The sequence below is a fragment of the Ptychodera flava genome, chromosome 1, assembly GCF_041260155.1.
Source record: "Ptychodera flava strain L36383 chromosome 1, AS_Pfla_20210202, whole genome shotgun sequence".
Taxonomy (NCBI): Eukaryota; Metazoa; Hemichordata; class Enteropneusta; family Ptychoderidae; genus Ptychodera; species Ptychodera flava.
This window is the reverse complement of record NC_091928.1, coordinates 20064277-20352634: the sequence shown is the minus strand read 5'-3', so window position 1 is coordinate 20352634 and position 288358 is coordinate 20064277. Positions and strand designations below refer to the sequence as shown.

Here is a 288358-nt window from a genome sequence, read left to right as displayed (position 1 = left end):
TTTGTGCAAAGACAGAATGTCAATGCATTGATGTTCAGTTCTCAGTAGACGCGCGACGCCCTAGTTTTCAGTACGACAGTATGTGTCCGTTGAATGGCTGCTTTCGCTTTGTCTCCCACTATGCATGCACACTTTACATTTCGGACAAACGTGTTCGACGTTGCGTTGTGTTTACGTACTATGCCCATGTTAATCATCAGCATATTTAGCATTGTTCAAAATTTGAGATTACTATACGATCGACATCATAATCATGTAGGTAAGCGTCTTGCACAGCCTTCGAAGCAATTCTTTGAATTACATGTAATTAGCCGTACATATGTATGACTCGGATTCGGGAATTTCCGTTTGTCACTCAGTAGACGTATTGAGTGACCTGAAGATGAACTTTCGATCTCTGTCTGCCAGACATGGTATATCACGTGTGTGGGGCAAGTGTCACTATGATGTTTTGAGTGAAACCGTAGCCAGAGAGGGTCAATATGAATATCCCGTGGGGGTACTCCCATAGAAAGGTGAACGGGTATGCCGCCCAAATGGGTCACTTTTCACGAAAAAATACCTAAACATAGGTCGATTTTGCATTCGAAAATCTCTATTATGGGTTGATAACAAAGCAAATGCCCAATGCTTTAGGAAAACCTTCACATGCAACAGAATAAAAGTAAAAACTCATCAAGTTTGTCAAGCAAACCCCTAAAAAATGGGTCATATTTTGGAATATAAATATGGGTAGATGTTTTCGGCAGCACACCCCCGTATGAATTATCAGAAGTAGGCCCACTCCTCCCGGAAAACCATATGCAGGGGTTGTGGGGGGGTTGTGAGTCAGAAAAACCGTGGTATGCCTTAAGACGTGCAAAGACGTGCCGTCAACCTTGTTTCCCTTAGTCACAGGGTGCAACCACAAATCATATATTCTGCCTGTAACCACATCAACAAACGAGACCAGTTTTAATGAAATATGTCCTAGTTTTGTACACTCACTTTCTGGTCGATAACACATTTGCCTCCTTATTTTCATGAAATTTTACCTTCCTGTGAAAATTATCGAAAATGTGTCTTCCAATAAAAAAACTTAAACTTTATTATGAAAACGGTATAATACTAGTCTAGCTATGTGTGCAATTTGTAACAAAGATGTAGCCATGCCAACAATTAGGTCATTTTAACGATGGGAAAGTAACAAGCTGAACCGAGCAACAAGTCCAACCTTGTTGCTTTCTCACCGTGTGTGATTGTTTGATAATAATTTTCCTCAAGAGTCACGTGTTTCTGGCTCTGAACCAGCGTTGAACTTTCCCGTGCATCGTTATTTCCTGCCGTGTCAGTTTTCTCAAATCTCTCTTTTCTGAAATCTCCAAAATTGTTTTGGCTGTATTTAGAGATCTCGGGATCCGGCAGCAACAAATTTGATGACGCTGTCAGGGCCCTGTTTTTGTTTGGCCATCGCTTGGAAACCAGTTACGTTTATTGTGTTCAATATCACTCAGAATTAGTCATACCAATTTATCATTGTCATAACGTGTTTTTATCCTGTTAAAACCAATTATGACATGTTGACCGGTTTAAGGTAGCATGCGCCTCGGGGACAGACCTTCGGGTTCTCAAACTTGTACTATACTGTTTTGGTGTTTCACTTAATTGCGGCTTATTTTGACGCTCCAGAAGTAAGTAAAGTTTTCATGGCCCCATTTATGTGAAATTCGAAAATTTCATATTTCCCATGGAGTTTACGCAGGAATGGTGGCCATTTTGAACTTCGAGTATTTTTTCTATAATGCAAATTTTGCGAGGTTAATTTTTATTCTTAATTTCGAAAAGGGACGGTTAAAATTCCCTTACTGAAGTTTGAGAAGAAAATTTGTCCTGTAATTTTGAGGCGCGCTCTACCTTAAAAGTAGTGGTACACTAAAGGATCGAATACTCTGAAAATTATCGAGAACAATCATATGAAATAGCATCTATAATATTTGTTAACGTACATTTTGTTGGTAATGACCATAACGTTGACATAGTTATTCTTCTCCATCAGCAATGGCCTGCTTTCTGTGTGAGTGCTGTTCTGGGTCACGTGCTCCGATCGTACGGCTACCAAAACCAGCCGAGGAAGATTACAGTTTCAGCTCCATCTACTATGGTGTGCGATGTCTCGCCGCTATGGATGCCATTCTGATGTTCACATTCTTCGTCGCATTCTCCTTCCAACAAGCCAACGGTTACCTGACTCCCGAGTTCAAGAGAGTGTTCTACATGGATCCCATGCTACCCATCGTCTTTGACGGCTTGTGCTGCTTCGTTTTCGGATTCGTGCTCTACGCATTCCTGTCGACGGTCATCCTGAAGGCAAGGAACAAACAGCCGGGTTGCCGCGCTAGCTTCTTCTGCGACTTCGGTAGACTGATGCGCAAATCTCCCGCCTATTTGATCGTTTTTACTATATCCGTGGTGTACTTTCTAGCCACAACGGTAGTAGCCGCCGTCCAGTTGTTCACTGTACCACCAGCGCCAGTATTGTGGACAAATATATTTGTGTCGAGCAACAACCTTTCGGCTAATATAAACGCAAGCACAGCCATGGAAAATCTGGTGAAACCAACGACCGGTCCAGTGCATTCGTTGACTGCAGTGCATGCGTTCTGCGTTTTCATATCGCTGACATGTGTGATGTATTACTTTGCGGAGAGTTACTGCGTTCTGTCGATAGAAGAGAGCGTTGCCGATAGGAAAACGCGCGAATGTCAGAAAGATGCCATCAGAGCAGCCACGGGCAATGCGACAGACGGAACTCGATCGGCGGAAAGAGGTAAACTTCAATACGGTACGTTTCAAGACGGAGACAAAACGAATGGGGTAGGCGACGACAAGAATGATGGCGCCACAGGTGGGCCGGTAACAGTTGCCGAAAAGGATGAGACGGACGCCCGAGAAAATTCTGAGAGTACAGGCGCCCTTGATGTTCTCCCGCTCGAACCAATCATAGCCTGCCTTCCATACTGTCTGCTGATCTTCCTGGATTTCTGTTGTCTGGCAAATTGCGTAGGCGGGATTCTAAACTTCGCTCTGACGAGTCCCTTTAATCTCTGCAGCTCAGACAAGTTTGTTCTTTCTCTGGCGTTAATTCCACTCGTTGCAGTCGGCAAACTCAAGTGTAGAAACATCTCCGTGTTTTACAGCTGCAGGTCGGTGAGGTGGAGAGAAGTTGACTATATTGAAGTCTGAATCCAAAGGTGGCATTTCATGAACTTTCACGAACAATGACCATCAGCAGATCAGTTCTAAAACAGTTAGGCATTCTCGCAAGCTAGAGCTTTACCTTCGCTACCCGAATAGATAGCAACGGAACGGTCTAGCTAATCGACGCCGAGAAGAGGCAGGGGATGACATGATTACGTTTTGGGCCAGCATGCAATAGCAACAATACAAATTATTTACATCGTAGTATTTAGTATATCGCCGTATGTCTTTCCGTTTATTTGTTTGTTGGATAATATGTACGTACATAGTGCAAGAATACCGATGACTTTCCAGAGATGGCTCGTCTCATCATTCTTTATAGCAAACCAAATTCTCTTCAGATACATGAGACTGTCATTCACATTTAGCCATGTCAATTACATAAATATGAGTTTAATTATTTTCAATATTATTGTGAACTATAAAACAAGATATAACCTTTATGTTGTAAATAATATTCACGATATAGCCGAACATTTTACCAGTAAAGAGAAACATTGTTAAAAAAAGACAGCTGATTGTTTATTGATTGCAATTTCTATACAGCTTACAGCGTTTTCTCCCTCCCATTCCTTTCCTCCTCCTACTATATCCCACATTTCCCCCTCCCAACGGACACTCATGACTCAATTGCAACGCACTGTAGGAGCAGGGGGAGAAGAGGTACCCGATAAATGCACAGAAATACCTCATCCAAGGACGTTCCTGAATTGGTGTTGACGTCGAGTTACAAGAAACCCATGCAAAACGCTTCCCTTTGGGTAGAATGCGCCTTACGGACAAATATTCACACTCAAAATTTGACGATACCGTTTTGATCTACCACTTATGGGGGCTCATTTTGAAGGTCAAGAAGTAAATATACTTTTCACTTGCTTACTTTCATGAAAATCGAAAATTTAATCATTCATTATGGAGTAAACATAGGATTTTTGAATGTCAGATTGTCAGTAAATATTTACGATAATCTGTTTCAATGTCTGGAGCCAAATTTTGCTCAACCCCTGATTTTCATTCTTGATTTCAAGATGGAATGGTTGAAAGTTTCCTTGAGGAACTTTTGCGTAAAATTTTAAGTCTTTCAATTTCGAGGTGCATTCTACCTTAATTGACTCCGGCCATGTAAGCTACAGTTTTATAACTTAACTTCCATTAGCATGTCATATTTACCGATGATAAGCAGAACAACAAAACAATGAAAGACGACACCAAAACCAGAAACACTTCACACATAACATCAAACTTTGAAAAATACGTAATTTCCCATTCCAAAGAGCTGAATATCAGATACTGTTTGACAGTTGTGTCCGAATATAAAGTATGGTGAGTGACATTCTTTGTGTGGATGATTCATAAAACACCACAAGGCAATTCGTTCAGATTCGGATAATATGACGGTGATTACAACTGTGTTTTGTTGACTGTGTTCATGAAAGTCAGTTCAATCTGGTTGCCGTAATTTTCTAGACTCAGTTGTGATTATGGGGCAGGGAACTTTAAGGACCGGCGTCGATTCAGATTACTCAACGATATACCACACGGGTCGAGATTTCACGAGATCTTGAGCCGTCTCGTCGATTGGGTATCTGTTGGGCATTTCTTCACGATGCAGGACAAACTATTATATGGTATACCGCACAAAAATCACTTATTTAGATTAATGTACGAATACTGTACTGTTTCACGAACCTGACTGGTTTTGTAACTACGGTTGGGACACTGAATACTGAAATCTAGTCGAAATGTAAGCCCGTAATCATGATTGTACTTGAATGAATCGTCTTACACCTAACACACTGTAAGTCGGGTTGAACGAAGACATGACCAGTGACGTATCTGAGTACGTTGATATCTTGTCTAGGATCTCAGGTGAGATCCTAGACTAGGTCACATTATAATGTAATACCTTTCTTGTTTTCAGGCAACGAAGCTTGCAAGATGGCAGCATTTAGTTTCAAAATGACAACATTTAAAATACGGTATCGTATTATGTGACCGGTTGCTCAACGACGATCATCGTTGGAAACCACTTCCCATCATCTAATTGCTTGTCAGTCTACTTTTGCTCATGTTACACAATGGTATGAATTATGTCAATAGGCGTGTCCCGTGTTTGAAGTAAAAAACATAATCTCTGAAGTGACCGACCATACATGATGTTTAAGAAGGCATATTTCAAGACCAAAAGCATTTGCATTTTTTCTCAAATTGGAAACAAAACAGCGTCATTCCCTTTTAAGTCAGTCACCAACGCAGTCTAAATTCTTCAAATATCTGCGTTTTTTCTGTTCATAAAGGTCATTGTTCTAGAATTATCCTGTTCAAATCACCAGCATTCAATTATTGAACATGTCTGTTTCCGCTGTTATTGTCACTTCAGGGGTAGTCGGTGACAGACATGGTGATACCAAACTGTGCAATGAAATATGTAAGCACTGCATAGAATTGTCGGTCGGGGATATGGAATCGAAATTTGTCAATTCCTATGATGAAATCAGAAATGACAAAAAATATGGCTCCTATCGCACACGACAGCTGGCCAAGTGTCCACTTTCCATCGGCAATCTGGCACCTGGCCACTGCCCGCCAAACCATGAATTTGATCAGTACGACGTAGAGGGCGATGGTGGGTACGAGATGACCCTGGATTCCGGGATACAGATAGTAGAACATGGCAGAGCCGCTGAGTATACAAATACGAAGCACGTCGAATCTCCACGGTTTCAGGCCGAACGTGATGGCATAGATCAGCTGCGCCACGGCGAAGGACGCCACCGCGTCGACGAAGCGAGTCTCTCGGTATATAAGGTAGTAGTCACCGACACATGAGAAGAACAGGCCAACCAGAAGGCCGACCGCGAACCGAGTCACCTTTCCCTTCCCCAGAGAATGGAAGAGGACGAATCCCATCAGGGACACGATTGGTAAAAGTTTGACGATGATGGCCTCAAGCGATGGCTCTGTGTGGAATTTGATGAAATAGAGACTGGCAGAGAAAAAGAACATGTACAAGGCGACGGCTGCAGCCAACATCTGTAAGAAAAACAGCGAGAATTATTATACAGGTTTAAGGATCACGCTGAGAACTTGAACATTTGTAATATTTATAGTATAAAAAAAACTTCATTATCTTGTTCTTCTTCCTCAAAGGCAGGTAGTCTGCTCATAGGTTGCTAGGGACCCCTGCAACTAATGTAAACACTGTATCTAGGGTACGTTGGCGATTGATGGAAGTTAAAATACGTTTGTTAACAGTGAAGATCGTAAACTTTAAATATTGCAGCTATGTTGACTCGAAGCATCTGGATATCATGCATGAAATACATTGTTTGTAAACAAGAAAGTCGCACACGCGCAGTTCCGACGACTGCCTCCCTTTAAGTGCGTTTTAGGTTTTCAAAACATGCATCGTGTACAGCATGCATTTGTAGACAAGTAAATTCTACTCCGGATTACAATTCAGTTGACACCAACCATATGTTATTACCTTTCAGTCAGGAAACGATAATCGCATCACTGACTGGGGCTACAGAGAACGACTCTGAAGAATCCACGAGAGTTGCTTTGTTGCACGTCAAGTTCAAGTTGTATTCAGAAAACCGAGCAGTGAACCAAAGAAAGAACATCAAGAACATCGGTTGGAAAAGTTTCTTCCAGCCGTTGCTTTACAACCAGCGGAAAGTTATGAGATTAAATAAATACGTACATATAACCATCGTGCACGTTTCTTTAAATATCTGTATGGTCACAGTTACGTGACAGGTCGACCAACGTCCGGGGGAGATGATCACATCACAAACGAATACAGACCTTTTTTATTCTGTATTTTATCATTTTGATACTGCCAGAGTGATATCATTCTAAACATTATCTGTATTTGAGGTATTTCCATAAGTAATGTAGACCTAAAGTGATGAATAAATAATACACAGATCAAATTTTGGATTTTTAGAGTTGTAGTCCCTCTATTGTGACTTTATTAATAGCAAGAGGCTTTTTCGGGGGAAAAAGCAACGTATCAAAGTTGATAACACCATTGGTTTTTATAAATCATATAAGCGAACTCTTCAATATCCGGAATCATTACGACCCTGTACGGTTTTATCCCCAGCGCAGATGACAGGAGCACGGCTTATCGTTTGTTGAACACATGTGCCGTTGAGGGCGTACATTGTTTGTGTCAAGCTGCGATGCAGTGGCGATGGAACCTATCCTCGTGGCACAATCTAGACCTTTCTGCCACTGTCGCTTACGAACAACCCAAAAATGTAGTGCATGGTGATCCAATGTCACACTGCCTATGTACCAGGGTTAATACCGATATCGAGCCAGTATTCCATGTTGCTTCATGTACGCTGGAAGCTCTACCAAAGTTTACACAGTGGCTCCGTTCCACAGGCGCTCCTGAGCTGGGTAGTCTGCTAAGTAGATCGATTTTCGAATCGATCTATTGATCCCGTAGTCGATATGCCCGCCACTGCAACCTAAATACTTAGGTTTGCAGTGGCGGGCATATCGACTACGGGATCAATAGATCGATTCGAAAATCGATCTACTTAGCAGACTACCCAGCTCAGGAGCGCCTGTGCTCCGTTCCCATAAAGACCAGACACCTACCATACGCGTAGACCCACAGTTACGAGTGGAGTGATACGTACCGGCCGCTGCGTACTATACATATTATTACTATACATATACTGTATTATGTATATATATATACATATATATGTATAGTACGCAGCGGCCGGTACGTATCACTCCACTCGTAACTGTGCGTAGACCCAATACACGTAAAGTTTTATATCTGAAAAGCATACCGTCTCTGGCCAATTTGAGTCCTGGAGTTGTAGACCAATTCAATAAACATCAGAAATGTCTCACCTTTCTCCAAGTGTCTTTTCAAAACACCACTATGGAATGGAACGGCTATACTCATCGGTTGCTGATCTCTGTGGACTTGTCCCTGCCAAGCAAAGGTCACTTCGGTTTGCTCACAGTGTGAATCAATTGACCCCCTGTGTCAACACAATCGGGTCAATCTGGGGTCATTTGTAAGGGAGCCGTCATTATTTACGGCCTGGGGATCGGAGGAATTGCTTCAGAAACTCCAAAATTTCGAGTAACCCCCCCCTGCCAACCATGACGTGTTTGAGTACCCCTCCTGTCTGCTACAGAAATTTTGAGTTATTTCCCCCCCCCCCAAAAAATGGGAAAGTTTTAAATATCTATACAGTAAAATGGATTGCTGCTGCGACAGGCCCTGTACAGACCCTGATTAAACCCTGTGGTACAGGTCTGTGTCGGAAAGAGGTTCCATTGCTGTGACAGGGGCTGATGTACAGGTCTGTATCCAGTCCTCTGATGACATGGCTGTATACAGTGCTGTGGACAAAGTGATGTGACAGGGCCTGAAATTTCTGCCTGTCCCAGCACTGTATGTACAGGACTGTGCACTGTGATGTGAATACAAACCTGTATCAGGGTCAAAATTATTTAATGAGCACACAATGCCTGTATTCCTTTTTTTTACCAAACTGGTTCATTTTTTTCCTGAAAATATATACCCCTGAAATCTTACAAATTTTCAGCCCCTGTATCAGGCCCTGTATTAAAATTCAACACAGACACACCACTGTTCATACACCAGTATTTCAGTTATGTTGTCACAGCACTGGATACTTGATTGCTTGCACTATTTGTATCTGCTGAGGGCAGTATTAACAGTATTAACCTTGGTTTTAATGTTTAAAAATGCTTTTTCACATTTAAAGTATATCAACAGCAAAAATCAAGATAATGGAATTTACAAACTGTAGTTTTGTTTGCCTTGTTTCATGTAAACGAACATTTAGTTTCCTTTAAAGGTTTTATGTGTTTTCCATTGAACGTTCACAAGAGTGAGATACATTTTATATCATAAATCATTTATCTATAGAATGCATTTTATGCATTTTATTAATTTATTGCATCAAAACGTTGTTTCTACTATACTATGTTTATAAAGAGATCGCCAGTGTCAAAGAAGTACAGAGTAAAAGCTATACAAAGAAAAAAATGATTGAGATATTATTAAACTTTACATTTTTGTTCAAAGATACAAGAATCTGTATCACTAAGGTATTTGAGGGGTTTATTTTCCTGCTATAAAAGATGGGTTTGTTGTCAAGGCATTCCACTGGTTTTAAACTTTATAGAATCAGAATTAGCTTGCTTTACACATTTTCCCCTATCAGTAATATATACAATGTAGAATATAGAAAGCAGACGTTTCTCATGAATGATCAGGCAAGTATATCAATCTTTAATCAGGAAATACTGAAAAATGTACTCAGTACTAACCTCTAACATAAGGCTTGCCACGTCGAATAGTTGATCATTATTCTCGTCTGAAGATCACAATAACGTGAAACACATAGTGTAATGAGATTTTAGTTTCTACTTGAAACCACCTGTATTATGATATATATATATATATATATATATATATATATATATATATATATATATATATATGTGTGTGTGTGTGTGTGTGTGTGTGTGTAGGTGTGTGTGTGCGTGTGTGTGTGTGTGTGTGTGTGTAGGTGTGTGTATGTGTACATATACTGGGTATGAACATACATATCTCAAGCATACATATTGCTGTTCTTTACTATTATTGTTGTATTAATTCATAACTTCACTAAATGCTTCAGTACATATCAACAAAATTGAGTAGCCCCCCTTCTTGTTCTCCACTTTTAAGCAACCCCTCCTTGTAGCTTTCGATTTTTTGAGTGACCCCCCCTCAGATTCCTCCGACCCCCACGCCATATATAATGACGGCTCCCTAAGAGTCTTTTATATCGGATCCTCAAACTCCATGGCCGTGCAAAATTTCAGGGTAGCGATTGACTGCATATATATTGAACTTGTCTTTTGTGATTGGTAGTGAGAGGCGACAGCAAGAGAATACCGCGTAAGTACTTTACATGTGATTTTAATCAGATCGTATTTTATACCGTTGTTTCAGCGTGTTTCAATCATACAGCTGGGCCACAGTATCGACTTTGATTCCTTAGTACAACGTTAACGCGGCAAACTTTGCACATTTTTTGTACAAATTAAGAGTAGGATATATTCGGTCTCTTTGAAGTAACATGTCCGCGTGTTTCTAGATCTGTATTTAGAGGAGCGACCCTCAATATGCATCGTGGATTCAACGGTTTGGAAGACGCTAACTCAGTGCATGCCGAGCACTTCACAGTCGTGTATTAATGATAGTAGGCTTGCTCTAATCACGGTTACTCTTGAGTCGGGGTAGAGTAACCGCGCTATTGTTATTCTTCATGTCCTCTGTGCTTGAACAATAACAAAGTCTTCTCGTTTTAATTAGCTCATAGACCCTCGAGGGCCCTACTGGTAAGTTAAACACCGAAGCTTTTGCAATTGGTATTTTGATTATCGCTCTGCAGCCATATTGTCATAAAAATGTCAATATTTCAATCACCTTGTCGATTGACTCGGTCAGTTATTCAAAGTTTTTTGTGACGGCCATATTTGAGTTGAAAGTCGAAATTTAGTAAAAAGTTGTATCTAAGTTGTATGTTCATCGCCAATGATTGAAAAATGTACCGTGGTCACACTTCGATGATAAGTTTGTTTTGATCTCACCCCATCTTATTAAAGATGCAAACAGATACAGGTAATTGGGCTTTACAAGTACAGGTACTGCTATTGTCCTAACATAGTGAAACCCATACTTGAATTTCTGACGCACAGGAATTTATGTTGACAATTTATAACTGACAGGTTTTCTTTCAAAGTTATCTCTGCCTTTTCCTGCTCGCCTTAAGCACAGGAATGGTAAAAGGGACAAAAGTGGAAATTTATAAAATTGTGTTTATTCATAGAAAATAAGCATATTTTCTGATAGAACTTGACTTTACACACGTGCAGTTTGTGCTGAACACTGGGGGCGTTTGCGTATAGGATTTCCATTCGGAAGTAGCACAAGGAAGTGTATTCAACAAACAAAACTACAACAATCATTGACAGTATATCAGACGTTACAGCCAATGGAGCTTTACTTTCACAAGTTGAATTATACGCTCAGTGTCTCACTTTGTACCGGTGAAGTAAAAATTAAAAACTTTGTTTGCTGACATGAAAATTGTTCAAAAGTGTTCTGCGTCCCTTGAAGTAAGCTATTCTCGACCGACTGCAGCTCAACAAAAACGTACAGGAATGAATATCGTAATTTATTGATGTACTGAATTCAAGCAAACTTGCTGACTTAGGCCAAATAGAAAACGTGTGTGATTTCAGTAACCCGACCTACCCTATTTAAAACCCTCAGACCCTGAACATTTTTTCTCATTTTCAAAATTAATGCGATACTTTACTGAACGTTGCTATTTTTGAAGGGTCTCACAAAACTAAAAAAATAAATGAAAAGTTTCCGACTTGCCACCCCTATTTCTCGAAGGCTTGATAACGGAAGCACACAATTTTTTTTCTAATAATAATAATAATAAAGTACATTTGTAGTGCGCCTAATCTCTGAACAGAGCTCTAGGCGCAATAGTGACAATACAACATAATAGAGGAAATGTTGAACCACCGGGACTGGAGACTACATACGCCTTAGCTTTGTTGTCGTCGTAAGCAATATTAAAAGTTTGCAATTTCAGCCAGCTGTGTGCTAAAACAAACACCATTGGGGTTAGCGAAACAATTTTAACGTCCAAAAGATGGACTGTATTAATTTTTCTTAATCATACCAAAACTGTGTATGAACGGGCAAAACACAATCGCACCGCTTATAACTTAAGACGTTGTTAGAGATTTAACACTTCCCCATGGCAAACCAGCAACTATGGTCATTCGCTTTAACATTTTGGATTATTCTGCGGTTTTGACGTTAGGCGAATGCTCATATTTTCTTTCTTCTGGATCACTGAAATGGCAAACTCTGCATTTTTCAAACTGCCTTTTTCATACATGAGTATTTCCTGTCAACTCTATTGCAGGAACTGCAAGGTTTACTATGGAACAAGCATCAAGAAGACAGTAGAGAAAATGGAAATTTGATAGTGATAATTAAATTCAGAGATTTAGCTGAAACTTATGTTGTACAGAGTTGTTGTGTAAGCGTTTCAGTTTGAGGAAATGGGTCTCGTTCAGTATATTCAAAAACCCTTTCGCTTTACAGAACACAAATTATACTTTTTGTTAAACAAAATGTACAAAGTGAAATTGACTTAATTTTTCTTTTTGCTAGTGTCCCTTGTCTTGCGTCTTTTCTTTTTCTCTTTCTTGTGACCACTGCTTCCATCTTCTATGACATCATCACTTTCTGGGTAGTCCGTCACTGACATTGTTATCCCATATTGTGCTGCGTAATAAGTTGCCATGACGATCATACCTTTGTTGGGGATGTCAATGTCACCAGCGCCTAGAAGGAAATCTGAGATTATAAATAGTATCGAACCAAATGCGCAAAATAGCTGACCGACTGTCCATTTTCCTTCGAAGAGTCGAACTCTGGCTATGGCTCTCCACGCCATGTAGTGAATGAGGACGACATACACCCCGATTAGGTATTTGAGGGCGCCCTCCAAGCCTGGAAACAGGTAGCTGTACATAACTGAACCGCTCACAAGGCATACAAGGAAAATCAGCAGCCTTAATGGCTTGAAACCGAAAGTAATCGCGTAGATTAACTGCGCAATCGCAAAAGCTATGACTCCTTTCATAAAACGACTTTCTGACGAAGACATCTCTATCAGGTAATAATCTCCTATCGCCGAGAAACACAGTCCCAGTAAAATTCCAAAGGGGTAGCGGGAAAATTTCCCCTTCATGTTAAAATGGAAGAAAATGAAAGCCATCAAGGACACTATGGGCAGCAACTTTATGAGTATCTCGATCTCTTCGGTCGGAGTGTACGTGCTTGACGTTTTCAATCGGAAGTACAGTGACACCGAAAAGAAGAACAGGGCAGACTTCAGAATCTGTTCCACGAGCATCTGGAGAGAGAGAGAGAGAGAGAGAGAGAGAGAGAGAGAGAGAGAGAGAGAGAGAGAGAGAGAGAGAGAGAGAGAGAGAGAGAGAGAGAGAGAGAGAGAGAGAGAGAGTGTGTGTGTGTGTGTGTGTGTGTGAGAGAGAGAGTGTGTGTGTGTGTGTGTGTGAGAGAGAGAGAGAGAGAGAGAGAGAGAGAGAGAGAGAGAGAGAGAGAGAGAGAGAGAGAGAGAGAGAGAGTTTATCTTCAAGTTGTTGATTATTGGCATAGACTTCGTGAATAAATCAAAACTTTTCTATCAAAGAGAACGTGAAACCCAACTATTCACTTCTTGCCGAGAGATTTGAATGAGAGGAACCACTGATAGACAATGAGTCGGTTATACCAATGACATCCGTTCCCCGTAGAGTTACTCCCTATGTTCTTTCATGTGACCAATTTCCATTACTTAAAACGAATGTTTGACGCTCATTGCGCAGACTGAGCACGAGTTAGCGAAACCGCAGTCACGATATACCGGTTAAGTTCGGCCGTAATATTGCATCTAACAACTGTTTACGGTAAATCATCGTATCCGCGTGTGCTAGCTTTCCAGAAAACCGAAACATTCCGAGAATCGTCCGGTGGATTTTCGTTTATAAAGATTGTGCGTAAAATATTTTGAAGAGGAAAAGAAATTTAATACTTCAAGCGCCCTCATCGACTCATCATTATGGCACATTCGTCCCTGCCTGCCCAATAGACACGTGATCAAGGTGTATATATGACAAAACGCTGGATTCGAACAATGGCAAGCCGTTCAGGGAGGCCACTTTGTCGATTCAGCTTTCCCAAAGTCTAAGTTTTTGAACAAAGCATGAGCGAAGGTTTACACATATTGAAGGCCTATCACTTACTTGAATTTAGTTATGTATCGCCATCAAAGATTAATTACATGTAAAAGATCACACGGGAGGCTCAACAATATTTTCTCGAAGTTGGTTATCAGCCAAGTTCCGCATTTGATAAATTGTTAACTAGAGAGGGACCACGCAGGGGTCAACTGAGGACATTAAGTGAGCCGTCATTACTTACGACATGGGATGGATAGAAGATTTCTTCCCAAAGTTCAGATAAGTTCAGTCCACCCAAGTCTTGCAAGAATTCGATTGAACCCAGCTGCAAATAATATCGCCCCCCCCCCTAGGCTCGTAAAGCATGCAACACATATGGCGAGGGATTGCTGCGAAAACATGCGTAAGGACTAGAACGCAGAATATTTGTTCAAACCTCATTGGGTGAATCTTTTCAGACTGTATGCGTGATACTTCATCGTTAAACTAAAGTTATGGCGTACTATTGTATTTACTTAGGGTTGGTGTGACTGTTTGCTATCACTGTGACACCTGTACAAGAAATAATGTATTGGGTTGCATCCCAAATCATGCCGCGTAGTTTTTTTGGAAATATCCTCCAGCAAGCAAAAATAATACAAAATCAATGTGATGAACTGACCTTTGGTGGTCATTCACCAATATAGCAGTAACGCTGATAAATTATTCTTGGGTGTTCATTTTTCATTGCAGGTTAAGTTCTGGCTTGCAGTGATGGGGGCGCTGTTCAAGACACTTTTACGATTTGAATTTAATCATAGACAGTAAAGGGGGAAATTTACTAATATTTCTCACATGTGGATCCTATGGAAGCTGTGTCATTACAAAAATAGCTTATAGTGGTAAAAGAAGTGTTATTTAGAAGACAGTGAGAGAAAAATTGAATGATACAAACGGCGTCACCTGGGCTTTGATAAAATATCATACCGTGATGTCACTGCTCACAGCTTAGGGAACCACCGTTGAGTAAGATTGATCACACAGCAAAGGATAATATATGCAGAGTAAATATTTAAAAAAAAATCGTAAGCTTAGCCTTCGCGACTTTGTAAAATATATTTACTTTCGTAAGCCGACCAAAAAGTAAAATTATGGTAAAAACTCAGCCTTTTCTGCAAAGTCTGGGAAGAATGAACATATTGGAAAACGAAACAATGGATTTCTTTATTCTAACTTCAGTAACTGTTCCCCTTTACAGACGTAATGGTCCATCCCTTAAAGTGAATTTCCACTTTTGGATTTTTCTGAGTGAACTATAAATGCTTGACATTATGGTATCACCGCAAAACAACAACAACAACAACAACAACAACAACAACAACAACAACAACAACAACAAAGTAACAAAGAGTCATAACGGAACAATGCGCAATGTTGGTTGGTTTAGAATTGTTGACGTCATGAGCTTTTTACATGTATCATATGTAGGCCTAGCTCTTCGTGGCAGGGCTATGTCACGGTGTTACCTGCTATAGGTGGGAGGCCTCACAGCTCTACAGCCCTGCCATGCAGAGCTAATGTAGACCCTAAATTTTCGTACCAATCAAACAATTTGATACAAGAGCCCTTCGAATTCCGCTCTTCGATCAGGACAAACCTTGTAGGCCTAATGAAATGCAAATTGCTCGCTGCCCTTTCGTCTGTGGAATTTGGACTTTGAGGCCACTTCGAGAACACTGTTCTCGTTTAACAAAAACCCTGCATAACCCTGGCAAACCAACCATTTACGGCGGTACTGAGTACTATGCGCGTATTCAGTGATCATTGACGTCCCTGGTTGCTGCAATATAGTGCCAGCGCTTACCTTTGCTTTAGGTCTGTGTTCAGTAGTTCGTCGACAGTTCCTCACTTAAGGGTGAAATAACAATAACGTTTTGTATGCTGATTATATGAGCGTAGACGTGATGAACACTGAATGTATAGATGTCCGACAAGTAATATGGACCTTTGGTTTGAAGATCATCCCAAGGGAACTCAGCACAACCTTTGACCATTGAATATATACCTGCGATATATATCTCAGCGAGGATGGTTAATATTTAAAGTGTACACGGCAGTGGAAACGTGCTGTGTTGCCTTGGGCAAGCCAACTAATAATGGTATGTACGAATCAATTATGTCACCATGCAGAAGTTTAGAAGGCCGTTTATCCCTGGCTACCCCGTCTTTTTTGTACATAGTCTCCATTCCTCGACAGGCAATCTCTCTAGATTTCGTTTGTTCACTGTCCCTCCACAAGGAAGGACCGTAATTTGTTGAAGTATTCAAGCAATGGGAAAAGTTGAGTCACCAACACTTGAAAATGATTCAGGCACGGTGATAGAGGGACCGTGATTTAGCATACTGTCATAGGATTGTATTTGCTTTGTGTGGTTAATATTTCTAAAGTTGGAGTCGACTCGGACAGGTGGTTGGCATAAATATTTCTCAGGCTGACATGAATCGCTGCTTAAAAATGACATGTTTCTTCTTGACGTGGCACACAAATTGTTCTGTGAGTTGTAGACATTTCTAATTCACATTTTGCAAACCGTCGTTTTACGTTGAAATTTCAACCGGTTGAGACAAGCACAGACTTTTCTCCTTAATCTCACCAGACCCGTGCACATATCCACATGTAGCGCCCCCAACGCCTGACTCAGAGGGCTCTGCTCTGCAGAAACGTTCGGAAAATCGTAGCTTTGCAAGAATGTTTTCAGTTATAATTCTTACAAAACCACGGTTTTAGTACCCAGTTTCCGGCAAAGTAGAGGCTAAAAGTCTAACCTTTACTCTTTTCATATGTCCAATCCACGCGACCGAGTCTGTCATTCCGGTGGTGACACTCTCAGAGAGCATGGGCATCCATGCTCGTTCCACAAAATTTCAAGATACCCCTAATCTGGGATATTTTAACAACAAAAGACAAAAAAGATGCCTTATTTTGAGAAATATGGGAGAAAATACGACAAAAAAAACCCCCCTTACTTACAAAATCCAGGAGATCGAAACGTAATATTAGAGTCAGGTCAATGCTGAATTATGATATTGTTTTCACATATATTAACACATCAAAGTCTGAAAGAAACTTACCTTTAAAATAGGAGTGTCAAACTCATAAAATTCACTAGATTCGAATCGCCAGATCAAAGCATAGGAAACGCAAAATGAAACTTTTGGTGATGTTTGAGTGTCTGATACGTATTTCCTGGGATATTTCATGGGCCAGGTTTTAGGAAACCCCCTTTCTCGATTTCACGGACCGTGATATGAAATAAAAAACACTCCCTTCCCTATGATTTTAGGAACACGCATGGATACCCATTTCCCCGACAGTGACACAACCGGGTCTGTCATTCGTCAGATCAGAAACTCGCTAAATTTCGCAGAGGACGTCCTAGATATATATATATATATATATATATATATATATATATATATATATATTATATATATATATATATATATATATATATATATATATATAATGGTATGTCTATTCATACCAGTCCCTGCATGCAGATATGGTGTGTCGCCACCTACAGCTCACTTGGCTTTCTGATAGAACTACATTTCAGCTACTATTCCTATTGCTGGCGTAAGCCTTTCCCAAATATTTTGACGTTATAGACGTAAAAAATGTCAAAAACTAGAAATCTAATGGTTGAAAGATCATAAAAAATATTTAAACATTATCATCATTGACCAATAAAATTTACTGTACATTGATCGTTCAGGAACTAGAGGCCAAAGGTCATAATAAAAACTCTTTCCACAGTGTATGGCATGCTTATATTTTTATTGATCTTAATAGAGTTATTACATAATCTATCACAGAATGTCCCTGTGAATACGTATACAATACCTTGAATTAATCCATCCCGAAGTTCATTCACAAAATCAATACACTATTCAGGTAATATCACCAGAAACACTATTCAAAATCATTTGAAAATTATTTCGACTTCAAAAGTTGAAAACCATGATTTAATAATTCTATAATAACATACATGTACTTTGTAAATCTTGGCCGGCAAGGTTGAACTACATAAAGCTTACATACAGCACAATAATATTATCTCTCAACACTCTTGTTGATTTTTTTACTCTAATTATGGTAAAGTCAAAGTTTGTTTTTGTTTTCCTTACCATGGTAAAAAGGGCAAGTTTACAAAACAAGAGTACTCTTGGGGTTTAAACAGTCCTTCAGGATTTACAATATAAATTTGTGAGTAATGATTCGGCAATTTTCTGCTTCTTGTACAGATGTGAAAAAATTCACACAAACAAACCAAAAACAATACATTCAGAACTGTTTGCTGAGAGACTTTGAACTTGTAGAGAATTGACTCAAATGTCATTTGCTTTTCCTCACCACTCGCCTGAAAAACCCCTTGTGTTTTAGTACTGGTATGGGTATCATACTAACGCCAACGCAAAACAAACAGAAACACTCTGGTAGCAAAACATTGAATCAATACTTTCATCACAATTTGAACAAATCTGATTGAGGTTTTCCTGACCAACTGGAAAACCAAACTTCACAGCAATTAAATAAGTCGATTATAAGATCTGTTGACAATAAAATGACAAAGGTCAAGCACCAAAATGGAAAGAATTAAATGAATGAAAAGTCATCATTTGAGAGTAAATTACTGTAATTCACAATGTCTTTACTCTGTTCCCTAGCTAATTGTACACATGTAATTCTTACATAATATTACTTTAAAGAAAAACTTAATGTTGCAAAAAAATCAGAAAGTACAGCACACTTTATATCATTTTGATGAATAAAGCCTCTCCAAATTACAATTTTTCTTTCAAAAGCGCAATTATGAAGTAATATGACTACATATTAAAACATATATAGGCCGCTACACACAGAGCCTTTCACACACATTTCCCTGTGTACTGGTCGCACACATTTCCCTGTGTTGGACTACCAACACTATTGACAAGCCATTGTACCAAAGTCTGATGCTGAAAAGGTAATTGACTTAACCTGTTCACCCCTATACCGTGTAAGCAGGTCCACACTCACCATTGATAGCAATGGGTGTAGGGTCAAGACCATGGTGGTGAAAGGGTTACAAAAAGTATGGACTCTGAATTTTTTCATTTTGAAGGTGTAAACATGTTTACTCTACCCCCACATGGAGTAACTATGGTGTAAATAACTTCATATGTGCAGCAGTATGAGCTAAACTTACTCAAATATACAGTGACTTTTTAAAAGTATGTTTGTAAGAACTGAAAAAGAATCTGATTCCAATGCTGATATTCTATCCCTGTTGTCATTCTTGTTAACTTTCAATTGCTTACTTTGATTGGAAATTGTACAGCTTATTATTCTCAGTGTCAAAGAAAATTGAAGTTAGATTTCACAGTAAAATGCAGCATTTATTTGCATAAGAAAGATACTGAGATACACTAAGATTAGTATTCATAGAATAAATGTATTAAAATATACAATATTTGGAAAGTATGAATCCCATTCAACAATTTAAGCCAGATGAAAGGAATAAACATTCACAGGAAGCAGAATGGTGCTTTAGCCAACAAAGCATGATGGGTAAAAACTGCATCACGAAAAGTTCAAAGGTCATGTCTCTTTTTTCACGCATGAAATGTTTTTCTAGTGTACAATTTGATGAACAATTCACACTCAAATACAAATTGTAAATTTTGCTTGTCTGTAATGTCTGTTTGTAAAGATGTGCTAGAGTATGTTTACTTGTATTTCGTTTTTCACATCTTTGCTGTAATGAAAATGTCAAGTTCAGCAGTATGTATCTTTACAATACAGTGATAGCCGTGCTATTTCTGATATTTAAAGCTAAATCTTCCATTTATAATCTGGTTTCCTGATTCAGTTTGACTCAAGTGTGTAAAAAAGTCTGAGCTTGACTTAGGAAAAGGGCATTTATTTCCCTGGTGAAAATACACAGCTCAGTATCAAGTGCTCGAAACCATCCAAAGTGTCAGACACCTAAAACATGAATGCATGCGGTTTCCGTTTCCTTAGTACAGAAATTCTCATGAGAAATACACCAGGTCAAAAATTTTTGAAAAGATTCAGCTACTCAAACTCACTAGTTTTTATTTACAATCACCTTTGCATCTTTCCTTTGTATTATTCTCATCTATCTGAATACAACTGTGTCCTTCACATGTAAACTCTCGTTAATTTCAATGCCGACGTAGCTGGCAGTTTATTGTGTCGCTCTACAAAAGGCTGGTGTGGTTAGATCAAACTTAAGAGGCAATTAAGTGAAGTTTTCTGGCATTCTACAACCGTGAAAAGTCATGCACACACATGATTTTATTGGTCACACTTTGGACAATTAACACTTGAACTTTTCAACCAGTCATACTTTACAAGCTTTGTTTATGGTGAATACAATGCAGTCTGGGTGTCGCTCTCCCTAATGTTGTCAATAATATTAAGATTTTATGGTCATGAAATTACGTCAGCTCCTATGGCATACCTAGCCGTTAATCAATATTTTTATCACAATCTATACATATTTTTCTTCACTCATATGACCTTAATATCCTTGAAACAGTATGTGTTAGATATTCTCATCAATTTTTTCCTTTCATAGTCATAGTCAAGTTTAACTGTGTATGAGTTCTGAAAGCCTAAAGTTTCACAGGAGAAAATATGGTTTACAGAAAGCCAACAAAATTTTTTCAAAACACAACTGACACCTTTACTTGGCAATGTAGACATGTTAATACTCTGTAAATTCTACTAATTTGATTTGATAAAATTACATCATGTCTGGCAACAGCAAATATGGTAGGACAAATTTGTCTGCATGTCAGCCATGGGTCATGGTTCATTCCGAGACATAATATGTTTTAATGGTCTCTTCAAATTCTTCTACATAACTTGCCAAGCAGTGAGCCCGGAAAGCAATGACTATACAAAGAGAAATTTCCATAGAATCACACTTTTCAATGATTTTTTTCTCATAAGTTCACTCCTTCATAAAATGGTAGAGTCTGACCATAAATGGTACAGTCTGACCATAAATGGTAGAGTCTGACCATAAATGGTACAGTCTGACCATAAATGGTAAGTCTGACCATAAATGGGACTATGGTATAGTCTGATCATAAATGGCACTTCTGACCATAAATGGTAGAGTCTCACCATAAATGGTACACAGTCTCACCATATGCGATGGCGACTGTTAGGAAACGTACATAACTGCATTGTAGGTGCATCACACATCACAACTGCTGAATGTCCTGTTAGGGCAAGTCTTGGCCAGGGAACGCAACACAACTTTTGAATAGAAGCAATTCTGATTTGCATAATAAGGTGTCAGCAAATTGCCACAGGTTTGGCAAAATGTCCATCAGTCACATTTCAGACAAATGCCTGACAAAAATGATCCCATGATGTTCAATCATAATTATCACCTTTATTTTGAGTTGGGGGGAAATCTAATTTGCCTGAATCACGAAAAGACCTATCACTTTCTGCTTTTAGGACACATGTCTTTGTGAGTAAACATATGTATATCTATTGTTTTATTTCTGATAATTAAATACCATTAAATGCTGGTGAAGTTTATCTGGCTGAAAACATTAACAGCTTTCAGTGGTTCTCAAAACAGTCTCATCGTTTTGTCCTTTGACAGATGGTGAAGATTTTGGGGGTGTCAAATACATTCAGTGCTACCTATGGTGTAAGCGCATTCAATGCAGGAGTATACACATACCCAGTTGAACATATACCAGACATTGCAGTTGTCTACTTTGAGATTCAAATTTTATCTTTTTTCCTTAAATCTCCCAAATTTTATACAATTATCACATTATCAAGGCCATATGATCTAATTTGAAGGGCATTGCACTGGGTGACACCTTAGCTGGGCACCCCAGTTGGCCCATGACGAGCTGTAATTCAAGGCAAACATTACACGTAATATAATCATAACAGGACATTCAACAGCCATAATGAGCATAAAATTACCATATATAATTGCTATTTAAATTCTTTTTTGTAAATTCTGATGTCTAAGAGAATATTAAATTGTACATTCCCTAAGATAGCGAAAACATTTCAAGGAAAAAAGCTGAAAAGCCATAGTGAATTTTTTAAAACGGAAAACACAGACTTCCTGAGTTAATCTTGTGACCAAGATTACTCTTGGAAAAATTTGAACTTCTTTATTTTCAAGAAAACGTGAACACTATTAAAGGTAGTGCCAACACACACACACACTGCAGCTGCACATGGAAACAGCCTTTTGTTGAGATTCATGGTGCTGAGGAATTATACCATACTTGTGATTCCTACAGGAATGAGAATTTTGACTTTGTTTGGTTTGCTTCAATAGACTCAATGGGTAGCTGTAGTCACACTCCAAGCTATTCTTATGTAAGAGTGTGAATACTTCAAATATTTTGTAGCTCAAAAATTCATTATTGTTTTACAAAATAGTATTTGCGCTTTTCATAGGCGGCAACTGGAACTTTAGACTAGTCTCTCACAGCCCCTCATCAGCTTTGAAGGGCCTATTCTCTGCAGTACTTGAATGTATCCCACTCAGCATAAGCTGTACAAATTTACAAATCAACATATTTCCAGGGGTCCTATTTTGGAGGCCCACCTAAGATACCAGATTGTTTTCACTAAGAAGGTTGGTCTGGTACCTTTCAGGCATGCCTCCATATTATGGTCTGGTCTGGCAAGGCTCACAAAGCTAGCCAGCCACTGTGTAGCAAGACTTAGCGGTTCACTGAGCTGTGCACTTTTTAACAAAAATTTGAAGCACTTTATGATGTGTGGACAGAAGTATAAGTTGACGCTGAGTACAATCATGGGGATGCGAGTTTTTTCCAGATATTATTAGGAACTTTACAGAAAACTTATCATGGTTCCACAAAAATGGCAATGAACTTTTTTCCAACTACAGCAATCCTTTTTTAAAAACAGACAAGACTGATTGACATGGCCTATCACATGCAAATTGCGTGTTGTTGATTATTCCATTCCACAGGGCATGGAAGACCTAGCTCCTAAAAGCAATCAGATAATTTTCCTTAGCCTCGTATTGTACAATTTCTAAAAAGAACACTCCTACAGCAGTAAACTTGGACTTGCAGAAATGGCTGTCTGAGTATAACTTAGCAATTAAACATCTATGAACAGATAATCTGACGAATAATTACACATTAAACTTACAATGTGATAAAAACATTTGGTATTTAAATAATGCATAAAAACATTCACTTTAAATAACTTCCTGGCTTTAAAATCACATAAAGAATGTAAACACAGTACAACCGGTAGTATTTTATACCATAATCTATCCAGGTCATAGTTCATATAAGGTCATAGTTCATATAGTAAAATATAGAACTCTCAATGTATGAAACTAATGAGATCATCGGCAAGACTCATTCATCGCTATTCAGGTATGCATAACCTTTGACCTAAAGTGGTATTTATGTAAATGAGATCTCCGTCGTAGCAACAACACATTTAGATATGTGTATATACCTATATATGGCTGAAAGAGCAGCGTTGTAATCTTGTACATCTCAGGGTTTGAAGATTCACATCAAATAACACAGTGTTCTGCCAATAGCATTGCCAAATTGTCCAACTGCATCAAATAACAAAATATTGAGATGTGTTGCATGCAGTTTATCACAATTACTGATAGCCCAATATTTCTTTATATGCTAAATATATCATAGATTATACTTCCCGCTGAGTGAAATGTACACACAACAAATATGTCATGTTAGATCATGACTGTTGTCAATAAAGTTATATGTAAATAATCTAAGATGTAACATCGTAAGTCAGAAACCTCAGTCAATTCAATACTCATTACAAAAGCTTAAGGTTCTATAACTTTGATGTCATGCATTGTGGAGAAACAAAATGGCAATAAATTAGTCTGAGTTTTTCTTGCATTGATGCTTTACTCAACTTTAATGTGTTCTTTTCTGAAGCCATTCGTTTTGGCAATGACAGTCTCATTTGTGTTGACATCAACACATTTTCTGTTGTCATCACCACTGTCTTTGGTGACATCATCAATTCTGTGGTAGTCCACCACCGACAGTACTATGCCCAGCTGGGCTGCGTAGTAGGTGAACATGACGATGGCTCTGACATAGGGAACCGGGAACACGAATTTGTTTATTCCGAGGGTGAGGTCGGAAATGGCGAAACACACTGCGCCGAGGGATCCTGCCAGCTTGCTCCAGGTCCAGCGTTTTTCGAAGAACTGCAGACGCGCGACGGCTCTCCAGATCATGTACAGAATCAATGCGATGTACACACCAGCGAGGTAAATCATCGGACCAAACAGTCCAGGGTACATCAAAATGTAGCTAGACATACCAACAGCCGTGCACACCAGCAGCACTGACCACTTGAATGGCTTAAAGCCGAAATTGATGGCGTAGATCAGCTGCGCGATGGCAAACGCCAGCAAGCCGTGAATGAAGTAAGCTTCATTGAAGACCAGGAAGATATCACCAATGCACGAGAAGACCAACCCGGCAAGGATTCCGTAGCAGAAGCGGTGCATCGTGAGATTCCTGGGAAGTTTGACTCCGTGCATGATGACGAATGCTGCTAGGGAGATGATTGGAAGAATTTTCACCAACGCTGCAATGGCTGATGGCTCTGGCAACCACAGAACAAAATACACCAACACTGACTTCATGAATGGTACCAACTTTGGACCAAGGCATCTTATCTGTTAAATGATGGGGGGAAAAAGAGAAAATTTATAATTTAAACTCTGAACATTTTCCAATAATCTCTGCATTACAAGGGAGTCTCAAAAATTGCTCCTAGTATAATCCAATTTGAAATCGTTCTCATTTATTAAGGTAAGCTAATTTTCTTTCAGGCTCATTTGATGTTTAGCCTAGCCGTATGAGAATTTTGGTACAGCCAAATGGGCAATAATTTGAACCATTCTGACATACACAAAATTTGTGAACGAAAGTGCAATATACTGAAAAGAAATGTTGGAACATTAGATCCAGATAATTCACACTAATCCGAAATGTATCAGGATGAAATTTTCTTTTCCAATTTAAACTTCGAATACCAGTACAACTTTATATTTGTTGTCTACTGGTCATTTTTTTTAACTACTGTGAAATATATACTGCTAGTATTTGCAAATTCATTAGTGATCGTGTTGTGTGGTGTACGTGTATACGGAAGAAAATTTACTTGATTTATGGCCACAGGATCATTGTTAGTGTTTTTTTTTTCGACCGGAATGCAGCATTGTTCATCACAAAAGAATTTTAATTTGTGATGTTTGCACACACAGCCCACTTAATATCATAAATCTCTAGTTGCAAATTAAACTTCTTCTCTAAACAGTCTGACTTCGTACCACTGGAATAAACATGATAACGAGTGCGACATTATGGAGCTTACTGCAATGACAATAAGTTCAATCATACACTTACAAAAACACATGTCTGTCTGAAAGTTTAGATGAAGCTTTCGGTTAATACATGTATGAGAATGACAAAATTGTACCTTGTTAATATCAAATGTAAAGATAATGCCAACAAATTGAACTGCAGAAATTTAACAGACCAGTTTGTCTGGGTATTTCTGGTGGCAAACAGCCAATATGCTATGGTAATTCTAGGGGGATTTTAGTCTAGCCTACCCATTGGTTGTTATAGTTCTGTAGTTGTGAGTTCAAAATGAGAGCTGCTGGTACATCCAATTATCAGTAAAAACCTGTAAATGTGATGTGCCCATCAACACTTTTTATCCTATCCAGTATGAATTATTCATCAAATTTCTGGATGGTTGTTGTGCACCAGTCTTGTTATGTTTTATAAGTTCAAGACCTTCCAATGAGCTGCTACGTGATTTAGTTGATAGCTTTGCCAATGGTATCTGGAAAATGCTCTACTTTGACTGAAGTACCTGTATCTGTTTTGTGATCATTAAGACTAAAGAACAAAAAATATTGATAGTGGAAGCAGCAGATGGATTTTACTTTGATGAAAAGTTCTTAACATGTTCATATGAGTGTTCTCTAAACAATGAAACACGTACTGTTATTATTTTATGACCATCAAGCTTTGCGATGTGTGATTTTACCACACTCACTATTCGTCATACAAACTAAATAGAGCTGCAGTATATACACATGTGTCTGTAAAAAAAAGGCATTTTGAATTTATGAGGAACAAACACAGTGACGATATGGAAACTGAAATATTTAGGACCATTGTATATCTGTCTGGTACCTCTATAAAGCAAGTACAATGGATATTGTTCATAAATTTGTATAATATAAGCTGGGTGTACCATGGTCAGTGGTCACACCGCCTACGCGTATCTACTCAACCCCAGCGAGACACAAATTTGCAAGACTGAAGTGAGAGAAAAAGGCATGAAACCACATCTGGCCAGGGAATTCTTTTTGTGCATAAAATTATCATGTTACCTTTGTATGCAAATTTGGTTTTCGTCGAGAGCGACATATGGAATCCTATTCTACGTACGGAGTATGCAATAAACCGCAGGGATTACATTTTGAACTTCTTACGTACATAATTCCCCGTGACTACATGGCATACAAGTGGACAATTACAATTTTTTCTCAGAGAGGATTTCCAGATTATGTTTAGTGGTGAAAGAATGTTGAATTTTCAGTGAATTTCAAAATCAAACCAAGTACCTACAAAATGTTAATTTTATTGTATAAGTAATCTGTTATTTGCCCATTAAATCTTATGGATATCTCTTCTACATATATCAAAATTACACTTATGTATTGCTGGCCAAATCATAATCTGTACAATTTATCTGTGCCCCTGGTAGATAAGTTGCAGTATGGGTATGTGTTATGGTAGATTTACAAAATTGTAAATTTTAAAATATCATTTAAATGTTAGTCGAGGTGAAGGGTATTTTTAAGCTGAATAGAATTCAGAATGAAAAGATGTCTGCCTTCTGCCGAAAAGAGAACACAGCATACACTGAGGATACCTTTTTTCCTGGATTTCTACACTTTTAATATCTCTTTTGTTGCAGAAGCAGTGAAGGCTAAAAAATTTTTCTGATAATTTTTGGGCCACAAATTTTCCCTAACGTTGTTCAGTCCCCCTGGCAGTCTAATGGTACATCCCTGCCCTCAAGGTGATGGTACAATTAGCTGAAATCAATCAATAGTCATCTGATTGTCATGTGACGGGCACATGACACAGGTTAAATCCTACCATGCACCTGATCAAATTCACGGCCGACATGCATACTTGCTACATATACAAAAACGTGACTGCCATCATGAAAACCAGACAAAAAGAACACACTTCAAATAAAAGTCATGTTCATTTTCCCATGGACGCTATCAGTAATTTTGATGATTTATTGTGATTCAAAGATTGAAATGATTTGTCGTCACAGTTTACAGGATCATGGCCCTGTCAGAAGAATGTACAGAGCATATTGAGGACATTTCTTTGTAACCTACATGTGACACGGTTTTGATGACTTAAAATTTTGAAAATTTGCCAGCTCAGCAAAACCAAACTGCGTAGTAGCGGATATGGCAATATGCCAGTCTCATCACCTCAATACTGGTAAATCCTCTGTAATGAGATGGAGGAAATTCCCAGCTAAACAAAACCTCTGATTGGCAGAAACTGTCCCCATGTCCCTGTATATAGTCTCCATTATTTCTTGCTAATGTTTGTAAAGTACAGTTTCTTGTTTATATATTTACAAAATCACATTGCTATGCCTGGTACTAAACAGGGATGTCAACACAGCGGTGGTATGTGCCTGATTGTTCTTACTGAGAATTAAATTCCAGGCTACACTGCAATTCATTTGTCAACAAAAAATGGCTACCCAATGTTTTGTGTTGGCAGGGCCAATGGTTTGTATTTCTAATTCAGTGCAACCAAAAAACTTATTTAGTTGAAAAAAAAAACTGGTAAAAATACTATTACCGTAAAAGTATAAGCTACTATCCCTTTTAAAGTTTGTCATACAGCACGTACTATGGCAGTGAGTTTGAAATGTGTTAAATAGATACAACATCTGTCGGGTATTTGTAATATGTAACCCATTGTTTTGGATGTATGTGGCCTACAACATACTTTAAATTTTAATAGTCAACCTACTTTCAAGAAAGTTCACACAACAGTTTCGTAAACAGAATTGCGAAGGTCGCCGAGTGTTAAAACGCCGCTAATTTATAGGCCGGCTGTTTCAAAGTAATGGAGGGGGAACATCAACAGTGTAATGTTTTTGAAGTAATGCCAGGATGAGTTCGTTTTAATTTATATCAGGTTATCTTATTGATTTCCCATTGCATTTCCTGACATTTGCTGGCTATTAACTCATGGCTTGCGAATATCTTGTTGACTTCAGAGATCAGGGATGATATCAACTCTCAGGGAAAGACTTGGAGATTTTGCTGATTACTTCGCAACTAATTTGAAAGCACCGTCATAATTTGCTTCTATTACTGGCATTTCTTTGATGCTACAATGTGATGCTTAAGATTTCAGACATAAAGGTTATGACTTTGTTACTTTGCTACATCAATGGTGGAATTGCTATACACTAATGACATTGCTACATTTTCACTGTTACAGTGGAATTGCTACACTTAAGTGACTTTGCTACATATGGTGGAATTGCTAAGCCAATGACACCTCTACACTTCAGTAGAATTGCTACACCAATGACACTGTTAAGTACATTTATGGTGGAATTGCTACACTAATGACATTGCTACATTTTTTCTACATTCATGACATTGCTACATTTACAATTAATACATGCAATGGTATTGCTACATTTACCATGGAATTGCTACACCAATTATGTTGCTACATTTATAGTAGAATTGCAACATTTACTGTGGAATTTTGCTGAATTTTTACTTTGCTGGAATTTTTACTCAAGAATACAGTTAAAAATCATATAGGTTGTGGGTTAAAAAAAACTACGGTATGTAATTCTATGAAAAATTATGAGTAAGAAAATAACAGCGAAAAATTTATTGTGCCATTTTTTAAAATTTGCCAGACCATAATTTCCTACTGATAAAACCTCTTACTAGACTAGTCTTAGAACAAAGAAGTACCACTTTATTACACAAACTCTATTGATTTGAAGTAATCAAATTAGAGTTGTACACTAAAAGGGTATTTCTTACACACTCTAGATTTTAAGTTTCACTATACACGAGATACATTTGCACAGGGAAATTAGGTCATTTGTTTAAAAAAATGGAGGAAGTTGATTTTTTATCCTTAATTGAACTTTTGACCTGTCCCTTGTGTTGTCTGTTTTTCACTGGAAACCTTTTTATATCGGTTTGAAATTGAAACCATGATCTGACTTCTATGTTTCACATGATCTTTTACGTTAATTTAATACTGTTTAATCAATGCCAGGGTAGGTCTTTGTATCCGAATTTTGTGGAATTTTGTTGACTTCACAAAGTATGACAAGTGTTCACAGTGTTTTGTCTTTTTATTTCTCAAGGCAATCTAATTATTAAGCTAGGCTTTCGTCCCCGAGGCACCATAATATCGGTCTGCTCTGCAAACAATCAGATCAACTTATACACAATATTATAAATTTTGCTGATTTAAGTAAACTATTGTTATTCTCATGATGTAATTGTACAGCACCTTTTTTGTAGGTACTTCTTCTTAGAAAGCCAGCTCCATTATAAATCACCTACTGGAACAATAGACTAACTCAGAAGCGACTATCAAATTCTGACTAAAACCAGAAGTTTATAGTTCCTTTTTCCCCCCTAATTCTTCTTCTCCTTTTTAAAATTATATATATTTGGCTATTTCCTTAATTCTGTTGCGAGGGAAACTGAAGACAGAGCTATTTCTACTACTAATTTCAGTCAGATTTGTTCATCCTCCCGACATTTTTGCATAAAATTATGAGATTGCACTTGTGTTTCCTTAACTTAAAATACCGTTTCACTTGAATCAGTAACAGATTTTGTGATCACCATACACCCTTCAAACTTTTTTTTTGTTTGTAAATATGTTTCATATCAGTTTGTGATTGTTACATGTCCGTGAAATAATAGGGTACACTGCAGAGTTTTGAGTGTTCTGTAGAAAGTATTCAAGGCACATTGGCAGTACTGTGAATTGCATTAACATGAAGTTTTTGGTAATAGTAATGCACATACAGGAAGCGCTAGACATCCTGATTTCATTCACATCACAAATTAAACGATGACTAATTAGAACTACCTTTTAATCAATACATCACCCTGATCATCGGCCATTGTTTACATTTCCACCACCATCTGTCCTTGAATGGCTAGAGGGCTTCTTCAGCAAATTTGCATACATAAATACTAACGCAGATACAGTTATTTGACAATGCTACTTTGAGATGATAATACTGATATATGGGAGGCCATTTTTGTCATTTAGCCTTGAACTAGATTGGTAACACACTATGGATGCTAATGTATGAATTAAAATCGCGTGTAAACACCAACCAGCGATCTTAGCGATGAGCTATTTTTAATTTTTAATATTTTGTACCTGTAGGGCAAAATTTATATGATGAGTCAGGTTAACTGAACGTAAATTGGGTTATTTTTCTATGGTTTTATGTTAACTTTAACGCAAACAGGTACACACGGCAACTCAAAATTCCAATGATTGGTATCCTAAATGGTACGTTGACCCTGATGTCCTTAAAAATAAAACACATGTGATCTCTCAAGTAATATATCCACACCTGTTTTGCAAGTCACAGGAAAATAACAAACATATTGCTTAATTCACAACTAAAACAGACGTTAACATCGCATGACTGGTGTACATACACGGAAAAAAAATAATGTATTCATTGTTCATATCATTATTGACATTTCAAATAAAGGTACTGAAACAATTAAAATATTACATGTCAAATATTTTTTTCTCTTTGTAGGAGAAGCAGCAACAATCTTCAATGAGGTCATGGTCATGGTGGCAAGCCGCTGAAGCATTCTCTGAACTTTTAATAATATAATGTAAATATTGATTTCTGTACAGTAAAGGTGAAAAATTGGAAAGATTTACAATTTTTTATTTTCAAAGAAAAACAAAATATCCGGTTTTTTTTAATTATTTTAAGTTTTTTAAAAGGGAACAAAACCATATCTACTGGCTTATCATATCAAAGCCTGTTGCAGCTTATCATAAAACTGTCTTACAAGTTTTGATTTATTATTTTGCCTGTTTTATTGAATAAACATACCAAAATAGTCGCCTCTACACTATTGTATTTTCGCAAACAATACCAGCAATAATTCACATCCCTGAAGTATAACTACGAAAGATATTTCAAGCACTTGAACTATAACGGACAAATGTTTAAATGACTTCAGCAGAAATATTCAAAATTGGCCAAAAAATACTATTTGAAGAATATTATCTGAAAAAGTAGAATGCTTATAAAGCACAGGCTTGAAAATTGTCAGCTGTGAGATCTACAGTTTTCCAAATATGTATGTCAGATAGCTTTTGACCACTACATTGTACCATGGGGTTGTCTTGCTCAGATCTATTTGGTGTTGAAAAACAAGCAGCCAACGCAAGATACTGTCTGCCAATTTTACACACCATCGACAGAAGGCCTACTTGTTCTCACACACATACAGAAATCTCGATTTCGAGTATACCTATAAAACGTCATAACAACGTCGTGTTGGTGAGATGTCCCTCTTTTAATTAGGGTAATTCTCCCACCACGGAGTCGTCCCTCCCCCTAATGTACATGGACTAGCCCCAGCTGGGGGATGTAAACATTGTCATGTGACTGCTATATGCCATGGAAAAGCTTTCACCGTACTGCGTCACATCGCAGCAAATGGAATTTTCAGAGCATAAATTCATCTAAATTTTCGCTAAGGTTTTGAATATCGAGAAACGGGAGAGGGATACTTCGAAATTCAAAAATGGACTAAATCGTCGTCTCGAAATTGGTGAGTCAGACTCACATGGCTGTCTTTTTATCTCCTTTATCCGGACCCGACGGAAATGCGTGGGATGGGGAGTTCAATAAGCAAAACCACTCCAATACTGGCCCGGGGAATACAGGAGCCCTTTCACAGGCGCAAATTCGTCAATTTACAAAAAAGATCCTTTACTTCAACATTTGAGGAAAATGGTAAAGGAACTGTGACATGAGCGATTCATGATTTTGTTACCCAACCTTGACCGGTTTGAACTGACCGGTGCTTGCGACTTTTCAAATAGAGTCCCCTGAAATCGATCTTGGTTGACCCAAGCTTCCGAACTCAGCCTAAGAAGCAACGCTGGGTCCCTTTTTACGGAAAGAGGGCACAAATTAGAAGGAAAATACTTACAACTGTGATGGGATTCGTCATGATCTTGACGTAGACGGAAGATCTCTTCACACTGATGGCGTTACGAACTCTAACTTTTCACTGCACTGCGCTGCTCTATTTCAACGGGTTCAACAATAGAAAGTGCGTTGACGATACTGAGTGCGCGCAAATGGTTTTGTTTTGATCGGCGCCGACCTTTCACATGTTCAGGATGCCGGTGTCACATGACACGATGACGTCCGTAAATGACGTTCGCTGTATGTCTATTTTTGGCAGGCACTGCCCGGTTCTATTGGCTTGGAAAAGACGCTTTCTTCCCAAGGCGGGAATTCGAATCTCACGACGTGGGCGTTGCCACCAATACACTCATGATCATTGTCCATGACTGTACTCGTGGTGTCATGTAGAAAATATTCGCCACGTACAGTTTGTTAACGTGTTTGATGTACATCATTCCTGTATATCCGGGTGTATATCTAATCTGCGTATTTGGAGGACGAGTGACGTATGATTATTATGTAATATGCAAGTACATATACTTGTCACAATTTGTACTGAGGTGGTGGATATTTTTTGTTCCGTAATGTAAAAGGAATATCACGAAAACAGCGGCGTTCACTTATCCCCCTATTGTTAAAGGCCAGCTAGTGTCGGGCGTTAGATTTGTCTTGCCAGGAAATTTACTAAACTGGATTACAATTTCAATGGAAAACAAAAGGTTATGACATATCCATTATCCTCTTTAACAACGGACTAGAACAAACTTGATGCATGGGATCGAGTCCCCTAGCCTAAGCCCGTCGCTTTCGAAGGCCGAAAGCGACGAATAGGGTCTCGGCTATACGAATAAACCCCTGGCCTTGAGATGAATGTTGGATCGTTGCATAATCTCTTTTAAAAGACAACACACCTGACTATATATATAATACGACCCAGTTTATCACCGTTGCGAAACTGTTCCATGTTAATTAATGACCACATTCTGGTGAGCCATGGCCCAAGACTTTTTCCCCCGCACCATTAATAAGCTACTCCGCAAGGGATCAACAAGTAAAGAACGCGTTACGCTCCAATGTTACGCCGTTGCCGTAAATGGCCGTAAAAGTTGACAAGGAGGAACCATGCCATGGTGTAGTCAATTGGCCGACCAGCCCAGGGGAGCACTGGCTGCCCAATGTGACATGCGCACAAGGTTAGGTGTGACATGCGCGTAAACATTGGACCAGCCAATGTAGCCAAAAGTAGATCAAACAGAAAAATTCTCCCGAAAGAAGCAAAATAACAGAATAAACGAAGAAACGCAATAAAAATTAACGTCAACTTACAACTTTGAAACCCCCGATATGCATACGCAATCATCATTTTACAATTCCTTTTCACTGCAATGCTCGTAAGACATGAGTACGTGGGTGTCGTTTCTCCACCATCCTATTTCACGATGATCGGGCATCTTGGCTATTGCCCTGTGTGATTCTCTGTTTAATTTTGTTTTGTTTTGTATAATACCCCGAGTTTTTCCATTTTTCTGTTCTTCTATATGGTTGTGTTTGTTAGTATTTTTGCTTTTGTTTGATTGTGTACGATTTTGGCCATATTTAAACTTAATATGCTGAGCCAAGTAAAATATTGACAGGCTATTTATTTGGCAAGCCGTTATTAATTTTCATTTTGAAACCACGTACGAACCCCCAAATCCCCTACGTCTAAATCTTGCATATTTCTGAACTCTGAGGCAACTCAAGGACAAGAACTGATGTGTTGGGACATGCTGAAGTATGTACAAAATCTCTCAATCGATTCATGGGGTGAAAAGAGATCGATTGAAGACAGTAAACCTTGGTGCAGATTGGAAAGGCACGACATATCGACAATTCGTTCACTAAATTGTCGCAATCCACGTACGTCTGCGTCTGTGCCGCAAGGCCAAATATTTTTCTTTTCAGAAAGAAGTATTTTACGATATCGCCAATTTCCACAACATAAGTCAGTCTCTGGGGCTCTCTGCAGAGGCTGGCTCACAATTCCCATAAATAGTCCATCTTTAACACATACTTGATAGAGGGCGCAGTTCAAATGCATCTCATATGTTTGCCGACGTACGTCAACAGCACTCATCTTCCTATTATCTATGTAGTGTTGAAACTCAATAGAAAGTAACGTGAAGGTCACGGAATTTTGAAGGTTGACAGTACCGTAAACGACTCACACAGCACCTGGAAATAAAATATGGAAACATCCGAAACTGCTTTTACTGTCGTGATGATCATGATTTTTGAATGCGTTTTGTTCGTGTCTCAAATGTTCAAGTTGTGAACATGTCATTATGTAAAGGGATACAGTCGTTGGAACTACGCTCAAAGGTTGTATGGGACCCATACGACCAATGTCAATACTAAATCTATAAGGTATTTGATGATTGATGAAAGTTAAAACTTGTCTGTCATAATCTACATCGTATAATTTAAATGTTGCAGCTACGATGATGAGGTGCATCTAGATATCGTGCACGGAATACATTGTTTGTAAACAAGAAACTCGCACAGGCACAGTTCCAGCGACCGTTTCCGTGTAAGTTGTCAACAAATACAGCCCAATATATGCTTGCCCATACAGTGTAAGTAAAATTGATTGGGCGTTTCTACTTCAGTGTGGAGAAGCTAGCTGAGGACTAGAGGAAAATATGGTAAAAGTTGTAACTAAATTCATTGTTTCACAATTAGTATGATGTGTACATGTGAAATAAGAAACACGGCACTCATAATATTGCTCATTGCTCCGAAAAATTGCTCCCGAAAGTTGTTCTGAAAATGATGAAAAACTTAATGGACGAAGGCAATTCTTTCTTTGTTGCTATTCTGGCTGAGTTTTGTTGTGGGATGGACGCACCTCAAACCACTTCTGCCCCTTTTATAAAAGGTAAGTGTTTATGGAATGGGCCCCCTGCAAGGAATTGGCGTAGAGGCGCTCACAATTTAATTACGCCTATCCCTTCCTTTGCTTATAATCATATTTGACATGTTCGTGCTCACAAACGTATTTGGTGTTTGATGGTTAACATTTTTATGAAAAAATCCCCGTCTATGATCTCAGTTTTAAATTTTATTTAAGAAGAGCATTTTTTTCTTCACTGACTCGGATTCTTTGAGTAATTAATACCGATACACTGACAACACTGCTTGAGTCATTGTGGGAAAATAATATGATGAAGGACAAGGAGAAAAAACAAACAAACAAAGCTGGCTAACACTATAATACATCTTTCTCGATACATTCCGATTTTAAAAGGAACATTGCGTTTTTAAACGTGATCATTGCACCTTATTTGACATTAGGAACTCCATCAAGTCCGTCACCGGTACATGTTTTATACTTGCGGCCAAACACTTGCTATATAAAGTGGTGATACAATGACAGCAGTCAAAGAAATTTAATATTTTTACTTTAGCTAATTACATATTTGTTAACTTCATGGCCTTTTAGAATTAATGTGGTGAATATTGTTCATTATGTTGATCATAAAGTAATTAAAGTTTTTGTTTGGGTCCACTCAAAATGGGAAAAGGTACGCGTAAGCGGCTGAAAAACACACACAAGAAAATTAACACAATGTAATTTGATTGCAGCAAATAAAAAATTGTAACAAAATTTTAGTTCAGAAAAGCTAAGCGGTCATGTCCTAAAATTTCCTATTTAAATACATTGTGTGTGTTTTTCATGTAACCTTAAAAACCTACGCGGGTGGGGACGCAAAACAAAGAATTTAATTACTTTGGCCTGATCATAAAACTTTCAATGAAGTTGCAAACATGTGGCAAAAAAGGTTCAAATTCACACATAACTGCAATATATAATGAAACACGTGAGCATTTTCAGTTCATATCTGGTTACAAAAAGGTGACCCGATAAATCCAGACATAGAAACATAGAAGTCATGTCCAACGAAATTTCGAGTCGCAAAAAAGCTTTAGCTATTCCCAAGAATCGAATGAGGATACCGTCGATCGTTTTAATGGCTCAGTAACGTCACGGCTCCAGTCGTAGTAAGGTTCAATGTGGACGTCGTCGTACCTGGCGATCGCCAAGCGTTGTCGTACCCGGCGATCCCGGTTGGCGATAAACCCGAAAGATACCCCTCAACGTAAGTTCAACTTAAACCAGATATGAACTGAAAATGCCCACGTGTTTTCATATACATTGCAGTTGTGTTAATTTAAACTTTTGCCAATTGTTTGTTAAGCTTTTGAAGCTGTAAGAATCTACATCATGGACATATTCATTACAGACGAATTAGAAAGGTCTTTTTATATAAATATAACGTAGGTGGGAACATTTTTTAAATTTCTTTGACTGCTGTAATTGTGTCAGCATTCACATAGCAAGTGGAATCGATTGTTACAGGAGTTCACTTTACAGGCAAAATACAGGAACCAAAAAGTCATATTCATAGATGAAATCTCCATGGTTGGTAATGGTATGTTAAATTTCATTAATCTCAGACCACAACAGATAATGACCAACAATAAAACTTTTGGTGGTGTCAGCGTCGTTGGATTTGGCGACTTGTACCAATTAAAACCTGTCTTTGATGGGTGGATATTTAATGACCTTCAACATGATTATGGTCCATTGGCTGTCAACATCTGGAAAGACATATTCCAAATGTTTGAATTAACAGATATTATGAGGCAAAATGATGACCAGAATTTTGCTAGATTACTCAACCGTATACGTGAAGGAAAACACACATCTCATGACATACAAGTTCTGCAAACTCGAATGGTCAGTGTTGATAATGAAACATCATCTATTGACGAGTCTACAGTACATCTTTAAATTTGCGAGAACAGACTTGTTGATAACCACAATGCAATAGCATATGACAGACTTACAATAAAAACATGTATACCAGCTACCGATACTGTCATTGGCGATGTCTCTGAAATCATAAAACACAAAACATTAGGTATTGTTTCCATGCTTTCTGCTCACAAATCTATTGGGTTAGTTTCTAAATTATCAATTGGAACGAATCAGCTTATTGAACTTTGCATTAATCTCTCTGTAAATGATTGATTGATAAATGGTACTCCAGGAGTAATCAAATATACCTATGGACCAGATTCTGATCATGTTACTATTCTATGGATATTATATGATGATGGTGGTGGTGTTGGCAAAAATCTACGGCGAGAGAAACGACATTTAATACCACATTTAATCTCACAGATGGACGCCAGTTTTACAGATATCACGGCAATTTAGAGTGGAAAGACACAAAAATGTAGAAGTTAAGAGAAAACAATTTCCTCTCAGACCAGCTAGTGCCAAAATAATACATCGTTGTCAAGGCGACACACTTAGCAATGTAGTTGTGGACTTCAGTACATCAAGCAAGAGAAATCAGTGTCATGTACACTATGTTGCTCTAAGCAGAGTGACTAATTTTAGTGGTCTCAACATAACCTCATTACAAGAAAATCAAATATCAGTTAGCACTGATGTTACACAAGAGATGCAACGCATGAGAACCAATTCCATGAGTGGGGTGCGGGATTGCTGGATAGCTGAATAGCCCCCTAAATAGCTAGGTAGCTAATAGCTACGTTAGCCATAAGAATAGCTTATAGTTAGCTGTTTGTGGCTATTTAAGCTATTATTAATTTCCACAGGACACTTTTAGCTGCTAATAAACGTAGTAGGTAGCTATTCAGCTAAAAACAAATGATTATTGTAGGGCTGGTTATAGAGCTATTCAAGCTATTAGCCGTTTTTAGCCGCTAATAGCCACTCTTAGCTTACTATTAGCTGGCTACCAGCTACAAACTCCTGATGCCGAAATGGGCTGGCTATTGAGCTATTCAAGCTATTAGCCGTTTTTAGCCGCTAATAGCCACTCTTAGCTAGCTATTAGCTGGCTACCAGCTAACAACTCCCGAGGTCGGAATGGGCTGGCTATTGAGCTATTCAAGCTATTAGCCGTTTTTAGCCGCTAATAGCCACTCTTAGCTAGCTATTAGCTGGCTACCAGCTAACAACTCCCGAGGTCGGAATGGGCTGGCTCCTGAGGTCGGAATGGGCTGGCTATTGAGCTATTCAAGCTATTAGCCGTTTTTAGCCGCTAATAGCCACTCTTAGCTAGCTATTAGCTGGCTACCAGCTAAAAACTCCCGCAGTGGGAATGGGCTGGCTATTGAGCTATTCAAGCTATTAGCTGTTTTTAGCCGCTAATAGCCACTCTTAGCTAGCTATTAGCTGGCTACCAGCTAACAACTCCCGAGGTCGGAATGGGCTGGCTATTGAGCTATTCAAGCTATTAGCCGTTTTTAGCCGCTAATAGCCACTCTTAGCTAGCTATTAGCTGGCTACCAGCTAACAACTCCCGAGGTCGGAATGGGCTGGCTCCTGAGGTCGGAATGGGCTGGTTATTGAGCTATTCAAGCTATTAGCCGTTTTTAGCCGCTAATAGCCACTCTTAGCTAGCTATTAGCTGGCTACCAGCTAACAACTCCAGCGGCCTAAATGGGCTGGCTATTGAGCTATTCAAGCTATTAGCCGTTTTTAGCCGCTATTAGCTGTTATTAGCCAGCTATTAGCTGGCTACCAGCTAAGCAGTGGACACGTCTGAAAAAGCCTGACAACTACTTATTACCAAGGAAGTCACGAGCGTGACTTTCACTTAGGTGTACAAAGAATTAGACATCTCATAAATATACTGAATAAATATTGTAGAACCAAGAAAGTAGTATTGAGTTCTTTATGGAAGATATTTTCTTTCATGCAAGTGTAAGTTTCTACTAACCACGGCACACGGCATTTTTTCTGAATTGAGAGCTAAGAGATCACAAATTGCACGTATTGAGGATTTCATTCACTGGCATGAAAAATTCTGTTGTAAACCGAAATGATCGGGGAATCTTGCGATTTGTAGAACCAAGAATAGTTATGGTCAGTTCTACAAATCGCAAGATCTGTCAATGTTTTTCTATATAATATATATATATATATATATTATATATATATATATATAATATATATATATATATATATATATATATATATATATATATAAAATCAATATCAAAGCTGATGTACACGTTTTTCTAGGTCACATGAATTTGTCAGAAATTGGCCTATCTGAAAAATAAAAATTATATCCCTTACCTTTGCCTGCTCATAGAGGCAGATTGAGTTGTTATTGTTCATAGTGAATTTTCTTATTTCGACAAATGCCTCTTCTTTGAATTGATCAAACCATTTACTCTTTGTTGCTATCAACTTGACATCATATATGTTTCCTTTTTGGTCCATACATGGGACATTGTGTATGTCTCCATTGGAAGGTTTCCTTTTTTCTGGATCTTCCATAACCCTTAATTTAAGTTTAATCCACTGGATGCCATGATGCACGCAACTGAAAATGTAAGAAATTGTTCAATACAATTGTTATTAGGCAAGTTTTGGAGAAATTGTTGCTTTAATGATTTGTACTGAAGTGTGTAGGAAAAGAAATTTTTCAAGTGGAAATGTCACATTAGTATATGCATTAATGCAGTGACTTGTTCAATTTGTGTGTGTATGTGGTCAACTTGTTTGGTCTGTAGTCAGTTGGCTTTCTGATTACATGAAAGAGATAAACTGCCACCCTTTTTTGTTACAGCAACTACTGATCCGTTTCTACCAAGACCATAATCCTTGGTATGTTTTGATTGTACATTGGAGATACGCCTTTCCTAAGGTCGGAAAGACTTTCATGTTTTTCTAACCAGTCATTAAAGGCATTCGTTGGCACCAGATTGTCTCATAAGAAATTTACCCACCAGATTACAATTTTAAACAAAAGGCTATCACACCTCCGAAATCCTCTTACAGACTAGAGCAAAGGTGATCCCTGGGATCGCGAGCAATGGCTTTAAATAAGTCGGCAACTCACCTCTGCCTTATCAAGACACTTGAGTGTACTTCAGAAGAAAAATGTGTTTAGTATGTTTGGCAAATGCGATCACGGCAGGGAAAGATCGTTGTTGTCTGTTGTAAATGTGAAACTGATTTTCAAACAAATTCCTTCGGAATGCTAACGAAGTTTTGTAATGTAAAAGTGCTACGACCATCAACGACTAAAGGAAATGTCATCAATTCTGTTTCTGTAAGTTTTTTGTTTCAGACACTCGCTCACTATCTTCAGTGACTGCTTTGTAGTTTTAGAGTTTTACCTTTAGTTTGTGATATTTGTAACTTTGAACTTATAGTCAGTTGTGGTTTTATTATGACATTCGCTATGAACAGTCGTTAGATTGTAACTTACAGATATTTTTTTGAATCAGAGATTAACGTTTACGCAAAGGATTTCCGCCATCTTATTTTATAGATTTTGCTATGTTTACAGCTTATAACAAACCTGTACTGTAATAAGGATTTATACGAAGATTTGAAATAGAGTTTTCTGTGAAGTTTGTATCACGCTTAAGACGCGTCACAAACAAAAGATATTATAAGAAGATTATGATTTAATCCGTACCAGGCGTATTGCCTTATCAAGCATGATTAGACACCAGGCCGCCATTGATCTTTCAGATTATTCTTTCCGGAGTCTTACGCTTATCATTGACACTTTACTCTTGAGATTGATTTCGTGTTATTTTTGCATTTGTGAATTCAATTGTGTAAGATTTCGAAACACTCTATCTTGCCGGCGGGAGGATGTTGGGAATCACGTGTGTGGTGTAGATCCGCCCACCAACTCCTTTACTAATTAAGCAAATTATATATTGGGCGTGTCATTAGTTAGGCGTGTCTTTCATCAATCCTAATGATTATTCATACTACAATGTATATATGGACCTGTGATAGTAATAAAGGTCAAGACTTGAGCTTGGTCATACTAAGACACAATACAAAGCTTTCTCCGGCCATTCTGTCTCTCTCTCTATAACCTGAACCTATCCCCAAGTGTGTACCCACATAAATGTGAAGCCGCGTGAAGCTCTTGTCTCATTTGCATAACAAGGTAAACAGCCTCTTGAGCACTAACTTCGACATGATTAAGGAATTTGTTTCCTATATGCCTAACACTTTCTCTGACATCGTGACACCCTTCCCTTGCTTCTTCCACAGCTCTACTGAGCAAATTACTCATTCCACGCTGAGCTTTGCTAATGTAAGATGCGATGTACATGGCATGTGCGTATGGATCTTGTATGAATTTCTCCACGTCAACGGCCTATGTTAAGGAAAGAAAAAATCAAAGTAAGACATCCATTGCATCCTGTTAAACATTTGTACAAGTTAGAAAACACCTAAAACAACCAATTTGAGGTCTTACAACATTCCATAATCTTTTACACAAATGGCATCACAGCACTACAGAGAGAACAAGAACAGGAATGTAAACTATTCCTTAGAAAAGCTTTGACTTGTTTTCTTATGTCTATCAGAGCTGAGATCAACAATGTATTTTGGTACTGAACGAAATATAAATGCATAAAACCTGCTAGATATACTGGGATAATTGGAAAGCGGAAACAAAATGGCCCTCAACAGCAGTTGCAGTAATGACATTTTTTACTGACACAAAAGCCCACATCAATTTCAATTATTCCAATTAAGCTAATTATGTATCCATTGCGTACACTGATTGAACAGTTATTGTCAGTGTACTGTTGGAACAGTCTAAGAAATTTCACTTCACTCAGATAACTGATTTTGAAGTTACTGCAAGTTTTAATAAATTATTAATTATGCAAATGACACTTAATTATGCACGCCACACCCGCCATGTACGGCTCGAAGTTGCACGGCTCCGCGAAAAACACTCGTATACGATGACGCCAAATAGAGAAAAATACCATTGGATTATATATAAATATACACACAAATCATGAAAAACACCATTATTCAATAATTATTTTATATCAAATTGCGTAATTAAAGGCTTAAATAGGTGTAAAGGTGTAGAACATGTATCGAGTTATTGTAAGAGTCATCACGTATATATGCTGCTCTTCAGTTACAGTGGGTAGATTAGGTGCATATGTGATGAAAATTTACAAGTTCATCTTTTATCAGACACCAGTGTATCATGCATTTAATGGCGTCGCTGTGCTCTCTATTTTGTAACTTTTATCGCAAAAATTCTAGTAAAGCTTTCACTTCTTGGCCTTTTGACCAGAGGTCCATATATCTTTCTTCATGAATTTCATGAATTTGACTTTGTTGTGTGTACCGGTGTTTTACTATCTGTCCTGTGCTGTTTTTGTGTTTATAGAAGTTTATAACTAGTGTATTACGAATTGTTCATTGTTGTTGCAAGTATAGTTTTTGAGGAACATTACAGGGGATGATAGGAAAGCGACATTATATTTTCACACATTCCATCATTACACGTCCACTGAGATTTATAAATGCAAGCATTTCCTATGTCAGTCCCGGACCCGTTGCAGTAGAACGAACTGAGTGGGCGCTCTACAGCAAAGGGCGCAACGGACTGCACTATACTGATCAGGTACGCTTACTCTGCGATCGTTGTGTGGGTTAATAAGCCGCACGATGCTTGTGAAACCAAACGACGAATCATAATTCATCGCTTGATTGTAACGACATTATTGAAATCAATAAAAACTTGCAAGAATCTATCAATTCAATGCTTTATGAATCCTTTATGATGAGATGTTTTTTCTGAGAGAGAGCGACAACTGTATATTACCCCAAGCTTAGGGACTGGTCATTTTTTTCGTCGGGGGTGCATTATTTTTTGCCTACGTCAAAAATTGTCTGACCCCCTATTCCAACTTTCGAAACAGGGTGACAACCCCCACCCCCTGCGCGCCGACAAAATAAAACAAAAGATGGAAAGATGCTTGTGAAACCAAACGACGAATCATAATTCATCGCTTGATTGTAACGACATTATTTGAAATCAATAAAAACTTGCAAGAATCTATCAATTCAATGCTTTATGAATCCTTTATGATGAGATGTTTTTTCTGAGAGAGAGCGACAACTGTATATTACCCCAAGCTTAGGGACTGGTCATTTTTTTCGTCGGGGTGCATTATTTTTTGCCGACGTCAAAAATTGTCTGACCCCCTATTCCAACTTTCGAAAACAGGGTGACAACCCCCACCCCCTGCGTGCGACAAAAGTAAAACAAAAGATGGAAAGATGGAATATAAATTCAATAACTCATATATATATATATATATATATATATATATATATATATATATATATATATATATATATATATATATATATATATATATATATATATATATATTTTTGGGTATATTTTAAACATTCTGTCTTTGTGTGTTTTAATGAAATTGTTTTCATGTCAGTTGCAAGCTGGGAACTTAAAAGTGTCAATTCTAAAGTGTGAATACAGTATTTTGAATGAGCTGTGAGTGTAGTAATTCAACACTTTTTATGCATAACCAGATGTCCAGAACTCATACAGATATTTCTGATATAGATATGTCTGACATATTAAAGTTTCGCGCTTGAAAGGGGGCTCTGAAAAACCGTGGCATTTTTAGGCCAACCATATTTCGATGTGGAAATCACAGAAAGACATGATAAATTATGTCTAAATTGCAGTTTGTTGTGGATTTCAGACCTACGGATATGACGTTTTCAAGTAATTTTTATATAAATAGCTGCGAATTTGTGAACGAATTCGAAATTTAAATTGCGGCCAGGCATTTTCCAGTTTGGAAAGGGAAAAACATTTGTGTGTTGTCGGCTTTAAGTTGATGTTTACGATTGTTGAATAGGTAAGCTTATATTGCGCATAGTGTGCGACCTGTTCTGTCTTCGGCGCTCGATCGCCTTCGTTGGATTGCTACCGCACTTTAATAAAATGAATCCGGTCAAAGAAGGCACGAGGGACTGTCGACAGTCTACCCCCTATTGGGCATTTCAAAAACATGGCGACCCCCATCACCAAAGTCAAAACCAGGGTAAGCCCCCCCCCCCCATGAATCCACCGCCACCCCCCCAGCCCGAAGAAACTGACCAGTCCCTTATTTGCTGGCATATCGCATAGCGCCGCTTATGGTCATGTTCATGCCTGGAATTCAGAAAAGACATCAATCATTGCTTTCATGTGAAAAATATGCATTCAATAGTAAATTTAATTACATCATATGACAAATGATTTCGTACCCTTGGTACAGATACAGGATCCTGACACATAACTTATCAATTACCATGGAGACAGAAAAGAACTACGAAACATAGATTTCGAAAGTCATTTGAAAAAGAGGCATTCACACGCTCAATAATTAGCTTACCTGTTGATCGTACACAATTAATATCATTGACGAAAGCATATATTTTACCATCACCAAGCATGGGGCTTTAATTGTAAGCATACGTGACATTCATATTCTCGTTTCCATGGCAACCTTTCTGTAGTGAACAAACCAGCGTAACTGTCATTGATATTTAAATTAGCGATGGTGTGTCTGACAAATTCGATAGTGTGCCCGCTTCGATGAAAATTGTCATTAATCAAACCTCTCCGGTTTCATTCAATTTACGCATGTCATTCTAGTGTCAGATAAATTGTAAAAAATATATACATTAAACGTGATTTGTTTGTTTCTTTTGAACGAAATACCCGTGGGGCAAGGCGTCATTTAATTCAAATATTGCATTACAACCGAGCACTAACATCTAATTGGCAACGCGATCGTCATAATGGCCACACAAATATTGAAATTAATTTTACACGTCTTTAAAAAGTACTTGTAACCACAGCTTTTTTGAACTCGGCGTACATATTATCCGGACAAGTGCATGTGCATGCTGGCCCGCTCATTATTTACGTTGCAAAAAAAAAAATTGTCGAAACGTTTACATGACAAACAAGAGATATAGGTTATCAGCGACCACTCGAACATGCTGATAGGGCCGCAACTTGACGGCTGTTCAGTCATGTGATGTGTGGTTTGCATATCGTCCCACTTCATTCATAAAAATATTGCTGGTTGGTTTTCTCCAAGGGATTTTCTGGACGAGAATGGAATATCGACATGGCAAACGCTTGGCGGCTTGTGATGTACCATTATGTATGTTTGAAAAGAATCAGTACTTTATTTCACCGCTTGTCAATGAATAAAAAAAAAATTCAATATCATCGATTGAAGCGTATTTGTAAATAATAGCTGACGTCATCACATCCGGAACAGCCGCACAGGGAAAATCGATATTGTTATCCCTCCGCGACCAGAAGAGCAAGAAGTTAGCTCTTCTTCTGACCTCATCCATACCCTGTTGCTTTTATTTTTTAATTAAGATGTTAAGAAATATATACCTGCGTGTATATATGTACGAAATGTGCACAAAAATGTGGATTTAGTAAAGTTCTACGATTTGAATTAGAACTATATTTTTGACTGCTTAAGGATAACTGTTCAATGTACGTCAAGAGACGCACTCTCCTAGCGCATGCGTATTACGCTGATTGCCAACTGTATCGGCACAGATATATTTCGAGTAACGATGGGCCGATATGGCCTGTCAAGGAGCCTTGTATTGGTCCTCAATATCGGTTGGTTTTGCGCAATATTGATATACAAATCAGGTAGGTTTACTTAGGAATATTTTACCCTCCCATCTGAATATTTTCATATTTTTCAGCGTGCTGCGTGTAAAATAATAGCACATATTTTACAGTGGTAGATTCGTTGCGACTATGAAATTATTATATTTTTGCATGCAGATTGTGCACCCGTCTCGTTGGCCGGCAAACAGTATCGCAACCAGAACGTGCTTGAGGTTGAGTCAGGTCGTGTACAGGAGCTCCTAGGCGATTACAAGGAAAGTAATTCCAGAAATGACAGGTCGCGATATGACATCCTGAAACGATCCCCGCAAGCCGTGCAGCGGAAGGACGATGCGGGCGACGACGATACGGCAAGTGCTTTCGCAGACCCGCCACTTACGACACCCGCAAGAGATGACATCAACTGGAAATATACTCTCGTTGTGGTAAGCTTATAAAAGTGTCTTGACAGATTCTTGCAGATGTGCGGTGACTGTTTTTAATGTATATTGTCCGGGGTCCAGGGTTATGTGTCATACGAGAGCTCCGAGACCCTGGTTAATGTGCGTGGTCGGTGGTGAGAGTGGTCGTGCAAGCACTGTAGTGTTGACATTCAGAACACGTCGCATAAGTCATGTCGGTAGAGATGGCAACAAATGTCTAAAGTACAGTGATACTGTCTTCTTGCAATGTGCAGTGCCTAGTTTTGCCTACCCTTTGCCTTAATTCCCCATTAGACAATGTTCCCCGCACTGAGTCTGCCCCAGCGACGAATAGTTGCTGTCACTGTTGTATGTATTATACTTCATCATGTGGCGCATCAGTGTATTGAAAACAGGTCACCGACGTCGACTGTAGGCGGAAATAATGTACCGTCCTCGCCTCCTGACAAAATTCATCATAATTGGGTCACCTTAGAAGCGAATACCAACTTTCAGTGCAGTTTTGCCGATTCCGACATTTTATTAGTAAGGACAAGTGTTCTCTGATGGTGTCAACTGTTGAGAATTCACAATTTCCATTTCTATAAATACGGTAATACTAACTTATAATGATGACAATGGCGATTACACTGCTTAATAATAGATTTTTTGTTAAAAAACCTTCATGACTAGACTTCATGATAAGACATGTATCTGTTCAATTGTAATTGTCCTAAAAGAAATATATATATTATGTTATATATATATATATATATATATATATATATATATATATATATATATATATATATATATATATATATATATATATAACACGAAACAACAGCTATTACTTTGTACTTGAAGTACTTTGTCATCACACATACACACACACACACACATATATATATATTAAGTTATATATATCGTTAAGACATGCACCCAGTGGCTTGAATGTTGCCACACACACACACACACACGCACGCAAAATATTAATGAATATATATGTATATATATATATATTAATTTACATATATCGTTAAGACATGCGCCCAGTGGCTTGAATGTTGCCAAGTAGCAGAAATTATGTTTTGAATGGTTGAATATTATTCACTGTCTCTTGTTTCGGTCGCAGGCAATGCTGCCATCTTGATGTGCACATGTGACCTTGTAGGTTTTTACTCAGTTGGTCAGCAGTTCCAAAACTCGCAGCAGGGAAAGTGAACAACTGTAAATTGATGAAACTACAGAAATTAAGTGATGGTGAGGATGTGTTTAACCCTTTTACCACCATGGTTTGGCCCAAACCCATGTTATCAATAATGAGTTTGGACCTGTTCACAGGGAATTGGGGGTGCACAGGTTAAGAAATGCAGCTTTCTCAACCTGGTCACCAGTACCCAGCAAACATGGTTTTGTCCAAATCACAAACAAAGGTAGTGTAAAGGTTAAGGTATTATGTGCCTTGGAAATGAAAGACTTAAACTTTTGATCAAAAATTCCAAACATAACTTTTAAAGCATTCTCTTTCGGAATCAATACAAATCTGGGGTCATCATGAAAAAGTTGGTACTAGTGAAACAAATTACCCAATATTTCTTGACACTTGAAAAAAATCAAAATAAATTTTGGAAAAATTTAAATTTTTGATTTTTCACAAAAATAAAACCGTAGAAACTATTTACTCCATAAGCTTCAAAATGAGCCCCCATAAGTGGTGCATTACTGTAAAAGTTTGTGAAGTTAAATATCTGTCCAGTGTCCTGAGGCACCTTTTCCCTTAAAACAGACAAAAATTCCCAGAATTCCTTTTACAAGAAGTCAATATTCTGCATGTTAGGCACTGTATAGTAACTGTCACTGCACATATCTGTACCCATAGTTATTTGTCTTTCTCAAATTTGTAGTTAGTCATTACAATCAATGAAAGGACTTATCCCCACAATTTCTAGTACCACTGTCATATTTTTGCCCCATTTCATGACAGGTACACTGCATTCATACAAAGCTTCCGTTCGCATCAAACAAACCTGTAATTTATTTTAGCTATCACAACATGCCACTCTTTGTAATCAATATCTCTCTAAATCAAGAAGTTACAGACGCACTGAACTTGATCAGTTGCTGTGGTGAAATGATTTTATGACTTGTTGCCACGGTTTATGTCTATGTTGCCAACCATAGTTCACTCACAGTTACTCTAGACTAACCGTGGTTCACTTGTACATACTTAGTCTTCTATGATTTCCTCAAAGCGATGTGCCCTCTGACGAATATGATATCTCGCTGCAATTCAGAAATGTCTTGAAATGTCCTTGAATCAGCCTACCTGGTGTTGGTAAAATGTGATATATGTAACATTTTGCCACGTATATGCCACAGTTTTTGCATGTGGGTAAGTTGTTTGTTTAGACAAGGATTTGCATAAGAATCATATCAGTAGAAAATTATTCTGAAATGTTATAAATATACATGTTGATTATGTACTTCCTGTTTTTATCAAAATGGGCTTTAACTGCAAGACAAAGAAAATGTCCTTCCTTGTAGCTATATAATGATAATTTTAAACGTGATGAAAAAACTTACCCAATAAGACAAAAGAATTTAATTTTTTTGTGACTGTGCATTATTTCAAAACCTGCATGTCATGTTTGTTCCTTCTTTTAATGTTTTCAAAAATCCTCATTATTTTCATAAATAAATGGACACACATCAGCTAATTGATTTAAAATGTCATGTCAATAAAAACAGACTCATGTAGACTTTATTTGTGAAGTAACCTTGTTAATGTTATACCTATAAAATGCTAAAAATAAGCAAAAAGTATTACTGTCCATATAAAACAATTGTTGTGGCAATCTCGTACCAAGGTGGGGGGGGGGGGGCAAAAAAACAGGAAAAAAACTCAAAAAATAAGAAAATAAAATCACTACAGTAATATACAGCATTTTACTAAATGCCAGAGACCGAAAACAAATAATTACTTTTGCCTTGGCCTAATTCCAAGTGTCCTGAAAATTGGTCGGTGTGGTACCTCATTGGGCTGTTGTCAAACACAGTTGCCATGGCATACTGATAGGATAAAAGTGGAAAACAATTGTGTCACCATGGCAGCAAGATCATCAGGAAAATTGAGATATTTCCCAGGGCATAAGTAGGGCACACTGACGCTTGATTTTAAACTTGTATGTTTCCATGGAGACCACTTGAACCGAAGAAAACTACTGAAGGGCAATTAATCTGTAGAGTTAGAAAAAGGACATGTTACCGTGACTACAGAGACACTTTAAGTCAAATCCAGTGCCTATCTGATACATACTCCGCGTCTTCTCTTCATTTCACTGCCGCCCCTTTGGATTCTATCATCACGTCTTTAATTCATATGTGCCATCATTCGTTTGTTTTTTGATTATTTGGAATCGAACATCGACATAGACATAGCCAGTGACTTCATCGGTGGCCAGCATAAAAAATAATTGTGATGGCCTACTTTTCTTTGAAAAATGTAATTGGCAGGAAAATTGCTAATCGTAATTTAATTATATCCAGGGTTTTTACCTCACTTTTAACTTTGAGAGTCCCTGGGACTCCTGGTGTTAGAAAATGGGAGTCCTACATCAAAATATGGGGGTCCCAATTTATTTCACAAAAATGTTTTATAGTTTATCAATGCCATGGTCTTCACTGTGTTCAATTAGTATTAAAACACACAGCAAATAGTTGCATATTTCTTAAAATAATTCCTACATGAAAATTCTAGTTCATACTGAGGGCCCTCATTGATCAATTCAAAGAACATTATTCATGATATTATCTCATAACTTTAATGACAAGTTCACAACGTGAAATTTGAACAAATATTCAAATTTGTCAAATTGACAAGAAGGTAAGTAATTTCATACTCTGAAATGGCATACACCTAGCAAGTCCAGTAGGTTTGAGTTCACACTCTGCCAGCAGCTCCTTCGGCAAATAACCTAGTGTGTCATGAAGTCAAAATCATCTATGATGGGGCCAACCAGTTTGATGAACATTAGTCTATTAAGCCTTTGAGGATTGAGTCTATTTCGTGCCCTCTGTTTGATGGCATTTTGTACTGAAAAGCCCCTTTCACATGGGGCAGAGGACACTGGTATGACAAGAGCAATTTTAGTAAGAATGGCAAAATCAGGATACTCCTCTGTAAAATCAGTTAGCAACAGCTTGATATACATATCAAAATTCAGTGCCTCCCTATGAGATCTTGTGAAGTGTTTGTAAACAAGAAAGTGTGCCCTAGCTCTATCAGCATCAATACCTGGTGTATTGTTATAATGAATCAACAGTTGATCAAGCTGGTTGACCCCATAGTCAGGTAGGTTGGCCACATTTTCAGGATATCTGTGTGGGTTGAGAATCACATCAAAAACTCCAGAATATTCATCTCATCATCTGGAAATCTGCTATCTAAATTCTGCAGCAGTTTGTTGATATAATTTTCTCTTGCATCACAGAACCTCTGTCTGAGTGGCTGATTGTCAGTATTTTGAATGTTTTTGTATGTGTTTTTCTGACCATTGCCAGGAACATCACCCAAATCATTAAAGACGTCTCTGACAGTGTGTGAATCATTAGTCATTCTATTCAATGTGTCCCTAGTAGACTGAACACTTTTTTTGATATAAGAGGTGACAGAATCTTTCTGAAATGTAAGGCTCAAAATTCCAATGACAGTAAGAACATCAATCAATAAGGCAGTGAATAGCAGACACAATGAATTAGAGATAAATTTCAACAGCTCATCAGCCTTTCCCCCTTTTTTGTCACTTGCAAGTGCCAAGGCAATTGGCTCAAAACTGATGAAAACCATCTTGACAGCTGATTCGACCGACAGCCAGCGAACAGATGTAGCCTCAGTAATTTGTTTTGTTTTCCCATTCAACAGAGTTTGAATTTCCCTAAGTTTGTCATATCTCACACTAGAGTCAATGAAGTATTTATACAATGAATGGATTATATTATGATATTCTTTGCAATATTCAATATCTCTGCCTGCTTGGGCAGCAGCAAGATTCAATCAATGTGCAACACAATGCACTTGAACAAGGTTGGGATTTCTGGCTTTTAATTTTGCACCCAACCCGTTCAAACGGCCGGTCATTACGGCCGCCCCGTCTGTTCCTAGTCCATATATTTTGTCCACGGCTGCGTCACAGATTTCTTTCCTAGTCAAAAATTCAATCAAGGCGTTTTCAATCTCTGCAGCAGTGGCATCTGTAATTTGCTGGTTACAGAGGAAAGAAAAATTCGCCTCGCCATTCTGAATATATCGAACATATATTGCAAGTTTCTTATGAATGAATGTCACAACACAAGTCTCATCCAACATTATACCGATGACGTCACTTGCATGTATGCTATCAATCAGGGACTTCTCGATCGCACGTTGATACACTCTTCAAACTCCATAACTATCTGAGGACGTTTGTAATATTCAATGTCTAAGCCGTTCAGATTCTGCAGATGAATGATGTCAGTGAATACATCGCATGGAAGGTCACGTTTAGCGATCAGGTAAACAGTACGTAATTGTGCAGCGTACGCCTCGAGTTCGTTACTCTTACCGCTACGTATCACTCCACTCGTAACTGTGCTCTTACCCTGCAACTGCCGGTCCTCATGCTTAGGATTTTAATGCTTGTGAGATGACTTTTCGAGTCCTGATGACGAGTGAGAGTTGAATGTTGAAAATTACAAAAACCTTCCATGAACGGGCATGTAACATTCGCTTTCAAACATACACCGCATTCCATGACGTTTCGCTCTTCAGAATATCGAAGCCATTTATAGTAAATCTATTGAGTCAACTTCTGTTGAATGTTCGTAATTTTGCTGACTTGGTCGGGGGACCTGATGTATCAGTATCGCATGGCGTAGCTGCCGTTTCGGCCTCGACCAAACCTGCATGGTGCTGGTTGCTGCGGCCGCCGAAAAACCTTCGCAGATCGGCCTGTTTGACACGACCCGCCATGATGCATAAAAATGTGTTAATCAACACAAACAAGAAATCGACCAATTAAGAATCAGTTTACATTTTGAAAGTAACTTTTTACAGCAATAGAATTTGTTTCCGCGGTTACCATTGGTTATGAAACAGTGGAGGCCAATGCACTATGGAGCATTCCATTAAAGTACGGGGTCGGTAAGGTTACTGGATGTGTTTTACGTGTTCAGCAGCTTCGCAAGGTGTACACCAGCAACAGATATTGCTGCGTCCCAAGGGACGCGTGGTTTAGTTTTTGAGGGGTCCTGCGTCCGGTTTTATGCGTAAAGGACGCAGAATGCGCGTCATGTAAAACCCTGTATATGTGTATTGTGACCACAACGCGATATGCCGTCAAAAGTAGATACCGGTATGTTCTTATCTCCTTGATAATCTCCATGGATAAGCTACATCATGTATGTGTATGCTGCACCTACATGTCTTGTGTAGTCAAGATTTCTTCTTCCTTGAACCACAGTTACATTTTTCAACTTGTGTGTTGAGATTTTCAATTTCAAGGAGGTAATACCCGGCTGTAAGTCACATGCTAGTACTTTCCACCCATCCATCATGAATTAATTCACCTGTCATCAACAGACCTCTGTGTCGGCACGTGAAAAAAAGAGCACCATACGTCCATAATCTCTGCCATAATGTTGCCCCTTTGTGCAGACAAATTGTGAAAAAATAAGTTTTTTTCCTGCCATTTTAGTTTGTATATAGTTTGACCTTCAGGGGACCTTGACCTAGATTAATCTAGTCATCAAAATGTGGAAAATTTATGTCTGTTTTGTCAAATAAATATTATGTACACTAAATAGTAAAGTGAAAATTGAGTTGTTATATCGAATTATGGCGAAGGTTTAGATTAAAAAACATCATCTGCCCGTTATTCATTTTTGACTTGTGCATAAATTAGTGAATTTGAAAAACAGGCATAGAAGAACTTTGAGTCGCAAACGCGCATCTGGTATTTATCATGTTTTTGGCAAAAGTTTTGATGGCAAAACAAAATCATTCTGCAAATGCGAGTGGACGATAAATGAAAAAGCTTAACCCTTTGAGTGCTGTAATTTTTCCCACCAAAATTTTGGTGCAACATTTTACCAATTTTAATGACTTTTCTGGTTTTGTTTTGATAATTTGGAGCTAAAGGACATCACATTTCATTGGCTACGTTTTTTTTATCAAATTTTGGCAAAAATCTGAGAAAACGACTGGGCTATGTTTTATGAGGGCAACAAAAAATTGACTTTGGTGCTCAAAGGGTTAAAAAGGAGGTTGAAGTGGAGTTGTGGCCGTGTGCAGCAAGTGTAAATATACAAGCGGTACTTTGAAAGGAGGTTGATACTCCATTAGATCAGATTATGCAGCAGAAGGCCGACCTAAATGCAGTAAAATGTAAGATCAAAAGGCGGCTTGTTGCGAAAATTGATATCGTTAATGTTGTTTAGTTTTGACATGTGATGTTTTGAAAAGGTAGTGCTGCGTATCGTACGTGGGATTAACCATATTGCTGTCGTTTATGGCTTTTTTACCGTCAATTTTATTTGACCAGAAGGGAAATTTTCGTAAACAAAAAGAAAGACCAAATGTAAAATGGAATGATGATGAAAAATGGTTGAAAAGTGTTGAATACAGAAAATATGCAAAAAAATCCATTACCGTGTTATCATGAATAACAATTATTTAAAAGCTTTATCAAGGAAGCAATACTGGCATTGGTTTTGCCCTAACTTTGTTTTTGTCACCGCAGACTTTATTTAATTCCATATTTTTGCTACAGTGTTAAAATAAGCATGTTATTCAGAAAGACACTGCTAGCTGACCAAATTTAACACATGTGCAAGTGATCTGGGAAATACCGTAAGACAATTACAAAATAAATTGAAGTATATCACAAAAAAATTGAAATTTTGTAGATTTACATATATGACAGAGCACGATTAGCATGTGTTTTTGTAATGGTAAACTTGGATGAATAATTGACAAAAATGTCTGATCGGCACTTTTGAAAAAGAATCGTAGATCGTGAAAAAGTCATCACCATTGCAACATTTTTGTAATTTTTGTAATGGATGTAAGCACTCAGTCATTGTTTGTTTGTTTGTGTATACTTGGTCTCTTTCCTCTTTACCGATTATGAGTGCCTTCGTAACAGTCTGTCCCTTGGAATACATGTGGTAACAAGAGAATATGGTCTATTATATGAAAGAACAATGCTAAAAAAATAGATCTAAAAATGAAAAGCAAATTATTTGTCTCATTCCTGTTGACTGTATCAATATTGTCTTTTCTGTCGCTGTCATACCACTGCGTACATCTGCACTCACCTATGGGGCAAGCTGTGTTGACTTTTTCATTTACAAAGTAGGATTATAAAAAAATTGAATTGTTGTTGAAAAGAAATGCTGGGATATCTCTTACTTTTATGTAATTTGATGAAAACCACAGTTGCTCTTTATGTATTGGAAATTTTTCATGTGAAAGTGCATTGTGCAATGTTTATTATAGTTTTGAATTAGGTTTTCTGTCACAGCATTACATCGTAAAGAAGATCAAAGTTTATAACAGTGAGACTGAGTGAGTGAGTTTTGCCACCACCATGTGCTCATTGCTAGTGTCATCTTCACGACAAATGACAGATGAAAAATTGTTTTGCAATTCATTTGACTGTTTGGTGTCTTTGGAAAGCTCATGAGTTTACCATGTTCTTGTGGTTCAAGAACTTGGAACCTTAATGCAACAGAACGTCTCATTTGAATCAGATACACCCTCCATGACCTGTGTGTACCGGTATTTTGATTGGTACTCTGAAATGAATATGCACACCATGTAAAATTTACAGATTTTCTGCAAAATATTAAAATCCCCTCAAGTAATGTTAAAATATCCTCATTTATGTTCTTTTTAAGGTAGTATGCTCCGCAAAAGTACACCTCAAACTTTAGTAAGTGGATCTTAAACCATTCTCTTATCAAATCAAGATTAAAAATCAGGGGCCACTCTGCAAGGTTTGATACTTGAGATAAATTACCTAACATTTACCTATATTTTTTAAATTCAAAATGGCTACCATCAATGTGTTTACTCTATGGACAAAAATTTTTAATTTTTGATAAACTATTAAAGACCGTGACAATTTTTCTTACTCAAAAGCTTTAAAATGAGCACCCATTAGTGGTAGATTAAAAAAAAATTGTGAAAATTTTAGAGTCAGAATATCTGACCAGAGGTGCAGTCTACCTTAAGATAATTCCTGAAATTCTACCCTTGACCTGCAGAAATCAAATTTAATAGTATGTACAGTTTAGAAGTATGTGAATACACTCGTTTCCAGATAAGAAAGCAAGCTTAGTAAACAATTCAAAATTTTGCATGAGAGAGAGCAGGTTTCAAGTTTTGCCCTTGAATGTGTGAAACATTGTAATATAGCCTCACTTCACAAGGCATCCAAAGTCACCGGCCAGAAAAGTACGGCCTCAGCGCATGTATACCATCACTGCACCATAGTGAATACAATTTGGCAGTTTGTGATGCAGTCTGCTACAGGTGGTGTTCATATGTGACCCTTTTCAAGTGCATTTCTGCAATGCCATCACAATGTCCGCTGTGTTAATGTGTTGAACAGTACCTCCCATGAGACTCATTAACATTCAGCTGACAATACGTAAATACTCTATGCCAGCAGCTAGTGGAGTTTTCACATCATTGTACTATTAGGGCAACCATTCTGTAACTACTTTGATTCCAATAAAGAAACTGAATTGATAACAGATGTACCGGTAAGTGGTTATCCCTTTAATAATTGTCCCCACCCAGCTATTTCTGTCCTATTATCAAAAATGCTTATTTTCAAAAGTTGACAAATTCACCAGACAAGATGTGTGCCTCCGTAATTTATCATTTCTGCTTGGAAAAAAAAGCGGTAGAATTCTGTTGCATTTGGAATGATAAGGGATGTAACAGTTGATCGTTAGAGGGGACGGTAGAATCTCTTGTGATAAAGGGATGCACTATGATCTTTGGAGGGGATGTTGAATCCCCTATATGATGAGGGATGGATGCACCATTGGTTCTTCAGAGGGGATGCCAAACCCGAATCGTGTGATAAGGGACGCATCATTACATCTTTGAATGGATAGTTATATCCCTTATTTTCAAGTTCTGCACCATAAGTTGTTATTATAGGGGATGTTGAATCCCTTGTAGGATAAAGGGACGCACCAATAGATCTTTGGAGGGGATGGTGAATACCTTGTTTGATAAGGGATGCACCATTGAATACTTTGAGGGAATGGTAGGTCTTTACGTAATGAGGGATATACCATTAGATCGTTTTAGAGAATGTTGAACGCCTTGTGTGACAGAGGATGCAGTATGAAATCTTTGACCAGGATGGTGAGAATAAGCGAATTTTCTTAAGCACATAAGTGGACTTGTAAAACATTTTTTCTTCATAAACAATGCCAGCCTGCTCTTTTCATTCCAATTTTAACTTTAAAAAGTGACAGCATGGTAAATTCCGAACTATAGTACCGGTACATGATCTTGTTCTTTTTGATCCTTACAAAAATGACCGTTCATTGTATGTTTACTTATGGGAAAAACATTGAAAATTCGATATTCACAAAACAGAACAATGAATTGTTGCACTATTCAGGGCTACAAGCCTCATATAAGCAAAGTATTGTTAAGTGTTGCAAAATGATGAGTGAGAATATCCATTCCCAAGGCACAGACTTGCCTCGTCTGATAAAAATATTTGAAACACCGTAAAAAGTCAACTAATTCAATATATATGCCTTACAAGTGCTGCAATTCAGATTGACAGAAGTCAGTGCAAACTTTAATTGGCCAACAAGCTATTATCACTACCTGTACATGGAACGGCTCTGTTGTCAAAATAATTTTTCTCTCTATATTTTGCATGTAAAAAGTACAGTGCTCGTAATAGAGTACTGCCATGCTTATATAAACTTTAACACAGATTCAGAAAAAAATCAAAACATAACCATTGTGTGTCACTATTAATTTGTATGAATACAGATGAATTTTAGCATTGGGACGTTACGTAAATTTATGTGGAAATCACAATACCAGATTAATAATACTCCAGGGCATTTGGTTTTACTGAGTTGACCTTCATATATGAAAATGGCTTTAACTTGATTCTTGTCCCAGATAGTGCTTTAATTAGGTGAGCTCTTTATGAAGAGTGAAGTTATCCATGGCAGATGCCTGTCCACAATTCAATGGTAGTCAGATGTATTCATCAGAATGTGTATTGGAGCTCTCATTTACATGTATTCTGTATTCTGTATGCAAATAGGAGCTTATCAGATAATGAGTCTGTGAGATTGTCTGTCTGTGTGTATGTGAGTTAGAATGTCTCATTGTCTGGTCTGTCCAGTGCAAAAAACACACAGAAAGTAGAATGATTGCTTACTTTTGTCTCTGGTGTGGGCCCAGATATACACAATGGGTTTGAGAACTCCTTTGTACAAATGAGCATGTTGATGTCACAAATTATGCAAATTAACTAAAAATTATTGAAACAGCAGGAAACAGAATGTTGAAACTGCCTGTATGAATATTTTGATTTAATGTCAAAGTTGTAAGTCAGTTCTGTGGACAGGAGAGCTTGAATGATGTTGTGTGGTTTAACTTGTGACATGGCTTGCATTTATTAAAGCTCCATTAAGCTGTATCTTTTGGCTATTTTTTAAGAACTTTTGTTTTGTGGTTTTCTTACACTTTCTTCATTGAATCCCTAAATTGTAATTTAATGCCAAGTATTTAGCATATCAACACAACCTACATGAGAATAATCTACATTGTTATTGTTGAAAATTGTATTAAAGTCCGGACTAGATTCATTTGTAAACAATAAACAACGATCACTACACACATACAAGCTGTGTTGACAAAATGAATACTCAAAATTTCAGCATGACAAACGGATTAGGGTGAGACACGGTAGTTGATATACAGAAGCAGAATACTGAAAAACTTGCCACAAGTTACAGCATCATGTCCCTTTAAAATTAGTTCAGTTGCTTTCACAAGACATGCTAGGGTTCTGCGTCAAGTATTTCAGTCAAAACTTTTTATATTCACCTCTTGAGAGAAAAGTGATTAAGTCAGAAAGATAATATCAAAAGTTTTATAAGAATTTGAAGTCACATTTAATCTTGCATTTTAATAATAATCTCTTTCACAAATAATCATTTCACATCCTTGGTTATGTAATACCAAGAATTCATAATTATACATTTCATATGTTGGTTTTATTGCTAGGTAATTGCTTTGCTATTCTCATTGAAGCTTACTTGATCAGAACCATGGTATTAAATACTATCACGTGTCACATTAAATTTTGTTAACTGCGGGATGAAGATATTTTGCTGTTAAATTTGTTAACCACACAGTGAGAATGTTCTGTACACATAAAGTACATGTAGAAATAAAGGATAATACTCATTGTTTGAACAATAGAACAATAAAAAACCCTGATGTTTGCTGCCATACTAGTTTCATGCGGTCTACAGCACCGGTTGCTCTGCTTTGCCACAGTAGTTTTTACTTTGCAAAGTTTTGGATCTTACAATACCAGTATGTTAAATTTGTAGTATGTATATTATGCAAATGAACAGCTTGACTTACCCACTGATTGGCACATGGCTGTTAGGTGCCTTTGAGATCATGTACAGAATTTCTTTGTCTATGGGTTGTCTGGTTTAGCAATTACTCAGCCACTACATGTTCTCTCTACCAATATAAGTCGTAATTTAAACAAAACGGATTTTTGCTGAAATTTCTTCCATGCAAATTATAAAGACATTTGTAAGCCCAAAGACTTGAATTAAAGGCTAATGAAAAAGTTATCATCGCATAATGAGGGTTTTTTTAAGGTCCAAGTTTTTGTTTATGTTCTGTTTTGCCACACAAGTTTACTGAGAGTAGGAAGCAGTACCAGTAGTAATTTGAACATCTTATAAAACACAGAGTATTACTACAAGTCAAAAGAAATTAACCTGTCTCTGTGGCAAAATGCTTTATACTTATAGTATTTGTAAGTGTGTATTTTAATGATGAAGTGTCTAATACAATGCTGTTAGGTACTGTGTAGAATGTTAATTGACATTACGCTAGCGGTCTAGTTGGTGGCACTTTCTGCCTATACGCTTTCGTCCACTTTTTGCAACCTTCCACAGTAAAACATGCCTTTTTAGCTTGCACACTTTTTTTGGCGAATTTAGCTAACTCTGTCAACTTGCTAATGTAAGATGCAGCTAATTTAAACTTTTTTCTATATTGACTGTTGTTATTATGTTTCTTTTAGCTAAATTTGAAAACCTGCTGAATGCGGTGGAAATCTGAAAATGTGAAAAACGCTTGCAGCATATTCAAAGTGTTTTACAGTATTCTGTTCTTACGTCAACCGTCCTTGGCTCCCTTTTGAACAAAAGTTCAGAAAAAAATAATCATGATAAAAATTTGCATGTGTTTCCTGTCACAGAAATCCTTACATACATGTAACAAACATGAACCCTGTATTTTTGATGATCTGTGCATTTAACGTGTTAAGAGCTGAAGGAAGTGAGTATCACGTGATCTGAGGTCAAAGGTTAGGCATTCTTTCTGTAAATAGTTACTGTCATCATTAGCAGTCTAAAAGTGACGGCTTGTTTCCATTTTGCTGATGATTGGGAACCAAAAACAATAGCTTTTTAATGATCAGTTATACCAATAGAAACTTAGTCAGGTATTGTTTGGAATCGATACAGATACTTACCGTAGTACCGTTGTCTCTGAAAATCATTTTATTTCATCGCTTATAGCATTTCGATCAGATTACATTTTTCATATGTAATCGTACCGGTATATTGTAGAATTTGAAGAGTGAAAAATTATGCAAAAAGGCTTTCATCCAAGCTGAATCCACATGAACGGAAGAAAGTCACAAAAATTTAATAACTTTCTTCATCAGGTTTTAAAACCTGCAAAAATTGAGGCAAGAGGGTTGTACATGTACCGGTACATCTGCATCTGTGATCAAGTTCATAATGTCTGTGAAATTTTCGATGACATGTCATGGTATGTACATGGCATACTCAGTGAAGTCCTAGACCTGTTGAATATGCTAACAAGCATGTATGGAAGCGCTCACTGAGGATAGCATTAAATCAGACTTTAATTTGAATGGTTTTGTGTCTTTAATTGCATTTTTCTCTCATTTGTCAAGATGCAAAATTTGGTGTCTAATTGACTTTTTACGTAATCATCTTAGGCATGTGTACTTCGCTGAGTTTCCTGATTTCTTTTCATGCAGTGGACATGAGAATAGAGTTTGTGATTTAGGTATGTACGGTATATTGACCATACAAAAATAACAAAGTTCTCCAGTAATTGGAAAAAGTATAGTCTGAGTTGAAAATAAATATTTGTCACTGTTGCATTGATAATTTTGACTGATAGTGATACTATCCAAATGTCAACAATAATACTATATTAAGCTGATTTCTTACTGTCCTACAATTATACATTTCTCGGAAATCATTGAAAAATGTACATGAATGTACATGAATCTCATTGTCAAGCTGATACCCAGTATTAGAGAACAATCTGCCTCAGCGTGACTCTGTGGTTGTCTGATTTATTGGGCGTTTTGAAAATCATGTCATGTCAGGTTATTTTTAAAAGGTGGATGTGTCACTCTTTTTCTTTCCTCTTCTGTTGATCAGTCTGAGAGCTATTTGTACTTTTTGACAAACTGATGAGAAAATTTTGGTGTTGTGTTCCCGCTGTTAATCTGGTAAGCACCATATCCACTTTGCTTGTCATTTGTAACAAAACTGACCCATCTTACTATGGATCTCAGTGATACTGCGACCAAGTCTTTCTGAATTCAGTCTCTTTGGGCTAAAAACTCCAGTGAATCATAAATATACATGTCATCACTCATTTGGAAACTGAGAGGCAAATAGGTCATACACCTTTACTAGAGTTCATCCCAGGTGTACATGTACCTGTAACAGAGAAGTCCTAACCTGAAATTCCTGTAACAAACACATCGTAAATTTAGCTTTCCCAGATCGTGTACGAAATCGTCAATAACCTTGTGACAAATTATCAAAATATAATACAGTAGTAGTCTGGGGACTATACACATTCTCTCTTTTGAGTCAAACTAAATTTTAGTTCATTTTCCAAGTTACATCATTACCAACTTGATACAGTGTTTCTAACCTAAAACATGTATGCATACACATAATGGTACATTGACTAGCCTTTCATTTCAACAAATACACCTGACAGCTATGCCTGTCTTTTATCCCATTCAACAAAATAGACTTTGTAACAAAAAGGTCGCCATCGATCAATAACATTCTCTCATGAAAAATTCATCATGTGAGAGTTAATATAGAGAGAGTAACTAAAATTAAGCGGCATCTTAGGAAAAGGTTTGTCAAAGGCCGTGACAGAAATCAATAACACTGATTAGGGGTGGCTTGACTGAAAAGAATATGTAGTTTGGGAGGAAGAGTTCCATAAGTTGACCCAAGCAATGGGCAAAGGCAATTTAAATGATTGATCGTGTATTGTGACCTCCTTGGCTCCACTGTTAGTGATTTGGTTTGTATCACATGGGTGTTGTATTTTGGCATCCGTTTCAAACTTCTGCTCATGCCAACACCTGTCTAACGGCTTTGATATTTTGTTCATATGTATTCCTTAATTAAGGGATGCCTTTATTAAAGTTTGTTTAAATTAGCATGAATCGATAAATTTTGGCGCCAATATGCGCAGTGCAGGCCAAAACGTCTCTGCTGGTCTGACACCTTTCAAACTTGGGTTGTAGACTCCTACAAATGACCTTATTCAGATTTCTGCAAATTGTGATGAAATTCGCACACGTGTACCGGTATAGTTAGTCAAAACAGTCATTCATGTTTGTACAGCATTATATTTTTAAATTCTTTTGGGTTAAAAATTTACCAGAGCAGCCGTATCAGTTTTGTTCATAGTTGCTTTGGCACTTTTTGATTCTTTTTAAATTTTTTTAAGTACCATAGAGATACATGTAGCTGTAAAATTACCTGTGACACTTTGAGCGAATTTTGAGTATGTCCTCAGTATATGCTTGAAGTATCCTCCAGCATTACCAGGTACTATGGCAAACAATACACTTAAAATTTTGCCCTGTTACTTATTCATATATGATTCTTGCGGAGCATGGCTTCAGCACTGCAGGAACATTGCTTGCGAAGGGGGGATTGCTCTTGTTTTGAAATTTTTAAGAAAAAGACTTGACAGCTGATTTCAAACAATGAACGCATCGTCAGGTGCTGAACGACTGACCATGCCAACAGGAGTTTGAAAACAGCCAATGGAAAATAGGTAAATTATTGAAAAATGACCAGAGAATTGACAGAATTTCAAAATCGGCCAATAAATAAGAATTGTAGCATGAGAGATCGACATATGATGTTCACCTACACACACACACACACACACAGACACCCACACACAAAACGTGTCCATTTAAAGGGGCAGTAATACGAAATTTTGATAATTTTTTCACTACCATATGTCTGTTTCTAATGTTAACCATAATTCCTTGTCCAACTCCCCAAAGGATGTCGAGATGCACAGAATTCAGCTTGTCAACTCAGCCTGTGCATGTGTAAACTGTGTTGTTATTGATGGCAAGCGGACTAGAATTGAAATGTAAACAATGACGGTGCATTACATGCTATGATGACAAGCTAGGTAGTGGGTGTTTCAACATTCTTTTGGGTGCAGAATAAGAACTTGGAATTGGCATACAAAATAAAAAAAAATGAAAAAAATCATCAAGGTTAGCATTGCTGGCCCTTTAAGTTTGCAAAACTGAATGAGACGATGTTCAACAGAACTTTTAAATGAGTAATTAAGTGAGCCGCCGTGTATCATAATTTCTGTTTTCATGAAGGTTGAATTTACAGCAGCAGTCGTACAGGTCCTATAGAGGTCTGTCTGTGAAAGGTCATATCATCAAAGCACATGACTGCTAATTTCCGCACAATCATCTAACCATTTACCAATGTTTTCCTCCATCTTTACTGGTAGAGGGGTATTTTTAGTGAGGAAACAAGTCCCGTGACTGGGCATGACAAAATCCCTGGTATCCTGTTAATAGTGTGTTCCGCCTACATACATACAGGTATTTCAGGAATGTCTGCATGCAGACCCTGTGTATGTGCTGACTTAGCACATTTCCATAGAACATCAACGTACAAAATAGGATTTTGGCATTTTGTAGATGAGATGTACACAACAATAATCACCACGGAGGAAGAACAACACCCTTATATCCTATTATGATTTGTTCGTTATGAAAAAATGGGTTATATAATTAATCAGACGTGCTCAGTAACAAGAAGGGGTAAATCATACAAATGAGCTAAATTGAATTGCATTTGGCATTGCAGTCATTTTAAATGCATTAAATTTTCACGCTTGCTGATTGGCTAGTGAGGACACACCCATAAAATTCATGAATATTCACATAACTCGTGTCCGGAAGTTTAATAGAACTATTATAATTCTCACATCGATGCGTGTCATCTGGAATGGTTATATTTGATCCAAATATGCAAAGTATGGCCTATTGTACATTTTAATACTGATATAATTTGCTCCTATAGGTGTCAAACTTTACAAGGTCTATTAAAAGGCAGTGTAACAGATTGAATTGGATAATATTACTCTAGGATAGTGTCTGTATGCCACAGAATAATGCTGTTTTTCATTATCAGTACATTGTGAATAGATAGCATATAACTCTATAAAGTATATGATGTTACCCAAAGTAGATGTTACTCCAAGTGTTAATGATCTGGTTTACTTGCAAAAACATAGCCTTACCATAAGGATTCTAGCATATATGAAACATGTCTTTGAGCTGGAGATGATAATGATATGTCAAAATATTTGACATTTACATGTACCTACCGGTAGGCATGTTGGATATTTGTTTTGTACAAATGATGATGAAATTTGAACAGTACTTTCTAGTTTTGACATTTCATTTGAGTGAAAATGGTAGTAATTGAAAGTACTGACACTGACAGTAGTTTGCTATGAAAATGTATAGAAAACTGGTTGATCAGTCTTGGAAGTTCAGGATTAATGAAATGTGAAGTGATTGGTTTTACGTATACTGGAACTATAGACATCAGAAAGCTGGTGTTTGTTGTTAAAGAACTCACATCAAAGAGATTAATGTGTTCATGTTATTTCAGTTTCACCATTCATCTTCAAGCATCTTGGAGAAATTTACATCTAGCTGATATTAATGATCAAATCAGACCCTTTTCTAATTTTATGTACTGGTCATATCCCAGTCACATGTTAAAAAAAAGTACTGCTCATGCCATGTAGCAACTGATGTTCTGGTATGATAGCTTGATAAATCAACAAATATTCAAGCTATTTATAAATTTTTCTTCTTCCTTATCAAGGCCTGTATGTTAATATAATGATCTGATAGAGATCTCATTTCAGGTTGTAGTAATATCTACCGAATATACAGACACATTAATGGATTTTTTTTTTAACTTTTGACTGTGATGTCTTCACTGGGTGACTGGATGCTGTATGTAAGTTCGATTCCCGCTGAGAATTACTGAATTTCAGTGCCACAGAGCAAGTTTGTAACATAAAAGATTCGGAATCTCAGAAACACATGTTGTGCGAGCAGATATTTTATTTCATTTACTTCTTTATTTATTCATGTGTGCTTTTATTATTTTTATAACCTGCAGAGGGTATTCCATTACATAAGTAAATATTTATCAAAATAAGTTGTCCAATTGAAAGAAAACATGTTGACACGCTAGTTTACAAGAAAGCAAACGACAAATGCTTGGCTCTGTACTCGATGTTGACATATCTTATTCATTTGTGTTTTGATAATTATGTATAATTGTCATTATGTAACATGTACTTATGCTGTGTGTAGATGGTATCAACATTTGTTGGTATGTACCACACGCCCAGATAAGATTTTAAAGTTTTGTTCTTGGTTGGGGATACTTGCAAAAATCGTGTATTGTACTTATATAGATGACTTCACATGCTCACCACAAGCTTGAAAAATATTCTAATAGAAAATTTGTTGGACCGGTGAAAGGTGAGCTCTTAGCGTTTCTTTTTTTGAGTTTTTCAGAGGGTAATCGACAATGATACAATGTTTACATGAAGCTTGAGCAGACTCAAAGAATAGTGCAGATGTGTGAGATATACTTTAACCTTTCGAGTGCCAAAGTCGATTTTTGCCGCCTTTCATAAAATATAACGCAGACAATTTTTTCAAAATGTTCCAAAAATTTTGATCAAAACCTGTAGCCAATAAAAAGTTATGCCCATTTGGTCCAAAATTAGTAAAAAAATTAAAGGAAAATTTGTAAAAATTGGTAAAATGTTGCACTAAATTTTGATGGGAAAAATTACAGCACTCAAAGGGTTAACCTGTTCATGCCCAATGCCCTATAAACAAGGTGAAGTTTGCAGTCACAATTGATCACAAAAGTTTTGAGCCTTAGTGGTGAAAGATTGAAAAGGATTGTAGGAATTGTTTCTTCCTTTGCTTTGTTAAGATATATCTATATAGCCATGTGATGTTTTTACTGACTTAGTTTAAGTGCTATCCTTGTATGTATGCATGTTAGCAGTATTGATGTTCACATTTTGTTAAGCTGTATTATTTGCCAAAAGCTGCAACTGAATGTAACAAATGTCAGTTTCACATTTTAGCTGTTAATCTGGTTAATTAGGTACAAAAGTCATCAATCCATTAACAAGTTATGAAATATGCTAAACAATGAGATTGGAATTCAATTCATAAAATTTTAGCGTGTGCAAACAGGTGTCAAGAGATCGTTACCATGTGAGTATTTGGAGATTGACAGTCCACACGCCTAACTCAGTCACATATCCACACCATGCACATTATGTATGACAGTACCTGTATGGATACAAGTACTGGTATGTACTGTATATAGGGTATATGTGCATATGTAAATATATGTACAGTTCGGTATACTTAGGTATATCATTATATGCATGTGAATCTTCTGGTTTTGATCAGTGTAAGTGTTGTTAGTCTCCTGAGATGTATGGTACATACCTTTATTGTTCCAGTATTCTCTGCTATTTAATATTTCCATTGCGACTGTTTTCACAGTTTAAATTTTGTGAAGATCAAAAATTTAATTTCCTCCTTGAGTTAAGACAGGGATGGTGAACATTTTGAATTTCAAATATTTTGAATTTCAAATATCCAGTACTTAGCAAAATTTGCTCGTTGACCCGTGATTTGTCTTCATGCTTTGTTAAGGGGATTGGTTGAAGATTTTGAGGAAAGTTTGAACAAAAGTTAAGTCTTTCAATCTTTACATGTAAACTGCCGTAAGCAAGAATTCTGATATTTAAGATGATGAAAAGGCAGTAATTTTTCAATCACTACTATGTGATTTATCTTGAAATTTTATAATTTTCCACTTTGTGTACTTTCTTAATAAAACGTTAATCAGATGTAGGAAGCTCGTTCTCAAAAGACTGTTTTATAAATACTTGATAGAGACTGAATCACATCTGGATTGACTATAGAACACTGGCTTAATTATCATGTTAAACAAGAAATACACCTTAGTACGGTCGTTCAACTGAGGTATCAGTTTCCTGTATATCATCATCACAGCTGACAGAATCATTGTACCTGGTATGTTAGAATAGATAGGTTTAATGCGTGATAAGATCGCAGCATTTCTAAGTGAGTAATTTGCAAATGCGTACACCTTTTGTAGTTTAAGTAATACAATTACAACTTGTACATGTCTGCGTCAAGAATTCTACGACACTTGGGGCAAATATTGCTGGACCGTATTTTACAAAAAAATTCTGTTAGTTACGATCAGAATCAGCATGGAGTGATTGTGTTGCCGAGTATACCCTTGCAAAAGTTCAAAACAGATGTTTTTGTAGCTGAGATATGCGTGGGAGGCTGAAGTTCGCCCACACACGCTGTAGTACTTCAAGGGTGTTTAGATCTACAGTACATTCCCATACCGCACGAGTTGAGAATTTCAATCAAATTTTGTCAAACACAAAATATAATTTTGGGAAAAGAAAGATGAAATCGTGAAAGTAATGAGTTTTTGCAACTGCTGCACCCCACATATCATATGATGTGGTCAAGGTACGGAAATGAAAAATTTGATTTATATGTTTGCTTCAGTATTTTTCTTTACACATAAAATATATTTTTTACCGTAATGAAGATTTACTATTGAGTACGCTTGTATAATATTACATATGTCCCTGCTTACCGTCCGATTAAAGTTTTTGATAGTATTGATGGATGATGAATTGCAAATGCATTTAGGGTGTTATCACTAATATCAGACATTTCTGTATCAGGTGTTGTCAGACATTTCTGTATCAGGTGTTGTCAGACATTTCTGTATCAGGTGTTGTCAGACATTTCTGTATCAGGTGGACTTGTTTAAAGCAGAATGCGTCTCGGGGACAGATATTCAGACTCTCAAACTTATACAATTCTTTTCTGATCTACCACTTATGGGGGTTCATTTTAGTGTGCTTGGTATAAGAAAACTTTTCACCAGCTTAGTTTTTCGAAATTTGAAAATTTTATTTTTCTCCATAGAGTTAACACAGGGATGGCAGCCATTTTGAATTTTAAATATCAGTAAATCTTTAGTTATTTGTTTCCCCTAGAACAAAAATTTGCACGGTGACCCCCGATTTGTAATCTTGATTTTGAAGATTCCTTACGGAGAGTTGGAGGGAAAGTTTAAGTTTTCACTTTCGAGGGACATACGGTACTACCCTAAGTTGTTCTCAGTGTGGGTGTACATGTGTAGTGTGTGTGTGTTTTGCATCAGCGCTTAGGAAAGTATGTCAAAACTCTGCCATTACAAGATTGGACACTGATTGTAGAATAAACATGCTATTTGTTTGACACTCTTCTTGATACATGGAATTAATTTAAACAATGATTTACACTGTAGATGTAGCATAACAGTACTCAGAACAGTTTATATGCAGAATTAAGAACCATTCACATCTGATTCTAAAAAACCTTTGATTTTGTTCTGTCATGCTCAAATGCCCTTTTTTATCGTTGTGAAATTTAAGTGCAACTGGTATCTAGGTTGGGGTTAATATATGCCAATGACGCGATTCTAAGGACATGTCACCATGGCAACAACAAAAGATTATTAAATTACGCAGAGCTGGTCCCGTGATCTGCCATCCCCACTTCCTGTTTTATTGTGCAAGTTTTTCAGATGGTACAGATCCGCATTCATTCAGGTACGGGGGCTGAAAATGAAATTTATTGTCTGTCGGCATTAAAACTCGACCGTCCGTATTGATGACAGAAACACCAGCTGCAATCCAGTCGGTGAAATCCCCCACAACAGTGATACTGATCATTCATTAGACACAACTACCGATTTTCATTCACATTTTTACTAGCTAGAACCCATAGTCCATTTATTATCCGTCATACGGTAGGTAGCTAAATGGCAAAACCTACAGTATGTTTGTACCGGTGTACCAGCTGTTAGCATGGCAGTATTGTTGATCGGTTAATTTTTGAATGCGAAAAAAAAAAATAGGATGTTTTTGACATTTTCATGAGGATTTTTTCGTGGATGTATGTATAGTTTCGAGAGAAATAAATTTTGTGTTTTGCAGCTAAACAGTAAGCAATTTATAGATAGCGTAGGTTTATTGTATGTGTAGATTCTAACTTGTTATTTTTGATATGATTTTCCATGCATTATTTGGTAACGGAGCTTTTGTAGTATGTAAATAGGGATAAACAAGGCTTTAGTGTATGCTATTACAACTAGCTTTAACTATTTTGTGTTTACGCTGACAGTATAACCTGCAGAATCACATAAGATACATTATGGATCAATGAACATATGTTCTGCCTAGTTACTCACAAATTCTCTCAATATTGCCCCAGTTTACCTGTGCACTCATTTACATATCATTATTCACTATTTTGTACCATGGTAAAATTACAGGTGGATCAGTGTGTTGAATATAGGTCGGTTAATGGGTTGTTTTTGATTGGTTGTATAGCCACTGCTGTCACGGTTGTTCATTAAAGGGGAAGTTCACCAAGGCATATTTTTACATACCATGTGCTAGCTTTAGGGTCTGACACTTATTCCAGAAAAACTGTTTTCGCCATTTATAACGCGTGATTTCTTACAAAAAGGGATAAAAATAGTGGCCTAAGTTGCATTTTAGGGCTTCATCAACTCAATGTATTTGGAATCATGGGAAAAGAGCACCGGGCTTGGCGCTTTCATCATGTGATGTGGCAGGGACCATCTTTCGATGAGGCATTGTCCACTTACTCATGTTCATGCCAGGCTAACATAAACAATAGTTATACAAATACACACAGACTGGCATGAATTTAAATGACAATGCCATATCCAATTTTTGGGCAATTTTTGCAGATGTTGGTCAAAAAATTTTTTTTCCAAAAAGTACTTGTCCGATAGCTTTGAGATTGTGTATACAGGTTCCTACAGATGAACTACCAGTAGATGTAATATATTGAAATTATGATGAAATTTTGTATTTTGGGGGCAATTTTTGTCAGTTTTGGTCAAAGAATTTGTTTACCAAAAACTGCTTGTCTGATAGTTAACGATATTTTGAAATCTGCAGTTTTGTATTTTTGGTGCAATTTTTGCCATTTTTAGTCAAAAAAGTTGTTTCTCAAAAACTGCTCATATGATAGCTTTGATATTTGGTATACAGATTCCTAGGGGTTATCTTATTTATGATGTATGCAAATAATGATGAAATCTGTAATTTGGTATTTTGGGCAATTTTTGATGTGTTATGTCAGGCCATACTGAAATAAGCTATCAAAGATTTCCATCTTCTTCATCAGCACGTCACAAATAGTCATGCTCTACATAACAAAGTGGAGCTGTATTGGCTGTTAGGTCGCTCGTACTTTCTGAAACCAAAAACACGCACGTGACCCTGTTTAAACATTTTAACATTCACAATGTGAACACAAGTCCAACAGATGTATCCTCAGTGGTGAAATAAACCAGAGATGAATTGTATTTTCAATATTTTGCAATATTTACACAGTTATCCCTTCGCTATCCCTAGGACATTTTCAGATGGGGTCTTTTGTGGTGTTTTCTGATTTTTTGTGCTGGAATTGTTTATTTTTCCATTCCTCTTTGAAAAATACTTGTACCGGTAGCTTAGCATTTTCTGTAGAGGGAGTTCAAACACCTCTAGAGGGCGCCATGCCCCTGTTACCAATTATTATAAAGGAAGTATTCTTGTTTCTACACCTCATAGTCATATTCAATGTGTAAAGACTTGCTAGCATTTCAGTATACTTTTGTTTGAATAATGTCAGTCCATGCTGCCTTATTTGGTAATGCTCACGAATATTAATTTTTCTCATCGTTGAACGATCACAGTATTAAAGGAAATAGCATACATGCACATACCGGATGATTACAAGTATCTTTTCTTATACCTGTAAATGGATACATGAGTATGTCTACCGGCACACCATGCAAAAGTTCATGACTTTTACATGTTTTGGTAGCGTGATCCTGCGGTTTACCCTTACTACTATGGTATACCATTTTTGTAGGCGCCATCAAGTGGTGATTCAAATACAAACATTAATTTTCTGATCAGAAATTTGCCTTTTGCACCGGCGGAAGCCACCAACCTTGCAGTGTGTATGTAAACGTAGAGGAGCATTGGACTGGAAAATTACTTTTCTATACGCATGTCATATTTTTCAAGAGTTGTATGGTTGGTTGGTTTGATCTGATCTTTTGATGTGAAGGACTTTTTCAGGGCAAAACTGTGATGGCGAAAGTTGTGACTCTTTGTGTGCTCATGAAACAAAAAAAATAGAAGTAAATTTTCTGATCTTTCTCTTCCTAGATCCAATATTTCTACAAATAATACTTGAAACCCCCTCCCTCCTTCCTTGAAACCGCGATAACTCAATGTAACTGTATGGTAGGCAGACATCAGTCCATATTTGACTTTTTAACGGGTGGGAAAAGGGAAGGTGTGGTATAAATAGTTTGCTAAAACTGAATAAATCACACATGAATGATTTCAAGAAGTCTTCTTTTTCTGGAAATCTGAGATTTTCCAGACATCTTGTTTTTTTTGTGATATCTGAAAATTTAATATCTCTGCATAATGTGCTAGTACTGACTTTTGTTGGGGGCCATTTTGAATTTCAAATATTTGTAAATGTTAGGTAATTTTCTCCAATCTCAACATTTTGCACAGAAATTCTGATGTGTATTCTTGAAAATGGAAGAGAATGTTTTATACTTTCCATGGAAAAGTTTGAGCTAAAGTTCAAAACACATCTGTCCATAGTAAAATTGATGACCTTTATATTCTCCTTAAAATTCTTTAAGGTAGAATGCGCTTCGGGGACAGATATTCGGACTCTCAAACTTTTTCAGTTCTTTTCTGATCTACCACTTGTTAGGGTTCATTTTAAAGCTCTTGGTGTAAGAAAACTTTGACCGTGTTAGTTTTTAGAAAATCGAAAATTTTATCTTTTCTCCATTGAGTTAACACAGGGATGGCGGCCATTTTGAAGTTCAAAATATTGGCAAATCTGGGGTATTTCCTTTCTCTAGTACCAAAATTTGCATGGTAACCCCTGATTTTTATTATCACAACTGGAAGTTGTGATATAGAGGTGGTTTCAACCGGTGTTTGATGTCGTCCATTTCCGTAAACGACAAAAAGTCAAAAACTGCTAAACAGACTGCGTTGATATTTGATACCGATACATAGACTGGTTCCAAGGTTCCAATTCCGAAAAATGGAGCCAAACGGAGCGGCGGTTAGATAGTTTTGGGAAATTTCTAACCCCCCTTTTTAACTAATTGATTTTAGGGGTCTTTCATATATGTAGTTTTGGAATGTACACCAATCCTGCATTGTGGACTGTTTTATGAGTTGTGGAACAGAAATGAGGTTTTGATGAATGTTAGAAATATGCAGGATGACTGATTCGAAGTATAAGAGATTTCTATGCTCTTTTGGGCATCAAAAGCATTAAAAAAACCATATTTCATAGTTTAGATTCTCACTTTTGAGATGACCCTAGGCATTTGTTAAGTAAACATCCTTGAGTCAATATACAGACTTTGACATTCCAGAGATTAAGTATCCACAACTCACATGTTACAGTCTTTCACTACAATGGTATGGCCCAAACCCATTGTTATCAATGGAGAGTGTGGACCTGTCTACAGGAAATTGGGGTGAACAGGTTAGACAATGCCGTTACAAGTTGTAGGTTAGTTATCAAGGTAGCACCAGCATAGAGTCCTGAGCATCTGTCCATGTGTTCTCACAGCAAATTACAGGGAAAAAAATTATTTGAGAAGTTTCTCTCCTTTAAATAGAAGTATATTACAATTTAAACTGTCATGGATGGATTGCTCTCAAATGATCTGAAACACAGTTATTGCCCATTAGCAACAAATCTAAGCAAGATTTATGTAAAGTTCATGAACTTACACAAGTATTAGACAAAAGATGACCATGACTTTGCTACTTTTCAACATTTATTTCAATCAGATTTCCCCAGCTTAGTGTATAATTTTGTAATCTTAATTACTGTCAACTTACCGTAAAAACCCGATCAATTCGACCCCCCTATTAATTCGACCACCCTATTTTTTTCAACCAAACATAATTTTATTTGGGCCTTTCAAATCGACCACCGACTAAAATTGGACTTTCTCGATCTCTATTATTCGACCGAATTACATACCCTTCAAAAACTTCCTTCAGTTGGTGAATGAACGATATTTCAAGACATCGAAAACCACCGTTACGAATACGATGAACCACGGGTCAGACCAAAAGGCAGAAATGAGAACAACAAGGGCTTTGTAAACGGCTTTCAGATTGGTTTTCATTGGGTCACATGATTATTTTCGCTGAGTATGAAACCTCAGTGATTTATAGTGAGCTGGATCTCAGTCGCCCTCTTTCGAAATCTGCGTGAAGTTTCAGCGTGTGTGAAGTACCAACCCTCTAGTCTCTGGTTTTGTAACTATTTTCTCACCTTAATATCGAAGAAAGTAAGAATAAATTACCTACTTTCTCCTTTCTTATTGTCTTTTCCGAATTCTTACCATCCCGTGTCGATTGAAATTTACAGACTCTTTCTGTGTGTGAATCAATATCCCTTCCTAATTGGACAGATATTATGTTCTAAACAACAATGTTGCTTGTTCCTAAAACACATAGACAGATGTGCCCCGTGCACTAAAAGGACGAGTTTGCGAAATCTTTTGCGAACGCTGAAAAAATTGCTGAGGAAAAATCGATGTTACATGTCAGTAAGTACGGCCGCCGCCGCCGCGCCGTGCGTTCTTACCGACTGGGAACAGAGCCCGGGGAACAGAGTAATATTTTCAAACGCAAATGGGGACAGTGTCAAGGAAAGAGGAAGACGACGACTTATTTTTTCAAGCTGAAGAAATTGCTCTTTCTGGCTGTTTTAATGACTCAATCGAATATTTTTGTACCCAATTAATAAATCATAGACAATCTCAATTCTCGGTTTTTGGCAATTTTGTCGACCGATAAGTCTTTTCATCTTCAATATTCCATTCTAATTTCACCTATATAATATCCTAACCTCCTGTGACTTTCCTTCTAAACGTTGATTTGCCTTGTGCACAAAAGAGATGCTGTATTTTATGCCAAACGATGAAAAGATCCCTGAAGAAATAACCATGTATCAGTCAGTACGCCGACGGCAGGCGAAACCCGGACGGCCATGCCGATTGGGGACAGAGCAGAGTAGATCGAAACGCAAACGGGGTATTATTATAGGAAAGGCGGTGACTTATTTTAAAGCTGAATAAAGTGCTGTCTCTGGTTGTGTAAGTCTGTCGATCGAAATATATACATTTTGTTCCCAGTTGATTAATCATGGGGGATGGCAGTCTCGATCTCCCCTTTATGGTTCGATATTTACTGACTCGTTCCTTCTCATTTTTGTCAATCGATGAAAGCATTTTCGTCTTCCTTATTCAATCTTACTTTGACCGATGTGATATCCTGACCTACAGTGTCATTAGTTTACAAAGACGTTGCCCATGCGCCCGGTTGACGAGATATTTTGCAAAACGGTGAAGAAATATTATTATTTTATTAGCCGTGTTCACAATAATGACACTGGCTCAGAAAGAAAGAGAAGGACAAGAAAATGTATAACACTGAAATATTTGGACACGTACGGCCATACTGCATGGGGGCCCGGAGACATCGATGTCAGTCTTTCCGGACTGTTTACATGTAGCTTAGGGGATATCAAAGGAGATGAATCAGTTGGTTGAATAAAACAAAAGTTTTCAGACATATTTTATGTCAATGTTGTAAATGTTGGACTTTTGATTCGATTGAGAAACCAGAATCACCTACGAGAGATGTCTGTATTAAACACGGACGCACAATTCGGAATAGTTTGTTGTGCTACTGCCGATCTCAGTCGTGGTGTCTCTCTCCCATAAAATTTCAAAGCTATAGGCCTACACTTGTCGTTTCGATTCACAGGTAGCAGTACACCGATGACCAGATATTAAAACAAGTCTAAGCAATTTTACGCCGTGAACGTCCTTGAACCTATGGACGTGCCCATTGTTTTACTGCGCCCATTAGCGTGTAAACCCCTGCTCGTTCCCAGCAGAGTACTTTTTTAAAGTTCTGTACATCAGTGTACACTTTGTGTATAAGCCCTAAACCTAGTTTAATTCAATTATGGAAAGGTATTAGTAAAGAATAAAGGGTCGTTACAGTTGCTAAAATTGCGAGAAAAATGGCACGTTTTTCCAGTACTTTTACAGTTCTGTGCTTTCCATCCCCGTTACTCAAATAGAATAGTCCTATTCACAAGCGCTATTGTTTTAAATCACGTCCAGGATGTGCTGTTGATTTTCATTCTTTCGTGCAATTTCATTTGTTTGAAGCAATTATCCTTTCATTTGACTGCTCTGTGGGACTCTTCTGGATATGTGTTTTGGATAAAAAGAACTCTACAGTGAAAGACATAAACTTCGACGGTGATAGGTATACAATATCGGTTCGATGTGCGAAGATATACAGATTACAAGTTATTTTAGAAGTTCTCAAAACCATTAAAAATATTTCTGCGCGCCACTTATTGATCGTGTCTTCATGAGAACGTCCTTGAATCCGTGACCACGACCATTGTTTTTGAAGTGTTCGACGGTCGATGATCGGTAGATTATAATGAAGACACATGTTACTGAACTATCGTGTGTTTGTTAGCATGGTTAGGTAATAGACGGTGTAGTCTGTAGAGGCGATACGGCGAAATTCCAAGGCCCAAGAGAGCATGTGACGTACATCGCATGCTTTCTTACAACGAACGAGCCGTCGGTTTCCATAGCTACGTGAAATCCGGCCTCACCGATGTCCCTGTCCTGATTCGGAGAACAACTTTCAAGCTGCGAGTTGAGGTTCAGATGTCTTTTTTTCATATTCAAAAGGCTTATTGATTCACAGCGAACGCCCGTCTTGTTTTAGCACATGAGGGCAATTGAAAATTCAAAGCCAAATAGCCAGTGGGAAAAAATTACACCGGACGACTCGCTCTCACCAGCGGTCGCAATGAAAAAAAAATCGAAGTCTCTGAAGTCGGTATCATTGCTCCGCCATGTTTACTGTTAGTTGTACGGCCAGTTTAAAGTCACAGATTTTTCTTCACGGCAAAATTCATATAATTGCCATACCGCAAAGTTCCCTGTGCAATATGTCTTATGTCAATTTGGCAGCAACAGCGTCACGGACATTCGATCGATGGTGATACACTTTCTCCAGGCCGTGACATGTCACCAGTTACGAACTTTACCGGTTTTCGATACGAAATATGCAATATATTATCAGCGTTGTTCACGTTGTGTTTGAGTCTGATATCGAATATAACAGGAAAAAACTAACGATTTGAGAGACGATAGAGACCATGCCCGATACGGAAAAATTGACATCAACTACTTGCATTGAGCAGTGACCTGAAACTTCAGACTGATATATAAATGTCGACAATATAAAATATCGAAATACCGGAGAGGGAGAGAGAGAGGTTTACGCTGTCGCGATTGATTATACTGTTTCGGATATGACTTCGGTATAGACGATACACAGACATCGAAAATGTACACCTACTTTCCAGAAATTCGACTAATCTTATAATAAGAGTAGAATAAATATAAAAGTGTTGGTTGAAGTAAATCTACAGATGTTGGTTTTCCAAAGTTAGACAATACTTACAGAAATATGGTCATCATAGTCTTCTCTTAAAAACTATTATCTTCAACACCACGTTTCTTATGATCGGTGATGTCATTTTTATTATTTTTACAAACTTTCAATGCATCAAACGCCATTAGACTATCTCATCTGCCTGTCAGGGAGTTACTATATATTTCCAAGGGCTGGCACACGATGTCAACTTACGCGTCGTCCGTCGAGCGGCCGGTGGCAGTGTCACAGATCGCTCCATCTGTAATCGCGGCCACTTTGATTTTGATGTGACACCCAGGTGCGTTTGAGGTTTTTTGTTACCTAATTTGTCGACCTCAAAAAATTCACAGTCCATGCTTGAAGCAGTCTCAACATGGCAAACATGTCTCGCGTAAATTCCATCCTCGTCGTTCCAATTAATTCGACCACTAAATTATTTCGGCAGTTTTAATTTCCTAATAAATCGACGATTTTGAAATCGTAATTATTTTTTTCTGGTCGAATTGATCGGGTTTTTACGGTAGCTTTACTAACTTATTCTAACCTCATTATTCTTACACTAGTGTTATACCTTATAACCACAAAATTTCAAGAGATGCATATATGATTGTCACTTAACAAACAATTTACAAATACGTCTTCTGCTATTTCTCCATATACATATACATGTCTCTTTTCTCATAAAAATGAGCTTAAAATCGCAATGTGAAAAATAGTCTTTCAGCTATATGTTGCTCATTGACTTGTGGTCTGTCTAATTCACAGTGAGTGTGGTTGTTGATAAATGCCGATAATACTAGGCGGTCATTATGTCCAAGCGCCATTGGCGGTATTTTTTAACATAATGACCATAGGTCATTATCACATCTGGAAGTTATGATATAGGGTTAGCTTCAACCGGTGTCAGACAGACTCAGTGTCCATTTTCCGTAAACGACAAAAAGTCAAAAACCGCTGACAGACTGCATTGATATTTGGTACAGATATTCAGACTGGTTCCAAGGTTCCAATTCCGAAAAATGGAGCCAAACGGAGCAGGGGTTAGATAGTTTGGGGAAATTTCTAACCCCCCTTTAACAAATTGATTTTAGGGGTCTTTCATATGTGTAGTTTGGAATGTACACCAATCTGCATTATGGACTATTTAATGAGTTGTGGAACAGAAATGAGGTTTTGATGAATGTTAGAAATATGCAGGATGGCTGATTCAAAGTATCAGAGATTTCATGCACTTTTGGTAATTAAATTGATAAAAAACAACATATTTAATGTTTTAGATTTCTCACATTTGTTATGACCCTTAACATTACAGACTTGATGACATAACTAGCTGCTGGACCTGTTTACTGGCGCATTGATTTAAGACAAAGATCGTTTTATTTTGTGATTAGGACGTGTGATTTCGTAAACATAGTCTATTAGCCTGGAAATGTGATTTTTGCGAATATTGCTTACCCCACTGACAAACAGTGTGGTTTGAAAATGGCTGGAATTCGCTACTTCGGGACTTGTTTTGTGTGTGCATTTACTGACAAACTCCAAACCCGCAGCACCTACCCATTCAGTATTTCATGTACAGGTGTACCCAGAGATAGAGTAGTTTCACAATGTGCCAGTTGTGATCAAGTGCCATTGGCGCTATTTTTCTTGATTTTGAAAGAGAATGGTTGAAATATTCCCTAGGGAAAGTTTGAGCAAGTTTAAGTCTTACACTTTCAAGGTGCATACTACCTTAAAGTCTTAACCCTTTTCCTACCAAAGTCATATTTCACCATCAGGTCAAGTTCGTTAAAACTAGTGAAGCACAATACGTCCCATTTGGTGTATTTTAACAAAATATTTAACAGTCATGGCATTGTGAATGTCTGTTGAAAAATTTGAACCTTCATTATGTCAGAATTGGCCGCTGGTTGTGATTTACAAAATGTAAATTGTACCCTGTATGACTAAATACCACCGAAGCTGAAAATGTATTTGATTTATGCTGTGTTTAGATCATTGCTAAGTCTTACAATTACTATGCAAACCTGTGCAAATAACTAGGCTGACCGTACCAGGAACATACGGCAGACAGACCTTGTGCCTACATTTTCATGGCAATGATTGACATGGAAAAGTATGAATTACCAGTTATGTAAGATATTACACTAACTTCCTTTTCATAACAAAAACCCTTAATTGCTCTTTCAGCAAAGTCTAATAGATTGTGTCCTGTCTCACTTCCCGTGTCCATTGTACTGCCGTGGAAGCCAACGAACAACAAATGATTTATAAGTGCAACAGGAGAATTCATTCACCAATCTGACATCATTATTGAATAAAAAAGTTCAAATTTCTGATTAAAATATGATGATGCATTTGCAATATAAATATTGTAACAGATAAATTTATACATTCATAAGAAAGAGAGATTTGTCAATAAAATAGACAAATATTATAATAAATAAATAATATAATACGTAAACAATTTGTTTATGATGTAGCTACTCTTGAGTAGGTTGGAATATAGTTCTTTGTTCAGTGTCTTTTCCCTGGCGCTTGTAGCTGCAAGCAAGCTTTTCTTTTCAATGTTCATTGTATGTGATGTATAATCTTCATTTCCAATGTCAGTGGGGATTATTTTAATTCTGAGGAAGTTTATTAGTGTTCAATAAAGTGTAATATCTAAGAGATGGGGAAATACGGAGAGGCCGGGAGGGTGATGTGTGTTCTAAAGCAGGGATGTTATCTCACAGTTGCAGCACCTGAGGCATTGAGGTTATTGAACCCTTGAGTGTGGACACAACCTGTAGGAATGTCAGCTTGAAAGAGTTGAAAAAAGCTGTTACAGAGTAAACATAGTGGTTTTTGTTGCTGATTCATTGGTGTCGCACACAGTGCTGGTTCTGAAAACTTTTGATAGATTTTTTTCACTATCAAGGATATTACATATTTAAAACATCAGTAAGTCTGGGGGTCTAGGGTCTGGACCATCACTGTGGCGCTTATAGGTATTACACATTAGTGGAGTGTAGCATAGCATGTGCCACATTATTTCTGCGGACAGAAATTCTGACAAATTTTATGGTAGTCAACCCAGTGTTTATTGCTGTTGCTTGTACCGGTAGTCTGCTACCTCAACATGTGATTTATAATATAGTCTCAATCATGGCATTGGCAAATACAAAGAAGCCATTCTGTCGTTCATCATGTTGGGGTTATTTCTGACAGCCCGATGTCAAAAATTTTAGTCGAGTAAAAATTTTTGCATTTTGATGATGGAAATGAGATATCCTTTGGAAGAGATTCGAAATTTCTTCCAAAAACCTCTCACCGTTGTCATTTTCCTGTACATACATGGATGAGTGTGGTAAACTATCCACTGAGAATCACAGCCATTAATTTATAGAAGCCATACAGTCATCTAGAAGCTACTATTGTCCCGGGATCAATATTTATCAGTAAATTTTTCTCATTCCTGTATTACATAATAATTGTTATTTTTTCTTCGTTTTACATAAACTTAAAAGCAAAACCGTATGTCCACCTTTCATTATCATTATCATCATTAATATTATAATTATAATGATTATTATAATAATACGATTACTGTTGAGCGTATTTGCTCTAAGGATCACAGTCTCCAAAAGGTCATTATTCTAATCAGCATTCACATTTACAGTTCATCTTTATTTTTGTAGTGAATTTTTTCCTCTTTGTTCTGATTGCCCCAACAGGAAGTGAGCGGTAACCAAGTGTTGAACAGCAGTCAGGTACAGGTACTTCAGTCTGCCCTAGCTGCCACGTTATCGGTTCCAGAGGAGAGTGTCGTTTTACAAAATAGCCATGTGAGTAACTGTATTGCCATAGTATGCCAATGTGTATGGCGCTGTGGTGTAGGTGATGCGTGCCGTTGATGTATTCTACTTTGGGGTAAAATGCATGTTGTGGAAAGATTATTTGAGTTTTTAAACAGTAACTGGTGACAGAGAAATGTTTCCAAGTGACACCCAATCATTATTGTAATAGTTTTGAAAAATGGTCAACTAAAAACGGATTATATGTATAGATTCTATCGGCTTTTATTTCCATGCAGTCATTCTGAGTAGCATTGTTCCTTGTTTATCTCTCATGAAAGTATTTTTAAAGAACTTTGCTTTCTCAAGTTTGACTTCAACCAGAGCTGTTACATTTTTTGACATCCAATTATTTGTGTCACTTCATCATTCATGTACCGGTACTCTACCAACTCATGAATAATAGTTTGTAACTTTTGATAACTTTTTTATTTTCGATGTTCTAGAAAACATGCATATTTTCATGTTTTTTCCCGAGGGATGTTCAAAATCAGTGAATTAGCCTGGCCAACGCATTATGCATCGTTTTACACTGTGCAATGTTACAATTGGCAAATGAGTTCTAGTTGGGACTGAATATCAATCATCACTCAGTACCCCGGACATTACAGACATACAGACTTATATTGACAAATTGGATGCTAGGCATATTTGCATGATTTTGGGAGAAGAACGACAAACATGTTTGAGCTTTCATTAATCACCAACGTACTTTTGAAACACTGTCGACATTTGTGGTATGGGTTCCACAGGACCTTTGCTTGCATTTCTGACAATCTCCTTCCCTCTAACTCTATTGGCCAAAAAAAATTAAATTTACAGAAAGGTTATGAGAAGGTATCATTAACCCTATAAGCGCCAAAGTCAATTTTTGTCACCTTCATAAAATTTATGCCAATCATGTTTTTCTAATTTTTTGCAAAAAATTTTGATGAAAAATTGTAGCAAATGAAACGTGATATCTGTTTGGTCCAAAATTATCAAAAAAATATAGAAAAATTCATGAAAATTGGTAAAATGTTGTACCAAACTTTTGGTGGGAAAAATTACAGCAGTCAAAGGATTTTAACTCTGCAGACTTCCAAATGAGTCCAAATGTACCAACAGCACACAAGAAATCAATTATTATACTGGATTGTCAAAATTGTTGTGTTCACAAAACATGTTCCTACCAGGAGTTTATGAAATTATTTTTCCTCGGCGCCCTAACCCTTTCAGCACCATGGTTTGGTCCAAACCCATTGTGATCAATGATGACTTTTGACCTGATATAACAAGGAAGTAGGGGTGAACAAGTTAAATAGTCATCTGTGTGTCATCCTTTCCACAGGGCAATGTTTTCAACATGTATGTAATTAGTGAAGCTCAAGGCGGCGTTGTCGATGGGAATCTTGTGCCAGCAGCTGATGTCGAAAGTCAATTAAATGTAGAAAAAGTGAATAGGCAACTTCCGGGATTTTCTGTTCTGAATGTCTTACCTCAGGTAAGTTCCAGAGCTCATGGCAACACCTCATGTAGTGTACCGGTACACAGCAACCAGTAGATGTCCCTTCTGGTGTACAAAGTCAAAGTGTGTCCCGCAAATGTTTTCCAGAAAGATTGTTAATGCTGATGCATTTTTACACTCAATTGCTACCCCTTACCATACTTTCTTGTCAAACTATCAAACTATAGCTGCAGGTAGCTTCCTGATGCCAAACTTTCCAAGTGAAAACGTGATTTGACAGAGTCAGATCATCAATCAATCAATCAATCAATCAAAAGCATTTATGTAGCGCCAAAATCCATTACGAGGTAATGTTCTAAGGCGCTGATGGTTTCATCACTGACAGTAAAAAAAGTGAAAGATTATCTGTCATTGTGAAAGTGCAAAACTTTATAAACTGTTAACCTTCGTTTACATTGCTGGCTTTATTGTCCGATAGATTCTGTGGAAAACATAGGTTCATACTTACGATACCATGTGCCCGTCTTACATAGAAATTTTCTAGCTTTTTGAGTAAAACTTATAATCCAGGAAGCTATTTTGAGTCATCCTTGTATGAAATGCAATATGAAATATGAAAAAAAAGTTTTGTGTGTGAAAGATATACCTGCAGTCATTGGGAGATCATTTGTACAGTAACAGTACACCATATAACTGGCGTAATTGCTTCAAATTTTCAGCTTTGATCAATAGTGAAAGGGCCAGCAGCCGTAACCACTTTGTTATTACAATTATATTAGAACATGCTTAAGGAAGTAGAACAAGAAACTGTTGGTGTTATTAACAACATAAAAAGTGAGGAGATTATTAAAAGTTACAGCCACTGCCCTTGGAGTTGATTTTCAAATTTTCTTTAAAAACAATGATATGTTTGAATTACTTCAAAGCATGGAACATGTTTACATGGAACATGTTATAGCATACATTTTTGTACCCCAACAAACATCAAAGAGCCTCTTGAAACTGAAGAAAATTTCACAGAGCATCATTCTTGTATTCTTGTCTCGTTCAATACTTGATACACTCACAGAGAAAATGAATGGAAGAAATCGGAATTCTGTTGAGGCAGTACGCACCTTGAAACTGAAGGACGTAAACTTTTGCTCAAACTTTCCTCAATGAAATTTTCAACCATTCTCTTACCATATCAAGAATAACTAATCAGGGTGTGAACGTGCACATTTTGGTTCAAGAGAAACAAATACCTGACATTACCGAGTTTGAAAGTCAAAATGGCCGCCATCCCTGTGTTAACTCTGTGGGGAAAAATTAAATTTTCGATTTTCAATAAATGTATGTTCCTTACTCCGAGAGCTTTGAAGTGAGCCCTCACAAGTGGTGTATTATAAAACAATTGCAAAACTTTTAAAGTCTGAATATCTGTGCCCAGTCTACCTATAACATTGTCATCATACTGTTACAGGAACGACATACCATCAAATATGATGATGTACCTTTCTGGGAAGCTAGTTACTTTCCTTATGTTATAGGAGCACTTGCCGCTTTGCTTGTCTTACTACTAGCCTTGGTAAGTGTTTTCTGTACTCAGAGTCGCCAACATCCCTGTTTCTTTTCCTTTGTGTGTCTTTCTGTTTCTATTTACTCCAGGGAGTTTTCAGTCTCTTTTATTCTCATTTTAAATACCCTTTTCACATTTGAGTAATTTTTACCAGCTCTGCCTTAGATTAAAATATTGGTTTGGTTCACTGTTTAGCATGACAGGCAGTCGTAAGCTGGGTGAGAGAGAAGTGTAGATTTATGCAAATTTATGCAAATCACCTAATTTCCTTGCAGCTTTTTTCTCCCCGTTTCAGTATTTCAAAAAAATTCAGTTCTGGCCATGACGAATTTCGTGAAATTTTCACATTATGCTGTTTGAATACTATGTAAAGAAAATAATTTTGTTTGGCAATAATGCTGATACGTAAAATTGCTTTGAAAAATGATGTATTGGTTGAGTGTAAAGCCACCTTAAATCTGTAAGAAGCCTGACACAATTTGTATTCTCACATAGCATTCTGACAGAAGCCTGAGAAAGTTGCATAGCTGCTAGCTTTTTTGTCCAGTAGAACTCTTGGCATTGTGTATCACCTCCAGTGTGAGATTTGGAAGTTTCCACTCGATCCATGGGAGTGGTAGCTGTATCTTAAAAACTAACATGATATTATTAAACATTATGATTTCTCTGTCCTGTAGCACTGATAATAAAGTGAACTTTCCTTCTGTTTTCTGGCTGACTCATACAACAACTGTAGTGTCTATGTTTTATTGAAATTTATTGAAGTTCCATAGGTTAGTAGCCCTGCAGTCTCAGCAATCCCTGATAGAACATGTGTACTAGATATTTGTAGAATGACCCTCTTATCTTCCATACGGAGCTGAAAGGGTTTCCGGAGTTAGTGTCAGAAAAATGTGTTTTCCATTGTGATATTCTACTGAAAACATCTGTGTGCATTTGTTTGTATCATTTCAAAGTGGATGCTCACAAAAAAACGAGCCTAGCATTTCATTCGACATGAAAATGCAAATCACACACTCTGAAATATCATGCAATTCCCTTTCATCTCTGGAATTTTTGTCAATCTCTTCCCATTGTTTTCAATGGGAAGGAAGACCCTTTTTTTACGGAAATCAGTGTGGTAACAATAAGGCAAATGTTTTTATTTTCATTCAACATGAAAATGCAAAGGTTCTCGCATACGCTTGCAGACATATTGCGTTCAGTGAGTGTGCCAGATTTTGGTGCTTTGGATGTGCCTGGAAATTGAAAGATTTAAACTTTTTGCGAGGAAACTTCAAACCATTCCAAAATGGAAATCAAGAATAAAAATCACAGGTTACCATTTAAGATTTGGTACAAGAGAAACAAATTGCCCACTATTTACTGATGTTTTAAATTCAAAATGGCTGCCGCACATCCCTGTGTTAACTGTATTTTGAATATTAAATTTTCATTATTAGCAAAACTTAGCCCATGAAAGCTTTCTCACTCCATGAGCTTCAAAATGAACCCCCACAAGTTGTAGGTTAAAAAAATCAGTGTAAATATATGTCTCTGAGACACGTATTCTACCATAAACCATTGTTCCAAAGTATTGTCTTTGTATGATAAATCTTCTCTGGTCTCTCTAGATTTGTTATTGTTGTATTAAAAGAAGAAAACAGAAGAAAGAAGAGAGAGAAGCCACACATGTCTTGTACCCACCAATCAAACCGGAGTTCAAGTCAGGGCGCATGATTCAACCTGAATCGGGCCAGATGTACGCCCCTGTAGCTCGCAGTCAACCAATTAAAATCATCAAAGGGTTACAAGAAAGGTAGGCGCACCGGAAGATTACTGGGTCCAATCGTCATTATGAAATTAATGGAGTTTTCTTAGGGGGCCCTGTTATGGCATTTCGAATAACTGGACCCCCTAGGTATGTCTTGATTTGTAAAAAAGTTTCGCTGAAAGCAGAAAGGTAAAGACCACACACATACATGGGTCAGTCTGTAGGAAGTGTCATTAAATTTAAACTCGTCGATATTGTTTCATCAGCTCCTGCTTGCTATACCAGTATGTGTGCACAGCTTAGGGAGTGAATGGGGATCAGTTTGTGTCTGTCTGTATGTACGTATATCTATCCTTCTGTACTTCTGCTCCGTCTTGAAATTTGTTGATATCTTTGATGATGATGTTGTTTTATAGGCGAAGTTCCACCGCCTCGCTGACGATTGACTTGAATGGCAAAGGAGGGGCACATGGAACTCATTATGGTTCACCACCCAAAGAAAGGTAAGTCAATATGTCATGTGAAGGTAGCAGGAAGCAGTTGTATGTATTGAGGGTAATATTGATGTTCAATACAATATACTACCCTTTTCAGAATTAGAGCGCGAAGCCACTGCAGTGAACTGCAATAAAACTGCTCACACTAATTAGTTTCAGCTGTGACCAGCTGGCAAAGTCGACAACATTGTATGTCCCATGCAGACAGTTTGTCTGGGGAAGTTGAAATAAAAAAGATTTTTACATGGACCAGTGCATGGTAATGTTACATTGTATCTTAATCTTGAACACAGGGTGCCAATCGTAAACTCTCATTTACAACTCGAGCCTCAGACAGAGCTAGTTTTGCCTTTGTACAAGCAGACTTTTTGGTCTTTACCAAGTAGCCTTGTTCAACACCAAAGTGGCCACGGCTACAGCTGAAACTAATTAGTGTAAGCATTTTATTGCAGTTCACTGCAGTGGCTTCGCGCTCTAATTCTGAAAAGGGTTGTAGTTGAAGGCAATGGTAATTTCCTTAAGGCAATATCTGACCTGAGTATAAAAGAGCAATAAATGATTCAATTTTGGGCAATAACTTGTCTGAGTGAGGGCAATAACTTGTCTGAGTGAGGGCAATAACTTGTCTGAGTGAGGGCAATAACTTGTCTGAGTGAGGGCAATAACTTGTCTGAGTGAGGGCAATAACTTGTCTGAGTGAGGGCAATAACTGTTTCAGTTTAGTGTAAGCACTTGTATTGCACTTCCCTTCAGTACGAGATTTGATTTTGGATATCACAGTTGATTGAAGTGACTCGGGTATATCTGACATAAATTCAGGGCAGTAGTTGATTCGTATTGCGTTCTGTGCAGCAACATGCTCCAATACTACCCAGGTATAGTGATTTCTTACAAACTTGGAGGGAAAAATCCAGCTTCTCTGCAAATTAACTCTTGAGTTGACTGTCAACCTGTTTGGTCTTAGCTTTAACAGCTGCAATTGTTTAGTTGAAGGCCTGAAGACTAAGGCAACTGACGTGGATCCATTAATCTGATCCGAATGGAGATATTAATAACCAAACTGCCTTGCTAACAGCTATGATATGTGTATCATGTTATTCACACAGTTCAAGTGAAGAATATTTATCCTCTGCTGGTAACAGAATGACAAGAAAACAATTACGCAATTCTTTAAAAAATGTTCGAGCTCTCCATGAAGAGTTCTGGGTAAGTATCCGTATCTACAAAATCACACCTCTGGACATTGAGAGGAAAATCACAGAGATGTGAATAATCGATACCTATCTTGTAATTAGTTTTGCTGATACTTATCTTTTTTTACAGCTCCATAAATAATGACAATGAATAATTCCTTATCATTTGCCTTGAGAAAATCAGCCCACGGGTACATTCACAATTCAGCTCTTTTGATGATTGGCTAGTTTGTGAAAACAGGGACAGTCTGAATCCGAGCGCCAGTTGCTTTAACCTATAATGAATTAATATTGCTCTGTTTTTGTTTTTAACGTCAACTACAGTTTCTTGTTCTACTTCCCAAAGCATGTTGAGATACACAGTATTCAGCTTGTCAACTCAGCCTGTACGTTGTTATTGTTGACAAGTGAATTATGGTCCGCACTAGAACTCAAACGTAAACAATAACAGTGCATTTTACACGCATAGATGCTGTATTGACAAGCTGAATAGTTGGTGTTTCAATATACTTTGGGAAGTTGAAGAAATCATCAAAAAGTTATAGCTACCAGCCCTTTTAGTTTGTTCGGTTGTTATCTATTTGATCTGTTCCCATTGCTGTATGTGTATTTTGTTTGTACGTTGAGGCACACATGTTGCTCTCATCATGAAATGCTCCTTCAATTTGCCTTACACATTATTGTGACAATTACGGAGTTTAGAGAAACCAATTTCCTCAGGGAGAGGGAAAGTGTTACTTTAAAGGTTAAAGAAAAGAAAAATTAACATAAAATTAAATATAGATAAAGAATAGCTGGAGAACATGTATGGAGTTTAGAGTTTGATTGCTTTAGAAAATGTAAATTTCCACGGTAATATTCCACTTTGCATCTTTCGGCAAGATGAGCTTGATTTATTGCCTTGTGATGTAGTCGATGCATGAACCGGAAATAGTGTTACTATTAATAATATTTTTACAATTTTCTTACCAACAAATTGGACCTTTTTAACTACAACTAAAATAACATTCAGTAATGGGCCCAATTTTCCATCGCTCACTGAATTGAAAATGAGTAATAATCAAGTTTATGTATAAATTTTAGAAGGTGCTGGTTGATGGGAATCGCAGAGACCGTCGCATTAAAATAATTCATACATTATTAAAGCTTGGTTGATGATTTGCTCAGAAACTGCAGGTCACAGGAAAGGTGTAGAAGTTGAACGACCGTCAAAAGTGTTTTAAAGGTCTCAAACTTTGACTGATGTTTGTAGAAGTTAAGTCACAGATGTATTCACTAATGCAAAACTGGGACAGAGTGTTTTCTGCACAGACTTTAAATGTAAAGCCAGTAGGATTGTTTGTTTTATTCCGATAATATGATTTGCAGCCAACTAGTCAAGTGTTGTGGGGGGGGGAGAGAGAGAGAGAATGGGGGGCAGGCAGGTAGGTAGGTTGCTTGCTGTCTTTCTGACCCCTGATTAAAACTGGCAATTACGATTTTTGTCAGGAGCATTGATGTGTAGGGCTTCCTAACAATGAATAGTACTGTCATATACAGAATTCACATTGATAACAATGTTCATATTGTCACGGTATGTATGTTTTAATAAGTGTTGTGTGCATTTGTGTTGTTTTAATTGCTGCTTAAAACAATGAAACTTACAGTGGGTAGCTGTAACCATTGACAGTTGAGTGAAACACTGTCCTTGCTGTTACCTTGTACTTCCTAATTGCTCTATTGTCAGCACTGGAAGTTTTTGATTTTGTATGGAGCATGTCCTTTCCGTTACAACGTAAATAGAACAATAGAAGTAAAAACTGAAGTCAAACAATAGGAAACATGAATATCAAGCTAAATGAAGAAGATTTTTCTTAATTTGTCGCTGAAGAAAGCAAAGTCAAAATTTGTGGGGATATCACTGCTGTGTAGTGATAAAGGCTTGCAATTTCTGGCTATACATCATTGCATGCAGACGTATGGTCTTTCAACATTTGAACATCCATCATAGATTTCTACTCCATCAATTATTACATTTGTATTCTATAAAGCCATTCATCCCTATTATCTGTGGTACATAGCCATTGCTTCAGCATTGTTTGTGATACTATGTGGTTGAAAGTGGGGGAATGAAAGGGGTCATTTCTTTCACCACAATGGTTTGGCCCAACCCTATTGTTTTCTATAGCAAAGTTGGACCTCTGTACTGGGAAGTGAGGATGACAAGAGTTAATGTAACCTTTACCCAAACAAGAACTTAATTTGTTCGTAATTTACTCATGATAATGGAAAAATCCACATCCATCGTCTGCATGAAGGTATCAAGATTAAAAATGAAAATGTAAAAATGTTTCAAATTAGTCAGTGGATAGATTCCGATGGAAAAGCCCAGCTGTTTGACCCAGATAACTCTCATTACAATATAACCTATGCCAAACGCTGCATATAAACCAAACTAGTTCATTTTAAACTGTTGTCTCAATCTCATGTTCATAGACAATGTGTTCTGAGACCTTTCCTACCCAGGCGCCTGCTGGATATCAGATATACATATTTGACATTTGCTTTTCCCAAGGTTTGTACGCTACACCTCCACTCTCAACTCTTTCTTCTCTGTACACAGGACATCCCCATGAATCATCCGGAGAGTATAGACGTTCCGGGATCCGGAACCAAAAACCGATACCGCACCATCCTACCCAACCCCAACTCCAGAGTCCTGCTACCAGAGGTGAATGATGACCCCTTGTCAACGTACATCAATGCAAACTATGTCAGGGTAAGTTGAAAACTCAGGTACTTGTGAGGTCCAATATGAATATCAGAACTCTGTTACATGTTCATGTCATAATATTTCTGTGTTTCTGAGCCTTGATGGACTGGTACAAATACAATATATAATCACATATACTCGGTAGTATATTTGTTGCAATACAAATTACTTCAAGCACAGGGTAATAATATCTGTTACTTCAGTTTCATGCATCTAGCAAATATTTTATATTTTATTTAAAACGCTCTGCTTTTAGCATCTAGCACTGTGATTTTCCACAGGGACATCTGTATACTTGAATATCACTTTTCATTGGGAATAGTTTTGATAAAAAGTTTCAAAAACATCTGAAAAAAATAATGCATGGATCTGAAAAAAATTTGTCCAGGGTTGTATTTATGAAGGCAACAAAAATGGCACTTAAAGGGTTAAAGGGACAAAGTCTGCCATTTTTCATGAATTTTTGTTTGATATGAGATACTACCGGTACTTATATTGTTTGATATGACCATGCATATATTTGACCCGGTTTTAGACACGATACATGAAACCATCGCGAAAAAGAATTAATGGTCATGTTTATTAATTCTTTTTTGCGATGGTTTCATTAATTTGTCTGAAACTGGGGTCGAATATATTCTTGGTCACCCATTCATTTAGTATCTTTCAACATGTCAAACAATATAAGTAGTATCTCGTATCAAAAAATTTAGGAAAAATGGCCGACTTTGTCCCTTTAATGCAGCATGCTTGTTAACTGTCAAAATGCCTGAACTGTTGGAATCATGTAGGATATTCTAGACGTTTCCTTCAGTTAGCTCCATACCAGTATAACAAGATATAAATTTAAGAGAACTTCCGCTTGTGAGCCCTCTTCAATTTGACTCTAGAGGGCGCACTACAATGATGTTTGCATGCTGACAAGGCAGTACATTGCTATATTACAGGGCTATGATCACGAGGAGAAGGCATTCATAGCTACGCAGGGAGCAATGCCACACACTATCAGTGATTTCTGGAGGATGATCTGGTTCACAGATACTCCCATTATCGTCATGATACAAAGATTAAAGAGAGAAATAAGGTAAGAACAAGACTTGTGTTTCGTAAATTTTATAATTTTCAGTGTGTGGTTGAAGAATAGTAGACACAAGTCTTTTTGATGCAAACTAAGGTGCCCTTCAATTAAATTCTTTGTTTGCCATCAAATCTTTGTTCCTAAAACCTACCCTGCCAGGTGAAAAACCACAAAGAAACACACACTGTGTAAATACATACACTAATTTTCCTTTTCCTATGTACTTCTTAGACGAGGTAAAGAAAATTGCTACATTTTAAATATCTTGACACTGTGTTCATTTTTCATTTTTTTTATGTGAAAAACCTACCTGTCATGGACAGCAAACAAAATTTTTTGTGAATGTAAAAAGGTTTTCCTAGGCTTGGCTGGGCTGTTTGTGGCTGTGTAAACTCTCCCTAGTGTGTGACCATAACAACTCCCTAGTTTACTGGTGATTAATACGAAATGTCGTTGGTATCCGCTAACATTGCCCAGTGTTTATGCTGGTGTCGTCTATATGCTGACCCCTTTGTTCCTTCAACAGATCAAACTGTTTTGTGAAACTTGTCCACCAAAAAACGTTTCAAATCTGCACATCTTCACTTGGATGTCAGTAATCAACTTTTTTTCTAGTGTATATCTTGTGTATTGAGTTATCCAAGTTAGGTCAATCTCATATTTGTTTGCCAACAGGTGAAGTGTGAACACTACTGGCCTCACCATAAGCAAGATGTTTACGGTGAAATTGAAGTCTGCGTGGACAGCACAATAAAAAAAGACGGCTATATACTTAGAAATATGACTCTCAAGGTAAGAATGGTGTGAAAAACCACTTACGTATATCACTTTTAATTATTATTACTTGTTTGTGGAAGAGTGTATCCAATTGATGTGTTCAATATTGTAATTCCTGAAACCTATGGTAAAACAAAAGTATTACTATTGTAGTCGTTGGGGGCGCTCTCAGTGAAATTTTACATTTAGCTTTGTAGGGCATAAGTAGGATCAAAAACCAGCTACTGTTTGTTACAGTTTGTAAAAAGCAAGCTAATTTATTTAACTTTGTTGTTGTTGTTGTTGTTGATGACATGCAGTACTTAGAAGATACCAAGCAAGTGAAGCACTTCTGGTACACTGCCTGGCCCGACCACAAAACACCAGACACAGCGAAACAGTTACTAGAGCTGGTTGAGGAAGTGGAGCGTTGTCGTCTTGATGAGAATGAAGAGCCAATCGGACCAGTTACCGTACACTGCAGGTAATGTTGAGACACATTGTCCTGTCAGTACTTTTGGTGATTTTCAGCTGAGCAGAATAGAACAATGAAAAGATGAATAAAATAATCAAATGAGGAAACACATTAACCCTTTGAGTGCTGAAATTTTCCAGCCAAAATTTTGTGCAAAATTTTACCAATTTTGTAAAAAACTTTTTGTAATTATTTTTGGCAATTTTGGACCAAATGGACACTACATTTAATTGGCTACAATTTTTGGGAAAAATCTGAAAAAAATTGTCTGGGTTACATTTTATAAAGGCGGCAAAAATTGACTGAGGCGCTGAAAGGGTTAACAGTTGCGAATGGACAGAAAGTGAAAGTTTATAAGCTTTAGTCAACCAGTGTGTGTATTACAAATTGATTTGTGTAATAACATTTCAATTATTTGGCTTGTGTCACTACTACTTTTTGAAATAGAAATATAGAAATACTCATTCTCATGTGTAGAAAGCATTAGAATTGAAAAGACTTGATTTTTGTTGACCAGTTTCTGTTATGAAGAGATATGTACAGCTATTTACAAAAGGAGAGACTGGGATATTTGAACATTTTCCATTATTGAAACACAACCTGTCTCATGCCTGAAAATAATAATGTTAATCAAGTCACTCCCATGACAGTAATGGAGGTGCTTAATCAGATTTACCCAGCCAGGTGAGGTCAAATCTGAAGTTTTGTTCCATGCGATGGTCATTACTTTAGCTCTTTACTGTATATTTTGCATCATCAGTGCCGGTCTGGGTCGTACTGGATGTTTCATCGCCATCAGCATTGGAGTCAGGCAGCTCCAGGAAGAAAGTATGGTCGACATCCTGGGTATAGTCTGTCAAATGAGACTGGATAGGTAAGAAAGAGTAAAGATTTTGGGGGGGGATGGAGGGAGGGGCGGAGGGAGGGATGGAGGGAGGAGGAGGGAGAGAGAGAGAGAGAGAGAGAGAGAGAGAGAGAGAGAGGAGAGAGAGAGAGAGAGAGAGAGAGAGAGAGAGAGAGAAGATTGGAGAGTCTGTGAGAGAGTGTGTTCATATATATTATAGATAAAATAACAGAGTGAAGAAAGAGAAGGTGACAGGTTTGACTGGCAGACACAATTAAACAAAGGAAATAGTTGGGAACATCTTTGCTTCTATAAATAGGCCAAAATACTTCCACTCCATATGATATTTGGTGTTTACCTCTGCACTCAGTAAAGCTTAATGTTTTCACCCGTTTTGTTGCAGGGGAGGAATGATCCAAACAAACGAACAGTATGAATTCATTCACCAGGCGCTGTGTCTGTATGAAAAGTATCTGCCGGACCCCGTCATAGATTGATGATGGAGAGAGGGACACTGCTGTGCCCAAAACTATCAGAGGAGAAATTCTCATTTAGTCTTTGCAGTCAGGTTTCCACTGCCATTGAAGTCTCACCGTGGACTTAGCTTCAGCACAGAAGGAGATTTTACCCATTCACCACCGAACTGTTGTACCTACCCATGGTTTTCAGTAGGATAGGTGGATCAATACACTCGAAAATAGGGATGGATGGGTTAAAAGAACGCAAGGTCACTGCCAACAACGTAGTACTGATGAAGATAAGTCTTCTAGATTAGAGTACAGTGTCTTTTGTCAGGGATTGTTGTAAGTTTTCTATTTTAATCCTGCCACCCCCACTTGGTTGCAGTATGGAATGACCGTACTGTAACCTGTCAGTGTGTTAGCGTACAGTGTTATAAATAGGGGTGGTCAGTCTAGTGCAATGTATCAAATACTCTCCCTGAGACGAAGTAAAATACAAACTATCAACGCATACAGGTAGTTCATTATGAAAGCCATTTTTTAACCTTCAATATTCACTAAAGTAACTGATTTAAAATCAGTGAATGATTGTCTTCTAACACATCATGGGACCAAAATAGATTCAACAGTAGCAGTTTTAATGCTGATGTCTTGTCAGGGTATGAATTCCTTTAGGACCAAATAATATTCATACACACATACATAATATATATGCATCGTCAATGTTATATGACAGGGTAGATATTGTACTTTCCTGTCTTTGTAGCTTGTAGGAGTATGAGTTATAATTATGTCAGCTAACCATATTTTCTGCAGAGACTAATATTATCAAGTCTAGTCAGAGGTACACATGCTCACATTTGGAGAGTGTATCAATGTGTAGTTATACCACTGTAATATACAGTGCATTGATACTTGAAGCAGGCTATTTTATTTGTGCCTAAGGAGCTCTTATAAGTATACCACTGCTTCTTGTGCTAGGTAGTTTGCAATATGGGCAGTGTGCCAAGATAACTATTTCTAGTTTGCCTAGGGAGCTTTTTATGCAAATCATTTTATTTCTACCAATGTACGGGTACTTGTCAGGATGATGTATAGCATAATATAATGCCTCTTGAGCTGCAAGTGTTTCAATGTTTTGCTCATGAAGTGCATGTGTGAAACCCATTTTGTCTCTTAGAATCGTCCAATAGTGAAACCAGCATCTGGCAAATTTGTAAGTAGCTAGACATACAATATATTAATCATATCTAAAAGGGCTGCAATTGCCAGCATAAGCTGTGAGCCACTCACAGAGAGGGCCCCCCAGGATATTTGTAATTAGCAATGTCAATCACTGAAATTTTGCCATGTGTTTTACAATGAATATGGATTGAATGAAGACTTAGGGGGTTGCACTTTAGAAACATTGTATACACATTGTATCAATTTGCAATCTCCATTGAGACAAGTGTCTTTCAGTTTTGTAACAATGTTGCAAAGTTGTCATTCTTGTGTGTCACAGTAGCCATGACTGAGGAGTGATTTCTTGTTACTCCTGTAAAGCTACACATCATGCACACATACATATATATATTAACCGGGAAATTTCCAGCTCATATTAGCCAAGGTTTTCCATCAGTTTATTTAATCACAGCCTTCAGTTTTCCAATTACAACATAACAGCCATCCTTAAATGGGTCTATTTCAGATCTCATCTGTGAGAGATGAAAATTCCATAAAGGTTAATGCTATCAAGTGCAAAAACATGTAATGAACTATTTCACCCCTTCAATTAGGTAGTGCAACTTGAATAGTGTGGTGAGATACCGAGACTCCCTATAATAACACTTACATTATGATAAACTTCAGTTTTTAAGACTAGCTTATGCAATTTCACAATATACATATTGAGTAAAGACTGACGGTTTTTAAGGGGTTCGTCTGTATTCAAAGTTATTAGCCGCAGATTAAAGTGAGGAAAATTTTGAAAGTTGTCAGCTTATGTAATCTTAAAAGAAGTCATTCGTGTATTTGTTTGAGAATTCTACAAGTGCAAAATGTTTCAAATTCTCTTTTAATCATTTTACTGTGCATGGCAAATTGAAAGTACTTGTCTCTACGCATTTGAAATAAGCGAGATGCAATATGTTTAACATTGTCATCAGTCTTAAACTTAATCAGTCCCTATATCTTTGCACACATCCCTTATTTTTGAAAAGGCATATCAGTCATGCATGCATATTGAACATCCCTAGCACTGTACAGTTCTGACGGTCACTTTTTCATGTGGCTGTCAAGTGAAATATCGGTGATTGACTGCTATATAGTAGAGGTGACTTGATTCCTTACAGGTTTAAATTGTTCAAATTAGGTCCACACCTAAAATGTTCTGTGTAGTCTGGACGGACCAGTCTACAGGAAATACTTGGGTATCAAAGCATTACAGTAAGAAAGTAGGCAGCAACCCAGCTGCACAGTCATGTTACCCATGAGTGTAACCACGGTCCCTCTATCATAGAGGGACCGGGCAGGGTATATTCGTTACACCACAGTCCCTCTATCATAGAGGGACCGTGGTGTAACCCATATACCCTGCCATAGTTTGGTCCAATCCCATTATTGTCAATTGTTAGTTTAGATCTGTGTACAGGTGAAGGGGGAGTAAAGGGTTACTGTCCCTGCAATCTTAATTTTGGGTTCCACCCATTTCCTATGTATGGCATGGTTTGGTTTGACCTGTGTAGAGGCGGCATTGAGGTGGGCAGGCTAAGCCAGGAAGGGTTTCCATGTCATATCCCCATCATGGGAATGCAAACTTGGCAGACTTGCTGCCTTGCTACAGAATGCTATTGTAGAGCAAGTGACACACACACACACACACAAACACACAGACACACACGCAAAGTTTTCTGCGGTCACCAGTACACTGTGAAAGACTAATCTGATATACATCAGAGTTTAAGAGTAGCATGAAACAACATTTAACTGCCTCTTTTATTTCTACTTGTTGCTCAAAAAAAGGACAGGAAATTAGACTGGAGTATATTTATTTAATTTTTCCAGTGACCTCTCTGTGGTAGAATTGTCGCACAGAACCATGAGCAATACCCATTTACCATATTCCACTTCAGGCGTTACGACACAAGATTTTACGAAAATGATAGGGTAAGATAAACGCAAAAAAAAAATAATCAAATAAGAAGTTTTGTGGACTGTGTGTGTTTTCAGTCTGTGGAAAGTGTCTTTCTGTATATTGCAGAGTTCTAATATTTACAGTGTTCAGACAATCCCAACATCCGTAGGGTAGATGAAGAAATTTCTACGCACATTTCTCAAGTACATTTAGTGTAAGAGATTTTTATTTGGTGTCTGTTCGTCTGCTGCATGTTCTGATATGATTGGCCGCGGAAACAATGACAAAAGTGACTAGCATTTGTAATGATGTTCTCTGCAATGATTTCAAAACTTGCTGTGGCCTATCAGTAGAATACTGTTTGGCCCTCTTCTGCTTCTGTCAGTTTCCATAGTAACAAATGAGATCCTCTTCTTCCGTGACATAAATTTTGTGAACAGTGTCACTGCTAAAAACGCGTCCTATGCATATCAGAGAACCTAGTTTACAAGGACAGTGTACAGCTGCATGTAGCTGTTTTGTTTCACTGTCATTTAAGGTAGCATGCACCTCGAAAGTTAACGATTTAAACTTATGCTCAAAATTTCTCAATGAACTTTCAACCATTCTCTCATCAAATCAAGAATAAAAATCTGGGGTCATTGTGCAAAGTTTGGTACTATAGAAACAAATTACCTGACATTTACCAGAATTCGAAAATCAAAATGGCCGCCATCCCAGTGTTAACTCAATGGAAAAAAATATAATTTTTGATTTTCAAAAAAGTGAGACTGGAAATTATTCTTGCTCCAAGAACTTTAAAATGTGCCCCCACAAATGGTAGATCAGAAAACCATTGTAAAAATTTGAGAGTCCGAACATCTGTCCCCGAGGTGCGTTCTACCTTAAATGTGGCAGAAAAGTTTGTTTGATTCCTTTTTTGTTAAACGAAATCTATGCCAGTGATTCTTTTAGTCATACATTAGACCTTATGCAAATTGTATTATTGGGTAAAAATGAAAGATTTTGGATAAAGAGTGTTTGGGGGCGCTGTTTATCTCGTATTGTATGTTATAATGACCATACCTGTCATCATGTATTTACAGTACTATTATGTATAATTTTGGTTCAAAGATCTGGTTCTGTTTTGAAGCTTTTTTTTGAAAAAACTATTTTGAGTCTTATAGAATTCTGAGATTTCAGATGTTCCAATCCCACAATGCAATAGTCCAACATTCTTAAGGTGTTCCTCAGTGCTTTCTGATGGAGGTCAATGCGTTCATTTCACACAGCTGACAGTTGTGCGTCTCTGGTGTAGAGCAGTCATCATGAAATTTGAAAAGATTGATAAACCAGTCGCCCATTTCTAAAGTAAACTCAAACTTTTGATCTATCGTAGTGTGAGTTTCGAGATAATTATGTACTAAATATTTTTGTGAAAAAAGACTCGTTTGAGGAATACTCAATTCAGATTCTATACTAAGTTTTATCAGTGTATTGAAATAATTTAAGTTTTTTCCAGTGGTATTTTAGATTGTGTTCAAGCTTTTTTAGGCCACGTGCATGTAACTGAATATGTTACGTCGTTTGTCCTTGGTATGTAGTAAAGGAAAAATCCAGAAACCAGGACAAATCCGGCATGGGATACTTGGAATACATTTTCCTCATATTCGGGGCGGAATGGCGTTGTCAGTCACATCAGGAGACATGACGGAGTCTTTGGAATGTGGACTGTTGCATGGAGGGAGGGAAAGTTCTGTTTTCATCTCAGAAATTTCAAAGTTCAGTTCAAATTTTTTCATGATTTACAAGGAAACTAGCAAACCTGTCGAGCATGTAAAATATTTTTTACGGCTGGACTGAGTAACATGTCTTTTAATTGGTCCAGAGGTATGCGTTTAACAGGTGTGTGTTTATTTATATTCAAAATGCAATGAAAGTTTCTTTACCAGTACTTAATAATCATAATCTGAAATGATAAAAGTAGTTCATTTAGTGTGATGATTTCCTTCAACACATTTGGGAGTACAACATCAGCCAATCAGGAATGAGCTACCTACAAAAGCTTGATTGTTATTGGTTGGAATATAAAAGCTCATTCAAAGAAACATTTTTTGGTCTATTTGTGGCAGTGACCTGAAATGAATATTTTTAAATTTCTTTCAGAATCATTACAAATTTATTTGAAACAAGAAAAAAATGAAATATTTATGGTGAAAGTTTATGTGTAAAAAATAGCACCTACAGTTGTATTATTTTTCTTCTGGCTAGAGTTTACCTCGATAGCTGTGTGATCTGAAATGTTATTTATAATTAATTATGCACTGTGTATAACTGTATAAAGAAATTTTCCATCATGATTTAATTGATGAAGTTAGAACAGGGAGTGACCTTTGACTTGACTTCCCAGCATGCACCAAAGCAACCTGCTTTCTTGACAAATTACAGATAATCAGAAGCTCAAACAAAAATCTATGCAGGTGACCTGCAGTACTTATGAATGTTATGATTGGCCGTTGGTGACCTAATGGATTTGAACTAGCGAATCAGAGGGCTCCTTAGTGTTGAATTGCTGCTTTGCTTCGCAAGCTGAGGAGCTTTTCTAAAGAGGAGACAGCAGAAATAACTTTATTTTCCTTTCAACAATGTTGAATTTACCACATATCGCTGCCGGTTGACTTTGAACTGCCATAATTTTCAGCCAGTTCATTTGAGAAACATTTCTGTATTTCACTGAACAGTCTGACCTCGTCATTCCAGTCACTGTCCAGAAACCCTTCAGTACATGTTCTGTAAACAGCCCTTTATGTCTGCTGATGTGCAGCGTGCTCGGAAGGTTTTATCTGATTAGTTGATTGTCACCATTCACAGCAACTTAGGGAGTATATGTGTATTATTTAATTATCATGGTACGATTCAGCCACCCAATTGGATAACAGCTTCCGAGACGCTGCACATCAGCCCCGTTATGTCTCAGCAATTGGCCAGTGCATGGCATCTTCATTGACAATATTTACCTAGGGGGAGCATGTGGTTCAAGTCAAAGGTATAATCCTCCGTAGTAAAAATATAGAATTTTGTACATCGCTGTGAGTTCAACAGATGTACGTCTTTAATATATATGAAGTATACGCCCCTGAAACGTTTATTCTGTTTTATGCCGTTTAGTTGTACAAAGGTCAAACGGCAGAGTTTGAAACAAATGGGGCTAAGTAAATGCGAAAATTGAAGATTTAAAATTTCATTGTTTAGTTTAAAGTATGGCATTGTAGAATACACACAAGCTAAGAGCAGACATTCTTCATGAGAGACTCACAGTTACAGCCCTTGCAGAAGGAATTGTGCTCTGCAGCTGGAGGGGTTGTAATTTACATAACAATAGACAATTTGCATATTCTTTTATATAGTTGTTAACATATGGATAGATTGCTTGGAAAAAAAGGGAAGGGGGGGCTAGCTTACTCTCTGAAATCCTATTATGAAATACTCTGTCAAGGTTGTAAAACCCATTGGGGAAATTGTCTGTAAAATTTTTTTCTCACGTCTCACCATTATTGTCGTATGACATTGTTCAAGCACTCATTTTGAAGTAATTTATGAAAATTACTAATTTTCAAACAAGTAGATTTAAAAGTCGGGTGTTGGTAAAAATAATGCTGTTTTTGGCCAAAGGCAAGACATTTACCTAATTATTGAATGATTTTTTTTTATTAGGGCAATTGTATATAAGGGTTTAAGCTTTCTATATATGCAAGAGGTGCCCTGTATTGCTAGAATGGGGAAAGATAAATGATATTTGGTAGTATGAATCTCAAAAGCGAAAAACTAAAATTTTGCTCAAATCTTTTAAGATGATACCCAAACACAGCCTTTCATGAAAAATGTCTGCCAAAAGTTTTACATGCTCATCCCGAGCAACGAAATCATATTTAGCAATTTGCTTCAACCCCCCAATTTTTCTGTGTTCTAAATGCAGAATAGGACGATATCATTTTGAAGGGGTGTACCATTACCCCAAGAATGCTCTAGTTTCAGGTTTTAGCTTTACTGTTTATGAGAGAGGAATGTGCAATTCATTTGTAGTCACATAATAATCGGCAGTTTCTCAAAATGTAGAGGGAGAGTCGGAGACTGTCAAAGGTTCAAAACATGAAAATATGTAAAATTGAAAAAAAAAAAAAAAATAAAATTGTAAATTGTGTGATATTTTTGTAGATTTACAAAAGATAAATATATATATTCTTGTCAATTCTATTCAGATTTAATTTCTCTATCAAGTAAAATTTGGCTGCACCGTTAAGAGTGTGCGGTCAAGTGTCACGACCTCTGATGCGATGCAGCTAAAATTTACTTATGTTGCGTGTACAGTATTCATGTTAATTTTATGTTCAAAGTTTTTGAATTCATCAGAAACGTGGAATGGTGATGACTTGGAGGAGAAAAGTTCTAATTTTCTCAAAAGACAAAAGAGTAACTATTTCATTAGGTGATGTATTAAGTTGCATATTTTTCAGTTATTCTCAAATAGTTTGTGCTCGGATGAGATGCGTGTTCAATGAAAGATATTGAGCAGTTGATGTCTGTGTTGTGGTCCAAAAACAACTTGTACCATCGCAGAAATATTATAATCAGTATAATAATTTCAGTTCAATATTTTGATCTGACACTGCATGCACAGCATAGAGCACCTCCGTGACTGTTTTTCTTCACAAAAATTATTTGTCCTTCTGCAGCTGAGCCGAATCTGCTTGATGTCGTTGGGCTGCTTTCTGAAATATTTATAGTATCAGTGCTGGAAGTGTAGAAATAAAAAAACAAACTAGCTTGCTTTTACAAGACACTGTTCTTTGCATATGAAGTCAGGGACAAATGAACAAACGAGTCTTGTGTTCAAGTGTTGAAGTAAATTAGATAAGTAATTGAACCATATTTGTTCTTGAATATATGTACATTAGTGGACTATCATGTTTGTCTATATTTACAATCAAAATTTGAATAAATAGTTCCATGTAAAAAACACGGGAATCAATTTTTTTTCATCAAGAATAGAGTGAGATTTCTTTTCTTTTCGTGTTTGCAAATATTATTATCCCTCTCAAACCTGCTTCCTTGAGATTTGGTCCAGCCCAATTGTTTTTGGTATAAGGGTTGAACCATTTCTCACTGTGTGGTAGGGGAGGCAGGGAGACATGATACTGTGAGCAGATATGGGACCAAATAACTACAATGCAAATTTTGTTTCTCTGACATGGTAGTGCATTCATATTTATTCAAAATTTAAAACTTTGTCCTAGGCAATGTCATCACCATTCACACATGGGGGTGGGGGGAGTAGGGGACAACAGGAAGGGGGCAGGGTGGATAGTTTTTAGTCCAACCCTGTTGGTTATCGTGCAGACTTTAACAGACAGTGCAGTTGTCATCAAGGGATGTGGATGGTTTTACAAAAGTTAGAGCTGTTGAAAGCTCTTAACACTGTTGTTGTACATTGGAGACCCAATGTTCATGAATCATGATTCAAACTTGCCATAGGATAGGTCAGCACAAGAAGTCAGATTGGACACAGTGAATTTAAATTTAAAGCCTTAAAATTTTCACCAAAACCTATCGTGTGTGGGACAAATTGCATGGTGTCAAACATTTGAGAAATTTTTGTTGCCTCCTTCCAGCCTGGGACCTGTTGATTTATCAACAGTTATGAGTTAGTGCGCCCTCTATCAGCATGCCAGTTGCCATAGTTACAACCAAGTGAATGTGTGAGCTGCATTCATGTCATGTATCCTAGTTTATGTTGTCTTGGCTGTGACAGAGTTGAGACAGGTTGCTCATAGAGGGCGGCCTACTGACAGTTTAACACTGTTCAAAAGACAGAATATTTCAAATGAAGCTATTGTAGATGTAAGTAGTGTCAAAAATAAGCTGAAATTTTGTCTGATTTTTCACTGGCCATCATGTGCATTCCATGAGTTTGTTCGTCAGTGTGCATTATGAGAGTAATGCAGTGAGTGCTGGCCAGCTTACACTAGGCTGTGTCCAAAGTAGAAAGGGTATAATCTGGTTTGTGTCTGTGGTCCGAAACTGAAATCTGTACCCCGTTGGTGTGACATTTGGCCGTTGCAGGCCAGTGCAATGCAGTGGTGAGATGCTATGGACATCTTCAGCCCCAAAAGACGGGCCTTCAATTTTTTTTTCTCTCAAATTGCCACTTGAATCAGTACAAACATTCCATAACTTCTCAGCAGCACAACCCTACGCTGTCTCCCCACTCCCCCTCATGTGTTCCTTTAATATGAATGGAACGATCCATTGTCACCAAGGAGAACTGGAATGTTCCATGATTCAGGGAGAATCAAGAGGTGAAATCAGCACCAAGGAGGGTCATGGCCATGTCTTTTAGATGGCCAATGATTCTCCACATAAGCACTGCATCACTTCACTACATTGCATTGTCGTATCAGCGGAATATGTTCAACTGTCTGTAGCATAGCCTGTAATAAACAGCTGTTCACTGTTATATGCTGAACGAGATGTTGTTTTCTTTCCCTCTGTATCAAATTATCAGATGTATATATAAGTATATATATATATATATATGGAAGAAGACAGATTAAAAGTATGTAAAGTTTGTCTTCACTGTAAACATTACTGGTGAGTTGAGTAAATAAAAGTAATGTGAATATTACATTGATGTGTGCTGTCTTATGAATCTGTCAGACTTTTGTCTGATGCTCTGGGAGGTTGCAATTGTGAGTCTTAAAGGGATATAGTCGTCGGAACTGCGCTCAAAGGTCGTATGGGACCCATACGACCCATGGCAACAATGTATCTAAGGCACAATGGTGATTGATGACAGTTAAAACATGTCTGTCATAATCTATCATCGTATAATTTAAATGTTGCAGCTATGATGATGAGGTGCATCTTGATATCATGCACGAAATACATTGTTTGTAAACAAGAAACTCGCACAGGCGCAGTTCCGACGACTATATCCCTTTAATTCATTCCGTGGTGTAATCTGTAAGTTTATTTCTGAATGTCTGTTAGTGTTCATGTTGTAACCCAGTTGTACACTCATGAAAGAATCATGACATCTATCACATAGAGTCACTGGCGCACCATCCCCTTGACAACTTGCCAAGAGGCTGAGAGACCGTCTCAGATTGTAACATGGGTTTTAAACTGTGAAAATTTTTTCATGTAGGAGAAATTTGACCCAAGTTCAATATTGCACTTATTTCGGCGGCTGCATTTTTTCCACTTTCAATAGTGTTTTTGTGTTTATCAATTACGCCATGGAGCTAAAAAACAAAGCTCATTGGTTACGATTATAAAGCTTGAAAGAGTCAAATTGCCTGGTGCACATTATTGAATGCCATAGCAGAATACCTGCTGATGTGCAGCTTGAACATTAGCCCCAAACTGTAACTTTTTACACTGCGGGCAACAAAAACATTTTGCACTTTTTGAAGTTTTGTCTGGAGGACCGAGGGGTGAGGTGGCTTTAATCTGGACAAAACAAAATTTAGTTTGTTGAACTTGTATGACATTGTGCAACGCGACCCCAAGTGCCATGGTTTTGTTGGTTCTCATCTTATGTACGGCAATTGTATCACATATTTATAGCATTCAGTCCCTGCATGACATATAAAGACCATGATGGACCTTTCATTTGCCGAAATGACATCATACATAACAGATGTAAAGGCTGTGTATGAAAAGTTAAACAGAGAAGCCATGTCAGTGAGATTGAGAGAAGAACAAAAATCAAGATTTTGCTAACAAAATAACAAAAACATACATAAAGGTACAACTGTTGTCATCCCATTTCATGTAAGTTCTGGTTTTGAAACATTATCCTATCTCAAATCTGCAGTACTGTATGTTTTGACGATAGGTACAGGTAGGTTTATACTTTTATTAAACCTTTGAGCGCCGTAATGTTTTCCCACCTAAATTTCAGTACATTTTACCAGTTTTTGCAGATTTGTCATTAAATTTTTGGATAATTTGGATCAAATAGACATATTTTACTTGCTACGGCTTTTTATCAAAATTTTGGCAAAAATCTGAAAAAAATTTGCCAGAATATATTTTATACAGGTGACAAAAATACTTTGGCACTCAAAGATAAAAGTTAATAGAGCACCTGCCAGATAGTAATCATTTTCTCATCGGTAAAGTTAGGAAAAGATGATATTCAGCCAAAACCACACATATTTTCACCATCTGGACTTTGTATGGTATGTTGTAACTGTCAAAATCACAGAGGTTTTGTAGTTCAATGGCCCACTGAATATCCAAACATGTGTAAATGTCCTCACACTCATTTTGACTATAGAGGGCGCTACATAGGGAAAAATGCAGTGTTACATGTTCCTCAGACAAAAAAATATATAGGTCTGGAATATTAAAATGCAGTTTGTCTGAGAAAAGTTCAGGAAGTGTTGTTACGGGAGACTTTTTCTTACATATGAGGGACAAATATCTACAATTACGGTGGTGCTACAGTTATATTGCCTGTCATCTTTCATAAATAGGCAACATAACGGTAGCACTACTGTAAAATTGTGGATAATAATGGAAGATGATAAGCTTATATTTGAAATACCATACTATTTTCCACACTAAAGAATGTTCTTTTGCTGTGAATTTTTATAACTGTTATTAGTTACTGTACATGATTATTACACCTTGCTATACAATAAAATGTCCTATCACTCCACTTATTTTCTCCAAGAGTACAAAAACTGTATCATTTGATCAGCGATACACTTGTGAATATTTCACAGAATATAGACACTCACTACTATGTAGCATTGTTTTTTTAATTTTGAAATTCTTGTTGGGATCTCAAAGTCGAAACACTGAAATGATGCCCTTGGGAGACCAAATCATAAATCAGAGAATGTAATTACAGACACACAGGGTCATTAGAAATTTGACAGGTAAAATTTATTTCTCCTGTTGGCATTTGTTGATTAATTCAGAACTTAATTAATCAGACGGCCAGTGAGAGACAAAATTTCACTGTCACACCCACACATTTAAAATTTTACTGTTAGGCCAAGAAAAATAAAAAGTTTGTTTCTCATCCTAGACATATTGCCAAAATGATGCAGATTTTTTCCTTCTCAATTTCTTTTTACGAAGAACGTGCAAAAAAATAAAGAAAACAACATACGAATGCACGCAGAGATAAATGCACCACAGAAGTGCTGCTTCAGTATTTTTGTATACACTATAGCAACTTTGAATTTTAATGCAGCAATGCACAGTTTTGACAGCTTAATATAACAGTGACATATGTGTGCAGTTCTGAATGGAATGTTAGTGTCAGTTATTTTGTTCACAGTTCTGTTTTATACAGCACTGTGTTATGCACTATCGTCGCGCATTTTTGCGGGTATTTTTCATTATTTTTATTTCCTCATGAGTAGAAACAAAAGGTTGACGCACTAGATCTGAGTTTACGTGCGTGAGGATGAAAAACAAACTTTTTATTTTTCTGGGCCTTACACAGTTTCTCTTGACACCCACTGCATTGCGGTTGTTTGTAAGAACTGGAGGGCCTTTCTATCGCCCACTTACATTGTGTTATCACAGTGTTGCCAGTGTTGTTATATCACCCTGGACAGCAGGATGTAACACAGGATGTTGGGGCGAGGAGTGAAACTCTGGTACCAGTTCATTCTCATGGGCACAAGTGGTCATTTTCATTACATCGCATTACTCCCAGCTTGCAAGTTCATCTCAAACTCTCATAACAGCTGTGTTTCCGAATTTCCTCTGTATCTCGTGATTTACACGCAGAAAATAAATGAAAAGTTTGCTCAGCATTTCCTAGTACCAATCATGTCCCCATTGTGTACATTCATGACAGCATCGTTCTTTCTAACACCGACATGTTCACTTTCAAAACAGCTGTGAATAGTTCAGACAAAAAGCAGTTTCAATGTCATGTTCTAGCACTACGGGCAGTGACAGTACCTTTTATAAAATGGTGTAACCCTTCCATCACACAAACCAATTACTCCACTCTGCAAATTTGGAACTCTACAAGTTCACATTCGGGTGGGGGGAGGGAGTTGCAAGTGCAAATGATCAGTGTACTTTCCAACTAACAACGTTTCTGAATGCCTTGATTACAGCTAAAATCCCTTTTGTATATAAAAACCATCAACCAATGGGATGAGCTACCGATACCGCACTACCCAATGAAGCAGTGAGAAGTAAAGTGTCTTGCCCAATGGCACAACGCTAGCCTGGAGTGTCAAGCTCACCATCCCCCGATAGTGAGTCTGTAACTTTAGACTCACCACAAACTCATCAATCTTCATTAGTAGATCCGGTGCCCTCAACTACCCCTAAAACAATGCCTCTTTTTAAGGTAGTATGTGCCTCAATGAAAGACTTAAACTTTTGCTTGAACTTTCATCAAGCAAACTTTCAACCATCCTCTTTCAGAACCAAGATTTAAAATCAAGGGTCACAATTCAAATTTTGGTACCAGAGAAACAGATTACTGAATATTTATCAATATTTTAAATTCCAAATGCTCCCATCCCTGTGTTAACTCTATGGCGAAAAATAAAATTCCCAATTTCACAAACTAAGCCGGTCAAAACTTTTAATCCATAAGCTTCAAAATGAGCCCTCACGAGTACTAGGTCAAAAGAATATTGTAAAAGTTTGAGCGTCCTACTATCTGTCACTGAGGACTCTTAACCCCTTAACTGCCAATGTTATCCAATATCATGTTGTGATAATGTATGGGATATCATACGAATTAACCAGTGCTCAATATGTAGCATCAAGGTGGTAGTCAAGGGGTTAAAATTTCTTTCAACGGCCTTCTCCTAGCACGATATGTACTTGGTACAATTTTCTCTTGTCAGAGAGAGTACTCCCATGAGTTGAATGCACTTTGATGACGCACAGTACCGGTTACATTTGCCTCCATCAACCAGTTCTGATCAGCATGTCCGACTCCATCATGGCGCATATCACAGCAACAGCCCTGACAAAAACTCGCTGGAGAGACATGACAACTGCCAAGGCATCGGAAACAACGCACAATGAAGACGCAAGGTACACGGAGCACAATGTGCTACCTGAAGAAACTCTTCTTGTACTTTGTGTTGGGAACTTTGTTTTTGTTCTTCAGTCTTCGGACTGCCTCTCTGATGTGTTTTGGTTGCAGGGGCCCGCTCTCCTCCCAGCACTCCTTCACATCCAGCGCTATGGAAACAGGAAGATGAGGAAAAATGAAGCCGACCATTATGAATGCAAAAGATGCATCTTGATCACATGAATTCAAAACACTCATGTACTAATTTGTTCACCTTTTGCTGACAATTGCAAAGGAAGGTCAAGTTTCAGGGTCCATACACTTAAAGATATTCAAAATTCAAGGACTTTTCCACAATTCTCAAGGACTTTTGAGGTACCAAATACCATTTTCCAGATATCATTTTTATGTGATATCAGTTTTAGATATCATTTGCAAATCACTGTAATATCACGACTGATCATCTCGTCATTCTCGAAAGCTGTCAGTAGATAATATCAATTTTCCAGGACTTTCCAGGACTCAATTTCATTTTCAAGGACTTTTAACCCTTCACCACCATGGTTTGTCCCAAATCCATTGTTTTCTATGGTAAAGTTGGACCTGTATACAGGGAACTGGGGGTGAAAGTGTTTAAAGGACTTTTAAAGGACTTTTAAAGGATTTTAAGAAGAGTATGGACCCGGAGTCAACTTTGATTTTGATTTCTTTCATGCAGCTGAACATTGAATGACAATAATTTGAAATTCACTGTAAAGGGCATCACACACTTGAATAAGAATATTCAGACAAAATAAAATCATGGCATTTTCACTTTTTTCCAAGATCAAAACTTGGAAGTGTTTTTTTCAAATGTTCAGGCTAACACATGGCAAACAGTGACAATATAATTTCTAGACAAGTACAGGAAACTGTGGTAGATGTTTCCAGACGACTGACCCATAAGTTAATGGATCTGGAAATGATATGCTCACTGCTGACAGATATTTCCTCTGTCCTCTCATTGTGTTTAGTTCAGACCAAACAAAACATGAAGACTCACCTTCTTCAACTATCTCCCCAACATACACTTTGGCGATTCCCGCCATTGCTATGACGACATTGTGTGACACCGACGAGGAGCCAATCAGAGACTGCATAAGCTGAAACCAAACAAAGTAAAATGTGGGACAATGTTAATATAAATATAAGGTGTATAGACTGTTTAATGTGATGCATTACAGACAGCAGTGACATACACGTTGGTCTTTGACAACTTGCCTTTGATGTTTAGACCATCACGTGAGAGGAAATGAGTTTTTTTTTCTAATTAACTTTGAAGAAGAAAAGTTTTTCACTCACTCGTTTTATAGCTGCCTTTGGAAAGGATGCCCTTCTATACATCTCATATCTGTTCAGCTGTTCCTCAGAAAACGCAGACACAAGAATTCTGTGGACGGAAGAAAAAGATAGTTTGAAGAGTCAATACAGTGCACTTAAATATTGTTGCTTGATTACATATCCTATCACAGTCAAAGTCATGGTCAAAGATGTCCTTCTACTTTATGATGCTATCATCAAGTCTTTATTTGAATGTTTGTAATAAAAAATAAGACTACTAAAAGAATTTGTAATACTTTGTAAAGTACAGAAATATGTTATATACATTTTAATATATATCTCACATATTTTTGTATTTGTCATTATAATATATGTGTGGTGTATATATATATATATATATATATATATATATATATATATATATATATATATATATATATATATATATATATATATATATATATATATACATGTGTGTTTGGTATATATTCCTGTCTTTTCTCTCTTTAACATGGTTGGGATGTACTATTTTGCAATCTTAGGTGGTGTTGCTATTCAATAAATGACATTGTTTTTAAAAAAGAGAAAGTAACATCTTTAGCAGTAGCCTAACTTATCACGGCAAGGCAGGCAAGGTAAAAATACTATTTTTATTAAATTGATACTGTTTGTGGGTCACATATTCACTCTTGCTCTGGAATATAATACTGGTATTTGTGATCAAATTCTGCTTGACGCTGATGTGATGATGTTCGACCTGTCATACAAACAGCTGTTTTTATAATTGCTCTTTCATCAACAGTTGAAAGACATTAGTCAAAACTTATGAAGTATAGAATCATTAAATTAAGATACATGATATACATGTACACATTACAATTCCTGTATTTCAATATGTCTGTGAAGGCAAATTCATCATCAACATTATTATTAACTCACAGAAAAACCTTTACTGTGATGAAAAGTTTTAACCCATTTCCTGCAAGAGCTAGACAGTATCACTTTCTGATCTGCAAAGTCAGTAAACATCTGTATTGAGCTGAAACCATACATATATTTCAACCCACTTGGCTTAGTGTGTTATACCAGCTTAAAAGTCTGTAAAAATCATGTTTTACAGCATTTATGTTTTACTGGGCCTTAGAATGTTAAAATGAAACATTTGCACATCCCGTGCTTGGCCAGATTTAATCAACTTTAACTGATGGTGACATTATGAACTTGGCAGAATAAGAGGTAAAACGATAAATGCATGAGATTAAAATGTGCTTGGATGAAGAGCTTTTGGATTTTGGGATGAGGTCACAGGTGGCAAGGAAAGAAATGATATAATGTGGTTTCGGATGACATGGCAGTGATCATTTGATAACATGCTGTCAAACAGCTGTTAAATGTAGTAAGAGCTACAACGGACATACACAATAACATGTACGGGTAGATGAATGTAAAAGACCCCAACGCATAGTGAAACTGCATGCGTAAAAATTAGAAGTGACTTGTTTAGCAGAACATCCTCCTTTCACTTGTCACATGTAATTCCTCCAAACTACCGGTACATTGTGGGGGTTTTTCAATCACCCGTTTTTGGACAACATCATTTTCTAAAACAGCATGCCACTTATGCACAAGAGTGATGATATCTTTATGTAGGAAACCTGTGTTTCCTTACTTAGCATTATTTTCACACCTCAGACCTGAAGCAATCATTTTAACCTCTCCAGTTTACAAAACGAATCTACAATCCAGCCTATGTGGGTCAGTCTTCTTCTGAGGAAGTGAAAAAAATAGGTGGTGGGGGAGTACTCATGGGGCTGAAATAGTGAAAATGTGGGTGTCATTTTGGTAGAGACAAGAGTCAATCCAAAGTAAGCCAACCAGAAGAAAAAATGTATAACACAGACAGCAAAAATTAAAGAAACTATTAAGTTCTCTTTTGTTAACAAATTAGATCAAAAGTTGTTTTATTTTGAATGTTTTTATTATCAAACAAGAGAAAAAGGTAAAGAGAGACAACGAAAACAAAACACTAACAAAAGACAGTTGTACTATTTTTCTAGAACGTTTCCCTCAATTTTGTGTTTTTGTTTGACCATCGTTATAAAGAAATAGAACAGAAGAATTCGCTTATTTATTTTTGAAATGTTAATCTGATCGGAAATACTTGTCAAGTTCTCAAATACAAATCTTGAGTGAGTTCTTGAGAGCCTCTGTTTTTTTTTGCATGATCTTGGCTCAACAAACCTTCCACATCCAGTGTAACACAGATGTTTCCGGTAGCATCCAATGATTGGACTATCACTGACGTAAACTGTGAAAGTGGGGTTAGAAACCAAAATTTAATACATCATTATGTTGGAACAGCAATAAGTTATATATATATATATATATATATATATATATATATATATATATATATATATATATATATATATATATATATATATATATATATATATATATATATATATATATATATAATAGTACTTTGATGGACAGCGTTCCTCACAAGAATATAGAATTGACATCCTGTACATGCCATTACTGGACACTAATTTTAATTTCGACTCGCGAACTTCCTGGAAACGATGTGTTAATCTAGCCTGACACGCAAAATGGATTAAACAATGACAGAATATGGTCAAAACCGATGATAAAGGTTTACGGTACCATTACAACATCTTTCAAAATAAAGATTGTAGGTCTTGGAGAGGGATTGTGTGCATATATGGTGATTTCATAAAAACCACATTACCAAATTCAAATCAAGGAGAAATGGTGGGATTATCGATATTCACTTGAATCAACATTTTTCCTATCAGTAATAGTTGGGTTAAATTCGACTGACTATGGTTCCTTTACGTCAAATAGATCATCTAAGATGACATACAAATAGATTAAAAAAATTCATGTGAATTTTTTTTTTGATCCAACCCCTGGTTCTCAGGGTTCTACGATAATCTGTTGTGCATCGAGTGTCCAAATGTGAATGCAGAGCAAGTTACAACGGATCCAGTCCAGCACGTCAACATATGGACTTCAATAGAATAAACCGAACAAGTTTGTAAATAAAAACAGTGTTATCAAGGTCTATGATAGGTTGCACCATAGACAGTCTCTTTCTACTGTTTGTGGTTACATCAAGTCCATAGTTCCGTGGATGAAACGGTCGACTTGAATATACTGTATCTAACTTACTGCATTTTCTGTCGTTCTTCCGCCGCCATTTGCTGTTTATGTCTCCATTCTCGTTCTTTCTCTTCCATAGCACTGTCACGTCTTTCAGCCCCTTCTCTCCTTTTCTTTGTCGGACTTTCTCCTCCCTTACCCTGCGTCGCGACATCCTTTCCCTCGGACTGATCAGCTTCGGACTCCCGCTTGCGCTTTTTCGTATTATCGTCACCCGTGTCGATGCGCTCGTCGGCTTCCGACTGTTTTCCAACAACATGTTCCTTTGCGCTGTCAGCAACGGGGTCAGTGTTATTTGACTCTGGGGGTTTCTCTGGGGCGACCGGCTTTGACACTTCTTCTAATGCTACTGTTGATGATTCCTTGTCGATTATCGGCTCACTCGATGTGCTAGGACTTATGCCTTTCGCGAGGTCCATCTTCGCCTGACTGTGCTGTGTAATTTTGGGTGTCGGCTACATGGACGATCTGCCCAATTTTGTACTGCGAAAAGCAGAAGAAAACAAAGTCGATACGACACACAGACACAGACTAGCTGTTCGTTTGCTCCTACCTTATTACCTCCACAGTAAGCACAGATACTCGTACGTAGTGCTAGTAGTATGCTACTGTACTGTTGTTGTTGTATGTTGTTTCAATCACTTTGATATCGTTTAAAATGCTTGCAAATGGGCACCATAATAATTGGGCTTCAACGGCTGTATTACCTGGTAGATATTGTCCAAAACATAATACTACTTCCTAAGTTTACATCTGCATGTAAGTAAAAATGAACCGTAGTAGATTCCCGGGGCATAGGCTAGACTCTGACGGTATCATTTTGTGGAGGGACCGTGATGTTTTCTAACAATTATTATGAACGTGAAGAAATAATATCGCAGATAATGTGATGCAGTTTAAAATCTCCTCTCCTGCCCCATTTTGTTCCTCCCCAGACACTATATCACATTATCACTTTAAATATTTCGCAAACTCAAACAGTGTACCTGTGACAAACCAATCCCCATACTGCAGCGTTGCTACGATATCCCATTCTTTTAAATGACTACCTAGGTTTTAAAATAGGCTTTCGGCCTTCGATCGACTCTGAAACGGTAGTAGCGCGCCGCGAGCACCTGTGTGACACCACGGTCGCGGTCCCTCCACAACATACAATGCGTTTGACTTGAAATTGCACGCAATACTTTTGACACACAATACGTGTGACTTGAAATTGCAAATGTGGTCTACGCATCTTTTTTATACGTTACTCTACATTAGACAATCAGTGTGGTTCATCCTGGTTGAGGTCTCAGCCTGGTTCGAGCGTACACGTAGGCGGTGTCTACAGGCCGGTTCCAGTTCAGTCCATTCACTGTTTCTACATAGATTGCAACGTACCATGGCATGGTTGGATGATACGCCGCCATACATAGGAACAACCATTTTACCCGTAGGGGTGGAAATCATTACTTCCATCAGGTGCAGCAACGTCATAAGCTTACATGTGTACGTGTATACTTGGTATCACGGGAAACTTAAATTTTGTATGAAATAAATTTTATGTTTCACTCACAGCTTGCCAGAAATCATCATGGAGCTTATCGGAGTCGGTTTGACTTGCAAAGGGCGTGTGATCCTGTTGAGACATGTCCCAGGAACTGTAACATGGGATATCCACATCACGGGGGCGTACCCATATATACTATTTTTAGAAAGTGACCGTATAAAGCCACAGACGATACAGCCAGGTATATAAATAGCGTTGTGTGGTTGTGCAACACGTCATTTTGACAGACTGCAGAAGTACGCAATGTCTCACAAACGACTCGCCAAACAATTTCATCGCTTGCTGAAAAACATCGTCAGTTTCAGCGACGGGCAAGCAGAAGTAATAGATTTTTCGGACTCGCTGGAAGATTTTACTGTTCGGATATGTCCAAGCGGTGGCCTATACAAGAATGCTGAATTCATATTTAAGGTACGTATTGACTTGCAAGCAATATTCATACTTTAATTTCATATCGTCTTTGTGTCAAACTCTCTGGCTAGGGACTAAGTTAATATTAATCTTGAACTTCATCGTACACTCTTGAAGTTAAAAGACGGAGAATTTACAACGTGGATTTCATATAGCCGCCCTTTTTTGTCTCTTCAATTTGCCCAGTATACTTTTGGTTTTTTATAGCACATTGGGCTTTTAAATAAGCCTGGTTTAGCTCTTCTAGAAGAAAGGCTTATATATAGTAGAGAGGCAGCTTATATACCAAATGTATTTGACATGTACGCTTTGCTTCATTTTTGTTATGATGTACATGCGTAAAACAAGTTTGAGAAGTTCACGTGACAAAACGCCCTGATCAAAGTTGAAATTCCATGTAATACCGCGTCGAAAATATCTGAAGACCTCTTTTCAAGTTACATACGGTTTCAAGAAAATTATCGGTTCTGTTTAGCTTTAATATATTTTCCTTTCTTTATAGGTCGAACTTGATGAGAGATATCCAACACTTGCACCCACGGTGTCCTGCGAGACACCTATATACCACCCTAACATTGATGCGTACGAAGGAAATCTGTACGACAACGTCTGCGTCAATATCCTAACAGACTGGTCCCCAGATGTGGACTTGGAGGGCGTCGTCCAAGCGTTGCTGTTCCTTTTCTACCAGCCGAACTTGGATGATCCACTGTCCGAGATGTTCACGGCCACCAGGACGGTGAAAGAATACGAGGACAACGTAAAGAGGTCGCTAGAGGGCGGTATAGTCGACGGGTTTCTGTTCGAGAGGAATGTCCATGACGAGAAGCGGTGCTGGAAAACAGTGTGCGGGGACAAGTCCACAAGAGATCGCAAAGGATGCGCAGTGACAGTGAATTGTTGTCGTGGTGATGACCAGACCAAACGCGCCGGAGCATCAGACTGTCGGGGACTTGTAGCTGCAGAGGAAAGCGCCTGCGAGCAAAGTAGCACACAGGCTCAATCAGTTGAGTCACGCCAAAATGGTGAAAGCTCAGTCACCAGGTTGAATAAAGAGAATCGTTGCCGTGGGCGAACGAGACGACGAGATCCAGTGAAAAGATTCGTCAGTCGCGTACTCAACTTTACAAAGGCCAGTATCTGAACCGGCCCTCTCAGCGGGATTTAGCACTACAGTATAGCGGAGTTATGGTTCACAGAAAAGTGTAACGAAATTTGCTTGCATTTACAACACAATGTCACGTGTAAATTTTATGTCATCGGAAGTATTCTATTATTTCTGTGCAAGCTTACCTGTTGCATGTAATGTCGTCACAATCCTGAAGACGACATCAGCTACTGTATGGTCCTGTAGGGTACCTATCGGAGAATTGCTTATCAAGATAGCTCCTAGGAGGATAGTATTGAGCTTCAACACGGAGTGTAAAGTAATTTGGCAAATGATTTCAAACGAGTACTCTCCGAGTCGAGAGAATAGCGAATTCGCCTTAGCTGGTGGCGTGATAAGGCCAGGCGATACTTTGATATTCGCGAAACTGAGTTGAAAAAATTCAAAATCAGTTAAGTCATGGTCACGATCACAATTATCCTCAGACCAGAATTCGAACAAAGAGCATTGGATTAATTTTCAGAGAGAAAAACGTTAATACGGTTTTAAGCCGTAAAGGGGCACATGAGCGATATGAGTTAATTCCACAAAGATTGTCATGTGTTTTATATTATTTACAGTAAGCATTACAGGGAACACAAAACAAATCTTCAGTAGAATGAGGAAATGTTGTTGCGTCTACCGCAGTCTTTACTTAATAAGTAAAGATGATATCTCGTTTTTAGATGCTGATATCCTCTTGTTTCTTTTGAAGTGTCATGTAATTGTTACTGTCATTGTAATTTTAGGCTACTACGAAACTGTAATAAATTAATCTTGAAATTGCAAAACTATTGTCTTTATATCAATGTTGTTCACAATGCGATTGAATGGAATGAAGTTGTTGTAGTTATGGTTTAAGGCTATGCGACTGATTTCCTAGTCTACTTCTCTAGGCTTGATACGAACTGCATGCGGTAGTTTGCACATAAAGCATTTGCTTTATTGCTTGAAAAATAAATCTCTTGGATTAGGGCAAGCAACGCGCATGGCGCGAACGTAGCCCATAGCCACAATACTACACACACAGCGTCTAGAAATGCCCTCTTAGCCTCTTGAAGTAGTCATATATCGAATGTACGTAGCGCCTAATACAAGCAATCACCTTTTGAGAGACTCATGAATACAGTTTAGCACAAAGCTAGTGAGCCGCTTTGCCCGATCACAGACAGTAGAGAAACCATGGCCTAATATAGATTGTTTGTTACACGTTTTATTGATAGGGTGAATGACTGACTGAGTGTGGACAGAATATCAAATTTTTAGAAATATGCTTCCATTTTCCCGAAGTTGGTAACTGCCAGTTTTGTATTTGTACAACAGATTTGCCCTAAAATGGTCTGTGACCTTATACCAAGTTTTACATGTACCATTAAGACTATTAGGTCAAACCCATTGTTACTTTAACTTTTTTAGACAGAAACATGTCGTGTCAGTGACGAAGGGCCACGAACCCGGAAGCCGCGGGCGCCACGCAAGTCATATGATATTGAATGTACTTTGCGCCTAATATAATTGTTTACCTACTCGGTCAATAATGTCAGCTATATCTAGAATTCTGATGATATATCCGCCTTTTTTTTTAGTAATCTCTTCAAGTTTTTAATCAAAAAAGGCAAATTAAGCACATGTGCATGATGACTGAACAGCACAATCCGCAGTGCGTTTTAGTATCTGCCAGGCGAGGCGACGTGCGCTTTGGGGGTATTTTTTGTAACGCTTTGAGATGGAACTGACGCGCTTCGGGGCCCGGGGACAGACTGAGATATTCGGACTCTCAAATTTTCACAACTCCTTTCTGATCTTACACTTCTGTTGTCGGGTTCAATTTAAAGCTCTTTGATTAAAAAACATTTTCGTCATTGAAAAGTATATTTTCCCCCATTGAGTTAACACGGGAATAGCAGCCATTTTGAATTCAAATATCGGTAGGAAAGGGTTACCTTTTTGTCTATTACCAAAATTTACACAGTGACCCCTGATTTTTACTTGGTAAGATAATGGTAAAAAGTTTCATTGAGGAAAGTTTGAGCAAAAGTTTAAGTCTTTTGACTTTCAGGCACGTCTACCTTAATGGTCGACAAAGGAAAATAAAAGTGCATCGACCGCCGTCGCTTAGCTCTAGTTCATATAAAATTGGGTTACGCAATTATCGCTTTGTCTACTCTTAATTCCTAGAAACCGGAAGATAAGTTCATTGGCAGGGCTGGGAGTCCCAGTAACACGGTAGCGAAATGTTTTCAATTTTTTTACTATAAAAGAACTTCAAGCTGACAGTTCAGATTACGTCACCTCAATTTTCAACAGAGGGAGAGCCGAACCTTCTCATCATTAAACTTTTAAATTCGTCATTATTGAGATTTTTTCTTCCGCAGACGACGCTCTCATTTCATTACGTCACAAAATTTTGCCACCACGCACAAAATTCATTCTCCCATGCGTAAATGTGTTATTTTATACTTTATTTACTCTTTTTATTGAGCGGCCAAATTACTAAAAAAAGCAATTTTTATCGCCTTCCTGAATTCATGGCTAATTTGCGGTACCAGGTTCACGTACGTAGCATCGAATAGCTACGCCTCTTCACATTCACAAGTTATAAGTCCAGGCTACTTTTTAATTTTAGCTTTCAGTTCAACATTCCTTGCTAGTAATACGTGTACAATAATTGTTAATAGTGATGACGCTATTATATCGTCAGATATGAATCAGAGATATAGCGTAAAGCCCCCCCCCCCATTTTTCTAGTGCGCATGCGCTATGAATTTATTATTGTTTCGGGCATGTGGGCATTCTTGGAATAGATATGTGCTGAAGACAACGGTGGGAGTGCTAATTTTAGGGAATTATAATCTCTCACATGACCCACAAGCAGTAAACGGGAAGTAAAGAAACCTAAAATAATGATCGTCACACCGCAAATTAGTTGTAGAGGTCATACAACGTACTTAATAACCATTTATCGCTCCAACCACCGACCATAATGCGTCACACTATTCGGCGTTCGTGTTTTGTCAAAGACACTCAACATCATGTGAACTGAAGAACGTCAAGGCGCGAGAATGCGTCAAGGCAGAACATTTCAATACCAATATTTTACAAACCGGTTCACGATAAACCTGAAAAAGGGGAAGCGGCTTGATATGCACATTGCCGAGCGCAAAGTGTATGTAGCTGATTCATCCATAGCAGCGTTATCTCAGTCATTACATATGGGACCTAGAAACAGACTGATCATGAGCTTGTGAGATAAACAGGTTGAACCACAATCGCTATCTAGTGAACCGGAGTGTTCACAAGCGACTGTGGGTTGAACGCTGTGTTACGACCAGGAACTACTTCAAGCAATACAGAAATTTTGCCAGTGGAATAAGCCTATCTTCTGTCTGTCTTTCTTTCTGTCTGTCTGTCTGTCTGTCTGTCTGTCTGCTTCTCTCTGCACCTTCCGACGAAAAGTTAACATGGTGCCACGGCGACCGAAACGACAGCATTGAAATAAAGATTGTGTCAGATATAATTTGTAACTGTATGAGCCTTAACAGATTACTCGGACGATAGTATCAACTTGCCACTACTAACTTGGTTCTTGATATTTCTGAGTCCTTCCTGAAAAAAGAAAGGTTTTTCATTTGTGATCTTTTTTCGGGGTTATCCAGGAGCTATATATTTTGCATTTTATCAGGACAATAGCCCTATTTGAGAAACTGTTTCCGGAAGTATCGTTTCAACATTTGCCATGTCAGCGTATTTCATTTTTGAAGGGAAAGTGAGAAAGCTGTGAGCAAATGCCACCATGCATGATGACCCTACAATTAAAAAAAAAAATCCCCCGCCCTCGTATTTTCGCCTCTCCCCACTCCCCGCCTGGAAACTCCCCAGTTTCCTCTTTCCAAATTTACAACCCCATCCGGCTACAAAGCCCCAAACTGCCCTCCAATATTTTTGCGCCTCCCGTAACGTTGGTAAATCCAAAAATAATCATTACCTTTTCGCGTCACTGAAGTTCCCCCACCATTGTCCGCCAGCTCGGCAAGAAGTCGTCTACGAACACGCCTTTACTCACGAAGGATTATTGACTACTTCTGTTCCCAACAATATGTTAATGATATACACACTCTTTTGTAGCGTATATACAGTAGTATTCAAGTATTGGAGAAATGAAATGTATGACGTCACAGAATATCAACGATCCTTCATACGATGCTCGCCATGATGCAGAGCGTAATTGGCAAAGCACTCGTCAAATAAATGCCATACAGACCCCTTCTTTGGGACGGCTGACTACTGGGTCAATTTTGAGAAACGTAATAAGACTGAGGCGCTTTTGACATATAACCTGAGAAATTTGAAGAGAATTAAAAAGTTTCGTCGACGGTAACATCCCCTCGCAACTATCCCTCCGTTACGATTTCAATAAATTGTCCATCCGGTCCGCTTGTCCCTCTTTTTTTTCACGAGGAAAACCCCCGTCTGCGATTCTTGATAAAATTCCCCGACTGGTAATGACGATGAAATATGCTACAGCTAACCCTCGCCCCTTTCCTGTGTACCTCATTAATAAAAATTAAAGAAAGAAATTGCTCACCTGCCCTGTTTACAAACATCTGAACTTCTGTTCTCAACCTCACGTTGCCATGACATCGTGCAAAAGTTATTCTACCGACATTCTTCATGTTCTTCGGTACCATAGTTAATCAATAAATTACTCTTTGGTAAGATTGCGCCAAAAGTAACGCTTAACCGTTGTTAGGTAAAACATACGTATGGGTCAACAGTAGCAACAGGGGAACGACGTAGTTTGGTGATATCCATCAACCCATCCAAAGAACTTGAAGATTCATTCATCTATGTACTGTCGGTGATCATAAGGGCCGAACCATTTCATTTTGCGTCGGGGCTGAAGAGAGTTTGTGTTACGTGGTATCGTTATTTACAGCGGCAATTTTGTGACTAATCAAAGTTTATTACGGTTTGATAGTAGGTATTATTTTCCGTAGTAGGCTTTGTTATACGATCATCAATTCTTATGGCACCGTTGTGTGGCAACAATATCAAAACACAAAACGCGCGCTAATAAACAATCACATACCTAAATACGTATGTTCGTGCATGCATACATGTGTACATATATACATACCTACATACATACCTACATACCTACCTACCTACCTACCTACCTACCTACCTACCTACCTACCTACCTACCTGCCTGCCTGCCTGCCTGCCTGCATGCATGCATGCATGCATGCATACATACATACATACATACATACATACATACATACATACATACATACATACATACATACATACATACATACATACATACATACATACATACATACATACAGTACATACATACCGTGTACGTCATACATCATGTTTCAACGATATCCTTTGGATTTCAGTCGTTTGATCACAGAGCAACACATTCTCTCTCTCTCTCTCTCTCTCTCTCTCTCTCTCTCTCTCTCTCTCTCTCTCTCTCTCTCTCTCTCTCTCTCTCTCTCTCTCTCTCTCTCTCTCTCTCTCTCTCTCTCTCTCTCTCTCTCTCTCTCTCTCTCTCTGGTTTGAACAAACCGCCAATATTGTCATAAGAATGCCATTTCCTTTTCCTAACTTCAAAACCATTTCAGATAAAATGTATATACATTTATTTTTACTTGGCTTTTCCTGAAGTCGGTACAATGGTATGATTAGATTAGAAAACCACACTAAAGGTTCGTCTCCTTTGTTCTGTCATTTTGGCATTCACTGTGTTCAATTTTGACCAATCGTTTGGTAGAAAATATGTAGATTTTTTAAAATCAGTATTTGGCCAAAACCGCCAATTGATGCACCGCCTGTACTTTGTAGTTGGAACTGTTCAGGTACGACCGTACCGAATTATAGACCGACGACCCCCCCCCCCCCATGTCCTAAATGAAGTCTCCCTTGACGGAGTCCGAAGGTCCCTTACAAACTATTGCATCACGCAAAAATTCAAAACGAGGAAGCCACATTCATGCATGTTTTGGGGTTTTTTATCTGCGTTGCAGACGATTTCACCATCCAAGTGTAGTGCTTCAGCATTTTCAATATCGTTTCGACACTGATTTCACAACATTTCACCAGCTATATCAATCCCAGCCTCGGTACTATAAATGGGCTGACGCGAGAATGTTTCAATGAGTCATTTGGAAAGCCAGCTGAGACGACAGAATGTGAGATTATTTATACTATAGACCCGTCGTGTGAATGTGATGACAGCCACTGTACACGCCATGTAGGTGATTCAGATGTTAGTCCTGGGTCACCGTGGCCGGAGATTCCAGCCAAATGGACATTCGAAGGAACAATACAGGCACGTGAACAGCGTGTACCATAAGCGCTTTTGACGAACTGGGGTATTTGAAGACATCACGTTTCAGTATGTGAGAATCAGGCCATTGGAATGTGCCCTACAAAAACTGAGTGAGTGCGTCAGAGAAGGTTCATATTTCGCCCTGCTGTCTTTATACGGGTACAAAGGACATAGTGACATTGTGACGTAAAAAGCTCTATAGCAACAGGTGTTGCTGTGACGTCACAACGAGAGTGCAACTGGTTGTTGTAGCGCGCCCTCTAACAACAAGGTGGCTCGTTGACGCAGCATCATAACGAGGGACCGTGGACTGTATTGAAGGGGAAAAACGGTTTATGATATAAAACGGGATCACGGGATTTACTTCATTCCAGATTCTAAATTAGATTCCTTTCTTTGACGAAAGAAATATTAAAAACGCTCAAAATGCTCAGAAGTGTCACTAAGGAGATATACTATCTCATGCAGACGATTGGTGACCTATCTGTCGGTCAAGCCAAGGTACTTGATTTTGGCGAAGACAGCACCATTCTTGTTGCCATAGCTCCCGACGATGGGTTATACAAAGGTGGCCAGTTCATTTTTCGGGTAAGTTTAGCAGGAGCTCAATCGTAATTAAAAGCCAATCATTACTTATCTATTTCCTTTCTTTCCAGAAATAACAATGGTTTGGAGATTCGTTCGTTCAGTCTTCATCAAAACAAACGGGTTTTTTCTTTAACGTCTTCTTTGTGGTAAAATAGCAGTAACATTAATTTGGTTGTATTTATCAAAATATTCTTCAGCAAAACAAATGTATGTATTTCTTCCCCCGATGCATTTTAAATACGATGTTCTATATTACCTTGGCTAAAATTCAATCGTGAGCAACTCTTTGTGCAAGATACGAGATTGATTAGTATGCATTTACGTAAACTATATTTACGAGCATCGTTTCAGCATTAAGGTAGTTCGCGCCTCGAAAATGAAAGACTTAAACTGTTGCCCAAACTTTCCTCAAGGAATCTTTCAACAGTTCTCTTTCAAAATCACGAATAAAAATCGGGGGTCACCGTGCAAATTTTGGTACTAGGAAAACAAATAACTCAAGATTTACCGATATTTAAAATTCAAAATGACCGCCATCCCCGTGTTAACTCTATGGAGAAAAATTGAAATTTCGATTTTCGAAAAACTAAGCCGGTGAAAAGTTTTCGTACACCAAGAGCTTTAAAATGAACCCCAACAAGTGGTATTTAAGAAAAGAATTGTAAAAGTCTGAGAGTCAAAATTTGTGTCCCTGAGGCGCGTTCTACCTTAAAATGTTATGCAAATGATCCCTTCTAAATGTGGAGTACTCATGTACCTAGCTCGCATCTTCCTTGTGTGAGAGCAAGAACATTGCAGATTACATATACAAAAGCTGTATACTGTGGACTATTTTATTCTCACTAGAATTCATTCTAGCTGAAAACAGATTTTCAATGTTTCACTGTGATTTTATTTTCACTTCGTCTAGTCTGACTAACATGCAAAGTAAAAAAGAAAATTAAAATTTTCACTCGGAATTTATGTAAGAGGAGAAAGGGCTATCGAAAATGGCGAAAATAAATTCCAAGTGAAAATAAAGCATTCCACAGTACAGTAGAGCGTCAAATTCCGTTTTTAATGCAAATTGACATTAGAACATCGAATTAACTGACAGCAGCGGTGCTTTGTTATCTAGCGAACTAACCCCTGATCTTTTCGCCCACAGATACGAATTTCAAAGAGTTATCCATTGTATGCCCCGGATGTTGCTTGCTTGACACCCATCTACCATCCAAACATAGAGAACGTGTTAGCGTTTGGAGAGAGGGAGGCCGATGTATGCATAGATCTGCTTGATGACTGGGAGAGCACGTACAATCTGGAGCACGTCGTACAAGCCATTCTCTTCCTGTTCTTTCAACCCAACTTGGAAGACCCTTTGAGTCCGATGTTCGAACCCAGGATGGATGAGATAGCATTCGCTGAAAACGTCCGGAAGTCATTAGAGGGAGGCTCCGTGGAAGGGATTAAGTTTCCCAGAAATCTGCTGGGCGAAGGTTGCGCAGATGACGTCACACGCCCTCTCCAGGAAACCAAATCAGTTGCAGTTCTCGCAAATGGCAAGGTAGCTGGCGACATTCCCCAATCAGAGGGTGTTTACAGCAGGAAAACGTGTTCGTCACGTGAAAGACACAAAGGTTGAGTAAGATTGAGATCGAAATCTGCAGTGCAATGTCCTCTTTCCTTTTTTGTCGGGTGCCACAGTTCCTGGCAATATTTATTTTGGAACACATATAGTGCCCGAACTGTTTTAACTTGATTCCCACAAGTATGGTACCAATGATCAAAAAAATGTTGTTTCTATCTGTTCAGTGGAGGAAAATTCTACGTTGATGTTATGACAATGATTTCAGCACAGTACAACCAGAAAAACAACAAGAAATATTAAAAACAGATGACACATAACCTATGAATATCGTATCTGTAAAATTAATAGATGCAATGTGTGAAACTGATATCACTTCATTATTATGAAGATGGTCAAGAAGAAAGAAAAATGATTTTTTCATTCAGTGGAAAAAACTTTTCTGTGGTAATCTCATACTGAAGTACTTATAATAAATGAAAGAAAATCGCATCACTTTTATTGGATGAGGAGCAAAATCAAATGTCGTGTTTTCTACGGTTTGATCCACTATTATGCGTTATAGTTCGGTGATCTCATCTCGACACCATTTGTCAATTTAATATCAAACTATTGGCAGCCGAATATTGGGTCCAAGTTAAACTTTCAACAATATGTAACCTGCCATCGTTTGTTGAGAGCGCATTTTAGTCCTCAATATTTTGTGTACTACATGTTATTTATTGATACGGAATTGATTATTAAAATAATCCATGGAATGAATGGACGTTTTATTGTGATAAGAGTTCCGTCCTTGTCATCTTCAATGGCATTGTGCATGGCGAAACTGTGATATGAGAGAGAGAGAGAGAGAGAGAGAGAGAGAGAGAGAGAGAGAGAGAGAGAGAGAGAGAGAGAGAGAGAGAGAGAGAGAGAGAGAGAGAGAGAAGAGAGAGAGAGAGAGAGAGAGAACACTATTCGTTTTCGAGTGAAAGTGTGGTTCTCTTTAAGGAAATTTATATGAAGGTCGAACTTCGTCGCACACACTGAAATACACCAACTTTTAAATGGGGAATTAACACGTCAAAGTAAAGAACTAATTGATTGTGATCATATTTTATTAAGTGAGGAAAAAGTTAAAATGATAACAAAAACAATTCTTACATTAAAATTCAATGTTAAAACTCAGATTTATTCTTACGAAAACTGAACAAAAAAGCGATCCGCCCTCACCAAACGTTTATGACAGACTGAAGCTAAAATCACCGATGAGGGCGCAAGTCATTTTGCTGCTGCTTACCCTACCAAAATGATTGTATGCTGTTAGTTCGAAGGCAAATTAAGTACTTGTGAGGGAATGTCACGCTTTTTATATATGTAAATGTAATTCAAACACTTCAATGAAAACTATACTTCGAAATCTTACATGAAACCTGTATAATAAATAAACAGTTATAACATTTTCAAGAGAGATAATTCGATATGAAAATGTATGATAATCTCTGTTCTCTACCGGCATGATCGTTTATTTTAATATAAAAATGTAAAAACATAGTCTATGGCTATCACGAATAGTATATGTCATTTTTTAAACCTTTAATTGAATACTAAAATTAATAAACGTTATTAATCGTGCTCAATTAACTGCTACACATATGGACACAGTAATCTAGCTATTGCAACTTAAGTTTGCGGTCAACGACAGAGGTATGGCACCTCAGCCGGGTAAAATATGTATTTCTAAATTTCCCTACATGCAGCCTAACCAGTCGGTGGATTTCGACTTGGGATAGCCGGGTGCCACTTTCATTTTCATGTCGTCGTACTGATAGTATTTATCGCCTTTAAAGAAGTACGTTTTGCCGTCCATCCACGTGAACGCCGCGTCGACTTTGGCGGTACTCCCCTCCAGTGTCGGCGGATATCCCTGACTCCTCCCGGTATGACTGCCTCGGTGTAGTCACTCCATATGTAGTACCTCGAACCTTTAAAGAAGTATATTTTCCCATCGCCGCTCCAGACGAACGCCGCATCCGGGTTGCGCGGCACACCAGTGCCTCTGAGACTCCTGGGATACCCTGGCTCCAAGTGGTGTCCATAGAAACGCCAATATCGAGTCCCTGAAGACATACAATAGGTTAGATATTTTTCAACTCTTGTTCTTTTCTGACAAAAACTTGTGCTTATGCTCTCTTCAAGTTTAAAACCAATGATAACTTTTAAAGCTCCATAAGCTGTATCTTTTTAGCTATTTTTTCATAACTTTTGTTTTGTGGTTTCCCTACACTTTCTGCATTGAATCCCTACACTGTAATTTAATGCCAAGTATTTAGCATATCAACACAACCTATATGAGTATAATCTCCATTGTTATTGTTGAAAATTATATTCAAGTCCGGACTAAAATTCATTTGTAAACAATAAAAAATGATCACTACACACATACAAGCTGTGTTGAAAAAAAGAATATTCGAAATTTCGGCATGACAAATGGATTAGGGTCAGACACGTTAATCTGCAGAAGCAGAATACGGAAAAACTTGCCACAAGTTACAGCTTATGTCCTTTATGGCTATTTTTTCTCTTCTTTACTCTCTAAAATCAGAATATTGCAAATATATATATATATATATATATATATATATATATATATATATATATATATATATATATATATATATATCGAAGTATACAGATATCCTCGTGGAAAATAAAAGTGCTCGATGCTAAGCAGACTGTTATAAATAATAACAAAAATTACATCGAGTACAAAGTAATGAAATCTGTTACATGAAACTTAAGTAACAGATTTCATTACTTTGTACTTGAAGTCATTTGTGTTATTATGTATATGTGTGTGTGTGTGTGTGTGTCTGTGTATGTGTGTATCTATGTATGTATCTATGTTTTCTCTGTCAATGAGATTTAGATAATGAAACATATGAGTGTCTGCCTCGCAATAATTTTACAAAGACTAGTTCATTTAGATTACCTTTAAAGAAATACGTTCTGCCATTGGGAGCAGTAAAACCAGTGTTTATGTTGCCAGGGAGACCACTAAATTCTTTATTCAGCTTGACGGGATATCCGTCGGCGATGCCGTCATCAGTTAGTTTCCAAATATGTTTCCCTTTCACCGCAAACGTTTCGTCACTGGAATCTGAAATAAGTCATAATCGACCAAAATATTACTATATTGTATGGTTTTAATTTTCTGGTATTTTTGAAGTGTGCCTTGCCGATCTTTGGTTTTAATATCCGGGGTGGCCATGGGTACAATATTGGAGAATGTGTTATTTTGAAAGATCCAACGGTCTGCAGGTAGACTTAGTTCTATCTCAGACCCATACGTGCTTGACTTTCTTCTAAAGTTTCAACCAATTGTTACATGACGTCGTGTCGACATACTTCGGTGTCTGCAGGGTAGACTTCGACTCCTATTACAGTAAGATAATACCATCGATAAAAGTGAATTCATCCCGTCAATTATTTTTTGTTGGGGGGGGGGGGTTTAGTCAAACGACAAAAGTGGAGTTCTTTACCAGTAATGTTATTTTTCAAACGAAAGCAAGGTCATTATTTCGACCATGAACGCCAGCAAAGCTGCTCTCATCTGTATGTAAAACTAGATGTGTTGGCACTCTACTGCGTGAAGACGCTTCAGTGATAGTGTAAATTCGCCGTAATATTTCTTGAAATATATTGTTTTAATGCGAATTAAAAAGACATGACAAGATTTGTTAAAACATTAAGGCCGCCCAGGCTCTTGCGTAGAAATATTGTTTTATTATAGAGGGCGTAATCGACATCGTCCCAACAATGTAATGATTATATCGCCTTTTTTTCTAAGGCTCACCTGTAAATACGGCATCAAAATTTGTCGTGCATGAATCAGGAATTTCACCATCCGGCTTGTCAGGCTTTCTTGTCGGAAATTCTGCCTGTTCTTCGCTGCTCTCGTCGTTACCATTGTCTGGCTTTCTTGTCGGGAATTCTGCCTGTTCCTCGCTGCTCTCGTCGTTATTACCTGTGGGCCTGCCTAGATGTCAAATGGGTTTGTAAAAAAATACAAAAATAAAAAATATGAATAATTTAATTGTTCCTCGGAATCACCGCTTCTACTTATCCAATGCGGAATTTTGTTTTGAAATCGCGGCAAATGTGTACATGTAAAACCATTATCTAAAACGTGTCGGGACTAGTGATAAAGGGGCTAAAACATGGGTTCGAAGTAAAATAAAAAAACCCGCCCAAATGTTAGAACCCGCCTTCTGTCAACACTGCCTGTATGTGTAATGCCTCTCTTATTGTGAACAGTTTGTACAATCTTGGCTCCAAGTCTTCAATAACAATGTTTCTGGAGAAAAAAAATTATCCGAGGAAGAATATTATTTTGTAATGGCCTTACTTTCAACCACTGTGTTTAACGTTTACGAGAAAGAATGCCCATTAGAATTTTTTGTAGCCGTGAACTTTTTTATTTATGTTATTTCGAAAAAAAATATTAAAGATGAGAGAGAGGTGAAATTTAGAAGTGTGTTATTCATATAAATGAATATAGCACGTTATTTAGTCATTTACCATACAAATTTTGAATTCCTGAGATGTCGTCGTTGTGGAGCTGCAGATCAGGGTTATATCCGGGGTAAATGGGTTGCATTACAGCGCCCCTTACGTCGGAGTGAACAAGACCCAAGCTGTGTCCGAGTTCGTGTAACGCCACAAAGTCCAGATCAGTTCCCCTGCTTGTAAAGACGGTGAAAAGCTCGGCGTCATCAAAGTGTAAATCTCCGTCCTCTGGAAATACGCATGCGCCAAAACACCTCCTGAAATAGAAATAAATAGATAGAAAAATAGAATTGTATGTGTATGTATGTATGTATCCGTCAGTCCATCCATCCATCCATCCATCCATCTATCTATCTATCTATCTATCTATCTATCTATCTATCTATCTATCTATCTATCTATCTATCTATCTATCTATCTATCTATCTATCTATCTATCTATCTATCTATCTATCTATCTATCTATCTGTCTGTCTGTCTATCTGTCTATCTGTCTATCTGTCTATCTATCTATCTATCTATCTATCTATCTATCTATCTATCTATCTATCTATCTATCTATCTATCTATCTATCTATCTATCTATCTATCTATCTATCTATCTATCAAAGAATACAGATATCCTCGTATAAAATTACTGTGATAGATGCTAAAGGCAGAGCATACATAATTATGTATTGTGTATGCGTATATATATATAGACAGCTATCCCCAATCGATATAGGCCTACTACAGACACGTTTATCATTCATTCATATATATATATATATATATATATATATATATATATATATATATATATATATATATATATATAATATATATATATATACACATCAAAGGCTGCACTTTAAATTGGTCTAAACGGTTATTTGAAGAAAGCAATTATATCATTTAGCTTGGAAAGCAATTATATCATTTAGCTTGGAATTAGCGACCGTCCTGTCAATCACTATCAATCAATAAACCAATCAATCAATTGATCAGTAAACTGATATATCAAACTGATATATCAAACAATCGGAACATCAATATTGTCACTGAAATATCCTTACCTCGGCCATCAAAAGCAGCATACGGCCCGTCGCTATGCACACCTTCTGCAAACTCTATCAGTAGATCGGCATGTCCACTCGTCACCTCGGTGAACGTCAGAGGAGTCACGTGACTCCAGCGATCTAATGCTCGGGAAATGGCAGCTCTCTGCTCTGATCTGGACATATCTGACGTATAGCTGACGTAACGGTATGTGAGGTCATTCTTGCTCCATTTTGATCCTGCGGGCAATCAAAGACATGAATGTTGTTTCACAGGGGGCGCTGTGCATGTTGGCAAGCTATACAACACGATGCGGAAAGCCGGTAAGCTTAAGTACATCTATAGCGTCGTTGGCGTCAACACACGGCGATACGGTGTACCTTGGTGTGAACTAAAAAAATCTCCCGTGGTCGAAAGGACTCGGGACTGGGGTTCGCACTGCAAATGGTAATACGAATGGAAAATAGTTTGACTGAAACTATTACATCATTACAATGTAAACAGCCGTATATTACACAGTGATTGCAGTGGACCCAGTATAAAAGAAGCGCTTAGTCCTTTCGAAATATTTGTGATTATAAACTCAGAGTAGAACATTGATTTTTAAAAGTACATTATTGACGATTGAGATTACAGTTTCATTAATAAGCGATATTCTTACATAATCAGTGTTGTTCATTTCACATCCAGAATCTGAAGACACGAAATATTCACAAAGCTCTCCCTGACGACATGGCGAAGACTATACGGACTCGAAAGTAGATATTGTTTTAACACCTTCGGCGTTGTCTCTAGCGGATGGGCGTTTTTTTTTTGTGTTGATACAATTGAAAATCCACCAAATTTGAAATTTTTATTTTATATTGTATCATAATCATTAACATAGTTGAAAAGAGGTTATTTGTTTATGTCCACCAAGAACAGATAGTTTGATAGTGAAATTCTTTCAAAGGTCTTTTATATTCACCTGCTAATGTATATCTCCTTTTCCTTGAATGAGGCATAAAGGGCTTTTGGTGTTATTGAGATTTGTTCCCATAACAGCGGACCCGATCATGTCTTCCACTCCGCAGCGTGGCATCTGCATGTGTCGCATGGTGGCGCTGTCCAGCTCGCCTGTCATCTCCAGGTTGGCCATCCGCTGAAAGTTCATCACGCTCTCTTTCATTTCCAGTGAACTAGGGGATCTTGTGTTCTTCAGATATCCGTATTTTGAGAGATAGCTCTGAAAGACAGTGTGACAGACATTTCAGTCGTGCGTTGAAAGCAATATTTGAAATGACGGGCCTGAGGACAATGATGGAGACATGTTCAAAACGAAATGACAGTGCAAACATGTGCCGTCCAGTTTTCAGACAGAGATCAGCGGTAGCCAGCCAGCCGACTTCCAGAACTTGTAATCCGGGGTATTTACACGCAAATATACTATTCTAAATTATTTTGAAAAAAAAATTGATGTTTGAATGGCAAGTGAAAACTGTTCGCATACAGCGAATCCCCTTCAATTGGAAAAAAAATAGACCCTCCGCTAGTTTCCACTCTGTTTACTGGTTTTTACACAGCTAAACAGCTTCCCACTGCCCTCCCTCTTCTCCCAAGCACATCATCAAACCCGACCTTTCCCCGCCATATGACTTCACACTACCCTACAGCAAACCATGCAAAAAACTCGAAACAAAACAAAAATAAAACAAACCAAATAAACAAATAAAAAGAAGTTCCATATGCATGTTGAGCTTCTTTCAATTCATACAATTCGCCTGCCAGCTCATGATAAAAAAATCGCGCCCGCTGTTACAAGAAAAATCAGCGGCACGGAAGCCGAGAGACCGCTTGCAAAAACTCCGTTTACTCAGGCAACCTCGGCTACCACGAGGGATCGTGTTACTGACAGTCAAAGCACACCTACCATAGCTTTAGGGTCCATCGGGACTGCCACCACCAAACCGTAAAGGTATCCCAAACAAACAAACAAGGCACATTTCTGGTACGTCGACGTTGTCATCATCGTGGCAACAAAAAGATTCCTGCCGTGGAATGAAAGACAGAAGTAGGGTTACAAAAAACAGTCTGGCGGACTTCCAAGAGCTGCGTTTGTTTTGGATATCGTTCAAAGAAGTTCCTAATGCCTGAATTGTTCTGTTTTTGAAAGAAATTCGACTCTCACGCAAAGGGAATGTTACTGCAGGGGAAATGAGCTTAGTGTTGAGATTCCTGAAAACAAAGTTTGCAACGTGACTGAACAACGCTGTCATTGAGCAAGAATGTTTGGATTTTTGCTCTTCAATCACCTAGACAACCATGAAGAGAGACAGAAGGGCGAGTGATGCTGATGGATTTTGTTTCTGCGTATCTATCTATCTATCTATCTATCTATCTATCTATCTATCTATCTATCTATCTATCTATCTATCTATCTATCTATCTATCTATCTATCTATCTATCTATCTATCTATCTATCTATCTATCTATCTATCTATCTATCTATCTATCTATCTATCTATCTATCTATCTACACACATACACACACATACTCACACACATCCACCACACACACAGATATACACACACACACACACACACACACACACACATATATATATATATATATATATATATATATATATATATATATATATATATATATATATATATATATATATATAAACCAATGAAGGCGCGTCTTTGCTGCTCCAGCAGTTGTCTGCTGATCGTGTAACAGCATGAAACTCTGAGTTCATCATTAAATCAGTATTACTTGACTACCTACAACTGAACAATATATTTATATATAATATATATATTATATATATATATATATATATATATATATATATATATATATATATGAATATTAGCTCTTACTTTCGATGTTATTTTCAATACCTTTGTTTTGTAAAACAAAAGACAGTAGGTGCGTTTTCTAATTATTCTCGCTACAGTATGTTCAATTACACAGTGAATGCCTCAGAGTAGTGTAGAATATGAAATGCTACCGTTTGCAATTAATTCTATTAAGTCGGACTTAAAGTTCAGTTGTTACCACTGATAAATCAAACATCACACACATACATGTCAGCGGCCGTGTGAACACGTTGATGGAAAGCTATGGGTGTTTCGACATGATTTTAGAGAAAACAAATAACTGTATTTTGCAAACAGAGCTGATCCTTTGAGTATTGGGTAGTCCAAAAGTTACAGCTAATGGAGTAACTGAGATAAAGAAAGAGTGAGTGAGTGAGTGAGTGAGGTAGGAGAGAGAGAGAGAGAGAGAGAGAGAGAGAGAGAGAGAGAGAGAGAGAGAGAGAGAGAGAGAGAGAGAGAGAGAGAGAGAGAGAGAGGAGGGTATAGGAGAAAGAGGAAGAGAATGGGCAGGTTGACAGACACTTTTATAGAAAGAAAACGAAAAAGCTAAGCGGTAACTGAGCTACGCACGAAGAAACAGGCAATCAGAATAGAGCAGTGGTAATAAAACGAAAGAGATGGTGACAACTTGTAAATAGGGCTGTCCAAACAATTCTCTTTTTGTACGGCTGTTTCTGCCTGAAGAGATGAAAATTGGAAGCGATCCATTTCTCGCGGTAAATCGAAATGGTATAGGGTTGACACGAACGATCATTCAGTACCACCGGTTTGTTTGTCGGTGCAACGATGAAACTAAACCGATGCGATCAGGTGACGCAGATTTCTGTGAGTGTTGTTGAATACAGGCGAAGGAATAGTACTAAATTACAAACTGCAGTTGCAATTGAAATACAATTTAAAAAGAGGGCGACGAATTTGATGCATGGACATCGCAATCATCGTGGATATCCGAAACGCGATGAAAATGCTCTGCTTTTGTTCATTTGCGGAGATGAAGCTCATTAAAGTCGGCGGAGGTCGGTGAAGTTTCGTCGCCTTGCTGCTTTCCGAGCCGTCAGCGAAGTTTTACCCCCTTTGCTCTCCATCTCATGCCTTGCTCCACGATGACAGGGATTGAAAAGAACTACAACAGAGAGCGTTAAGCAGCAGCACATTTGTCCACGCGACCAGACCTACTTCTATTTCGAATCTCGTATGGCTTACCTCAGTTCTTTGTTGTTGTCCGCCAGTGAATCAGGAGAAAGCTGTTATCGGCTCTGCGTTCAGCTCAGCCCTTTATATAGTCTATTGTGACCGGACGTCAGGCCACGGTTATGCCCAGTGAAAACCTCTGAGAGATCGTATTGCATTACGGCCATACCTTACATGTTTTCGTTTGTCTTCACGTATATAGGTAAATTCTCACGCATCCAGCATTCATTTTTTTTTGCCGTTTCTTCAAGAAATTGGCGACCTTGACGGCGACCAGGTGACTCTGACGTCATATGCTGGCCTGTGTAGTGCACGAAGTAAACTTCGTACGAATAATGAAATCATCAACGTTACCGCTCGGAAAAATTCCTGTTGTTGAAAAATAATTCACAGATGCACCAAAAAAGAATTTAATTATAAAGAAACAAAAAGATTAGTCGGTACTGCCGGTTCGGTTTTTTGGAAGTTCCTCGCCCCTATGGCAATTGTTAGCGTATTGCTTGCCACCAATCGCTTGCGTCCATCGACCGGTGTCTATTTCGGGTATTTCCGTCAAAGATCGGCACTTCAGAGAAACGCCGCAACCCCCTCGAGTCACTTAGCCGTACTTAGACCCCCCGAGTCATTCACCGCACGTGTTTGTCTAACAAATTTTCGGGTTGTCAGGGTCACCGCGATCATAATTTCTTCACATTGTCCATGTGCTACCCGATACGGGCCGAGATACCTTTGTTCAGCGAAAACAGGACGGCGCGGTTTTGGCGGCGAGGAGGAGTAGGAGCGTGCCATCGTTTTCTTGCACCTTGGCTTTATACCCAACTTTCTTCATCAATCACACCGTTTCCTGTAAGATTAAGTGCAGGCTAATTGCATACACCCTTCGGTATGTTTACTCACTTTGTCGACTTTAAAGATACCTGTATGGCTAGTTTTGGTACAAAATGGAAAAACATAAACTTTAAAGTCACCCTGAGTACAATAATTATCCAATCAAGATAAACTTTCAATAATTTTAAGAGAATTGATCTCAATGTTCTGTTTTACGTTCAAGGTCGATACGGAGTTAAGTGGAAGTGCACCTTTAGCCGCAAAAGTGACAACATTGTAATTGAACCTCTTTTTCTGTCGTCATAGTTCGTATTACAAAGGAAAAAGACCATCCCGAAATTCACCAAGGTTACTATCACATATACCTTATACACCACACATCACATTTTTCCAAATTCTCCACATTGTTCGAATTATTATTATACATGTACATCCTGAACGCAACATTACACGAAAGGTGCGCACCTTTCCACTTAATAAGTTGCTTGCCAGTAAAACAGTGGGCAGGAAGTTATTCACCGCGTGAGTAAAGTAAGCGTACAATACTGTAGGACGTCAAATGTAACAGACGTATACACAGGACTGTATCAGAGGGTACGACACCGTCCCCCTGAAAAGAAGACTGGTATATATGACGCAGACGTGTTTTGTATGGGAATAGCAAGATTTGAAGCATCAATGAAGACAGTAAGTGACTTTGGCTGTCAAGCTTTATTGAAATTGTCTGTCAATTTGTCCATCTACTATGTTTTTTTTCTATTTACAATATCTATCCTCATCGCTGGAATACAATTCGTTTTTTTTTCTGTACGCGTGTTGTTGTTGTTTTCAGATGGTGTAAGCTACGAAAGTAGGAACTGGACAGTAATCTGTGATCAAATACACAAATTTGATAAAAGTTTTAGTTTGATATTACGTAAGGTATGACAATGAACCCAAAGACCAGATACCACAGAATACTGTTTCAAGACTTATAGTTATTAATGTTCAAGAACACATAAAATCATTAAGGACCCGTTGTAATTTTGATGCCTTTCTATGTTTTGGTTTTGTATGACGATTGTAAGTTCTTGTTCTACTCATCAAAGCATGTTGAAATACCAACTATTTAGCTTGCACTATATGTATAAATTTTGCTGTTATTATGGTTGCGTTTTAATTCTAGTAGGAACCAAGATTCATTTATAAAAACAAAAGAAAAGACAAGAAATAACAAACAACAATGCACTTTACACATGTACAGGCTGAGTTGACAACTTATGCACTGTGTATCCCATCATGCTTTGGGACTACAGGAAGAAACAGTAGTTGACAATAAAAACAAAAATGATGAAAAAAGATAACCGAAAGTTCCAACCACTGGCAAATTTAAAAAGATAAGATTCTTGGCGCCCTGGTGCGTTATACTGCACTTGAACATCGTTAATTCAATACATGGTTATCCTCCTTTGGGTCGGCTTGACTACTGATTATTCTGCTTCATGAAATTAGTATTTGCTGTTGTCCTTTATCCTACTTCAACTTCTCACACCACAAAAGGATGCATACTCCTTCAAAATTCTCTGAAGTTTCGATGTCAAGAATAGTTGCCTGTTTAGCGTCCAGTTGCCATCCGCAGTGTTTTATGGGTTATTTAAATTCGTGATCTCATCTCTACAGTTTCACAATACGCCGCAAAAAGTGGGTGTATTTATCATCAAGTTATCTTGAAGTTTCAGGAATATTGGTCTGTTTTGCTTCCAGTTTCCATCCTGATTCGTTTGTTGCATGATTTTCTAAATCCGGGATAATATCTCTCAAATTTCATTATACGCTTCCGGTGAGCGACAGTTGAAAAATGCCCTACTTTCAGATTATTTAATGTTTAATTAAGTGCAGTGTTTTAAACATGATCGAATAGTCAGGTTCAAGAAACTTTCTATTTCCTTCTCGCCAACGGAAGGGATTTCCTATCAACAATAGTGTCCCAAAACCATTTTTACCTCTACTTGAACAGTTTAAGATCTGTTTTCAAGGAGCTCCATCGCGTTAGATGGCAGAGCCATAAGCAATACAACGCAATGCCCCAGTTGCCGACAAGTGTCAGCCCTTGTTTCCTTGCGGAATTGTAGTGGACAAGGCATGGTGCTCGACATTGAAATTCCAATTGTCGACTTACGGTGTTTGGAGTTCACTTAACTTCTTATTGTATGATGAGAAAAACATACTATTTGAAATGCCATCCCACACATGTCGGCGACTGACTGGTTTCTTTAAGGGTATCACTGCGTGATTTCAATGTGCGTTCATACAACTGGACCAGAACCTGGCGAAGAAGCTGCCGCAATCGGTCTCTAACACAAAGAAAGTTTGAGAGAAAAAAATTATCTATGTAAACATTTGGCGGCGATGCGACCACAACTTTTAATCACAGTCCCTCCATGTTTTTTTAAGGTCGGAATTTCATGAAAAGACAACAACTTCCCTCAAAGCTGGCCCGGCATGTCTCTGTACCAACACGACGAGTTAAGTGTTCACTTCCGTGAATATATTTACTTTTGGTTTGAAAAAAAAACAAAAAAAACATTGGACCTGTCAGCGAAAGTTACGGCACGTCAGATAGGGGACAGCGATGAAGCATACTCAATCTACGCTAAGCTGTGGTAAAATTTAATATTATCATAGGGACGCCTTTTATGCCATTAGGTAAAATGCTCCCCAGGGATAGACATTCAAACTTTGACAACACACTTTTGGGTTACCACTTGTTAGGGGTTTATTTCGAAGCTCATGGAGAAAATCAAGTTATTTTATGAAAATCGGAAATTTCATTTTTCCCAACAGAGTGTAACACAGGGATGGCGGCCATTTTGAATTATAAAGTTTGGTAATTTGTATCTCTGGTACCAAAGTTTGCACTGTGACCCCTGATTTTCATTCCTGATTTCGTAAGGGAATGGTTTGAAGTTTCATCACTTAAATTTGAGTAAAAGTTTGTGTCTGTTAATTTGGGGGCGCATGTACTACCATTTAGCATCTCCTTAGACAAGCACAAATTTCTACCATACGCAGGATACGACCCAGATTCTTCACGTGTGCCAGGTGAAAGGAAACCATATGTATTTTGTTCTGTATCACTGCGTGTCAACACCAAATTAAAGAATATACGTCAGCACGAAATGGACGGATAGACTGGAGACAGACGCACATGCGCATTGACAGACATTACACAGACGTGCACCAAGAGCTGCATTCATACGGTCCGAGAACATTAGAGTAAATGGAACGAGGGTACATTTCTGAGAAAGGACAGCGTCGCAGCTGCGGTACGTCCGGTGTCGTCATCGCCTGTAACTCAAGTCTCTTTCCGCCTAACCAGTTTCCTATTATCGTGAACTACATTACAACTGGCGTATGTACACATGGAACAGCGAACAGGTTCGTCCCCTAGGCGTGGGGATGTGGTGTCTTGATCTCTGCACGGGGTGCTTGTTGCTATTGTTTCATTTCATTTTAACAATTTTGACTATGATATTGCTGATAAAGATTTATCATACCAATCCTTGGTGTCATGGTCTTGGCACTTGTTGATGTGTAAGATTTCTGTTGGTCCTTCATTGTGTCATGTATAAGATATATGTGTCCTGCGATAACCGTCCCCAGGGACGGACCTGTCCACTGTTCTCTGTGGCACGATAAGTTTACAAACTTGGGGACTTGCAAATTCTGCGTGACATAGTCCCACTCGTATGCCTGACTCCCGTGTCTGAGTCAAGTAGCTGTTCAGGCAACCCCTCGCACAACATTTTGGTGTTGCTATGTATAAATATATTTATGGATGCGTCCAAGAGTTTTTCAGCGTCGTCGACTTGTATAAATAATTGCGCTACAGTTGTTCGCTGGTTTTGGATAGGAAACGAGCAAAAACTAAGCCTTCAAAAACTCACAAATGGCTTGAAAAGATGTCATGGCAGTTAACAAGTAACGAATTTCAGTTGCAAATATCTCGTTTCCACCGAGAGCTACGCTTCTTATAGTAAGCAATACAATGTTCAAAATATGCCTGCCTAAATCATGACATCCTTTGTTTATCTGAAGTTTTTAGTAATTTGCCACTTTCAAAGAGACAACATCCTCATTATTCTTTCTAATGAGTCAATCCTTACATATAGTAAGTGAAACATGCAATACCTTCTAAGCTTTCAGACGTAATTACCGTTGGTTTAGATGGCGTGGGCGACAACGGTCACGTCATGCCCATAATGCAAACAACGAACGACAGGGCCACGCACAAACAAGGGGTGAGACGGAGTCTATTGAGAAAGCTGGTGGGATTTTTTAAAAATTTAAAACTATATACTGTGTGAGTTGAATTTAATTAGCCGAGATGTATTTTTTAAACAGCCCATTGTCTGCCTTTGCAGTACCACAGTGACATTTGCTGTCATTTTTCATGCACATTGATTGTCAGTGTTAGAGCCGCGTCACTAGCACAGACTGCAGACAATGATGATAATGCTCCGCTGCTGCAAAATTATGATAGCCATTTACTGAAATACAACCATTCCATCCAGTAACCTGAAAACACTTGTAAAAGATTTTTTCTGACCATTTCAGTGCATGATTTCATGAAGTAAAACGTTTGAAGCCCCTAACTGTTCGTTGGGACTATCAAGACCTCTGAAACACGGCTTTTTCGCTACTACTCCAAAATTTTGTTTTCCGCGCCATGCTTAGTTTAGGCCTAATAGAATTGTTTCACTCTGTGATGTGCGATAAATGTCAAGTTACTTAGGCCTGTAACAAAGACGACGGTCAAAGGATGCATTTCGAGAAAGAACCGGGTGGGGGCAAGTTTAAAGGAAGGGGGTTAGAAATTAGATAGGGGTATTGGAGTGGAGGTCACATTTTACAAGATGGACCAACCCCTGATTTCGCTAGGCCCAGAGGACGAAATAACTGAAACTTCCCTTAAAGTCCAAATAGCTGCGATCTTAAAGTACCCTAAGTTTTCCAAGAGTTTCTTTGAATAAGACCCATGAAAGACTGAAAAAATTTATAACTGTCATAAGTGTCGAAAGTGGTATATAAATTCAAACGTTTTTACATCATTTTAGATTTCCTGCCATTTTCAAAAAACTAATCATTTGACAGAGAAAATAAAGATTACAACAACAAAATGTTCGCCATCTTGTGTTGTGCATCCAAGTAAATGGCATCATGCTTGTTTCTGGTATGATAACGATGGGTATATGCAGAAAATACTATTTTTTGTACTTTTCCGTGGGGGCGCCATTTTATGAGTGCGGCACCTGTTTATTATTTAATATGTTAAAACATGTGGGCATGGTCAAAATCACCGAGCAGTGATACACCTATACATGTCCTTTAGTTAGCATGAACCAACTTTGCTAATATAAAACCATGAAAATAATCATAAAATTAGCAGCGATTGTGGCTTTAAGAAAGAGGATTAGCGATGCGGAGCCCAAACTGTAGTTGCCGTGATTTTGGTACGACCTGTTAACCCAGACCAACGTGGTTTCTTTCACATCACAACTGGACGCTGATAATTAATTCAGCGTGGAAGCAAGCCAACCAGGTATGTCGACTTGGACCCTGAACCGACTTACTTGCCAAGATTGTATAGCACATTATGGTGTAGGACCTCTTGGACACCACATGGCGAGGCCCCCTCCCCCTCTCTCTCCCCCCCCCCTCTCTCTCCTCTCTCTCTCTCTCTCTCTCTCTCTCTCTCTCTCTCTCTCTCTCTCTCTCTCTCTCTCTCTCTCACATACACATAGGAGAATTCATTTTCCCTTTCCAAGTGCAGACCAGCTGCTTATATAGAGTGGACTGATGGAGTACAGAGCTGTGTTAATCGTAAAAGTTGTGAACTATACAACCATGAACAATCCCATTATAATAAACAATTCGTAGTCACTACAGTATGTAAACATATCTAATTAAGCTTATGTATGGATCATAACATGTCTCATATAGGAAGTTGGAAAGCTTGAGTACATCGTCAGCTGACACTTCAAGTATCGTTTGATATAAATTGATGAGTAGAGTCTTCGCTGAGTCTCAGGAGAATTTGGTCAGTCTTTATCAGTACAAAGTGCATTGCTAAAACATAGTGCAATATGCCATTCATTCGGCAATAAGTAGGTCAGGCCTAGGGTTAGAAGTGACTTGATTGTGAAGGATATGACTTTCCTAATTCAATTTTGCATAATGATTTTGACCATCTTATCTTATTCTATGTGTGTAGCACAACTACAATAATCTGTACATTTAGCAATAACTGGGCGTCAGAAAAATTTGAAGTTTAAAAACGCCCAACTTGATGTGTTGAAATATATCATCAAAATGGGCAGATTCAGTCAGGTATTGTGGTAGCTTTTCAAAGTGCATTCCGTTTTTCACCCGACATTATTAAACACTTTTAAGCAGTGGATTAAATTTCAGCGGAATCTATGTTATGTAAAGGTAAAGCCAAGTCTAGTTTATCTTGCAGCCCTATCTGGCTCCGTGGCTTTTTAACTCTGCCTTATCCTGACATGTTGTCAACACTCTTACCTGGCCAGACCGAGAGGTAACGCCGCTTTGGTATGTTAGCCCGCCTACAACAAGGGCCATAAATGTGAAACTAATGAAGGACTGTGAGAGGGTATGAGCCGAATCGAACTACCAGACCTGCCATGTATAGTATATATATATATATATATATATATATATATATATATATATATATATATATATATATATATATATATATATATATATATATATATCTCGGAAATTTCAGTGCTCGATGCAAAAAGCAGAGCGTTATAAACAAATCATAACTTAAGTTTCATGCATTCTGCAATCTTCAGACAGAAGCTAAAGAATTCTTATCTCTACACTCTCATTTTTATGGTTGGGGCGTACCATTCCATTTCTAGGTGGTGTTAAAATTTGATAAAGCCGGAATATTTGTTTTGGTGGCGGCTCAAACGTTCTGAGTTGGTTTCAAAATGCTGCCACCAGGACAAACATATAACAGTTCCAATCCAGTTCAACAGCAGCACACCCTTTGGCCGTGTACTCACCGTACGTGGCCTTTATGACAGGGGAACGATTGGGCGTGACGGGGACATTTCTCATTCCAAATGCTTGGGCCGTTGGCTTTTAGTAGGTAGAGTGACAAGCTAGTGAAGAGAAAATCACCCCGTCATTCGCCATATCAGTTATTAAACGATTAAATAAAAAAATATTTATTAATGCGGACTTATAAATCTTTACAATTACACAATCAAATATTCGCTCTATACTCATGAAAAAGTTTTGATTCTTATATAGCGCATTGCATTAAAATAATCTCAATGCACTTTACACTAAAAATCAACAAATAGGAGGAAGAAACATAAAATTGCTTCAAAATAGTACTGATTGTAAATTTGCAAAGGAAAAAAGCAGCATGTTATAAAAACTCATCATAAAAACTACGAAAATCACAAATAAAAAGACGTGAAAAACAACGTTTGAACCGCTCGAATATATAATGGCAGGGGATTCCATAAGCGAGGTGCACAAATTGAGAAAGCCCTATCACCATAATACACGCATTTCCAATTGGCTGATATAAATTTACAACACTAGAATGTGGGCGAAGTGTGCTCTGAGTGTCACGGACTGTGAGCAATTCACCTAAATTCTTTGGAGCAAGACCATTAAAGGCCCATGAGCTGCAACTACGCGAAATTTGTCCAACTCAAGACACCTCAGATATTAATTGCAATCTGCAAATTGACAATATAGTCATAACTATGCCTCAACAAGTTGCTTGTGGCAGAATAGGCAAGAAATTGAACGGATTTGTGTTCATTTATCGCCAGTTGTAGCTTGCTCACGAGCTTATAAGTACTGAATGTTTAATGTTCTCACTTCATTAAAGACAGTAGCCTAGACCCTATTAGTCGCTTTCGGCCTTCGTCCCCACTGAGTCGAGGACGAAGACCGAAAGCGACGAATAGGGTCTAGGCTAGAAAGACAGCTATTTACATTATACTTGGCTATGTATTACGCACGCAACCCCGGCAAATGGCTCTAACTTTTGGTTAGTCTCTCCGCCTAACAGGTTCCTCGCAACCAATCCACCAGCGCGCGGTGGATTTTGGGTACCCAGCCTCAACCTCCATGGCCAAATCGTCGTAACGCCAATATTCGCCATCTTTGAAAAAATAAGTACGTCGGTTCTTCCACTGGAACGCAGCATCGATTCCTTTCGGTAAACCTCTCCAGTGTTTCCTAATTCTCCTGACAGCACCTGGATAGACTTTTTCGGTGAATTCATTCCAGATGTAGTACCGAGAACCCTTGAAGACGTATATTTTACCGTCACCACTCCACACAAATACTCCGTCAGGCCTACGTGGTAGGCCCGTGTTGTCCGTTCTTTTTGGATAACCCTCGTCTAAAGTTTGACCCGTATAGCGCCAAATACGTCGACCTTAATGTAGCAAACAAACAAACAAAAAAACGAATAAATAAATAAATAAATAAATAAATAAATAAATAAATAAATAAATAAATAAATAAATAAATAAATAAATAAATAAATACGAATACGAAGGTATATAAATATTTAAATACATAAATTCATTGATACATGCTACATACACATACATAAAAATGCATAATTTTTAGAAATGGCCATGCTGCGATTAGAAATCTTATAATTAATTTGGAATCGCATTCTTTCGAGTCACATGCAAAGTGTATCTTGCATTGCCGAAAACAAGCACTCGATTTCCTGCCCCTGTCTTTTTTATTGTTCAGACTAAAACAGTCTCCTTGTATTACACACAGTAGAAACTCCCACTGTCTATGCTTGCACAGGTAAACAGTATTGGGCGGAATACTAAAAGTCAAAGATCAAGCCATATACACCTGCCTTTCTTCCCGTTGCAATTTTTTTTCTCTCCATATCCTTTTGTTTCAGGGCGAAATATGAAAAATAACTATCGCTGCAAAACCTTGATCTTGCCAATTAGCAGGGATGGAAAATAATTCATTCTCTCTCTGAATGATAAAGGGCGTATACACGATAAAAGCATGGAAAAATTTCCTGAATATTACCCTTAAAGAAAAATGTTCTGTGTGTCCATGGCGACGTGAATGCAGCCGTAATGTCGTTTGGGAGACCGGGATAAACCTCACCAATTTTCTTAGGATAATTTTCGGCAACACCGTTTGAAAGCACCAACCAAATATACCCGCCTTTAGTTACATAGGTATTCTCTCGACCATCTGAAAGGAACGAGTGAGAAATCTCTTTTAGGAAGAATGTTCATGTAAGACATATTGTGATTCGATTTGTTGAGTCGCGGATTTTGACAATCATCTGTGAAACGTTTTAGTAATGATAATTATGATAATGAATGCATAAATGTTGACTATGGTGAGTGTGAATTGACAACGATCATCATGAAAATGATTGTCAACTATACTGTCTCCACCACCACCACCACCACCACCACCACCACCACCACCACCACCACCATAATCATTATCGTCATCATCATCATCATCATCATCATCATCATCATCATCATCATCATCATCATCATCATCATCATCATCATCATCATCATCATCATCATCATCGTTATCATCATCATCATGACCACAATCATCAAAATCTTTATCTTATCACTACCTTGAAATCTATCACTGTTAAATCAAAAGTCTTATTTCTCATCAACGTAACTAACGAAAACCCTGTGGTATTCAATCAAATTCAAACATCTGAAGTGATAATTAGATGCTCACCCATGAAGACTGTGTCAAAGGTCGTATTACAAGCGTCTGGTGTTTCCATCACCATATCATCTGTTGAATCATCTTCATCAGCTTCAAGTTCACCTGAAACGCAAATGAAAACGCGAGTGAGTCGCATGCATGCTATACCTCATGACCTAGATGTCGAACGGTGGCAAGTAAAGTGGTCTTGACACTAGGTGACTTTCAAATTGACATGTTACTCTCATTCTACGATGACTAAAATGTATACATGATGGTGATTTTTTTCTTTCATGCATTGGCAACGAAGCAAAATTTGAGACGTGTACAAGTATTTACTTTCAAAAATTTATCCGTAGGTGCACCTGCAGTAAACATGAAAAGTATTTGATGCATATATGCTTGAATAAATGCATGTCGAAAAATCAAAGCGCGTCTTGTCTCTGAACCACATTAGCGGAGGCAGGAAAGCCGCTTTCTGGAGTATTGATAGACTTGGTTCAAGTCTGCGATTTGTGAATGTTTGAGTGGAGGAAACGCAATAATTTGTATTTCGCTCTCATGTGAAACGCGCGCGTGACTTGAGTGGACGCTATGAGTGGGGTGAACGCTATACAGGGGAGCCTTACGGTTTCACCCGTAATCAATCCAGCAGAAACTAACTCGCTATACTGCGCAGACTCAAATGTAATGCATTCAATGACTGGGAAAACTTGACCCGGGCTACCAAATTCCGAATAGGTTTGTACGAAATAGGAAAGACACAGGAAAAACTATTATAAATGATTTTATTTTTTAAAAATTCACCGACTTGAACCAAGTCCAGAGTATTCATCGAGTTGTAAATTCAAAAGATTTCATAAAACAATTCTGGCAAAATCGTACTCTGACATGAGGGAGAGGTACGTTTATAGAAGAATAAATATAACAGTAAGAGAAATGACAACAGGTACTCAAAGCTAAAGAAGTATGTACTATGTAGAAACGGCTTAAGGTTAAATGTGCCACTGGGACATGACACATATTAAGACTCTCAAAATTTCAAAATGATTTTCTGTTTTACCGCTCTTAGGGGTAAATTTTAAAGCTCTCGGAGACCAAGTGACAAACTTTTCATCATCTTATTTCTGTGAAAATAAAAAAATTATTTCTTATGTCGAATTTCGGTAATTACTTAGGGTAATTTGTTTCTCTCGTACCAAATTTTTGCACGGTGACCGTTGATTTTTATTCTTGATTTCGAGACGAAATGGTTTCAAGTTTCTTGAGGAAAGTTTGAACAAAAATTTAATTTTCTCAATGTCGAGGTGTGAACTACCATAATTACGCGGGGGAAGGTCAAACCATTTGGCTGGTAGGCAGTAACGACAGCGATAACTCACCATACAGAGCTTGGATTCCTGAAATGTCATCTTGCGGCAGAGAAAAATCTGGATCGTATCCTGAATAGAAGGGCGCCATCAGGGCGCCAGGGACGGAAGAGTGTGCAAGACCCAGGCTATGGCCAAACTCATGGGCGGCTACAAAGTCTAAATTGATGCCCTCGTGAGAGTTCACGGTAAATGTTTCGTCATCGTCGAAGTGAGCGTCGCCTGACTCTGGGAAGTACGCATGCGCAAGAACGCCACCTACAAACAAGAGGGAAAAAGTGTGTGATATACAAGGTTAACTGTTGAATCATAGACCCTCGAGAGGGTCTATGGTTGAATCTTTGTAGATTATTTGATTTATTTGTCACAGGGTTAGGAGAAAAATTTAAGGAATTACAGTTCGACACTCATGAATTATTCTTACCTGGTCCATCAAACTTTGCCGCGAACCCATCGCTGTGTACACCTGCGGCGAATTCGATCAAAATGTCGGCTTCACCCCCGTTTACTTCGGTAAAGGACAATGGTGTGACGTCAGCCCAGTGCTTAAAAGCCCTCTCAATGGCTGCTTTCTGATCAGCGATCGACAGATCTTCCGTGAAACTCACATATTTGTAGGTCAGATCTGTTTTGCTCCACTTCACACCTGCAAGAGACGGAGCACATACAAACATTGGTAGAACGAGAAAATAGCTTTATTCTTTGGCGGAATTACTGCAAATTACTTCATTATCTTAACCCCGTTCTGTACATTGCAATGAAAACTGTTGAATGTCGCTATCATTATGACACACTTTTTTATACACAAAACATATATTGATTATAGCGTGGGACATACCGGTCACCTCTCGACAAAATCGTTACATTTTGGTAAATACAGGCATAAGTCTGTTTTGCAAGAGGTTCATGTTTTGGTCGAATTTACACAGCTTATTAAACCACTGCCTTCTGTGTTGCTATAGATTACACATGGAATACTTGTGTTTATTGGATTAGTAGATGACAATCGCTTGTGCATATGCAGTCCCAAATTTCAATTTTGTCATTTTCTGTTCTACATCTGACTCTCAATGATAAAGAATTTGTAAAACTGTCGCCATAGAACTTAAAAGAGGTAAGGTGGCGCACCTCAGGTGTCAAACACGTCTTGTTCAACATATTAACTATTGATCATACAGCCTTGCTCATACGACTTGAAATTTTGAATGCTCCGGGCCCCAAAACCTTGCATTATCATTATGATAATTTCATAGTCATTTACAAATTCTATACCCATACTATGACTTTTTGGCTTTTTCAGATTTTTTTTGGTTCTGCGTACAAAACTATATTGTTTGTTCGACTCTTTAAAGCGTTACAGTCTATGTGTTGAACAATGGTAATTTTTATTGTTGGTTGAATTCACACACAGAGATATGTGGACAAGCTGAATGCTGGAAGGGTATATGGTGTGGAACACTAAACTAACGTTGACGAAGAGAACAAAAATGGTGAAAAAAGAGCCAAAACTTTCATCCTCTCCTTAAAGTAGTCTGTGCGTCAAATGAACTGAAAGACTTAAACTATTCCTCAAGCTTTCCACGGGGAACTTTCAACCATTCTATCACAATTAAGAATAACAATCGAAGGGGGGGGGGCGCAAAATTTGGTACTATAGAAACAATTACCCAAGGTTTAAGGAGATTCGTGTTCAAAATAGCCGTCATGCCTGTGTTAACTCTATGGAAACAGATAAATTTCAATCTTCACAGAATAAACGGTGAAAACTTTATTTACTGCAAGAACTTTAAAAGTAAACCCATGCAAGAGGTAGAAAGGCAAATATATAGAAATCTGAGAATTGGAATAGCTATTCCAGAGGTGCATTCTACCCAAAATGATTGGTGAAAAAATTCCTTACTGCTTAGGGCGTATCTTTTCAGTCGGGGCATAAACTTCGTGTTGTCGGTATCGTTCGTATTCGTTCCCATTACCGCTGAACCAATCATATCCTCTACACCACAACGAGGCTTCTCCATCATTTGCATAGTGGCGTCGTTCAAGTCACCGGTCATTTCTAGGTTGGCCATTCGCTGGAAGTTCATCACGGCGTCGCGCATTTCGCCATCACCATTTTCGCCGCTTGGTTGCAAGTAACCAAACGACATAAGGTAATTCTGTTCGGGGATGAAAGAAATAACATTAGCATCTCAGGTTATTACAAAATTACAGATGACTTGTATTGTAAGACAACACACCCTTCAACAAAATGCTGCTGACTTGCTGTGTTTTTGGAAGGTTATATTTGATTGGTCGATTGCCACAATTCACAGCAACTTAGGGAGTTTATTTGTATTATTCAATCATCCAAAATGTCATCAACAAGTGCGAAGCCATTCAAAGTAGACTGTAGATTTCCACAATAACACTGTGTTCAGAGTTCAAACCCATAACAACATCAACACTCAAAAGTTACAAATTATCTTAAGAAGACAACTTTGTTCTTTCTACAAGTCGAGTGTCAACCTGGGGTTCAAGCGTCTCTAAAATATATATCAGGATATCATTTTGCCGAAGATAAATTTCCTCTTTTCACCACAAGGCCTACTACACTAGCAATCGTTCGATAGGTGAAGGATGGAAAGATGAACAATACCGTCACCATTAAAATGACATTATGAAGCATAGAGTATATAGTATCCACTATAAAGAACTTGGTGTATACTTGAAAACATAAATTGAACCCAGTCTTGCTGACGTAAATCTTTTTGGTCAGTCAATCATTAAGTCTGTTGTCGACTCCAAGTTTGAAAAATGTTTGCGTTTCAGTCTGCGCATTAATTTTTGTTTGTTTTCTCGCCAAAGCTCGAAAATTGTGTCGTTTTAACAATCATCCCTGCCTACTTCTGAACGACGAGCAAAAGCCACCCTCGTCCGTATTTACAATTCTTAACTGGTGTTCGACGTCTGTGCAATTTGTCTAAATCCTCGAGACAAGAAAAAATCACGCTTACAAAAATTGAAAAAACTCCAAACCGGCCACCCCATTTCTTTAACATATTTAGATCTCTTCAAATACCCAAAACTCACTGCGATCATCTTATAAACCATCATGCATGGTTAACCAAAGCCAATACAGTCAGGATTGCTTGACTTACTATTTGCGTGGGATAACTTACCGTCGCGTTCATCGTAGGCCTTGCTCCAACCTCGAGAAGACAAACAACAGAGAAAACCAAAATTATGTACCATGGTCGGAGCATTTCAATATCTCACTGAAATGAAAAGAGAGAGATAAAGAGGAAGATCTTAATCTTGCACCGTAAAGAGAAATATGATATGTTTTGTCCCAGCTCTGGATTCTCCGGCAATTAAAAACGTTATTCCCCAGGGTAGTTTACCGGTGACTACTGGAAATAGCTTCTGTAACGCCTACCTATAGAGATTTTATCTCGAAGCGTCCGACACATGGCCAAGGCATGTGAAGGTCATTAACTCAGACCGTACGATAAGTAGATAGGAGATAGTGTGATACTTTTAATTAATTATTTATAGACGTTGAATAAGAACAATCGAGAACGGGATATTCCATGGTGTGATCTTATTTACTCTTAAGAAACAATCAAAGACTGGCGGGAAAATTACCACGTGATAACCACTGTAATCATGTAAGATTTAGATATGTATTTAACTTTGTAGAGAACTTAGAGTAGATGATTAAACATCAGAACTTTGACGGTGAACGACACGGTCGCCATCTTGCAATAAAGTACAAGGTTGTGTTACAATCTACATCTTGGTGTGTCAGCTTCAGTTACTGAAAGCATTACGATCCAGACTGGCACCTCAACTCGTAATTCCCCTAAATACGAGCGTGACAATTCAGTAAAATTTGCTGCTTACTTAGCACAGCTGAGCAATATCCGCTTTTTAGTTTAAAGTTCGATTAAAAAGGAAAGGAAAACATCTCCTATAGACGTTATATATATATATATATATATATATATATATATATATATATATATATATAGACACAGACAAACAGACACATACACACACATACATACACACATATACACATAATTATATATATATATATATATATATATATATATATATATATATATATATATATATATATATATAATCGTGAGAAATGTCTTCACAGGCAAGAAACTATACTCAATGCATAAGTAGCAGAGCAATGTAGGTGGTGTTAAAATTTGATAAATAATATTTGTTTTGGTGGCGACATTGTGAAAGCAATATAACGTATCATTAAATCGTATATATTATATATATATATATATATATATATTATATATATATATTATATATATAATATATATATATATATATATATATATATATATATATTATATATATATATATATGCGCGACTGTGAGGGAACCGATGAAAAAAGAACCAGCACTGAGGTGGCGATTTGGCAACCAGAATCGATTGCCTCGGAGACGATTCACCGTCTGCATTACCACTGTGAGTCTCGCTCCAGGGTCAGTGAGCAAAACGGACAAACACACAATAGTGCATACACAGCCTCACTGACGCTGTCTTGACATGCATTTGCAACGCATCGATCATCCCTTACTAGTTGTTAATAGATGTTCCCCATGGAAAACATGTCAAATATTTCGATTTTGTGTTCCAACAGATAGGGCATGAGAAGCTTCATCATTATCTGACAACTGTCAAAACAAAAAGCGAATATTCAAGAAATTTGAGGCTAAGCCGAATTACTTGTGTTCAATGGGGCAAAGATGTACTATCATAACATCGCACAAGTAGGAAAGTAATTTAAGATTTTCACCTGTCGCCTAAGAGGACATCAGGCGTTTGGCCCCAATAACGATATTTTCTAGGTCGAGACATTGTCTCTCTCAAGTTCAGTACAACAAAGTACGTGCAAGTTGGAGAATTGAAGACACGACTCCATGAGTTTTTACTCACCTATGAAGGACTTCAGAATGTTGGACAACGAAGGATGAAGTTACGTTCACGGTTCGCGTATACACTGACATTCAGTGGTTGAATGGTAGCTTTTTATTTGCTGTCCATCCCGGAAGTAGAACAATACCCGAGCCTAATACTAATGACTTGTCGTCATTGTACGCTCACCTCTTATCTGATAACAAGAATGATTTATGGAAAGAGTCCCAAAAATGAGGACGTTGTGGTTCGAGGAATTTCTGCGGAAGAAGCCTTTCAAGAATTTTGTAAACAAACAAGGATGTGTTACGATAACGCGGTTATTGACCGCAGTGTGTGCTGTGTTCGGTAGGGGTTGGAGTCCATGGATTACCAATGCACAACTGAATCTCTCGGTCCATTACTTTACACGTCTCTCTGCTTTGTCGGAAACAAAACCAGGCGTATAGCGTTTAATGCTACGTCCACTCACGGAGGTTTTTACCTCCATAGTCTACTTTCGGAGGCTGAGTCAGCACACACTTATTGCTATATCGTTTACAAGATTGAAATTAGTGAATATAATTGATATTATAACATACCATTATATTTAACGCGCAATTCTGTGATCTGATTGGTCAAGACATGAAAATAACAGTGCTGTATTCGCAATGTAGCACGGTTGGAGCAGGCACGAGCTCTCAGCTGGAGGTTTAAGAATTTCACTTTTTAATAGCAATCAACTACCTCTGCAACGGGTATACCCTCGTTTCTGACCAGTTCACTCCATATATGCACTCGCTGTCGCTTGTGCACATACAATGAACTGGTCCAAAGCTATACCGGCTCTTGGTAAAGTTTATTGCATTGTTGACGTAGGGACAATGTATCGATATAAAAAGTCTTCAAGTAAACCACAATGTGAGCTTTCACAAGCTGACACGATACCAAAACCATGGCGTTGCACACTGTCACAATTTATTGGCTTTGCCCGAGTGTTTTTTGAAACCGTTTTTTTATAGAAGGATATTCGTCTTCACTGAGTAGCTGTCGTTTACAAAATCCTCATACTGCCTGTCTCATGGCTTACCAAATACTGGATTGTGTTCCGCCAGCCTCTCTTATGACGCTTATCAGGTAAACCACTGGACGAAAAAAAGGATGAATGCGCGTAATTCGTAATTTGACAGGGAGACAGCTGTATGTTCAGTGTGTTTGACTCTGAACGGGGAAGTCCCCCTCCTCTGTTTAGTTTTGTACATATCAATTACAAGTTGAAAAGTTGAAAGTTGCCTTCACATGGGCATTACGATTGTAACTTCATTGAAAGTCTACTAAAAATATTGAGCTCTCACACACAAGATATCCGGGGCCCACGCTGCGATAAATCTGTAGATAGTGTCCTTCTGAGAACGACACCGGTTTTCACATAGCTCAGCAAATTAGACCGTACAGAGAAAGAGGGAACTGGAAGTAGGTGGATGTCACAGCAAATCATTAACACGTATAGCTAGTCATGTGACCTTGAGGATGTGGACTGAACTACAAGTATTTCCAACACGGTTTACTTTATGATTTAGCATAGACGAAGCATAGAATAAGTGTTTCTACATCAGCTGATAAGAAATAGAGGTAAATTCAGAAAAATATGGATATTCGCATTTTGTTTGATGCTTTCTCCCAAATCAAGGCACGGGGATTCAATCGTGCTTTGATTTAGACACAGTCCCTCTGTGGATAGAGGGACTGTGATTTAGGAGAAAGCATGAAACAAAATGCGAATATTTTCTCACCGTCTGAATTTCATCTTGCATGTGCCCATTGGACGCAAAAAATTACTCAAAATCGGCGGGACGATATATCACCATAGTCACAATCCGTCCAGCAACAGTCCATAGCCACTGTCCCTACGACAGGAGGGGCAGTGTGTCAGTTCATAACGAGGAACTGTGCGGCCGAGCAAACATTCAGATCAGTCGCTCCCTAGATCTCTGCAGTGTTGGGCCACGCAGCAGGTGCAGCTAACGGAGCTATTCATCGAAAAAGCTATCCCGGGAGCAATTTTTCGAGGGCAGGGGAAATTTTAATTTTGCTTGGGCTGGGGACAAATTTTTAGCTGGCAGGGAGCAGATTTTAGCTTTTGTCGGGCAGGGCAGATATCGGTTGATTGGCCTGGGGGCCGGGATAGGAAAAAAACGAGGAGAGGGGAAATCGACACGCTTTTTCATCACGAGGCAGGGGAGCTTCATATCTGCAGGGGAATGACACAATTTTAAGGCGAAATCTTTTCCAGCGCAGGGGAAATCGACAAGGTCGTTTCGCCACAGGGCAGGGGAGCTTCAAAGATTAACAATGGGGAGGAGAAACATGCAAAAATATGTGGGGAGTGGGTAAAAATAATGAAGGTTGAGTGCGGGAGGGTAAGTCGATTTTCAGGCGGGAAAATTATGAACAATTAATTAATTACCCTCAGGACTTAAAATTAGTCAATTCACATTGCTTGTCCTGCACAATATATCTTATCATAGTAAGGACTTCTTTAAAAGTCCATTGTTCGGTGGCTGCACCTGATGCAGTAGCAGGTAGTAGATGGACGGTACCACTGAATGCTAGCGCTATGATCGGTTACCTCTGGCCACAGTCCCTCCACACACTGCTCTGGCACTTCGTATAGTCACAGCCCACTCACGATGGAGGGACTGTGGTATCGTGATGTTAAAGTTATGACAAACGACTGCGATCGATGTCCTTATTTCAGCTATTAGCGTCAGCATTTACCGCGTTGGACAGTGAGGAAGAGTCTAATGCGAGTATTAGGGACAGGGATTAGGGACTGAGCGAGGTCTACCTGTAACCACAGTCCCTCCGCTGTGGCGTTATTGATTACCAACAAAAGGTGAGGAGTCAAAGACAGGGTCAAAGGTCGCCGTGTCTCATGATAACGTCTACACCTGAAGTGTTGACACACTGATGTTTTATTCTTGTTTATCCTATTACAGGATTAGGGACCGGGCGAGTTTTAGGAATGGCGGATGCTTTACACTACGATTCTACCAAGAAGTTCAAAAGAGCTTATTTAAATTTAATTTGTGATGTATTTTTAACTATTTTTATTTGTTCGTGAGACAGTTCCCTTTTTCACTCCCAAAATCGTGTTGACGTTGATAATGACGGACTTGTCTACACACTGAAAATTGACCGTGTGTAATGTGCAATGTCAAGGTTAAATGACCCCGACAAAGCAGAGGTGTTCAAAGGTACTTGGGAAATATGCCCGGTTAATGGCCTACGATTGAATTTACGTTTGGAACAGAGCAATATATTCAGAAATGAAGGGAAAAGAAGGTGAAATCGTCCAGCTTTTGCAAATTATATTGTGCCTGGTCTACTTCCAGATCAACCAATGTTCTGATTTCATGACACTGATACAGCCTATCTTGTTATATTTTTACCTGTCCATCTTCCTACTCTATGTATGATTTATTAATTTGCCCTATTGTCTGTCTTATTGTCTGTCTTTGTCTCTCTGTCTGCCGGGCTTCCGTATGTCAGTCTCCCGGTGGTGTCACTGTCGGGGGAAATGGATATCCATGCTGGTTCCTAAAATCACGGGGAAGGGAGTGTTTTTTATTCCCTATCACGGATCCGTGAAATCGAGGAAAAGGAGGTTTCCTACAGCCTGGACTAAGAAAGGTTTGAAATATCCCAGGAAATCATATCAGACACTCAAACTTCACCAAAAGTTTCATTTTGCGTTTCCTATGCTTTGATCTCGTTTAAAACTGTGATTCGAAATCTAATAGATTTTGGTGAGTTTGACACTCCTGTTCCAAAGTTAACAGTTCTTTTAGACTCTGATTACGATGTGTTAATATGTAATAGAGAACCACCGACACCGAGGTGGTTCTTGGTTTCGAATCGCCGAGGGCCGCAGGCCCGAGGCGATTGGAAACCAAGAACCGCCGAGGGGGAGGTGGTTCTCTGACTTAAACCACGATCCCCCATGAACTACGACACACTCGGGGCCTTGTTTACTATCAACACAAAAATATTTGAAGATAGCTTGTAAGAATAGATCAAGAAATATTGATAAAAATGAGATTTATTCCTGACTGATGAGAGCAAAATTTGATTAGCCACCCCTTTCAGAAAAATGAAGCATACAGCGGGGGTTCTAGAACCTACCGCTCTTTGTGTAACATGTGCGAACTCGGAGCAGGTGTTGACATTTCTGTCTTTTAAGTTATTTGAAGATACAATCGTGAAGACGTTTAAAATGAATATGCATGATGGTTTCTTTCAATCAAGGCAGGTAGTGTGCGTTATCTTGCACAAGGATGTTTCTGATTGGCCATTTCCATTGTCAACGCAGATGCATGAATGTTGCCACCTGTAAGGGTCAGTCTTCACACATCATCGATGTGTGCAAGTGAGGCAGTTGTACTCTCGACGTGGCAGAGGTAAGATGTCTGACTCCGATCAAGATCTGTTCATAACCCAGAGCTCTTTTAGGCCTGTCGAATCAGATAATGGTTCTTCTAATGACGATATGTGCGGGTTTTCTCCCACGCGATTTTTGAATGAATTCGATGCGTTTCAGTGTGCTAATAGCGACGAATTTATTGCTGATGGCCAAAAAAGTGAAATCTTGAATGTGAAGGCAAAAGTGGTCGACGAGACTTTACGAGTTGGTGCACTAGTTTCGGACTCGGATTTGTTGAAAATTTATGATGAAAACATACCTGCAAACACTATGAAAAAAATGCAGTGGTCTGCGCAGTTATTTGAGAGGTGGAGAAACGAAAGGAATAGACGAATTTTGGAAGGTGAAGTTGAAACTGAAAATTTAAGCGTTATAGAACCTTCTCTACTTCAAATGACAAACGATGAAATAAATTTCTCTTTGGCTCGCTTTGTTCAAGAAGTAAAAAAACGGGATGGATCTAATTTTCCAGGAAATACCCTATATGAAATTATCATGGGCATTCAGAAATATGTAAGTGAATATGCTAGAATTGTCAAGTTCATGAACGATCCAATTTTCAAGGACCTACAGAGAAGTTTGGATTGCGTGATGAAATCACGAGCTAAAAGTGGGCTTGGTGTACACAAAAAACAAGCACAAATTATAACTTTCGCCGAGGAAAATATACTTTGGGACAAAATGCTCTTGGGAGATTACACCCTCAGTCGTTGTTGGACACCCAACTGTATCTGTTTTGGTCTAAATTTTGCTCTACGGGGAGGTCAGGAGCATCGAAACTTGCGACATAAGAATTCACAAATTCAACTGAGAGTCGATGGTGCTGGTAGAAAGTTCCTTGAATACCATGAGGATGTAAGCAAATCCAATCAAGGAGGTCTAAAATCCAGAAAACTCCAGCCAAAAGTAACGAGAGCATATGAAAACACTGATATGCCAGAAAGGTGCATTGTTCGTCTCTATGAACGATACAACCAGTTATGGTAAGTACTGCCAATCTTGAAGATTGTCAATCACAGAAATAGATCTCTAGCTCTTCGAGATTTGAATAATAACTCGTACTTCCTTGTTTCCTTCTTTATTTGCTCTTTATTTGCTAATCTGCTCAATGATCAAATTTTATTTACAGTCCGTCCGATCGACCCGACGGTGCATACTACCTATATCCACTCTCCAAACCTACCACTATTTGCTGGTATACCAATCGACCTTTGGGCCATAATGCTTTGAATGGAACAGTTGCACGGATGTGTAAACAAGCGGGAATTGATGGGTATCGCTCTAACCATTCCCTAAGAGCTACTGCTGCAACCAGACTATTTGATGCAAACGTCGACGAGCAACTGATTTGCGAAAAGACGGGTCACCGAAGCAACGCTGTAAGAAGCTATAAGAGAACATCTGATCGACAACAGCAAAACATCAGCAGAATTCTACAAGGTTAGTGAGATTTTTGTCACTTTGTTAAGCACCTTTGGTAAAACCAATACCATATTAGTTGACAAAGTTTGGCTTTCAATATTTTCACTATCTTGGCCTTTGAAACGATTGTAACTATTGGTGGCAATATCCATATTTTTAGGTTCACAAAACGCGTGAGCAAATAGTGCAAATGAATCTGATCTGGTATTGGTGGACAAATGTTGCTTGTAGTTCCTTAAGGGCGTTAGGCACAAAAAGCCGTGTCTTAAAATAAATAGTTCACTTTATATCCACGAAACTCATTGTGAGTGCGAGCATACTATGTACATGTAATACATGACAAAAGTTGTGTGCTCTGATGTTCTGATTTTATTTTCAGGACATGTAGGAGAACCACCAAAGAAGCTGGCCTGCATTCAACTGACGAGTCAGAGTATTGCCAAACGCGAAGACGCACAAGTTTCAAGCGACTCGCAACGTCGATCAGAAGTTTAGGTCAGACGGGCTGCCGAAGCATTCGAAAGTCCACAAAGCACATCTGCGTCATTACCATCAATAAATATCACAATAAATCTTTCAAAATAAAAGTAACATAATGAAAATAAAATATATCGTTGACCTGCAAAATGTTTTTGTCGTCTTTAATTCCCAGGGTAATCTGTTGAATGCGAATATACTGGAAGGTGATTTTAGAATTACCTGGAGGTAATTCTAGAATCACCTGTCGGTATCACATTCAACTGGATCTTTCCAAATAGAAGGGAATTCGTCCGGATAATTACCTTCGATTTCAATAGAGTGACGTCACGATCGTGGTTTAAATGTGAAAACAATATCATAATTCAGCATTGACCTGACTCTAATATTACGTCTCCCTCTCCTGGATTTTGTAAGTAAGGGGGTATTTTTGGTCGTATTTTCTCCCATATTTCTCAAAATAAGGGGGTCTTTTTTGTTGAAAAATCCCAGATTAGGGGTATCTTGAAATTTTGTGGAACGAGCATGGATGCCTATGCTCTCTGAGAGAGTCACCACCGGGATTTTTCTCACTGCCTGGGTTCTTCTGCTTAGTTTCCTTCGTGATGTCCAGATATGGTTCGATTCTGCACTCTGTCTCGGTCAACTAAAAGAGTCACAGAGGGGTAAAGGCTGTAAACAGATGAGATATGCTGATATACAGTGTGGCAGAACTCAAAATCTACCTTATGTTTCAGGTAAACTTTCTTGCTCACTCTCGCTCCCAAGCATTTATAAAACATCTTTGCTACCGATCCTAACAACCATATTCAAATGAAATGTAGAACAGACTTTGTAAAAAAATTCAGCTGCCCACATTGGAGAGCAGTCGGGCATTTTCAGATACTACATTCCTGTACAAAATTGTAAATTCTTATTACAACATATCGGATGTACTTGCACAGATTAATTTTTATACTCCCTCAATAGCTCTTTGTCGTAAACTCCTTTTTAGTAGTAGACCTGCTTCTTATCGTAAGGATATTTTAAAATTTTCTTTTTATCAAGGAGACAAAACTTTTTTAATACTATTTTCAATGAACAAAATTTAGACATTTTTGGTGATTTTATTACTTTTAGACGCAATTTACATCAGCTATTGCTGGATTTATACATGGTGTAATCTGTTTTTACTTGTTTGTTTCTTGTCTTAGTTTATATTTTGTTTTCATTGTCCATTTTTGTCGTGTTAGATTTTCCTGTTTTTCTTTGTGATTTATATCTTTTCTCTTTCCTTTATGAAATGAACCTGTAATTGGGGCAACCTGTTGGTTCATAGATAATAAAATAAAATGAATAAATGATGAAATAAAACCTCCACACTCGTCACCAAGGCAATAGAATTGTGACTTATCATGCGAAACTATCTTTCTGCGCGCTGATAACAAAATAGACAACAGTATCCTCAATTATTCAAGTTCAAAACCGGAGTCATGGAAAATATGTCATAAAATAACTTGACTTGATAATTTCCTCTTCCACGATAATTAATTAATACATTAATGAAAGGGTTATCTCTATCGTTCCTAGTTAATACGACGAATAGATGAATGTTGTATGAATACTTTAGTACATTTTTAAGTCAGTTTGTTTCACGGCGAACATTTCAAAAAAGCTTAGGCGGGATTTCTTCAAACCATGAAGAGATAAGTTATCTTGTGTGACAAAAGTGAACACCGAAAAGACTTTGAGAATACAGGAATGAAGTAAAGCAAAGACAAAGTCGTTGAAGATTTTCAATTATTTATACAACTATGTGGTTTTCTTGCTAGGGGACGAATATCTTGACACGAAGGAGAGGAAAAGTCGTAAGACAGATTGACAAGGGGCAAGTACTTATTCGTTTGTCAAGTTCGATGTCAAGGTCACGAAACTATGCAATGATAACTCTATGCTCATTGAAGTGTTCGACAACTTGCTCGTAAGTTAGTTCTGATGATAAACCGCTTGGTTAAAGCAATTGTAGCGACCACCAAAAAAATTAACATTTCAGATTGTCGCATAAGTTCAAAAATAATTCATTCGTTTACGGCGGAAGGCGGTTTAACCTCCATTTGTCAACTTCACTTTCGCACTTTTATTTTGTGATCACAAGTTCTTTGTTTGTTAAAATACAAAACACTGCCAACAAATTTTACATTAACTCTTTCTGGCTCGTTCGTGTCCAAAATAGAATTTTCCGACAGTAACATTCTATCCTAAACCTTTCATTCATCAAATTATAAATGATAAAAAGTATCATTTTTTACATGTTCGAGAAAAAAGCTTGCTCAAACCACACCTGGCCATTTCTCTGTCACTGTGTTGACAAAACAGCACCGAATACTGCAGTCTTCACTGAACGAAATAAGTTCTAAATGTTGATGTCTGCCTGAGAGAACAATGTACTGAGAATTATGCGTCCAGGGGGAGTAGTTTTGATTTAAACGAAGGAATTTCGCTACTTGAACTTATACGATAATCTGAGACGGTCCCTTACTCAGCCTATACATAGGTAGACTGTATAGTTATTGTTGAATTCTGGTCCGGGCTAGAATTCAAACTGAACACTAACAGCGCATTTTGCACGTGTAGACGTTGTGTTGACAATCTAAATACATACACAGCAAAAGTAATGAATAAAATCACCAACGTGGCAATGAACTCGAGTCGGCCGAGCTGTCGTTACTGTCCGTGAGCACACGTGAAACGCGGTTGCTGAAATTCGCTTTTTGAATGACTGAGTCTTGGCCAGGGCATGCCATCCTGAACTTCCGTGCATAGAGACAACGTTCGAAGTGTCGGGATTTTGGTTACGTTTATGCGTCTACATATGAATATTGGGTGCAAAGCAGAATCACTTATTAATGAGAAGGAATTTGCTGTTGTGTCTGCATTTAGAGAGAAAATTTGTTCGTTTGTTTGGGGTTGTTTGAATATTTAATGTGGAATGTATCCGTGGTGCATAGATTACAACGGTTTTTTTCGTTGAATAGGGCAAAGCTCTTATCTCCGTAAAAGTGTGCTACTCACGATTTCTTTTTTTCAACCCCTTTTGCTTATTTTTTCAGCTTGAATTTTTAATTCTGGTTTTTCAATGAGTCCTGACTAAAATACACATCATAACTGCTTATCGGCTCAAGCTTCCTTGGTAATCAAATGAGTAGCAAAACCTTTAAACAAGACAAAGCGCTGAAAATATATCAAATATTTAACCACCAGGGATCGTATATGATAAAACATTTTCCTCTGACTGATTTAAATTAGTATATCATCTCATAGGTATGACTAACAGATGGACTATAAATGAATAATTTCGTTGATTTTTCTTCCCGAAATGTTTTATTTAAGATTTCCAAAGAGAATGGCTCTCAAAGCGTAAGAAGCAGATTTTGAAATGTCTATAATAAATAAAATATAAACTTTAAAACGGATAATTTTACATACGTTTCATTGAATTCACTTTCACTTGATATGAATATAGTCTCTCGGGACAAGTAAGTAGAGATATCGTCCCGCAGGCATATATACTTGCTCGTTTTAATTACTTCATGAATTTTAAAAATTTATCGGAAAAAGAACGTACATCATACATTCCTTCTATTTTCGTAAAGGCAAAGACAGTTTGTCTTCGACACCATGAAAGATGCTAAAAATTTGCACAGTTGTCTTCTAATCTCGTATCGTCGAGGTAGATAGTCTGGTTCCCTGGCCCATTCCTACCACTGCCTGCGCTGCTAACGAAAATCCTTCGCAGCGCAGTCAGCGGTAGAAATGGGCCAGGGAACCAGGCTATGTTGTAGAAACCTCAAAGGTCCTTTGCACCACAAACCCATAATGGCATTTGTCTCAGCATTCATACCATGCATGCAATACTGCATGGTGTGTTGTTTACTGCAATTGTTAATTTCAAATACCAACGGCTGCACTTCTACAAGTGAATAGATCCGAATTCGAGATGGCACGTCGCGTAATAAGTCATCATTGTCAATCTATACTGTATCGTATGCGACAGACTTGAACAAAAGTACACCTGGTCAGACTTGCCACATGATCAAACGGCGCATCAGCAATCACTGAAGCGACATTTCAAGACAACACTACATCACCGGCCAATGAATAACGCAGTACCATAACCGCCCCGAACATTCAGAAGGCCAATTTAAAGGCAGTGCGCCTCGAAATTAAATATTTTCCCAAAATTTCTACAAGGAAACATAATATCGGTCAATTTTTGTGCATGATGAATTCTGGAATTAAATTTAGGGTATTCGAGCACAATTTGGTAATAGAGAAACAAGTCACTCAATACTTACTGACACTTGAAATTCAAAATGGCCGCCATCCCTGCGTTAACTGTTTGAGGAAATATGAAATTTTCGATTTTCAAAATCTTAGCGGGTGAATACTTTATTCACCCTTTGAGCTTTAAATGAGTCCACATAAGTGGCAGACCAAAATTGCATTGTAAAAGTTTGAATGTCCGAATACCTATTCCAAAGGCGCTTTTTACCTTGATCGAACAAATCACAAACACGCTTAAAATCAACGCTTGGGAATAATTTGAATGAAAACAGGGAGCTTAGCTGAAGCTCAAACTTCCTTACAAACTACACATACGAATCATTAAAGCAAGTTATCATTTCTCATTCTTGACTAGAGAAAATCATGAAACCGTTTGGTGTTCAGGTATACAAATAAAACCTGACATACAAGCGAAGACTGGCAAACTTATAATTCGTTGCAATATAAATATTTGATGACTTCTAATCTTATTTGAAAGTTCATTGAGTATAACAGTCTCGATAAACTAGTCATATTCGTCGATTACACTACCTCACATATTAGAAGGTGTCTTTTTGAATGTTTTGGTAAATTTTATCGGTGACAAAAGAGACGTTTTTATCTGCCTATGAGAAAGTTGAGCATGGGAACTGATAATTTTACAAAAGCACAAAGCGACAATGGAACGCAATCCATTAAACTTTAAAATCTTTCAAGGATTTATTAATTTTTCTCTCGCTTGACCTCAAGAGCATTAAAGGTATACTGTCACCTGTTCCAATTTGCCACAGTTACCATGGAAAGAGAAAATCTAATCACTCACAGATTTTAAGCGGGTGGCCACTTTTTAGAACAGCGCCCTCACATGGGAATTTTGAATACCAAGGAACGCCCCTTTGACCAGACATGAGCATATGTAGATTACAGGTGACTGTGTATACCTTTAAATCCGTCTGGAGGTAATTTGTATGACTCTCAAGACAGCGGGAGAATCAGATTCGTGGTGATTAAGGATTCTGAATATCGTATACACTGTACACTATATCTTTTGGAGGACAAAACTGATAACATATCTTAGGCATTGATAGTGGAGGTTAACCAACGCATACGAAAGGGTGTGAAACCAAGTGACAACTTAGTGTCAAATATGGCGCTCTGTCTTAGGCCAAATAAAACATACATTTCCGGTAAAATGCCTCTGGAAAGTGGGAATTTTTTAGTTCTCCTTTTGTCGGATGACACCCATAAAATACTGTAAAATTTAGAAAATTTACTCATTTTGTCAAATTGTGAAAAATGTCTCGGGTCGGTCGGTTTTTTCTGAGGTCGGTCGGGTTACCAGAAATAAACACACTTTTTGTTTGACCTTCTTGGCAGAAGAAAGGATTTTCTTACACAAGGCGAAAGGAACACGGACACAGACATAGTAACAGTTGTCTTTTCGAGTTTTGACATTTCCAAACTTATGATATAGTAAGCATAATCACTGCCTCCCAGGTGCAAATAACTGTGTTACTTTAAGATGAGAAACTAAGTTTGCTTCAATGTCTTGACAGGAAACTAGCACATATCGTGCTTCTTTGAGATCGTAACAATTTACAGCAACAGGTTTCAATTTAAGGCCAAAATGTTCAAGCCATGGACGGCCACTTACATTTTGCAGAAGTAGGATGATACATAGCCCAGAGAGCCCGAGTTCACCCTTACAATCATTGGTTGATCTGTTGCCGAGCCAACTGATATTTCCCGAAATCGAGTCGGCCATTTCCTTCAAAAACTCGGCACAAAATGCCGCGATTTAAGTGCAGGGTAATCTTGAAAGCAAGAAAGTAGCTATTTTTTCGATTAGTGAACTCTTTTAATGTATATTAACATGATATACATATTACTTTCAATAAATAAGACAGAAGAAATCATCTATGATCATATCTTTTAAATACCATTCCTTGAAAAAAGTGTGAGAACGACTCCCGTGCGTAAATTGTTTATTGAGGTCTGCGTTTTACATACTAGTAGTCAGTGTGGCTCTCAGACTAACTGATCGATGGGGCGTAGATCCCAATACGTCCGTCTCTTCTAGTAAATCATCCAATGTCCCCAGTCTATAACTAGAAAACCTGTTGAATTCGTTCAGAATTCTTGAATCGAGGCTTTCTAGATTATCATTTTTGTTCTTTTTCCGCAGCAAATAATAGCGTATGTACATGTAGAAACGGGCATAAAGCTGAGTGCAGATCAAAATCTTTCCTTCACAAATTTCGTATATAGAATGTCACTTGAATGCCAACTATTGCTTGATATTCTAAATTTTGATTTGAGTGATTGAAATCTTGATAATGAAATTCAAAAATGTGATTTATGAGTTCAAACGTGAAGGGAAAGTTTTTGGACAGGCTATAATGTACATGGAACACGACTGGAACTAGTTTTGGACAACAGGATACTGTAGTGAGGTAGGCGTAATCTTCAAATGTTAGCCCATCAAATTATAATATGTTTCTTGGTTTTGCAATTCACTTGTGTTTATTGGTAACTTGTAATATTGAAACGTTCAGCTATAGGACACCTAAAACTTTTGTGCATTTCAACAATGAAACGATCTTCTTCTTCCAAATTAGTTCCGATAGTTATATTGTTTAAAGCCTCCATTATCACAAGAATGTTGACAACAAACATGGGACAAAAATGATTTGATAAAAAAGTCTATGAATCAGTAAGCCTAACGTACGCTCATCATATTTGCCACTGTTTCCCAAACAGAAGCACTATACGTCCGTCGCCGATTCAACAGTGTTTATTGTGATATTTTCGACAAGTGTCTTTTTCCCAAAACACGGCAATTTCTGTAGAACAGCAAAGGCGGCTCTCCTGAACGATCTATTCATCGCGCTGTAGATGATTACGTTCCAGAAACTGTTTGCCGAGAGTATCCAGGTGACACACAGTCCGAGCCATTGGGGTACAGCTTCGTCATTCTTCCCTGATATGAAGAAATACATTTGTAACGTTCCGTATGGTGTCCATGCTAAGAAGAAGGCAGCAGTTATGGCGAGGAACATTTTCACTGCTTTCATGTCGGAGGAGATTTGAGAGGTGTTTCCAAGATCGCCGATTCTTCTGCGCCTGTTCCGTGCGATTACAAGAATCCGGGTATATGCAAAGATCATGGCTCCGAATGGGATCATCACGAATGCAGTACCGCTGAAAATAGCAACATATCTCTTAGCATAATTCGGGATGCACATAAATACGTCAGGATTGTATCCGTAGAAGTCTTTTTCTATCAAGCCTACTGCGATTGCGTAAAATGTCAACACTGTCCACGCAACGATAGTCACTATCACGACCCTGCTCTTGGTGACCGTGTTGATGTATTGAATAGGTCGTTCTATGGACAGGTATCTGTCGACTGCAATGAGTGCTAACGCTATGGAGGATGCTGAATACGCAATATGTGAAAGAGAACCTAAGAAAACACAACCCGGAAAGGCAGAAGCGATGAGATCTTTCCGCGTCACACAACCGACCAAAGTCGTGGAAAGTAGCAATCCTACCAGGAGGTCGGCGGCGGCGAGTGACGTCATGAAACAACGTCCTCCGCTGGACAAGATCTTGTTGCGGCTGAGCACTGCAATGTTCAATAAGTTACTGCTGATAATTAGCGCCGCGATTGTCACAATTACAGCAGCTTGTATCACGATAACAGCGGTACCGGGATCCTGTTGATCAACCATGCTTATCAAAATGCGACAGCTATGATGTTACTGAAGTCTAGTAGGCGAAAGACGCTAGCTGAAAATTGGCGGTAAAGGATAGCTTCAAGGCGCGATCAGACTTTTTAGAGCGGACGCATCAAACATATGTGGTCGTTCATCCTAATGAGGCAGCTCGTTTCTTCATCTGTCTGCTGAAAGAAAGTGAGTGAGTACCGTAGTTCTCTTTTCTGATTGGCCGTCGTAGATTTCACCCCTGACGTCACTCCCTTCGGATATAAAAACCGACATTTCGCTCTTATGCTGTAGATTTCAAGACTGCGCATCACGAATAAGAATCTTCAAACATTTCTTAGAATACGTTACTATTTCTAATTTTTCTTGTAACGTTTGCTTTGAATCCTTACTTGTCAACGCCAAAAAAATTACCGTAACATATTAACATTAACAAGTTAATTTTACAATCTCTTAACTATCATATTGTATTCCATAGAGACTGATCATAGACCTTTTTCAAAAGCCGACTTACTTTGTTGAGGAGGTGCTTTATTGATGAAAACAACTTGTACACTCTGATTCAGCGGCAGCGGTAGTTCCCGTCCGTAGGAATGGAACATGCATCACCTTAAGAAATGCATTTACGCACTATAGTACGAGTGGTGTGACCGCGTAGCTTGGTGTGATCGCGTATATTAGCCCGTAGACTTGAGAACCCCCCCGACTTCTGGTTGTTTGGTGAGAACATGTGCATGTCTAGCCGAAGCAAATATTCAGAGCGGAACACATTGTAAAAAGAAGTGATACAATAAAGGAGACGTAGAAAAAATGATTCATTTAACAGTTTTATTGAGACCTTAAATGCCAAGCGGCTAGTGAAATAGTGATAGTTATTCATAAGGCAACGGACTGAAGGTGTCAATCGTGTCTTCGACACGCGACTTGAACTGTAAGTCACAGACGTCGGGTGGTGTCATTTTCACAAACATTGTGATCTTTTGTTCCACTTGATCGGTAGTGTATTTAATCTCTGGGGTATCATAAAACTCGGAATAGCCCAGATGCATGTACATGGTTTGTGTCGGCCACTCCCCTCATGGGCAAATAACAATAAGAGGATGTTGACGTTGTCCAGGTACAAAAGTTAGAACCTGACGACAGTATTCAGTGTCATCAAGCAAAATGTCGATGTTAGCCACCGCACCTTCTTTAGGATCAACCTCACTATATGTATCAAAATCAGAGTCTGATAGTAGTGCAGAATTAGAAGGTGTTTGTAATAAAGTGTATGAAGTGTTTCCAAATTTGGTTAATAATGTCAGAGCAGAATTGTCATTATGACAAACTTTTAGTCATGCAAGGAGTTCTGAACTTGACAGTGGCAGTTCTAGATCAGTGACTGTAGTGGACCCACTGAAGAAGAAGGGCTTAGTCCCTTCGAAATATCTGGGATTTACAAGCTCAGAGTGGAACATTGATATACTCTAATACATTAGTAACGATTGAGACTAAGATATATCAAAATATTTTTTTTACATATTGTTAATAAGGTTAGGCATGGAAGTTGAGAAAAATGACAATATTTGTTACTTTGAGAAATGTTTCAGGATTATCGAAAATCATCATATCCATCGAGAAAAAATGTCAAATTTGGCATTAAAGAAATGTTTCTGAAGTCTCTATTCAATAATGGTGAACAAAAGTGATTACCCTCATAGAGAAATCATATTTCGAACATTTCTTTCAACAATGTACGAAAAATGGCAAACTCAGGCTAGCCGTCGACAGAGGGCGATTTCTCGGAAATTTATATTTTTCTCGAAAATTCATATTTTCCCCCAAATGAGAAGCTTATAAAATATAGTATCAATGATGTTAGCAAATTACATTCTTATTGAAGCTCTATATAAAGTTAGAGCAGAATGTAAGTAGTGCCGCCGTGTTGTGCATTATCGTGAAAAATCAGCTAACCAGCTTTATCATTGCTGGTACATTTAGTCATCGGTGGAGTGCATTCCTTTATTCGTTGGTTTGGTGTACTCATCTATTCTTCGATCTTGTAAGCTGGTGTAAGGACTATCCGCCGTGTTTGGAGGTGGCAGTTCGCTGTACCCGACCGATATGACCTGATTTGGCTTTTGACCCGAGTGCATTCCTTTGGTCGTTGGTTTGGTGTAAACATCTATTTTCCGATCCTGTAAGCTGGTGTAAGGACTATCCGCCGTGTTTGGAGGTGGCAGTTCGCTGTACCCGACCGATATGACCTGATTTGGCTTTTGACCCGAGTGCATTCCTTTGGTCGTTGGTTTGGTGTAAACATCTATTTTCCGATCCTGTAAGCTGGTGTAAGGACTATCTGCCGTGTTTGGAGGTGGCAGTTCGCTGTTCCCGACCGATATGGCCTGATTTGGCTTTTGACCCGATATCGTCGTTACGTAGATTCCACGCGGATTTGACACATCATCTATCTCGATATAGGTCGGCTCGCTTCGAGTTGACGAGTTGACGACAGGACGAGGTTGCCCTAGGGTAGCAGGAGCACCGCTGTCGCTTGCATGGTTTTGCATCGCTGTCGAGTTTGCAACCTAAGACGAAAAAATGATACCCTCCCATTACAATGTTCCGAAAAGTTTCACCAAGTGATGAACACAAACTTAAATACTGTGCCAATGCGTGTAATTTTATAAAATTTGCATCATACTGGTTGAAATGTTTCGCTTGTCAAAGTGGACGTACTTGTATGAAAAATACATCAAAAGCTGGCGTGAAAATTTTAGAGAATCATTCGTCTTACATGATAAGACACCGAGGGAGGATAAAACTTCCTCTCGTAAGGAAGTAAAGTAAAACGTAAATAAAATTAAATTTTTCGTAACCTTTTTTTTACTCGTTGTGTAGCATGTTGCGGAGGATTGACGCTGTATAGGTGTTTTCCTTCTGTTTTGGCCACCCAATCCTATATGTTGACCTTTTTAGCGATTTACCTGGCACATATATATATATATATATATATATATATATATATATATATATATATATATATATATATATATATATATATATTATATGACCAGCGACGCCCTTTAATAGTAAATATATATATTATATATATATATAATCTTTACTATTTAAGATATATATATATATATATATATATATATATATATATATATATATATATATATATATATATATATATATATATATATCTTTACTATTAGATGGCGTCGCTGGTCATTCGTGCATTTCCAAATCATTTAGTTCACAAACAATTTATTCAACCACAAATCATTAGTGGTTTTTACTCAGTGTGAGTCAGTGTGAGTCAGTTTTGACCCGAACCTATTAACTTCACCAACCTAACCCAACAAATCTTCTGTTTTCACAACCTTCAAATATAGTTTTCATTATTTTTGTTCACTTAAACAAGAACTCTTATTTCTTAGTTCTCCCTAAATGCCTTTATTATGGCGCATCAAGTTGGCAATACACTGCAAAATTGTGCGTGGTATTTCTGTCAAACGTATTCTGGTCAGGACGAGGATTAAGTTATTTAAAATAAATGTGAAATTAAAAGCACACAGGTTGTGTTGACAACTTGAAAATGATTTTGCAAGTAAAACATGAAACTGTATTTTACAGAACGAACAAAATATTAGCTGATATATCAGCTTATTGAGCTTAACTTCTGTTAACAATCCAGTTTTAATAACATTAAAGGGAAAAAGCCTCTTTTTTTTACCTCTTTCTGATATCAAGAAAAAGTAGAATACTTGCATAAATCACTCGGTGTTACAGAATGATGATGGTATATAACTGGAAAAGTGTCAAAAATTATCCCTTAGCTGAACGCACACACCATGATTTCGTTTATGACATCTGGACAGTTACGCTGTTTAAAGTTAACTTTTGAATCGCAGTTTTTCCTATAAGTGAAATTTCAACGAATTCCTGAGTTGTTCTTACTGTTTCATAATAAGATCAATCGCCATGTATATTCTTCTCCTCACATTGATTGAAAGGTGCAAGATATCAATTAATCCATTAATATCAATTAATATAATTACCAGTTAACATAAACTTACTTGATATTCATTTCTTACTTCACTTTTTTTCTTTTGTCTTCTTACAACATAGATGACGACGCCTACAAATGGCAACACGCGAATATGTAAACTTTAAACAATTTGTAGTGTGCAGGGATCTGATTTTACAAAGCGTATTTATGATTTGTTTGAAAGGCTGCAATATATGTGCCGGTTAGAATCTATTACATCCTAATTTTTCGTATGGACTTCAGAAATGAACACATCTCTCTGTAGGCTGGAAGATTCAAGGTGACTTTGCGTTGTATTAAGGACAAGCTGCAGAAACGGGTCTAGGGACGAGCAAGGGTAGAGATAAACATCAACCTTCTTTCTGAAAAGTGGCATTATTTTGTATGAGACGACAAATAACGCGTCGAGGTCAATGCCAAAGCGTACGATGTTCTCGGACACAAATCCCGGTATTTTGTGAAAGACCTTATTGTTAGGCGTTTTTATGATGCCCGTCGCGCACTGAACTGAGCGGCCTCCAGCAGACTGGGAACTCGTTCATCGCGTCCGCCAAGCGCACAGAACGATATTTCAACCCGCGCAGCGCTATGCATGTGATAGAAATTGTAGGTCAGAAGCATCCTCCGCATCTGATGAGACCGAAACTTATTGTGTGACCAAACTCCATAGGTTTACACACGCAGATGTATAATTATAAAAGTACACGAGCTGTCTTTTCTTCATATTGACAATGAACACCTGTGTTGTGACTATCCGTTCCAAATTTCCCATGGTGCACCTTCCGCTCACAAATCTACACTGACATTCCATCGACAAGAAATGTGCTTCCTCAAATACGAACATCTACAAAGCGGACAAACAACTTACTTGTGATAACAATCCCGACGACAAGCCCTACAATTATTCCAATCAGAACTGTTTGCTGGATTTTAAGAAAATAAAAACAATTTTTTTTTGATTTCCTAATACAATAACATCCAAGCAAGTAAGCATTGCTATATTGTATTCATGTATTCTAATATTCGCATCTACGTCTTATTATGTTCCTTGCATGCTACCATGACATACAATATATAATATACCATGTAATATGCAATTAGAATACATTGTCCATTGTCAAACATTTACAATACTTGTTCACATGCATGCATAGTGGCAGGGACATAGACAGACATACAGTTTGTGGGCTGGAGGGGCCAACCATGCACCCACAAAACTCTACTACATGGATATTTTTGTTCTTTAGGATCTGCTGAACAAGTAAAAAGATGTTAACATTGGATATTTTGGGATGTACTACCTCTCTGGGCTGGGTTTACGTGCACCTCCCCCTGTCAACAGGATAACAAACCTGTATTTTCAGAAGGCTTGGAATCTCTAGAAATGGAATTTTAACAGAAAAAATACAGGGACTCAATAATTGTTACGGTGATGTTTTGAAGGGTACCGCAAAATTACGATTTTGCGACCCACATGCATTTCTGTCAAACCTGGCTTCTTGTAAATCATCAGCTTAGATTACTTTTTGATATGACCTGCCCGTTAGGGTATCACTAGAAAGACAATTTATTCGTCTTTAAAATTATATATTGTAATTTGCAATATCTTCTATATTTTCATGAAATAGAACAAAAAATTACCCGATACTCCAAAGTTTTATCTCGAAAATTACAGCTAATCTGAAATTCTACCAATTTTTACGTAGACATCATACAAAAGGCAATGCATGATATTCACTTTGTTTTATTCTCTACAGGGACATGTCAGAAATATGAAATAGACTATTAACAGAAAAATAATGGTATGCTTTAGCTGTAACGTCATCTTTTGAAGGGTATGGCAAATCACAGTATTGCTTACTTGCATGCGTTTTTGTTTAACCAGTCCTCTTGTAGGTCGTCTGCCGAGCTTATTTTTTAAAATAATATAGCTTGTGGGGTATCATTAGAAAGGTAATTTATTTCTTTTTAAAATTATATGTTATTATTATATCATCATACTTTTTATGAAACAGGACCATAGTTTACCCCATATGATCCCAAAGTTGATAGCGCAAATCACTGTCAAAAGTAATCTCAAATTCTACCAATGATTTATTTAGACATAATAAAAAGGGCAATGCTTTGTATTAACTTTGTTTTGTTTTCTACAGCAACATGCTAGAAACTTGAAATAAACTTTCAACAGAAAAAATATTGGGATGCTATGGGTTTAACGGCATGTTTTTAAGGGTAACGCAAAATCACAGTTTTGCCGACTCTCACACGTTTTATTTAAACCTTTCTTTTTGTAGCTCTTCTACTGAGCTTACTTTTTAATATAACCTGACTAGTTGGGTACCATAAGAAAGGTAATATATTTTTCTCTAGCATGACATGTTCTAATATGCAATATCATCTTTGGTGATCAAGGTATAGAACAAAAACTTACCCCGTACCACTACGTTTATTTCACAAATTACCAAAGTTTTACCTAGACATATTACAAAAGGCAATGCTTTGTATGAAATCTGTTTTGTTTACTACAAGGACATGTCTAAAATACAAATAGAATTTTAACGGACAAAATATCGGGATTGAATCGCTGTTAGTGACATCTTTGAAGGATAAGCAAAGTCACAGTATTGCCGACTCGCACGTGATTTTGTTACAAATGTCGTCTTGTAAGTCATCTGCTGAGCTTACCTTTTACTATAACCTAGTTTATGGGCTATTATTGCAAAGACAATTTATTTTTCTTTAGAGTGACTCATTGTAATGTGCAATATCTGTTGAGATATTCGTGAAATAAAACCAAACCTTACCCATACCCCAAAAGTTTATATTGCAAATTACTATCAAAACTAATCTCAAATTATACAAATTTTGGACTTTGACATAATACAAACGGCTATTCTTTGTGTTAAATGGTTTTTGTTACAGAAGTATGTCACAAATACGAAATAGACTTTCAATTTGAAGAGAATATGATTTAGTAGCCATTGGGATCATATTTTGAGGGGTACTCAGTATGGCAAATTTGCTGAAACACATACACTTTTATCAAACACGTCTTTATGAAAGTTGTCAGTTGACCTGAATTTGACATATAACCCAAAATGTTGGGTAGCATTGGAAATAATAGTTTTTTGCTCTTCATTTTGGAGCATTATAAAGCACACTATCATCTACAGTTTTCATGTAATCGCATGAGGACCTACTCCTACCCCTAAGTTTCATTTGCATACTACAGCTATTCTCCAATAGGTAGTTTAGCATTTAATTTAGATTTATTCTATAAAGAAGACAAACTTTGAGTGAAACCTATTACATTTGTTGCAGAGAAATTTCCAAACTATGAAAGATACCTTTAACGGGGTAGTTATTATGATTTAATAGCTGTTAGGATCATGTTTTGAAGGGTAACAGGATATATATTGCTGAAACCCGCGAAATTTTATTAAACACGTCTACATGAAAGTTATCTGCCAACCTGTATTTTATACGTAACCAAGATTGTGGTTATCATTACAAAGAGTTTTTATCACTCTTCATTTTAGCATACCATAAAGTGCATTGTCATCTTAAGTTGTAATGAAAATAACTTGACGCTGCCCTTAGTTGTATTTGCAAACCACATCTGTTCGAAAACTTACTATAGATGCAGTTTGCAAATTTGGGGTATGGGGTATACGGTTTGGTCCATATAGAAGATATTGCATATAAAGAAAAATAAATTGCCTTTCCAATGATAGCCTTTAATTTAAGTTATAGTAAAAAGTAAGCTCAGTTGATGAATTACAAGACGACACATTTAACAAAAACACATGCAAGTCGGCAATACTGTGACTTGCGTTCATGATAGTTTACTTAATCTAGGGGAAGATGTAGTACCCCCTACTCCTACCCATTTGGCGCAATTTTTCGCGGTACATGCAAATCAAAGCCCAGCCAGAGAGGTAGTGCATCCCAAAAATTCAGTGTCAACATCTTTGTTCTTGCTCAGCAGATCCTAAAGAACAAAAAATACCCATGCAGTAGAGTTGTGTGTGCGTGTGTTTGGGGGGGGGGGGTGCACGATGGGTCCCTCAAGCCCACGGACTAATATATACACTCACCAATCATACACAAATACACAATATGTGTATACATACATAGTGTATACATACGCATTTTTGAGAATATTTTGAGTACATAGTTTTGAGAGCTAACACAAACAAAAATATGAATGCTACCTTTGAAGATTTGATTCTTGCAATCAGGTCAGGTGTAGACATGCGCTGTGTGGCTGTCATTATAATGTCCAGGGTCACTGTGGTTCTATTATTTGAAATTTGGTCAGGACCTGAAGAAAATATAATTACATGGTTATCACCAAACTAGCATAATACATTCTGTAAACTTTAAAATCATTGAATAATGTCATTAGACTCCTAATTTCATATCTAAGAGAGACCATATCGTTACATTGTTGACAACATTATTGTTTAATTTGTGTTTTGTTCCGGATGTAAAACAATATAGTATTTCCCCCCCTTCTCCCTGTGGCATGTGCAATCAAATACAGAGTATTTGCTTTTCCAACTAAAAGTCTATCTACAGTATTCAATGTTATATTAGACAAGCAAATAATATTACGGACTTCAGTTCAATTGGTCCAGGCACGTAATCATTCACCCTTTCTTGATTGGTTGAACGACGGACATTTGGATACCAAACAAGAAAAAGTATTTTACCAATCGAACTGAAAGTATGGAAAATCATCGGTTTCAGTAAATGGAGAATGGAATAAGAAGCCACCACATACCTATGAATGTCCAATCGTACTCGTCATTATCTGCATCGCAAATGTATTTAGGATACAAAGATATTTGTTTCGATTTTTTGATAACTTGATACTACGCAGGGAAGGTCATACTCTTGTGCAGATAGTTTGTAAACTTACCATAGAGAGCTTGGATTCCAGAAATGTCATCTTTCGCCAGAGAAAAGTCTGGATTATATCCTTCATAGAAGGGCGCCATCTGGGCGCCAGGGACGGAAGAGTGAGCTAGACCAAGGCTATGGCCAAACACATGGGCGGCCACAGAATCTAAATTGATGCCCTCGTAAGAGTTCACTGTAAATGTTTCGTCATCGTCGAAGTGAGCGTCGCCTGACTCTGGAAAGTACGCATGCGCAAGAGTGCCACCTACAAAAAGAGAAAAAGTGAGTGATATGTACGGTTAACTGTTAAATCTTCGTAGGTTTGTGATTTATGACACAAGATTAGAAAAACATTTAAAGACATAACATTTCTACACGTATCAATTCGTCCTACCTGGTCCGTCAAACTTTGCGGCGAACCCATCGCTGTGTACACCTGCGGCGAATTCGATCAAAATGTCGGCATCACCTTGGATTACTTCGGTAAACGACAATGGCGTGACGTCAGCCCAGTGCTTAAAAGCCCTCTCAATGGCTGCCTTCTGATCGGCAATGGACAGATCTTTCGTGAAACTCACAAATTTGTAGGTCAGGTCTGTTTTACTCCACTTCACACCTGTACATAAAACATTTACAGAATCACCATGACAGAATAGTTGTGGTTTCGTTGACGGAAGTACTGCCAAATTACTTCAATCTTTGAACACCGCTTCGTACATTGAAATGAAAACCGTTAGATTCCGCTATGATGTGAAGCACTTTCTATATACAGAACAGATTTGATTAAAAAAGCAGTGAGTCACCTCTCTACAAATATTAGATTTGGTAAAAAATAGGCATTAATCTGTGATTTTCAACAGGTCCACACTACCAGTGATATGTATGAGTTGAATTGACACAGTTTATGAACTACTATCTCCTGCATTACCGATGTGACACTCAGAAAACTTGGGTATCATTGGAAAAGACAATGGCCTGTGAATCTTTTGTCCCAAAGTTCCGCTTTCGTCATTCTGTACGTGTTCTACATCTGGCTCCCAATAATGAAGATTTTGCTAGAGTTGTCATAGTGCTCACGAGAGGTACGAAGAGGAAAGCGGTACCGTGTACCTTAGCTATCAAACTCGCCGTGTTCAACAGATCTTTGGTCACAATGCCTTGCTCACAAGACTTGAAATTTTGAATGCGCCACCTAATTTGCATTATCATGATGATAATTCTATTTTCATTTACAGTTTCATTATCTGTAGTATAATTCAGGTGTCTTTTCTTTTTATTTTTTTTGCTCTGTGCACAAGCAGCTATTACACAGCGTTATTACAGCGTTATACAGTCTGTGTGTGTACAATGAGAATTTTTATTGTTGGTTTAATTCACAGATGTAAAGATATGTGGGCAACCAGAATGCTGCAAGGGGAGGCTATGGAATGGGGATGTAGAACACTTAACTCCCGCTGATACAGAGAGCAAAAATAGTGAAAATTAATCAACACTTTGATGTTCTTTACAGTGCAGTAGTTTGCACCTCGAAAGACTTAAACTTCTGCTCAAACTTTCCTCGAAGAAACTTTGAACCATTCTCTATCATAATCAAGAATAAAACTCAGGGGTCAAGGTGAAAAGTTTGGTACTGTAGACAGGATCTTTGAAGATTTCAAATGGGAATTAGTGAAAACTTTATTTACCCTGGGAGTTTCAAAATGAAGCCATGCAAGTGGTAGATCAGAAATGCGATGTAGAATTTTGCGAGTTCGAATATCTGTTCCCGGGTGCGCAATCTACTCAAAGGTGATAGGGGTAAAAATCCTTACTGCTTAGGGCGTATCTTTTCAGTCGGGGCATAAACGTTGTGTTGTAGGTATCGTTCGTATTTGTTCCATTTACCGCTGAACCAATCATATCTTCTACACCACAACGAGGCTTCTCCATCATTTGCATAGTTGCGTTGTTCACGTCGCCAGTCATTTCTAGGTTGGCCATTCTCTGGAAGTTCATCACGGCGTCGCGCATTTCGTCATCGCCGTGTGTGGTGTTTGGTTGTAAGTAACCGAACGACATAAGGTAATTCTGTTCGTGGATGAAATAAATATCATTGGCATTTTAGATTATTATAAAAGTATAGATAGTTCGTATTGTCAGACAACACACCCTTCACCTTAATGTCAATAACAAGTGCGAAGCAATTCAAGACTGTAGGTTCCTACAATAATATTGCGTTCAGAGTTCGAATCCATTATAAAGTTACATACTCCCAAATTACAAATTATCTTAAGGAGACACAATTTTGTACTTTCTTCGAGTCCATTCTCAGCCCGTTCGGTGCAAGCATCTCTAAATTGGTCAAGGATGTCACAATGGCGAATTTCGATTTCCTCTTTTCATCACAAGGCATATTACACAGTGTAGCAGTCGGTCGATAGGAGAACAATGGAGAGATGAACAAAAGCGTGACCGTTCAAATGACATTATGGAGCAAAGAATATGTGGTATCCATGGTAACAAAGATGGCATAGACTGGAAAACATAAATTTTATCCAGTTTTGTTCAGCTTTTCGTTCAGGCCAATTGTTACGTCCGAAAGTGCTTCAGTCAGCTGAATATTTTTCTGACCAGACCAGAGCTCGAAAGTAAATTTAATATCGTTTTAACCACCATCCCTGCCTATCTGTCAACTATAAGCAAGCGTCGCCCTCGTCTTTATTTAAATTCTTAATTTTTTTGCGCAAGTTGTCTAAATACATGCCGTGTGTCGTCAAGGCAGGAAAACATATCACTCATTCAAATATTTAGAAAAGCAAAACAAACAAACCTTTCACCCTATTCCTGTAACAAAGATCACACGAAATACAAGGAATACGATGGTTTTTATCGGATTCGAAGTCACAACGTACGGCACCCAGTCACCTATTTAATTCACAGCTAATTCACAGATATGTAATTCACAGTTGAACACCCAGAATTCACTGTGAGCATCTCATACACCATAATGGTTAACCAACGCCAAGGCAGTCATGAATTACTTTCTCCGTGAGATAACTCACCTTCGGGTTCATCGTGGGTCTTGCTTTAGCATCCAGAAAACAAACTACAGAGAAAACCAAAATTATGTACCATGGTCGTATCATGTTCGCCTGCATGAGCATTTCAAAATCTCACTGAAATGAAAACAGAGATAAAGAGGAAGATCTTAATCTTGCACCATCAAGAAAAATATGATATGATATGTTTTGTCCCAGCTCTGGATTCTCCGGCAATAAAAGAAGTTAGTCCACAGGGTAGTTTACCGGCGACTTCTTGAAACTGATTCGATAAAATTTTCTACTCAGTAAGGGACTGAACAGAAATTACACGCGGGGGGCGATGTTTTTCAAAATGACGCTGCGCGTATAATAGTGACCCTCCAAAAGTGCTTGCAAGAAAAAGAGTGACGCTCCCCAATGTTCATGCAAAAAAGTGACATTCCACTTACGTGCCACAGTCCGTATTAATAATATCTTAATTGGCATATAATTTCTCATTTGACCTTTGAACTTTCAAAGAATACTTTTTTACAAATATTCGCATGGATGAAAGCCCAATATGATATTTGTTGTTCGCATCTGCTCTTTCAAACACCCTATTCTCACCACGTATATTTACATCAGTCATCAATTGTCGAACAATTATAAAGCACAGATTAAGATAGTTTTGTATCGAAAAAAATTATTCACAGTTTCCTTATAGATTATAGTGTATGTAAAATTCCAAAATCAAATTTCTTGCACACGAATGTACTTGTAACCTCCCCAGTTCAATCAGGTACATTAATATCAATTATCAAGTGTCTATAAGTACACAGATTTTGCTAGTTTTGTATTAGAAAAAAATGTTCAGTTTCCTCACAGTCTTCAAATTTTAGTGAATCAACATTTTTGTGAAATTCAAAAATCAGCTTGCCTGTACACATATGCACTTGTAACCACCTTAGTTTAATCAAGTAAATAGATATTAATAATAAAGCGTCTATAAATACACAGATTTAGCTAGTTTTGTATTGGAAAAAATATTCATAGTTTCCTCAAGGACTAAAATTTATAGTGAATCAACGTTTCAGTGAAATTCCAAACTTTTTCGAAAATATTTTGAAAACACATGCAATTGTAACAGTCCAATCAAGAACATTAATATCAATTATCAGGCGTCTATAAATACACAGATTTAGCTTGTTTTGTATTGGAAAAAATTGTTCATAATTTCCTTATCAATGAATCAACATTTCTGTGAAATTCGGAAATCAAAGTGATTGCACAAACATGCACTTGTAATCACCCTAGTTTAATCAAGTACATCAATATTAATAATCAAGTATCTATAAATAAACATATTTAAATAGTTTTGTATTGGAAAAAATTATTTGAGGTTTCCTCATAGACTAAAATGTATAGCGAATCAATGTTTCTGTTTTGGTGAAACTCAAATCTAGCTAGTATCAAACACATGCACTTGTAACCAATCAAGTCTTATCAAGTACTACATTAATATCAATTATCAAGTGTCTATAAAGACACAGATTTAGCTAGTTTCGTATTGGAAAAATGATCATAGTTTTCTCATGGTGAATCAACATTTCGGTGAAATTCGGAATCAAATTGCCTGCACAAACATGCACTTGTAACCACCCTAGTTTAATCAAGTAAATAAACATAATCAAGTATCTAGTACATAGTAATAGACATATCTAGTACATAGATTTAAATAGTTTTGGATTGGAAACAAGGTATTTGTAGGTTGCTCATAGACTACAATGTATAGTGAATAAAATGTTTATGTTTCAGTGAAATTCCAAAATCAAACTGCATGCAAACAGGTGCACTTGTAACCAATCTAGTCTAATCAAGTACATTGATATCAATTATCAAATGTCTTAAAATACATAGATTTAGCTAGTTTTAAATTGGCAAAAATGTTCGTAGTTTCATTGTAGACTACAACATATAATGAATCAATGTTTTGGTGAAATTCCAAATCAAATTTCTTGCAAACACATGACTTGTAATCAGCCTAGTCTAATCAACTACATAAATAATTATGTGTGTCTTAAAATGCATAGATTTAACTAGTTTTGTAAATGTTCATAATTTCCTCAAATACTACAATGTATAGTGAATCAACATTTCAGTGACAAGTCCAAAATCAAATTTGTACACATATGCTATTTTAACCATACTATCCTTATTAAGTACATTTATATCAATTATCAAATGTCTGTAAATGCAAAGACGTTGGCAGTTTTATATTGGAAAAAATGTCAATTTTTTTCTCAGAGGCCTACATGTATAGTGTATCAATTTTTTTGAAATTGCAAATTCAAATTGTACCTGTAACCCCCCTATTCTTGCGAAGTAGATAATTATCAATTATCAAACTTCTATAAATGCACAGATATTGCTAATTTTATATTGAAAAAATATTCATAGTTTTCTCATATTCTAACATAATGAATCAAAATTTTTGAGGCAATAAAAAACAAAGTTCTTATACACACATGTACTTTTTACCTTCTACTTCAAGCAGAGTACATTTACATAAATTATCAAACATATATAAATATACAGATATAGCTTGTTTTGCAGGGGGAAATTGTTAATAGTTTGCCCAATAGATTCCAGTGTATTATGATTTGATATTTTTCTTTGAAGTACTGTATCGACCACATCTTGCTTTCTTATAGTTGCGATAGTTTGGTAAAAAATGATGACCTTCCCACAAAGACATACGTGAAATGTCATGGCCCTTCCAAAATGCTAACACAAAAAATAGCGACCAACTCCTAAAAAACCCCCAACATTTGGCCCATCCCCTGTAATTTCTGTCCAGGCCTTAAGGACGGCAGAGCAACATCCGCTTATCTTGTTGCCCATTAGTTTAAATTTAGATTAAAAGGTATCGAGTGGCTCAGTCCCCAGGCGATCAAACCATAGTCGCCTGTCTTCTAAAATTCTGCTCTGCGCCTAGGCACACCATAGACATATGTAGATAAGCAAGACAAGTACTTTCCTTTTCTTGCGTATCTAGAAATTGTCCAATGAAAATGCTGCTCTTTTACCAGTATTTTAAACGAAGTCCTTGAACTTGTTCTGGCACATGGCAGTCCAGTATCAAAGTATTAGTTCAAGTGATACGATTCGATCGGGGACTTCCGACTTCTTGGGATTTGACCAGGCTCATCATAAAAGTATTGCTGAACCAGATTTAAGAGGGTTACCGGTGCGTCGGAAGAGGTATTTGCCGTTTCAGCCACCACATTGTATTGAATTACATTCGTGCGAACTCTGTTTCTGATATGTAAAGCAAGATTCATTTATAGACTCAAAATGACATGACTACAAAGAATCAGCCCTGATAGATGCCGTTCCGTAATATTTTTCCTGCTCTGACGCAATCTTTTTTCAGACACTGCTGATTACCATTATTGACCGTGGGTTTCCTTTCGTGATTTTTAGCTACTATAGACTATAGTCTATAGAAGCTATTGGGATGGGTATCCGTCCGGCGTCTGTCGTCAGTCTGTATGTATGTATGTATGTATGTATGTATGTATGTATGTATGTCCGTTTGTGAGGCGTCCGTCCACTCAAATATCTTGAGAACCGCAGTACTTACTGATTTGATATTTGTTGTGTAGATGAAAAATAGGATTTTGAGAAACTAGTTTTTTTTATTTTTTGATATTGTTGAAAATAGGCAAATTAATGCCAAAAAAGGTGTTTTTGGTAAAAAATCTACTTCTTCAGAACCGCTGGTCAGACAGCTTTGTTATTTGGTATACAGGTCACTAGGGGTAACCCAACTTAGATTTGTTCAAATTGTGAAGAAATATTCAAATGTGTATTTTTAAGGAATTTTTTTGTCATTTTTGGTCAAAATTTGACTTCCATTGTATGTAATTCTTGTACTGTATAAACCCTATCAATTCACCCTGAAAAAAAAATTGATATGATTTTAAATAATTGAATTAATTAGGAAATCATCAAAGCCAAATAATTTTAGTGTTGGAATTATCAGAAAGTTCAACTTTTTTGACAGTTCATAGTGAAATGCTTACCATTTGGAGGATTAAAACATGTAAAGGCAACTTTCCTGAATCCCACTTTGATATATTCTGAACCACCATTTATGTTATCTAAAAGAAATTGCTCATAATAGTTTGTCATGATAGGGTGGTCAAATAAATAGAGATAGAGAAAGTTCTAATTTCCATTTATGGTTGACTTGGTAAGGATAAAATAAAATTACTTTTTGAGGAAAAAAATAGAGTGGTCAATTAAAAGAGTGGTAAAGTGATAGGGTTTTTATGGTAAAGCTGGGCTGTAAGATTCCTCATGTGCTATTTATAGCAATTATGCAATCTGTGTAAACAGTGCAATGAAAGTGTTACATGATTCCTTATAATGCTTTTGATGACCTTGAACTTCTTAAGTTACAAACATTTGTCTCTTCAGTGTGCTTTCTCTGAGTACGTACAGTCTCAACTTATTCAACAGAACTTACTTACAATGTTAATTTGAAAGTTAAAATGTGCTTAGTTAATAGATTGAAAATACTGATATTAAAAGATAACCAGCTCAAGATTCTTTATAACCTGACAGATATGCTGTTTTTCTATGACGTAAATCTTGATTTAAGCAAGTCTTGTTTACTTTAATTAGAATGTAATTAACTCTCGTTTATTTGCTATTATAGACTAATATAGTCTCATGAAATATGCAAATCTGTATTTTTACGGAATTTTTTTCCATTTTTGGTCAGGCCATCCTGAAATGAGCTATCAAAGATATCCACCTTCTTCATCAATACATGTGTTACAAAAGGTTATTCTCTACATAACACAGCAGAGCTCTGTCAACTGTTGAGTCGCTTGTTTTTCAAAACCGCTGGTCAGACCGCTTTATTAATATTTGGTTTACATGTCCCTAGGATGACCTTAGTGAGATCATTTCACACAGTCAGGAAATACTTAATTTTGTATCCATGTCTATAGTAGCTTCAGGGACTTTGGCCTATGTTTTTCTCGATGTGGTGAACTGTATTTTGATGTGACGCAAAAGATATGGTTTCGATGATGGGCGTTCCATAAGTCAAGTTGAATTAGAGCATAGGTTTTTCTCGAGGGTCTATGATTAGAGTTATATAGGCCTATAGACAAGTTCTCACAGTTGTAGCTGTGCAAGTACGGTTTGTGAAAATACATTCAAAACAAACAGATGCGATACTCTATGGAATCTATATACCGGTTTGCATATTCTATGCTGAAAATCACTGCATAATATTGTTTGTTTGTACAAAACAGTGCGGAGCAAAAGTCCCAGGGCCAACAGTCATGTATAGTCACACTTCCACAGACGAGCTCCAAACGCATGTGAGAACATCAAACACAACTTCATTAAAAGACAACAGCGTAAACGCAAAATTATTCCTTTCGGAAAATAAACTTCTTTCACACCATTGAACTGAACATTTTCACTGACAATGGTTTGAGTAACAGCAATGTCTGTGCTATTTCCTACTTATGGAACTAGTTAATATGTTGATACAAATTTCAATTGTTATTAGGCGTTTGGTCCAAATGCGTGCTAATCAGTACCAGTCAGTATTTCAGGGACACCATCAGAAATAAATAAGTGATTTGTCACCATGATTTCACAACGCTGAGCGTAAACTGCAATTTTTTGAGATATGGCCAGGGAAATAATAAAGATGGCGGCATTTTTGGTTCATTAAAACACTTTTGATCGTAATATGGATGTACTTTACCATAATTATTGTATCTTACTTTATTTATCGTCAACACTTTGAGGGAATGTTGGTGAAAATTACTCAAGCAATTCTACAAAAACTGCATTAGTTGACAAAATGTCACTTTATTGGGTTGCTCCAAGGGCAGTGGGGTAGAGTAACCTTGGTTTTATGCATGCACGGCGTCTGCTTGTCTATGAGACACCCAGCAGTCTCTTGATAAACAGACTGCAAGATGATCTGCCAAACTTCATGCACATAGCGATTCTGTGACGGCTAGTCATTTGGCCATACACCGATATACCCAGTGGTTTCCCTATGTATACAGGGACTTTGGTGTTCCAAGTTATATTGATGCTCCCAATAAAAACATATCAAACATTTCGATTATGTGTTCCATCAGATATCTGTCACCATTTGGGGATATGTGGAAAGGCTAATTTTGCACCAATTCTTTCTCAGAGTTAATGTCAAGTTTCAAATGTTAGAATCAAGATATTTAGTTCAACATTTTCAGGATAACTCCCTTAGTTAATATTTTCTCCAAAGAATATAAAAATTGTATATTTGCAGCCATGATTTTGAAATATGACACCAGTAAATATTAAAATTTAATTTTTCATATTTTTTTAAATATTTGAATTTAATAATAATTGATAGTACTTAATATTACCAAATTAGTTATAATATATTGACACAATTAATTGTAAGATGTACGACAGGATTTGTAAATGAAATTTGTTTTTATGATTTTACATGGGTTATAAATCAAAAAATTATTAAAAAATTATTTCAAATTTCAAAATGTCATTTTTCAAAAAGTACTTCAAAAACAGGAAAATTGTGCCAAAGAAATCTTGTCTGTAACCTTGTTAATAGCCTGTAAAAATTCCATGTCCATATCTCATTTCATAGGTTGGATTAAATTGGTATAAAATTATGTAGGAAAACTGTTATTCTGTCAAAAATGTTGAAAACAAGCCATATTTGCACCTATCTTTTGAAGTCACAGAGCAGTCTTTTAGGTTAATCTCACTTTTGACACCTCTTTGACACTCAAAGAATCTAAAAATGCATTTACAATAGCAGTCACTCACTCTAAATGCAAGCACCGCCTTGTCAAACTTTCCTGAAAAACAGCAAAAAATGACTTTCCCTTTTCAAACATTTATTAAAAGCTAGGGGACCTCTACCATAGTTAATACACTAAGGACTCCCCAACTTCGATTATTTGGTCAGTTTTTCGGAAGTTTCAACAGACTATAACTCTGCAATGCCTTTGACCCCAAATGTCTAGTTTTTTATTCCACGGAGAATGTTGACTACTTTTATATTTTAATAGTTTTATTGAAGTTTATAACTGACGCTCTAGCCTTTCCAACCACCTTAAAGAAGAGTGAAGATATGCCGAATGACTTTGCCTTCGATGAAGCAAATTTTCGCAATTAATATCGTACACTTTGCTTTTCCCTAACCCGTCAGTTGAATCACATTAAATGAAAGCATATAATTAAGCCAAGGTGGGGAGTGATTTCAGATATTTTACATTTTACGTATATCATGCTTTGGCCCCAGTAACAATATTTGCGAGGTCCGGATATTTCCTCTCACATATTCAGCAATGTACAACATATGGCGTACTAGATGGAGAATTTAAGACACAATTCAATGACTTTTTACTCACCTATAAAGAACTCTAGGACATCAGACAACCAAGGTAAACAAGGTTAAGTTCACGGTTCGCGTACACACTGACAGTCAAGGGCAGGACGGTAGCTTTTATGTGCTGCCAATCCATGAAGTAGAATACCAGCGCCTATCCTGAGCACTTATCGTCATTGTACGCCCCTTCTAATCTGCTATGAACAATGATTATGGACAAAGTCCAAATGACGTTAGGGTTCTCAGAAATTCTACGGAAGAAGCCATTGAAGGATTTTGTATACGTGCGTTGATGTGTTATAAAACACGGTTGTTGACCCAGCCTGGTGTGGAACGGGTTTGAGTTGACGCAGTATCGAGTACCCATGCACGTCTCTCTATCTACATGATGTCAAAGTACTTTCTTAGAAACAATAAACGCAAAATTATGTGTATATCATCTAATATTACATCCACTACGGAGGTTTTTACCCCATGGTCTGGATGTAGCTCACTGTCAGCACACACTATGTGCTTTATCATATACCTAGATTCACGTACCCATGTAAACCTATGGGAAAAGGCGCTCTTACAGGTGTGTAATAAGTTGCCGTATCACGGACCGGCACACTTTGTCTAAATATGGACATTCACGCGCAGTTCTGAACTACTTTCAGTGTGGTTGCTATGCGCGTTGCTATTTGTACACTTCCCAACTTGTAAACAAATCAGCGCGAGATTCAAAAATTGTCGTCTGCGTTTCTTCAGTTCTCAGTGCTGATCAAAACACCATGGCACAAGCTGATGAAATAATGCAGTGGTTGCAGGAAATTCCCGCAGAAAATCTAAACAGTATCCTGTTCGGTGATATCGATGATGGCTCTGAAACAACAAACACCTGCGCATCCGCCATAGGAAACGAAGACATGGATTCCGTGAACAATTTCATAAAATCTCAGCGAAAGGTCAGTACCGTAAGAACGACCGAGAGAGATGTAAACAATTTGAAAGTACGACGATTTATCGAGACTCGGTATGATGACCATCGTGAGCTGTCTGACATCCCAGCAACTGCCCTGAATGAATATCTAGCGGCGTTTTTCATCAATATGAAGAAAGACGATGGGAGCGACTACGAGCCTGATTCGATCTCGGCAGTGAAACACAGCATTGAGAGGTATTTTTCGGAAAAGCGATACGGCGTTTCTCTAAATGATAAGCAATTCGACCTAGCTAACGAAGCACTGAAGGCAAAGCGGATGCAACTCAAGAAGCGTGGGATGGGCGGAAAGCCTCAAGCATCTGAGGCAATTTCTCCCGAGGAAGAAAACGCTATGTGGAAGTCTGGCGTTCTTGGAAAGAAGGACGGTGAAACTATCATCTTCACGCTGTGGTACATCTTTACGAAGAACTTTGGACTCCGCGGTCGCGACGAACATAAAAAAGTGACCTTCGGCGATATAAAACTACAGAGAGACAACTCCGGACACTTGTTCCTAGAATTTCGCGAGCGTGACACGAAGACTAGAGACGGAAAGTATATGGATTGTCGCTCCGTCCCCCTCGCGTGTTTGAAGCTCCCGGAAGTGACCGTGACCCGATTTCGATCTACCGCGAGTTCATCAATCGGAGACCCATTGACGCGTGCGACGATGATAGTCCGTTTTACCTTCAACCGATCCCGTCTCATAAGATCAACTCCTTGCTGTGGTTTTATCCGCGACCGATGGGTAAAAACAAGCTTGGATCTTTCATGCAACGGGCTGCAAAATCTATGTCATTTGCTGGACGCAAAACAAACCACTCCGTTCGCAAAACAACAGTGCAAACCCTAAGCAAAGCCGGTGTTCCGCCTCAGCAGATCATCAAGATCACTGGCCATAAAAATGTGTCGAGTCTCCAGCATTATGACTCCGTCTCCATCGATGATCACCACCGTATTTCAGGCATTCTAACCGATGTCGCAAATCAGCAGAGGTACAGCTCTGAGCCTGCCACGGTGACAGGCATGAAGACGGAGTGCCCGACAGAACCCATCGCACATTCATCGATCGCGAAGAGACCACTATCCCTGCTGTCCCTAGACAGAAAACGCGCCCGTCCATAAACATACAATAATGAATAACTGTAAATTTAAAATCATGCTTGCACCGAGAGTCAAGAGAAGCCGTCCCTTTGTCATCGAATCTGACAGTGATAGTCAGTGATTCAGTTTGTTGACTGTTGTATTTGTTTTTCGATTTTGATGTGTTTGCTGACGTTGCACGTTGACACACTCCGTGTTGTCGCGTTCTTGTGTTTCAACTTGAAGTCTATTTTCGTCGTACGTTGCCGTGCTCATTCAGTCGTTTCAATCATTAGAAAATTATAATCTGTAAGCACTTAATGTTCATATTTGAAAAGTTTATTAAACGTTCGGATTTGTGTAACTTAACAAAGGTCTCCTTCCCTTTTTTGTTTGTACGTTTGCGAGTGACAGCTGTGATTGAGAACGAGTTTGTTTACATGTAAATAGATTACATCATACTTATATCAATGCGCAAAGTGATTTGGCTTGGGCTTTCGCCGATGGAATGACGATGTCACGGAGTCACGTCTAATTTCGCCATAAAAAAAAAAAAAAACCGCTCAATTTAGCCATAGAAATTGAAAAAATATATAATTTTCCTGGATATTCTAATAATAAGGTATATGATAAAACCTTTACGGCCCTGATACGGATTTGTGGACCTCGGTCGTACGGCGTACGGGCCCTCGCACGCTCGGGCCCTTCCGCCGTACAACCTCGGTCCGCAAAACCCGTATCAGGGCCGTAAAGATTATTATTGTTTACAAGATTTAAAATCAGTGAATATAAATTGATAACAATTGCTGACGTAATTTATCCATATAGATAGTATTCATGAAAACCACAATGTGAGCTTTCGCCAATTTACACGTGATCTAAACCATCGGTGTTGCATACTATCACGATTTTATCGACTTTGCCCAAGCGTTTTCCGGAATTGGTTTTATTTTCGTCTCTGGTGGCTGGAACTGAAATGTTTACACAATAATGAGACTGCCTATCTCATCATGGTGACTTGCCAAATATGGGATCGTGTTCCGCCATTCTTACTCATGCCGATCAGATCCACATATAGCCGTCGGACGCAAAAGAGGATGAATGCACCAAGTTGGACAGAGAATCAGCTGTTTTGCACTCTAAACCTCTTAAACTTTTCATATTTCCGGGGGATAATGTACACCCCGCCCGCACTGTTTTGTTTGTATGCCAATTACGAGCTGAAAGTTGCTCTCACGTGGGCGGTATGAATGTGACTTCATTGAAAGTTTACTAAAAGCATCGACCACTAACTCAGCTGTGAAATTTCCTGGCCAATACCGCGTGAGTGAGAACTCTACAGCGTATGGAGGGATTGCAGTCAGAAAAATTGTAACAACTTAGCTCGGCTATTGAACCGCTTTTTGGAGAGTGGGGATTTGATTTGGTCGAGGGGTTCTGTCTGTGGCTTCTCCGCTAGGTGACTGGCTGCCGTATGTTGTGATTTCGAACCCGATTGAAAACTTAGCGTATTTTCTACCCTAAGTTGATAGCTCTGCTGGTGGACAGAATTATCCCCGAAGCTGTCTTTGATGTAATCATTGTTTCGATACAGTTTGTGTGTGATAGTGAGTGTACGAGCGTGAGAGCATACAAAAATCATTAAAGCAAGTTATCATTTCTCATTGTTTACCAAAAGAAAATCATGAAACTGTTTGATGGTCTAGTATACAGATAAAACCCGGCATAGAACCGACGACTAGCAAAACTATATGTTGCAATATAAACATTTAGTGACTAATACTCTTATTTGAAAGTTCACTGAGTATCACAGTCTTGATGAAATAGTCATATTCGTTGTTCATACAGCCTTTCATAATTAGAAGATGTCTTTTTGAATGATCTGAGACGTTTTGATCAGCCTATCAAAGAAAACAAGGTGAGCATGGAGCTGATAACACTCATAACGACAAGGGAACGAAATCAATTAAAATTTAATCACTTAAAAGCTTTCAAGGATTCATTAATTTTGCTCTTGTTTGACCTTAAGAGCACGTCATCTATCTGGAGGTAATTTGTATGAATAACAAGACAGCGGGAGAATCAGATTCGTGGCGATTAAGCTTTCTGAATACCGCATAATCTCTATATCCTCTCGAGGACAAAACTGATAACATGTCATCTTCACTGTTTAATGGCGTTAGGCGAGCTGTTTCTGTCATGGGAAACATGGGATAGCCAAACCTACATATAGGTCTAGCGCATAAATGTTATTTGTTCCAATATAGTGAAGCTGAAAAGGGGAAGTTTTGTTGGGCTTATGATGTAAAAATGTTACTTTGTTCAGCGGGGATGGGTGAAGTATGGTTTAACCAAGGGGTTGGGAGTACTGTAAACTTTCTCAATTTATTTAAGCAACGCTGTCAGGATTTAGACATTCAAAATTGGGGTAGATCGTTACGTTTATTTCCCACACTTGACACTTATAGAGAGTTTAAATTAGTATTTGAAAAGGAACAGTATCTGCGATTAATAGATAAGGTCGCTGCAGAGAGGCGTTGTGTCGTTTTAGGGTTTCCTCTCACTCCCTCCGCATAGAAAAAGATCGACCATTACGTAATATCCGTGAAGAAAGAACTTGTATATTTTGCCAGAATAGTAACATTGAAGATGAGTTTCACTTTTTTATTGTCTGTCCTTTCTATTGCGAATTACGTTCAAAGTATATTCCACAATACTATCACACAGTCCCGACAATTGATAAATTTATTCTTCTTATGCAATCCCAGAGTGCACTGATTTTACGTAATCTTTCTAAATTTATTTTCTTTGCCATGAAAAAGCGCTCTGCCGCTATAGATGACACTATGATATAAAACTGTTCATTTTTTATTTTTGTAAGCACACGTCTTAGTGCGTCCTCCTGTGAATCTTTTGTAACAAGATATGGAATACTTTAAGGCCGGTGGCCTATTGTATATGAATAAATTCATGTATTATTATTATTATATAGGTTTAACCCGTCCTTCACATATCTTAGAGTGTTTTTTAGTGTGTATATTACGTTTGTCACGTAATTCCGCTGATACATCGGAAGAACATGAGTCATATCAACCGATAATTGCAGTGATTTGTGAGAGCATATCATATTCATATTGGTGGGCGCACTTTCTATCCGTTTTACCATAATGTTTGTGATGGGTGCGCCTATGTTTGAATTCAATTCTACGTAATCTCTCAGTTTACTAACTTGATCATTGGGGATTTCGAGAATTTTGTGTATAAATCTATTGATTCTATGATCAAACTATCGAGCACATGTGACAGGGTCGGTTTGCAATAATGTCGTTTTCGTAGCCAAGTCTGTCGTTTCGAATTCATCATTTGGTATAATCTTTACATTCAAGAAGTTTTCCAACTATTCGGTGCAAGTCAGTCTAATCGGTATCAGCACTGGATAAGGAACAGAACCATGTAACTAAGCAAGTTATGTGATCATTGCAAAGACATCTTTCTTTCTCTTTTCCAGATACGGATGTAAAGTTCGTAAATGGCAAAGTATGTAAAAACCATTCTGATTAATTCTGACACCTTACCAAGACTAAATAGAAAGCCAACTTTATAAATGTTGCCTCCCGTTTTGCATCGTCTTTATAGTGCAAGATGCACTGATTTGGCAACTCGCCTATTATCATAACGTATTTCCCTTTTACAGCACTCACTATACTATACAAGTTACTGTTTTTAATAATTCTACACTGTGCACAACACTTGTAGGAAATTCGAGATACTCAGCATCTGTATCAGCAAATAAACTATTATAGAGGATGTTGACCTTCTCCAGGTTCAAAGGTTAGAACCTGACTACGAAAGTCAGCGTCATTAAGCAAAGTATCGATGTTAGCTACCGCACCTTTTCTTTAGATCAACCTTAACATATGTTTCAAATTCAGAGTCTGAACAGATGATTGTTACGAAGTGTGAAGTGTTTTAAGTTCTGATAAATAATGTCGGAGCGGAATTGTCTTTATGACAAACTTTCTGGAACTTATTAGGATTGGTCAATTTCGGTTCACGAATTTAGGTACTGCTAGCTACTTTGCAGGAACCACGCCGATGCGTCCATAACTTTGTTTGGTCTTATGTTTTCAGTAAATTAGGATTCTGTAAATGACGATTTTCGCTTCAATTTGATTGATAGAGCAGCAATATCATAGGCAATCTTCATAAGGCATTGACTTTAGGAATGGTATAAGTTGGAACATTGAATACTGGACCCAAAATGACCTTTGACCTTCATAAGGCAAGATGCACAAATGTGTAAATGGAATTCTTGATGCAATTGATTTCTTCAAATGATACAAGTGTAACTGAGAATGTTCAGAAGTCATTTAAGTTTCGGCATCAAATCACTGGTCAGAAGTTGAGGTCAGCGTAGTTAATCACGTGCCAAAAGATGATAATGCAGCCACAACTTTTATTCACTTAAACAGAGCTCATGTACAATACCAACAGTAAAGTGCCATGTTAGGTACAGACCAAAAATCTATGTACAGTTGACATGAGTCAAATACATCGAGAACAGGAGTTCCAGGAGTTTTAATTTCATATCCAGTTGTTCAGTTTGTCTTCATTATTAAGACAAAATCGTCTTTACCGTATTTACAGAAATGTCAATCCAACTTTAGGAAAAAATAGCTCAAAAATTAGAAATGATGTAGACTTATGCATAATTTAGTTGAACATGCAAACTTTGTGCATGTCATTAGAAAAAAGTCAAAGTTCCGGCACATAGAAGTTACACAGAGTTCAGATATATACTAATTCAGCTACTCAGAGCAAACTTTATGAGACTTCGCAACACTATTGAGACCGGGAATGTCCGGCTGAAATTCCGCGATAGAGAAGGTATGGCGGGAAAATATACATGTTTTTTTATGTATACTTAAAATTATACGTAAAATGAATTTTGTACTCAGTATACCATCCATGGTACTATGGTAACAGTAAAAACGTGAAATCGTCCCATTCTTACTAAAATTTACATGATTTAATGTTCACCCTATGTCCCCATTACTAGCAGTTCTAGTTGCAAATGTAACTGCACTGTCTTTCAGTCCAACATAGCTGTTGAAAACATGTAAGTTTGACTTTTACTATCTTTAAAAGTTTCCATGGTGACCCCTCATTTTTCACTTAATTTTGTAATATATAAAATATAAATTATTTTACATATTCTTCATATGGTTAGGTATGGAAGTTGTGTAAAGAGGCAAAAAAGTGTTACTTTCGTGAAATATTTCTTGCCGATCTCGCATTGGAAGATTCAACTTATGGACAATCATCATATTCATCCAGCAAAAATGTCAAATTTGGCACTTAGGAAATGTTTATGAAGTCTACATTGTGTGAACAAAGGTATACCCTCATAGAGAAATCGTATTTCAAACATTTCTTTCAACATTGTACGAAAAATGGCCAAAACTCAGGCTAGCCGTCAACAGACGGCAATTTAGTCGTAAATTTAGCCGGCTGATGCTATTTTCCTCCGAATGAGAAGCTTACAAAATATAGTATCAACAGTGTTATCCAAATGCATTCTATAAAGCCATATTTAAACCTACTGCAGAATGAGAGTAGTGTCGACGTGTCATGCAACACCGTGAAATATCAGCTAACCACTTTATCATTTATAGTATAGTTAGTCATCTACAGAATGCATTCCTTTGGTCGTTGGTTTTGTGTAATCATCTATTTTTCGATCCTGTAAGCTGGTATAAGGAGGACTTTCCACCGTGTATGGAGGTGGCAGTTCGCTGTACCCGACATGTATGGCCTGATCTGGCTTTTGACCTGATATCGTCGTTACGTAGATTCCACGAGGATTCGATACATCTGCTATCTCCTCATAGGTCGGTTCGTTGATCGAGGTGACAACAAGGCGAGGTAATTCATAAGCAGGTTGCCCAAGGGTTGTAAGAGCACCACTGTCACTTGTATGGCTTTGCATCGCTGTCGAGTTTGCAGCCTGAGACGAAATAATAATACTCTTTCATTACAATGTTTGCAGAAGTTTCACCCAGTGATGAACACAAAACTTCAATACTGTGCCAGTAAATATGAGCCTTAATCTTATGAAATTTGCATCATACCCGGTTAAAACATTTTGCTCGTCAAAAATGGATGTACTTGCATGAAAAATGCTTCTAAAGATGGTATACAAGTTTATAGAATTATTAGTCTGGCACGATACGACGCCGAGTGAGTATAAAACTTACTCTCATGGTAGTTGGTAAAATTCAATGGAGCGTTTGACCGGGCAATACGGAAATGATATTGGCAAAATTTCACTGTTAATTTGATCCTCAAAACACTTGTACATGGACAATTGGATCTTTTAGTAGTGAATCTAGACCTCCATAAAGTTGGGTTTTCATTTTCATTATGAACAATATGAAACCCGATATCAACCTCTGTTAATTGAAATTTTGTCGTTCATACCGTTTACTCAATCAGTTACGCTGATGTTAAAAGTTAACTTTTGAATCACAGTTTTTCTTATATTAAGTGAAATCCCAATGAGAATTCCTGAGTTGTTCGTTCTGATTCAAATTAAGATCAAGTGATTGCAATATATGTTCTTCTTCAAACATTGATTGAAAGGTGGAAGATATCAGTTTATAAATAAACGTACTTGAGATTTATTTCTTACTTCACCATTCTTCTTTACTCTTCTTGCAACATAGATGACGACGCCTACAAATGGCAACACGCGAATTATGTCAATTTAAAAACAATTTGATTTGGCAAAGCGTATATTTATGATTTGTTCGTAAGGCTTTAATGTGTGCCGGGTAGAATCTATCATGTGCGATTTTTTTTGCTTGGACTTAAGTAAAGAACACATTTTAGGCTGTAAGATTCAAGGTGACTTTGCAGTGTTTTAAGGACAAGCTATAGAAACCGGTGTAAGGATGTGGTGGTAGAGATAACATATTTCTTTCTGAAAAGTAGCATTATTATTATAAGAAGACAAATAAATGACTAAATGATAGAAGTATACCAGCTCTACCCCTTCCAAATTTCCCATGGTGCACCTCCAGCACACAAATATATACTGACATTTCATCGCCAAGAAATGATTCCTTAAATATGAACATCTGCAAAGCGGACAGACAACTTACTTGCTATCGCGATCCCGACAACGAGCCCAACAAGTACTCCAATCAGAACTGTCTGATGGGTTTCAAGAAAATGAAAAAAATTATTAGAGTTCCTAACAAAATAATATCCAAGCAAGTAAACATTTCTATATTGTATACATGTATTCGCATATTCGCATCTATGTCGTATTATGTAGCGTGCATACTGCCGTGAAGTATACAATATTATATATTATTGCCTGAATACATGCCATGGGTTTATGTGCGCGAGAGCAGGTGACAATTTGCCCAACGCCAGGAGGACAAATTGTCTCCTGCTGCGAGGGCACATAAACCCATGTATTCAGGCAATAATATTTTTTTATTACATGCAGGGCATTCTCAAAGAATTTTGCCATTATCGACTAGCATCAAACAGATTCTAACGAAAGTCAAAATAGCAGTGCGTGCAAGGATATTTTACATTGCGTTAAGCGTCTACTTTGTAGAAAACATCGAAGGCTTCACCGGTACGGGTAACTATGGAAACTGGCCCGTACACGGTTCACAAGGCCCGCTAACTCGCAGGATGTTCCTATTCAAATCAATGCACTGATTTGCACTCACATCGAGGCGTGTAATAGAATGTACCATGTAATATGCAATTAGAAGACATACATTTACAATGTTTGTTTACATGTATGCATACTTTCAGGAACAAAACCGATAAACATACATGTACGTAAATTCATACATACATACATACATACATACATACATACATACATACATACATACATACATACATACATACATACATACATACATACATACATACATACATACATACATACATACATACATACATACACACACACATATATATATATATATATATATATATATATATATATATATATATATATATATATATATATATATATATATATATATATATATACATGAAACAGGAATTCTACCTTTGGAGATTCGACTTCTGCAATTAGGTCAGGTGTAGACATGCGATGTGTAGTGTTCGTTACAACGTCTTGGGTGGTTCTGTCACCCGAAGTCGGGTCAGGACCTGGAAGAATAGTAATTAGCATGGGTATCAATAGACTATAGCATAATACATTCGAACATCTGTAAACTTAAAAATCATTGAATAACGCCATTAGATTCCACAGTTCATAACTAAGAGAGAATAGGGTTTCAAGTTCACATCATCGATGTCATCATTGTTTAATTTTTATTTTGCTGTGTAAAAACAATATTAATTATGGCATTTCTCCTTCGGCTCTCTGAGGCATGTGTGAACAAATACAAAGTATTTGCCGTTGAAACAAAAGCCTCTCTACATTATTCAAATCGACAAATGAATTATATATTCAGTTCAATTGAACATGACCATATGATATCCCCTTTCTTGATTGGTTGAACTATATTTCAAAAATCGACCTGGAGGTTGGGAAATAATTGGTTTAGTAGATGGAGTATGAAATGAAGAGACGCAACATACCTATGAACGTCCAATCGTACTCGTCATTATCTGCATCGCAAATGTAATATGGATAGGCTTGGTTTTGGAAACCATCGCCATAGCACACCCCGTTTATGAGACAAGACTTCACCTGTGAGTAGAAAACGAAATAATGTATTATATCTTCATTCAAGTACCTAGGATCCTAGAGTTTAAAAACACAAGTTTCGGTATAATTGCGTAAGCATACGCTTTAGCATTGTTGTAGGTAACGGATTCTCCCGACATTAGTTATCCCCTAACATTTATTTATGCGGCATGTATAGTAGTCTGCCAATGGGATGCCGTGTATTGGAAAACTGGTTTAAGGGGTAAGCGGTTGCCTGCACAATAAAATGAAAGGACATAGCTGTAATTTTTGCCGTGTTTTGACGACCAATAAATAACCCCGGAAATGTTGTTTTAGTTTGTAAGGACGAAGTCAGACATCTGCAGTTGTTGTCTACACTTCGTCGATATGTTGTCAACATGAATGTTTCAGGTATGGATGGATATGGATTGCAGTACCTGTATTTTTCTCTGGAAATTGTGCATATAGTGTTCATTACAGAAAATTACAGTAACTTCAATTTCGTTAAACACTGAAAAGACGTGAGAAATATGATCCTAGACCTCACTGCGCTGATATGGAACAATTCACTGGCGTGAATCAATTTCTGTCACCCAAGATCTGGAGGCACTTAAAGCTCCTGCGAGACAAAATTTATTAAATCGGCAAGAAACTTCATCTTTGTATTATGCTGTAAGGGATGCTATGAATCGTAGGAAGTGAAATTCTACTGGAATATACAAATCCATTGGTATTCGAAATTGACACCATTACATGTATGTATATGTATGTATGTATGTATGTATGTATGTATGTATGTATGTATGTATGTATGTATGTATGTATGTATGTATGTATGTATGTATGTATGTATGTATGTATGTATGTATGTATGTATGTATGTATGTATGTACAAACAACCCTGTATCCATAAAGGACTGTCTTTACTCTACAAAGAAATAAAATACCTTTTTCACGCAGTTTCCCCCGTCTTCGCATTCAATACAGACAGAGTCGTAAACAGTGAACAGTAACTCTTCACTATACACTTCGCCGTCATTGCTCACTGATAGCGTTGAATACTCCACAGGTAAAGAGTTTGCTTCGGAGCCCTTACCCGAGCCGGAGATAACTATGTTTGGTTGTAACAGCAAACAAGAAACCTCGGCAAAGCTAAGGAGTAGAGCTGTGGCGTCGTACACAATGTTATAGTTCGCCTGCAAGAGTGAGTCAGTACTGCATGAATGATATGTAATATGCATTTCTCACCTACATTTGTCATTTGTCTACAAGTTGCATATGTGATGATACAAAGTGTTTTACATCTTTAAATATATTCACCACTTGATTGTTTATTAACCGAAGGGTAAACGATTTGAGCAAGTTCATGAAGTTGTTCTGAGATTAAAAATACAAATATGCAGACAGTTAAAACTCCCTAAGCTGTAACTCTTGTAGTTCATTCTGTTGTTCTAGATCTGTTTACAATACACAGATGTTCTTTTTACCCTGCGAATCATAACACTCAATGCTTTGTCTTGCGCTCGTTAACACATGTATGTATGTATGTATGTATGTATGTATGTATGTATGTATGTATGTATGTATGTATGTATGTATGTATGTATGTATGTATGTATGTATGTATGTATGTATGTATGTATGTATGTATGTATGTATGTATGTATGTATGTATGTATGTATGTATGTATGTATGTATGTATGTATGTATGTATGTATGTATGTATGTATGTATGTATGTATGTATGTATGTATGTATGTATGTATGTATGTAAAATACATGTATGTATGTAAAATACATGTATGTATGTAAAATACATGTATGTATGTATGTATGTATGTATGTATGTATGTATGTATGTATGTATGTATGTATGTATGTATGTATGTATGTATGTATGTATGTATGTATGTATGTATGTATGTATGTATGTATGTATGTATGTATGTATGTATGTATTATTTTGACTGCTAAATATAAGTCGACTTTGTGCAAAACACAGTGATATCAAAAGTTATGGCCATTGTCCTTGTATGTTACTTTTCCATAAGCAACTGACCTTATTGTATTGAACTCTACATGTCAGGTTGTTCGATGACGTAAACTTTTCGCCGATGACAAATGCCGTCTCGCATGGCCTGTCGCGCACGTCGCAAAGCTCATGCCTCAAATTATGAACTATAGGTGGCGCTCCTTCTTCAAGAGAACAATCGTCACCAGTGTACCCTTCATTACACGAGCACTCATTGTCAACACACTGACCACGAAAGCTGCATTCGTTGGGACAGACGACAGAGACTACATCAGGGGGTGGCACCATGTCACCGTTTTCGTCTTCTTCGTAGTAAGTTATATTTCTTTGCACAATGTCGATGCATTCGAGCTCCATTGTTGCCAGTGACGACATGACTAATTCCTTATCATCCGTTGCCTGCAATAAAACAGGCACCATCGAAAGTTAAGATTTATTGAGGGTAGGATGCGCCGGGAGGGGTTAGATATTTTGACTCACATATGCTTTGCTGGTAAGTGATATGGTGTCATACATATTCATTTTGATGCTTGTGGAGTAAATGAAGTTTTAACTTTCTCATAGTACTAATCGAAAATTCAGTATTTCCCTATATTGTCAACATTTGGATGGTGACCATTTTGAATTTCAAATTTTGGTATATTTTCGGTAATGTATTTCTTTAATACCAAAATTTGCTCGATGGTCACCAATTTTATTCTTGATTTTGAAAGAGAACACAGCATGAAAGTTGAGCGAAAGTTTAAAATGTTCAGTTTTGAGGCAACGCGCGTACTAACTTAACCCCAAATCAGCCGTGAAAAACGTGAACAGACCATAGATGAGTGAAGATAAGTGGAAATACATCCGTACATTATCAGTTAAGGAGTCTCGGCTTAGAATCTGGACTCCTTAGAATAATGCGATTATTACGATTGCTGTCTAAGTCCACTAATATCCACGTTTACGACAAAACGTACATGAAACAAACAGCCAAACACATCTCAGGTGTGATGGATGGCTATTCTAACGTCGTTTAATATTTCGACGATCATACATTCATTATTTTTTCAGGGTAGAAAACGATTCATCGTAACGTAACGGGTAATGCATATGTTACAATTTTTCTGGCAACTGAAAGATCAAACAATGGCAACATAAACACTAAATTTCCGTATAAAAACCTAACAAAACATTAACTCATTACCAAAATTGTTGGCGGAATTTCGTAACACGATGGGAACTATTTTGGGATAATTGGATGTTCATATTTTTTATATTTCTCAAAAATGTTAGATGCCATATAACTGAATGTCTCAATATTACACAAATTACTCATAAAAACAAATGTGTAATGTAAAACGGAAAACAGATTAGCCTACATTTGCAGATTTTAAAGACATTAATTCACCATCCAATTATCCCAAATTAGTGCCAATCGTGTAATGTTTCATCCATCCATTCATTCATTCATTCATTTAATTTCATACTATCTCACCTTACCTGTATGTCTAGTACGCATGCGTCAGTATACGAATCCAGCTCAATATTAGTCAGATTTAAGCACCCTTCACCCACTGATGATTGTAAGAGGAACGTTTCGCAGAATTCTACCGCCATATCTTCGGTTATGCCACTTGGCGTGGGCCAGTCGGGGATCGCTGGCACAAAGTCCGGATCAATCTCAAATTGAAATCCATCTTCCTCGTCTTCGTAGTCGCTCAGAATGTCGCGCTGGTTTGCGTTCTTGTACAAGCGAGGTTGCAAGGTGTCGCCCACGTCTTCTGGTGTGAAGCAGGGTTCCTCAATAGTCTCTGCCGGATTGGCCGTGAACACATTGGTGACATCTGTACCTCTTAAAGTCCTCTGCGCCAAGCTAAAGTCACAAATATTGTAGGGTCGTCTGATACATCACCAGGACAGTTACAATAAACTTTGTCATAGTCTGGTACTTCAGGTATGCTCGCATGGTCTATGAATAGATTTTCTCCCTCTTGTACTCTGCGAAGGGAAAGAAGAAACATTTTTTATTGGTCTTTATTTGTCCTGTGAAAGCAAAAATATGTCTACCTACCTACCCACAATTAAACAAACGAACAAAAAATACATACATACGTGCCTATGAACATACATATGTACGTCTATATGTGCGTGCCTACATACATATATGCATACCTACATACAAAAATACATGCAAACATACTCACAACCAAACATACAACCTTACATACGTAAGTACCCATGTGCGCGCGTGCGTGCGTGCGTGCGTACACATACGTACGCACGCACGCACGTACGTACGTACGTACGTACATACATACATACATACATACATACATACATACATACATACATACATACATACATACATACATACATACATACATACATACATCATACATACATACATACATACATACATACATACAGACAGACAGACAGACAGACAGACAGACAGACAGACAGACAGACAGACATTACATACATACATACATACATACATACATACATACATACATACATACATACATACATACATACATACATACATACATACATACATACATACATACATACATACATACATACATACATACATACATACATACATACATACATACATACATACATACATACATTAATTTATTAATTAATTATTACCTCCAGGAGTCGACAAACTCTTCAAAACTTTGTGCAGGTGTACCATCTCTCTTGGTGAAATCATCTGAGTGATCATCACTTGCTGTTCCACACAGTGCCATGGTGTTGTTATGGTAATCCGAGGGTAGAAGGACAGAGATGTCCATATACGAATAATCACCTCTACTGTGTAATGTTACCTCTAATAATACGCCAGTATGAGTGTACACCTTTAGAATACGTGAAATAAGGATTTGAACGTTACACGATACAAGCATGGTCGGGTCGCTGTACCAAACATGGCTGAATTTAAAAAAATCATATTTGAACGGAGCTTTTTTATTGAAATTTTGCCATTTTCTTCATTTATTAAATCATAAATCTATATAATGCGAAACTTTGCCATGGTCATGTGATTGAAAAATTATTTTCTCTCCAAATTTCATACATTTTTCAGATTATGTAAATTCATGAAAATTAATCGTGCAAATTTGCAGTAATTATCATCGACTGTCAAATCAACAGAAACTGATCATATCGTGCAATGGCCAAATGGAATCTATGCTCCGGATATCACCCTGATCAATGCAGCCATTCTTAACTTTGAATTTCTAACAGCAAACGTTCATCGAAAGAGCAAATATAATTTATAAGCGTTAAATATAAAAGTCGCAGCTACCAACAACTTATTTGATCTTTTGATTGAAAACATAAGACATGTACTTAAAACCATTAAAATGTGATCATTGGATTTTGAGATATCGGGCAAGCAGACAGACAGATGGGCAAACAGGATGGACAGAAAGACATCAGTACGTTAGCTAGGAAAGCAAAATGGTGTAATGCCATTGCAATGTGATTAAAAACACTGCTTATATCTTGAAAGAGAATGAGTATGAGGATTCTTACATAATATCGGTATCCATACTGTTCATGGATCACAGTTCCAGACGACAGCTTTCTCCTCGGTACTGTGATTCTTGGCGTGGTTCTCTGACAGAAGTCGATGATAACCAGGTCGTTCTGTTCTAGAATAGCCACTGCGCAGTTGCAGGACACATCGGAACATATGGAAGTAGCCGTCTGAATCTGAAAGTGAAACATGCAAGTTCAAAATCGATCATTGCTGAACACATGAAGTCCCTGCGATCACGGGCGCAATTGCGAATCAGCACTTTTTGTTAATGTAGTTTCGAGATAGTTTTGTTGTCAACTCTTGTCCCTTAAACTCCCTTGGTATCATCGGGGATCCTACTGTATTACGTTCACCTCGAAATAGTTCATATAAACTTAGAGATCGACCAAAGTAGCAGTCTGCGTTATAATGAAGTAGATCTTGTTTTGCATCTTCAATATTGCGCTAATAAAAGGAAACGTATCTTCCTCCATGTTTAAGTTGCATTGAATTAGGAGTAAACATGTAAATTGTCAGGCTATATATTCAGGTAGTCTAGTCCACATATTATACATATCTTATGGCAAACATGGAAGAAATGACTGGCATTTTCCTCTGGTCACGCTAGCACGGAATAAATCAAAATTTCACGTCATCAGGGACCTCGAACTAATTTCTCAGAGATGTAATCAATCTGAATACTAATGACTGAAGTCTAAGACAATCTTCTGTAAATGATATGAGTACCTCTAATCTGCCTCCCTTCTTGGTATTTCCACGAACTAGAACGAAATAATCATGGTGCATCATAGAATAGTAACTCCTGTGGAAAATAGAGAGTTAATAATGAACAGTAACATAATACATGGATCAGTTAAACGATGTGTCCGACTGTTGTTTATCTCTGACCCTTCACCAAGGCCTGACATACGAAAGATGGTCGGTGTTTAGTAATGGTGAATATGTGAACAAGGTCTACGAGAGGTGACAACACCAGTTAAAGATGTTTGTTAGTTATACCAGTATCATCTGCCGGTAATGTTTATCACTGGTGCCACAAATGCAAATTACTGGCAAAGGCACAAGCAAACCGAAAGTAAGACACAAGCGACGTTCATTCTGATTCCCTTCTTTTGACTGCATCCTGCGGGCTTGTTGTTAGCCATATTACAGGCTGAACAATCTCATCCTAATATATATTCAAAATCATAAATCTATATGGACTTGAGTTACCTGTCAAATGTTCTGTAATGCGGATCACTGTACGAGCTGCAATATTTGTGGTCAACATTCACAACAGATACCTGTGAACCATTAAATGGGGAAAAGACAAAATATTTTTTCGTAATCAAACCAAGCTGCAACATATATCTGTCTGTATGCAATGCTACTACCATATGTCTTTACTGCAGGATACGTATAAAGAGGTTCAATGTGTTCTAGCAGTAAATCACATCATAACAAAATCATCGGGATTTGTTTGTTACTTGTTCGCACACATTGTGCACTGATACGCGATGCGATTGGAATAAAAATGTCACTTATATCCCAAATTGCCCTTGATAGTGACAACGATACAGGAACAACCAATGTTTTCTGTCATGCAATGAATTCCATTTTGCAAGACCCCCTCCCTCCCTCCCTCCCTCCCTCTCCCTCCCCCCTCTCTCTCCCTCTCTCTCTCTCCAACCAACTTGTTCTGTGAATCTCTAGGAGAATGTAACTTGGTATGGAAACCGGTTACGTTATCGTTTCCAGATTTGACCGATTAATCAACACCTTTACAAAAATATAAACTCACCCTTATTGGATCAACTACATAACCCATGAAAATTTCAAAATATTCATTGCCAAGGCTATTCGTTGGAGATACGTATGTCTGGATTGCCATGTTTCTTGTTCCATCGTCCATGAAATCGCGTGTTGCGTACAGGGTAAAGTTTGTTGTTGCTTTGTTTGTTACGCTGTCCCAGTGATCGCGTTGACTGAGTACCAAACCACACCGACTGACAGCTAGTTCCTCATGGCTGTAGCTGGATGCAGTGTCTATGTCTTAATGTACAAAATATAAACAAAATATATTACGGTGTAAATTATGAATCGGATGTATTTATTTGTTTCCTTACACTTTCAATGAGCGGCCGAGTTACTAAATCACTGGGGCTCAACACATACGGCAACGCTAATGATGGATGAATTCGAAAGTATATATAAATTGAGTTGTTAACAAACGAAAATGTAAAGGAAAGGGTAGGCCTATGGAAATAACATGGAACAATAGAATATAACAACGTGATGATCATATTTATCGGGAAGGGACTTTCCATTTTATGTAAATCTATTTTCACTGTTCTTTTATCCGTGAGTTTAGCAGATTTGGGAATTGCATCAAGCGTTTGTGTAAAAATTTCAGCGGCTGAATCAGCGGGTAATGTAATAGCTGGTAGTTCCTCTGATCTTAAAGCTCGTCTGTCATATCCATTTTGAATGCTGGAGGATACATAAGAACACAAGGCAGGTGTGCAAGGCATACATTTCAGCAATATAAATATTCTAATTATTCAAATCGTAATTGAAAAATATATTTAAAAGTATGATATAGGTATGTGTACCTATTGTTTGCAATGCAAATCTGAGGACACATAGGCTTGTGTTCGTGTGGTCTTCACAGAGAATTGGGACCGTCAACCAGATATGCACAGTTTCCCCTACATCATCTGATTCCAGCAGCCTTGGGATGAACGTTGGACTAACCTGGGTAATTATCATGAAATACAAATAATTCTAAAATGAAGGTCAAATAAGCTTCGGGGCAGATATTTGGACTCTCAGGTGTCCTTTCCGGCCGGTGCACTTCTTGTACTGGCTTGTAATGACTCTTTTTTAAGCTGGCAGAATATTCGAAGTAAATTCGAAAATTTGATTTTCCAATAGTTTAATAGAGGAAAAGCGGTGACAATTTTTAATTTCAAATGGGGGCGGGTGGGTTAATCTTGATCTTCAAAGAAAATAGCTTTAATATTTGTTTTTGTTGAACAAAAAGTTTGAGCAAAAGTGTAGTCTTTCAATTTCGAAGCAAGTATTACACTCTAATAATATGCAGCCTCTACAAATCAATAAATCTACGGTGATTACATCACTGGTCTACAATACAGCCATTTTGGCAAGTTTAGGATTCATCGACTGTACTATAAGACATGTGATATTTCTGACAATTGGTCTTTGTCACTGTCTTGTCATTATTTCAGTTTTGATTGGATTTACTTAGCAGAAAAACCCGATAAAACCTACAAGAAGTTGTGTTTGGTAATCACAAAAAAGTTAGAATGAGATTTCAATGAGGACTACATGACCCATATGTTTGACCCTCACTCTGAGATCAAACTCAGATTATCAATTCTTACCTCTATTCCAACAAAGTATTCATCGCTGTATTCCCAGTCACTCTTTCGGTTTTGGTCATAGAATGATCTCACCCGACAAGACAGCTGCAAAGAGAAAAAAATCATGAATATATTTGATGGGGTCTCAAGAGATATGATAACAGATCCATTCAAATCCATTCACACTACAGTGGTATGTTTGAAAGATGATGCGCTGAACTTATCTCAATTAAGTTTGTCATCTTTTATCCGAAAGACAACGGCTGGACAATAGCTCGAAGTAATCCTTAGCACATCTCATGCCATGTTAAATTAACCTGCTAGCATAGATTGGCCGGAACCAAGGTTTGTTAGTTGGTAGACACAACCGTTTCTGGACCACTTTCCCCATTTTAAGCTTTAATTTTAAAAAAAGAACTCCCAAAAAAGCAAGGAGTATGGAGGGAAGGTCTAGACCCCCTCTACTCCAAAATCCCTTGCGGCGTGCCCCGTTCTTTCCAATTAAACATGCCCTCTGCATTTGATATTACATGGATGACGTCATTTTACTTACTGCGCATCCTTTCTGCGCAAAACAAATTGTCGTTCGCTTGTTGTACTTTGTAGTCGGCAACTTATGGCTGTGAAAGTCATGCAGAGCTGTCAACGGTACAGTTAGACGATATTTTGATGCAAGTAAATTGCAAACCAACGAAAATGGCAACAATGAATGCAATTTCTGTGTTCAGCGACTATGCAAGCAACAAATTTGGATACGCCAACGAGGAGATCGGAAACTTTAGCTGCAACCCTAGACTCGGCACTGACAATATTTTGCGCTGAGGTCCGGCTATGAAGGCGAACTGTACTCGAAGAAGTCTTTGTGTTTTTGTTTCTTTGCATGTTTGCTTGTTCGGTGTAATAAAAATAATAACACATGAGAGCTAGGGCAATATCACGATTTTTTGCCTGCCCTCGGGCTGGTGGTCATGATCGAAATACTGATGATGCCCGAGCCGTAGGCGAGGGCATCATCAGTATTTCGATCATGACCACCATCCCTTGGGCAGGCAATAAATCGTGATATTGCCCTCGCTCTCATGTGTTATTATTTAAATGTACAGGGCCTGTCGCAGCAGCAATCCATTTTACTGTATAGATATTTAACTTTCCCAATTTTTTTGGGGGGATGGGGGAGGGGGTCACTCAAATTTCTGTAGCAGAGAGGGGGGTTACTCAAACACGTCATGGTTGGCAGGGGGGGGTTACTCGAAATTTTGGAGTTTCGAAAGCAATTCCTCCGACCCCCCCCGGCCGTAAATAATGACGGCTCCCTTAGCAGGTATTGGACATCCATGTAGAGAGTAGCAGCAAAAGAGGTTACCAGTAACAAAGAGGTCACCCACTCATCACTTAGAGGAACCACCCAGTAGGTATTTGGACAAGTAAACGTGGGACACTTTTGCACAGGATAACAAGGATGACATTGTACAACTGCTCTACAGTTAGACCCGTGTGCAAAGACCCGTGTGCAACTCATGGTCAATCATTTATTTCAAACCAAAATAATCATTAAATCACAACAAGACACAGCACAACACAACACAGCACAGCACAACTCTATTTACTATACTTACCATTTTGCCGAGTTTTCCATCTCTGTACGACAAGGTTTTTCCATCTAACTTTGCATGCAAAGGCGGAACTCCATACAGTATTTCTGGAATCGACCCATTTCCTGGAAATCCATTATACAACCACTCCACTTCATATTGTGCCTCGGGCGTTCCAGTTGGATAATCTAAGATGCACTTGAAATGAAACGTGCCGTCTAACTCGATAACTGGGCCTTCTAATATTGGAGGGCCATTAGGTATTGGATAGTCTCCTAGAAAATAAACAAAAGAAGTTGACATTTACTTTTTTGATGACTAATTGTATATGTTAGCTTTTATGATGTTTACTGTGAAATTAGCTTTGATGGATGAAAATGATGTTGGACTCACGACTACTCTTAAGTAATTAGCCCTATTGATTATTGTTATCACTTTACTGTAATATGGTCGCCCGTATGTGTACTAGCTTATCATTGATATTGACAAGAACAACCAAGCAAAAAAGAAAGAAAACAGAAAAAAAACAATCAAAATACATTAAACCCAACCCTCAATACTGTGTAATCAAACCAATGTTCTATGATAAGCATGGTTGTCACACCTCTTTCACTATATATCAGGTGCAGACAACGGAGCTATTTATCGCAAAAGCTATTACGGGAGCAATTTTTTGAGGGCAGGGGAAACTTTAATTTTGCTTGGGCAGGGGACATATTTTTCGCTGGCAGGGAACAGATTTAATTTTTTTTGCCGGGCAGGGCAGATATCGGTTGACTAGCCTGGCGACTGGAATTGAAGAAAAAAACGAGGAGAGGCGAATTTACTCATAAAACAGAGACAGGGAAGTTGAGCCTATTTATAAAATTAAATATGGCTATGGCGTTTCTGGGGAGGGGACACAGGACAAGTACTGTGATTTTTTTGAATTTTTTCAAGGGAAATCGACAGATTTTTTCCGCCACAGGACAGGAGGGCTTCAGAAATTCACAATGGATAGGGAAACGAGTGTGTAAAAATGAAGTTTGAATACAGGAGAGTAAGTTGACAAATTTTTCAGTTGAGGGCAAATTATGAACAGCTAATCAAATACCCCCTGGACTTAAAATCAGTCAGTTCACATAAACTTGTCCTGCACAATATATCTTATCATAATAAGGACCCCTTTAAAAGTGCATTGTTCGTTGGCTGCAATAATCTATCTGCATACTAGGCATATAATAAGAAAGCATCGTTTATGAAGGGATGTATAGTTTTACTATTCTTATCATCGAGCAAACACAAGCACTGAAGCGCAGAAATTGTTTATAGAGCGTTCCAGTATGTTTTCGTGTGATCTATTACATGTAAGTTGCCCGCGCTTTTCGCTCGATTTATCTTTGACCGTCATTTGAAACATTTGAATTACTCACTCAAGAAATCATCGTTTAAAAGATGTAACCATACCTGTACAATCGCCATCAGAACATGGACTTTCTGAATCTGTCGCAGTAGAAAATAAACAGATCTTGATTAACTATCAAATTAGTGTATCTGTAAATAATGCGGCTTACACAGTGAAGCCCCACTAGCTGTATCTGTTAGCATTATTTTTAAGGTTTTATTATCAAGCTAAAATAACTTTGTGAGAATGTACTAATTTAGGTGAGTTTATACACTTATAATTAACTTCCCACTGGGCCTGTACATGCAATTTTGAACAAGATAAAGATTACACCGGGATTAAATATTTGACCAAACATTAAATTGCAACCCCATGCGTAAAAGCAAAGACCGTGGATACTGTGCATATCTGCACTGAAATCTTGATATAAACTTCACAGAGTAGTCTAATGTAATGCATAGGGGTGAATGTTTTCAACTGTGACATTGTATGTTCTGTTTCCTTTGTAAAATTACCAATTTTCGAAAATGGTGGGAAATTAAAATGACTGTTAAAATTTGAATTGACTTGTCAAATATTTCAAAAAGGACTGGTTTCCTAATGCAGTAAAGCCCATATCCCTTCAGAGGGTAGAATGCAGAGAAGACCAGGGAGGGAATATAGGAAAATATTTTGAGGTCAACAAATTTCAAGAGTTGTAGCAAGTATAGTGGGGTTTTAAAGACTAACGTTCAAGAATCTACTTATCGTTCGAAATTTATCAGGTAAATTCAATCGAGCAAAGTAAATAAATGGGACATAAATGACATTCCTTCATTAGTCAGCAGATCTCATATTTATTTCAGTGCCGCGCACGGTAAATCAACGGTAAGAATAGTAACAAAGAATATGGGTAGAATTTTCGCACAGGACAGGAAAGAGATATCAGGACAGAGAAACTAGACGAGAGAGAGAGAGAGAGAGAGAGAGAGAGAGAGAGAGAGAGAGAGGAGAGAGAGAGAGAGAGAGAGAGAGAGAGAGAGAGAGAGAGAGATGCGAAAAGAGCATACAAATTGACGCGTGCAGAGAAAAACTGCCACTTACCGGTGCAGTAAGCGTAGTAACATCCTGGTGGTCTGGCAAACTTATACACGTAGTAGCCACTGCAATTCCTCACCTCTATCGTACTGCTCCATCCACAGCAATAGGGATCCGTCATAACAGAGCAAACCCTGCGTTGGACGATACCATCGGACACCAACGGGTGATTTCCATCCATCCAAATCGGCATATGTGTACCACAGCGGAATTCGTGAACGCATTCTGTGGGCAGATGCGTGCCGCCATGACCGGTAAACCTGTACCACTGTTGCGTGCTAAGGCCAACGTCACAGAGAAGTTCGTCGCCTTTGTCAGGGACATGATCAACGTTGCGCTGGGGATCGGACAAAGTCTCAAAATCGACGCATTCAGTGCCTACATTGGCATTAGCCTGAAGGCACACTGGAGACAAAAATATGAATGTATAACTTAGTATGAGAATCAGAAATAAGAGCCAGCACAGTAGGGAAGAATTAACCATGTTTTGACAGAAATACGCCGGCTGTTTGCAGCTAAATTTCCATGAACAATCATTCCTAATCATATGCACAGCAACTCATGAAGACAAGTTGTCGCCCTCAGTTTGCCACAACGATTTCTACAGTTTCGCGTGTAGAATATTGTTTGTATCATTTCGGCAGTGTAATTAGAAAATATATTCCGCTCTGTTTTCAACCATGATCTAAGGTAGCTTTCAAATCACCTGATTATTTGACACCATATCATTGCAACAGAATAATTGTGCGTTGCATGTGAGCAACACCCTGTTCGCTGCACCCTACAGCATCACCCTTTGATGAAAACGTTAACTTATGAAATGTATGTTTTCAAGTGCAGAGAATCAACAGTCACATAAATGTACGACATTCTTTTGGATAGCCGGTCAAAAGTTCAAAAACGAACGTATTGTGAATGATCAACTTACCTTGCCATCCTAAGAGGAATACTATGGCAGCACACGTCCACAATTTCATCTCGCCAGGATGAATTTTACAGAGCTTGATTTTGTAGTTCTTCCAGCAGCAATATAAATGTCGACTGAGTTAAAGTGGCGGCGGGATACCACTATATGTACCCTTCCTTGTCAATGTTATTTTTCATTGCTATTTCCTTATACACATTTATCAAAATGGATTTGACAAAGCAGAGAAGATAGTACCATGCACTCTTAATAGCACACCCTTTGAAAGGTTAAAGAGATTGTAAGTGTATTTTTGGATTTCTTGTTGTTAATCATTTATATTTCCGTGTTTTAATGCTTTTGGCCTATTTGGCAAATAGAATAACGCTTTGTAACATCTTGCTCAGAGCTGTATGACGTAATTTTGATATGAAATACCAACGCCTGTCCTATGCTATGGCCTGCTTGGATGTCTATTGTTTAAACTTTATGCAATGCTTGAATAAGTGCAATATACACTTGAATGTGTGGAAACCGAATTTGAAGATGTTTTAAGGGAGGGGTGGTATTTGAATGAGGAAATTTTCATCCGCATGAAAACTGCTGTTCCAAATATCCCCGAGATGACACAAATAATCCACGTGCACGGGAAACATTTTTAACACTACGCAACATACATGCACGTATTGTATGTAAATATACCGATTAAAAGCTGTAATGATGATACTGCTAGAGATGCAAGTATTCAGTTAGGTATTGATTGGGTGTCGTCTCGTCAAAGTGCCCTGTAAACAATTAATCGCTTGACTATTTTTGTCATCAGTTTAATTATTCTTCCTTGTTGCTCTTTCGTCCTCAGCATGTACTGCTATCAATTGCAATTATGTCATTAACATGTATGAGGAAACGCAATATTATTGACAATTTATTAATTTCACAGAGAAAACATTGGAGATGCTGAAAGTGATCGTAATTGGCCTGACGCAATATTATTGACAATTTATTTATTTCACAGAGAAAACATTAGAGATGCTGAAAGTGATGGTAATTGGTCTAAGTTCGTTCTTATTCCATACGCGAACCGCAAATATAAGCGTCGTAATGTTATCAATGCCTTAGGGATCTCGACCAGCCAGAAGTACGAATCACAAACACGTGAGCACTGTCCCTTGATGTCTCTAATCCCAAATAGATAACTAGGATATCAAGTACCCTGATGAATGCAAACACGTGATGACATTGACACAATGGTGTGCGACCATCATCAGTTTGCGCTTGTGTGACGACATTGACACCATGGGGTACGACCAACAACAGTTTGAGCTTGTGTAATGTTATTGAAGCAAGTTCTTTCCCCATGTTGTATTTTAGAAAACTCAATCATATATTTGAATGCAACTTTGAATATTGAGTATTGCCGAAATATTCGCTGACGACATTGGAAGAGATCCTGTTGTTTAGTATTGGACAGCTGCATTTCAGGTATAAATTCGAAAATAATCGACTTCTAAGATTCATACTTTGGATTATGATCATTGTATAAAATATTAATCGAAATGAGAAAATGGAGCTTATCTTGATGTTACTAAGGCAATTGCTCGCTTCAGATTCTGATAAATGAGCTTATTTGTACAAGCAAACAAATGACTATGAAATCATTACCATTTATCGCGCCATTTTTTATTCCTGTCGACGGCGAAGAAGTAAAATGTTCAACATGTATGTCAATTTCTTCTCTCTTTTGCCGAAACCAATTTCAAGTTCATACTAGTACGTGTTTTGTCGTATTACTACGGGACAATGACCTTCACATGAACCGACACGTGGAATTCATCGGGCGGACATTTCTGCATCCATGAGATCCACGGTCAGCCGGTCTAATTTAAGGTAGAATGCGTCCCTGGGTCAGATTTTCGGACTCTCAGACTTTTACAAGACTGTTTTGTTCTACCCGTTGTGAGGGACATTTTTGAAGCATATGGAGTCAACCGGCTTATTTTTATGAAAATTGAATATTCCCAAAGAGTTAACACAGAGATGGTGGCCACTTTTTTACAACCATTTTCAGTAATAGAGCGCGAAGCCACTGCAGTGAACTGCAATAAAATTGATCACACTAATTAGTTTCAGCTGTAGCCAGCTGGCAAAGTCGACAACATTGTATGTCCCATGCAGACAGTTTGTCTGGGGAAGTTGAAATAAAAAAAGATTTGTACATGGACCAGTGCATGGTAATGTTACATTGTATCTTAATCTTGAACACAGGGTGCCAATCGTAAACTCTCATTTACAACTCGAGCCTCAGACAGAGCTAGTTTTGCCTTGTACAAGCAGAGTTTTGGTCTTTATCAAGTAGCCTTGTTCAACACCAAAGTGGCCACGGCTACAGCTGAAACTAATTAGTGTAAGCAGTTTATTGCAGTTCACTGCAGTGGCTTCGCGCTCTATTACTGAAAATGGTTGTAATTTCAAGTGTTGGGAAATATTTGGTAATTCGTTTTTCCAGTTCCAAACTTTTCCTACTCATCGCTATGTTTATATTTCGAAAGGGAATGGTATAATGGTAATAAATTTTCCTTACGCAAAGTTTCAAACCTCATGAAACCTTCATACAACTATCGTTGTATTTTATCATTCCTTTGTCATTACACTGACATTACAATGTCCTATGGCTGTAAGGTCACTTGATTTTCTGGCGCTGGTCTTGATGTACAGCTGGCTGACATACTTTGACTGCCGTATAAAACCCATATCGACAGCACATGTCTTTTTCATCGCTTCACTCAATCTACACGGACATGGGAGAAATCTGCTGTGGCTGGTCTTTTAGTCAATAACTTATCTGTTGAGTATAATTGGCAGTCAAACGATGCATCCTTCAGATAAATGTATATTAATGATGATCGAAAGCTATCTGTTGCTTTTGTCGGATAAAATTAAAATAAACTAAATCTGAGGCTTTTCTTTTGAGGTGCAAATCTCAGTGCGTTCTATCTGGGCATTTTTGTCACAAGAATGTTGTTCAATGGGCCAGTCTTTGTGTGTGTTGTTCAACGTTCAGTTTGTCACGGTCACTGCACTTTGATAATCAGGGTCGAAGGGCAACAAGGAAGTAAAAAAGTACAGCCCGCCAACAAAGATATTTTATCTGTGTATTTTAAATAATACCGCACTCGTCAGTACCACGGTATGTTGATTGAATACCCGTCAATGTATCTAGGCCATGCCATCTCTGTAATCATGTCATAAAGGTATCTCTTCCTGGTGATGTGCAACTTGGATTTTCCGAAATGTCATCTTTACCAATATTTCTGCCAATGCCACAATCCCGGCTTTGAAAGCTTGGTCCCCGCATTGATACTCATTGACACTGGCCATGTACAAGGTATATATTCTTGATAAACAATTGAATAATTACTCATCGGGATATGATCTGATCAATGTTCCATATCCAATAATGCGTCCTGAGGAGAGCCTTAAGATTTCTGAGCTTGTACAAACGATATCATTAAGAAATCAAGCAACCAAGTGGATAAACGCTTCCATTAGCTAGGACAAGGTACAGAGGTAACGGTGAATGGTCCTGAATGAATTCAGGCACCTCTCATTAATATTACTGCACGAGTTTCATATGCGATCGAAAACAATGAAGTCACTGTTTTCACGTTTTCTCGAGGGTCTTTGGCCAGAGTAAAGGATCAAGGAAAAATGAAGAAGAAGTGTTGTCAATTTCAATAGAAGACGTTTATTGTTATCAAAATTTAAATGAGAGTGAGCATGATCTCTGTACGCTAGGAATAGTACATAATGGTCATTTGATTTTTTAATTCGTTAAATGTAATAACGAACGGAGATATCCTGCATTTCAAGAGTCGCATCATGAGAGATGTAGCTAGTTGTGATCGAACGTAATAATACGGCTGGTTTTCAATCGGGTTCGAACCCACAACATAAGGCATCCAGTCGGCTAGCGGAGAAGCAACAGACGGAACCGCTCGGTCAAATCCCCACTCTAAAATAAGAGTGGTTCAATAACCAGGCTAAGTTGTTACATTTTTGTGACTGCGACCACTCCACACGTTGAAGAGGTTATGAAGCACTCACGCTCGCACACTCACTATCCCACATCGCTATAAACTTCATCGAAGTAATGAATACATCACTTTACTGGGCGAACATTCTATTTCGTTGCTAATATCGCTCAAGTTTTCATACTAATAGCTGCAATCCACTCCATCAAGGATTATAGCCAAGGTTATTTCATATGATTGGAATTTGCCCGAATTAATACCAAATCCCAACTTCACAAAGTCATCCAATCAGAAACTGTCTTTTTCTCATCTGTCGGAGCACGTGGTTTTACGTTGCCTCTAATCCGGGTACCAGACAACAATGTTTAATATATATTTATATCTGTCCAAATTGTCCGATTAGTGATTCATATTACCGGCGTGTATCTGTATGGATAGGTGCAGCCGCAGATATCTACCACGATGATCTTTGAACTGATTTCGCCTCACAAAGATTTTATGGTCGTAGTCGCTATATTGTGTCTTCTGCTTTCGGTGGGATCATCCCGACTTGGTGGTAACGGAGCAAATTCACTTCCACCGAATGGGTAAGTTCCATTGCCCCTCTGTCTGTCTGTCTGTCTGTCTGTCTGTCTGCCTGTCTCTCTCTCTCCGTTGTTAGCGCGATATAATTCTGACAAATAGACGCCGCTACACTTTATACGTTTACCCGAAATTTGCGAATGTTACAGTAAAAACTAAACATCTATTACAGTGGAGACAAGGATGCTATGTTTAAAGTTTCATCTGCTTTATCAGGGCCCGAAATTAACTTTTAGTGATGGTAGTCAGGCTGAATACCATTTTCAAAAGTTGGTAGACAGCAGAAGATTCGTGGTAGTCAGAATATTTTACGCAGCAAAAAAGTTGAAAACCTTGGAATTTAGCCCGAATACAAATTATATTTTCAACAGGTGAGTATATCTTTAAAAATTGACTGACTGACTGTAACTTGTTCCGTATAACATACATAGTGAGGTACATACAAATACATGCATGTTATCGGTATTAAATTAATATGTTTGTTAACTTGAAACTCTTTATGTTATGTTCAATAAAACAAATGTGTGATTAAAATGAAAGTTGTAGAACACATGGTGAAAGATCATCGATCAATCGCGTGAAGGTGTAAACGTCACCGTGAAACAATACTCGTTCGTACTGATATTAACGTCAAACGATCGCGACATTCGAGACAAGCGTACGACCTTGCGGTTTTGAAAAATTTCATTCACTGTCACTTTCTTCGTTCCGGCGACCGTAAGGTGTCATATTGGGGCGACGTCTACGTTGACCACCACGAAACCATTGTTTAATCGCACGCCCAGGGTCTAAATGTCGCAAAAACAGCCACGCTAACGAAATTGTATAACACTGACAAAAGAAAAAAATGATACATTTTGGTAAAGTTTAGCATGTCGACACGTCTATTTAGATTTGGTCAATGTATCGCATGTAATCTGCCCGAATTTTCACTGGTAGTCAACCTGACTACCACTTTTCAAAGTTGGTAGTCAGAAACGGAAAAGTTGGTAGTCAATTGCCGCCAGACTACCGCTAATTTCGAGCCCTGTTTATGAGTATACAAAACAGTAATTTTCGTGACATGTAAGGATGTATGCCTTTTACATATGTTGCAAAGCTGCCTTCCTCGGAATAGTTGAATAATCCTTTAGCAATCGCATAGTCTGTCCATTTAGCATTGGCCTAAAATTAGCTGCACTTTACGCGATGCATAACGTTACGACTGTCAGACAGCAACTGAAATCATTTGCAGACGATTTGTGTTCTATTCGACCATTTGTCATACATATTGGCCTCATTATTAGATTTTGTTTCCGCGTCGACTGTCGAAGCCTCCATACCTAAACACCTATACGCAACGCCAGAGAAATGAGCCTGTTGTCAGCCAGCGTTACATTTTTAGCAAATTATGTGAACAGCATATTTGTTGGTTGTCGTGTCTCGCATCAAACTTCCGCTGTACTGATTAACTTTTTTTGGAAACGTTAATTACAGTTATGCATATTTGAATTGCGCTTCCCGTTTTTGGAAATGCGACAACTTATATGTGTCGTCAATAAGCTTATACTAACTCCATGTCCCTATTTATAAAGGCAATATGTAACAGAAATGTCCAATTACAGACCTATTTCTATTTTACCAACTATTTCTAAAGTCATTGAAAGTCATCTTCACTGTACTTTGTATAAATTTTTGTCTGATAAAGGTGTCCGTCACCATACTCAATCTGGTTTTCGAAAGAAACACTCTTGTCAAACTGCATTGATACGTATTTGTGACGAGTTACTTGAAAACATTGATTGTGGTCGGCTTTCAGGTGTTTTGTTTTTGGACCTCTCTAAAGCATTCAATCTTGTTAATCACGATGTACTACTTAGGAAATTGTCTCTTTATGAACTGCATGAAAATGAGTTAAAATGTTCAGTTTTATAGACTTTTCCCCGGTACTTTGAATCTACTTGTCATTAAATTTGATAATTTGATGATCAAACACTCCTGGACCAGATATCGTTACTCGACGCTGTGACAACATTTGGTTTAGGTGCATGGCTGTGAACACATTACTGTATTGTCATCTTCATGCTAACCAGAACATCAATAGGGATTACCTTTGTATACATGATTCGAAATCGTCCCAGTTATGCTGTCCTCTGAAGAGGATTAATCTCAATACATTCACTCGGCACAAAATCATGCCTCGAAGTCTGTATGCGATTCAATATCCTTGACTTGTCATGGTCTTGAAAGCATACTCCAAGATCTCGCTTTTGGATTTCCAAATACAGTTAACAAATTTAAGATTATAGGGTCTGATTTTCAGCGTTATCTTGATGTTCATGAATTCAAGGTACCACGAGATTCTTCGTGAAAGTGCCAGAAGAAATTCATATCACGTGGCAAAAAGTATAACAACAGTTTACACAAAATGGCAAGTCACATTTAGAAAGTAGATCCTGTAAAGATGGCAGAGACGAAAAAAATCGCCGTGAATCGTGCAACACTGCACCTCGAAGACAGATATTCGGGCTCTAATATTTTTACAATCCCTTTGTGATCTACTGATTGTGGGGTTTATTTTAAAGTTTATGGAGTAAGAAAAATTATCACCGTCCTAATTTTTTGAAAATAGAAACTTTTATTCCTCGCAATAGAGTTCACAAAGGGATGTCGACATTTTGAATTGAAAGTATCGTTAAATTTAGGTAATTTGTTCTTGTAGTACCGAACTTAGCAAGATTAATCCTGATTTTTATCTTGATTTGCTGAAAGAATGGATTAAGCTTTCATTTTGGAAGGTTTGAGTAAAAGATAAAGTCCTTCACTTTCGAGACGCGTACTAACTTAAGTAGTCATACCATTCATGGTTGTACAGCATAGATTTACGTCACATTGAGAAACATAAAGACATTGTCTAGTTATCAAGAAAATCAACAATTTATTTCTTTTTTCGTTGTATAAACACCCAGAAATTGATTTCACTATAACTTATAAATAATGATATCTGTCAATATAATGTCTTCTGATAGAATTGCTTGTAAGTCATACGTTTGGATACTAGAATAGATTACCGGTTGTGAATTTCTTCGAGTATGTTACGAAGGATATTGGTATACGAAGAGAGCATGTTCTCGTTGAAGTAACGCCATGTGCCGTATTCAACATTCGAGGTCACCGTACACTATTTGTCTCTGCAGTAGTTCGTCAAACTGCAAATGTATCGAAACTGCAGAAGGTCATCCCGTCAACACCTCCATGAAACGAGAACCAAAAGTAATAATACCTGGAGTGAGACACTCATGCTGAGATGTCAACATGAACAGGCCATCAGATGTGATGACGGAAATAGGGAGATATTCTTCCTTGGATTTAAATCACTGAACCCTATCGCCATAACTTCACGGTAAAATTGCTATGCTATATAAAAAATATAACCATTAACGAGGCGCAATGCGGCATACTTATCGCAAGGCGTTAGGAAAAGGGCATACACGTAGCCTGCGTGTCTCATTTATGAACGACTTCATAGGATCCCTTAGAACAATTTACAAAATAATAGCTAACTTAATGGAATTTCATTCAAAGTTTGGCGTTTTTAGTTTGTTTGGATCTGAAAACTCTGTTTGCTCAAGTTGCGATTCCCATTTCTGACAGGGAAGTGTTTCACATCAACAAATAGTATAATATCCTACGAATTGATGAAGATGTATTGCTTTTCAAGACAAAGAGGAGAAATTTATAATATTCATTTTAAAATTCACTAGAACTTAGCAAACCGAGCGATTTATCTCTTCTTTTGGTGTTTCTCTCTAAGCGCAATGTATGTACGCCCTCAGTAGATCTAATGCTAAGCTCTAATCAGTTGTTGGCTTCGCGGGACCGAGCTAATTAATCAGCAGACGTTTATGCGGTCAATTTGATAGGCTTCAAATTGATTAAAAAAGTATAACTTAATTCGATTTTGTCACAATTTGTTCTTTAAACTCTCAGATTCTACACATCCTGAACAGACTTCTATGACTGCCTGACAGACGCTAGGACATAATTACTCTCTTCAACTGCATATAGAATATTCCAATGCTCTAGTGTATTTTTAACACCTTGATATGTTCACATACCTCTGACGTCATCACCGTTTAATCTACTTTGGAAAAATTGGGTTGGTACGTTCTTATCACCAAATAATGACAAACTTCTGCACAGGCAAGTCGAGCAGCTATTGTTGAATGCCGGATATCAGTGTTACTGCTAGGTCGTCCTAAGCCAATGACAGGTCAAGCTGATACGCCAAATGATACTCTTTGTTGATGTTAAACACTTCACTGTCAGAAATAGGAATCGCCAATCGTGCAAAAGGAGTTTTCAGATCGAAACAAACTAAAAATACCAAACTTTGAACGAAATTCCATTACGTTAGCTAGTCTCTTGTAAATAAAATTGTTCTAAAAAGATGCTATGAATTCGAAGTCGTTCACAAATGAGATACGCAGGCTAAGTGTATGCCTTTTTTGTAAGGGCTTGCAATAAGTATGCCCCATTGCACTTCGTTAATGTTTATATTTTCTATAAGGCATGGCAATGTTACCGGTTCTGTGTAAAGTTGTGGAGACGGGCTTCAGTAATTTCTATCCAAGGAAGAATATCTCCCTATTTCCGTCATCACATCTGATGGCCTGTTCATGTTGACATCTCAGCATGAGTGTCTCACTCCAGGTATTATTACTTTTGGTTAAGTACGACACATGGCGTTACTTCAACGAGAACATGCTCTTTAATAACAATATATATCAATATAACAATATCACGTTGTCTGTACATGGCTAAAATGCCTTCATCAGCCTAGCCTACCTATGATGCATAATTTTGCAGAGATATATGTTTAAGCAATACAGTGATGGTATACCATGAGATTTTGCCCAGTTCACGACATATATGCACGAGCGAATAGTGCATATATGAAGTGAACTGGTCAAAATCAAGTGGTATACCGTCGCTGGGTGTGATTTATCACTATTATATCATAACAGTATATTGAAATTCTGGCGTACAACGTCATAAACGGATTTTTGCTCAAGCTGAGAGCACGCGCGTATGCCAGCCGTGGTATATCGCAATATACCACGGTTCTTTTCGCGTCTCGACCAATCAGATCGCTGTATTTGCACCATCAATATACTGGCATGATATAATTGAAAGTATATTATTTTACCTTCATTGACGTCTTACATAATTTCTCAATGCAAGACTGATGAGTGATGCACCAAGGGAGCCAAACGTATACATATCTATTTTTTAGTTTTATTTTTATTTTCGACACCAAATAGGCGAAGCCCAAAAACTGGATTCAGTCAATATAAAAATGTACGTAATAGAGAGCAACATTGAGGACAGGACAGAATACAAAAGAACACACAGCAATTAAAAAAACCAGACCGACAAACATCAAATACGTTCAACACTAACATGCTTATCAGCAAGAGATAAAATAACTGTAGACACTTAGAACTAGAAAACAGATCAACATCAAAGCGATATACACTATTTAAAAGATTCACTGCCGCGATAAAAACGAATGCTTTCTGACATTTCCTGGATGATTGGCTATTATGAATAAGTCAGTAGACCTGGGACGCCTCGGAGGGACGTTTAATGAAGCTTGTTGGTAATACAATCGGCCGATTCATTGGCACCCTTGTGAACAAAGCAAAGATCTAAAATTTGACGTCGTATGTAGAGTGGCAAAATATTAAAATAACAACATAAATTATAATAATTATCAGCAATATACTCTAGTCCTTCCTTAAAACAAAGAAACCATTTAAATTTCTTTTGGACCCATTCGATTTTATCAATATCAGAGCATGTCCACTTAATGAAACCAACTAGTTGATGCACTTTTTAATGGACTTGTTGTTGTGGTGGGCGAAACTTCAATTACTAGAGAAAAAAGTCACGCATGCTTAATTGCTTATGGAAGTTATAATTGAAATTAACAATGTTGCGCTAATTTGAAAAGGAGATGACATTACATATTTTGAGATTCAAATTGCTTTTCCAAGTCTTGCACCATCTACCAACTAAATATCTGATTTCGGTAACCTGCAATTTGATTCAGTACTGACGACCCGACAAAATTTCGAATCATCAGCGTAGAGAAATATGTTGGAATGATTGATGGAGATAGGCAGATCGTTGATGTAAAAGATAAAAAAGTGGACCTAATAATGAACCTTGTGGAACTATGGAGTGAACACACATGTCATCATACCTGTGTCCTACGATGACAACCCTCCGTATCCTACCCTCAAGGTATGAGTGAAACCAGGTTACCATGTATGCCATAAAATTGTAGTTTATGAACGAGAAATTTATGATTAACGGAATCAAAACCTTTGGAGAAATCAGTGTAAATGGTATCAGCTAGGGCACCTACTGAAACAATGTCGGTAAGAAAATTTTATTAGGAGACAAGATTGGTGGCTGTTGATCTGCGTAGGAGAAACCGGTGCTGAGAATCAAGCATGGAACACTTTACATGATTTGCTCTTGCCAAAATTTGTAATGCTGAAACACTGGAGAACACTCTTGACATTTCGATTAATGAACATCAAATCTCTTGTGTTCCTTATAAAAATACCTTAGGAGTAACTTTGGACAATGTAATGCCTTGAAGTGATCATATTGATAAGGTAAGCGTTTCACTGAGAAAGAGAATTGGTCTACTTCGACGTTTGTACAAATTTTTTCTACTCCACCTCAGAAAAACGTTGTACTTCGGTTGATACAATCAGCGTTATGCAATTGCTTTGTGGGGAAATACGACAGTCAAGAATTTGACAGAGAAATTGCAGAAGAGAGCGCTCAGAGTTCTTCTCGGTGCTGATTTTATGACTTCAACAGATCTCCTTTTTGAGTTGGCTGATGTTTTATCTACCAAGCAACGTATTTTTTATTTTACCTGTATTTTAACATTTAGATGTCTCATGAATTTAGCGTCATCTTATCTTACAGAAGCAGTCTTTCTACTCAGAAACGTTCATGATTATCACACACGTGCAGCTTCCACATTGAAATTGCTTCTTCCGAAATTCCGTACAGCCAGTGGACAGAGAACGTTTGCTATGCGTGCTGCAGAACACTGGAATTCATTACCAGACACTATAAGATGTAGCACTAATCTCAATATTTTGAAAAGTCTATTGAAACGCTTTTATTGTGGCAAATGTAGAAAAATAACCTTTTTTTATTACTTTTATTCGCATTTGTTTTATTATTTTTAGTGCTTACTGTCTTTTTACATTTTAACTTTTATATTTTGCTATTATTGTCTAGAGGTCCCTATGGAAGATTACAACCTTATTGGGGGTCATTTTCCCGATTTGAATGGGAAATCCTTGATTGTAAATAACTAAAAATAAATAAATAAATAAATAAATAAACACAACGATTTGAAGTACATATGACACGTTTTTATAGCACTGAAGCCGTCTAAAAATACAACGCAGAGAATTTCTCCTCTAGAAATACCACTAGAAAACGTTGTAAATTATCTAAAAACATAAAGATGAGATATTTCCAATTTATAACTACCAAAATAATTTGTGAAGTGTATCATTTTCACAAAGATATTTTGCTACGAATGGTAGGACATATTAGAATTGTACCAGAATTGTTTTGAATAGACATAATTGCAAACGCATTTGATTCATAATTTGGTTTTACTTCACGACTACGACTACTGAATTTTCTATAAGGCATAATCAAACTACTACGCAATACTCTTCGTTTATTTCAACCTACAGAGAAAATGTTTGCTCTGAAACCAAAACGAGGGCGGTCAAGTACTGTCAGTATTATATCACGTCGTATTCCAGGCCTACTACAACAGGTTGCAATTTTTGGAGCTGGGGTCGCTGCACAAAGTATGTGTAAGTACATCCTATGTCTTAAACAGTTCCATCAAGTTAGCGAAAAGTGTCAAGTTGTCAGGCTAGCAGACAATGCAGGCACAGAAAAGAGACCATTACGTCAAGATATAGATTCGTGAAGCAAGCAAGGCGCCGTTACCCCATGGTATGGTAAAGAGCTTCTCGGAAACTGCAAGTTCCAAACGTTCGATGTGACATAAGTCAGCGCAGCTTGACCATAAATCATGAAGTAACATAAACATCCTTCATATAATTTGCCTAGTTTTATTTATAAAATGGTCAAATATATCAGTTGCATAACGTAAAAATGACACAGTATATGGGCGTGACCAATTTGTAGGCTTGCGATTTTCCTCTTTCGTTGTTTAATTCACAAGTCTAATTGGCAAAAGTTAGTAAAGATGTTTTTAATGTTACAGTTTAAAACTCAACAAAAACCGAATTGGTGCAAACGTGTCAAGACTTAGTCTATCATGCTTACAGAAATAACTACAGCAGTGCGTATCAACTTTTACATCTTAGTAACTTTGAAAGCGCTCGAAACACTTTGTTGAAAGGGAATTATGATAACGTTTGTTTCAATATACCCTATTACACAGGATATCATACGAAACTCTTTGTAGGACAGCATATAGAACTGATTATTACCAGGAATACTTTTGTTGTGATGGATTCTACCAAAACGAAGACCAGTGCTTAGGTAAAATAAGTGTACTAAATATACGCACTACATTATAACACAGAGTAAAATAGACAGAGTAGCAACACTTGCATGCCTTTTGTTCCATGGTCGTCTCGGTAGACTATTGGCTTTCATATTAAAATGAGCTTCAAAGGTGTTAAACTTTTTGGAGGCTTTGTTTGTGGTTGATGATATACACGAGATTATGCGAAAAATACGACGAGATGGCATCGTACTGCCAGTCGCGTAGCAACCATAGTAACTTTGTGAGCTCTCAGGCCAGAAACACTGCTTCACGCCAATCAAAACATAACACGCCAGCAGTTTCATAAACATGTCTTTCCTTGACGCACGTGTAAACAGGGTACGACTGACCGTAAACCATTGAGTAAAACCAGACAGTATCGATAAAAGACTTTCAAATTTGGTTCAAACACACTCATTATATATTCATAAAATATGAGAGGAATTTTTAAAACGGTAAAACTCGTTTTCCTGAAGCTCAAAACACTCCCGTTTTCGCCAGCACGTCAATTCTGCTCAGCACCACACGACAACAACAACACAAACTTTGCCGAACATACTTTCGCTTAACAATTGGCGAAAATCCGAAAACTACCGAAGGATTCATGGTCGGCACTGTTCGAAAAGAGAGGCGAGAGCAACCTTAGGCGAGGCGAACATGGATGGGTTACGTAACCGATTCACGCCTTAAACAATACCCGTTGCCACTCTATCTATCTTTCTCTATGATTATAAGCTTTGACGCAGTTTGAAGTTAAGGTTCCAAGACAAGAAATTGACCTTTATAATCTAACAAATTCTCTGATGGTTAATTAGCCCAAACCCCTGTAGATTATATATTTTCTGAAAGCCTAGATATAGGGGAACATCTCGGTTACCATAGCGTCATCATTGTTTACATTACTATCTCATGACAGGTAAGTTGCATAACCTTTCAAAATTCGGTTTTCAAAATATCTGACTCAAACTTGATGGAATGCAAGCTGTAACAACGCTCTTGCAAAGCGTGTCTCAGATTTTTATATCTTGCTTAGTCTTTGTAGCAGAATTGTAAAGAAATCAACTAGGGTTAAATTCACCGCTCTGGCAGATACTCTGGCATAAAAATTGTATAAGAAGGTTTAAAAAATTCTGAGACACACTTTGGAAAATCCTTCGGACAGCATGCACTCGCATGCTACATATCCCAAGTATTGAAACAAAACATAGGAAAAACAGAGGTTATGCAAATTACCTGTCACGTGATAGTTATGTAAACAATGATGACACTATAGTAACAAAAATGTTACCCTATATCTAGGCTTTCCGAAAATATATAATCTACGGAAGTTCTGAGCTTATTAATCACTAGAGAATTGTTAGCTTAAAAAAGTCAATTCTTGTCTTTGGATCTTAAAGGGACAAAGTCGACCATTTTTCATGAATTTTGTTTGATATGAGATACTACTTATATTGATGACATGCCGAAAGATACTGAATGAATGGGAGACCATGCATATATTCTACCCCGGTTTTAAACACGATAAGCGAAACCATCGCCATAATTAATTAATGGTCATGACCATTCATTATCGCGATGCTTTCATTTTAATTTTAATGGTCACCCATTCATTCAGTATCTTTCAACATGTCAAACAATATAAGTAGTATCTTGTATCAATCAAAATTCATGAAAAATGGCCGACTTTGTCCCTTTAAATCGGCCGAGAATGAATTTGAAAGCCATACGTTTATTTCAGTTAGGTGATATCGCCTTTAATTTATTCTGTCAGCGGTCGTCCTGACACCAGTGCAAAATGCGCAACTAACTCTTAGCTATTCTAACAAGTCTTGTTAGCAGTTTTGTTCCCTATGATTACAAAGACATGTGGTACGATAATACAGATCGATCGCCTTCTAAACTTGAATTGACTGAAGTTTTTTTGACATGTGTTCATTTGTTCCACATGTTACAAAACATTATGTATCACTCTTGTTGCTTATTTTTACCATGGACGACATTTTATGATCATTTTCAAAATTACGACTCACCTGACTATGTCAGTGAAGTGCACTTGTGACTTTTGGTGCTATACTCTATCTCCTATTACACAGACCCATGTGAGTCCTATGTCACACTACAGCAGCCTTGGCGGAGTATGTACTTAAAACGTGACCCAATGGAGCCTGCCTACTGTGACGATGGCCTTGACAATGGTTGGTACAGACTGGACAGTGATGCTAGCGGTGATATACCTGGCACATGTGTACAACCATCATTTTGCAGCACTGACATGCCAATATGGCTGAAAGGTGAGAGTATACCTTCTTGACAATGGTTAGGTATGTGACTTATTGAGAGTACCGTTAGTCAATTACAGACCAACAGCTTAGTAAAACTTAATTTCCCACGAAGACATCTGTATACTTCTATCTATCTATCTATCTATTTTTCTATCTATCTATCTATCTATCTATCTATCTATCTATCTATCTATCTATCTATCTATCTATCTATCTATCTATCTATGTGTGTGTGTGTCTATCTATCTATCTTATCATCTATCTATCTATCTATCTATCTATCTATCTATCTATCTATCTATCTATCTATCTATCTATCTATCTAAGATCTAATGCTAAGGTGTTTCATTATATATTGCAGGTAAACTTTAACCTTTGCCACATATTTGCAACTTCATTGAAAGTGTTATGATTATCATAATGAATAATAATCACCACAGATCAATTCTAAAGGTCATTAAGTATACAAATATGTAATAAGCTGAAATGAAAATACTAAATTTTTACTACTGTCATTGTATCAGCACTTTATATAGCAAGTGTAATTTTACGTATGGTCAAGTCCTTCAAGCTATATATGCCAAACTGTGAAAGCTCATTACAAATGCAAATTATAAATTAGCTGACATGAAAATGAGAAATAACCTTTCATATTGTTTTTAACGGGTATAATCATCAATGTACATATAAGCATGTTTTGCCAAGGGACTATCTAGAATTTACTTCAAGGGGGGCCTGGAGGATATTCAGGGGGGCCACCCATTTTCCCAAGAAAAATTAGGGGTGGGGCAGACAAAAATACCACAATCTTTTAGGGGGGGCTACGGAAAAAACACATCAATCAAATATTTGCCCAGAAGTCCTGATCTATAGAATTATGCGTGGCTGTCAAAAATATCTGGTAAAAAATTTAAAAATTTGATAGCTCCTACCTAGAAAAGGGTTTGATTTTCCAATAATTCTGTATGTGCGTCCACAAGATCATGTGCATCAATACGCGCGTCCCGCCGCGCCAGATTGTTGAAATATTGACCATTGCATCCTGTGTAAACAAGAAATTTGCTGTAGTCAAGAAGTGATCTCACTGTGTATGAATCGAATTGTGGGTAGGCTCACACATTGAGTAATGATACTAATACTTTAGACTCCCATTCGTTGTGATTTGTATGATCAAGGATTTCTCAGTGACGGCTGGCAGAAAAGGCCAAAAACCAAATTAACATGTTTTGTTTCCATCATTTTAAAACATGTACATCATGACTATTTTAAAGTTTGTAAAAAATGTGAAATATGCATGCTCTGTCAACTTTGATAAAAATGTACTGCTGACAAAATGTGAACTTTGATGTATCCAGGGTTATCTGCATTTATGAACATTGAATTGTGAATTGAACTAGCAGAAATATAACATAAACATTATATGAATTCATGTTATGGATAAGGTGTGCTGTTCAACAAAGGTTCTGAAATATTCCTCAGGATTGTTGCTTTCAGTGTCAACCACTTTGTTTTATGGCAACCAAATTTGAGAAAAAGACAAAAGAAAACACTAGTTGGGTTTACCCAATTTTCACCGTAAGTCAACAAGTTATTCAGCATCATCTGATAAAAATATATGCTGGAATCGTGAATGTAACATCTCACTTTCCATAAATATCTAGAGACCTGCAAATTGTGTCCCATTAAACTTCAAAGATAGATATCACTTTGCTGATTATGTGCTCCGACAATTTCTAACTGAATTATGTGCTTGTCATTGTGTATCATGTGTATCAGCGAGAAAATCTACGTTGTAGTTATTATGTTTATTTACACAATTTGCACAGTGAAAAGTACAGTCTGAGAGAGGATTTGCATAGTACCCCAGAATGAAAGTATAAAATGATTGGTTTTGCCTTGCAATAAGATAAATAGTTATAGGTTTTGTGCAAATAGTGATTTTTCTTTGGCATAAGGTAGAAGACTACCCAGGGCTATGCAAAATTAGTCATTGCATAGGATTGCATGCATGTAGAAATGTCAGAAAACATACCAGGAATATTGTCAATTTCATAAAACTTTCACAAATGATCCACTAGAAGGTGCTTTTTTGAAAAATATAAAACAAATACCATGTTACTGTGCTTGATTTTTAAAGAGAGTCATAATTTTATGTTTTTCTTTGAAAAATCAAATGTGCTGACTAAGCATTTTTTCACAATTTTTATTACATTAAATAAGGTGGCATCTTTGTTATTGGATGAGTAACTTCATACATGATGTTTATATCGGAAATACTACATGTAGACAATACTTAAGAATCAAGAGTGTAATGAAATAATATTTTTATCTACCATGGCAATTGTTTTCTTCAACAAGTCAAATTTGCAATAAAGTCATGTGTAGAGCTCAAAATCACGGGATAATGGATAATTGAATGTAAACTATCTCAAAAATTAGATTGGGCTTCAACATAAGTGATTTCTAGAATATGACAATATTCTGGTATTGGGTATTCCCTCCCTTAAAAGTCTGTACCTGCCACAGTCAAACATTTTCTAAGTTTTTAAATTCATTTCCACCTATGGGAGAGTACTTCTGAAAACAGTGAGACAACTTGTCTAGTCAGTGAACACACCCTGCTTTATATAATTATCATTAGTGACATAGTATATAATTTCTTCCTCTGAGTACTTGCTACGAGTATGTAATGTTAAAACAAATTAGCAACATTTACAACCAACATGTTTATATAGACCATTGATATAACAACATCTGGGACAAAGTTATCGTCAAAATAATCAAGGAATGGTTCATAAAACGGATAATTTATAGGGGACAAAACGAAAGAAGTATTCATGTTTCACAATTAACTTTTCTCCAGAAATTTACAACCTGATGAAAAGTCGAGAAATCAGCAGGTTTTTCAGCGCATCTGGTCGTCTCTTACATTCCAGATTTAAAAGACCCCGCGTTAGATTGAGTCACGTGGGCGCATTTCAAATCGAACCAATAGCAGAGCCCGTACTGAACGAATGGGCCCAGCGTGAAAACCCGAAAGTAACGTAAGTTTCTCACGTCTTTGGAAAGAACACTGTCTGCGTGCGTCTGCATACGAAATTCTGGTAGCTTTAACAATTCCAGTTCACACATAGTGAGAGAAAGGTCTTTCCAAAGACGTGAGAAACTTACGTTACTTCCGGGTTTTCACGCTGGGCCCATTCGTTCAGTACGGGCTCTGCAATTGGTTCGATTTGAAATGCGCCCACGTGAGTTAATCTAACGCGGGGTCTTTTAAATCTGGAATGTAAGAGACGACCAGATGCGCTGAAAAACCTGCTGATTTCTCGACTTTTCATCGGTAAGAGGTGAAAATGTTTGAGTATGATTGAGAAGGACTAATGTGCTTTGACCCTACGTTGAATTTTACCGCTTTCGATGCTTGCTAGGTGCATTTTTGGCGATGGTAAAAAAAGTGTGTGGCAATGAAGTGACATCCCTTGGGTAAAGTTAGGCTGTATTGAATTTTGCAGTGCATATGTATAGTTAGGCTGTATTGAATTTTGCAGCGCATACTTTGTTCTTTTCTGGAAATACTATGAACAACGACAACAATAACAACAACAACAACAACAAATTTACTGAGTCCAAATATATTTTATTTTTCTTCACTTTTATATATTTAATCATCATCATCATCATTATCGGAGATTGAGGACCCTTAGTATGGTAATAGTTGCGCAAGCGGTTTACTAACTACGCATTCGCAGGTTCTCTACGCAATAGGACTACAAGTAACGGGAAGTGCAATCATGGGCGCCGCCATGTTTTTTGAGCGCTTGTAAAGAAACAAATACGAAACGTGCAACGTATTATATTTTTACACGCCATTTATAAAATATATCACTGCCATTAGCTAGTAAATATTATTCTCCATCTCGTCATTGATACAAGATATCGTTATCATCATTCTTTAAAGATAGAAAAAGAGAGAAAACTGTCCTGCGTATGAACGAGGACAAAGGCTAAGAATGCTGGGAATTATCATTAGAGCGCCCTCTCTGTCATAGATTGCCAGTTTTTAGTCGCGACGCTGGTTTTCAGCTTGCAACTGGAAGTTGGGTAGTACAATTGAATTGGGTAGTACATGTCGCTATTGCAACGAGAAAGGTGTACAATACGTCCCTCAATAAATACATTGGGTTGTTACCATTGAAAAATTGTCAATTTATGTCCAACTTCGTGACAAATAAAACAGAAAATCTATGCCTGTCTGATAGCGTGTGTGAACTGTTTTCATCAGAGGGTAAACTGGGTGTTTGAATTTATTGTTTACGCAATGCGTAGTGGTCCTACTAATTTTTCTAGTAAGTAACAATTAATTCTCTTTTTTCTTTCTTATCACTAATCGTGAATCAATACTATTATTGACCATGTTAGCGTCAATTATTCATCGTCAGACGGAAATAAAAAGACCATTTTCCAGTTTTTCTTATTTTTGAAAACACTTGTACATCATCATCTTCTGAGTCAAGTCATTCCCTCTCAAGAGATTTCTCAAATTTTAAGAAAAATGATTTCATAAGGGACCTTGAAATGGAATCTTGGGATGACGTTTTTTGCCATGAGGATGTTAATTCTGCATATCAATGTTTCTGTGTCAAATTTTGTAGCATCATTTCAAAACATGCACCACTCAAGCCCATGGGTAAAAATAAGAAAAGTAAGAACAAACCCTGGATTACAAGGGAAATTCGTAAGTCAATAGGTATGAAACACAAATTGATGTCAAGTTAATTAAGAATAAGTTTAAAGAACCTTTCTTGAGTAATTATAAGAAATATAGAAATACTTTGACAAATATTTTAAGGAGAGCCAAAAAGTGTTATTATGCAAATCTTCTAATGGTAAATAAGAGTAACACGAAAGAAATGTGGGGGGTTATCAATGATATTTTGGGCAAACAGACTTGTAAGAAACTTAAAGTACCAAATCAAATCACCGATAATTCTGGATGTCATACAGTAACATCTTCACAGTTGAATGATATAGCAGAACATTTTAATAATTTCTTTGTTCAAATTGGTGAAAATCTTGCCAGTAAAATAGATGTTACTGCTGACTCAAACTTCACTTCTAATATGCACAGTCCAGTTCAGCTTTCCTTTTTTTATCCTGTAACTGAAAGTGATGTTGTCAATACTGTTGCATCTCTTGATATCCACAAGGCGACTGGTCATGACTACATAAGTGTGAGACTTGTAAAAGATGCAATTTCTGTAATTTCCAAACCACTCTGTCATATCATAAATTTGTCATTTTCAACGGGTGAATTCCCAAATGATTTAAAAGTTGCAAGGGTGATTCCAATTTACAAAAAAGGTGATGCAGATGATGTGAGTAATTACAGACCGGTTTCAATATTACCAGTGTTCAGCAAAATTTTTGAAAAAATTGTTAACAAACAGATGCTTTACTTTTTGATCAGAATAACGTTTTATATGAACACCAATATGGTTTTCGGAAAAATTACAGCACAAAATAATTATCGTTAGTTAACTTGTCTCAACATCTTTGGAAGAAATCGACAAAGGTAATATTACAACTGGTATTTTTATAGACTTTTCAAAAGCCTTTGACACCATAAATCATGATATTTTGCTGTCTAAGTTAGAGTACTATGGTGTCAGAGGCTTACCTTTGCGATGGATACAAAATTACTTGTCCTCCAGAAGTCAGTTTGTCAGCATCGATGGCGTACATTCTCGTAAAAACATATTTCTTGTGGCGTTCCCCAAGGATCGATCCTAGGGCCTACTTTATTTCTTATTTATATTAATGATTTTCCTTGTTCATCTGATGTTCTTGATTTTAGACTGTACGCCGATGATTCAAATCTTTTTCACACCATACAAAAATCCTGTAAACTTGATTTGAATGTGGTTACTAACAATTTATCTGCTGTGACCGATTGGTGCGATGCTAACAGGCTGACTATAAACTCTAAAAAGACTAAATATGCAATTATAAAAAGTAATAGAAAAGATTGTATATGTGAAGGTTCACTAAGAATGAAAAATGAAATTTTAGAAAGAGTAGACAGTGCATCTTTTGTAGGGGTAACTATAGACAGTAATTTATCATGGAAACATCACATTGTACAAGTAAGAATGAAAATCAGTAAGTTAACAGGTGTGTTCCTGAAATTACGTCATGTAGTACCGCTATTTACACTTGTATTGTTATACAATTCCTTTGTTTTACCCCACATAATGTATGGCCTTGAAGTGTGGGGAAATACTTATCCTACTTATTTGAATGATATTTTCCTGGTTCAGAAAAAGATGGTCCGTATAATGACCTTCAGCGATTATAACGCAAACTCGTCCCCACTTTTTAAGAAACTTGGTATTTTAGATGTTTTCAAGCAACATAAACTACAGCTTGCAATTTTTGTACATGATGTTTTAAACCACAGACTACCAGATACTTTTAAAGACTTTTTGTCCCGATTCAACATAGATATAGTACAAGACAAAGTGTTCGTAACGATCTAGCCATACCAAAAATTAGACATAAGGCAGGTGAATTTACTGTAAAATATGCTGCAACGAAAGTCTGGAATGCTATACCCATTGAAATAAGAGAAATACACAATAGATATCGCTTTAAAGTGGAATACAAAAATTATCTTCAGAATAGTCTCACTGGTCATTGATGTACATTAATCCTTGGTTTTTATTTTCATAAATTCCCTTTGTGTGAATTTGAAACTTGGAAACGGTTTCTTTTATCAAGTTTATGCTGTGTATCTTTTTTGTCTTCCTGAGAGCTTTCACGCCTCCATAGTTACTGCTGCAAATTTTTGATCCGCATTTTCCATGTAATTCATTGATAAATTTCAGCCCATACAGTGAATGTGTCAAATAACCAGGTATTCGGGAGTGACCCGATTAGTTGCAAGACAACTATTTTTCACTCTCGTTTTTCCTACACATATCAACACTTTCTCCATGTAACTGTCTTTGTGAGTGTGCTTTTTCACACATTTTCGAAAAGGAAATAAACCATTATTATTATTATTAAATAAAATTTCTAATCTTAACTTCTGGCGCGACTCCAAGGGCTTAGCCCTATGTAATATTAAATATGTCCACAACATGCAATTGTATTGAGCATCCCACTTTAAACTCTTCCACCTCGTCAGCATTGACATCTTTCACGCTGTTTATTCCTTATTTTAAGTACTAATGATCTTTTTCTAGTGTCTGTTTACGTTCAGAATGATATTATTACCCTATACTTTTTTGTAATCATGTCACATTTAAAACGAGCTTTGACAATTGCCTCCTGCAGATTCTCGACCGACAGTTGATGAACTGATCGCACCTAAAGAAGTCTGTGTCACTACAAATAATGACACATGTTGTGGAGAAAGTTGGAACGTTGATGCCAAAAACTGCTCCGAGTTTAACGTGTACTCACTGGTTCGACCGCCAAGATGCAACATGGTCTATTGTGAAGGTATCTGCCCAAATATCGTGTAGGGTCTTTTATTCTCGAAATAATCGTCACAGCTGCATGCTAAGGTTGTATGAATCCATATGGGTTTTGTTACAAACAAGAGATAAATAAACGCGTGAAAGTATTGATAAAATGTATCAATGCGTTGCACCATGTGACGTTTCCAAGTTGCGCGAGGACATTAAGTCACTTTGTTACGTAATACTAAGAAAGACGATCACTGATCATCGCGCGAATTCTTATAATTTTACGAAAAAGCTACTTAAAACCTACATTCTAGTATTTTGAATTCAAAATGACTGTTCTACTTTGAGGAAAAATATTTCGGTCATAGTATATGTGGAAATATTTACATATTATATTGAAAAGTCTAACGTCCTAATAATATGACATGCTATATGGTTACGTACATATTTTTATCGTATTTAAAGGTCATATACACTGTAGGGCAAAATACCATTGACAAAAAACCCCGAGACATAAGCTTTTAAGGGCTAACGATATGACTTATTTCACTTACAGGAGAGGAAATGATTTGTGGTAAAAACGAAGAAAACGAAGAAGAATGTGTTGGTAAATATAATGTTAGGATAAAGAATAAATGACAAAAAGAAGCGGTACAAAATTTAGGGAAAATATAGATGTATCTAGATAACTGACAAACTTTATAATATGATATTACCGGTTTGCAAACGTTAAATAAGTAGTTTTATCATCAACACGATTGGAATTAATTTGGGATAATTGGATGGTGAAGTAATGTCGAGTTAATCTACAAACGTTATCTCATCTGCTTTTCTTTTTATATTACACACTTGTTTCTATGAGTACTTTGCGATATTGCAACATTCAGTTATATGGCACCTAATACTTTTGAGAAATTTGCAAAATATGAAAATCCAATTATCCCAAATGAGTTCCAATCGTGTTCATCATTCTGACAACGCCATGAAGGATATAGTCTGACGTGTACGAAAGAGCTTAATCATTACTCGTGCTCTGTTATAACAACACCATACGTTAACCGTAAGGTATACTGGTGAACAAAGTCTTGTCTATCGAGCAGAATACATGAATTGTGAAATGTATATGGAGAGAAAGAATCTCACTTCGTCAATCAAACGTACAGCGCAAGAAGCACAGAAAGTGGATATATGCTACAGACAATATGCCATTGACATCGACTTTGCATGCCTTGAAACACTTATCAACACACTTTCACATATACCACCTTTTAAGTACAGCTGATTACGAGACACAATGTTTTCATGAAATGCTAGTTAATATTCTTTTCAGAGATGTTTCCCATAATGCAGGGCCCTCCCGTACTCGAAGGGCCAGTCTTAACCCAGGGACGGTTCCATTTCAAGTGCACAGTGGATTTTGTAGATCAACATGACCATGCGGCCAGGTTCGAAGTTGATTGGCTGTTTGATGGACGCACCCATGACGACATAGAGTCAGTCATTCTTCACATTAATTCTGAATCTTTGTCGACCACGCTACCGGGAGACGTGTTGTCGTACAAGGAAGGTAGACTTGGAGTTATGGTAAGTGATGAATTCATAAACCACACCTGGGCCAGTCGGAGTGAACAGTGTATTTCTACAACCTTGTTCTCGAGAAATCGATTAGATCATTTCGTAGTTCTCACGAGAACCTCGTGTATCTCTGAAAAATACAAAGAATTAATTCTTCACACCTATAATATTTTACATTCTGTCTTGTGTAAAATCGATGTGATATTTTCCTTTAAAACAAGTCTCAAAACTTTACTGTGCAAATGAGTTGTTTTATCAGACAATATGCTTTTATAATTATGTAAATAGATGCACGAGTCCTTTTAATTAGAAACGTGGCGAGAAGGCGCAACCGACGGAAATTGTGCTCTTGAGAAACGGAATTCGTATTGAAGCAACGGTGGTTTTAAATTTTACCACATCAATTCATATTCCACAGGTTGGATGTCGAGTCCGTTCCTTTTACGAGAATCTCCACAAAAGCCATTGGTACACAAGTGAGAACTATTTTGCTGGAATCAAGGTAACGTTTACATAGTCACGTATCCCTAGTCAGTTTCGAAAACGTGAGGTTATTAGAAGGATGATTCGTGTCTTATGTTTAATTTGTGTTTAATAAAGATATATAGCAAAATACAGCACGACCCGATAGTCGATAAATCGATTACAATAAATATCGTAAAAGATAAAGTGTAAGCTCCTACAACATATTCGTTATTTCCCCACAGGTCAACACAAGTGACCCATTGTTACTGAGCGAGTCCGATGGAAGTGGAACGACGGTACCAATTTGGTCAACAATCCCAATTCTCTGTGAAGATTTGACATACCAGACGGCCTGTCACATTAATATATTGGCTGGGACTCAGAGTATGGTTAAAACAAAATGCTAATAATTAGAGGTTACCTAAAAAATAATGTCCCCTCTTGGCCCTTGATGGAAGAAAACGAACTTTGCACAACATAATGTAAAAGGCGAAGCCGAGTAAATTACGGAGTGCAAAGTTGCTTGAGTCCATTATCGGCCGGGAAGGGGTACATTATTGCTATTATTTTATAATTTTGGCTATACCAGTGAATTTGTAGATGTAAGAAACATCTTCAGCCACAATGCTAGATAATCGGATATGGTATCAGCAATAATCTTGGGAATGGTGTCACAAAATTCACTGGTATTGATAAAGCTATAAAAAATAAAATAAAGTCCATGTTGTCACGAAAGACTACAGACAACATAAACGTTCACTTTCGCTTACAGCCATTATAGTTGATCTACCGGAAATCAATGTAGTTTATGCCTTATATCAACATAAGTATTATATATTTTAGCATTTCACTGTTCAAATTTCAAGGACGGAAATAGTTACAATTATTTCATAGTAAATATTGTTTAGGCCAAACAAAAAAATATGTGCTGTTCCGATTACCCGACCTACCCCAATTTTAACCCCCCGACCCTAGACTTTTTAGAGCCTCGTAAACCCGGAAGTAACAATAAAGATATGAAAAAACGTGAAACGCACGAAATCACGCGAGAACTATGACAAATCGCGCGAATCACGCGAGAACTAATACGTCATTCTTATAGAAGTGATGCCAGACGCTCATGAAAGCTTGCGACATGAGCACACTGAACCGTGACGGTTTCCGGTTTTCAAACTGCTGTATCTCAAAAAGTATTAGAATTTTCGATAAAAAAAACTTCCAAGTCAACTGCTCGTTCTACCATGGGATTATTTTTTGAAAATAAAGAAAAAAATATCGTGTCATTTTAGCGCTCAAAATCAAGCATTATTTTTCGCCATACAGCGTGCCGTACTACGGCACGCACATTTCTCAGGCCACTACTTCCTATGTTAGAATGGAGTGGCTCGTTACAGTATGTTGTTCAGTGCCTAAACGGCGTTTTGTAGGTAGGTTTTCGCTAAAATGCAGGGACAATTTTCAGTGATCGGAGTTAGTATACCAAAACAGCAACTGTTATATTAAATTTGTGGAAAGTTTGAAGCATTTTCATGGCCGTTTTTTGATGTAATCTTTCATTTACATTCTTGTTGTCATTTCCGAACCGCGCCATGCACAGCGCGGCCATATTATGCAGGCCAAGTGAAAACCCGGAAGTGTTTTGTGATAGTGAATCGAGCAAAATTTTGGTCAATTTTACTTTTTATAGTCATTCTATCATTAAAATATAAACCCGTACACCAAAAACTGTGTGTTAAGGTCAGTTCTGAGTAGTTTCAAAATCTGTGCGTTCGGAATTTACCGTGAATTTTGCCGTACGTACGTACTTCGTTGAACAGCCCCTAACTGCCAACGCTACAATCAGCTGTTTTCAAACGTTAACCCTGGTATTTTTGCGAACATTAAACTGTGTTCATTTTTCATCTGTTGATGTTACACAAAATTTACAAAATGATATTTGACAACAGAAATGAATACTCTTTCAATGATGCATGGGAATAAAGTCAGCATGCCATGGTTATTATTATAAATGTATGTAAACAACCTTTATTTTGAAACAGCATTAACGTAAACTGGGGAAAATGACAGACATGGGGTAGTGCAGGAATCGGAATTGATAAACAAGACAAGTTGAAAGACGGGCAAATGAAGAGAGAATGAAAATCTAAGGAAAGGAAAGGAAAAAATCATAACCCTGACTCTAGATTTCAATGCTAAAGGAAAATTGAGTACAACAAGATGACAGCTTTTTAGGGGGGAGTAATATTCTTGTGTAAAAAAGGACAGCTCCAGGGGGATTATTCTGTACTGTGAGTTGATCAGTTGAACAATGACTTATTTTATTCATATTCCTATGATTTTTCGTTTTTTGAATATCAGAATTTCTCAAATGTAACATTAAAAAAATTTACAGATCTAAAATATATTTATTCTTTTTTGTTATTACTACTCAAGTTTAACTGTCCAAAATTTGACAGAGCTGGCTTAAAAACTCTGAAAGTTACAGTAGTTTGAAAATGGCGAAAAATAGCATTTTGACTGGTAGTATACACGGTGCCGTCCAATTTTCAACTCTGTCTCACAAAATTTTTGGCATTTTCAAGTCTCTGTGTAAAGAAAACAAAAGCTCCTTATACCGTACTCTTACAATATATTGCACAAAAAGTATTTTAAAGCAGATTAGTTAGAGAATTAATGTTATTATACAACTATATTTTTTCATAGGGATACCCACAAAATGACTCTTAGCCATATGTTGAAATTTTTTGACCATTTGTCAAAAAAATCGAGCATATTTTAATTCTAAAAAAATCATAACCCAGGAAGTAGACAAGATAGAACTATCATTCAAACAGTTTTTTGAATCCTGAGACAAGATCTTCAAGAAAACATACAATTCAAGTAAGTTTAACCAAGAACAAAAAAGGGCCTGGTATCCCTACTTAAAGCAGGCCTCGTCTCAAACAAAATTGCGATCATGGCGAAGAAAGGTCGATTTTGTCTTCTGTTAAACAGAACCGAACATTCGAAGAAATTTTGGAGGAACACCATCCAGGTTTTTCTGAATGTGAAATGTACTCTATTCGAGTTGAATGTGCCAGTGATGCTGCTGGGCCGTGGTTGGAAGTACAGCAGACAAATATACAGGTTGGCGAGGCTACAAACAACTTGAACATAAAGTATGTGCGTTTTTCTTGCGAGTGACTGCAAAAAGCTGAGGATTTACCTTTGGATAAATAGTTCACTTTCCTGTCAAAGAATTGTTATTCAGCCATATCAATTTCCATGGCAGTCTAATAAACCACACACTTCAATTCTACTGATGAATATTTTATTTTAATATATACCGTATTTAATTTGAGTGCGTTTCATGAGGAAATTGTTCACTGGTAGTTTGTTTGAACGCGTACAAAATGCACATTGAGAAATAAAAAAAAATGAAAAAAAAAATTTCCCTACCTACCTACCCTATTTTTGAAAACCATGTAATCGGAACGCACATATTTTTTATTTGGCCTAATGAAATACCCTTCAACAGCACCCTATCATTTCACCTTACACTTTGGCGGGTAAAACAGGCTGCATATATACACATAACATACCGTCATTATCTATCACAAGTGAAAGCTTATGCAGTAGAAGGGAAAGCTTAAGCCCTTAGAACTGGTTTGAACTAATCTAAGCTGGTCAGACATCTCAGAGCGATACTTTCACTCTAATCGCACAGTTTGTGTAAAGCAAAAAGAGAGAAAATATGAGGTTTCCCAGGAATCAAAAGTTCTCATCAAACTTACTTTCAGACGAAGACCTTGGCACAGAATACTTCCATGAAGAATTATCTTTCGATCGCTGCGTTATGCAAATAAGACCACGTGACTGGAATGAAACGACGAAGCGAGCAGCAAGTCAGTTAACGATGGTTGCGAGACGTGACTTCATGGACGATGGAATCCGTAACGTGACCATCAGCAGTACAGTACTTCCTGTACACTGTGTCAACAGTACCTACTTATCAATATTTGACGACTATGAAATTGATCCCATAAAGGTCGGTCATGTGACTTTATATTTTCTGATTTACAAGGCGCCAGACAAATTTTTAAGAAGATAAAGATGTTTTACTTGCTTTCTGTGTTTACAAACGACAGTACTTGACTTCAAGACGATACCATAGTCCTATCGTTAAAAAATGGGCCTTAAAATATACTGATTGTAGACACACGCTGAGAATGCATAGACTGTGCTGATTTAATTTGATTTAATTTGATTTAATTTGAATAATATGTCTTGTATAGGTCTCAGTCATCGGCGTGGATCACAAACGTTGCTCTTCTTTTGGTGACCCACATTACAGAACTTTCGATGGGTAAGGCGACCTCTCGCTTTGTTATTTTCGATGTAGAAAATGTCATGCACTAGAATATATATCAGCATGACTTGAAATGATCAGCATATGGTACCAAATATCACGTCAGTCAAGTGTTTTCCATCAACTTGCTTAAAGTTAATCATTGAAATATGTTTTACATACGTTGCTAATGTCTCCTACTTGTGGTTGAACTTTGACTTGTGGCACACACATAAACTGTATATCTTCACAACTGACCTTTGATTTGATTGTAGACTTTGGTATTCAATGTTAAAAACTGGGTACTATGTGTTTGCAAGAGGAACAACTGACGAAGGCAGGATACTAGAGGTAAGCCCTGGAAGTGAAACACCAATTACCTGTTTTGCAATCTTAAAACAGGAACTTAAATTTGTACCTCCTAAATCTAAGTTTTTATACTGCAAAGCTGGAACATTGTCGGATTCATCTTTAATCAGATGCCATTACGATTATGACAACACGCGTTCGGCTTGATTCTCTAACTTTCCCGTTGTGCTGAACACTTTGTCTCTAAAAATTAAACAGTCGATCAATCAATCAATGAACCGATCAAATAGTAAACGAAAGTATAGCTTCAATTCGTAGCATCATCGAGATGTTTAAACTTAGCATTCTGACGTGATAGACACACCGAGAGGATACTGAGTGTTAAGTCAATTAAACAATCAACGTATAAGTCTCTACAAAATACAATGCAATTCTCATGAAAATTTAACTCACAGATGGACTTCTAGGTGTGACTTACATTCAATAGCGTAATTAGATAATAACAATGGCTTTCACACACTCATCGCTGACCTGTATTTTTTGTTGAAATGTTCACATTGCTCTTTTTCTCAAAGTTGACCTCTCATGCCCCATGATACACTGGCATTTTAGGTACAGACAGCGGCTACAGACTGCGCTGAGGTTTCTTGTAACTGTGCCGTGGCGATCCGTGAGAATAATGACCTTGTCATTATGGACATCTGTAACAGAGACAGTTTGAGAATATCAGTTCCGAGGAAGAACCTGTCACCTAGTACTGCCATCCATCAGCAGTATGGAAACAAACATTATGTAAGTATATTAATATTGACGTCAAAGGCGAAAAAAATCATCAGAGTATTGAGAATAAAAATGTTAAAATTAAATCATATAGAAATATTTCAAAATTATCCCTCAACGGTATTCGAAGCAAAGTATTCACACGAGTACTTTCATGTTGCATATACAAACAACATACAGAGATTGCATAGTTAGTTATTTAACTATGCACGGTTTTCATCATCCGCTTTATTCCTAAACGAAATTGATTATCTGCTCACAGCTGTCATAGAAGAACGAAATACAAACACCATGTAAATGAGCAATGTCACAAACACTGTTATGAGAACCATTTATTTACCAGTGCTGTTTTATATTGTTTACATCCATAGCTTCCATGTACCTTACGTTTGTAATAAACATTAGAATATCGTTCTTTGAGTATTCTAATTGCCGCGGCTTTCCCCTCAGGTGTATATGTACTCTGGTGTCACACTGGAAGTACAGCTGGTCAGCAGTGCGCAGGGCAAGTGGCTAGATGTCTTTGTCGTCCTTCCTTCCGATTATACCGGACGCACGATGGCGCTGTGCGGAGATGGAGACGATGACGACACTAATGACTTCACAAAGAGGAACGGTGAAATCACAGAAGATCTGGACGACTTTGCTGAGTCATGGAGGTATGCACTACGTCACTGATGACGTAAAAGAAAAATTACGATAATCAGAGGTACAAGTTTAGTTGCAAGAGAATACGGTTGACTGCAATTCTACTTTTACAACTCAATTTTACGCAAAATACATCCTAAACTGACTGCCATTACTACCCTTTATAGATCCCGCAGTCCTCAAAGTTTATCCACTTTTTAGAGACATAGTAGATAGGCAAACCAAGAATTTTAATCGAGCGAATGAAAATTTAAAAGAATGAGATATAAATCATCGGGTTATAGGTTACAACTGTTGCAGGATATAATCAAAATGTACGTAATCGACAAAGTTGACAACGATCGAAAGTTAGATAAACCCTACGAATTGTCAGCTGTATGGTGCACGACAAGTGTAGAAGGCCAGTTAGCCTATGAAGCAAATTTCGGGGTTTTTTTATAGTTTTGTTTCTAAAGTATTGGAAAATTTTGTAATTTTTTTTCCTTTATCTAGTATTTTTTTTCTATTGATGATTTCTGTGATAAGTGTAAGTGTGTCTGTGGTAAACGATTTATCTTACTCAAGTTGTATATCCTGTTGTTAACAACAAGGAACGCAAAAAGTGCTTCATTCCTAAAAGTGGTTTCCCTCGTGTAGGTGTTGCCTTAGCTGATCTGAAGCTATATCCGTATCGCACCATTTCTGGAAAATAGATCCTACAAACTAAGACTTACTAACTGAGTTTTAGTATGATAAAAACACTATTTGTGCTTTTTTAGAGTTTCCGAGGATGAAAATTTATTCTTGGAACACGACCAGCTTTCAAGGATACCAGAAAGCAATGCAATGTACTGCAACTGTCCAACTGGGATAGACAGCTCCAGAATTTGCTGTGGGTACGGACTGCACACCGACCAATCAAGACACGGTACGGACGTGACGCAACTTTACGCAATCGGGACCACAGATCACGGTGAAGAATCTTGCTATGGTCCTCTACGCAGAAATTTTGTCAATTACGCAGACTATCCTCAGTGTATCGAGAAAACAGATTTTGAAAATATCGGAGAAGATCACGTGGAAATAGGAAATATCGAGTTTGATTTTGATTCCGAATTTCAACCAAACATCCCCGAGTGGCCGACACAAAGTGGCATAACAGAGGAAATGGCACGCGAGTTTTGTGGACGTTTTTTCAACTCTACCTCGATTTTCAATGAATGCATTCGATTGACAAACCTTGAAACTCAGAAGTACAAAGATACATGCATTACTGACATACAGGTGAAGAATTTTCCTGGCATTCGTCTTCTTTATTTTATGGCGTTGCTGTTCCTCATTCTTGACTTTTTCATTCAATCAGCTTTTACTCAAGAAAACGCCCTTCATCAACTATTATATATGTAAGCAATAAAGCACCCCTTGCGATGGTATGCTAAGAGATTTTGACCATATATGAAGTGAACTGGTCAAAATCTCGTGGTACACCGTCGCCGGGTGTGCTTTAATGCTATTATATCATTGCAGTATATTAAAATTCTGGGACATGAAATGTCAAAAAGGGATTTTTGAACCTGCCGAGAGTTCGCGCGTGTGCCAACCGTGGTATTTCGCAAATATACCACGGTTCTTTTGCAGTCTCGACCAATCAGATCGCTGCATTTGCACCATTAATATACTGGTATAATCTAATACGTTTTAGCAAGCAATGAGGTTTTATCAAAAGCCTGAAATACGTGGGCAGACGACAGCTAAAGTAACGTCTGCCTCTGAAGTGAATTGATAAAGATATGTTTAACTCCCTCTCTTTAATTTTAGGTTTGGCCAATGTCGTTTTTGCCAATCGTTTAAGTTTGATAAACAGGAAAACTATAATGCAAAATAACACTATAACATTATATTTACTTTAGCCAGTGACCAATTTACCGGTAGAACAGTATCTTTTCATTTGTTTTATCAAATTTTCTCCGTGATGACATAGGACAAAATAAAAAGCGAAACCAAAATATATGTATGGGTGCCATTAAAACAATTTTTTACCTCTCTTTTATTCTGTACGGTGACTCGGCTCATCTTATGGAAAGGAGGCCGCCGTCATTGTATATTTTGAAGGAAACAAATTTGTTAATGTTCCTTCCTAGCCTGTTCCTTCAATTGACATCCTCGCGTGTCTTTCAGGCGATGGATACCCTCGACTTTGCGCCCTCTACGGCGGCAGCATTCCAATTTGATTGCATGGATCTCGTGCTCCGTAACATCTCTCTGTACGAAGACGACGGCCACGGAAACAAAGTACCGCCACAAGAACTATTAGCCATGCTCTGTCCAAACGATTGCAGCAAACATGGCGAATGTATCGACAACATCTGTGTCTGTGACAAAGGTTTCACTGGGAGTGACTGCTCCCATGAGGAAGGACAGCCAATACATCTGAGCAACCTCAAACACGACGCCCTCTGTGACTTACAATCAAGACCGTGTGAGACAGCGTTTGGTGTCGGAGAGAATTTCGTCGAATCAGAACGACTTATGTGTAAAGTCAAGCTCACGAGTCAGGTGCAAGGCGTAATACAGTATTATTTTCTTTGACTATAGGCAAATATCATACGAACGTTCAGTTTTTAAAATGATAGATTTAATGAGCTTTGTTGAAAAGACCAAATCAGATCTTGTAAGTTAATCTAGAGTACGTATTCCGTACTTTAGGTCACAGTGTCACAGGAAAGGCCTCAATGACACTTTCCGTTGCAAGGTTGAATATGGCAAAAATACGAACAATCGAATTTCTGCACATCCCTAATGTACGGCTACACCTTACAATTAGGCTGTGATTTTTTGTATAACAATGCAACATCTACCTTGCTGACTTGATCTTCTTTTCAGAACAATCACATCTCGGTGTATAACACTGAAGCATATCTCATAAGCTCAACGGAAATCGCATGCCCTCTGAGGCACACGGGTATCAACACATATCCCGCAACAGTCACCAACAACGAACTGCCAGTAGAATACTCCGATATTTCCGTCAGCTTGGATGGCGTAACATTCAGCAACGAACTGCTATTCACTGTCTTCGATTCGGTGTGTGTAGAATGTAGGGAAAGTGGTAACTGCGACAAGAAGGTGAGCGAAACTTGTCCTAAACGTCACCATAGTAGTAGTCAGTGTGACAATTTACCTAATATGGATACCACGATAGTAATAGTGTTTCGAGACTGCCATATTTTCTGATGTCAAAGTGTATACGTTTTGATACTTCAAAATTGGTAGATAAAATACTTTCATATGAAGGTAATATGCGCCTCGAAAGTGAAATATTTAAACTTAAGGAATATTTCAACCATTTTCTTTCAAAACCGAGAGTGAAAATCGGGGGTCACCGTGCAAATTTTGGTACTGGAGAAACAACTAAGCCAATTAAAATTCAAAATGGCCGCCATGGCTGTGTTAACTCTATGGAGAAAAAGAAAATTTGCGAATTTCGAAAAACTAAGCCGGTGAAAAGTTTTCTTACACCAAGAGCTTTAAAATGAGCCCCCACTGGTATATCAGAAAAGAATTGTAAAAGTTTGAGAGTCCGAATATCTGTCCCCGAGGCGCGTTCTACCTTAATTGTAAATCTTGTAGGCAATTGCATTTTTTCTTCAAATAATATGCGATGTAACACCAGTTTGATTATTAACAATAGTAAAAACACAGCATTCATGCAGCTCTGTTTGTTATCATTGATGTTGACCATCACGTGACTATTCATGCCTGTCGTAACGCAAGAGGCTCTACCACATCCTGTTAAGTTAGCAGACAGTAGACCTTGTTAAGTTTGCATGGCTGGACCGTCTCACAACTTGGGTCAAACACCTTACTTGTATAGCTTTGAAAACGACACGAAGTCATCATATTTAGTCAAAGAATAGACATCTATACCGCTATGATACAAAACTCCTTATTTGTTTAGTATATCGGATATCAAAATATAGCCAGGCCTAGAATTCGCAATGGGTCTTATACTAGTGTTCTGCTGTCAATCTGTCTATTTTATATAGAACAATTCATGTCTTATCGAGGGAGCGTGTTTCAGTGAAGGAGCGCAACACCCGCTCGAGTCTGGAAAGTACTGCGATCCGGCAAATGACGAGTTTGGATGGACCGAACGAGGTAATACTAAAAATCTTATGCATTTTTCATGTTTCATGTTTGGTCAGCATAAACACAGAAAGGCAGTCAGACAGACAAACAGAGAGACACGTTAAGTCGCGGGCTGCCATAGTTTCCACTCGAAATCTACTATGTCGTCAGAGAAACAGTAAAATTTCGATGAAAAGATCTGAGAATCTAGTTCTTGAATTACAGCGTCGTCTAAACAAACAAATAAAACAACAAAAACAAAAGACAAGATTGCATGATGTGTACCATGATCCCTTCTTTGAATCGTCAATTACTTCACCAAAAGAAGCTATACCTATACTAGTTACACTTGACAAACGGGGAGGATACTCTCTTTTACTGTGAACGTTTAAGACAACACCTTTCGGGTCAGTAAATCTGATATCAGCTTTGTTAATTGATACGTTGCATTATTATTATATTATTACTGTTTTAGTGATAACATAATGATGTATATTGTTTGGCGTGAGACTCACCTTTGCACACACTGAAGCGGCGACATGCGCCCTCTACCACATGCTTTGATACTATTGTGGCCTTACATCATTAATTTGACACCTCCAGATATCACAGGACCTACTGAAACTACAAATCCGACCGCGCCAGGCTCGACAGAAAACTCGGTAACGTATTTAAAAGTTCCGTAGGACTTTTGGTTCTGTTAATGTCATGTACAAATGTCCGTACAATAAAAAGAAAACAAAAATGCATGAGGTTTCCTTGATGGCAATCGTATCAGTATCAATTTATGTCTCTTCCATTGCCACCAAAGAAGGTTTTGTAATATAGATTAAACAGTGAATTTTTCGCCATATCGTAAATGTCATACGCACATAACAAACTAGTGTCAGCCATAGAAACGAAGACGACACAGCCAATACTTACAAATAACGTGTAGTTCAGTTTAAATGCCGATGGAATACATAGCGCTCTCTCTCTCTCTCTCTCTCTCTCTCTCTCTCTCTCTCTCTCTCTCTCTCTCTCTCTCTCTCTCTCTCTCTCTCTCTCAATTTTTGAAATTTTTTTCAAGTATATTTGAGTAACGAGGCAAATGTTTATTAAATTTTGATGAAGTATAATCACCTTGAGTTGATCAAAATATTTTATCAAATTAATTCCCTTGAGACAGTCTTCAATCAAGTTAAAATCATCATCTTTGATTGATGTTCATTTTTGATGACAGGGACAATGGCAGGTGTTTCTTGGTTTTCTCTGTGGAATTATAATCGGTGCTGCTGCCGTTTGTGAGTATTAATGCTTTTTATTAATTACATACATTGGACATCTGTATAAGGACCTGTCGGCCTTTTACTCATACAGGACACAGTAAACTGCAGTCTTGACAAACTCCTACAGCGATAGACAAATTGACGGACAAATGGTAACGAAACGGAAAGTTTTGAACTGTTGTTCGGAAATGTTAAACTATTCTGTTTCGGAATCAAGTTTAACAAGGGAGGATCGCCGTACAAAATGAGCTTCTAGAGAAAAAAATTCCCAATACTTATCGATACTTGAAATTCAAAATGCTGGTATACCTGTGTTAATCATTTCGGAGAAAATTAGTTTCGATTTTCACAAAAGTAAACTTTTATTTACTCCGAAAGTTTCAAAATGAGCCCCCACAGTGGTAGCTAAGACCAAAAATCTGCGTTCGGCACATTTACATTTACATTTATTTCAGACTTTTTTACTTTACACATCTACTTTATCTTAAGGTAGTGTGCGCCTCAAAAGTGAAAGACTTAAACTTTTGCTGAAACTTTCTTGAATGAAACTTTCCACCATTCTCTTACCAAATCAACTATAAAAATTGAGGGTCACAGCCCAAAGTCTGAAATTAGCGATACAAATTACCCAACATTTTGCAATATTTGAAAATCAAAATGGCCGCCGGCCGCCATTCCTGTCTGGGGAAATTGAATTTTGGATTTTCGAAAAACTAAGCCGATGAACGTTTTTTCTTTCTCAAAGACCTTTAAAATGAATCCTCACACTTAGTAGATTAGAAAAGAATTGTTAAAGTTTGAGAGTCAGACTATCTGTCCCCGAGGCGCGTTCTACATTAAGAACGGAAACAACGGGCGGCACGACACGGGATTTGATTGGTTAAGGAACAATAAGTAGGGTAACAGATAGTAAGACTACTATTCATGCTCAGTATATTAAACCTAGGATAACATATAACGGCATTCAAAGTCACGGACACTGTCTGACATTACACTCTAAACTCCAGAGAGACATACATGTAAAACGAAATGAGACAAACTTTAGAATATGTCCAGAGTTTAAATGAAGCAATAAGATTTCAACACCCCAAAGTAGCATATTCAAAAGAGTTCTACCTGTGTCTGGTTCTTTCAGGCATTGCATTGTATGTGCACCGCAGAGTGACTGTAAGTACCTCTACAACTTTTATTGCCGTTCACACTGTTGCCTTTGACATTGTAGCTAGTCTGAAACATACTGGATCCGCACTGAAAAATATTACAAATCTACATAATTGTAGGGGAAGTACTTTCCTGTACTGAGCCTTGTGCTCTTCAGGTATACACAGTATATATATATATATATATATATATATATATATATATATATATATATATATATATATATATATATATATATATATATATATATATATATATAATATTCTTACTTGTGTTTTTGAATAATTGCCAGATCGTCTTGGTTTTTTTAACTCAGCAGAAGAGACAACAAGAGAAAAATTTTGATAGAGCTGTTTCCAATAGATACCACATTGCACAAAAACCGGTTGGCGAAACCGTCGAAGAAAAGTATGAAAATGTCGTTGCACGGCAAGATGTCGACATGGAAGTTTATGAAAATGTAAACAACCGGGCCAGCATGAATACGGAGCTCAGCATTCATCAGCAACAGCCATATACTGATATCTTAGACCGTGAAGAACATGAGTATGAAATGTTGCATGGAGAACGCAGATATAGAGTCGGTAATCGAAATGTGTAGCTATATCGTCTGCAACCTTTCTCAACCAGTTCTTTTTGATTTCCCCTCGTAGAGACCATACTAAACGGCATATAAGGCAATTTACATGAATCCAGACTCTAGAAGTCAATGGATTTAATCTAACTGACGTCTACATAACGAAGAACAATAGGTCGTTTCTCAAATCACACTTTTTGACCTGTCGTCAATCCAAACTATTGCATCAGTCATATTTAATTTGAGTCTACTTCATATCCTCAATATAACAACTTTTCTAACTCATATAACTCAAGGAAACAAAAAGTACAGTTGCGTATGTTACAGTTTTCTTTTGATATGGTCATACCAGTTTCATAGATGCTTAAGAAGATAAAATTTTCCTTTGATCATAATTTGCAGATGATGAATCCCATGATAAATATGCATTTTTATATTACACGGTCTTAATAATTCAGTTACACAGAGTATAGAAAAATGTGATACGAAGTGGAGTTGGCGCAAAGCGCGTCAACTGAGATATTGTAAGCGAATTTTTAGTTGTGAGGAGAGTGATTTCTTGGTGCAACGACACCCTAAAATGACCTTTTTATGTTCATCAAAATGTTTTACAGTGTTAAATGTTCAAATATAAAAAAATAGTGTGTGACTAATGACAGAGATTACATAGGTCATTGCACGTCATCAAGAGGGAGCACTTTTCAAATGGACTTTTGGCAGTTCAGACATTTACATGATTAGATGTACTCAGACACCGGTAACGTTAAGTAAACTCTCCAAGGAACATTCTACGCAACTTAATTGCAAAGTCTAGACGCACTGTCAGTTAAGAAGTTGAATTTTGTATTTAAGAGTTGATTGATGTCTAGTATGAATCATTGTAGATACATCAACCACAATCAAATGTCATGATGTACAGTTCAAACAATTAAGTTTGCTGGTCCAAAGTAATGGAATAAAATTCCTGATACTATAAGAAAAATATTGAAAATAAATATATATTCACAACAACATATTTTACAAACAATTTTCCAGAATAGGATATTAAACCAGATGTATTATATTGAAGTATAGTAATATTCGTGTACATTTATGTTTCTCATTTAGCTTATATGCAAATGTGGTTTTCAACGAGAAATGACAGTGCTCAAACACGGCAGTAAGAAAGCAATGTTTTCTGTTTATCTCTGAGATGAGAGGCTAGACTACGTTACTTTTAACTATTCTTAGCTTCTTTTCCATCTGCAATATTTCCGTAATGTTCACAAAGTACACTTTGCATTCATTTTCATCAGTCAAATTGTCTATGTGTGAGTGAGTTTGTGTCGAAAAGATATCTATTTCAAAAGATATTAATGTGAATTGCTTTGGAGCATTGGCATTAGACGAACTAGACACATAGTCTAAATCGAGGTGTTGCCAACATTGTCAGGTGTAATTATCAGCTGAGCAGTAATTCCAGTCGACCACAGAGAAATCAACTCTGCCAAAGTTGAAACATTGTCTCGCAGCAGGTCAGATGTAGTCAAAACAACTACACCTGAAAGCAAGTGATAAGACTTGGACAGTGCTTGGACATATATGGTGGTTTTGTTTAGACTACGTCTGACCTCCTGCTAAACAATGTTTCAACTTTTGCAGAGTTGATTTTTTTATGATCGACTCATGTTACCGCTTAGCTTTTAATTGCATCTGACAGTGTTGGCAACACCTCGATTTAGACAATATGTCTAGTTCGTCTAATGCCAATGCTTCAAAGCAATTCACAGATATTAATGAGCACCCCGCGATGCCCATCCTCTGCAACTTTACCCTTGTGTCGGTCACCCGACGAAAGTTTTTACTCTTGCCTCTCCCCGACACTGGCGTGGCGAGCCAATAGTGCACGACCGGGCGCCGACGCACCTACCCAGCCGGCAACCCCGCGATGCCCGCACTCAAGCAAGCTTGATCCTCGTCTCGGTCCCCGTTAAAAAAAGAGACAAGTTTTCATCATAGCCTCTCCCTGACACCGGACTTGCCCGTCCGCTGCGGGCAAATCGGCTGGTCGTGGTGGCTAATTTTCAATGGGTCGCAGCGAAGAGACTGCTCTTGTAAGGACGACACTCCGATCCACACCCAAGTCGTCTGCAAGTGATTTGGCGCCCCTTCCATGTTTGAACAGGTTACATCTATCGAATGCGGTGTCTGTCGACTACATTTTAGGTAATGTTACTCAATACGTAGACTTGCTCCAAGTTTGTTGGCCATATATACAAAACTGAATAAATTGAAGGAATAAACTTCAGAAGGCTATCGAGTTAGTAGTAGGCTGTTGCGTAGAGCGCGGGGTGAACGCGTTGGCCCAGTAACTGCTGGCGGGAAAAGGTAAGCGACTGGTGGCCATTGACTGTCCTGTAAAAATCGATGTTTGAAAGCAAAACTGGGTGTGCGCAGACGATGAGCATGCAGATTCTAGGGACTCTGGGAGAACGGTGATGCAGCTACAGGCGACCCCAGTTTGATGACCTTGTTATTACAATAGCTAATGTTAGGGAGCATTCGTTATTTACGGGGAGGGGGGGGGGTTGGTGGAATTTGAGCGACAAATGAAACGTAAAAAGCGACCCCTCCAAATCAAATTTATAAAATTTGACCCCCCTCAATTCATCAATTGTAAAATGTGACCCCCCCCCATAAAAAAAAAAATTTCATCAGATTTGATTCATTAACCCTTCGCACCCTGTGGCCCCGGGCTGAAAAAGTTTCCTCACATACTAGAGAATCAACATTTTTGGTGAAATGCCAAAATCAAATTTTTTGCACACACATGAACTTGTAATTGCTCTAGTCAAATCAAGTACACTAATATCAATAATCAAGAGTACATAAATACACATATTTACCTAGTTTTATATTGGAAAAAATTATTCATAGTTTCCATATAGACAAGATAGTGAATCAACATTTCGGTGACATTCCAAAATCAAATTTCTTGCACAAACATCCACTTGTTACCACCCTAGTCTAATCAAATAAATTAATATCAAAATCAAGCGTACATAAATACACAGATTTAACTAGTTTTGTAATGGAAAAAAATTATTCATAGTTTCCTCTGACAAGATAGTGAATTAACAATTCGGTGAAATTCCAAAATCAAATTTCTTGCTCACACATGCACTGGTAACTACCCTAGTCTTATCAAGTACATTAATATCAATAATCAAGAGTCTATAAATACACAGATTTAGCTAGTTTTGTATTTAAAAAATAGCTTCTCATAGATTATGTATGGAGGACCTGTGTATTTTCTATTTTGCCTGGGAGTTCTTGTGTGTTATCACTGTATACCTAGGAGTCCAAGACGGAACTTTCCAGAGAGTGTTTTACGTTGCATGCTGCACTGGCACTGGAAGGTTTGAGTGTCAGCGTGTGCTTTTTAAGTCAGATATTTCTCTATTTTGAGTCTTACTCAAGTCAGCAGATATGTAAAGAAACTGGTGAGTGGCAGAGATCGAATTTTATGCGGATCGGACTGTTTATTTAAACCCTACGCCATCCTCTACTTTAGTCGATGGAACGAACATTGCTCACACAAGTGAAAGCCGTGCCGTATATTTGCAATATACGCACTGGCACGCTAAGATGATAATATCACCACAAGTTGAAAGCTGATCTTTCAATTCTGCAGCAAATTGTGTGTTAACTGTGAACTTTATTCCATTTATGAGTTCAGTCAGATGTCTGAGATTGTCATGAGAACATTATTTATGACCGTTCCACTGAACTTTTGTCGATGCGCGGAGTTAGCAGAGGAAGACTTCAGATAATATAAGTTCGGCATGTCCCGACCGGAAGTAAACAAAAGATCTAAGATGGCTGCTCCCGTGGTAGCTGAACTGGACGCTGCTTAGCAGTGAATTGCGTGTGTTGTCGCCGACTTTCATGTGCAGACATTACACGGGACTTACAATTGTGCTCATCATCGAACATTAGTTAAAGTCGCGTGTGAACTATTTGTGTTTCCCAGCCGCGTGGTCAAGTCTGAGGTACCTCTGCGGTAACGTTAAGTTTTCCATAGAAATTGTTGAGCATTTAGAAAGGGTTTGAACAGAGTTTTGTTCTGAAAGTGTGTTTGACTCCTGCCGACGGGAGGTCGATCAGTACGGGTACTGTTACCATGGAGTAATATTTATAGTTTTGAAGTACGGTTTTACTATTTTATATGAAGACCCCGATATTTGACACAATATAGTAATATACAGAAGGTGTTTGTTACATTATATGACTGTGTGTTGGTTCCTCATTTCATGCCCCGTGCTGTGTAGCCCTGCGTACAGGTGTGTGCACGTGTGTTCCCAGCATTATATGGCCTCTACCAAAGCCCTGCAATGGTCTTTGAACAGACTTGAGGTCTCTGCGGCCTGGATCTGGACCGCAATGAAGACTAAAGGGTCTTTTTGGCCGAAATTCTGCTCTATTGGGGCAAAATCCTTTCCCTGCCTACCTTTACCTCCTAACCAATCCCAGAAAAGATGCGATTGACTTCTCCTAACGTCCAAAACCGCTCATTTTCTGAAACATAACATACTCGACAAGTTGTTTACCCATGGAGATCCCCATTTTGAATCTCGCTGCAGAGATCCCAGTTATCTCCACAGACCGTTGCAGGGCTGTGGTGGAGGCCGTATACGCCAGGAACACACAGACCTGTACTCAGGGCTACATGCTCTGTTGCTGCTCTAGAGAGGTTAACGCCAGTCTCGGACTTGTTGGCCCTGCTAGAGAAATAAATTTGGCTGAGCTTCGGTCGGTTATTATTCTGCCGTCTCGAAACATCGGTTACACAAGCAACATTTCGGTGAAATTCCAAAGTCAATTTTGTTTTCCATAACTCAATACAAACCTTTGTAAAATTTGACCCCCTTCAATCATTGATTGTAAAATTTGACCCCCCCTAAAAAGCGGTTTTGTAAAAGTCAACCCCCCCCCCGATTTCCACCACCCCCCTCCCCGTAAATAACGAATGCTCCCTTACCCCATTAACTGGGTTTAACCTTTGTTTTTCACTTGGACCGTGTACTCTTGTAGTGTTGTATATGAGAACTGTGTCAGGATTGTACATTCCCGGTGTACATTACGGCTGTAGGTATAGTTTGTTGTTATTGCACAATTTTCAGACATTTCGTCTTATTCAGTAGTTATTCATGCCATCTCAGGAAGGTGGAAACGATATCGATCACTTTGTCCCTTGATGAAACACCGGCACTCTATTGTTAGAATTTACCTTAAGTGGTACCGTCAAGCCTTATATCACCGTGTTAGTAATACCCAATCAGAAGCTGCGATTTTGCCATTGTCATCAGTACGCCTAATTCCTGTTACGGTATCCGATAGCTGATCTTCAATGAACTGTATTTGATGATAAATGGCAGTGTTTAACACAACGAAGGAAAAAATAATAAATTTTGATTTTCCGCTGTTGATACACAGTTCTACGTACACAAGCGTGCATAGTTCACTTGCTTGCAGTTTTACTTGACACGAGTTAGACCAATTAGAAAAAGTTGTGTGTTTCTTGTAACATACCTCTGAAAATTAGAGTAGTTAGGTCGGAGGAAAATATTTTTATTTTCATTTTAGTTTGCTGAGACCCATAAAATGCCGTAAGATTTAGAGAATGTACTCAAAATATTTTGGAAATGCGAAAATGCATGTCTAGGGTCGGCAGGTTTTTCTAGCGGGCAGGCCGAGTTACCGGAAACACGCACATTTTTAGTTTGGCCTCTGTCTTTTTATTCGGTTTTCCTGTTTCATCAAATTTTAATCACTATGATGGCCAATGCATGATTCACACGTTCACTCGTTACTCACGTATCTGTCTATGTGGACGAGCTTTCGAATACTATCTAGAATTTTACCGCATTGTTATCATTGGTGTCGCAAATGAACTGAGCTATATAACTGATATTTTAATCGTCAGCAAACGGAAACGGGCAGCAAACACTGTTATGCTGTAGGGGATAGACGGCATTTGTCAATTAAAGTCAGAGAATTACATCACCGTCCTGGTGATTACATATAAATTTCGTTTTGCAAATTTAAGTAACACGCATGCCGAGGTCGCTGAGAGTCAGATCAAAGTTTAGTTGCGCGAATAGCAACTCAGTGACAATAAGGCATTCAATAGAGTTTGAATGGTACTCGTAGTTTGACGACTCAGTGACAATATTACCGAACTCGAACGAAATGGAACTCGATTTCACTAGTAGTGTGACTATTGATTTAGGCGGTTACGTGTTTATTATGTCATATATTAAGCCAGATTTATTTATTTATTTATTTATTTCACATTAAAGGATTTCCCATTTACAACTCAAATAGGGGTAAAGACTCCTATCAGGTTGTAATCTACCATGGGGTCCCACATGTAAGTAAAAATATTTTAAAATTTACAACATGAAAATTAGTAAAAAAGTAAATCAGTACAGGTAACTTGAACTCTTAAAACGATGACTACGGATAGAATATAAAAAACACTGCTGAAATTTGAAGTAGTCTATCTACCGATCTAATCATGTCAGGCAAAGAATTCCAAGCTCGAGCTGCACGCATGGCGATAGATAGTCCTTGACCTGTTTCAGTACGAAATCAAGGCAGTAATAATTTGCAAGTTACAGGATTGTGGCTAGATAGAGCGAGCTCTTATAACATGTATAAGGATATGTGACTATAAAATTATTTTCCACCAAAATTAAACTAGTCATTGTGGATCAATTGTCTTCTTGCTTCTTGGCCAAGGGTTCAAAAATGGACAAAATCGTAACAAACTGGTCACATTGGGGTCATACTCGGTCTTATATTGGTGCAAGTTTACACACACACGAACATCACATTACAATGTTTTCGTACTGAGTTGGAATGGTATCAATTCAGACACGTCGGAGGAATGGACGTGAAAACGGTTAACAACATGTCCATCCGGCGGCCATATTGATTGTATAATGCTAAAAAATGATATACATATGTTCTAGGGTATTGCACGCATGCTCTGGACGTGGAATCGCATCAAACGGGCGCATTGCTGCCATATTGGATGGTATTTAAATAATAACACATGAGAGCGAGGCCCTTGGGCAGGCAATAAATCGTGATCTTGCCCTCGCTCTCATGTGTTATTATTTTTATTACACCGAACAAGCAAACATGCAAAGAAACAAAAACACAAAGACTTCTTCGAGTACAGTTCGCCTTCTGAGTCCGGACCTCAGCGTAAAATGTTGTCAGTGCCAAGTCTAAGGTTGCCGCTGAAAGTTTGCCGATCTCCTCGGTGGCGTATCAAATTTGTTGCTTGCATAGTCGCTGAACACAGAAATTGCATTCCTTGTTGCTATTTTCGTTCGTTTGCTGTTTACTTGCATCAAAATATCGTCTATAAACTGTGCCGGTGACAGCTCTGCATGACGTTTCGCAGCCATAGTTGCCGACTGCAAGTAGGCCTACAAGCGAACGACAATTTGTTACGCGCAGAAAGGTTGCGCAGTAAGTAAACTGACGTCATCCATGTAATATCAAATGCAGAGGGCATCATCAAGTTCGCAGAGGGCATCATCACATTCGCAGAGGCATCATCACATTCTTTTACATGTCACTTGAGTCGTGTTGAACCAATGGCAGTGCACGCTGAATGAGTGAGGTGTAATAAGATGAAATAACGCATAGAACATTTGCCTACTAAGTTTATGAAAATGATCCTTGCATACCTTGGTATGGCCTGAGGGGCATATCCCGATCAATAAGGTCCCGCCTTTCCATTTTACATTTGGACTAGCAACGACGTAGTGGGGAAAACGATTAAGTCAATAATGTACTTGACTTTTATAATGCTGATCCCTGAATGTTGTTTTCAACTATCAATGATGGATGTCATCGATAAGTAATGGTCTCACTTCCAGCAGAAGTACATAAAGTATTTCTTAGAATTAAACACTGTAGCCATGACGCCCGCGCTGGTATTCGATATAATTATGTGTAAGTGATGCTGGGGAAGGGTTGTCGATATTACGGAACAAACACCTTTGGTGGCAATGTTTACTTCTCGTCCAAACTTAATCTTCATTAAATTGTAAGCCTAGTAAGTTGCAAATAGGGCCTGCATTTGGTACCAATTTTTGCAATTCACCTGGCATGATCGGAAGGGGTGCATTCACAACATTTGAGTTCAGGATTCCATATGTACGGCATTTTATGACACTTTATTCTGCATCCAGTGTAATTAATCTGACTGTCGAGATATTTGAAACCTCGACAGGGCCAGAACTGTTTGAAGACTATATTTTAGATTGCGCGTGCGCAGATTAAAACCATTAAGATTTACGAACCTCAATAGGACGATTTTGGTTGAATGTGCCTCGGGGACACATATTTGGACTCTCAAACTTTCCCAATTCTTTTCTCATCTATCACTCACGGTGGTTATTTTAAAGCTCTTGGTGTAAGCACAATTTTTACCGACTTTTTCGAAAATCGAAAATTTCATTTCCCTCCATAGAGTTAACACAGGGGTGGCGGTCATTTTGAATTTCAAATATGTATTAGTGTGGAAGCAGACAAAGTATAAACAACACGATTGGAACTAATTTGGAATAATTGGATGGTGAAGTAATGCCGATTTAATCTACAAATGGAATCTCATCTGCTTTTCTTTTTACATTACACACTTGGTTCTATGAGTTATTTGTACTATTTCAACATTCATCTATCTGGCACCTAACACTCTTGAGAAATTTAAAAATTATGAAAATCTAATTATCCCAAATTAGTTCCAATCGTGTTAAACGACGATAATGTAGCCATGTGCACTCGTAATTATTTGTCAGAGTATCTCAAAAATGGGGAAACGGCCAGCATGTCCCTTGATAATGTGCCAGGACCCTTCGATATATTTAAAATTATGGTACTTGAGAGGTACTACGAAGCCCCGTCTTTACTGAACCAACCAATCACGAACTTGTGTTTTTGTGATCGGTTAAAGCATGTGTAAATAGTAAATCGCCCCCAGTCCTGGTAGAATAGAATCAAACATATATCATGTATTGTTTTGTAGTGATTCTGATTGTAGTGATTATCGCTCTGAGCAAACTGCAGAGCAAGATTTTGAAATAATAATGCTGCGCCAAATACATTTAACGCTCGCAGTTCCGATATTGTGTCTGCTTTCGGTGGGATCATCCTGGCCTGGTGATCGAGGAGCAAATTCGCTTCCACCCAATGGGTAAGTTTCACAGCTTCTACGTCTGTCTGTCTGTCTGTCTGTCTGTCTGTCTGTCTGTCTGTCTGTCTGTCTGTCTGTCTGTCTCATATATATATATAACAGACAGCCGAAGAATGATGTAAGAGTTAGTTTTCGTTTTAGTGGTATACAATACAGAATAGTGCATAATGTTATACTTTGACATATTTGCTATTGATGTTCATTTTTGCGTACACAAGCGTTTATGGTACATGTTTGTCGTTTTGCTTGATTTAAAGTTTGTTTGTTTTATTTTTTCGTTTTCGTCGCTAACGGTGTCTAAAGTTACATTGGCTTCTTGAAACATCAACAGTCAAAACTTGGCCTTGAACTCAGGTGTGTATCGTATGTATCGGGTGGTATATACGGACTTGTCTTAAAACGTGCGGGCGAACGGCGAATTCCGCGTGCAGCTGTCGCGACTTTCTTCTTGTGCGTGCACTGCCCAGATCTGTTATCGCAAAAAGATAACACAGTTTCGGGACGTTCAAAATCGGGAAACGGTCGCGTAACATCTGATTATTTGGGCCGCTCCAATTCATGATTTCAAATAGTAGATTAAAAAAATGAACGAGAGAAAGACATTACAGTGGTTTGCTTTGAAGCATTGGCATTACGCGAAGTAGACATATTGTCTAAATTGAGGTGTTGCCAACACTGTCAGGTGTATTAAACGCTGAGCAGTAATTCAAGTCGATCACAGACAAATCAACTCTGCTAAAGTTGAAACATTGTCTTACAGCAGGTCAGATGTAGTCAAAACAACTACACCTGAAAGCAAGTGGATAAGACTTGGACAGTGCTTGGACATGTGTGGTGGTGTTGTTTAGACCATGTCTGACCGTCTGCTAGACAATGTTTCAACTTTTGCAGAGTTGATACATATATATATATATATATATATATATATATATATATATATATATATATATATATATATATATATATATATATATATATATATATATATATATATATATATATATATATTGTATGTATATATAATATGTATAATATATTGTAAAAAGGTTGCGAGGTCGACTCAAGCCAGCAAAGAAGCCGTAATTGAATTACACTTGGTATGTGGTCAATTATTTCAGAAGCAGCGTCATTAACCAAAGTTACAAGGGAGTACTGGCCAATGTAGTCAATATGTTTTCCGTAATAATGGGGAGCTACATCTAAAACAGAGTATTTTTCTCAAAAATAACTTTTATTTGCAAACATTCATTCAAATTTAATTAATTTGTTGAGCCAAGATTGAAATATTGGTTGGGTTCACCTTTTAGCTTGTCAAGCAGTCGTAAGTTGCGTGATAAAGAAGTGTTAATTTATGCAAATGTATGCAAATCACCCGATTTCCTAGCTTCTCTTTTCTCCCAATTTCAAGATTTCCAAAAGAATTGAACTCTACTATGGCTGCGTCAAATTTTCTAAAATTTTCACATTATTTTGTTTAACTGCTTTGTCAATAGAGTATTTACAATTTGAATAAGAGGGATTTGCATTTTGCTAATCATATTTTTAAGCATTTTACTGAGTGTCAGTTTTGCAACCCATGCCATTTTAAAATGAGGATAGATGATGTAAAATAAAATAGTTGTTTTTCTACATATACTCTTCTTTCGATTGAAATATTACACTTCAGAAAATAGTATCAAGTTTTTGACTTAAATTAATTTTGATCATTAATACCAAAATAGAGGTTTTAACCCCAAATATACACCCACTTCACCCTTTGATTAAAATATTGCTGCCATAATAAACTGAAGATTATCTGCTTTTTGAAAATAAATATAGTACAAGGGGTTTCCTTGTCATCTTATATGAGAAATATTCCTTTGAAAAAAATGTGTTGGCAACATGAAGCTCCACCTTATAGACCAATCAGATCGATTTAATTCCAATGAAAGCATTAAATAAGAGAAGATAATATTGATTGACCGGCATGCCTGTGATTTATGTCCAAGTGAAGAATGTCTAAAATATCAAAATGTTTTCACAGGATTCGAAATGTTGGGGCTATATCTATCTATCTATCTGTCTATCTATCTATCTATCTACAAAATGTATAATATATATATATATATATATATATATATATATATATATATATATATATATATATATATATATATATATATATATATATATATATATATATATATATAGGCCTAATGTACAAAACAAAGCAGGTCAAGACGCACCAACTCAGGACACCAAGCTCTTCATTTATAAAATTTATTACCCGACGTTTCGTGGGAGTAATCCCACTTTATCAAGGTTAAAACAATAAAAAGGCGAGCAGAAAACTGCCCCGCTTTCCTTCGACCCAGAAGTCGAATTAAACTCAATACGTTTGTAATTTATATATATATATATATATATATATATATATATATATATATATATATATATATATATATATATATATATATATATATATATATTATTTGTCTCTCATATTAAAAAACACGATTGGAACTAATTTGGGATATTTGGATAGTGAAGTAACGTCGTTTTAATCTGTAAATGTAAGCTCATCTGCTTTACCTTTTTAGTTATACACTTGTTTTTATGAGTTATGGGATCCAACACTTTTGAGAAATTTGAAAAATATGCATATCCAATTATTCCAAATTAGTTCCAATCGTGTTATTTTAAAAAAACTTTCCCGCATAGAGCTGTGATCATCTTGTAGGTAGAATTCATATTAATACGTTTGTAAAAATTCATTATTCTCGTGCTAAGTTTGCGAAACACATGAGAGTGAGAAATTGATGTGCAATACGCACATACATAAGCATAGACACACGGAAATCTATTCAACATAAACCCCAGGCCATGTGAGTGCCGGTGATTCAACATTACTATGGTAAAACCTAAAATATAAAAATAGTCCACAGTGAACACAGAAGTGCAAATTTTAGCAAAGTGAGACAGAAAATTAATTTTATCATTACTGTTATTTGCCATACTTACGACAATCTAAATAGTTTTAAATATATTGAGAAAAAAACCTGAAAAAATTGCCTTCTTTTGTGAAAAATTACAGTAACACTCATCGACTTTTAAATTACCACACTGCGTTTACAAATTGGGATAATTTTCACCTCTTTTCGAATATCGCTCTACGTATAGATGTTAATAATTTCTCAAAATATCTCACGGCTTGCAGAGATATGGGTCTGCAGAAATTTACTTCTCATATGGTTTACTATAAGTGAACCTTACGCATGCGTAAAGCAGTCACCCTGAGTCCCTAGACTTCTCAACAGGACTCGTCGTCTTTGGCTATTACAAGTATAGTACAGCTACCTCGCAGATGTCATTTTCATTGACACAATGTCCGCAACCTGTTAGCTACAAAGTTCTTTGATGCTTTGTGATCATTAGCATATCTGCTAAATATTGAGTTTACATTTGCATTATATGGTCTTCCCTTTTGGTACGTGGGGCACAAAGACTAAACGATCCGTCGCTCGAGGACGCTCGCTACTCTCGAACGACGGATCTTCCAGTCTAGGGGGAACTGGACGTAATCACAACTCACATCTATGCAGAGGCAATCAATAATGGTGCATGGTGTTTACATTTTCTAAAGAGTCTGGTTTTTTTTGGCGCTTATCTTTATTTTACGACAGAACAAACAGTCGTGGCAAACGAAACAGTGAAGTTATTTAACTGCACTTCTCGGTCACAATCGACAAATGCAATTTGGTAATAAGCGAGTTTCGAACAAGCTCAAACAGATGACGTTATTTATTCAGTGTTGTTTAAATCAGACATCCTATCGTGTACAAACGCAATAGTAGTGCTTGATCGCCGAGTCAAACTGTGCAGGATTGGGGTTAACTTAAATAACATACACATATACGGTAGGGTAAACTACAAAACATAGTTTAACGACGCATTTGATGTGTGTTTTTTATATTGTGTAATCACCTGAACAGTTGACGGTGAATGTTACCTTATGAATAAACTTGAGAGCTCATGACAAATAAATGCAACATTTTAATCTACATTTAATATTGTTGTATATTTAAACAATAAAGCACAACCAGCAACGGAATACCACTCGATTTTGACCAGTTCACTCCATATCTGCACGAGGGATATATGCACTCGCTATCGCTCGTGCATATATGTCGTGAGCTGGTCAAAATCGAGTGGTATACCATCGCTGGGTGTGATTTATTGCTATTATATCATAACAGTATATTGAAATTCTGGCGTGGTAAGTCAAAAACGGGTTTTAGCTAAAGCTGAGAGCTCGCGCGTGTGCCAACCGTGGTATATCGCCAATATACGACGGTTCTTTTCGCGTCTCGACCAATCAGATTGCTGCATTTGCACCATAAATATACTGGTATGATATATTTATTCATAAGCGATAACGATAGCAGTCGTTGCTTTTCCACGGCGTGGCTGAGGTTTTGTTGAGCCGTTATGTGACGTTGGCCAGGCGAGATCTAGAAAACCTTAGCCCCGATTGCGGGGCTGATATCCGAACTGACTGTAATCAAAATCTTTACGTCAATTATTGAATTTGGATAATTATGTATCGCCATTTAGCGTTCCCTACCATTAGTCCCCGTTGTTATTTTAACGATTCCTTGCCACTGTCGTGATTTTCCGGGTCCACCATATCTGAAAGACTCATCATATCTATGAGGTACGCGTATTTTAATTACTGTAGCAGAACATCAATTGAAGAAACCTCTGACAGGTTTCACGTCACTCAGAAATCATACATTGCTGTCCGCGAGTAATGCATATCGGAAGCAACTCTCTAATCATCTTTCCTTCTTTGTCGGTGTACAGGGAAATGTCTGCTCAGTCACTAAATCCAAGGTGACTTCCTACTCGGAGTCTTACTCCCAGTCGTACTCGAGGTATACAACAACAAAATGTGGTTTCTTTGGGTGGAGTCGCTGCACTAAGTATGTGTAAGTATGCACACGTAATACCCATGCTATGCCCCCGTTTACGCAGTCGAGAAGTGCCGAATAATTGGGCGCGTGCGGCTTTCTTGTTTACAAACAACGTATTTCGTGGATGATATCCAGATGCATCACGTCAACATAGCTGCAACATTTCAATTTTAAGATATTCATTGTTAAAAAACATGTTACAACTTTCATCAGTCGCCAACATACGCTGGATACAGTACTTATACGTCTGTCTTAGGGGTCCCTGGCAGTCTTTGAGCAGAGTTCCGACGACCACCTCCCTTTAACTTGATTCCTTGCAGTTATACATCGCATTGTAATAAGGTGCTTGTCTTCTACGGCGATTTACCATCATCGAAACAATTTTGAGAGGACGCGAAATTTGAAATAATAGAATAATTACCAAGACGCCACTTGTATGACATAACAAGGTAACAACCAAGAGTCCACTTGTTCAGACATCTTTGACATATTACAAAGTTGTAAGTTTGAGGGCGCACCCTATCGTGCAGAACGGGAGGTTTCAGAAGGGGCACGTAGTATCTGTCTACGTGTTAAAGGTATACAGTCACCTGTAATCTAATATGCCATATATGATCAAAGGGGCGGCGTTCCTTGGTATTCAAAATGCCCATGTGGGGCGCTGTTTTAAAAGGCGGCCACCCGCTTAAAATCTGTGATTGGTTAGATTTTCTCCTTCCATGGTAACTGTTGCAAAATTGGAACAGGTGACAGTATACCTTTAACGGAAAAGTTCTTATAATGTTTTCACTAAATTTTCCACGTTACAGGAGATCATACAGGACAAGATATAGAACAAGATACAGAAGAGACTATTACCAGGACTATTTTTGCTGCGATGGTTTCTACAAGGACAGAGACCAGTGCCTAGGTGAAACATTGCACACATTGCCCTGTATATTTAACGTAGAATGCACCTCGGCAACAGATATGCAAACTTTTACAATTGATTTCTGATCTACCACTCGCGTCAATTTTAAAGCTCCACCGTCTTAGTTTTTCGAAAATCGAAAATTTTATTTTGCTTCATAAAGTTAACACAGGGATGGTGGCCATTTTGAATTTCAGTATCGGTACATCTTGGGTAATTTTTTTTTCTTGTACAAAATTTGAACGCTGTCGACCCCCACCCCCCGCTTTTTATACTTTGTTTTGCAAGAGTGTGGTTGAAAGATTCCCTGTGGAAAGTTTAAGCTTAAGTCCTGTTCTTTCGAGGCGCACACCACCTGATACTAATAAATGAGGAAATTTGACGTAGTTGCGGTGAGCCAGGTGACATTTTTTCCCGTCACAGCTGTACCGGACCGACATGATTATTATTTTGTGTAAATGTCTTGCTGCCCATTTATTTTCTATATACTGTTCGTGCGCGGTCCAAATTTTCTTATCGTAGACATCATAAAGTATGATTGACTTTTGGTAGATCTTCGTGTACGAGATCGACATCGTATTGCAGTTAAGATTTCGATTTATGAATCTCATGAAAAAGTTGGGTAATTTTTTTCTCTCTACGAAATCTGTATTTTTAGTCCCCATGGACACCGTCCGGGGGACGTATAGGTTTGGTCATGTCCTGGGGGACTTATAGGTTTGGTCATGTCCGTGCGTGCGTCCGTCCGTCCGTCCGTGTGTGCGGCGTCCCTCCGTTCACGCAGATATCTCAGAGATGCTTGGAGCGATTTCATTCAAACTTGGTACAAGGATTACTTCATAAGTCATACAGACGCACGTCGATTTGTTTTCTGATATGATCCAATATGGCCGACAGGCGGCCATTTTTTATGATTTTTTCATGTACAGAGCCATAACTCAGGCGTATCTCAACCGATTTAATTCAAACTGGTACAAGGACATTGACCTATGTAATGTATGCATGTCGATTTGTTTGTGATATGATCAATATGGCCGCCAGGCGGCCATTTTATTACGATGTTTTCATGTACAGTGCCATAACTCAGACATGTTTCAACCGATTTTATTCAAAGTTGGTACAAGGACATTGACCAATGTCATAGATATGCACGTCAATTTGTTTTGTGATATGATCCAATATGGCTGCTGTGCGGTCATTTTGTTACGATTTTTTCGTGTACAGAGCCATAATTCAGGCATATCTCAACTGATTTTATTCAAAGTTGGTACAAGGACATTAACCTATGTCATACATATGCACATTGATTTGTTTTGTGATACGATCTAATATGGCCGCTGTGTGGCAATTTTTTTACAATTTTCCATGTCCTGAACCATAATTCAGACATATGTACGTCAATGTGTTTCTCGATATGGTCTGATATGGCCACATGGTGGCAATTTTGTTATGGTTTTTTTCATGTCGAGAGCCATAACTCTGGTAAGTCTCAACTGATTTTATTCAAAGTTTGTACCTGGACATTGACTTATGTCATACATATACCTCTTGATTTTTTAAACAATAAGATCAAATATCGCTGCGTGGCGGCGATTTTATTACGATTTTCTCATGTACTGAGCCATAACTCAGACATATTTCCACCAGTATCATTCAAAGTTGGTACAAGGACATTGACCTATTTCATACATGCTCGTCTATTTGTTTCACGTCATTGTAGCAGTATCATGTCAATTATTGAAGTTTCATAATTAGGCTGATATGTCAAGAAATACTGCATCAAATTTCATGAAACTTTGTACAGATGTTCAGCACACATTGATTTAACAGTGAAAAAGACATTTATCAATGTCATTTTAATTAATTTGTAATGGCATATGTAATGAACTTTCCTACTTAGAGTGAGATATCCGCAAATACAACGTCAAATTTGATGAAACTTGATACAGATGTTGATCTCATTGTGTTCTAAATACTACATTAAATTTTATGAAATATGGTACCGGTGATAATCTATTAGTGTTACGATAGTATGAAAAATGTTTGGCAACACCCTGTCAACTAATTCCCAGTTGACTCATTTAATGGCCTTTAGGATAGTGGCCTACATTGGTTTTATGTTTTCATCACCATGGAACTCATTCTTGGCCATTGAGTGCCATCTGTATCTAAGTATTTTTATCACAGACCCAATAAAGAGGACTATATCCTCTCTGAGGACCTGTAATCAAAGTACCCATTAACAAGTGGGGACTGTGTCATCAACGATGACTTGTATTTTATTTTCTAAAATTGCTTCTGAACTGTGGCTACTTTGTCCCTATCGCAAGATCCGTGTGAGTCCTACGTCACACTACAGCAGCCCTGGCGGAGTATGTACTTAAAACGTGACCCAATGGAGCCCGCCTACTGTGACAATGGCCTTGACAATGGTTGGTACAGACTGGACAGTGATGCTGGCGGTGATATACCTGGCACGTGTGTACAGCCAGCATTTTGCAGTACTGATATGCCTATATGGCTCAAAGGTGAAGTTGTGATGTCTCGGTTTTAAGTTTTAAAAGTTATTGCTTAAGTCATCGGACTGACTGCCTGCCTGACCGATAGACTGGTTTAATGATTGACTGGCCTACAGGTGGATTGATTGACTGATTAATTGATTGATTGATTGAATAATCATTGTTGACTGATTGATTGATTGATCGATTGACACATTCATTCGTTATTCTTATTCACTGACTGACCGATTGCCAGACTGATTTAAATCGGTTGATTGGCTGACTAATAAATTGATAGACCCAAAGATTGATCGATTTATTTATTTAGTGACTGATTGACTGATTGGCTTATCGATTTATTGATTAGTATAAATATAAACATATAAATAATTATCCCAATTTTAAGCATATCCTGTGCATTCTATGGGGAGTTTACAACTGTCAACCATCCCAACATATTCATTCTCCCCTTGTGGATTTACAAACGAGTTGCTATGTCAACATCCCTACCATATCCCTATTCATTGCATACGGAGAAAAATTGTGATTGTCATACGAAGTAAACTGACAAGATTACATCTACAGCAATTATCTTTGTGAATTTGGTTCATACAGATTTCCGTCCGACAGTTGACGAACTGATCGCACCGAAAACAGTCTGCGTCACTACGAGTAATGACACTTGTTGTGGAGAAAGTTGGAACATCGATGCCAAAAACTGCTCCGAGTTTAACGTGTACTCACTGGTTCCACCGCCAAGATGTAACATGGTCTATTGTGAAGGTATCCATCTTGATATCTTGTATTTCGAGACTCTTCCAGAAGATGTAGGAAATAAGTATCTATTTCACAAAACAAAAATCATGAAATAGTATCACAAGTTGCCACTATTGTCCATTTTGAAGGAGGAATAGGAACATTTTTAGCGAGATATTAAGGAATAGAAACCTATATATTTAAGCAGGAAGCCACCAGAGCGATGGGAACACCACGAGATTTTGGCCAGTTCACGATATAATGCATGCACGAGCGATAGTGAGTGCACAGGTCAATAATGAATGGTTTGCCGAGGTTTTTTATTGCTGTTATGTTATAACAGCAGTACATTGAAATTCTGGCGCGAAACTTTAAAAAGAGTTTTCTCCAATAGACGGTTTGCGCGCGTTCCCGGGCAAACCGTGCCATATTGCGAATATAGCAAGGTTAGTTTTTACGTCTCGACCGATCAGATCGCTGTATTTTTGCCATCAATATATTGGTATATTGTTACACAGTCCCCTATGTTATTGTGATAAATAATTATTTGTCTAGACTCCGTAAGTACAACTTCTCAAATAAGATTTGACGTGGAAAACAGGTCTACGCCGTGAACAGGAAACAAAAGTTAACATGTGTTGATCTACAAATATAACAAATACTATGGCAGTTAGTAAAAATGCGAATTGATACCCTCGCGCTCACAGAAACAGGGCGTCCTGAGTGACAGGCAATGTTACTGTTGATAGTCGGGACTAAAAGTGAGTAACTTGTCAAAAACAAACAATAGTAAAAGCCATGTCAAAGATTGAACACTAGACATTAAAACTTTATTTTGGGAGTAGAACACAATATTTTACTGTTAAAACAGGATAAAAATAATGAATGATACATCACAAATACATTAGTTACAGCTTATAGAGCTTCAATAGTAGGAAATAATATGTATGTGACAAAAAGAAAACAAAGACAAAATATTAATGAAAAGACTAGTTACTAAAACGATGAGTTACATTTACTTAACAGGAGAGGAGCCTATTTGTGACGATGACGACGAAGAAGAAGACTGCGTGGGTAAGTGTTATGAAGAGAGAGTATATGTAGCATAAAAAAAGAGGTACCCACCCATAGACGGAAAATTCCGTCGATCGAGGGCGCTCTTTACACTCCCTCTCTTGGGAGCGTAGAGAGCGCCCTCGGACGACTAATCGTTCAGTTTACAAACCCAGAGGAACATACACCAAGCATATATTTCGAAATGCGACGAATTGACGTTGCATGCATTGCCTACCACTAAGTGCATTCTCACAGTCCCATGCCGTCATTTTTCATGAAATTTAGAAAATGTCTAATAGGCTGAATAATAGTATCCGAGACTACGTCAGAATACTTTGTTTGATTTAAAAAAAAACCCTATCGATTAACCAACTTCCATACAAGGCGAATGGTGTATGTAATGCCTTGATCAATAACAGTCTTGAATCAGTTGTGTTTATTGACTAGTATTCATTAACAAATTATCTTCCAAGGAAGCGATGATGGTAATTTTGTCAATGAAAACACATGTTAATAATCAATAATATGTTTGCTTAACAAAAAAGAGTCTCTGAATACTGCTTATACGACAGGAAAATATATTCATCTGTTTTGTAAAGCATTTTTGCTTGTTATTGTGTATTATACATATGTATACATTGGATAAGTAACACTATGGTGTCCATTCCATGCCAAAATTACTACTTTGATTATACAACTTGACATGTAACTCCGTTCTCTATTCCACTACTCCACATGCTATTCCACTACTCCATATCCTATTCCACAACTCTGTATGCTATTCCGTTTTCTATTCCACAACTCTGTATGCTATTCCGTTTTCTATTCCACAACTCTGTATGCTATTCCGTTTTCTATTCCACAACTCGCATTTTTCTCTCTCTTTGTGCGAGGGGACCATTTCACGTCCGTCGCTGTGAATCTTGTTCGATTGCCAGTAACACTGCCCTGCTCCGCAGAGCTAGGTCTAGAATGGAATGTGGAGTTGTGAAATGCAATTCAGAATCGAATGTGGACTTGTCAAATGAAATTCAGAACAGCATACAGAATTGTGAAATAGAATTCGGAATGGCATGTTGAGTTGTTAAATGAAATTCATAATCGAATGTGGACTTGTCAAATGAAATTCAGAACAGTATACAGAGTTGTGGAATAGAAAACGATATAGCATATAGAGTTGTGGAATAGAAAACGGAATAGCATAAAATTTGTGGTATAGAAAACGGAATAGCATACAGAGTTGTGGAATAGAAAACGGAGTAGTGGAATAGCATGTGGAATAGTGGAATAGAAACCGGAGTTGCATGTCAAGTTGTAAAATCGAAGAAGTAATTTTGGCATGGATTGGACACCATAGTAACACATCGTCGTCTTCATCCTTGGTATAGCTGCTTCCCTCCAGTGTTCAACAGCACATCCTGGTGACGTCTTGGACAAACATTGTACACTTCACGCCCACTTACTGTAAAGTAAATCTGTCGTGACATCAGTCATGTTCTTTTCAGAGATGTTTCCCATAATGCAAGGACCCCCAGTGCTTGAAGGGCCAATATTGACCCATGGCACATTCCATTTCAAGTGCACTGTGGATTTGGCCGACCAATATGACCAGGCAGCCCGCTGTGAAGTTAGTTGGTTGTTTGATGGCGAAACCCAAGATGACATAGAGTCGGTTATACTGCACGTAAATTCTTTGTCGACCCTTATACCGGGTGAGGTGTTTTCGTATAGGAAAGGAAGACTTGGAGTTATGGTAAGTGATCATTTTAATCGATAACTTACAAGTGAGTATAAACGTACTTTATTCATCTCTGTGTCTGCGTTTTCATGCGATATGGCTTACAATTTCCATTTCTTCAGGATGATAAATTTCCATCAACCTATGGGTTATTAGCGAAACTGGACGAGCATTAACTACCGCAGTTTTCATGAAGACCTGCTTAAAATCGTAATTTATCTATTTATCTATTTATTTATTTAACTTTAAAAGAATAATCAATCTTCCCACGTATTCTTGTTACTGACAGTGCAGACTTAGGCAAACAGTGCAAGGCTTTCTAAACAGCACTAATCAGGGAGATAAAACTTGGAGCCATAGGACTCGCGATATCTTGAGTATTCAGCTAAAGTATTAAAGGAGGGTAACACTGTTCTGAATCTGACCACGTCACTTCTTACTCCTCAGGTTGGATGTCGAGCCCGTTCCTTCTACGAGAATTTCCACAAAAGTCATTGGTATGCAAGTGACAATTACTTCGTTGGTATCAAGGTAAAGAATAGTCACGTATTCCCTTTAAAATTTCCTAAGGGAATGTGTCGGTTTGCTTTCATAATTATTACATTGCTTATCCTGTTAAAAATGTTTTGGAGCCTAAAAGATAAAATATATTGCTGTATAATTTGGGCGGGTAGCCACGTTGGTAGGAAATGGAAAATCACACACCTAGGCATCTGCACATTATTACAGGGAATGCTTTAAAGAAGAAGTTATCCAAAAATACGATGTGTTCTTAAACATTGTTGTCATTTAGGTCAGCGCAGATGACCCATTTGTACTGAGCGAGTCCGATGGACTTGGAACGACGATACCAATCTGGTCAACGATTCCAATTCTTTGTGAGGATTTGACGCATATGACAGCCTGCCGTATCAATATACTAGCTCAGACGCAAGGTGAGATTGCAACAGAGTGCAAAAAACTTTATTTCATTATTTCATTTATAGCCATACGTCACTTGACGTGACGTTCCACAATACAGATTGACAGCTAATCGTCAGAAAACCACAATACATGGAAATAAATTTTTATCAATGTTGTAAACGGGGAACGATATCAAGAGGTTAAGGTAGACAACAAAACCCCGGGGTAATTATATTCAGCAATTCTGCCACAGGAAATAGTTGGTCTTAACGTGACTTGTCTGCATAGCGAAAGAAGCGAGCTGATTACAAACTGAAAGCTGAACATTACGATGAGAAAGTTGAGTAAAATATTGGGCATGACCTAAACAATTTTTGAGAGTAAAGTCTTCATAACGAAAACACCTAGATGTCTTAGGGGGTCTCGTTACCTTTATGAAGCAGCGTGACCCACTAGAATTTTGGTGATTTTACAATTGTTGAGTTTACATCCTGTATTTTGCGGTCTCATAAAAGCGGGAAGTGCTGAGATCGATGTTTAATTTTCAGGTGAGGAAACAGAAGACGATTATTTCCATGAAGAGCTGTCGTTTGATCGCTGCGACATCGCGATAGCTCCACGTGACTGGGATGAAACCAGCAAAACAGCGACAACGGAGTTCACGGTTGTGGCGAGACGTGACTTCATGGACGACGGCGTCCGAAACGTGACCATAAGAAGTAGAGTACTCCCTCCAGACTGTGTTAACAGCAGCTATGTGTCCATCTTTGATGGGTATGAAATTCAACCAATACAGGTACAATATGCTATTTTAAGGTTGGTTCTGAGAAGAAAGTGTATCCAATTACAATTGTCCGTTTTACACATGCCATATTCATTAAAAGCAACCCAGATTGCTACAAAGCATCGACCTTCCAAAATATTATACAGTGTCTATTTATAGAATGCTTCACTTTTAATTATGACTAACATAGGTCTCTGTCATTGGCGTGGATCATAAACGCTGCTCATCGTTTGGTGACCCACATTACAGGACTTTCGATGGGTAAGTTGCTCATATTACTTACGAAGGATTAAAACTTGATAAATTGGAGAGTTAATTCAGGATAGTTGTCTATCACATGTAAATAGTTTCTTGTATTGTAGCTATTTTAAGAGTTTCTTGAAGCTGTTGTAGGTCGATCGAATTAGCGAATAAAATGTACTTACTCCAAGAATGTGAGGCTTAAATATGACTTCCTTTTGTTACAGCATTGATATAAGGTGTAAGCTTTTGTTGCCGTCCTAATTTTCAGTTTGATTGCAGACTCTGGTATTCCATGCTGAAAACCGGATACTTTGTGTTACTTAGAGGAACAACCAACACGGGCGGAATACTGGAGGTAAGATTATGGAACAGACTAATCTCCGATTGTAGTGAAAAATGCAGCTTTTTGGGAAAATTGGATAGTGAAGTACCGTCGTGAAAATCTGCAAATGTAAGCTCATCTGCTTTTCTTTTTACGTTACACACGTGCTTTCATTAGTAATTTGCAATATTGAGATATTCAGCTATAGGATACCTAACATTTTTTAGAAATTTGAAAAGTATGAAGATCCAATTATCCCATATTGTTCCAATCGTGTTAACTTCTACGTACTAAGTTCTACCGTACAGTTTCACACGCCATACAAACAGGCCAAAATGTATCGGTAGTGTCAAAACCACGTTAACAAGTGCATTTTTGATTTCTGTGTAATGACTTTATTAGAATTATAATGCAAGTTTTTGTCCGTGATTCACTAGGCAATATTAACATGTATACAACACATTTTAGGTACAGACAGCGGCTACAGACTGCGCTGAGGTTTCTTGTAACTGTGCCGTGGCGATCCGTGAGAATAATGACCTAGTCATTCTGGACATCTGTAACAGAGACAGTTTGAGGATATCAGTTCCGAGGAAGAACCTGTCACCTGGTACTGCCATCCATCAGCAGTATGGAAACAAACATTATGTAAGTATATTAATATTGACTGTTTTTCAAACATTCATAATCTGTCTGCATGTCTGTCTAAGACAGACAAAGGTAGAGCTCTATTTAATCATACTTCAATTGAGTTTCTTTAATTGAGTTTTTTTTCAATTATTTGAATTCGATGGCGCTGTTTTCTTACGTATTCATAGTAAACATTCTGAATTTTACCGTAGCCAACTTATTGAGCAAGATTGCTAATATCCGGCAACTTTACCCTTTACCATGAATCGCTCGTAAACTACCGGTTTGAGACCTCACGAGAACAAATTTATTTGAATTCTGTGAGCGATTGAGTTATTCGGGTAGATATAGAGCGAAATCGAGTCGATTTCATTCAACAATAGTTAGAAAACAGAGAAAAGGCAGTTTTTTCATGCACGGTCCAAATGGGGACAAAGCATCAACTTACTCTAATATAAGCAAGCGATGTAATCTTTGTATATCAGAAAAGCTACACATGATCAATGCTGACAAATCTACGCCGTCAAACAAACGCTTGGAGTTGGTTTCAAAATGTCGCCACCAGAACAGATATTGTCTATCAAATTTTAAGAACACCAACAAATAGAATGATACGACCCGATCATACATGCATAAGAGTGTTGAGCTAAGAATCCTTTTCACTTCTTCTGTCTGATGATTGCAGGATGCATGGAACTTAAGTAACAGATATCATTACCTTGTATTTCAAGTAATTTTGTTATATAATACACACACACACACACACACACACACACATATATATATATATATATATATATATATATATATATATATATATATATATATATATATATATATATATATATATATATATATATATGGATTTTCATCTAACGATAAAGTTCAGAATATGACAGGTTGGTTTGCTTTACAAGCAATAAGCATATATGCCTATTTTGAATACGTAATAAAAAAGCGCTATCAAAGTCAAATAGTTGAAAGGAACTCAATTAAACAATGATCAAAGTAGAGCTCTACTTGAACGGATATGCAGATATAATATCATATAGGGCTCAGCCCTTGGTGTCGCTCCCGGGGTCAAGTTAGAAATGTTATCTATTGATTCATGATTAGTTATCGTAAAGAATAAAATAGAATTAATTATTACTTGCAGCTATGTATGTTTGTACGACAGCTATCCAAAGTTTATCATCTGATGAAAACAGTTCGATGTCAGACCCTGCAGGTGTAGATTTTCTGTAATGTGTAAAAACGTTGGACAAAAATTGCCAAGTTTTACCATGATAACACAGCTACCTATTTTGTTTAACTGAGGACGTATTTTGCCATCATTATCGTTGCAATAGTAACTGCACTGCTCAACTTCCAATCGCAGACAGTGGTATGGTTGAGCTGAAATCTGTTGAGTTATGAGACCCACCTCATGTGTATCAATGGGCCTTGAATTTTGCAAAATTACCACTGGGGGCACTCTTTTGACCTTCCGTGGACTTGGCCACACGAAATTTTGACCAGTGTACAAGCTACAAGCTAGCTACGCCTGATTATACACCTGCCAATGAAATTTTCGGTCGCTGAATGTTCTAAAGTAGGAAAATTTAGCTCAACGCTACCATGGTCGCCTATGGGAAATGAATAAGTGGTCTTGTGCCACCTTCCAGTAACTCGCATAGTATGTTATGAATCTGCACATGTATAGTTAGTAAGCCGCCGGCGCGACTATTATGCATGGTTCTTGGCAACCCTTCACGGCACACACATTTTTTTCTGGACTTGAAATAAAGTATTGATTAAAACTTGTGCTTTACAATGACGGTTGTACAACTTCATCCTTTTATAAAAGGTGTATATGTACTCTGGTGTCACACTTGAAGTACGGCTGGTCAGCAATGTGCAGGGCAAGTGGTTAGATGTGTTTGTCACCCTTCCTTCCGATTATTCTGGACTCACGATGGCGCTGTGCGGTGATGGAGACGATGACGAAACCAACGACTTCACAACGAGGAACGGTGAAATTACAGAAGATCTGGACGACTTTGCTGAGTCATGGAGGTGGGAAAACATTATTGATGTCGTAACGATGAGCAACAGTGACCGGTATACAAGCTTTGGGAAGAAATATTATAGAAAAAATCATGACAAGTTTGATTATCTATTGCACGATCTTGAGCTAAAAAAATTATATCAGTACAGATTCAAAAAACAGGGGGGGAATTGTAGCAGAAAATCTTGCCCTTTACGGCATATGAAGCAGATATATAAAAGCTAATTGCTAACGTCTGTATCAGAAATAGGAATAGAAATCGTAAGACTGGAAACCATAAGTCTCAAAAACGTATATTTGGCCATTAATCTACATTGTATTGATGCTTAAAATTAACATAAGCCAACCGCTATATGCCCTAAATAGAAACACGTTTTCACAATATTATCAAAGATGTGTCATAAATAATACAATAAACGTACAGGCTATGTGTTCGTCTATGGATTGTTCTTCACTACGGATATACATTCCTTTTTACAGGGTTTTAGACGGAGAAAATTTATTCTTGGGATACGATCGGCTGTCATGGATACCGGAAAGCAATACAATGTACTGCAACTGTCCAACTGGGATAGACAGCTTCAGAATTTGTTGTGGATACGGACTGCACACCGACCAATTAAGACTCGGCACCGACATGACGCACCTTTACGCAAACGGGACCACAGATCACAGTGAAAAATCATGCGTGGACCCGCTTGACGGAAGTGTAGCGATTCACGCAGAAACTCCGCAGTGCATCGAGAAAACGGATCAGGAGAATGCCAGAGATGACTACGTGGAGGCTGGAGACATCCGGTTTGAATATGATTCCGGATTCAAACCGAGCATCCCGGAATGGCCGACACCGAGCGGCATTACAGAGGGAATGGCACGCGAGTTTTGTGGAGAGTTTCTCAGTTCTGCCTCCATCTACTCTGCATGCATTGAGAAGACAAACCTGAATACTCAGAAGTACAATGAGACGTGCGTTATTGATATACAGGTATTTACAAGTTTTCAATAAAAATTTTGTGTGACATATTTGCTTTTCAGACGACAATGTTCCTTGCTCCTTTGCCTACCTACCTGTGACATCTGCTTAATATTTCATGCGACAGTTAGAAAGATCTAAAATTGGACGGTATGACAGAGTACACTCTTTTATTACATATAAAAAAAAATGAGGACCAAAGTTTTACCTGTACTGTAATACCATACAGACTGTGCAGTCGTTTCGGTTTGACGTTAAAAGTCTACTCTTATGTCTCGTTGAACAGCCTATGAGGGACATAACTGAATTCTCACAAATCTTCGACAGTTCATAAGCTTACACCCGGCGATCGTTGACTAATTATTGGGGAACATCAAATACGACATCAATTACAGGGCTCATAATGTCAAAAGTATTGAAGACTTCGAAAACCTCTGAAGGTTGCATGCGCCTCGGGCCCTCAAACTTTTACAGTCTTCTTTTGGTCTATGGTCGTAAAAAAACATAGATTGAAATGTCTTATATTTTGTCAGGCGACAGATACCCTCGACTTTACGCCCTCTACGGCTGCAGCATTCCTATTTGATTGCATAGATCTCGTGCTCCGTAACATCTCTTTGTACGACAAAGACGGCCAAGGAAACAAAGTGCCGCCGCAAGATCTGGTGACCATGCTTTGCCCCAGTGATTGCAGCAAACAAGGCGAATGTATCGACAACATCTGCGTCTGTGACAAAGGTTTCACTGGGAGTGACTGTTCTCATGAGGAAGGACAGCCAATACATCTAAGCTACCTCAAGCACGACGCCCTCTGTGACTTACAATCAAGGCCATGTCAGACAGCGTTTGGTGTTGGAGAGAATTTCGTCGAATCAGAAAGACTCATGTGTAAAGTCAAGCTTACGAGTCAGGTACTTTAATATACCGAAATATTGCTTACCAGCAGAACTACTTATTTTGAAACGGAAATCATTTTCACATTCCTCTTTTGTATCGATACTTGCTTATGAAAATCCTGGACTCGCCAGATTAATGGAAGTAATGATCGTTTAGTCGACCATAACATGATTGAAAAAAGTAGATTTAAAGGGAATGGGTCATTGGAAGTGTGCGACTTTCTTGTTTACAAGCATTTTGTTTCATGCACGCATCACGCTAAAGTAGCTGCAACTATTGAATTTTATGATGTACATTATGACTAACATGTTTTGATTTTCACTCATTGCCATCATGCCGTGGATATAGCATTTACGTCGGTCGTATGGGTCCTATACAACCTTTGAGCTTAGTTCCGACGACGCGCTCCCTTAAAGCCAACACAGGTAGTTCGACATCCTGATTAAGGGAACTTGCTTTCACTTATTAACAATTTTGCCTTGTTTCATAAATAACTTAACGTTTCTGGTAAACAGACTCACTTTGCCGTTTGAATAAACCAACTTCTATTGTGACATGACTGCGTTTTTATTGATGTCAAAACCTGATGTTAGGAATAACCCCACTGTTACCTTGTTCACATAGTCGTATGGGTCCAATATAACCTCTGAGCGCAGTTGCGTTGATACCCTCCCTTTAACACATACAATTTGAGGTGGACATTGCCAATGTCCAATACCGTAAATTAATACTTAAGATATTTCTCTCTGTTTTTTCCAACCAGAACAATCATATCTCTGTGTATTACACGGAAGCATATCTCATAAGCTCAACAGAAATCGCATGTCCTTTGAGGCACACGGGTATCAACACATATCCAGCAACAGTCACCAACAACGAACTGCCAGTAGAGTACTCCCATATTTCCTTCAGCTTGGATGGCATAACATTCAGCAACGAACTGCTATTCACTGTCTTTGACTCGGTGTGTGTCGAATGTACAGAAAGCGGAAACTGCGACAAAAAGGTGAGAGAAAATGGCTATACGGATTAACGCTCTCACGTCCCTAGATTTCTTGGAGCTTGAGATCACCAGTGTGGGATTGATTTGATCTTATTTGCGACAAGTGCCAAGTCCAGAATAAAATTCTGTTGTCAAAAAGAACATACCACATAGAACATAAATTATACTTTTTTACTGTCCGGCTTTATTAACTATTGGATGTGAATTACGAGTAGAGTAACACACAAAAGATTACATGCACTTTTAATTAAATTGAAGAGCAATTTTTGACAATATCTACATTGCGTAATCAGAGAAAATTATAATTAGTATTCTAAGATGCTGACTTGTGTGAAACGTGCGCTTTTTAACAGGGCGATTCATGTCTCATCGACGGGTTGTGCTTCGCTGAGGGAAACCAGCATCGGTTGGAGCCCGGGAAGTACTGTGACGCAATAAATGACGAGTTTGGATGGACTGAAAAAGGTATTACAACTATTCCGTGGCTTGAATTATTAGCCCGGTGTTGTGTGAATGTTCCTGTACATGTGTTGAGAGCTACCACAGTATGTTCGGTGCAATATTTGTAATAGACGTGAAAATGTACGTTTATGAAACTAACCGGCAGACAAAACATACATGCTCATCTATTTTAGGTTTTCGCTCATTCTTTCTTGCAGAGTAATTCGAAGTCACAGTTCAATAAAATGAACGTAAAGCTAACCAACGTGTTAATGGTATTACCGTAGAACATTTTGTTCTTAAGCCCGGCTCGAAATGGACCGGGATCAGGATTAGTGCCAAGTTTGGGTGGGCGTTTTGGGGCATGGCTCTGCATAATGAGTCTGTTGGCAACGGTTGCGATCGTTCGCATTATCTGCGTAATCTGTTTGCTCTCAAATCACACTCAGGCTTGGGTACGTACACTGCAGCCTTCGTTTCCCGGTTCGTTTCAGTTATGCCATGACAATACTCGAAAGAAAAAAGAAAGAAAGAAAAACTAGGAAGGAAAAGGAACACGTCAGGAAAATGGTAGGAAATAGGTAAACGGCGACGTCATGACCGATCGCAAAAAATAAAGGAAATTCACGGAAGGGTCGAGACTTCCTTGAATCTCGTGTATCACGATATTTGTAATAGCGATCGCGGTCAGTTGCTCGGTTGCTTGGCGGCGGGGTGATATCGAAAAATTATCACGAGTTATGTTTATTTTCGGAGCAATTGCAAGTTTTGCTCGAAACGTTTGTTAACCTTCAACTGGAATCAATGACAGACTGGGTTCCTCTCCGTCTTTCTTTCTACCTCCATGGTTATTGAAGGAATTAAAGTCCAGCTTTTGCCGAAATATTATTACGATGTAGCGCGGAATCAATGAGCTGTCCTCAGACATGCGTATCCTAAAGCGTTTACAAGATTGGGTGATGGCGCTTACTTGCTCATCTTGAACTGAAAGATTGAATGTTTCAACTGTTCAAATATCTTACAATTTTTGTTAAATTCTCATCACAGAAGTCCAAATGTAACTGGGATAATCGGTATGTCAAAACCTTACTGGTACCAGTGCTCCGAACACGACATGTCATTTCCACGTGTAAAAACACGTGTACATACGGCCGTTTTCGGGGCCAGCATATATATCCCAAACAACTGTTCAGTACCGTCAAGTTCGGCCGTAGACTTGGAAGGGGGAAGTTGTTAAAAACGTGGATCTCTTCGACTGACAATAATTAAATTGATCATGGAGGCTACCGCATGTTTTGATGGTTATTTTCGATGCCATTCTCAGTGCAAACTACGGACTCTGCTTACGCGCTTTTCGCTAGAAAACATCGTACTACGGGTAAGCTTACGGACTAGTCCTCTTGCTAAGTCACGTCTGAAAATGGTTCACTTTCGTGATGTCATTGCACCATAAACGCTAGCAAAAGAGTTGATGGCAACACAAAGTTTTCATCCTTCGCCCGCTGATATAAGTCTAAGTTTACATATAGTTTGTTTACATCGTAATTGTTCTCGTATGCACAGCAAATGTTTGACCAGTTTACGCCTCTGCGCGTCACCGAATGATTGACAATTGTTTGAATCATGGAACGACTGTCTCCTGAGGGCCATTCCCTTTGTTCAGAAAGCGATTTTTCCCCTAATCGTCGTAGTTTTAAAAAACTTTGTGAAACTTTGCAGATACCTGTATGGCCTAGGTGTTTATGAAACAGTCTATGTTCATGGTATGCCAATAATATATGTTTGAGAATCGTTTAGGCCGATTTTCACGGAGCGGTCTACCTAGCTATTGCCAGTTGTCACTCAAGCGCCATTATGAATTTTCAATAAGTTAGGGCCTTTTATATCCCGCACACCGGTTTAAATATTTAATCGCTTTACTAAAGTAGATGAGTGGGGCCCGGCAGTACAGACAGACAGACAGATAAACAGACAGAAAGAGATGTACAGAGGGAGCCATTAAGACAGACAGACTGTCAGACAGGTTATTTGTATAAGACCTATCACGGAACCCATCCTGTTTGGAAATGTATTACTAATATGCCGTTTTTAACCATTTCCAGATATCATTTGGACCACTGATTCGGCCAATTGGACAGAACAGACAACCGTAAGTCCCGGGGAATCGGGCGCTCCAAACAGCTCGGTAAGATACTTAACTTTAGAAAAGCTCATTGTATTTATTGTGTACACAAAAATTGATACAATAATAATTTCATCGGTATCGTTACGCGGATTCTCCACCACTTATTAAAGCTCGCCGTCTCCCTTAAAGCTAACGAGAGGACAGTCAGGATACAGAAACGGAGTAGTGGCTCAAAAGACTTCAAAGATAACATCGTCTATTTCTTATACATGGATCTTACATATTTCCAGGTGTTGTCCCTTTTCATTTCTGTGATTGTATTCGTAAAGACACCTCCTCATATACAAACAGTGGTTATTTACATAAAATTGAAATGTAACTGTGTAACTTTACATCCTCTCTGTCTGTCTGTCTGTCTGTCTGTCTGTCTGTCTGTCTGTCTGTCTGTCTGTCTGTCTGTCTGTCTGTCTGTCTCTCTCTCTCTCTTTAGGTGCTGTTTACATATTACATATATACTTAACAAGCTTGAATCAAATTCACTTCCTTTCTACGCTAAGGATTTGTTTAAAATATTTCTTTTTGACATTAATTCTTTATTGTAAATCTTTACGTTTAGGAGGCACTAGCTCTAACAGCAATAACAGCGATAAGGGGGATGTATTATTTGTTACAGGGAGGATGGCAAGCCTTTGTTGGGTTTGTTGGTGGAGTTCTCTTTGGTGCGGCTGTGATTTGTGAGTAAAACACAGATTTAACTTAACGCTCAAAATTTCAGCTTCTTGGCAAACGCTATGTGTAGCCGGTATCAATTTGGAGAATTGGCTGTGTAAACATGTAAACTATCTTTTGAAACATGAGACATAGCTGAGCGCTAGAAAAGAAATAAACATATTGATCAAAATATGCTACACATGGTTAAAATTTACTTCCATCACAAGACTACGAAATCTTATTCCACAGAGAACGACATACAGTACAGGGGAGCATCTTTAAAGCGACTCCCAGGTAACACCGATAAAAAGGTTTTTGAAATGATAGCCACAGCTGTGACCTCATAAATAAGATCGATAGACGACAAGCTAGTTTGAGTGACGGTAAAACGTGTATACCGCACATAGTGCAGCTTAGAAGGAGACACACAAAAATGCTTCGTAATAGTGCTAAAGCTACCTTCATTATTTATCAATCCATGTCGACAGAGCTAGCACATCAAAAATTGATAATTTTTTTTGTCCTACGATACAAGAATGTAGTGAACATCTTCATATTATATGTAAAATTCTTAAAAGGAGGCAAAACTTTTCTGTTTCTGTGCAGGTTTTGTTTTCTATATACTGCGTAGAAGAGAGGTAAGCATATTTTCTGTTATTCTAGCCGTCATTGTAGTGGGTTTGCATGTACCCGTCACACAGACACTGATACATACATACATACATGCATACACACACACACACACACACACACACACACACACACACACACACACACATATATATATACATACATACATACATACATACATACATACATATCATACATACATACATACATACATACATACATACATACATACATACATACATACATACATACATACATACATACATTACATACATACATACATAACACATACATACATACATACATACATACATACATACATACATACATACATACATACATACATACATACATACATACATACATACATACATACATACATACATACATACATACATACATACATACATACATACATACATACATACATACATACATACATATCGAAGTAGACAGATGTCCACTAACATTTTGAATCCATGCTCGGATAAACTGTATACTCGACAATATAATTGTTCTTATACCGCTCTCCACTTTGCATCAAAGACTGTACTTCCCTTAGAAGACATCATAATGTTTTGTATGATTGAATCATATGTAAACGTTGATTTATATAATTGTTTGGTGTTTTTTCATCGTCTTTCGTTTTTTCTTTTAGAAGCACAAGTATAAACTCGAAGGCCATTTGAAAAGGGCCAAATCTCATCACTACAATGGCAAAGAATGTCCAGGTGGCACGGCAAATGAAGAAGCATATGAAAACGTTGATGAGAGTGAAGATGTCAGCATGCAGACACAGTCACCGGCCAAGATATATGAAGTTATTGACAACCGTATCAGCATGAAGGTAGAGGGCGTCACTCATCAGAACGAGGCTTACATCGATCCAGTCGATCTTCAGGAGCAAAAGTGTGAAGAGTTGCAAAGAAAACGCAGATCCGTTGTTGGCAATCGAATTGCGTAGATATAGTCTTCTTCAAATTACCTTCGTTTTGTTAAAAAACCGGTCATTTTAGTCGCTGCCCTAACCATGCTATAAAACAACATGATTATGGGTCAGCGACGTCTTATGGAGGGGCTCCAAATCCATACGCGTCTGAACAAAGTCAAGTTCAAAAAGTTATACAAACAATTTGTATTTCCTCTTACATAAAATCACCACAATCATCGCAGAAGTCATTTAATATCAGGAAATGACTTTCTATAGATTTTTTGTTTGTCATGAATATAGCGAACTGAATTCAAAATGTTAGCCCCGATTGAAAATTGTCTCTGGCTTCATAAAGCAAATTTATAATACACACGAAGCTTTCGTTGACCCTTAAATTTAGGTCAGTACGTTTTTTCCTATTTACATTGGTTCTTGAACCTATCCACGTTGGTACATATTATCGGATTTATTTGGTTATTTGGTACGCATTTCGTTTTCTTTTCCACATACTCTTAGTGGTACACTAGAGTGTTTTCATGCGGATGCATTGTAAAATTGACAAGACGAAGATTACTTTGTCGTCAAAATGATTACAAAAGGGTGACTTTTAGGGTATTTGATTAAAAGATAAAAATTATTAACATTGCCAAAATTTATTGAAATAGATGATTCAAAGACAAAATCGGATGTATCATTTTCTTTCCAGTGAATTGTTTTCCACTGTTTGGTTTATAATGTCTTTAAACAGTTTCAATTTATATCGTTTTGATAACTTTCCCCACGACACTTTATGTAATGTAATAAAAAGTATGGCTTCAAGTTATTTACTGTTCAAAGGATGTGAATATGAAATACTGAAGACCAACCAGTTTAATGCTAAACGCTGCAGCCGCGTTTTAACAAGATGTATCTTTAATTGTTGCAGTGGTATTAAAGATCACACTATTATTCCGATAAGACTGTATATTTAGCATTATTTACAGAGGAGCATGTTGAATGAAATATCTATCTTCCATGTCTCTATATACATCTAACGATTGCTTTCTTCCCACAGTGCCAAAGATTCCCCATTAGAGTCACGTGATCTGCAAACGTTACGGTTGTAACTGACGGAAATAATAAGTAAGTTTAGTTTATTCAGCACTAAAACACATGCTAGATAGTATAAGACAAACATTCCTCACGTCTCTTTGAACAAAAGATTTCATTAGACCATTATTAAGCAGCTTCTTGCATTGCAAATGTGGTTTTCAACGAGAAATGACAGTGCTCAAACACGGCAGTAAGTAAGCAACAATGCCGGGAAAAGCCAAGCGACTGGTAGCCACTGACAGCACCGTCTATTCACGATGAGCTTGAAAGCAACACTGCGCATGCAGAGACGAAGAGCATGCAGATTATAGGGACTCGGGAAGAACTGTGATATAGTTACAGACGACCCCAGTTTGATGACCATGTTATTATGATGGCTATTGTTATACCATTACCTTGTTTTACCCCTTAGTCTTCATTTGGACCGTGTACTTTTGTAGTGTGGTATATGAGAACTGTGTCAGCATTGTAAATAACAGCTATAAGGTATTATTCATTTGTTATTGCACAATTTTCAACATTTCGTATTGTCCAATAGTTATTCATGCCATCTCTGGAATGCGGAAACAGTCACTTTCTCCCTTGATGAAACACCGGCACTCTATTGTTGGAATTTACCTTACGTGGTACCGTCAAGCCTTACATCAGGGTTAGTAATTCCCAATAAGAAGCTGCGATTTTGCCATTGTCATCAGTACGACTATTTCCTATTACGGTATCCGATAGCTGATCTTCAGTAAACTTATCATGTCAATGATACCATCAAACATAAATATTTGAGGACGACATTGATACTCATCGTGGCAGTATTCAATACAACAAAGAAAAAATAATAAACTTTGATTTTTTGCCGTTAATACACAGTTCTATGTACACAGCCGTGCAAGTTTCCCTCGCTTGCCGTTTTGCTTGACACAAGTTAGGCCAAAAATCTGTTTCCGGTAATATTCCTCTGAAAATCAGGGTAGTTTGGTCGGAGGAATTTTTTTTCATTGTTATTGGCTGAGATGGAAAAAAGACTGTCATATTGAGAGAATGTACTCGCAATGTTTTAAAAATGCGTAAAAAATGTCTAGGGTAGGCCGGGTTACCTGGAAAACATTTTTAGCTCACGTGTTCACACACGTGAGCAAATGTCGCAGCGATGTCTGTGTGTCTGTCTGTCTGTAGGCCCGATATCTCAAAAACGGCTCATCCGATCAGAGTCAAATCTGATACAGAGATTCTGTTTGAGAATGGCAATAATGATTAGTTTTTCGCAGGTGTGGCATATTTCATGCTTATTTGCATAATGAATGATTTTAGAAAAAACAGACATACAATGAGAACGGCTGCACAGAATTAGATCTACATATCTTGATTGACTTGACTAAAGTTGACGAAACGTGCTATGTAATTTGAAGATAATATAATACAACATTATTGAAAGTCATTAAGCAGTGTTACTTCAGTCAATTCCAATTTTGCATATTAAATGAAACGAACTTTACTAATTAGGGTTGTATATCTTGATTGACTTGACCAAAGTTGACGAAATGTGCTATGTACATCGAAGATACTATGATGCAACTTTGTTGAAAGTCATTAAGCATTTTTACTTCAACCAATTCCTACTTTGCATATTTTATGAACTTTCTTAATTAGGTATATATACAATTGTACCTGGATTATCTCGATCAAAGTTGGTGAAATATTCTATGTACATTGAAGATACTAGATTACAACAATATCGAAAGTCAATTGGCATTTTTAATCTAGGCAATTTCTGATTTGCATATTTAATGAACTTTCCTAATTAGGATCATATATCTAGATTGACTTGACCAAAATTGACGAAATGTGCTACACATATGGAAGATACTATGATACAACATGAATGAAAGTCATTAAGCATTTTTACTTGAGCCAGTTCAATACTTGCATATTTTATGAACTTTCTTAATCAGGGATTTACACCTGAATTAAAAATATCTTGATTAAAGTTGGCGAAACTTGTTATGTACATTGATGATACTTTGTTAAACAATATTGAAAGTTAATTAGCTTTTTCACTTCAGCTAATTACTAATTTTTACATTTAACGAACTTTCTCGATTGGGGATGTAAGACTTGAAGGGCCCTTAAAAATTTACGAAACTTGCTATGTATATTGATGAGACAATAATGTTGTATAAGTGAAAGATATTTTGCATTTTCCTGCCTACTAATTTATAAATTGTACATCTAATGACCTTACGCAGTTTGGCATATATAGCTTAAAGGACTTGACCAAAGTCAATTACACTTACTACATAAAGTGGTAATAGTATACAATTCCAGCAGTCAAAGAAATTTAGGATTTTTATTTCAGCTAATTACATATGTATATACCTAACTGATCTTTGAATTAATCTTTGGTGAATATTGTTCATGATGTTGATCACATCACTTTCAATGAAGTTGCAAACATATGGGCCAAAGTTTAAATTTACAGACAACTGCAATATTTACTGATACACGTGAGCATTGTCAGTTCATATCTGGTTAATTTGGCCTTAGTCTTTTTTATTGGGTTTTCCTGTTTCATCAAGTTTAATAATTATGATGGTCGGTATATGATCCACCAAAAGCACACGCTCTGTCGTCACTCATATATCTGTCTATGTGGACATGCTTTCGAATCGGATCGAGAATTTTACCGAATTGCAACCAGTAGTGTCGTATATTAAGTAGCTATATAACTGATAGGGTAATCATCAGCTAGGCCGAAACCGGCAGTTGCATGCTGGTGTATTGTTGCGGATAGACGGCATTTGTCAATTAAATCTCAAATTTGCAAATAAAACGTATTCCGAGGTTTCTGAGTGTCAGGTAACAGTTTACTGGCACGAAAAGCAACTCAGAGACAATAAGTACGGCAAACGAGCTTGAATGGTGCTCTTAGTTTGACGACTCAGTGACAATATAACCGAACTCGAACGAGATGGAACTTGATGTTACAAGTAGTGTGACTATTGATTTGGGCGGTTTCGTGTTTATTACCTTATATGTTGAGCTAGATGGAGAGTGCTCTTTTATGAAACTAAACCGGTCTTGGAATGACATAGTCCTTGCTGGATCGAATGTCTCCTTGATCTGTTGATCGTGGTTGCTAACGGTCGTTGGTTGTCATACAGGTACTCAAAAATGCATCGCACAGTCACGTGACGTGGGGACCATTTAGTTGGCATGAATAAGGCTACAATACGACATGCGCGTATGTCATAGTACACAGACCATTTTGCAACGCAAATTGACATGCATGTGTACGTCATAGTACATTGTCCCACAGAGAAACATAGACAGAGTCACAGAGGGTATTGTTTAAGGCGTGAAGCAGTTACGTAACCCATCCATGTTCGCCTCGCCTCAGGTTGCTCTCGCGTCTCTTTTCCGAAGAGTGCCGACCATGCATCCTTCGGTAATTTTCGGATTTTCGCCGAGTGTTAAGCGAAAGTATATTCGGCAAAGTTTGTGTTGTTGTTGTCGTGTGGTGCTGAGCGGAATTGATGTGCTAGCGAAAACGGGAGTGTTTTGAGCTTCAGGAAAGTGAGTTTTACCGTTTTAAAAATTCCTCTCATATTTTATGAATATATAATGAGTGTGTTTGAACCAAATTTGAAAGTCTGTTATCGATACTGTCTGGTTTTACTCAATGGTTTACGGTCAGTCATACCGTCTTTTACACGTGCGTAAAGGAAGGACATGTTTATGAAATGTTGGCGTGTTATGTTTTGATTGGCGTGAAGCAGTGTTTCTGGCCTGAGAACTTACAAAGTAACTATGGTTGCTACGCGACTAAAAAGTACGATGCCATCTCGTCGTATTTTTCGTATAATCTCGTGCAATTATCAACCACAACAAAACCTCCAAAAAGTTTAACACCTTTGAAGCTCATTTTAATATGAAAAGCCAATAGTCTACCGAGACGACCATGGAACAAAAGGCATGCCGTGATTCCAGTCTGTCTACACTATTTGTCTGTGATTGTCCTCAAAACCAGATTGATCGAAATCGATCTTAGAGTCTCAGATATTTGAGACTAATGGTTCCAGACACGTAATATCATAACAGAATGGCTGCCCATCGGCTAAGTTGGATTGCACCACGACACAAACGTACGCAAAGTTATACTAAATTTTATGGTTCATAAACGGACAAAATCTTGACAAACTGGTCGCAAGGGGGCCGTACTGGGTCTTATATTGATGCAAGTTGACACGCACGCATATATCGCATTATAATGTCTTCGTATTGGTATCAGTTCCGAAACGTAGGAGTAATAGACGTGAATATCAAAATGCCCACCAGGCTCCCATATTTGATGGTATAATGCCAAAACTTGATAATACATGTGTATGTTGTAGTGTATTGTCCGTGTGCTCTGGACGTGATTCGTATCAAATTGGCGCATTGCGGCCATACTGGATCGTACGATGAAATAAATGGATGTGCATTTGCCTACTTTTAATGAAAATGCTCCTTGCATATCTGGGTATAGACAGACGGACAGAGCCCAGTCAATAAGGCTTCCGCCTTCCCCATTTTACATAGGGACTAGCATGACGCAGCGGGGAGATAATTAAGCCTGAATGTTGTTTTCAACTATCAATGACGGGCGTCATCATAAAGTGATGGTCTCACTTCCAGCAGAAGTACATACAAATATTTCTGAGAATGAAACACTGTAGCCATGACGACCTGCGCTGATATTCGGGATAATTCAGGGAAGGCGATGCTTGCGAACGGTTGGCGATAGTACAGAATGAACACATTTGGTGACAATTGTTACTTTCTCCTTCAAACTGGACCTTCATGCTGCATTCTAAAGCTACAGTTACAACACCACGCACCTGGGCCGTAGTTACAAATACATTTCTATCAATTTCTTCAAGTGCACCTGATTAGATTTTAACACCAGTTCAATGAGACATGGTAGTAAGGGGTGCATTCACAACTTCTGAGCTAAGGTATCTCATTTATACGGCACTTGTATGACACCCTTATCCTGCATACACTGTAATTAAACGAACTGCCGAGATACGTGACACCTGAACACAGCCGAGACTGTTTGAAGACTGTATCGTATATTGCGCGTGCGCAGTGTAAAGCATGAACATTTACGAGCCTCGATAAGACGCTAAATTAAATTCGGACGACAATTGTATCATGACCGAGCGACCAAATGAGCTATTGTTGTCATATTAATAACAAACCATGTTAGAATGTTTACAGCGAAGGCACAGTCATGGGCTCTTCAGGTATATTATTATAGTTTTGCTGTTCACAATTCTATGAGCTATGTACTTAAAGACAATAGGCAGTTGGAGACTGACTCATCGTGGTAAGATATAATTGATAAAGATATAGTCACGTTTACTCTTAACTAAAAGTCACAGCATCACAGGAATGGGGAAACGACCAGCATATCCCTTGATAATGTGCCCGGATTCTTCGATATATTTAGAGTATGTATACCTAGAGAGGTACCACTAAGCCCTCTCTTCTTTGATTCAGCCAATCACAGACTTCTGTCTTTGTAATCTGTCAAAGCACTTGTTAATAATAAATCGCCCCTTATCTAGGTAGACTAGAATCAAAAACATATCATATTTTCTTTTGTGGTGATTCACATTGCGTGTATCGGTAAAGGTTGGGGTGGAATCCACTAACCACTTTGGACAAAGTGCACAACAAGCTTCGAAATAATGCTACTGCGTCAAGTACATCTAACGCTCGCAGTTCCTATATTATTTATTCTGCTTTCGGTAGAATCATCCCGGCTTGGCGATAGTGGAGCAAATTCGCTTCCACCGAATGGGTGAGTTTCATAGCATCCATCTCTGTCTGTCTGTCTGTCTATCTATCTGTCTCTCTGCCTCTCTGTCTGTCTGTCGTCTGTTTGTCTGTCTGTCTCTGTCTCTCTGCCTCTCTGTCTGTCTCATATATATCAAACACAGCTGGAGAATGATGTAAGAGTTTGTTTTCATATTAGTGGTATACAATACAGTATGGGACATAATGTTAAGCTTTGATTTGTTGCTCTTGGTATTGATTTCTAAGTACTCAAACGTTTATGGTACATGTTTCTCGTTTTTGCTTGATTTGTATCTTTAGTTTGCTTAATTTGTTATGCTTTTTCGTTAACTTCGCGAACAGCACTAAAGTGACCTTGACTTCTAAGAACCTCCGTTACGTATGTTGTTTTACTATCAGGGTCGAAAGTTGACCTTGAACTCAAGTGCGTATCTCCCGGAATTTGACAAAAGGGTTACTTTTTTTCGGAGAAGTGTGCATTCCAATGGCTTGCTTGGATCAAATTCCGAAGACCAAACGCCCATGATTGACTCTTACAAACAGAGTCAAGTGGTACAGACTTGTCTTAAACTGAGTGAGCGTACGGCGAATTAAAGTGCACCTGCCCGCGACTTGCTTCATTTGGACTGGTATCGAAAAAGGCATCGAAAAAGATAACACACTTCCGGTGTGCCACCGTTCAAAATCGG

General features: G+C 37.8%; 15 protein-coding genes, 2 long non-coding RNA genes and 1 pseudogene across 18 annotated transcripts in view; 8 read left to right on the top strand and 10 right to left on the bottom strand.

Annotated features, from left to right (window-relative positions):
- Positions 1-3739, top strand: part of LOC139132399 (uncharacterized) — a 4005-nt gene extending 266 nt beyond the window's left edge. The window contains exon 2 of the mRNA XM_070698744.1: positions 2036-3739. Within this exon, the coding sequence (XP_070554845.1) occupies positions 2038-3222 (1185 nt within the window). The 5' untranslated portion in view covers positions 2036-2037 and the 3' untranslated portion in view covers positions 3223-3739. The remainder of the gene's footprint in view (positions 1-2035) is intronic.
- Positions 3740-20693: 16954 nt separating this feature from the next.
- LOC139132397 (lysoplasmalogenase TMEM86A-like) lies at positions 20694-32687 on the bottom strand. Its single transcript, XM_070698730.1, has 2 exons — positions 32472-32687; positions 20694-24824 (listed from the first exon to the last, which is right to left on the bottom strand). Exons 1-2 carry the CDS (start codon positions 32490-32492, stop codon positions 24039-24041), a joined length of 807 nt encoding a protein of 268 aa, XP_070554831.1. The 5' UTR covers positions 32493-32687; the 3' UTR covers positions 20694-24038.
- A 13195-nt stretch (positions 32688-45882) lies between these two features.
- On the top strand, positions 45883-103271 carry LOC139143410 (tyrosine-protein phosphatase non-receptor type 7-like). Its single transcript, XM_070713717.1, has 15 exons — positions 45883-46035; positions 46174-46442; positions 80562-80672; positions 82012-82164; positions 83591-83695; positions 85300-85484; positions 85856-85942; positions 87043-87142; positions 89732-89887; positions 90829-90965; positions 91486-91498; positions 91635-91751; positions 92036-92199; positions 92951-93064; positions 93438-103271. The coding sequence occupies exons 1-15, from the start codon at positions 45900-45902 to the stop codon at positions 93529-93531; spliced, it is 1941 nt and encodes a 646-aa protein (XP_070569818.1). The 5' UTR covers positions 45883-45899; the 3' UTR covers positions 93532-103271.
- Positions 103272-105235: 1964 nt separating this feature from the next.
- LOC139132384 (transcription initiation factor TFIID subunit 11-like) lies at positions 105236-112720 on the bottom strand. The gene is made up of 4 exons (XM_070698720.1): positions 112176-112720; positions 109002-109089; positions 108703-108802; positions 105236-107830 (listed from the first exon to the last, which is right to left on the bottom strand). The coding sequence occupies exons 1-4, from the start codon at positions 112583-112585 to the stop codon at positions 107700-107702; spliced, it is 729 nt and encodes a 242-aa protein (XP_070554821.1). The 5' UTR covers positions 112586-112720; the 3' UTR covers positions 105236-107699.
- Positions 112721-113904: 1184 nt separating this feature from the next.
- LOC139132368 (NEDD8-conjugating enzyme Ubc12-like) lies at positions 113905-116064 on the top strand. Its single transcript, XM_070698719.1, has 2 exons — positions 113905-114126; positions 114629-116064. Exons 1-2 carry the CDS (start codon positions 113959-113961, stop codon positions 115268-115270), a joined length of 810 nt encoding a protein of 269 aa, XP_070554820.1. The 5' UTR covers positions 113905-113958; the 3' UTR covers positions 115271-116064.
- Positions 116065-121274: 5210 nt separating this feature from the next.
- On the top strand, positions 121275-124553 carry LOC139132352 (uncharacterized). The gene is made up of 2 exons (XM_070698718.1): positions 121275-122204; positions 123352-124553. The coding sequence occupies exons 1-2, from the start codon at positions 122043-122045 to the stop codon at positions 123826-123828; spliced, it is 639 nt and encodes a 212-aa protein (XP_070554819.1). The 5' UTR covers positions 121275-122042; the 3' UTR covers positions 123829-124553.
- A 390-nt stretch (positions 124554-124943) lies between these two features.
- Positions 124944-133562, bottom strand: LOC139132335 (matrix metalloproteinase-19-like; annotated as a pseudogene).
- An 8749-nt stretch (positions 133563-142311) lies between these two features.
- Positions 142312-150501, bottom strand: LOC139132316 (matrix metalloproteinase-19-like). Of its 2 annotated transcripts, XM_070698709.1 has the most exons (8): positions 150329-150501; positions 148539-148634; positions 147281-147536; positions 145805-146026; positions 145393-145638; positions 144041-144133; positions 143348-143518; positions 142312-142718 (listed from the first exon to the last, which is right to left on the bottom strand). In XM_070698709.1, the coding sequence occupies exons 2-8, from the start codon at positions 148620-148622 to the stop codon at positions 142327-142329; spliced, it is 1464 nt and encodes a 487-aa protein (XP_070554810.1). In that variant the 5' UTR covers positions 148623-148634; positions 150329-150501; the 3' UTR covers positions 142312-142326. The 2 variants fall into 2 exon arrangements, with proteins under 2 accessions (XP_070554810.1, XP_070554817.1); XM_070698716.1 differs by lacking the exon at positions 150329-150501 and having other exon boundaries at positions 148539-148763.
- A 4250-nt stretch (positions 150502-154751) lies between these two features.
- LOC139143403 (zinc finger MYM-type protein 2-like) lies at positions 154752-156686 on the top strand. Its single transcript, XM_070713703.1, has 3 exons — positions 154752-155752; positions 155899-156209; positions 156571-156686. The coding sequence occupies exons 1-3, from the start codon at positions 154752-154754 to the stop codon at positions 156684-156686; spliced, it is 1428 nt and encodes a 475-aa protein (XP_070569804.1).
- Positions 156687-163735: 7049 nt separating this feature from the next.
- Positions 163736-164704, bottom strand: LOC139143394 (histamine H2 receptor-like). Its single transcript, XM_070713692.1, has one exon. The coding sequence runs from the start codon at positions 164702-164704 to the stop codon at positions 163736-163738; it is 969 nt and encodes a 322-aa protein (XP_070569793.1).
- Positions 164705-165786: 1082 nt separating this feature from the next.
- Positions 165787-168821, bottom strand: LOC139132307 (uncharacterized). Its single transcript, XM_070698698.1, has 2 exons — positions 168766-168821; positions 165787-167265 (listed from the first exon to the last, which is right to left on the bottom strand). Exon 2 carries the CDS (start codon positions 167245-167247, stop codon positions 166675-166677), a length of 573 nt encoding a protein of 190 aa, XP_070554799.1. The 5' UTR covers positions 167248-167265; positions 168766-168821; the 3' UTR covers positions 165787-166674.
- A 3835-nt stretch (positions 168822-172656) lies between these two features.
- On the bottom strand, positions 172657-176695 carry LOC139143390 (matrilysin-like). The gene is made up of 6 exons (XM_070713679.1): positions 176684-176695; positions 175454-175709; positions 174037-174258; positions 173662-173907; positions 172952-173061; positions 172657-172728 (listed from the first exon to the last, which is right to left on the bottom strand). Exons 1-6 carry the CDS (start codon positions 176693-176695, stop codon positions 172657-172659), a joined length of 918 nt encoding a protein of 305 aa, XP_070569780.1.
- Positions 176696-190559: 13864 nt separating this feature from the next.
- Positions 190560-192858, bottom strand: LOC139133950 (uncharacterized). The gene is made up of 2 exons (XR_011552688.1): positions 192797-192858; positions 190560-192130 (listed from the first exon to the last, which is right to left on the bottom strand). It is a non-coding gene; the product is annotated as an uncharacterized lncRNA (long non-coding RNA).
- A 390-nt stretch (positions 192859-193248) lies between these two features.
- Positions 193249-198677, bottom strand: LOC139143384 (von Willebrand factor D and EGF domain-containing protein-like). The gene is made up of 6 exons (XM_070713663.1): positions 198370-198677; positions 196915-197286; positions 195802-196050; positions 194764-194875; positions 194225-194328; positions 193249-193338 (listed from the first exon to the last, which is right to left on the bottom strand). The coding sequence occupies exons 1-6, from the start codon at positions 198484-198486 to the stop codon at positions 193249-193251; spliced, it is 1044 nt and encodes a 347-aa protein (XP_070569764.1). The 5' UTR covers positions 198487-198677.
- Positions 198676-202292, bottom strand: LOC139143379 (von Willebrand factor D and EGF domain-containing protein-like). Its single transcript, XM_070713650.1, has 6 exons — positions 202203-202292; positions 201635-201705; positions 201149-201224; positions 200416-200595; positions 199528-199736; positions 198676-198867 (listed from the first exon to the last, which is right to left on the bottom strand). Exons 1-6 carry the CDS (start codon positions 202290-202292, stop codon positions 198723-198725), a joined length of 771 nt encoding a protein of 256 aa, XP_070569751.1. The 3' UTR covers positions 198676-198722.
- A 21834-nt stretch (positions 202293-224126) lies between these two features.
- On the top strand, positions 224127-248002 carry LOC139143373 (von Willebrand factor D and EGF domain-containing protein-like). Its single transcript, XM_070713635.1, has 17 exons — positions 224127-224259; positions 231586-231753; positions 232276-232326; positions 233050-233303; positions 234002-234055; positions 236754-236917; positions 238362-238437; positions 239008-239187; positions 239626-239834; positions 240582-241086; positions 241981-242358; positions 242686-242928; positions 243849-243960; positions 244534-244592; positions 245153-245213; positions 246334-246365; positions 246679-248002. Exons 1-17 carry the CDS (start codon positions 224127-224129, stop codon positions 246958-246960), a joined length of 2961 nt encoding a protein of 986 aa, XP_070569736.1. The 3' UTR covers positions 246961-248002.
- Positions 248003-268435: 20433 nt separating this feature from the next.
- On the top strand, positions 268436-269702 carry LOC139133905 (uncharacterized). Its single transcript, XR_011552678.1, has 3 exons — positions 268436-268633; positions 268896-269037; positions 269554-269702. It is a non-coding gene; the product is annotated as an uncharacterized lncRNA (long non-coding RNA).
- A 622-nt stretch (positions 269703-270324) lies between these two features.
- LOC139143363 (von Willebrand factor D and EGF domain-containing protein-like) lies at positions 270325-280983 on the top strand. The gene is made up of 11 exons (XM_070713624.1): positions 270325-270387; positions 270823-271002; positions 272831-273039; positions 273512-274016; positions 274538-274915; positions 275665-275907; positions 276258-276369; positions 278448-278530; positions 279087-279204; positions 279788-279819; positions 280470-280983. The coding sequence occupies exons 1-11, from the start codon at positions 270325-270327 to the stop codon at positions 280773-280775; spliced, it is 2229 nt and encodes a 742-aa protein (XP_070569725.1). The 3' UTR covers positions 280776-280983.
- The last annotated feature ends 7375 nt before the right edge of the window (positions 280984-288358 follow it).

Coding starts and splice junctions, on each gene's coding strand:
- LOC139143390 (XM_070713679.1), bottom strand. Junction 174,259..175,453: donor GAAAAGATACGCCCTAAGCA/GTAAGGATTTTT, acceptor TTTTATGTACAG/GTGTGAAGTGGAGTAAAACA. Junction 173,908..174,036: donor CGCAAAGTTTGACGGACCAG/GTAGGACGAATT, acceptor CTCTTTTTGTAG/GTGGCACTCTTGCGCATGCG.
- LOC139132384 (XM_070698720.1), bottom strand. CDS start 112,585: ATGGACCTCGCGAAAGGCATAAGTCCTAGCACATCGAGTGAGCCGATA. Junction 109,090..112,175: donor GAAGAACGACAGAAAATGCA/GTAAGTTAGATA, acceptor TTCCGTCCACAG/AATTCTTGTGTCTGCGTTTT. Junction 107,831..108,702: donor TGGGGAGATAGTTGAAGAAG/GTGAGTCTTCAT, acceptor CTGTTTCCATAG/CGCTGGATGTGAAGGAGTGC.
- LOC139143384 (XM_070713663.1), bottom strand. CDS start 198,486: ATGGCGGTAGAATTCTGCGAAACGTTCCTCTTACAATCATCAGTGGGT. Junction 197,287..198,369: donor CATGCGTACTAGACATACAG/GTAAGGTGAGAT, acceptor GTTTTATTGCAG/GCAACGGATGATAAGGAATT. Junction 193,339..194,224: donor CAGAAGTCGAATCTCCAAAG/GTAGAATTCCTG, acceptor GAAACCCATCAG/ACAGTTCTGATTGGAGTACT.
- LOC139143379 (XM_070713650.1), bottom strand. CDS start 202,292: ATGGCAATCCAGACATACGTATCTCCAACGAATAGCCTTGGCAATGAA. Junction 200,596..201,148: donor AGAAGGGAGGCAGATTAGAG/GTACTCATATCA, acceptor TTTCACTTTCAG/ATTCAGACGGCTACTTCCAT. Junction 198,868..199,527: donor GAGTTTGTCGACTCCTGGAG/GTAATAATTAAT, acceptor TTCCCTTCGCAG/AGTACAAGAGGGAGAAAATC.
- LOC139132307 (XM_070698698.1), bottom strand. CDS start 167,247: ATGCAAAACCATGCAAGCGACAGCGGTGCTCCTGCTACCCTAGGGCAA.
- LOC139132397 (XM_070698730.1), bottom strand. CDS start 32,492: ATGACGAATCCCATCACAGTT. Junction 24,825..32,471: donor TGACGAATCCCATCACAGTT/GTAAGTATTTTC, acceptor ATCATTTAACAG/ATAAGATGCCTTGGTCCAAA.
- LOC139143403 (XM_070713703.1), top strand. CDS start 154,752: ATGTCTGACTCCGATCAAGATCTGTTCATAACCCAGAGCTCTTTTAGG. Junction 155,753..155,898: donor GAACGATACAACCAGTTATG/GTAAGTACTGCC, acceptor TTTTATTTACAG/TCCGTCCGATCGACCCGACG. Junction 156,210..156,570: donor CATCAGCAGAATTCTACAAG/GTTAGTGAGATT, acceptor TTTTATTTTCAG/GACATGTAGGAGAACCACCA.
- LOC139132368 (XM_070698719.1), top strand. CDS start 113,959: ATGTCTCACAAACGACTCGCCAAACAATTTCATCGCTTGCTGAAAAAC. Junction 114,127..114,628: donor ATGCTGAATTCATATTTAAG/GTACGTATTGAC, acceptor CTTTCTTTATAG/GTCGAACTTGATGAGAGATA.
- LOC139132352 (XM_070698718.1), top strand. CDS start 122,043: ATGCTCAGAAGTGTCACTAAGGAGATATACTATCTCATGCAGACGATT. Junction 122,205..123,351: donor GTGGCCAGTTCATTTTTCGG/GTAAGTTTAGCA, acceptor TTTCGCCCACAG/ATACGAATTTCAAAGAGTTA.
- LOC139132316 (XM_070698709.1), bottom strand. CDS start 148,622: ATGCTCCGACCATGGTACATAATTTTGGTTTTCTCTGTTGTTTGTCTT. Junction 147,537..148,538: donor GGCCTACGATGAACGCGACG/GTAAGTTATCCC, acceptor ATCCCCGAACAG/AATTACCTTATGTCGTTTGG. Junction 145,639..145,804: donor GGCAAAGTTTGATGGACCAG/GTAAGAATAATT, acceptor TCTTGTTTGTAG/GTGGCGTTCTTGCGCATGCG.
- LOC139143373 (XM_070713635.1), top strand. CDS start 224,127: ATGGAGCCTGCCTACTGTGACGATGGCCTTGACAATGGTTGGTACAGA. Junction 224,260..231,585: donor CATGCCAATATGGCTGAAAG/GTGAGAGTATAC, acceptor TGCCTCCTGCAG/ATTCTCGACCGACAGTTGAT. Junction 234,056..236,753: donor CCGATGGAAGTGGAACGACG/GTACCAATTTGG, acceptor TCTGTTAAACAG/AACCGAACATTCGAAGAAAT.
- LOC139143363 (XM_070713624.1), top strand. CDS start 270,325: ATGCTGAAAACCGGATACTTTGTGTTACTTAGAGGAACAACCAACACG. Junction 274,017..274,537: donor CGTGCGTTATTGATATACAG/GTATTTACAAGT, acceptor ATATTTTGTCAG/GCGACAGATACCCTCGACTT. Junction 279,820..280,469: donor ATATACTGCGTAGAAGAGAG/GTAAGCATATTT, acceptor TTTTTCTTTTAG/AAGCACAAGTATAAACTCGA.
- LOC139143394 (XM_070713692.1), bottom strand. CDS start 164,704: ATGGTTGATCAACAGGATCCCGGTACCGCTGTTATCGTGATACAAGCT.
- LOC139143410 (XM_070713717.1), top strand. CDS start 45,900: ATGCGTATTACGCTGATTGCCAACTGTATCGGCACAGATATATTTCGA. Junction 46,036..46,173: donor AATATTGATATACAAATCAG/GTAGGTTTACTT, acceptor TTTTGCATGCAG/ATTGTGCACCCGTCTCGTTG. Junction 80,673..82,011: donor TCGTTTTACAAAATAGCCAT/GTGAGTAACTGT, acceptor TCCTTTCCACAG/GGCAATGTTTTCAACATGTA.